The sequence below is a fragment of the Haemaphysalis longicornis genome, unplaced genomic scaffold (genome assembly GCF_048455015.1).
Source record: "Haemaphysalis longicornis isolate Haplotype H1 unplaced genomic scaffold, Haemaphysalis longicornis Haplotype H1 scaffold_6, whole genome shotgun sequence".
Taxonomy (NCBI): domain Eukaryota; kingdom Metazoa; phylum Arthropoda; class Arachnida; order Ixodida; family Ixodidae; genus Haemaphysalis; species Haemaphysalis longicornis.
In genome coordinates this window covers 55487100-55775457 of record NW_027526407.1, presented here as the reverse complement: position 1 = coordinate 55775457, position 288358 = coordinate 55487100, and the positions used below count along the sequence as shown (strand labels likewise).

At 46.9% G+C, this 288358-nt stretch overlaps 6 protein-coding genes and 1 long non-coding RNA gene across 10 annotated transcripts; 3 read left to right on the top strand and 4 right to left on the bottom strand.

The window, feature by feature from the left end:
• Nucleotides 1-68771: 68771 nt before the first annotated feature.
• On the top strand, nt 68772-86343 carry LOC144141573 (uncharacterized). Its single transcript, XR_013316644.1, has 4 exons — nt 68772-68894; nt 78279-78337; nt 81172-81258; nt 86041-86343. It is a non-coding gene; the product is annotated as an uncharacterized LOC144141573 (long non-coding RNA).
• A 63080-nt stretch (nt 86344-149423) lies between these two features.
• LOC144142733 (uncharacterized) lies at nt 149424-186991 on the bottom strand. 2 transcript variants are annotated; one of them, XM_077674409.1, is made up of 7 exons: nt 186776-186991; nt 180722-180861; nt 177656-177729; nt 174610-174798; nt 166013-166298; nt 162089-162233; nt 149424-151964 (listed from the first exon to the last, which is right to left on the bottom strand). In XM_077674409.1, exons 2-7 carry the CDS (start codon nt 180795-180797, stop codon nt 149639-149641), a joined length of 3096 nt encoding a protein of 1031 aa, XP_077530535.1. In that variant the 5' UTR covers nt 180798-180861; nt 186776-186991; the 3' UTR covers nt 149424-149638. The 2 variants fall into 2 exon arrangements, with proteins under 2 accessions (XP_077530535.1, XP_077530537.1); XM_077674411.1 differs by having other exon boundaries at nt 186795-186991.
• Nucleotides 162539-165199, bottom strand: LOC144141572 (uncharacterized). Its single transcript, XM_077673114.1, has one exon. The coding sequence runs from the start codon at nt 165055-165057 to the stop codon at nt 162754-162756; it is 2304 nt and encodes a 767-aa protein (XP_077529240.1). The 5' UTR covers nt 165058-165199; the 3' UTR covers nt 162539-162753.
• A 3882-nt stretch (nt 186992-190873) lies between the features above and the next one.
• Nucleotides 190874-199853, bottom strand: LOC144142730 (TNF receptor-associated factor 6-like). Its single transcript, XM_077674406.1, has 2 exons — nt 199057-199853; nt 190874-195831 (listed from the first exon to the last, which is right to left on the bottom strand). Exons 1-2 carry the CDS (start codon nt 199348-199350, stop codon nt 194866-194868), a joined length of 1260 nt encoding a protein of 419 aa, XP_077530532.1. The 5' UTR covers nt 199351-199853; the 3' UTR covers nt 190874-194865.
• Nucleotides 199854-199963: 110 nt separating this feature from the next.
• LOC144142732 (abscission/NoCut checkpoint regulator-like) lies at nt 199964-212563 on the top strand. 3 transcript variants are annotated; one of them, XR_013317040.1, is made up of 11 exons: nt 199964-200148; nt 200311-200429; nt 200966-201016; nt 202298-202419; nt 202725-202813; nt 204104-204274; nt 205871-206111; nt 207307-207374; nt 208786-208849; nt 209705-209802; nt 210973-211014. XR_013317040.1 is itself a non-coding variant. In XM_077674407.1 (11 exons), exons 1-11 carry the CDS (start codon nt 200101-200103, stop codon nt 211019-211021), a joined length of 1125 nt encoding a protein of 374 aa, XP_077530533.1. In that variant the 5' UTR covers nt 199964-200100; the 3' UTR covers nt 211022-212563. The 3 variants fall into 3 exon arrangements, 2 of the variants coding, with proteins under 2 accessions (XP_077530533.1, XP_077530534.1); XM_077674407.1 differs by having other exon boundaries at nt 208786-208854; nt 210973-212563; XM_077674408.1 differs by lacking the exon at nt 210973-211014 and having other exon boundaries at nt 208786-208858; nt 209705-209760.
• Nucleotides 212564-217785: 5222 nt separating this feature from the next.
• Nucleotides 217786-264200, bottom strand: LOC144142729 (uncharacterized). Its single transcript, XM_077674405.1, has 14 exons — nt 263999-264200; nt 263821-263857; nt 261967-262014; nt 247925-247992; nt 242640-242683; nt 241800-241827; nt 236035-240032; nt 234330-234387; nt 231895-232044; nt 230089-230300; nt 228775-228881; nt 224007-224122; nt 221850-222005; nt 217786-218273 (listed from the first exon to the last, which is right to left on the bottom strand). Exons 1-14 carry the CDS (start codon nt 264025-264027, stop codon nt 218174-218176), a joined length of 5151 nt encoding a protein of 1716 aa, XP_077530531.1. The 5' UTR covers nt 264028-264200; the 3' UTR covers nt 217786-218173.
• Nucleotides 264201-264439: 239 nt separating this feature from the next.
• On the top strand, nt 264440-275169 carry LOC144142728 (periodic tryptophan protein 2 homolog). The gene is made up of 4 exons (XM_077674404.1): nt 264440-265824; nt 268949-269194; nt 271388-271706; nt 274129-275169. The coding sequence occupies exons 1-4, from the start codon at nt 264634-264636 to the stop codon at nt 275106-275108; spliced, it is 2736 nt and encodes a 911-aa protein (XP_077530530.1). The 5' UTR covers nt 264440-264633; the 3' UTR covers nt 275109-275169.
• The last annotated feature ends 13189 nt before the right edge of the window (nt 275170-288358 follow it).

Below are 288358 nucleotides of genomic sequence, written 5' to 3'. Positions count from 1 at the left end.
AGGAAAAAGAAATGACATTGAATGGTGGCGCTGGGCCTGCATTGCATGCTTGGGGTATGGGCCCGGCTCGTGCACTTCGTCTTCGTCCTCTTCATGTTCGGTTATGGAGGCGGACTGAGGGTGGTCTGCGAGACGCTCAATAAAGCCGCCTGTTGTCCTTGAAGGGCGCCGTCTTCTTGTCAAGCGTAGTGCCGAAACCCGGGACCACGAACCAGCGACGGCATTCCCATTACCGAAGGGCGGACGACCGTTTCAAGGACACCGCAACCGTGCCAGCGAGACCTTCCGAACACCTCGACCGGCAGCATCATGGATCAGCTGAAAAGCAAGCGAAAGTCGCAACGCTCTCTACTAACGAAGCTGATTTCTGAAACCGAGGCTGCCTTGGACCGAGACGGGGTGAGTCTGAAGGACTACGTTACCTTCCATGACCGCGTTACTGCAATGTCTACCGAGCTGAAGCAGACCGACCGCGACATCGAGCCTCATTTGACGGGACAAGATATGGAGCAAGAATATCTTCGCACCGCAGAGTACAACGACAAAACCGTCACGTGTTTGTCTAAGCTAAGCCAACGCATCAATGAGTTGAGAGCCGCAGCCGCTGTGTCTTCGGCCGCCTCGACAGAACCAGTTCCGCCGCGTGGGGCCAGCCACGGTATCAAGCTTCCACGCATCGACTTACCGAAATTTGATGGCCGTCCGCGCAACTGGAACTAATTCTGGGAGCAATTTGAGTCCACTGTCCACAACAACCCGACGCTAACCGACAGTGACAAGTTCGCGTACCTCAGGTCATCGCTTGTAGGAACCGCATCGGCTGCCATCGCAGGCCTTACCGCAACGTCTCGATGTTACAAAGACGCAAGAGACATACTTGTCGACAGATTTGCGAAGTCGGACCTGATCGTGCAAGATCACATCGAGAACCTTATTGATCTGCAGCCCGTCCGCTCATCGGAAGACGTCCTTGGTCTGCGTCGTCTCTATGACACACTTCAGGCACATATCCGTGGACTAAAGGCCTTACACATCGCAGAGGACTCTTTCTCTACTGTGCTCCGCCCCTTGATTTTTCGGAGACTTCCAAAAGACCTCATTTTGGAGTTCAATCGTCGCTCGGCCCATCAGGACAACGCAGCTACTTCTGGTGATGCAACGGCTTCCAATCCTGTGAGTTTGGCTCCTCTGCTTGATTTCCTCAAAGCAGAGGTAGAGTCGAGAGAACGCACGGACGGTTGCTTGCGGGCGAACGAACCAAAACGTCCGGGTCGTCGCGAAGGGCCTCAGAATTTGCAGAAGAGTTTTCGACCTTCCACTACTCGAGAATTCGCTTCAGTGACATCCGGAAGTCGCGAAACCTTCCCTTGTTTCTTCTGCAAATCGAAGGATCACTGTACCGACAGTTGCGACGCTCCCATTACAGTTCGGGACAAAAAGACAATGCTTCAGCAAGATGGTCGATGTTTCCGCTGCACCGCCCGGAATCATATGGCCAGAACCTGCAGGAAAAAGGTCAACTGCACCAAATGCCACCGCCGGCATGCTTCGACGATGTGCGAGCCCGACGTAACTTCTAGTTCAAGGCATCAAGGACCGCAGGCTACTCCCGTTCAACTAAAAGCAGCCGCATCCCCAACCGTCGCCACAAGGAAAACCATTTACTTACAAACTGCCGTGGTATACGCGTCTTCACAGAGGAAAGAAATTATGGCACGAATCCTATTCGACGGAGGCAGCCAACGAACCTTTGTTACGGCTGGATTAGCCAGAAGATTAGCCTGCCCCACAGCGGACCGGGAAAAGCTTTCCGTGGGTTTCTTCGGCGGACACGACAAACCGAAGACGTTCCGTAGAGTTGAGATTGCTCTACGTGGAATCAACGAAGGCCCTCCTTTTAAGATCGACGCCCTTGTTACTGAACAAATCTGTGACCGGCCTATTCCGGTACCTACCGAAAATGCCTTGAAAGAGCTACGCGAATGTGGTTGCACTCTAGCAGCAATAGATTTACACCCCGGTAAGGCGGTTTCAGATGAAATAGATATCCTGGTCGGCACTGAGCATTATTGGGACTTCATCACAGGCCGAACAAAAACCTTGAGAAATGGCCTGAAAGCCATCGAGACAGTTTTTGGGTGGACTCTACACGGACCTACTTCTGAGTCAACAACCGCAGCACTTTGTTCACAAACCGTAGTGCTGAAATCTCATGCGGCCACCGCCGAACGTTTCCTAGAACGGTTCTGGGACCTCGACACTATCGGAATTCGCTCGGAGGTGTGTGAGCAACCGCAAGACGAGGCAACACTGGCTCAGTTCAACAACTCTATACGGAAAATCGATGGTCGGTACGAAGTACGACTTCCCTGGAAGCCATCGGTCGAGCTGGACAATAACAAGGCGAACGCTGAACGACGGCTGACTCAACTTGTGCGAAGACTTCGACAAAGTCCCGACCTCTTGAGTGCGTATCACACAGCGATCTCGAAATACGCCAACGATGACATGGCTGAGAGGGTGGCTATGGGCAGCACTGAAGGCCCAGTTTATTACATGCCTCACCACGCTGTTATCAGGGAGGAGCGGACGACAAAAACTCGCGTTGTGTTTGACGCATCGGCGCACGCACGTGGTCATTCATCTCTAAACGAAAGCCTCTACAGCGGTCCCAACCTGAATGCAGACCTATTAGGTCTGCTACTCAAGTTTCGCTCGCACCGTATAGCATTGGTGGCAGACATAGAAAAGGCTTTTTTGCAAATCGCCATTCACATATGTGACAGAGACGCTCTGCGTTACCTCTGGTTCGAGAGAGCGCCTGTTCCAAACGAACCCCTTCCGAGAGTAATGGAGTGGCGAATGAAACGGGTGCCCTTTGGTACAACTTCAAGTCCGTTCTTACTTGCCGCCACAATTAACTACCACCTCCACAAAATGTCATCGCAGTTTCCAGACACTGTTGCTCGGTTACAAGGCTGCATTTACGTGGATGACATTTTAACAGGAGCCGAAACCATTTCCGAGGCACTGAAACTTTCCACCGAAGCTACAACACTTTTCGCAACCGCTTCAATGAAATTGCACAAGTGGGCATCAAATGACAAAGCCGTCCTTGAAAACCTTCGACTAAAGCAAACCTGCGAAGAGCTTCCCCTCGGACAAGCTCTCGGTCTATTCAAGGTTCTCGGCTTGGTTTGGCATGCAGACACTGACGAACTGGCCTTTTCTCCTGAAAGCGTGACCGATTTCGTTCAGCGTCGGAACGACACCAAGCGGTTCGTGCTACAAGCAACAAGCAGGTTGTATGACCCGCTGGGATTTCTGGCACCTTTCACTATCAGAGCCAAACTTTGTTTCCAAAGAATTTGGAAATTGAAAACGGATTGGGACGCACCGGTACCACGAGAAATATTGTCAGAGTGGCAGAACTGGTGCAACGAGCTTCCCGCATTGAGCACAATCGTGGTTCCACGGTTTTACCGACACAACCTTTTACCAGGAAGCACAAGAGGAGCTCTTCATATATTCGCAGATGCCAGCCCCCTAGCTTATGGAGCCGCAGCGTATTTGTGTACTTTCGACCAGCATGGAGAATCCTTCTCAACACTCCTGCTCAGCAAGTCTCGGATCGCTCCTATCAAGGAGATAAGCCTGGCGAGATTGGAGCTGCTGGCTTGTCTCGTGGCAGCACGACTCTATGCATTTATAAAGGCTCACCTTCCTGACGCCTTCAGTGACGTGCATTTATGGACTGACTCCATGATTGCGCTTCACTGGATAAGGGGAGATGTAAACCTATGGAAACAATTCGTGCGAAACAGAGTCACCGAAATCCACGCCACGACCAAAACATTCTGGTGGAAACATTGCCCAGGAAAGGAGAACCCGGCCGATAAGGTGACGAGAGGCATCACGTCACAACAGCTAATTTCATCGGACTTATGGTGGCATGGACCCCCGTGGTTAAAAGGCACCGAAGAGTGGCCGCCACAACCAATGTGCGATACAGACTTCACGGCCGAAGCGAAAAGGGAAGCGGTTTTGAACGATGCACTACAAGTGCTCGTGCCTACATCTCAGACACACCCGCCGGTCATCGACATAGCACGTTTCAGCTCCATCGTTCGTTTAATCCGAACGACGGCATGGACTCTCCGCTTTCTCGACAAGCTACGTCACAAAAGCGTGCTGAAAGGACCCCTTACTCCAAATGAGATCGATAACGCGGAGAAGTTCTGGCTTCGAACCGTTCAAGCAGAAGCTTTCCACGACGACATCGTAGCGGTACAAAAAGGAGAATTGCCACCTCGAGCTTCTCCCCTTCGAAACACTACCATATTTATCGATGACGAGGCTCTGCTGCGCGTGTCTGGAAGAATACACCACAGTCAGCGGTTGTATTCGGAGCGCCATCCCATTATTTTACCGAAGCAACACTTCTACTCTAAGCTTCTTGTGCAGAAACATCATCGTAAGCTTCTACACGCCGGTGTGAGAGACACGCTCGTAGACCTTCGACAGCGGTACTGGATTCTTCAGGGACGACAGCTTGTGAAGAAAGTTATTTCTGAATGTACTGTTTGTCGACGGCACCATGCAAAACCCATGAAGGAAGTGGTTCCCCCTTTGCCAAAGGACAGAGTCACAGAAACCGACTCGTTCACTGTTGTCGGAATCGACTTCGCGGGACCGTTGTTTGTACGCACGGCACGGAAGTTCACAAAGGTGTACCTGGTGCTGTTTACTTGCGCTGTAATCAGGGCTATACATCTCGAACTCATAGACGACCAGACAGCGCCATCCTTCTTGAATGCGTTTCGTCGCTTTGTTTCGCGCAGAGGTTTTCCCTCTGTAGTGTACACCGATAACGCCCTCACCTTCAAACGCAGCAAAAAGGAAGTCACACAACTTTGGGAGACAATCCGTGATCCACAAGTGAAAAACACCTTTGCCAACCACAAGATTGAGAGGAAATTCATCTTGCAGCGGGCGCCATGGTGGGGAGGATTTTACGAGCGCCTCATCCGTTCGGTGAAGCTAGCACTGCAAAAGACTCTGGGACAACAATGTGTGACAAGAGATGAACTTGTTACCCTCCTCACCGAAGTGGAGGCCGTTATAAACTCCAGGCCACTCACGTACGTTTTCAACGATAGCCAGGAACCCGAGCCACTGACTCCAGCCCATTTTCTAACAGGGAACCGGCTGACCTCTGTTCCTTGCCCGACATCATCAGAACTCTGTCGTTTCCAACATCCGCATCTTCATAACCTGTGGGCAAAAAGGCAAGATCTCCTGGAAACGTTCTGGCGAAGATGGGCAACCGAGTACCTGCTGGAGCTATCGTCTCGCCCCATCAAGTCAACAGCAGCTGTCAGAGTCGGAGACATCGTATTAGTCGATGATCCTCTCAGGCCTCGCCAAACCTGGAGACTGGCGCGCATCACAGATCTTCACGTTGGACGCGACGGAAAGATTAGAGCCTGCTCCGTCAAACTCGCTGATGGATCGCAGTTACAGCGTTCCATTCGGATGCTGTACCCCTTAGAAGTGCGTTCTGAGGAAAACTCATAAACCCCGCCCTGCCAATTTCGTGGGGGGCAGGTTGTTGGAACTTTGTTGCTAGAGGAAAAAGAAATGACATTGAATGGTGGCGCTGGGCCTGCATTGCATGCTTGGGGTATGGGCCCGGCTCGTGCACTTCGTCGTCTTGTTCTTCATGTTCGGTCATGGAGGCGGACTGAGGGTGGTCTGCGAGACGCTCAATAAAGCCGCCTGTTGTCCTTGAAGGGCGCCGTCTTCTTGTCACAATTACCTTGGTAAGTACCTTGTAGACGACGGACAGTAAGGTGATCGGCCTGTAATTTTTCAAGTCCTTCATGTCACCTTTCTTATGGATTAGGATGATTTTCCCGTTCTTCCAAGATTCTGGTACACTCGCGGTCACTAGGCATTGCGGGTACAGGTTTGCCGGTTTGACTAGTAAAATTTGCCCTCCATCCTTCAAGAGGTCTGCTGTTATCTGATCTTCACCAGGTGTTTTGCCCCCTTTCATTCCTTTCAAAGCCTTCCTTACTTATTCGGTCGTTACTGGTGGTATGTCTCTCTCCTTTAAACTACTTTCTCGTTCGGCATTATCCTAGATGTCCTGGCTGTTGGACAGATCCCTGTAGAGCTGATCGGCTACTATGATTATTTTATCCCTATATGTGACGACATTTCCTTGCTTGTCTTTAAGTGCATACATGTGTTTTTTTCCAACGTCTAAACGCCTCTTCCCTGCTTTCAGGCTGCCTCCGTTATTTACAGCATAGTCGATCCTGTTCATATTACTTTTTCGTATTTCAGCTGTATTACGCTTATTGATTAACTTCGAAAGCTCCGTTAGTTCTATTCTGTAAGCTGCGGTGGAGATTGTCATGCTTTGGCATTTTCTAATCAGTTCTTTCGTCTCTTGTGAACGTTTACCAGTATCCTGTTTAGCCATCGTGCCCCCGACTTTTACAGCACACTCCGTGATAATGCGTGCAAGATTATCACTGGCTTTCGGTGTCGTAAACTCTGCTTCCTCTGTAAGAGCTGAATATCGGTTTCACAGCGCTATCCTCAATTCTTCAACTTTACGCCCTTCATTGATCGGCTTCTTACGTACCAGCTTCTTGCGGTTCCTCCTGAAATCTAGCCTAATTCGAGATCTTACCATACGGTGGACACTACACGTTACCCTTCCGAGCACTTCCACATCCTGCACGACGCCAAGGCTGTCGCATGATATCAAGTGTATTTCATTTTTATGCTCTCCATTCGGGCTCCTCCAGGTCCACTTCCGGCTCTCCCGTTTACAGAAGAAGGTATTCATTATGCGTAGGTTATTCCGTTCTCCGAACTCCACTAGTAAGTCGCCCCTGCTATTTCTATAGCCCAGACCGTAGTTACCTACTGCCTTGTCTCCAGCCTGATTCTTACCTACTTTAGCATTGAGGTTTCCCATAACTACGGTATATTGTGTTTTTACTTTAACCATTGTCGTTTCCACATCTTTATAGAAGCGTTCAACTAACTGGTCGTTGTGGCTGGATGTAGGCGCGTAGCCCTGTACCACCTTGAGTTTGTACCTCTTATTAACCCTAATTACAAGGCCGGCTGCCTTTTTGTTAACGCTATAGTATTCGTCTATGTTGCCCGCTATGTTTTCATAGACTAGAAATCCCACTCCCCATTCTCTTGTGTCCACTAGACCACGGTAACATAGCACGTGTCCATTTTCACCACCATAAGCGCTTCACCTGTCCTCCTAACCTCACTAAGGCCTATTGCATTCCATTTAATGCCCTCTAATCCCTCAAAAAACACCTCTAGACTCGCTTCACTAGATAAAGTTCGCGCGTTAAACGTTGCCAGGTTCAGATTCCATTCGCGGCCTGTCCGGATCCAGGGATTCCTAGCACCATCTGCTGCGTCACAGGTCTGACCGCCGCCGTGGTCAGTTGTTTCGCAGCCACTGGGGACTGAGGGCCGAGGGTTAATTGGCGTATTCATGGGAGGTTGTGGCCGTTACTACACCAGGGTGGCCAATCCTGTTCTGGTGAGGGAGTGCATTACCGGCAATGGTCGCCGGGGTCAGGCCGCACCTCAATACTGATTCTGCAATTCCATCAACACGCGGATTTTTTTTAATCCGGTGGGAATCGTCCGGCACTGGAATTCGAACCACGGTCCTTCTGCACGCGAGGCGGATGCTCTGCCTCTACGCCACCGCTGCATCCCTCTACGCCACCGCTGCACCCCTTCTTCACTGGAGCCCATATGCACTGCGCGCCGCCTGTCCAGCAGCTGATGCTGGTTAGGCGGAGAACGGCTGGACCGCAGCAACTCCCATTGCTCTTGTTGCGTAGTTGACGGAGAGAAAAGGGGGCTCAGGGCTAAAGTCGCACACCCCGGCTATGTGGAGGAGAGTTCCTACTTCTGAGCAAAAGTTCCATTCACCGTCGTGGCGATTCGGCTGCATTAAGTGAAGACACGGCGGGTGTGGGAAGGAGCCGGAATGTATGAGCCGTGGGGTAGTTTGTTGTTTTATGGAAAGGTCAGGTAAAGGCGAAGGTAGGGTCTTTCTCTGAAGGGGATAACGCTGTTTTATGTCCCTGAACGAGACAAGCGGGTGACTCTTCTCGTGCAGCTGCATAGTACGGGGGCAAAAGCGCAGGCTATGGTGGGCGTATTCGCTGCCCTCCATTGAAGCGTGAACGAGTGTCCAGATGAGCTGAATGGAACCGTTTGGAGAGTGTTTTTCTACCACATGCAGTGTAGGCGGCACACCCAATCCGACTGGTAATTCCTGTATGCTTTAGGAAGCGGCGGCTACGTTGCGAACCCCTGGTTGAGTGAGAGCCAAGGCGATGGCTGCTGTTCTGCTGCCGTCATGTATTGGGTGTTGAGTGAGGCACACGCAAAGAGGTTGGTTCTGGAGGTAGCCACGATGATGCGTACTGCTGCTCTCGATATTGAGAGGCGTCTGTGTAGACAACTTCATGATCCCCACCGAGGATGGGGTCGAGCGCTTGAGCACGTCCTTTCCTGCGACCCCCGTCGTGTGAGGGGTTCATATTTTTAAGCAAACCGAGAATCTTTAGTTCTTGTCTCCAAGAGTCTGGGAGTACATCAAGCGGAGTCACATTATGTGCTGGCCATCAAGGAGTATTTGAATGTGTTCCTTGATGTGTCGTTTGGTGTGAGGGCGGACGGCAAGGAGCTGTGATTTTTTACGTAAACACTGGAGCCCACAGGCTTTAGGACATCGGCGTACTAGAAGTGAGATGTCATGCGTTGGTGTGAGTGTCCTTTAAATTTTATAACTCCTACCGCATGGGCAAGGCGCGCACACGGCCGCTACACGCGTGCCGTGGGTGGAGCGCACAGTAGAGTGAGAGGTCGAGTGACGCTATCACGTGGAATTCACCTAGAACGCAAGGGGTAGGACCCGTAGATCCAATTGGTGAGTGCACCTACTGCCTTCCCCGTCTCCGCGTGGGCTCGTAGCTAAATCTGCAAGCCAACTGTCTCTCGCGTATGTATTTTTTTAAATTCTGGTTCGAATCCTGGCGGTGCCAGTATATACTTTTATTTTTTCGCGGGAGATTTCTGATGACACCAACGGTCGCGAAAGAACCCTTGGGGGGTACAGGTAAAAATGTTTGCTTTAAAAAGCAAACACCTTACTTGAGCTGCTCTTCCTTATCTGGGCACGCAAATACCACCGCGTTTTTTCTATGATACAAAGCAACGCCATCAAGCAGTGCATTGCACTCATACCCAATACTTAGTAGACATCACAAATGAAAAAACCACACTCCGCAAAACAAAAAAAGGACCTAACGTGAAGCCTTTTTAATTCGACGAGCAGAAAACGGCATGCTACCAGCACAACAGATCCAACACTACATAAACAGGCTTCCAGGAACTCCGAATTAAAACGTTTAGCTCGGTACCCTAGCAATAAAATTCCCTCTGCGCAAGTATTACCACACAAATCATCTTCACGTTCTCACTCTAGTCAATGCCCTCCTGTGAGGCCGTCGTCAGGTTGGAGGCATCATTCATAACAGCGACGAGCTCGAAGAGCTCTTTTGGCCGACACTACGAAACCTCTACAGCTCTGTTTAGCAGTTTCAATGTGAAACGGATGAGCACATCACCGCCTTTGACTTAAAAAAACGTCGAGAACCCGAGCATGCAGCAGGATGTAGAGTCAGGGTGAAGTTATTTAGCATGTCGTTATGCTCAGCATAAGGCAAGCAAAGAAGAGTTAAAGTTGGACGTAACCACGTACGCACTCTAGTGGATTCGCCAGGGACGACGATCGGTGCCGACAGGTAACAGCCGGTTCACCAATTCTATTTCGGCTGCGACATAAACATACACAACTGAAATTCTCACAAACCCACCGTAGGAGAATAATCTATGACAGTGGTCTACAGAATGCAACGGCCCATTCACCATTTCCCGTGTTGCTGCGACGTAATCGTAATCAGGTTAGCTTTTCACATAACCACTGAGTAAAGTTGGCAAGTCACGAATGCAACCGCTGTCAGAGGCTTATGGCGCATTCACCTATCCCCATTTGCTGCGATATCAATATCCCCTCGCACAAACGCTCTGCCGCGTGTAATTAAACAGTATTGCTTGCGCATTAGCACCCCATAAAATTGATTATTATTCCTTTTGAATCGATGAGAACCGTTAAGGTATATAGTGACACTTGTGGCGCAAAAACACACCTATGTGACAATGACAATTCACAAGTGAGCTAACATGCAAGCTCCACGAATTGCATTTTGTGAGACATAAAAACTCAACGAGCCTGATGAATCCCATTATAGCAAGTCCGAGCAATAGCACAGAAGGAGGATCGCAAACGCTTCCAAGCCCTCGCTCTTTGATAGTACACTATGGAACGGTGAAAGCGTCCCGGTTAACGCACTTCAAAGAAAACGATAGTCCATGGTCCAGGGCCATCAGGGTATGTATATGTCTTCACACAGTTGTAACTGTTGCGACCAACGCCACTTTTCACAACTTCGCCAAAAATGCATCAAAAATCTTTACATGGCATGCAGACTGTTACGTTGGATCAATTTTCTTAAGAAATCACGTTTACCCGCACAGTAAAAAGCAAAAAAAGCTTTTTTAGTGTTGCATACTATTTAAAAAATCAAATAAACAAAATATATAATCTCAAAAGTCTGCAGAAAATCAGAAACTTTTCTACTAATGCGTAGGATTCTTATGTCGCTTGTCTGCTCTCTTCGTTCTTTACAGCCAGATACGCCTATGGGCAGCGAAAAACGTTTAATTATACTATTATTTTTAGGTTTACCGTTGTTTCTTTTTGCCACCGATGTAAATATATACCATTATTGCAATAAATCCCCTTTACTTCTCTAAATATGTTTTGAAGAGATGGAAACCATACAGCAGAGCTGGTCCTTTCCGTCATTTCTGTACTTTACTACAACGTTCTCTGCGGAATTCTTTTATTAAGTGCAGAGCACTTTATGGGCTCGACTTGTCGTCGTAGATCGCTAACTTTTTTCTTTATTGCCTTCTTTTACAGGATGATAAACAAAACACTCGTAAATGACGATGTGCACAATCAATACACGCGCTAAAACTGCAGCCCTTTTTGGGCAATTGGGGTGATTTCAGTATTCTTTTGTTGCCAACAATGTAGCCACTCTGGTTCAGACTGCTGAAGTTTCTGTATCTGTACAAAATGGCCTATGGACTCTGAATCACTGTCGGATGGGTCTTGCATCTCGGTCGGAGTAGCTTACCGCCATCCTGTTTCTCCAGGTGCTATGTAGTCCATACACCATAATTGTGTCAAACAGCACACCACACCGCCATGCTGTTTCTCCAGATGCTATGTAGTCCATACAGCATTTGTGTAAAACGGCAGGCCGTTCTAATTTTAAACATGCAAAAACCTAATGCCGTAAGCATGCACAGGCAAATCTTTTTTGAGTGTTCGCTCGAGGATGTCTCAAACTCACACGCCTCCCCAACAGTCCAACGCTCAATTGTTTTTTGTTTTGCGTACGGGGAAGGCCCACCCGAGCCGAGCTCCGTCGCATCCGACATACGTGTGGGAGCGTGGTGGGAAGGGAGGGGCCAGTCGCTGTTGCAGCCGTGAAGAAGTCCACAAGCCGTAGGCTAACGTAACTGTTTACTTCATAGCGAGAGGTGAGCCGAAGCCAAAGAACAACGCCCCGACGGGCGAGGTAACAGTACAGAACTCGAGCAGAGTGACAGCATTGATTCACTGCTCAAACCGGAATGAGTTATAGCGCTTGAGGGGTTCGTATTATACCCAAAAGCGCCAACGGTCCAAACAGCGTTACCTCCAGATTGCGCACACGCCACCAACCTCACAGACACACACAACGCTCTTTCCAGAGTTAGTGAGCAGTCGGTAGTAGTGGCGCACGTTGAATCCGAGAGAGGGGAGCGAGGAGGACTCCGCTGCGGTAGCGGGGCTTCCGTGACATTGGGCAAGCCTCGACGTGCCTCATCGGCAACCGCCGAAGTTTGAAACGCGTAGAAAGCGAAGCGTCTGGCCCAGGCTTCTCGATATGTGAAAGCATGAGTCACCGACACGGGGGGGGGGGGCTTGCTTGAAAGGCGCACGTACTGGAGGCTTCGCCACACAGCCGATGAGTGTTGAAACAAAGCCCAACGGTGGGCTCAATCGTAACAGCTTCTCCGCCGGGGGTACGAGATCCCAATGGATAAGGGTCTTCAACTGTTGTTCGGAGGGATGGTTTTGGAGAGAAGGGCTCGCCAGATGATCGACTCCAGGCCTGGGCTGTACGACACCGTGCTGGAGCTTCACCGCGCCGGTCACTGGACTAGTAGTGGCCCGCCAAGAACGTCTCTGGCTTGGTCAGGCAAGCAACCGAACACCACAGGAAGATACAACAGTACGCGGGCAAGTGCGAAGACAAATCCACACTGAAGCTCTACCAGGCTTTTAGTTGCGATAAAATACGCAAATAACTAAATGCACTAGCTATGTTTTACCCAGCAGTACTTTAGACAAGCACATAAAGTTGAAAGGTGACATTTCGCGTGATTGGAAATGTCCCACACACAAAATAACGTAATCGTAAAGGACGAAACCTGCTTCAGGAAAAACAATGAATTTGAGAAAATCAGGCGTCGACAGACCACTTCTAACGCTGAGGGCTGCTATTTGAGCTCTCGTCATTGCCCTGAGCTTTCCCCTTTTTGTACCACACTTTAGGTGCGCCCGTTCTCTGAAAGCGACTGCAAGCGGTCGAGAGGACATCGGCCTTCATCCGAGACATGGAGGAAGAAAAAAGTTAGGAGACGGCGCCTCCGGAGAAACGTGAAGCCTATGCATAAAAAGTAAAATCGAAGTCGGCCCAGGCGTCACCGGACCACGTGACCCCACCGCTCCGCCGCCGTATGGGGCACCGCGCACTCTTCAATTTCGTCTGCTCGAAACTGCTTAGCGGCCCGTTGTCGCGAAGTCTGCTATGTTTTTTTTTTCACGGCTTTGGTCTTTCGCACGTACAAGGCACTCCCGCTCGCACGCACGCGGGCATGAGATCTCCGAGCAGACGAATACAGGATGGACGGGGAAAAGCTACCACCAACCAAACACGAGAGATGCGGTGGAGTCGGAGACCGCCGCCGCCGCCGGCCCACCCAACCATGGAGGTCACGTGCTGGGCCGACTGCGGTGGCTTGAGAAAGGGAAACGGCGGAGGAAGCGGCTTCAACGGAGCTGGGCTTGCGAAGGCTAGCTGCGTGACGTCATGCCGTCTCCTAACTTTTTCTTCCTCCACGATCCGAGACGTGTCTCGAGCGCGCGGAGAAAACTGCTCTACTTTCCACCGCTCGAGCAAGGCGAGGGCTTTCGTTCTCGGCCTCTCCGTGGTTCGCTGAGACCCGGCGAAAGCGGGCGAGCGGCGCTGCCACTCAGCAGGCCCGCATAGGAGCTCTCGCCACACTTATTTGCGACACTGTAAGTAAGCGAACACCGCAGGGTGCTTTCGCTCTCCTTTCCGGCTGTGAAGGCCAATCTAAGCACGGGCAGCCCGGTCTCAGAACACAGCTCACCCCCAGGCGACACCGGTATGACTACAAGCTTGGTTGGCCGTTGCTCGACATAGAGTATCTGAGTTGGAGGTGGAACGCTAGAGACTCGCTCAGTGGCGGCGTCGTCGTTAAGCGTAGCGTCCCCATGAAAACCGTTCAGTGTCTCGACTGCCGGCTCTGCTAGAGCGTTGCTCGGATCGGAACTCGCGTCCGGAGAAACACCATTCGTATCAACGGACTCGTGTTGCCTCCTTTCGCTAACTTCACGGTTTAGGCTTTCCCGCGAAACGTCGGTAGCCAGCGAACTGCGCACGTTCGGGTCAGCAGCCGTTTTTAAGGCCTCCCGTGTATCTGCGCCCTTCGAACACGACGACGAAACATCTCCGCTCACTGTAGGGTCCTTACACACAGTGTACTTACGTTGCCCTCTTTCGTGAGCCTCCGGAAATGCCCCATCCTCGCTATTTCTCTTAGCCACCTCGCGGCGCTGCTGGGCCGCAACCGTCGCCTCCGACTCGCGCTCCCGAGCGTCTGCTACTGACAGCGCTGGCAGGGTGCTTTCCTCAAAAACGAGGTCTTTTTCAAGAAATAATTCTGTCTCAGGCTTCACTTCTTCCCGCTTGAGTTGCATCTCAAGCACTATTTTCTCGTTCTCCCGTTAGAGTCTCTCCCTCGAGCTCCTTTCTTTCCCGTTCGAGGCGCTCGAGCTCGAGGTCGTACTCTCGCATCTTTTGCTCGTCTTTGAGCTTCTGCTCTCGAATTCTTTCCTCGTGTTCCCGTAGGAATTTCTCATCTTCTCGCTTTTTCTCCTCGCGTTCCTGTTTCTGCCTCTCGCGTTCCTCACACTGGCGCTCAGCCTCTGCCTCTGCAGCCTGACGTTTCGCGGTCTCCCTGCCATTGATCTGCTAAATGCATTCCCACAGCTCATCATCGTCAGCCCCAACAGCGAGTATGGCCTGTATCAGCTCTGGCTTTCTCAGCGCGTCCGAAAGATCCAAGCGCAATTCTTTTGCAAGCTCCAAAAACTGCGCCTTTTTCAACGCCTTCTAATTCATGGCCGGTTTAGAGTAATGCTTTCCCACTGCTCCAAAATTGTTTTGCGCGAATAACCCACGCGACAAAAACACACGCCCTACCGGCTATCCTCAAAAGCTTGGTAAAACTCAGTGAAGAAAAATACCGTACTCACCCTTGACCACCGTGATTTCTGCGAAGTACGAAGTCCCCTCGACGTCCGTGGTGTTGCGTCTCGCCCCGCTGGCTCCAGATATTACAAAGTTGCCATCCGACCGCTGCCAAACAGTTGTTGTAACCGGGGAAGGCCGACCCGAGCTGAGCTCCGTCACCTCCGACATACGTGTCGTAGTTTAGTGTGAGGCGAGCGGCCAGCCGCTGTTGCAGCCGTGAAGACGACCACAAGCCGTAGGCTAACGTAACTGTTTACTTCATAGCGAGAGGTGAGCCGAAGCTAAAGAACAACGCCCCGACGGGCGAGGAAACAGTACAGGACTCGAGCAGAGTGACAGTATTGATTCACTGCTCAAATAAGAATGAGTTATAGCGCTTGGTGGGCTAGTATTTATGCCCAAAAGCGCCAACGGTAAAAAAAGCGTTCCCTCTAGATTGTGCACACGCCACGAACGTCACAGACACACACAACGCTCTTTCCAGAGTTCGTGAGCAGTCGGTAGTAGCGGCGCACGCTGAGTCCGAGAGAGGAGAGAGAGGATGACTCCGCTGCGGACGCGGGGCTTCCGTGACCTTGGGCAAGACTCGGCGTGCTTTGTCGGCAACCGCCGAAGTTTGAAACGCGCCGAAAGCGAAGCGTCTGACCCAGGCGTCTGACTGAGGAGTGGTGAAACAAAGCCCAAGAGCGGGCGCAATTGTAACACTGGCTAACGGTCGATGTCAAGCGACTGCCTGAATCAGGCGGCGCGGTGAGATAACGGACCCAATTAAAGCCTTCTGTACCGGCGTCAGGGAGTCACGATTAGGCTTCGAAAACTACGCGGTTTATATCACCATAACCGTTCGAACGTCGTGAACCGCTGGGATTGTCATACATCTCCCCGTTGTGTAGCGCAAAGAAAACTCCAGGTACATTTAAGGCAATATCAGTGTATATAATTGGCAGCTCCCGCGTTCATTTAGTTAGGAACACTCGTTGGGTTGGTTTTTACGATACTAAATGAAGAAAGCAGCCGCTGAAGAAAAAAATGGCGGGTTCTAAATGATGCAGAGAGGCTCCAGCCGGGCAAGAAAAAAGTCCCGTGTTCAAAATAAAGCAAAACAGCTCCATCGTAAGAAATTAAAGCAAGCACAAAAAAAACAGAACTCCCGCTGGCGCTGTTTCAGGCAGGGGGTGCGCGAGTTCTGCCAAGGCGGGAAATTTGAATTGCATATTCATCAAGAGAGGAGTCAGACAGGGCGGCGGTGAGCGTGATGGGTGGTAGCAGTGAGCTGATAACGGCGCCAACACACATTAAGGCGAATCACTGCTTTGTGCTTTCGGCAGCTTTCACATTGAGTGGAACGGCTTTAAATTTGTTCTTTAGTTTTGAGGGGAGATATATACGATGCATATTTTTTATATTATCGCATCAGTTTTGTTTCTCTTAATTTGTTTTTTTAGAATTCTGTCGGACTAGTTATCTCCATTTAGGGTATGATAGCAATTACAGGTGTTACTTTCCCAAATCTGCATTGTGGTGGAAATGATGGGCGTTACACGGATCGCCATTCTTGCTATTTTTATTCGTATTTGTAACGGCTTTCGCAGACTTTTTGTTCATTTTTCAGTTTTGGGGGTGATTTATTACATGCATATTTTTGAATTTGTAAGATTGTTTCTGCGAAAATTTTTTGATGGGTTTTTCGAATTTTTGGTTTTCAAAATTCTCTGCAACCAATTACCTTCATTTAGGTTGTTAGAGAAATTGCAGGTGTTCCAATCGCCAAACCTGCATTGTTGTAGAATTTCAAAGCGTTGCACGGTTTGCTACTTTCGGTTTTCTTTCCGTTCTTTATTTTTTGGTTTTTCGATATTTTGTGGGAGCAATCATCGCCATTTGCACCATTATAACGATTACAGGTATTACCTTCGCCAAAGCTGCCTTTTTCTGGAAATACAACGAGTTACATAGTTGGCCATTTTTGCTATTGTGACTATGTAATATTGTTTGGCTTTCCAAAATTCTGTACGACTAATTATCTCTATTTACACTATTACAACGATTACATGTGTTATTTTCGCCATATCATCGGTGTTGCGGAAATTCAGTGTGTTACACTGCCGCGGTTCGGGAATAGTCGTCAAAATTCTGGGCATTAAAAATCGGTGATATTAGAAATATACAAAAACTAGTAGGTACTGGGTGACTTTTCTGCTTTCTTTGGGATCCTCGGTAAAAGTCTTGCTGAATTAAAATTGCTCACAAAATGAAGCATGAAGTTTTGTTTTCTGGTGGAAATTATTCGTGGGAATTATAACTCTGCAAACTGTAGTCTTCTCAAATACGGCCGAAAAGTCCTAATGATGATGTCAAATTCGCCTTTAAGCATATTTTCCCCATTTTTAAGCTTTACTTCTAGAAACACATGCACAAAAAATATATTTTTTGGATTCGCAAGTGTTAGTAGGAACAATTCATACGGGGGGATTTTAGAACAACCCTAACAAGTGTTGTAGTAAATATTTATCCGCTTTTATATTTTAACGTTAGTTTTCAAGTTCCCAAAGTAAGTGTAACCGGTGAAGCATTGTGAGATTGAATGATTTGCGCAAACACAGTAGGCCTCGATCCGAACGTATACATGTGCAGTCGGTTGCTTCAAAGTCAACCAAAACAATAGATTGCGAAATTAGTTTTCTCGGGTTTCTCCTGTTCCTCGCAGGGTGCAATCTTTCATTGTAGTGTTATCAAACCAAAAGGATGTGTGCACTGAAGATAATGAACACAGAGCAATGCGAAAGACGCACATGGATCGAGTGCGAAAGATTTCGGAATATACAGATTTTCGAATAAATTTTACCCGGATTTGTTCATTGCTATTATGCTTGCTGTCAATGCAGTTATAATTTCTAATGTAATACTGGAAAATTGGTTGGTGTGCCAACCATAGTTAGCTTAAATATAGTAAATGTACGCTGTTGCATTGTAATCTCGTGAACACTAAAGTATAAGCTTGAGCGCGTTGGTACAACATCATTTGAACAGTGCAAAAGAGGCGAGGATGACACATAGAGGGGGGACAGCACTGAACTAACAACAAGCGTTCATAGCAGAAAATTACTTATATACGCAACAAAAGAAGGAAAGAGAGAGTGCTCGAGCAATCTGTCATTCACACATTTTCCTGTTTTTGCTACATACTTTTTCTTGTACTTCTTTAACCGTATTGAATAAACTAAGATATCTGAGCAAGCCATGAACGGCATTCGATGTTTCGTGCTGCACGTATCAGACTTGAAGTGGCCGTCAGTCACTTCCTTACAAGTCTTTTATAGCATCTTATGGGACAAGAATAGCACATTTACGTTAGTGCGTTTTTGAATATTCAGATTATGCGAGAGTGTGTGAATGTAAGGAATAGTAGTGATTTTTCAATTATCATTCTCGTTTAGAGCATCTTGGCTGTGTCGTTCATCCTTCACCTGTTCGAGAACATTGTCGGCTACGGAAGTTTGTAATTTATGCGGATATCCGGCGGCAGTCAGCCGAACTGTCTGTCCGTCGAAGATGGCTTCCCTTAGATGAATACAAGATTTGCTAAGTGCATTCGAGGCGCACAGCTTCGTGATCCAACGCTTTACCAATTTAGAATGGGGAGAGTGATACTGGACGATGGTATTCAAACAATGAGGCAAATAAGAACAACATATATGGTCATTGGAAAGATGCAGTGGGAGATCGAGGAATCTGATGCTGTCATCAGTCAGGATTTCATGCATCACACAAAGCGGGTGGGAAGAACCCTCGAATACAGTCAAAATGCCGAAATGTCACTTTCCAAACGGTCTTTTGTAGTGTCAATGAGCAGCGGGCAGTCATCGATGTACCTGAGCGTCTTAACAACTTTACACTGGGGGCGACATTCCCTGTCAAGGGAGGCTAAAAACAGATCACTGCGTACCGGAGCCAGGAAAGACCCTGTGCAGATACTATTGCCCTGAAGGTATACGTTGCATTCCTAAGCCGAGAAGGTGGAGCGAGGGTACAGGGAGAAGAACTCTAAAAACTTGTCAGCAGAGATGTCTCAAATGTTCAGAAACAGGGCGGTCCCGTAACAATCTATGTAGGCTGCAAGACAAGAGAGCAGGTGTTTGTGTTGAATAGAATAGCACAGGTGTTTTATGTTCCCAGAGCATGACAAAAGGCTGCCGTTGCTCTTTTCCCTAAGATGAGTAATTGCTTAAGCGAAACTTTTAATCAGAAGGACGTCATCAACTGAATGTCTGTCAAGATTACGATTTATCTCCGTTTGGTGGCCGATTTTGTGATGGAGGCGAACAGAATAAAAACGCCCTTGTGATCGAGATTTCGGCGCACGTTAAAGATTCCCAGGTGGCCAAAATTAATCCGAAGCCCTCCACTACGGCGCGCCCCATCGCCTGTGTAGCGTCGGCGCGTTAAAACCTCATAATCAGTCAATACGTTTGATTTAAAACGCCAAGGACTTTTGTGAAGAGCCATTCTCAGAGACGATGACGCGAATGGGCTGCCTGATTTCTGCGTTTTAACGGTGACAAACATTGGGAGGCTGTCACTTTCATTCTTATCTATGTCCTTTAAGACGCTACACAATTCCCAATAATTGCATAACTTCTTCGCTGGCGATTTGACAGCGGATAACCGCACGTCATTCTTCAAACAAAACGAAGAATCAATGGCCTCGTGTGTTTTCGCATGAAAAAGACCTTTCGTAAAACGGCGATGCCACACTCCTTATCCGCAGCCAGTATAAACAACGACTTCTCTTTCACCTAAAACACGGTGCGTTTCAGAGGTAACTTGCAAGTAGCAGGTTGCCACCGAGTGAGGACGTCCACACCTTTTAAAATACAGCCTTCATGTTCGAATTCCGTGGAAATCCTGGATACCTGCCTCACTAACGATACGAGTTCGTGCGCAGCCTTAGTGGGTGGCACGGGGAATTTCGGCCCAAGGCCCAAAACCCGAAGCACATCAGGCGGACGCTTTCGCGCAGCATTTGCAGAAGTTGAGTTACGTCTGCTGCCACACAAACTCCGTAGTCCTGTCCGCGATGGTGCTGAATTCACGGTACCGCTAGGAGGTGCGTGGAAGTCCTAGGTTTTGCAGCTTAACATAGAGTCCGTCCCGGTAAAGGCGAGTCTGATGCTGTTTTCAGGACGGAGAAACCAGAGGATTACATTCATGGGCCCATTGGACGGTGGGAATCTGCCGAACAGCAAGTGGACGTGGGGAGGCAGGATATGATGGCGGATGCAGAACCTCAGCGAATCAGCACGGTAGGCCGCAATGGCAATTAAGAAAACAAGGTTGCATGGCTGTAGACAGGAGCATTGGTAAGGGCCCTTCGTTGACGAAATAAAATTAATATTGGGAAACATGCTTAAGGACGTATTTGACATAATCATTTGGAGGCTTCGGTCGTATTTGAGGAGCCTACAGCTTGCAGAGTTAAAATTCCCACAAGAAATTAAGATTTCATGCTTTACCTTGTGAGAAATTTTATTTCAACGAGACTTTTACCTAGGATCCCAAAGAAACCAGGAAAGTAGCCCATTCCCTACAAGTTTTTCTGTATTTCTAATATCACCGATTTTTAATGCGGAGCATTTTTTGACGACTATCCCCGCAATCGCGGCAGTGTAACACCCTGACTTTCCGCAACACCGATGATATGGCGAAAATAACACATGTATTCGTTGTAATAGCGTAAATAGAGATAATTCATCGAACAGAATTTTGGAAAGCCAAACAATAAAAAAATAGTAACAATAGCAAAAATGGCCAATCATGTAACTCCTTGTATTTCCAGGAAAAGGCGGCTTTGGCGAAGGCAATAACTGTAATCGTTATAATGGTGCAAATGGCGATGATTGCTCCGACAAAATATGCAAAAACCAAAAAAATAAAAAAAAGGGAAAGAAAAGCGAAAGTGGGTGGCAAACCGTGCAACGCTTTGAATTTCAACAACAGTGCAGGTTTGGCGATTGGAACACCTGCAATATCTATAATAACCGAAATGAAGGTAATTGGTTGCAGAGAACTTTGAAAACCAAAAATTCGAAAAAAAAACATCAAAAAATTTTCACAAAAACAATCTTACAAAATCAAAAATATGCATGTAATAAATCATCCCCAAAACTGAAAAATGAACACAAATTCGGTGAAAGCCGTTACAAATACGAATAAAAATAGCGAGAATGGCGATCCGTGTAACGCCCATCATTTCCACCACAATGCAGATTTGGGAAAGTAACACCTAGAATTGTTATCATACCCTAAATGGATATACCTAGTCCGACAGCATACTAAAAAACTAATTAAAAGAAACACAAAACTGATTTCGATAATATAAAAAATATGCATCGTATATATCTCCCCTGAAAAGTGAAGAACAAATTAAAGCTTCCACTCAACGTGAAAGCTGTCGAAAAATGATTCGCCTTAATGTGTGTTGGCACCGTTATCAGCTCACTGCTACCACCCATCACGCTCACCGCCGCCCTGTCTGACTCCTCTCTTGATGAATATGCAATTCAAATTTCCCGCCTTGGCAATTCTCGCGCGCCCCCTGCCTGAAACAGCGCCAGCTGGAATTCTGTTCTTTTTGTGCTTGCTTTACTTTCGTATGCGGGAGCTATATTGCGTCATTTCGCACGCTTCATTTTTTCCTTGAGCAGCCGCTTTATTCACTTAGTATCGTAAAAACCAACCCAACAAGCGTTCCTAACTAAATGAACGCGGGGGCTGCCAATTATATACACAGATATTCCCTGTAATGTACCTGACGTTTTCTTTGCGCTAAACAACGGGGGGGATGTATGACAAGCCCAGCGGTTCACGACGTTCGAACCGTTATGGAGATTTAGAGCGCGTAGTTTTCGAAGACTCATCGTGACTCCCTGACGCCGGTACAAAAATCTCTACTTGGGTCCGTTATCTCGCCGCGCCGCCTGATTCCGGCAATCGCTTCACATCGACCGTTAGCCAGAAACAATTGAGCTGTAGACTATTGGGGAGGCGTGTTATTTTGAGACATCCACGCTCAAAAAAGATTTTCCGGTGGATGCTTACGGCATTAGGTTTTTGAATGTTTAAAATTAGGACGGTGTGCCGTTTGACACAATTATGCTGTAATGACTACATAGCATCTGGAGAAACAGCATACCGGTACGGTGTGCTGTTTGACACAGTTACGCTGTATCGACTACATAGCACCTGGAGAAACAGGATGGCGGTACGCTACTCCGACCCAGCTGCGAGACCCATCCAATAGTAATTCAGAATTTCAGAGTCCATAGGTGATTTTGTGCATATACAGAAACTTCAGCACTCTGAAACAGAGTGGGCACATTGTTGGCAATAAAAGAATACTGAATTCACCCCACTGGCCCAAAAAGGGCTGCAGGTTTAGTGCGTGTATTGATTGTGCCCATCGTCATTTACGTGGGTTTTGTATATCATCCTGTAAAAGATGGCAATAAAAAAAAGTTAGCGAACTATTGCGACAAGGCGAGCCCATAAAGTGCTCTGCACTTAAAGGTGTTGTGCCACCAAATTTGTTGCTTCTGCATTCTTTGTTGCAAACGTTTTATATTTTGTTAGAAAGCAATATACATGCTCTCACATGCACATATTCTGAGCAAAAAAATTATTATCGCACGATTCATCTGAACAGGATTCAGTTTCGGTTTCTGGGCGCCGATTCAAGCTGTGATGTCACAGTGTTGCGAGGACGCTCTGCCACGTGTGTCAACCATGCGGCGCTGCGGTACGCTGTGACTTTACTGCGGCGTCTGCACCCGCACACACGTGCTTCACCAAGGAAGCAAACACGCCGACTCGTCATGTCAAGCCGCGACAGCTCCGACACGGACTCTTTGGGCCGTATCCTGAGTCCCTGCTCCACTCCACTTGCTCCCTCCACTCGGCTGAGGGGAGGATTCCGCATTGCTTATACGTGGGAAAATCGATTTCAAGGATCTCCTCCGCTGGAGGCACGAGCGGGGGAGGGACTCAGACAAATGAAAACCATGGATATGGAAACCATGGAAATGCTAAAAAAAAGCCGCTCAAAAAAAAAATAGCTGCCCCCGTCGCGAATTGATCCCGCAACGTTGACCGAGCGGGCGCAACGCGCGAGACCACTGCGCCACCGCACATTTTTTCTATTGCCTGTCTTCGGTATACACAATAAGAACAAAAAAAAAAGGATTACAAAGCGCGAAAAGACATCAGCACGCCACTTGCTGGTGCGCGCTTGTTAAAAAGGCCGAAGCCATGCCACACTTTCCAACACATTTAACCAGTCAGGTGGAGATGGTTGGGCTTTATACACTTCTAAGATCTCCCGTACACTCTGGCAGAACAACTCTCTGCTCGGTTTCACATCGACATCATTATGGCGAACTGCCATTCGAGCTTTCCATATACTATGCAGGGCCAGCAACAACAAAAGATCATACGGGACGCCGCCGTAGTTTTCAACGGCCAAGAACCTGATTCCATGGCTATCCGACGGGAAATCCTTTTTTAGTGTTCTCTGCAAAACGTCCCACAGGAACACCCCGTCCCAACAGTCTATGAATGCGTGCTCTACTGTTTCTGGATTTTTACAAACCAAGCAGTCAGGGCCCCAGGAAACAAACAAACCTTTTTCAATCATCTAAGTTTTAACAGGTAATACTCCCACGTGTAATTTAAAGAAAAAAGACTTTACATAAGGCGGGACAGCCATTTTTTTACACGCTGACACACATCTTGTCCTGGCCCTGCACTGTATAGGGATCGTTACAAAGGAGTCGGCAAAGTGGTGTCAAGAAGGTCTCTATACAGCTTTTTTCTGTACACGGTAGCCAGATATTCGAAAGAAAACCGCGAGAATAAAAATCTTGCCGAAAGTACCACCTCACGTAGATAGCCATGAATGCCACCGTCACGAACACAAGAAGTAACAACAAATTCGGGTAAAACTATACCTAGGCGCACTTGACACACGGTGCGCAAAAAAGGGTTTTGCACATCACGTAAAAAAAGAAAGCGGTTCACTACCTGGCGTAGAAAAAGGTGCGCCAGGGAAAGGCCCCCACAGCGCACTCGTCTAAACAGGTTGGTTCGGCTTGTGCGCTCCCAAGTGGAACACCAAATAAAGACAGCAAACACCCTGTGCAATCTTTGAACATTGGCCCGCGAGCAATGCAGAACCTGCATCACGTACCAAAGTTTTGACACAAAGAATAGATTACACACAGTCGCTCGCGCGAACACGGACAACTTCTTACCCCCCACTTATCCGCTTTATCACGGATTTCGGTGGCTTGCCTGCGCCAGATAGGATCACTGTCACGATAGTTTTCTAGGGGGACACCTAAGTACTTCACTGGCGTGTCTACCCAGCTGATACCTGCGAATGTACGCGGCTTCCACAACCAGCTGCCGTGCCAGAAACCAATACACTTATCCCAATTGACGGAACTACCAGTGTAGAGGCAGAACCTTTTAAGAACACTTATACTTTCGTGGATGCTACTCGTGTCTTGGAAAAACAAAGCAATGTCGTCTGCATAAGCGAGCACACGAACTTCGCAGGACTGTAATGAAAACCCGCTGATTTTCTTATTTATAAGGATGTTTACACAAAACGTTTCAATAAACATACAGAATAGCAGCGAGGACAGTGGGTACCCCTGGCGCACAGAACGGCTGACCTGAACTGGAGCGCCTACCGACTTGTTGACCACCAAACTTGTACTACAGTCCCTGTATGCCATGCGTACACCATCCGTAATCATTTTTCCTACGTTTCTGTGCTCAAGAATCATCAATAGCAGTTCGTGGGAGACCTTATCGAACACTTTTTCTAAGTCTATTTGTACCATTGCTACTCCTTGCTCAAGGCTGTCAGAGCATTCCAGGATGCTACGGGCTACGTGGGTATTGGTCGTAATAGAACGACCCTTAATGCCACATGTTTGGTGTGGTCCGACTATTTCTTTCACTACTAATTGCAACCGAGCAGCTAAGACCTTCATTAATATCTTATAGTCGACATTTGAGAGACTAATTGGACGGTACGCTGTTACATTCCTCAGTTTAATGGCATCTTCAGTCTTTGGAATGAGAACTGCGTGAGATAGAGTAAAGGATGGTTGCAGTCTGTTGCTTTCGTACGCTTCGGCGTAAACTTCACATAACACTACGCTAAGTGTGTCTTTAAAGGCCTTGTAAAAACACGCGCTTAGGCCATCTGGGCCTGGCGTTTTACCTGGGGTTAAATCATCAATGGCACTCAAAATTTCAGTTATATTGATTGGCATCTCAAGAATAGCCTTCATGTCGTCTTCTATTCTGGGCATAAAGTTCAAGAATTCGTCTCTGAAATTATCGGCGTCGACCTTATGAATAGAAAAAAGGGCTTCATAAAAATCCTTAAAAGCACCCTCTATCTGCGTCTGGTCACTCGTTAGCACTCCGCGATTTTCGATTTCGACTATGCGATTTCTACAAGCGCAAGCCAAGAGCAAACACGTTTAATTGGAGTCTTTGGAAAATGAATAGTAAGCTATTGCAGGAGGAAGAATTTACAACTGAAATAAAGGAAAAAATACGGCGTTTACCAGATAGGAAAACTAGCTGGTCCTCTAGGTGGGAAATTTTGAAACAAGAAGTACAGTTGAGTGAGATAGAAAAATCAAGTGCACGGACGTATCGTGAGAGACAAAGAGAACAACTTCTACGTAAAAACCTCGCATCACTGCGCCACCGCACAAATGGTTTCACAGAGCGAAATAGCCGGTATACTAGATGGAGGCCCATCCTTGGAGTCGTACGTCGGTGTTTACTAGCTAGTTTACAGAATACCTGGCCTGTAAACTCAAATTTCTAAAATAGCGCTTGCGCAGCAAGATTCCGCGAAGCCACCGCAGTAGCTTATCGCCATCAACTCTGCTCCTTCGCGAAAGCGCTCGCAAAAATTAGTGTACCCGGCTGCGACTGCAAAATCGCAGTCGCAGCCAGGTACACTTATTTTTGCGTAATTCGCCGTATTTGCAGTATTTGCAGTATTTGCGTACTTGCCGTACTTTGGTTTTACGTTTTACGTTAACAACCTTTGCCGATACTGATCTCTTGTTATCGAAATTACCCTACGTAACCCCTCTTCTGCACAAAACTGACCTTATATTTTCTACAGGCGAGCACTTCGCACACGCATTCCGGGGTAGCGGCGTCGCCGAAGAGCACGACCGAAGCGTCGAACGCCAAAATACGGATCGCATTAGCGCTAGTGTTGAGTTGCGTGGGCTTCATGGACCTTACTGAGTTTACTACACTACAGAAACTACCAAAATAGAGCCGCGTTCATTGCGGCACGAATGTTGTCGGGGTGCAGTTTTCGCTTTTCGGTCGATTCCCGACGACGTGTCGGGCGACCAGTCAGGCGACCGGTTTTGTTGGCGTCTTCGGTAGCCGAGTCAGTCACACTACGGCGACTTTCCATCGGCCGACGTGTTTGTGTCGCCGTCGGCGTAGTGTGAGAACGCGGTCTGGCAATTCGGCAGTTCGCCGATGGTTTGGCGACTCGTCGGCGTCGCCGTCATGTCGGCATAGTGTGTCTGATACGACCAAGCGACCAAACAAGCTGTGGTAACTGGAGTTCACGTTGACGTCGCTCGAGTCGCTAACGTCGTAAGACGTCACAAACTTTGTTATGCTGGCAATTCACTGACGTCATGGTTAGTGGCGTTAGCGATGGGTCCCGATCTGCAAAAGAGCATTTAGGTAATTTTAGAAGCGAATTAAAATATATATTAAGCGCTTGCGATACCCAGCACTTTGTGTTGAGGGTCCTTGCATGCAGAGGAAGCCTACATCAGGCTTTTTACAGAGTTAAAATTTGCTGGCACAACAACTTTAATAAAAAATCACGCCATATCCACGGAATGAATGATGATAAGTGGGGCGAAGCTCAAGAGGGGGAGATCATCGGTAACCGTAACTAACTCTCCCGTGAAAGTTCGCCCATTACATCATTAAGAAAGACGTAAGACTGTGTGCGTACATTGTACAAATCAACTTTTATTTTCGGAGTCAATGCTCCCAGGCCCAGACCTGGTGAAAGACCCCGCGCCATCGAGGACTACCCCGCACCTCCACCACAATTTGTCACGTAGGATGGGACACAACGGTAAAGAAAGAACTTTTATTTAGGGCGAACTTGTGCCCGCACAAGACGAGAGGAAACGAGCAAAGGTCCTTGCGTCTCGTTCGATCTCCGAGAACGACTGCCTGCGTTCGTGGCGTGATCTCTTGCGTGATCTCCCCCGCGCAGTGCACGTGCGCTCACGCCTCCATTGGCGAACACAGACACGACCCAGTGCCTGAACTTGAAAGCCCATTCTCGTTTGCTGAACTCACTACAGCGCTCCGTCAAGGAAGGGCCAAATCCGCCCCTGGCCACGATGGAATTCAATGGATTCACCTACGAAATCTACCTGAACCAGCCCAGCTGCACCTCCTCGAACAGCTCAATCACTCGTGGGAAACCGGACTCGTCCCCAACCACCTGAAACTGTCGCTTATATTTCCAATACCGAAACCAAACAAGAAGCAACAAACCCCCGACGACTTCTCGCACCTCCGACCGATATCCCTTACTCCCGTTATCTGCAAACTAATAGAACGGCTCATCCATAACCGAATCGCCCACTATCTTGAATTCGTAAGGCCCTATTTTCACCCCTCACAAACAGGTTTTCGCCCTAATCTCAGCACCGCTGACAGCCTCTGGCTCCTCAGAGGGGTGATTAACCGGAAATACTCCCGACAACCCCCCGACTACCTTCTCGCACTAGACTTACAGAAAGCCTTCGACTGCGTTAGCCAACAAGCAATCCTTGAAGAACTTGCTGAGGCATTTCCCAGCCAGAAAGCTCAAACCTGGATCCGAAACTTCCTTGAAGCTCGCCCCATTCAATTACACGGAACCTACCCCGGCTGGTCTCCCCGAGTCTTTTACCTTGATAGGGGTGTACCACAAGGCTCCATACTTGGCCCAACTCTTTTTAACTTAGCCATGACCAGAATAGCAAGACGGATCACCACTGAGTCCACAGCGCGCTTTACTATCTACGCCGACGATATTACTATATGGACCGAATCAGCCCAATACCCAAATCAAGACGACAATTACCGACCTCCAGTGCGCAGTGACGGGACTCGAAAAGGTCCTCCCCGACCTTGGCCTGTCCCTCGCACCTCACAAAACAGAATTCCTCGCCATCTTCGGCCGTCAACCCCCCACCGATTACGTGCCACCTCAAGTCAGTGTCGCCTCCATTTCTGTGTCAGCCAGACTGGAACCAATTAAACTCCTCGGAGTCTACATTGGAACCAGAAACAGCCCCACAATATGGCTTAATCGCCTTAAGCAGAAATGGAACTTCGTGCAGCACACCCTCCGACGGCTCTCAAACAAACATGGGGGAGCCAAACAAAAGGCTATCACCACCCTCGGCAGAGCAGTAGCGGTGGGCATTCTTTCGTACGGAGGGACACATTATGACCTCAACTGTACCCAACGACGCACGCTACAAGTTCTTCACAATTCCACCCTACGCACCATCACTGGCCTCCCACGTCATACAAAAATTGCAAACCTCCAACAAGCAGCGACCCTCCCACCAATCGACCGCATCATTCAGGAACAAACGGATCAATACAATTTTAAACGACAACTCACCCACCAAGGCGTGCTCCTCACCGCGTGGGATCAACGAAGCAATATTCCCTTACCTAATTTTCCAGCCCCAATACCCCCATGGCAGCGGCCCCACTTCACTCAATCCGTCACCTCTCAACCCGTCGCACGCAGGAAGCCCGAGCTTCGACAGCAACGCTGCCGACGTCTTGCCTCAATTAAAGGACCGGGTGAAACTGACGTCTACACCGACGCTAGCCACATAAACCCACACGTCGGCACAGCATGGATCAGCCCGGACAATTTATCCATCATGGGAGCCCAATATCACCGTATTCCCAATATTACTTCAACGGACGCGGAGCTCATCGCTATCCACGATTCTCTCGACTACTTTATGTACGATTACCATCTCCCCATTCCCCCCAACCTTCGCATCCTAACAGACTCATATGAAGCTCTCCAAGAACTTTGTCATCCCATGTCCACCCACCCTTCTGTCCACCACATTATTCATCAAATCACTGCGCTCCAAACATCAGGCTGCCAAGTCCGAATCGACTGGACCCCCGGTCATGAACCAGCCGCTCCTGGGAACCAAGCAGCTCACGTGGCTGCACAGGAGGCCCTTCTCACAATAGCCTCCGATGGACCCCCGGCGCCGCCCTTCTCGGACCACCCCTGGCCCAACTGCCCTGACGATGACCCCACTCTCGCTCCCGCAATCAGGCTCCGTAGATTCAAGCAGCTGAAACAACAACGCCTCAAGTCACTCACTCCTTCAGGCCACCTCACCTCCTTCCCCACCCTAACTCGAGCACAAGAGATCTTCTTGAACAAGTTCCTGACCAACACCTGTACGGCACCAGAGACCATTCGACAATGGTATTATCCCCAGCACGCCCCCCGATGTCCCTACTGCTACCACTCCATCGCAGCCGATCTCCACCACCTCATCTGGCACTGCCCCAAGTTTTCTCGATTTCGTACATTCACTCCCCCACACCACGACACCTATACCAACATCGACCCAACATCCCTCTCACACGACACACTCTTCGAAATCGCCATTTATGCCACAAAGAGCGGCCTAGTACGGGCAATATAGCAGTGGTCTGCACGACTCCTGAAGAGAACCCTTGAAGCCGGCATTATAAGAACAGTGCTCCGTCCTCCCTTCCCTTCCCCCCCCACCCCCACCTGGCCTTTGGCCATCCTATCTAATAAAGTTTGCAACAACAACAACAACAGACAAGCTCGCGCTCCCGGTGCCGAGTTTGCGCTGCCGGTTGCAGCCGGTTCTTGCGCGTGCCACGCGGCCCACTTTGCGACATCTCCGAAAGCATGCGGCGGTCACGTACCACGAGACACAAGGGATGGACAGACCCATGGCTTTAGGAGCTTCGCCCCTAAAAGAATTCCGTAGAGAACGTTGTAGTAAAGTACAGAAATGGCGGAAAGGACCAGCTCTGCAGTATGCTTTCCGTCTCTTCAAAACATATTTAGCGAGAGAGAGAGAGAGAGAAAGACGTGCTTTATTTGAGGCCTGTGCGAGAGCACTCTTGCTGTCTGCATCAGTGCTGGCCTGTGAGGGTGGTTGAGTCGTCAGGGAGGGCGGGTGGGATGGTAGGAGTGTCTGTGGTAGGTACCCAATACGCCTCTTGGACCCTCGTCGGCATAGACAAACGCGGCAAGAGAGGTCCATAACAAAGTGAGCGTGGTGATGTTTCGTGTTACTGGTAGCACCCAGTCGAAGTACGTCGTCGGGCGAATGTCCTCGGGGAGTGTATCGAGCGTGCGAGCACGGAAGAGAGCGTAACACTGGCAGTCCCACACCAAATGTTCGGCCGTTGCAGGCACGCAACACTGCAGACAGAGTCCTTCGCCGGGGTCATTGCCGTAGAATTTGTGGCGGAGCGCAGGTGAGAATGCGGTGTTGGTGGCAAGGCGGCGAACCAACGTCTGTGTGGCCCGCGGTAACTTCTCCGGCATGGGAGGAACAGGGCGCTCATGCTCTTCGGTGCGGTCTTCCCTAACCTCACGAAGACACCGGAGTATCTGTCGGCGTCGCTGTTGTGCGAGTGCTTTCCTGACAGTTACCTCGGGGGGGCTTGCATTACTGATGGGCAATACTATCAGGGAGGTTCGCTGTCCAGCCGCAGCTCGCGCCTCGCTGCGAGCCCACTCATTGCCCTCAATACCCGAATGGGCGGGTACCCAAGCAATGGAGGCGGCTATGTTGAGGTTAGAATGTAACTCCAGGAAAAGTGCGATCAAGTCGGCGAGGATTCCCGGATATGAAGACGAAGCTTCGCTCACTCGCGTACAGATGTTGTATGCGCGAGCCGAATCAGTGAAGAGCAAAAGCTTGTGGGGTACGTCCCTCGGTTCGAAAGTATTCCTCGCCCACTGTGCAGCATGGAGGAGGGCAAGTAACGCAAGGTACGTTGTGTCGGCGCTGGCGGTACTGGTAAGGAGACCCGCATTAGCGACGCAATGGGTGGTGTCAACCCAGGCCACCGCACAAACTTGCGCTAGGCCACTATCGTCCTCCTCACCAGTATCATTTCGTGGAGGCACCGAAGTCACCGCTATGCCAGTATATACGATGGTGTGAGTGACCGGCGATTTGTGCACGACGCTGAAATTGTGCGCCTTGGCAAATCGAAGCCGGCTTGCTGAATTTCGATACAGAGAACCCATGCCACGAGGAAGCGCCTTGCCATTCGTCAAGGGAATGCTGAAAGCCCATGGAGGGAGAGAGGAGGGTATCCCAACAGCCATAGTGGGTAATATCCCAAGCTCGTCTAAGATGGAAAGTCCCGAGTTAGTGCTGCTAAGGCGGTCCCTCTGGGCTGAGAAGGCTTGCTCGGCTAATTCCGTCAGCAAATTCATCCCACCATGCGCATAAAGCTCACTTAAGGGTGTGTATTTCGGCAACCCGGTAACAACCCGTATGGCCTCCCGGTTAATCTTCTCTAGTTGCTCTTGCTGCCGGCGGGTAAGGACATGGTAGTTGTAAGCGTAGAGAATGCGGGAACTGATTATAGCTCGTACGAGCTGCCGCGTCTCCTTCTCTCTCGTACCCCAAGTTGTACTTGTAACTCGGCGAACGAGATGCAGCAAGGACTTGCACTGCGTGGTGACTTTCTTTACCCATGTCGTGCTTTTACCGTCTTGGTCAATATATGCTCCGAGAACCCTGATGGAGGGTTTCCTGAGTATCCGTTGGCCTGCCATGGAGAGGGAAACATAGTTGCGGATAGCCTCGGTTTTCTTGAATGGGCCATTGAGAACTAGTACATATTCTGTTTTTTCAGCAGACGCAGTCATTCCCATTGTCTGAAGGTACGTGTTAATGACATCTAGGCCAAGCTGTAATGTTTGTTCCTGTTCGCCAGGTGCTCCAGTTGTAGCCCAAATGGTGATGTCATCTGCGTAGATGGCGAAATTTAATGACGGAATTTCCTCAAGCAATGGCGGGAGGCGTGCCATTACGAGATTGAAGAGAGTAGGCGAGAGGACTGCACCCTGGGGTACTCCAACCCTGTTTGAGCAGGATTGTCCGATGTATTCTCCTACTTGCACTCTGTACGTTCGATTGTACAGGAAATTTTTGATGAATGTAAGCATACGACCCCGTACTCCAGCAACTTCTGCGCTTTCTATCACAGCTCTGTGTGGTACGGAGTCGTAGGCCTTACGGACATCCACCGCCACCACAGTCCGTGTCTGTACCACTGACTGAGCACTGAGGACCTGGTGATGCAGCATGAGCAGGATATCCTGCGTGCTTAGGCCTTGACGGAAGCCGATTTGATGCGAGTGAAACGTAGAAGTTTTCTCGAGGTGCCAATTGAGGCGCTCTAGAACCATGCGTTCAACCAGTTTACAGAGGTTGCTCGTGAGGGATATGGGTCTGAGATTGGCAAGGTCCTTCGGTGGTTTTCCGGGCTTTGGAATGGGTTTGACAAGGGAGTCACGCCAGGCATCTGGAAACGTGCCGGTCTTCCAAACCAAGTTAATACCGTCTAGCAGAAGGTGTAAGGAAGATTCTGGTAGGTTCCGTAGTTCTGCGACGGTGACGTTGTCCAGGCCTGGAGTGCTACGAGGATTCGCCTTTGCCAAAGCTGCGTGGAGTTCGGTCATAGAGAAAGGTTTATCTAAGTCTGCCAGACTTGTAGAAAGGTGATTGTCAATCTTCTGTGGTACTGAGTTCGTAGAATATATTCTCGGATCAGGCAAAGTCGCTGGCTGGGGGAAAAATACATCGCCTGCCTGGAGGGCCAACTGCGCTTCCGATATTTGCAGGCGAAGGGCGACTGCTTGGGCAGCGGTTCGTTTCTTCGATTTTCCTTGCCAGCTACGGAAAAGGCGCCATATTTGGGGCCCACTCATATTTCCATTAAAACGCGAGCATAAGTCACGCCACCTTTCCGAGGCAAGCTTGGCGGCATAATCACGTGCCTCAGCCGATATACAGTTGAGGCGACGACGCAGCCAAGACGGTTTTCCTTTCTTTCTGAATTCACGCAGTGCATCGAGGCGTTGGCTCCATAAATTGGCGAGGTGAACATCTGGCGCCGGGGAGCCCTCCGTAACGTAAAACTGCCGTGTGGCCAACCGTTTGGCTTTGTTAATCGTTTCTAGAAGTTTTTCCAGGCGAGTTTCCTCTGGCTCGTCGTATATAGTATCGAGGAGTGTAGCCTCTAACGTTTCGCGAAACCTGTCCCAATAAACGACGCTTGTAGCGTATTTTGCAGTTCGTCTGGCGTGGCCACGGAGCCGAAGAAAAATGGGAAAATGGTCACTCTCCCACGTATCCGCACCTAATTCCCAAGAGATGGATTTGGGCTTATTCGTTCAAGTAAGGTCGGTTGTTGTATCGTTTTGACGGTCATGTTGACTAATACGTGTGGGACAGTCGATGTCGTTTATAAGCGTGAAGTTATTGTCCTCCATCGCACGAAGTAGGTTTGTGCCATGAAATGTGTCAGCTCTGGCTCCCCAATGTGTGTGGCGCGCATTGAAATCGCCGCCAATGACAAAGAGAGCGCCAGGACGCGTCTTCCGGAGGTTTTCCAGCCAAGACCAGTCAACTTCAGCAGTTTTCCGTACCGAGGGGCGGACGTAGACGGACACTACCACAACCTCACGCTGATGAAGCTGCAAAGTTACTCCAACATTTTTTACATTTTTTACCAACAAAGTTACTCCAACAGTATTTAGCGAAGTAAAGGGGATTTATCCCAATAATGGTATATATTTACATCGTCGGCAAAAAGAAACAAAGGAAAACCTAACAATAATAGAATAATCAAACATTTTTCGCTGCCCATAGGCGTATCTGGCTGTAAAGAACTAAGAGTGCAGACAAGCGACATAAGAATCCTACGCATTAGTAGACAATTTCCTAATTTTCTGCAGACTTTTGAGATGATATATTTTGTTTATTTGATTTTTTAAATACTATACAACACTAAAAAGCTTTTTTTTTTGCTTTTTACTGTGCGCGTAAACGTGATTTCTTAAGAAAAATGATCCAACGTAACCGTCTGCATGCCATGTAAAGATTTTTGATGCATTTTTGGCGAAGTTGTGAAAAGTGGCGTTGGTCGCAACAGTTACAACTGTGTGAAGACATATACATACCCTGATGGCCCTGGACCATGGACTATAGTTTTCTTTGAAGTGCGTTAACCGGGACGCTTTCACCGTTCCATAGTGTACTATCAAAGAGCGAGGGCTTGGAAGCGTTTGCGATCCTCCTTCTGTGCTATTGCTCGGACTTGCTATAATGGGATTCATCAGGCTCGTTGAGTTTTTATGTCTCACAAAATGCAATTCGTGGAGCTTGCATGTTAGCTTACTTGTGAATTGTCATTGTCACATAGGTGTGTTTTTGCGCCACAAGTGTCACTATATACCTTAACGGTTCTCATCGATTCAAAAGGAATAATAATCAATTTTATGGGGTGCTAATGCGCAAGCAATACTGTTTAATTACACGCGGCAGAGCGTTTGTGCGAGGGGATATTGATATCGCAGCAAATGGGGATAGGTGAATGCGCCATAAGCCTCTGACAGCGGTTGCATTCGTGACTTGCCAACTTTACTCAGTGGTTATGTGAAAAGCTAACCTGATTACGACTACGTCGCAGCAACACGGGAAATGGTGAATGGGCCGTTGCATTCTGTAGACCACTGTCATAGATTATTCTCCTACGGTGGGTTTGTGAGAATTTCAGTTGTGTATGTTTATGTCGCAGCCGAAATAGAATTGGTGAACCGGCTGTTACCTGTCGGCACCGATCGTCGTCCCTGGCGAATCCACTAGAGTGCGTACGTGGTTACGTCCAACTTTAACTCTTCTTTGCTTGCCTTATGCTGAGCATAACGACATGCTAAATAACTTCACCCTGACTCTACATCCTGCTGCATGCTCGGGTTCTCGACGTTTTTTTAAGTCAAAGGCGGTGATGTGCTCATCCGTTTCACATTGAAACTGCTAAACAGAGCTGTAGAGGTTTCGTAGTGTCGGCCAAAAGAGCTCTTCGAGCTCGTCGCTGTTATGAGTGATGCCTCCAACCTGACGACGGCCTCACAGGAGGGCATTGACTAGAGTGAGAACGTGAAGATGATTTGTGTGGTAATACTTGCGCAGAGGGAATTTTATTGCTAAGGTACCGAGCTAAACGTTAGAATTCGGAGTACCTGGAAGCCTGTTTATGTAGTGTTAGATGTGTTGTGCTGGTAGCAAGCCGTTTTCTGCTTGTCGAAATAAAAATGCTTCACGTTAGATCCTTTTTTTTTGTTTTGCGGAGTGTGGTTTTTTCATTTGTGATGTCTACTAAGTATTGGGTATGAGTGCAATGCACTGCTTGATGGCGTTGCTTTGTATCATAGAATAGACGCGATGGTATTTGCGTGCCCAGATCAGGAAGAGCAGCTCAAGTAAGGTGATTGCTTTTTAAAGCAAACCTTTTTACCTCTACCTCCCAAAGATTCTTTCGCGACCGTTGGTGTCAAAAGAAAACACCCGCGAAAAAAAAAGAATATAGTGGCACCGCCAGCACTCGAACCGGCAACTAATAAAGTACCAAAGCGAGAGCCAGTTGGCTTACCGATTTAGCTACGAGCCCACGCGGAGCCGGGGAAGGCAGTAGGTGCGCTCACCAAGCGCATCTACGGGTTTACCCCTTGCGTTCTCGATGAATTCCACGTGATAGCGTCCCTCGACCTCTCGCTCCACTGTGCGCTCCACCCACGGCACGCGTGTAGCGGCCGTGTGCCCGCCTTGCCCATGCGGTAGGAGTTATAAAATTTAAAGGACGCTCACACCAACGCATGACATCTCACTTCTAGTACGCCGATGTCCTAAAGCCTGTGGCCTCCAGTGTTTACGTAAAAAATCACAGCTCCTTGCCGTCCGCCCTCACACCAAACGACACATCAAGTAACACATTCAAATACTCCTTGATGGCCAGCACATAATGTGACTCCGCTTGATGTATTACCAGACTCTTGGAGACAAGAACTAAAGATTCTCCCTTTGATTAAAAATATGAACCCCTCACACGACGGGGGTCGCAGGAAAGGACGTGCTCAAGCGCTCGACCCCATCCTCGGTGGGGATCATGAAGTTGTCTACACAGACGCCTCTCAATATCGAGAGCAGCAGTACGCCATCATCGTGGCTACCTCCAGAACCAACCTGTTTGCATGTGCCTCACTCAACACCCAATACATGACGGCAGCAGAACAGCAGCCATCGCCTTGGCTCTCACTCAACCAGGGGTTCGCAAGGTAGCCGCCGCTTCCTAAAGCATACCAGAATTACCAATCGGGTTGGGTGTCCCGACCTACACTGCGTGTGGTAGAAAAACACTCTCCAGACGGTTCCATTCAGCTCATCTGGACACCCGCTCACGCTTCAATGGAGGGCACCGAATACGCCCACCATAGCCTGCGCTTTTCCCTCGTGCTATGCAGCTGCACGAGGACAGTCACCCGCTTGTCTCGTTCAGGGACATAAAACAGCATTATCGCCTTCAGAGACACACCCTACCTTCGCCTTACCCTGACCTTTCCAGAGAGGAACAAACAACCCTACGGCTGATACATTCCGGCTCCTTCCCACACCCGCCGTGTCATCGCCTAATGCACCCGAATCGCTACGACGCTGAATGTAAATTCTGCTCATAAGTAGGAACTCTCCGCCACATAACCGGGGTGTGCGACTTTAGCCCTGAGCACCCTTTTCTCACGGTCAACTACCCAACATGAGCAATGGGAGCTCCTGCTGTCCAGCCCCTTTCCGCCTAACCAGCTTCAGCTGGTAGACAGGCGGCGCGCACTCCATATAGGCTCCAGTGAAGAAGGAACCACTCCCCTGGGCAGAACTCTGGGCTGTTCAGAAATCTGAATAGAAGTATTTCTTCCTTCTCCTCCCCTGTCTCCTCATGCTCCTCCACCTCCTCCCTCTCCTCCTCCTTCTGTCTCTGCCGCCGATCTCGTGGCCTCCGTCCGTGGCGGCAGAGACGAAGTGAGAACGTCTAACACCGGTTTTGAGCTTCCTTTAATTTTATAAAAAAAGAGTTTCCACTTATGTGCTACACCAATACAACTCAACGAACCACCGTTCATACATGATGCATTGGTTTAACCCTTACCAATAATATCTCTTTGAAGTAACAACGGGTGAGGTTAAGTGTATTTTCCTTCTCTCTCGTTTCACTATTTGTAAAGCGGCGTGAAGGAATTTAAATGACGGCGCATCGGAAATCGTTGTGGGTGCCGTTTACAGCTTTGCTTTCCAACAACATTCACATGCTGGATTGGCATGACTTTTTTTCATTTTCCTTTATTCCTGCTTGCTTAGGTACTAAAACCAAAAAAGTATGAGGCTTAGGAGTCTTTCCTGTAGTAAGGGGAAGTTTGTTAAGCATGTGGGAATACATGTGTTTTCGTATGACATTTATGGTTGATTGATGGGTTGTAGGGTTTAACGCTTCGATGCAAGGCATGCGATGAGGCACGCCGTAGTGGACGGCTTCGGATTAATTTTGACCACCTGGGGATCTTTGACGTGTGCGGAAATCTCGAACATGCGGGCGTTTTTTTATTTTCGCCTTCATGAGTAAAGCGGCCGCCGCGGCTGGGAATCCAACCACGACCTCATGCTCAGCGGCACAACGCCTTAGTGAGTGAACCACCGCGGCAAGTAAAACATTTAAGGTTCTGTCGGGTAAACCTTCAAGTTCTTCTCGGAACTGCGGAGTTTCTGTTACTCACGATGATTAGTTTCACATTGCCTGGTGATGTCTTAATGGCATTGGCAAGAGCCTGACGTTCTAAATGTTTGAACGGTGCTGTAGGAGCATCTATGGTTAATTGTTGCGTAGATTTCAGGTAGTACCACTTTCTATTTAACATTGGGTTCAGGCTTCACGGCATTAGGAAGGCGGAAGTCAAGGGCTTGTGTGAGAAGAACAGACATCGTTGTGAAATGCTGACGTAGTGATTTTCGCTAATGTTACACGCGGCGTACGTGTGAATGACTGGATTTACTTCAAGGAATATCTTGTGGCTTAAGCGGGATGCCCTGTGAGGACGGCGTCCTGCATGGTTTAGATATATGTTTTTGTACAGGTTCGGAGCTCATATCAGCTCAACAAAACAATGATGATTTCTCAGCTGAAATTGTGTCCGAATGCACGCCGCACGCCTCTTATGCGCGCAAAGTTAGGCTTGCGGCGTTCCGCAATCAAACTAATGTAAGGAGAGAGACTCTTCACTTTTACACAGGGTTCTGCGCACGTTGTGAGATTTTCATTCGCCATGTATAGTGCCTGCGATATCGCACGCGCAATTCAACAGGCCAGAGCTTTGTGTTCCTTCCTGCCGAACGTGCTATGGAACGTATCTCTGCCTTTAGTATCTGGGCAGCCTCCATAGCTGTGGATGCCGGCGCGGCAATGCGCTTTTAGCTAAGTTGGGCATTTTTCACGTTTGTAAACATATGTATTCCTCTATGCTACCATGCGGACGGAGCATGTGGATTGCTAAAACTCTCTCGTGAGATATCTCACGTACAAAAAGCATCGCCCATTTGGGTCCAGTATTCTGCAATAGAACTGTTGACTGGAAAGTTTGTTCTCACAAGCAGTAACTGCGGGGAGCATGGGCATCTCTGATTGTCTGTGGGAGGGGGTCTGCACTCAGCTCATGTTTCCTGCACTCATAGTTTGTGACAACCAAACCTCGTCGCAGAAGCTTCAGCATGGAATATAGGGACTTGTTGTAAAAGGCTTTCACGCGTAAGATATCTCAAGAAACGCCCTGCCGGTTATTTTAGGCCTGCAAAGCTTTGTGCTCATCGCTCAAGTATTCTGAGGTAAACTGCCCCGGCGAGTTTTTGTTCTGATAAACAATAAGTGCAGAAAACGTATTCAGGACAGTAGACATTGCTCTGGTTTCAAGAGGTTCCCATGTTTCCTGAGCCTATTGTTTGAGAGAACGAGCTTTCGACTGGGCAGTTTCTCCGTCGAATGCTGAGCCAGGATGCAAAAAGCTTTGTGCTACATCCCAAGGACAAGGGAAAATTTCTCACTCGAATGTTTATTATGACAAAAAATAGGTGCACAGAACCTATGTATGTAAGGATGGTCTAGTTAGGAAGTTTATGAGATGCCGAAAGAAATTGTACCTATCAGGCTGATTTATTGTTTCAAAATTCACGCTTACCCGACTACTACGTCTGGCATTTTACAACGAAGGTTTTCAACGTATAGGTCGAGCCTGCTCTGAGTAAAACTTTGGTGAACATACAAAATTTCTTACAACCAGTCGGCCTTCTCTAGAAAGGAACTTTTCATGTATTTAAAGTCCGAGGTGTGTACACTCGAATGAGTACCGATTGCTTACTGGCCACTACATACCTACTTACCCATAAGTGTGGTGCAAGTGTGACTTGCACCACACTTGATGGACAAAGTTGGTGGACAAAGGTGGACAAATTGATGGACAAAGGCTTCCCCAAAAGATTTACGAGAGCTTCTGCCCTGTTCCACTCGAGTGCATTGTCTTCTCCTAATCTTCACCATCCACCGTACCACTGAGTAATGGTCTTATCTCTCTCAATCAAGTTTAAAGTGCATGCAGGCCGACAAACCACTGGCTGAATCAGATCGAACTAGCTCAACTTTTCGTTCTACTGGTCTTCTCTTTTTGCTTTGCTATTCCCGTCGTAGAGTGGCTACTCTGCTACATTGGCGTCGATTGCATTGATTTTCACATCGTCTTACTACACGACAATCCACGTGTAATGTTTTTCTTAAATATATTAAGATATCGTACAGCAAAGTTTGTTTTTCTGATCCAGGAAGCTCGCCTTCCTGTTCCTAGGCGTGATTGATATCATCCTTGGTTTTTAAGGCCCGTTGCGGTGACGTAGGTTTTCTTACCTGTTTTAAGGCGGAAGCTGTCTTAGTGGGAGTGATGCGTTCTAACGAAAAACAAATGCATTTCTCCATAGACCGGTTGGTCGAGCGAAAAGCTCTGATACGCTCTCTGGACACGCGGCGCATGCGTGAAACCGGGCTTCCAATTCATAGAAACGGTTACTTTGAAATCGCGAAAAAGGAGCGCTTCAGTTAATATACTCAACGCATCGCTCACAAAAAAGGGGTGAACAGGTATACCTTCATCTCACAAACCACGTATCAATATACATTTCCATCGTTCGTAGATGCGTTTACTGAGTGCGTCAAAATTCGTACCATGGGTTTGCTCTTCGTTCGCGGTTTGGTCTTTGAAGGTTTGACCGCACTTTAAGCACATATTGGACGCATTTTCAGCTTTCGCGCTTGTCTCAAGTTTCTTTAAAAAGGGATCGTTAATTTTTTTTATAAGGCGCAAAGTTTGCGAGCTGTATGTCATTAAAGGCGAGGGTAGCCCCCTTTCCAGTATTTGACAGTGCTGGCTGAGTGAAGCCCTGCAGATAGCCATCCTGCGAGTGATTTGTTTCTCGGGGATGGTATCACCAGTGAAACCTACGCCAAAGAAGTTATATTCGTCGTCTTGTTCTATGATACTCCTCCATAAGCTGAAGATGGGGCTTCGAGTAGGCTCATTTCTTTGTTCTTTTGATTTATTCATATATACTTTTAACTCTAGGGCCAAGCTTTCTGTCTGTAGGGGCTGAAGCACTCTTGTACGTTTTCACCAGATTTCACTTGACAAGATTATGTCCTCTATAAACCTCAAGTGGCTCAAGTATTCCCGATTTGTAAAAAAGTCTGCTTTTTTCAAGTCGAACTGCGTTAATGGCCTTTCTATTCACGCTGTAAAAAGACCGTGGCGAGATGGCATCCGCTGTTTTATTCAATTTCTGAATGGTAATTTTGCGCTTTCCTTTTGTAGGATTGGTATTCTCTTCGCTGTTCGCCTATTGTAACTGCTTCTTGGTGGTACCACATCGCAAGCTAAACATTTAGGAGTATTCCCCGTTATATCATTGGTAGTCTACAGCCTGGTGTGGAATCTTTCGGCGGCATGTATTTTCTCATCCAGGCTCTCTGTAATGTTACCTTGTGCGCCTTTGCGTATACATTTTGTCATTGCCAATAGCTAGCTTCTTAGTCGTTTTTCCACTCTGCAAAGAAGGATGACCAGCGAAGGTGGGGTCAGTCAAAGGAGGGCACGAAACAAAACACGTTTGTTTGTAATTTGCATTTGAGCATACTTCCCAGCCAATTGGGTGAACCAAACTTGAAAAGACTTTAACCTTACTCTAGGGGTCAAACATGGGGCTGTCCGTTTCATTATCGCGCCGTCAGCGTCTTATTGTCTCAGTCACACAATAGCCGAAGCTGCTCGACTGCGGAGGACCACAGCCAGGTCGCATCGGGCCGTCAGATATTAACGTTTCAATATTCTACTAGCACAACGAACTTGTCAGCGGTGAGTGCATGAAGCCAAGCTACGCCTGCACACCCTCCTCGCCTTCCCCCCTCCTCCCTAACTGTGTACGCATAAAAGGGCAATAGGTGATTTGCGTGTTGGTATAGAAACAACACTCCTTCATTCGAAAAGGATCTCGCCACTCAGGTGTAGTACTTGTCCGACACTTCCTATGACTTGTCAAAGCACATTTTGGCAATCAGTCCCCACCAGCACCAGAGAACCCTGCCACGGCGGCGGTCAGGCCAGCGATACAGCGTACGGTGCAAAAAATAACTTTTTCCAGACAGCCCGCCTTTTGAACTGGACCCTGCCAACGTTCAAGACACGACCTTTGTCTAGCGAGGGAACATTAGCTGTACTACAAGAGGAGCTTTTAATCATTAGATGCCACATCATTGGGTTACGCGAATCTAGAAGAACCCGAGATGGCTTCATGGAGCTCACTTGCCTGCATATTTTGCGCTACAGGGGACTACAACAGAAGACAGAACATGGGAAGGGTCCTTAATTCTTATTTAAATACCGAGAAACATGAAAGAACTCTTCAGCTTTAACGAAAGAGTGGCAGCCATAGTGATTAAGCTAAATAAGCAATACAGGATAAATATAGTACAAGCCTATGCACCAACTAGCTACGAAGATGAAGCCGTAGACATTTTCTACGACGACGTTGAATCACCTATGAAGAACGGATTTACACAGTTCACGGTTTTGATGGCAGCCTATAACGCAAAAGTTGGTATGCAGAATATGGGAGAAAGGTCAGTGGAAAATTTTAAGCCAGACAATCCCAACCGCCGAGGAGTAACAGCGGTAGGATTTGCAGAGAGCAATATAACCTCCGGTTTATGAGCACATTCTTCTATAAACGCAATAATAGTAAATTGACATAAAAAGTCCTGATGAAACAAGAAGAAACGACATTGGCTTCATTTTAGGTGACAATACAGGTATTGTAAAGAGTGTAGAGGCTCAAAGTAAGATTTGGAGCAGCGATGATAGGGTGGCTCGGTGGAAAGTAAGGCTGACTCTAAAAAGAGAAAGAAGAAAACTCGTAAAAACCAAGAAATCTAGCATGGAGGCAGTCAGAACCACGACGGAGGAGTTTCAAATCACTCTTCGAAACAAAATTGCGCTTCTTAACGAGAACGATGATAGTGTAGAAAGGGTAAACGACAACCTAATAACGGCTGTCAAAGAATCTGCAGCACCTGTGGGAAAGCCCCATGTGGAAATGAAACTGGCAAACTAAATACGAAAACAAAAACTAATGGCGAGACGTTAGAACTTTAATAGAGTACGATGGATCATGTTGAGTTAACAGAGCTGTCTAAATTGAAAAGAAATAAAACAAACGACATTCCTGCACAAAGCATGGCCGTGATCGCGAAAACGCTGCAAACAAGAAAAGCTTTACAGCAACTACGAAAAGGCTAGCCATCGACAAAGACAGGATGTACGCACTCAGAAATAAGCATGATAACACTGCGCACAATTTCGATGAGATAATAAAGGTAGCACAATGATTCTATACCAGACTGTATGCCAGCGACTTTAGACCAGAAGAAACTACTTAGAGTACAAGTTTAAGTTCCGGAGTCACACTAGTATATAAACAGGAAGAAGGAAAGGCTCCAAGAACATGAAAAACAGCAGGTGATGAAGGCATAACTATGGATCATTTGAAAGAGGGAGGAGATGTACTGGAATAGCTTGCTGAAGTATTTTCGAAATGCTTAAATACTTAGAAGTGTCTATAGCCTGGAAAAATTCCAACATTCATCTGATTCATAAAAAGCCAGATACCAAGGACCTTGAGAATTATAGACCCATCAGCCTACTCTCAGTTGTCTAGGCGCTGTTTACCAAAGTTATAGTTACCCGCATAAGTGACAGCCTGGACTCCTAACAACCCAGAGAGCAGGCTTGGTTGAGGAAAGGGTGCTCAACCATGGATCACATCCATTTTCGCAGAACACACTAAATCCGCAGAACACGCTAAACCCATTTACATGGCATTTATAGATTGAGAGAAAGCGTTTGATTAAGTACACACTAAGCCGTGCTGAAAGCATTAAAATACCGAGGAATAGAAGAGACCTACATTAGCCTTCTAGACAACATAAATGAGGGATATACGGGCAGGAAGACACGTCACGAGCAAAGAACTCCGGGAAACTGTTCACAGCACGTCTGAAGGGGTTATTCAAAAATCTCGATTGGGAAATCACATGATTCAGGACAAACGGAGGGTAGTTGAGTCATGTGATGTTTCAGACGACATAGCCTTGCTGATTGAGACTGCAGAATACCTGCAAAAATGCTTACGTAGAGGAAATATCATCATCATCATCATTTGCCTATCTACGTCCACTGCAGGGCAAACGCCCCTCCCACGATTCTCCAATTATCCCGGTCCTGTGCTGACTGCGGCAAATTTATCCCCCCAAACTTCTTTATCTCATCTGCCCATTTAACCCTCTGCCGCCCCCTTCCACGCTTGCCTTCTCTAGGGATCCACTCTGTTACCCTTCATGACCAACGGTTATCTTGCCTTCGCATTGCATGTCCGGCCCACACCCATTCCTTTTTCTTAATTTCTACTAATCGGTCCTGAACACTCGCTTGTTCCCTCGCCCACTCCGCTCTCTTCTTGTCCCTTAACGTTGCACCTATCATCTTCCGCTCCATTGCTCGCTGAGTCGTCCTCAATTTAAGTTAAACCGCCTTAGTGAGCCTCCAAGTTCCTGCCCCGTAGGTGAGTTTCGGTAAGATGCAGCTCTCGTACATTTTCTTTTTCAGGGACAAGGGACATAATCTGGAAATGCCTGCCGAACGCACTCCACCCAATTCTTATTCTTCTTCTAATTATCTCTGTCTCATGGTTTGGATCCGGGGTTCTTGCTTGGCCTAAGTAGATATATTCCCTTACCACTTCCACTGCCTCGCCACCTATCTCAAACGGCTGCGCTTTGCCGAGGTTATTGATCATTAGTTTGGTTTTCTGCATATTAATTTTCAGGCCCACGGTTCTACTTTGTCCAGTGCGGAAAGCATGCTTTCCTATTTGTCCCCCGAGTTACTTAGCAAGGCAACGTCATCAGCACATCAGAGGTTACTGGGGTATTCTCCATTAACCCTTACGACCACCAGTTCCCAATCCAATCTTCTGAATACCTGTTGTAAATATGCTGTGAATAACATTAGACATATCATGTATCATTGCCTGACGCCCTTCATTATAGGTATTCTACTGCTCCCCTAATGTACGATGATAGTAGCTGTGGACCCATTGGAGATTTCCTCTCGTATTCTTACGTAGTGCTCGTGTATACCCTGATTCCACAATGCCTGAATGACTGCTGGGGTTTCGACAGAGTCAAATGCTTTCTCATGATCTACGAAGGCTATATATAGGGGTTGAGTATACTCCCCGCATTTCTCTATCACCTGAGTAATCATGGCAATATGGTTTATTGTTAAATAGCCTTTACGAAACCCTGCTTGTTTATTAGGTTGACCGAAATTTAAGGTGGTAAAAATTCTTTTGGAGGCTACCTTGGTAAGTACCTTGTATACGACTGACAGTAAGCTGGTCGTCCTGTAATTTTTCATCTCCTTAATGTCCCCGTTTTTATGGATTAGTATGATCGCGTTCTTCTAAGATTCCGGTACACTCGCGGTCATTAGGCAGGGCGTATACAGGTTTAACCATTTTTATAGCATAATTTGCCCACCATCTCTCAAGAGGTCAGCTGTTATTTTATCCTCACCAGATGCTTTGCCCCTTCTCATTTCTTTCAAAGCCTTCTTACTTCATCAGTCGTTACTGGTGGGATGTCTATCTCCTCTGAACTATTTCTTCGTAAGGTATTATCCTGGATGTCGTGGATGCACAGTAGAGCAGGTGGCGTAGAGGTATTGCCTCCGCCCCGCGTGCAGAAGGACCGTCATTCGAATCCCGGTTTCGCACAATTCCCACTGGATTTATTAAAAACACCGCGTGTTAATAAAATGGAAGGATAAGGCTTGGGGCAGAGTTACTTGATATAGAATTTGCGAAACTCCCCATAGACCCCATGCATCAAAAAGTTTCCCTACGATTGGTCTACTGTTGTGGATGATGATGATCATTGCTATTGATTTCCCTTTTGTAGCGGGGTGATGACATGCCATCTTACCAAAAAGGACTAATATACCCATGTTTTACACTCTTGGTTTAATACTATCGCTGCTTAGGGCAGGCACAAAAAGCCTATTAGGCACAAAATACTTTTTTTTTCCTGTTACAGGTACCGTCCTAGGCAATATTACCCTCTCTGCTTTTCGTCCACCAGCATTCTAATCTTCTTTTCGTCCCCTCGACAGCCTTGAAGTTAACTTCCTCTGAGATTCCCTTAAATCCTGGGGCTTCTGGAAGCCCAATATTCCCTTCATGTAGATTTGGATGGATACCCTCACATTCTGACACTATGTGCCATATAGTTTCTGTTTCTGTTTCTTTACCAATGGGGTTACAGAGTGGACACCAAGAGTCGGGTCTAGAAAACCGAGAAGGCGAATGCCACGATGGAGAATGAAATAGGGAAATCTGTTGGTCAACAGTGGACTCGGGTGGCGCAGGACAGGGGCGGCTGGAAATCAATGAAAGAAGCCTACGCCCTGGAGTGGGCCTAAGTAGGCTGTTGATGATTATGATAAAGATGATGATGATGCCGGTGGTTATGCTGCGAGCACGCCGATCACTATGCACGAAGAAAGAAGCTCGGTGGCGCGTAGCACAGACAGCAACTCCCGTTCCTTGGGTTCGGTAGGATTATCGCATGGCTATACTACGCGACTGCATAAACTGTAACTCCAAGCACAAACCTCTTGATAATAACCAGATACGGGGTGCAGATACAGCCGATTTTTGCACCCCAATTTTGAGGAAAAGCGGTGACTACTCTATCCTGGCATCCATAAAACTAACGCTCAACACATCCGCATAGGGCCTGCAGTCTAGTGGCCCATATGTTACATATCCGCCACTATGTGACACATTGATACATACGTCATTAATTGTGCCTTGAGAACAAGGATATGGTAGACAAAGCCACACAGGGGAACTTCACCGGAAACCTAGCAATAACAAGTATAGCTACACATTTACAATGAAGTAGCACGAAGCAGTGGCCATCGCAAAGTGCACGCAAAGAAAGCATCGGGGCAAACTGGACTGCTTGGTCAGTTGGTGGGTGTCCATGGTGGACCGGTACACCTAAAACATACGAAGCACAGAGCATACGGCAGCGCGAGTCATGTGCTTTCTTTTTTCTTATTCGTCTGCTTGCGCTGTACAACTTCACCATGAAGCTGTAGTGGCCACTTCGTCATCGACAGCAAGCGCGCACCATCATAATCATTGGCCGCTGCCTCCATCTTCAGCAGCGCGTGGCCTCGACACGCACGCCGAGCCACGCGAAAAGAAAAAATTAGCCGCGTATCTGCTCCTTTCGTGGCAAATGTCGACAAAAGACGGTGGTCTTCATCGACTTTTGCCAGGTAAATGCCTCCTTTCGCCTTCCCGCTCACCTCTTATTTTGTTCCTCTTGCGTCGCGCTCCTCCCAAGGTAAAGACGCCAAAGGTTTGCTTAAATCATTTTAAATTTACCGCGCTCCACTACTCCAGGCCGGGTGCCTCGATGCCATCGCTGTCGTACGGCGAAGGCGCGCGTGCATCGAGGCGCCCTACTACAACGTTTATAGAACCGCGTTTCCCTACTCCACGTGCGTTGCAAAAAGAACGTGGAACTTTTCGTAACTGTTGCCGGTTGATTTCTTAAAATGGCGCCAGAAGCTACAGTGGCGCGGGCTACAGCAGGTGACGGCGGAGTGAATTTTTTTTCTGCAGTTGATGAAGTTTTTAATTTCGCAAAAATCAAGCATGTATGATTTTTTTATAAAGGAACGCTGCCACTTCTGTATTAATCTCTTGTCCTATATTGGCGTAATGTCTTGTTCTTCTTTAACAAGGTTGACAAGTATGAACATTGCACCGGGCTTAGATGGGTAGATTTAGCTGTGACTAGATAAGACTATTGCGCAGGCATCGTTTTACTTTGGCCGGGTGGCTGAATCGAGTCACAGACAGACAGATGGACAGACAGACAGACAAACAGACCAAAATTTCTGGGTTTAAGCAGCCTAATAAAACTATCGTCTTTCAAAAAGCTTGATTCGGCGAATTCTTACGTGATATTACTCACCGACTCCTGTCGGTGTGCATGGCTCTCTCCTGAAAAACTTTACATCCTATTCTTAAAACTTTTTATTCCTGCGGCCCCATTCACGTCCAGGAGATTCGGCTCGCTTGGCTGCCCGGCCACTCTAAGCTAACCCTCAATGAAACCGCTGACATCTTAGTTTTGGCTTTACCGATCATCGAGGTAAAGCCAAACAGCTTTGGCTTTACTGATCATCGAGGTTCTTCCCCCGTTTTCTTTCGTCTTGATGGCTCATTATCGTCAATACCTGTTGAATAAAGATGCATCCGATCATGGAATGAAGCCTTCTCCTGAACGTGAACACCTCAGGTACCACTGCAAGAGAAGTTCCTGTCAAACTCGCTTGTGCTAATCACTGACTTCTGTGCGCATCACTGACTTCTTTTCGCTGTTGTGTGCCGCCACTTAATCTGTATATATAGGGCAAATCTGATAACCTCCCCGTTGTGCCACGTTTGCCAAGAAATTGAATCCGATGAACATTTCTTTTCTTTTTTTGCCGCCGATTTTCCAACCATCGGAGAAGGCTGCTGGAGATTCCCCTGCTACGTCTTGAACTGTCTGTAACTGTACCGGTGCTTTTATTGTTTGGGGGGACTAGGCTGGGCCGGTGCCATAGAGACGTGCGCACCGCCATCCACTCTTTCATTTCTGAGACAGCTCGTCTGCAGTGTTAAAAACATTCCGACTAGGCTAACTTTTACCTACTTTTCCTACTCTTCTCTCTGTTGTTTTAAATGCAGAGCATTTCTTTAACTCACATGTAGCGTCCGCCGTCTGTCCGCAACAGCTCAGCGTGCAGGTGCACCCTCTCCCCCACTCCTCCTCTCCCGCATCACGCTACCCTCCTCGCTCTCAACAACAGGTCCGCACCCCTCCCCCTACACTATATAAAAAAATAATACTTACCGGCGCCTGGTTTCGATCCCACGACCCTGCGGGCGGAACGCAAGGTACATGGTGCTCTTCCCACTGCGCCACAAAGCCGACACAGAATGAAGGCTACGAACGCGCCTTATATCCTTGACTCATTCAAACTACGTCAAGAAGCTGCTGATACAACGCATTCACTACCTGTGGGCGGAACGCGAGGTACATGGTGCTCTTCCCACTGTGCCACAAAACCGACACAGAATCAAAGGCTACGACCGTGCCTTATATCCTTGATTCATTCAAACTACGTCAAGAAGCTTCTGATACAACGCATTCACTACCACCAACTCCCCAAACACTAAACGTTAACGCAATACACCCACCCCCTATGCGACGTATTTACTCGAGTCCCCCTCGCGGGGAGATGGGCCCAATTTTTTCGTTTGTTTTTTCCTCTCTTTCTCATAAACTTAGACCACATTCTTCCTTCTGCTGCAACATTTTGCCTCACATGATTGATTAATATGGAAACCCAACTCTTCTTGCCAATCCCCCTAAGTGGGTATGCGCTTATTTTCGGGCCACCACCACCACCACCACCCAGGTTTCTGCGCTGCTCGGCCGCATTCTACGGGCGCTCCTCCATTCGCGGGCTCATGGTGTCACCGAATCTCCTCTGCTAATATATTTAGGGTCAGCCGCACGGCCACATCGGCGCCTACATTAATTGGTGACCCGGCCGTCGGCAGTATGGAGCCCAGCTTCGCCTGCCCACTGCCGGCCTACCCGGCCTTCCAGCGACGCTACCCACGAGCCTGGTTCCTCAAAATAGAAGCGCACCTCCTCATACGCAGCATCGACTCACAGACCGAGTGCTACCGCATCACCACCGCCCTGCTTCCAGCTGACCTACGCTGTGAGCTCCTGAAACACGATGAGCGGCCGTACGACAGCCTGCAGGCCTAAGTGATGGCGCGCCTCGGAACGAGTCCTTCCCGGCGCAATGACGCATCATTGCCCTCTGCCACTTATCCCTCGCACGCCGTAACGCACGATGGAACAGGAACGGCCCCGTCCAGCTTGCAGCTTTCCTCGTGCCTTAACGAATTTTCGATGCGAGAGCAAATCAACGTTTCACCACCACCCGGCTTCGCTGAACGTCGCCCCTCCACCTCCGGCAATTCCAAACCAGCTCCACCCAGTCACTCGACGCCACCTGGTGACACCCCTCCACTCAACTCAGCGGCATTATACCCTGCCCGCCGTTCTACCCCAAGAGCACCGAAGTATGGCTCTGTCAGATGGAGTGCTTTTTCTACCTTTATGGCGTCACAGCGCAGGACCGTTACCCACTTACTTACGAGCTCCTTCATTCAAGCTTAGCCTCTACCTTGCCGGAGCCTGGAGCCCAGCCCCACGGCCAGCTCAGGGTCATCCTCCTCACGCGCTACGGTCGGTACCTCAAACCACCGGCCCAGCCGTCCAGTTTTCCACCACCCCTGTCGAGGACCTAGTTCTGAGCACCAGCATGCTGGCGTCGGCGGTACCACCCCGCGACGACACCACGGCCACTGCGACCACGCTCTACCCCTTGGATGGCAGCCCAGAGGCATCGACAATGAAGAACTGAACCTCACGCCTTAAAAGTCCGCCGCCCAATGTATCTGCGCTGCCTCCCCGCAGCACTCAAGCCCCGGCGGGCTCATGAAGAAACTGTTTTTACCACCGTTCACGCAAGCGGCTCCTGAGAACCCAGGTGCAATTTCGGCAAACACGATGCCCTAGCTGTTCGTCCACATGCCTGGATACTTCAGTTAAAGACGCTGTTTCGCCACGCATTTCAACCATCTGTGCTGCGGCTACCCTGCCGTCGCGTATGTTCCGTACAAGGCGCACACTGTTTCACTCGTTACCAACGGCGACGAAAACCCGTCCTCCGACGAGGTGCTGCCGCAGCCCCGCATGACCGGTCGTTACCGCCACACCGACATCAAGAAAGGCGCTACCAACATTCCTCTAGTCTATTCTACGATGCCTGCCCAGATCACTCGAAGGTGCAGATCTAACGTGACCAGCATGGCTGAGCGGACGCATAGTTGGCAAGACAGACGTTCTGCGCGTCCAAAGAATCAGCCACAAGGTCCATCTCACAAAAACGTACCCTCTCCTTACTTTAATGGTCGCCAACCAGCAGTCATGCTTGCCGTCAAGCTTAAACGTCACCGCCGATGTCACAAGCACCGACCACGACGACCACCTAATACGAGGGCGAAATGCCAAGTTAACCGTTTGCTCCGACTATGCCGACGACGATGGTGCCTGCGATGAACCCGTCGTCGGTTCTGCCCTAGTCGTCGCCTACTTTTGGCGACATTCCCGCCACGCACATAGAGGAAATCGTCGGCGTCACCTCCAGATTCCGCTTCAAGCACACTCATGGATCCTGCGTCAGACTCTATCCCCTGAACTTCCACTTGAACAGCTCAGGCCTGCTTGTAATAGACGGGCATACTCACGTCTTGAGACGCTTCACTTACTGCGCCCGCCCTATCAGACCCGTCCCATCACTTGCGTTAATGTGGACATTCGCAGCAGCCTGACAGCGGACCAGCCGATTTGTGCTAAAGTTCGTCCGCTACTCCACTCCTAGCCCTGGCCGCCGGAGGTTATAATGTCCGCCGGAAGCCCTCATGACCACGACTTGGACTGTCAGTGGACGCTATTACGCGACTGACCAGAACGACTCTGTGATCTTAGATCCCTTTTCACTTGGATTACTTAAGAAACTGTGACCGCGGACACACCTTGTATATCATCATCATCACCAGCCTGTCTACGTCCACTGCAGGGCAAAGGCCTCTCCCATTATTCTCCAATTACCTCGGTCCTGTGCCAACTGTGACCAATTTATCCCCGCAAACTTCTTGATCTCATCTGCCCATCTAACTTTCTGCCGCCCCCTGCAGCGCTTGCCTTCTCTAGGGATCCACTCTGTTACCCTTAATGACCAGCGGTTATCTTGCCTTCGCATTACATACCCTGCCCAAGTCCATTTCTTCTTAATTTCTACTAATATGTCTTTAACACCAGTTTGCTCCCTGACCCACTCCGCTCTCTTCTTGTCCCTTAATGTTACACCTATCATTTTCCGCTCCATTGCCCGCTGAGTCGTTCTCAATTTAAGTTGAACCCTCTTAGTGAGCCTCCAAGTTTCTGCCCCGTAGGTGAGTACCGGTAAGATGCAGCTGTCATACACTTTCTTCTTCAACGACAATGGTAGGCTGCTATTCATTATCTGATAATGTCTGCCATATGCACCCCACCCCATTCTGATCCTTCTAATTATCTCTGCCTCATGGTTGGGATCTGGGGTCACAACTTGGCCTAAGTAGATATATTCGCTTACCACTTCCACTGCCTCGCCATCTATCTCAAACTGCTGTGCTGTCCCGAGGTTATTGATCATTACTTTAGTTTTCTGCATATTAATTTTCAGGCCCACGGTTGTACTCTGTTCGCCCAGTGCGGAAAGCATGCTTTGCAATTCGTCCCCCGAGTTACTTAGCAAGGCAACGTCCTCAGCAAATCTGAGGTTACTGAGGTATTCTCCATTAACCCTTACTCCCACCTGTTCCCAATCCAACGTTCTGAATACTTCTTGTAAGCATGCTGTGAATAACATTGGAGAGATTGTGTCTCCTTGTCTGACACCCTTTCTTATAGGTATTTTACTGCTCTCCTTATAGAGGATGACGGTAGCTGTACACCCATTATAGATATCCTCTAGTATTCTTACATAATGCTCTTCTACCCCCTGGTTCCGTAATGCCTGAATGACTGCTAGGGTTTCGACCGCGTCAAATGCTTTCTCGTAATCTATGAAGGCTATTCCTTGTACATATATTGTACATTCCTTGTACATTCCTTGAAGGCTATACCTTGTATATATAGTTACGCAACCTTTGTAATGTCCGTGTTTACCTGTCCATAGCTTTCCTCGCTAGTTAGTTGCTCATGTTCTTGTTTTCTTTTGTCGCGCTCCGCGCTAGGGGGAGCCCTGTAGCGGCTACTGCGTCATCGACAGCAAACGCCCACCATCATTATCATTGGCCGCTGCCTCCATCGTCAGCAGCGCGTGGCCTCGACACTCACGACGAACCACGCGAAAAAAGAACACCAAGGTTTCTGCGCTGCTCGGCCGCATTCTACGGGCGCTCCTCGGTTCGCGGGCTCATGCTGCCACCGAATCTCATCTGTTAATAATTTAGGGGGGGGGGGGGGGGGGGGCCCAGCCGCATGGCCACATCGGCGCCTGCAAGGCGTAGAATAATAATCGCCCTCTTCGTTATCCCGAGCTGCACCTCTGGACGAGCAGGAAGCAGCTTGCCTCGCCGTTTCAGGATTTCGTCCTCACCGCACTGGTGGCTATTACTGCGTCATAAATGAGGCAGCATAATGTGACCGCCTCGGTTGAATCACACGAACGACATCGGTCGAAATCTTGTAACCGATGGATTGACGCGGCCGATATTCCACTCAACGTGATAATTTTCGCAGTATTCGTGCAGCATTTTGATGGGGCGCATTCACTGTACTTGTACAGTAAGCCAACATGGCGTGCAAAAGAACAAAGTGATAACAGAGATCTGCGCGATAACTGCCCGTCGTATCTCCGGTGATAGTATTTCTTGTATAATGCTGCAAGTGTGCAAAATCCGCATGTATGTCTGTTTATATAGGCATACATGCAGATCCTTGTATGCCTGTTTATACGGAGCTTTGTATGTCTGTTTGGTATGCCTGTTTATACAAGCGATGCAGGACGGCCGTACTCCGTAGCTAAGGTAGAGTTGTAGGAAATTGTAAGGTTGCAATGTCCTACCCTAAGCCGAAATGTCCTATCCTAAGCCGAAATGCATATAAACAGCGTGCGTAACTTGAATATTTATTGAGGAAGCTACAAATAGAAGGCGTTCGCCTTCAAGACTGGTTTCACTATCTCGGGTAAAGACGTCCTGAACTACAACTGGATGGAGAAGGTAATATAAAAAATTGTTTCTTGTTAACACTAAGTATATTGTAAGCTAATGGCTGTCCAAACACCTGAAAACATAGTAAGCGAACTGGGAAACTGTACATCGCAAATTCTTCCAACTTCTATGTTGAATAAAGATACACTTGGAGAAACACACACAATGCAAGCGATTTCCCATTCACAAGCCTAAACAAACTACGATCATCTTTCACTGCACACATTTTAAAGGTGCATGTGTTCCTACAGGGGTTCCTATAGATATTCAAGAAAGCACGTCTTGTAGCATAGTTTTGGAGCTTTCAAAATACATGGAATCGACATTCGTGTTTGAAGTATTCATTGCCGCAAAGAAGCAGCCGTCATATACAACCAGATGCTGAATATCTGTATTCTGCTGCTTCGCAGCGTATCATATGTTGCAAAATTTCTATGTCTTCATGCTATGTACCATTGCATTCTACAATCACATCCAAGACAGGTCCGCACCGACGAAAGCTTGTACGCAAAGTGGGGAATGCGGCATACATACAAACGTTTTGTAGCTAAGTTCTTGCGGTTAGGTTGCTGCAAGATTGTACCGGATTCCCTTCTTTTTTGTTCAACACCTGCTGTTGTTTTATAAATAATAATCTAAAAGGCACTAATGAATTATTAGTTCTCTGCTCTGGGTGTATGCTTATCAATACTAGTCGTCTTTATCTTGTCTTTCTATCAGGTATCAGGGTTTAATATATCGGCTCCTACAACATTTCCTCATTATCACCCTATTGAATGCTGAACTATCCTGCTCCGACATTTTGAAAGACTATGCTGCATTCCGTCACTTTCTAAACTTAAAATAAAATATGGGATAACAACTTCCCTTTTTTCTGCGAAGAAAAAGTGGTAACAGTGGAGGTTGGTGGGCTGTTATATAGCTACGGCCTGTTGATTCGCAGCAATTCCTGTGTTGCTGGAAAGCGCTTGCACTGTTTCGGTCGTGCTCTGTTTCTTAATTGAATTGGGCCGTGATGCGATATGACATTTCCGTGTAACAATAAAAAGAACAACCTATTTTCGGGGTACCTCAAAAATGTTGTAAAAATACATGTATTTTCATTAGCTGTATATTGCCGCTACTGGGGCTTCCAAAAATATTTCCTGCGTCGCATCCTGCTCCAGTGTTGCTGAAATTATTCCAGCTTAAAACGGCAGTGCTCCATTCAGAACTTTCGATGTCTGGCTTAAAACACAGTATCATAACGAAGCAAATCAGTTCATTTTCACGCTGCAACCTCCTGCATTTAGCAATGTTAGCCACGATATGAAAATTACTCAATTGGCCCACCCTCTGATTTATACTCAAGTCCACATTTTCTAATGCTGGTATCATGACAACTCTTGTTTTTATTTCACTTTTTTGTGTATTCCAAAGTAATCAAGGCATGTTTACACGCGGTATCTGTGAACCTTATTTCTTGGAATGCAGAGCACCATGTCTTAAGGAAGTTGTTAGCTTACACTGTGCTGGGAAATTTTTAAATGTCACCATGAAGACAATGATTAAGGCTCAGCGTCAATAAGCAATAATTTCCTTGAAATTAATTTAAATTATAACTCTTATTTGGAGCGATTACAGTTGGAATGAGATAACATTTTGTGAACACTTAAAGTGCGCTAAATTTTTGTACCTTCCTCAAGAGTGCTTGGGAAATAAAATAAATGGGACTGCTGTTGTGATTACTGGCCGCGTGCACAACGAATCCCAACATTCGTGTGATACGTGTGTTGATTACTCGAATGCGGTCTCTGTTACCCGCCGCGGTGGCTCAGTGGCTATGGCATTCTCCTGCTGAGCCCAAAGTGGCGGGTTCTATCCCGGCCGTGGTGGCTGTTTTTCTGATACAGGTGAAAAGCGAAAACGCCTGTGTTTCTATATTTAGGCGCACGTTAGAGAAGCACACGAAGCAGACCGTGGTTAAAATAACTACTTTCTTGGGAAACCCTTGATTTTCACCACTGTCAGAGCTGGTTTGCATAAAGGCTGGTCATCAGTTGTGAAACGGGTTTTTCAGACGTTGCGTACAAACTTTCGGTGATTTTCTAATGTACGAAAAGGTGAGGGATACGTGAGAACTCCTTTTGTGCTCAACTAAAAGATATCTCTGTATTTTATGGGCAGAGCACATTTAGCATACAAGCGAAAGGTCTTAATTCTTGGTCCTCCTCCTTGCATCCTGTAGCAAACACGTCTTTTTGCTAGTTTCTAGAGAAACATATCAACGTCCCCAGATGGTGTAGGTGAAAATTGGCACAATGTATTTCTTAGGAGCTGACTGGGGACAGCTTTGCAAATATTATTTTCCTTCAGATGTAACTTACACAAACAGTGAAAAATAGGAGCATTCCAATCTGCAAATATAAATGACCTTCGATCCGTATAAAACGCACGCCGCACAAATGGTTAGACAATGTACACAAATTTATTACTGTCGATAGTGTTTAAGCTGGTGTTGGACGGGGGAACGTGCGCTGAAAAAACCTCGCCGAGCGATAACACTGCCCCGCTCGCCAGCACCACTAGACCTTAGAGAACACTCTGCGCAGTGTTCGTGGTGTGATCTCTCTCGTGATCTCCTCCACGCCAGTTCACGTGCGTCCGAGCCTCAAAGGAAAGCACAGAAAAGCTCGCGCAACAGACGCCAAGTTCACGAAAACGGTTGCCGCCATTTCTAGCGCATGCTAACGTCGTCAAGTTTGAGAGAGATGTGAACGCCTGCGGAGAGAACGATCCGGCCCTGTCAGTCACGGAGAACTTTCAGAGGCAAGTTCGGAAATCTATGTGAGGTGCAGCAGCCGGGGCTTCGACAAAGGGAGAGATGAGGCGACAGAAGAGCATCCTTGCTGAAGATGAAACGCGGCGCGAAATCCGCCATGCCGCTACTCGACAAACGGGTGCGACGACTTCGGTCCAATAGCTAAACAAATGACTGGTACTGAAATTAAAACCACGCATTCTACATACTTTAAAAACCCAATGGTCATTGATCTTTGGAGGGCTAACAACAACACGCAGAAAATGAGCCTCGAAGCATAACCACGCAAAAAACTTTGCCAGTCTCCAAGCATAACTACGCATAAACTTAGCTGAACCAAGAATAAGCCAGGTGGGGCCGCCAGCTTCGCTGTTTGCCCCCTGTTCGCGCCACTAGCGCGAAGTTGCCCCCTTTTTTTCTTGTCTTTTTGAAACGGCAGTTACTATCCCAGTGTGATCACCTGATGAAACTCTAAAGGCTAGAGTTTCACCCTAGAAAACAATCATTGCGCTGTTCATTTCCCTCCCGTAGAAGCTTGTTTATGCACACAAACGGAAATCGCAAACGGAAATCGCACTCTTTTGAACTTCACTGGGAAATACCTGATTATTCAAAACCTGAAATTCGTCGTAACAGTGCAGTATTCTCAGAATCCATTTGTAATTTAGTAAGGGGGGCGGGCGGGGGGCAGTTTCAATAAAACAAGAGCCACGGACGTTTCCAGATTAGATTTCGCGCTAAGGGTGGCTACGCAGGATGAAATTTTTCTCCAGCAAATCAAAAATGCACGCTAGCCTAGCCTACGTGCTTTCATGAAAAATCCCCATCAAAATTATATCCGTTTCTAACATAGTATGGGCCCTCGTGGATCCCTGCAACAAAACATAATCCAACGAGCAAAGGCTGTCAGATTGTACCTCCTTCCTCTATGAGAAGAGGCATCATGTTCATATTGGAGCGGCAGGAAAATACACTGAGCCCTAGACATTTACACCTTTGCTGCAAAATTCAGGCTGTTCTGGCCTGCGTAGATGGTAGAACAGTCAACCTGAACCGTGGGTATCCCAATTCCAGCATTTCTATGCACGCTATGGAGAATCCAAAAGTAAAAGCCGGACCCGGGGGCCCCGTTCTCGTGAAGCGATGAAATACTCCCCAAGAGTGACGCAGTGGGCACAGCTTCGTCTGCCTCTTCATCACCCTTTGCTGGCGCCCTTCCAGTATTCTTGATTTACAACACACTCTACAGGCATCACTCAGTCTACATCTTCGTCCTCTTGAAAGCCGCGGACATGCGGTAGCACACAAGTTCACGTACACTGCGACGCCACCCACTAGCGAGTCCGCGCTTGCAACACGCAATGACAGCGTGACCGTAGGCTTCGAAAAACCAACACGCATATCTCTTTCAGGATGACCTCATTCGTCAGATGGACAGCCCATCTACCACCCGGCCGCGCACCGAACGCTGGCAGCTGTCAAAGCTTAAGGATGCATTATACACAACCAAGAACAATGACGGGCTTACAAAAATAACGTTGCCAGATTTTCAGCAGACAAACATTTGTCGGTATCCTAAGCATATACAGCTTCGCTGTATTAGGGTACCTACAACTGCGGCGTTGTGTTTTATTTGTTTTGACAGGTTCTTGGATAACCAAAATAATATACTGCTTCTTTTAATGCTCCCTACCAAGAGGTAGCGAGAGAGCATTATAATACCGAAACGGTTCGTTGAAGTTTAGAACATCTAACACCTTAGTTCAAAATCTAGTATGGGTACTGCAATTTCTGCGGGTAAAACAACACCTCATTGTTTGATTTGAGCAGGAATTGCAAGCAACAACACCTCCTGAACTGTCAAGCGAAATAAAAATCTGTATGTACGGACCCAAAACATCGGCCTCAGCACTTGCATTGACAATGAGCAGGTGTTAGAGCTTTTTTTTACAATTTTTCATTGCTTCTTAGGCAAGACCCCTTGCCTCTCGCGCGCGTATATAACAGAAAGTTTTTAGCATCGTTTTAAGAAAATATGGCATACATAAAAGTGCAATGTGCACTTTTCTTTGTCTGCGTGCTCCTGGATTCAGAAGTTTATTCTGAACAGTACAATATCAGAGCAGTACGTAAGCCTATTTGCCTTGAAAAGTTCCAGTTGCGAAAATTAAGTGCAGCTCTATACTAGAAAAAGGGTTGACTAAATTGTGACATAACCTTCACCTTCGATATTTCTTGCAAGTATATATTCAAGTATCTTTATTTATATAAGTGCTCCTGTGGGTGCTAGTGACTTCATTTGCACCTCTAACAAGTTGTTTTTGTTAGTTTCTCTCCCTTTTTTCCAATATCCGCTTTAGGTGATAGCTGTGACAGGTCTCTGCCCAATGATGTACTACGCGATGACAAGCACCTTGTGGTATTCACTTATAACGATCATGTTTGCGTAGTACTTTTTAGACCCTATGCAGACACGCAGATCTCTTGTGCAACGTCGTGGAATTTGTATGTAGCATGGGACGGATGCGCTTTATAGTAGTATAACAAAACACGCGAGAGAGCACTAAAATTAAATAAACGTTAAGTTAGTTATGTTTGTTTGCAAAATGCCTCTATTAAAGTGTTATCAAAATAGGTTTTTCCCTCGATCTGTCTGTAAAGATCACGCAAGTGAAAGTTTAAGGAAGCTATATTGGCAAACGTATTCAACATTAAGCAGCGTACTAAACGTTGTGGCCCAAGGCGCTACAGCCGGCATGGTTCCCGGGCAGTCTTTTTTTGCAAAAACGGTGAATAGTATCTAAGCTAGTTTCATTAGTGTGTAGCAACATCCCTGTTTCGTGTGTGCGGAACGTTGCCTTTTCAAAGAACAGGTGGTAGAATTGTATTCCCTTCTCCATGGGAGAAGAAATGTCATATATTTAGTAGTTCCCCCACTTCAATGCTGAAACATTTATTACCCACTCAGCGCAATAGCAGCCGCTTTCGCTGTCAGCGTCCGTAAAAGCAAAACAAGCCCTGGTTCACGCGGCGCTGAAACATTCCATAACGCGCGCCTAACTTCAGCAGTAGTTTCTGGCTGCCGACTGCACCCTACACCGCAGATGAGATAAGTGAGCAAAATAACGCTGCCAAGGGAGCGAACAGCGGGCGGTAAAATCCACGACCAGCTTCATGTGTACGTGTCGGCAGGAATAAGGAGGGGTTCACCGCGTAGCAGCCACATTGAAGCTTTTAGTAACCTAAGGCAGAAGCAGATCACGGGAGAAATGATCGCAGGCTGCAGGAAGACGAGGATTTTTGAGAATGCGATAATGAAGCAAAGCGACTCAGACACTGAATTGGGCAATAAAGGAGCCATGAACACACAAAACAACAGCTTGTTTTATTTGAAATATTAGGTTTTTATAATGCGCCGTACACCTGTCCGGCAGCAAACGATGCTTTAATCACTGAAAAATAACGCAATTTATCCCAGAATTTTGACTCTCGCGCTAAATATAGGTTCCGCGACGCCAGTAATGAAGCATCCAAGGCAGGTATTCCTTACGAATGTTAAGTAGGTTGACTGGGGCTGGGGCAGACGACGAAACGTCTTTCGTCGCTTCATTTCCCGTCCGTTCTCTAGATGACCCCATAACACCGCTCAAGCCCTTTGTCCGCGCTCGCTTTGTTTTTGACTGGATTTGCACATTGTTTATTCTTGTTACGGTTGATAACTGTTTTTTGAAACACTGGCTACTCTCGACAAACAGGGTCACGTAAGACAATTTTGCGTATGCCAATAGGCCAGTGTCCTGTAAGACAACCCCGAAGTGTCGGACTGCTGTGCAGCTATAAAGCATAGCGCGCGCCGTACCCCCTGGTGCTTTTGTGTTTGCATGTATGTTTGTAACTTCCGTTGTTCCACCATAATTTTTTACTGTGAAGAGACTGTGAGCTAAATCTAAGCGACAATAGCTCGTCATGGAAGCTGATAAGCCCTGCATAACTTTTGCGGCATCAGCCAATCGCATAGCTACCCATAATACGTCACATGTTCTAGAGCAGGTAATGAGCCAGTGGGTCGCATGGGCGTTCTCTTTTTTCCTAATTATATAGCTTGTTTAGGTGATGTCTGCGTTGAATGCGGTGTCAGTGTTATTCTAACGAGGCAATCTTCTGAGCAAACAAAACTTGCACTGCTTTGTCTTCATGGCACCTTTGAAATTAAGAGCTCTTCTTTTGTTCATATCTGAGAGAATTTCTTTGTACGCAGTTGATCACATCCAGTACAACCGCAATACTGGCACCTCGAAAAAGATCACCGTCGCTTTAACCAGTCCGAATTTCGCGCGTAATCCGAACAATGGCAGATGTCTGGAAATGTTCAGCAAAACGACATGTCGGTTACAAATACTGCACCATCCTTCAATCCTGCGTAAGCTTTACACAATATCCGACTACAAAAAGTTCCAAATTTCGTATACCATGGCGTTTACTTAGTACTAACTCATGGTGGCCTCAACATATCGGCTTCATCTCCACTAAAGAATAGAAACATTACTATCTGGGATATAAACTCAGTTAAGTCCATAATGTGACTGGACTACTCATGTACTAAACCCACGTACGTGAGATACTTGAATACGTAACAATTTCATAAAGTATGACCCAACCATGTGACCCTTACTGTAGTGAAGCTGTACGGAAAAAAGCTGGCCATTTTTTACAGCGAAGCTGCATATCTCTACCCACTGCCCCCGTACTTTTCATAGTGGTGTAACCCGTTTACTCGGCACTGATTTTCCGCTCCTCCTCGCCAACGCCACCTTCTTTTGCTGATAACAGCGCTAGTGCCGTTATCAGACGATGAACTTTTAATCTACTCGGGGACAGACTCGTGTCAATCGCTGGGAGGAAAAACAGGGATTAGGGACCATCCGCGCACAGAAAAAAAAGCAAATGGGCGCGAAAACAACAAAAATGCCGCTTCCGCAGCAAAGGCAGAAGCCACCGTTGCCGCCTCAAATTCCACCTTGTCGAGTAGCTGCGAAGCCTTCCAGGATTAAGAGAAACTTTTTTCAAATTCAAATTCAAATCAGTTTTATTATCGCTCCAAAAAGTACACCGCACTACACTTACCCGCTTGGAACGCCGACGTGAGCCAGTTATTATAGTAAGCTTCAAGGGCTTCGGGAACAACCTTTTCCCCAGTGTCTTTCACGTCTAAACAAACGCGAATCTCCGGTTACCAGTTTATGCGTGCACAGGTCTGGTGCAGAGGGAGGGACGAGTAGTGCACGCGCAGCAAGGTTTAATGCCCTCACCGATGACATGCCTATTGTGCTGGTGAGAGGTTTATACGTGGATGCCTCACAGCCCAATGTGACCTGTATGTTGTCCTCCATGGTCGAGCGGTATATGTTGGTGTTTTACGCCGATAGAAAGATGCCTTCGACCCGGCGGGGAAGCGGACATCCCTGTGTTTGTCAGCTAGAACATAGTTCCAGTGTTCCAAGTTTTACTCAGCTAATTGGCTGGAAAGTGTGCTCAATCGGAAATTACAAACACGCTTTATTTCGTGCAGTCCACGGACCTCGCACTCCTTCACTGGTCATCCTTCTTAACAGAGTGGGAGGGCACTGAATTTTTTGTCACCGACACAACCGCAACGTTTAAACCTTAGCCATTTCTTCATTCATTCTACCCATATGCTCTGCGTGTTCATGCCTAAGACCACTAATTGTGGTCCTATGCATAGGACCACAATGCATAGGACCACCATGTGATTTCCAAAATGCAAGGCCTGTGTAATGACGACTGTCCAATATTTGCTAAGCCGTCATCAACACAACGCAACCACCACCGGAAGGCTTCACCTTGTGACACAAGCGCTAACAAGTTTAAATTTAACCTTTTTCTACGCACAACAAAGCTGTGAAATTTTTTTGAAAAGCTGTGAAAAACGCCGGTTCATTGCTCTCCTCTGCTTATTTCATAAATATTGTAAGGGCCTTGGGTACTCGGTGAGGTAAGGCGTTTATTTTACGACCAAGCCATCTCGGAACACCGGTCCAGCAACCAACGATGATGATCATCATTCTCGTAGTAGACGAAGCGTTCCTCGATGTGTTTGGTGATGGGGATAGTGGAGCAGTGAAATAAATGATTTTATGCGCTTCGGAGCTTCGCGCTCACACTTACTCCCCCCGCCCGTCAAGGCGGCCTCCCGGCCGCAATCACACGGAAGTACGACGATGGAACGGCTTGAGCCGAGACACGTGCACAATTTCGGTGCCACGGCATCGGCGCTCGGCAGGTGGAGTTACGGGGGTTGTGCGGAAGTTGACCGGTGAGGTTTTCTCTAGAACGGTGTACGGTCCAAGGAAACGGTGAAGGAAGTTTTCGCAAAGTCCAGGAACCCGGAAGGGGGTCCATAACAAAACTTCATCGCCAGGTCGGAAATCAACAGTCCGGTGAGATGCGTTGTAGCGCTCTGTCCTGTCCTGCTGACACTCAGTAGTGTGGTCACGGGCAAGCTGGCGGCAATACTTCACGCGAGAGATGAACTGTTCAGTGCTTGGAGCAGAACGTGATACAGGGGCGGTAAAGAAACAGGTGTCTAGTGGCGAGGACGGTTGGCGGCCGTATACGAGGAAGAATGGGCCAAAAGAATGGGCCATTCCAGGCCAAAAGAAACGGGCTCGGATGCGGTCATACGTTTTCTGATATCCGAGGTGGCCAGCGGTCGCATCGTCATGGAAGGCCTCCAAACTTTTCCGCTGAAGTGCCCGGGGTACAACGGGAACCCACTTTTCTCCAGTAGGATGGTAATTTTGACGATGCAACACGCCATCAACAACCCAAAATTTTGTTTGCTGGCGGCGCAAGCGACTGTTTGGAGGCTGTGTTCTACCGCTCAGTCTGTCGACTATGCTTTGACTATAGTGGTCTTCTTGTTGGAGCTTTTTAAGCTGAAAGCGTTCACCGACCGCTATGGAGCTGACAGGCGCGAGCGGCAACGCTTTTGCCGGCGGCGTTACGCAAGCAGTATGTGAAGGCGATAGCGGGCAGCGCGGTCTGCATCGAGGTGTTTCTTGCCCGACTTGTATGTGACAGAGAAGTCGTATTCTTGTAAACAAAGAATCCACCGTCCAGGGCGTCGAGTAAGGTTCTTTAAAGTCGATAACCAGTAAAATGCGAGATGATCAGTTACAACGGTGAAATAGCGGCCGTATAAATATGGCCGAAATATCTGGACAGCCCAAACGACGGCAAGGCATTCCTGTTCTGTGATGCTGTAGTTTTTTTCAGCGGGCGTGAGAGAGCGACTGGCATAAGCAACAGGCGGCTCTCTTGATTGGTCATCCCGTTGGAGGAGAACGGCGCCAATGCCGGTCCCACTGGCGTCGGTATAGAGAAGTGCGGGTCTTGTCTCATCGAAGTGGCACAACACTGGGCGACAAGTAAGCGCTCCTTTAAGAGCGTGAAAAGCTTTTTCACAGTCGTCGGACCAGGTGAAGGGAACGTAGGATTGCAGAAGCCTGTTGAGAGGTGAAGCAAGGGTGGCAAAACCGGGAATAAAACGGCGAAAGTAAGAGGCAAGGCCGAGGAAACTGCGGAGGGCTTTTTGTTGTAGCGGTCGAGGAAAATTGAGCACAGCTGTTATTTTGTCAGGGTCTGGTTGGATGCCTTCTTTGCTGACAGCATGACCGAAAACTTTGTTTTGCTGGCAAAACGGCATTTCTTTGTGTTGAGCTGAAGTCGAGCATTTGCTAAACATGTAAGTACTTCGTTCATGCGCTCAAGATGTTGAGGAAAAATCGATGATAAGATCACAACATCATCCAAATAACATAAACATGTCCTCCATTTGAGTCCACGCAGAACTGTATTCATGAGACGCTCAAAAGTAGCTGGGGCATTACATAATCCAAAAGGCATAACATTAAATTCATAAAGTCCGTCCGGGGCGGAAAACGCGGTTTTTTCTTTGTCAGATTCATACATCGGGATTTTCCAATAGCCGGATCGGAGGTCAATGCTCGAGAAATATTCCGCACCTTGTAAACAATCCAAAGCGTCATCTATTCGGGGCATGGGGTAAACATCTTTTCGGGTAATTTTGTTTAGTGCACGATAATCAACGCAGAAACGCACTGATCCGTCTTTTTTTCGAACCAAAAGGACGGGCGACGACCACGGGCTAACCGAGGGGCGAATGATGTTGCGTTCAAGCATGTCCGAAACGTGGTCCTCGATGATCTTTCGTGCAGACGAAGATACACGATACAGACGGCGGCGGATGATACGAGAGCCATCCGTGTCAATGCGGTGTGCTGTTGCGGAAGTCTGCCCCAGCTTCGACGAAGAGAAGTCAAAACAAGCTGCGTGTTTTTCAAGCAAAGCAAGGAGGGTCTCTGCCTCTTTAGGGCTGAGGTCAGAGCTAATGGTTGCGACAAGAGCGGCCGATGACGATGCAGGATCCGAAAGGCGCTGGCCTGCTGACGACGAGCACATGGGCATAACAGACATGACCTGGCTGTCAGCAGCAGCAGTAGCAATAGCAGCACCTTAGGGCAGCAAGATGGGCTCTGAACTGACGTTCGTCGCAGCAAGTTCCGCTGACCCATTCAAAAACCGAACGAGGCAGGTGGAAATGACGACTCCTTTAGGAAGGAAGGACCCTGCAGGAACGGCTAAAATGTCACCATCTTGAATCCTACCTGAGCACATTGTCATTAGTGTCTCTTGCCCAGGGAGCAAAACTTGATCAGCTTGTGCCACCAACCGAGGCGGCTCCTCATCATGAACGCTGGAGAATTGGGTAGCCGTGAGTTAGACAGCCGGTAAATTGCAGGAAATGACAGCGGACACCGAAGATAGAAAGTCCCACCCCAGAATCAATTGGTGTGCACACGGAGTAAGCACTGCACAGGGAACGTGATGACGGCTTCCAACTATGAATACTCGAACTGTACACTGCGCTGAGGGTTGCAGTACGACTCCGTTAGCATTGCACAGTGAAGAACCAGTGTAAGGAGTTTTTACCTTACCGAGACGCGAACACAAATCTGCATGAATAACCGAAACGCTTGCACCAGTATCCACAAGAGCATTACCAAAAATTCCTTCCACTAGCACAGATAAAAAAGTTTGACAGTCGTTGAGGAGGACTTGCGCATTTTCCGAGTGACGCAGTTTCACCTCCGAAAACTGCAGGCGCTAGTTTTCCGAGCGGAGCTGGGTGAAGAGGAGACACGGAGCGTCGATACGGTGAGGGTGATCGGCGGCGGGAGGGACGATTGGTCTGAGGCGGTTCAAACGAGGGGGAGGGTGGCGATGAGCGTCGCGGGGTTGAATCGTAGACACGACGTTGTGAACCGTAAGGATAACCGAAATCTCGTTCAAACGGTGCGTACCCTCGTCGTTCATCTTGCATACGGCGTCGGCAGAAGCGGGATATGTGGCCCCGGATCCCGCAGTAATAGCAGACGGGTCGGTCGCTCGGGAAAGCCTGGCGAGGGTTTCGCACGTTGGTGTAGTACCCCCGTAGAACGGTCGCTGCGGAGATTGCTGTTAGATGTGCGGGTGCGAACGGGGCATCTTGAGGCAGGGGCGGTCGCGATACCATCGCCGAGTAGGACGGGGTGGGAGTTGTAGTAATGGGGGGTGGCGTCGGCTTCACACCCGTCATGGATGCCAGCTCCTCCTTCACGAGGTCGCGCAACTGGAGTGCTTCCGAGCGAAAGGAATCGCGTGGAGGAGACGGCAGGTCATTGAACTGGAGCTCTTCGCGGATGATTTGACGTATGAGGGCGCGTAGGTCCACGTCCCCCTGTGGTTGCATAGCAAGACCATTTGGTTGCAGACGGACGGCCTGCAGTTCGTCCAGGCGCTGACAGGTTGTCCGGATATCGCTGACGGTTGAAGGATTTTGAATTACAAGGGCGTTGAAGGCAAAAGGTGCTATGCCCTTCAGGACATGGCGAACCTTGTCGGCCTCCAGCATGCTTGCATCCACACAGCGACATAGAGCGAGAACGTCCTCTTTGTAAGACGCATACGTCTCCTCAGGGCCCTGAAGGCGACTGGCCAGCTTCCTTTTCGCCATGTCTGACCGAGCGGTTGGCCTACCGAATATCTGGCGCAGCTCCTGACAAAACGTGGCCCAGTCGGCGAGCCGGTGGGTGTTAAGAAACCATGTTTGTGCCACCTTGTCCAAGGAAAACCCAACGTTCTGTAGCTTCGCCACGTCATCCCAACGGTTAAACGCACTGACTCGAGTAAACTGATACAGCCAGTCTTCAACGTCTTCATGGTAGAGCCCGGCGAAATGGGGAGGATCGCGCTGGCAGCTGGTGATAGCAAATGCCAGAGGCGCAGCAGTGGAGGTGCCAGCGGGACTGCTTCCGGCCTCACGCTCCATCGCTGCTACAGGCAATCGCCTACCTGAACGGAGCTCCAGGGGTCTGCTTCGAAGGCGTTGAGGACGGGTTCGAGCGCAACCTCCACCCCTTGTAAGGGCCTTGGGTACTCGCTGAGGTAAGGCGTTTATTTTACGACCAAGCCGTCTCGGAACACCGGTCCAGCAACCAACGATGATGATGATCAGTCTCGTAGTAGACGAAGCGTTCTTCGACGTGTTTGGTGATGGGGATAGTGGAGCAGTGAAATAAATGATTTTCTACTCTTCGGAGCTTCGCGCTCAAAATATGTTCATAATAGTAGGCTTTTACCATTACCACGAGTAACACCAGTGCGCATGTCGACATGACTTCGTAATCAGATTAGTTTTTAGCGCATTTAAGGCAACACGCATGCATTTTATTCATCAGCACTGCCTCGGGCTATTTTCATGTGGAATGACCTTGCAGATACCATTGCTTCCATAGCTGACAGTACTAGATTTCGGGAGAATGTGTCTCCACATTTTTATTGTAATGACACACAACACAACATTTGCAATCTTGTTCATTTTGTGCCCTGTTTTTTTGTTTTTAATTTTGTTTGCTTTTTACTTGACTGTTCACTTTTCTGGTTGAGCGCCATTTTTATATTTTAAAAATGAAATTGTTGAAATCTTTGTTTTCTTCTTGTGTGTATTACCGCGTGTTTGCATGCTCGCATCACCTGTATTAATGCACATAGCTATTTCTGTACTATTGCTTCTCGGTACAACATCGTCTTTAACCTTTGATGTTATTTTAATGCTTTTGCAAATACTTTTGTGTTTACCCCCCTTACTCAATGCTCCCAGGAGCCTGTAAGGAATTGTGAATAAATAAATAAATAAAACTTAGTCCTCTTTTTTATGTTCATTCTAACACCCTTTGTTATGATATTGACCCACATCGGTTTATTTTGTTAAAAATGTATACTGACACTCCTTTTACAGCTAAACCTTCATTGACCCTGTAGTAGTGAGGAATGCCGTGCTAGTTCCCATGATTGCGTTGTAAAGTGGCTATAAAAAGACAGAGACACGATAACAACAAATGATTCAGGCGCTCAATATAAATTGAAGCTCGTTTGCAAAAATTGGCACAAATATACACATAAATCTGCTCATGAGCAAAAACTTCGTACAATAATGAGCAAACACCATCTCCTGGCCGTCTTTACACCGACGTCTTTGAACGAGCGATCTGACTACTTTATTCACAAGCATAACACAAAATGCTTATGCAACTATCCTGTCAGTTTTTAATGTGGAATGCCTCAACTACTTTTTTAGCGGTTTGATCACCGTACTGATATAAAATCGTTGCATCTCGGTCTTTTTAGTGCTGTTCTGCAATATTATTTTGGTTCTTCGCCCCACTTCTGCTATAGCCACACGGGGGCTGCAGTGCGTTCAAATCAAAAGTTCTTTTTAATTGTATTGACTTTATAAAAACACTCACAAAATTTTAATTTACATTTTTCACCTACTTTTATCGGTCACGCGTAACAGTTACGTGGCCATACAGAAGTGGTATTTAGTTATTGAAACTGCCAGTGACACAATCTAAACGTAAACGCATAAGTGGTTGAGTGATCAGGAGGATTCCAAATTGCACAGAAAACAAGCGCAGTAATAAACAGAGGACGAAACAAGGACAGGGCAAGCGCTTGTCATGTCTTCGCGTCGTCCTCTGTTTATTACTGCGCTTGTTTTCTGTGTGGCTCTAAACGAGCACGCCAACACCTATTCCCTTCTGAAGAGGATTCCGATTTGCTAGTAAGACACTCAAGTTACCTAAGAATTTCTGTGTGATACTGTTGTACGGGGAAAAACTTGCATTCTAAAATTTGGACATTTATTTTTTAGTTTGTAACCGTTCCTGGAAAATTTTATGCACTCCTCTCAACTGAAGTGCCCTCTCCTGGCCCGTGCCTGCGGTACAGAACATTCAATCCCCTCCTCAATAGCTTTTACATCGATCGAATACATGGAAACGGCAAGTAAGTGGCCCAGATTGTTCCTAAGTTTAAACGCAGCTTCCTTCCTTAAATCACTCACTCATGCTCGGCCATGATTGCTTGAACCCTGTATTGATGTACGAGAACATCACTTTAGAAATAGAATTCATTTTTATGAATATTTAGCAAGTCGTTTATTATAATGTATGTATTGTACTAAAGCTGAATAAGAAGCCATGTACAATAGAACATACATAATGTCAGATTTGTGTTTTTATTTTTATGGCACAAGACTGTGTGTGATGGGCAGAGATCGACGAATACAAGAGCACATGCCTACGTGTATATGGTGACTGAGCATATGAAGTACCCGAAAATGCCCTAATGGAAATAAATAGTTTGAACAGTGACAAACATACAATTTTTGGAGTAAAAATCTACTAGCGTCCGACATACTGCCCCACCAGAGCTCATGGCCGCTCTCAGCATAGTAAGGCTCGCCTCACTGTTCCTGGCGTGCGGGAAAAAACGCTAGGTGAAGGCAACATGTCCGAGTACTAGACGGGTTAATTCCGGATCTATTTTAGGCAAATCCGATTACTGACTCCTGTACAGTTAGTAGTGAATGAGCACGACAATTCCTGTAAATAGAAGCGCGTCATGAACGCACAAATATATCGAACCACAAACTCTTCTCAAGGTTGTAGCAAATGTTCGAAATGGTGACAGTCACTCTATCAAAAAGTTGTTAACATAAGATTACAGGGCCAGAGCCGCACCGCAGCTGCGCCAACGCCGTTCCAAGAGAATGCAACGTAAAGTTTTGGTTCTAGTAGATAAAAATATTAGATATGCAGAAACAATGTTACCATAAACTGAACAGTATTTCACTAAACTTTAGGACATATGCGGACAAACAACTTTATCGAAAATCTCTAGCGATTACAGGAGAAAACATTCTTCCACAAAAAGACGATCGAAGCACTCTTGACGTGAATAGCATCATCCTGCATGGAGATTATCTTAATCCGGCACCCGGGTAGATCAGAAGATTATTTCCAATGAAAGGCAAAGTCACGGGGAAGCGCAGACCGTTTATTCCGGCTTCGCGAAAGGAACAACCCGCAGAGACTCCGACGAAGATGACGGTCGCACCAGGCACGGGATATCAGGGTGGCAGCCGGTGGCGCTTGAATGAAGATGATGCTGATGATGGGAGTGTTTCTAGATGCTATGAATGGGGAGAATGACCACTGTAGCGATCGGTATGAAAACATCGCTCACACCAAGAATATTTCCATGACAGAGTAGACGCTAATTCCCATAATTCGGCGGCCTTTTCGGCTGCCGTGGAGTTTCTATGTGAGGTATGCAAAGAAGGAGCGTTCCCACAGTGTGATGGGTTCATCACGCTGAGGAGGGGAGCCGACGTCGTTATCTTGAAGTACGCCGAATAGCGTGCTCTTTCAAAGCCCCATACTTCTAGCGCACAACAATGAGCAAAAACACACTGGCTACGACGAGCATTTCGCCTTGGCATATATGCACAGACCTGCTATATACACCTGCTAAATGTAAAACATCCTGTCAATACAGACCCTCATATAAACTTACATACCTGGATCTGCTATAAACTCTGCATGTTTTCGGTGGCATACCCAGCCAAATTTGTCTGCCGGCGGGCGGGTGTCAGAATTCGGTAACTCGAAATAGGAAAGACAAATTGCGCTTTGTCGTTGTAGGTACACGGCAAGGTAACCTTGAACTCAGTAAACCGCATCTGTGGCGACAGTGTGGCAAAGCACTTTAATGAATCGCTCGCTGCAACGTGTACACTAAAATGGCTGCAACTTAAGAGCTGATGGCGTAGCGAGGCCGATGTAACTGGAGTAAATGAATGAATCAATAAGTAGAATAAACTTTACTAGGAAGCGGATAGCAAAGAGGCCTATAAACTAATATGCAGATAAAGGATCGGATAAAATCAAGCGCGGGTAATGATGTCAGCATCGCCTGCAAAACCCGAAAGGGAACGCAGGATACGGGTGATATTGGTGTGTTTTGGTGGCGTTCTACGGAACTCCTATGTTGGACTTGGCCATGAGTACGTGCGCAAACACCGTCAAGAACAGGGTACTTCTACACACACAAGATTTTTGCATAGTAAGGCAAACCCCAAGTCACATGTTTGGCGGGTAACATTACAATGGGTGAACGCAATGTTGTCTGGCTTATGTTTTCCACAACAACGAATGTAAGCTCGCGACTTGGGTGTGACATTATCAGTCAGTGCAGTTCCTGCTCTTACCTTATGCAGGAAAACTTTGTCAGCTCGCAGTGGTTCGTTGAGGAATGGATGGTCATTAGAAGGAACCGAAACCGGAACTGCTTGGCGTCCTCGTGTCTTCAGCAAGTGTCACTGTTGTTCAGGCTGTTAAAGTGAACTGCCAGTTGGGAACCCATGGTTTAGCGGTGGCAAGTGGTAATCGCGCACGCGAAAGCGTGAGCGTCTTGGTTTCGAAGCCACGCGCGTGCCCGGAAAACCAGTTCACACGTACAACCACATTGTGATACAGACAGAGCGTACGGTAACTTTTCTTAATTCAACCAATGAGATACCCTTGCCCAGGTAACTGCCTAATGTTCAGAGGGCTTGAACGGAATCCGTATGAGTTATTAGGACTCGCCAGGGACAAAAATGTCCTGTAAAGATCGCTGAGATATCAAGTTGAAGGCCATGTGAATAGCGCACAACTGCAGCAAACAAAAAATTGGATTATCTTCTGTATCGTATTGGTGCACCAGGCCACCAGGTATGTTCGGTTCGGGTTGATACACAGCGATACCGAAACAGTGTTTGGGAGAATCCCAGGAGGCATCTGTGAAAATCGCCCCAGGAGCTTCATCGGTGGGGTTAACTCAAGCGCATAGATCAAAAGCGTGGAACGTTAAATAAGCTTACGGGTAATAGGATTCTTCGGGTGGACATTCCCATACTGCCGCGGTGGAATCTTTCGAGGGGTGTTTGGGAGGCCTGTAAGGAGCATGGGCAAGTCTAGCAATAATTTGTTTGCCAGAGGCCGTCCATGTGTGACGCCTTCAAAGGGTACGTCTCAGGTGCTTCTCAAGTCGCATTCATTGTAGGACGACAAGAGAAACAATGGAGCTCTACTATAAGCGTGTGCCAGAGAAGGCCTGTGTCAACAGCCTGGAATATTTTGTGTAACTTCTCTGGCCATTTCTTTTTGCCTGGGTAAGTTTCCATAACAGTCGCGTGCTGCTATTAACATTGCTGCTTTAACATCCGGGCGGCCTCGGTACGTTTTTCTCGTTCGATGGACAATCTTCCCAATCAGATGAAGAAGCTTCGTCTATATAGGCGCCAGCTCCTTTAGCCTTGCGTCAGCCAACCCGTTCTCATGAAACGGTAGTCTCAGCATGCGAACTCAGTGAATAGGGGTTATGAGAACTGCTTGGTCTCCGAGCTTCAGGCTGACTTGGCTGTTTCTTCCAGTCATTCTCCCAAGAGAATTACTAATGTATTACGAATTTATTGAGTTTTTTCAGCCTATGGACGCATGCCAGTCCTTGTAAGGTGAGCGACTAAAGAGACAAGGGCTCTTTGAATGGCAATTACTCCTGGTTCTATTGGGTCATTCTGCCCTGAGTCAGTCCGTACTGTTTATCGTCATCATCGGCGTACATAGTAAAGCGAAAGCCCCATGCAGACATTGCAAGCCTTCACATCACAAGGTAAAGTAAGGTAGGTAAGAGTACGGGTCGTTGGGACATTCCTTGCATCTCGGTGTAGTCACGTGGTTGCTCAACCTGATACATATCTGAAATGTACAGATCTGCGAGAACGTCCTAACCAGGTTGACGGTGGGAGGGCCAGGACGACCTTCTTCCAATGCTTCGGTAATTAATCTTTGGGAGACGGTGTCAAACGCCTTGCGAAAGTCTACGGCGAGTGGGTTCGCATTATACTGCTTCATCAGCTGCGCCGCTTCTTTGCTACACGTCGAAAGAGATTGATGTTCTGTGTGCAAAGATTTCGCCAGAATCCCATTTGTGCACTAGGAAAATTGGTGTATCATTCTCTAATATGGTAATTGAGATGTGTGAAGACGATTCTCTCCATAAGCTTACAAAGCAATAAAGGCAGTGAAATTTGAAATTGGCTGCTTGTTGCTCAGCTGTGTAGGAAATTTTCAAGTCTGAGGAATACTCATTGCAACTCAATGGTTTCCTTCCCCCTGTAGAGTGCCTGACATCCAAATCTGATACATTTGGTTTTCTAATAACTGCGGCATCTGATTTTGTCTAAATTTTAGAGCATGTGCAAGGTGATGCGCTCTTTTTCGGGGTACTACGTTCATTCCTGTAGGTTAAATAAAACTTCTTCACCTTCATCGCAATCTGTGTATGTTGTTCGTAAAGTGGAGGTACCGGTAGTGTACGAGGCTACGAAGAAAATGTTGGTGCAGCCGAATCTTCAAAATATGATTCGTGATACCTGCGTTTAAAGTAGTAGTTATACTGTTTTTTCTATATTTCGGCTCAATATTGCTGGCTGGAAACGTTTGAAAGAGTTTTTGAAGGCCAATTCTTTCTCCGAGGGAAACGCAATGGTTAACTAATCTTTCGTGAGCAAGTTTATTTGCGTAACGTCGAGCTTACGCCATCTTGTTTCATAGCTTGAGAAGGTCCATATACCGCCTTCGGCTGGTGAGGTAGGCCTGGTGGAGCTGCTGCCTCGTATTCCACAGCTTCAACAGAAGCTAATCTATAGTGGGCAGGTCCTTGTTCACGATAATATGCAGAGTTGCTTTGTGTGCTGTTCGCAAATTTTGGCATGGAATAGCATGTTCGTTTTGTAAAGAATAAACATAGCTCACAAATTATCTCAATACATCCTTTAGTTTGGCGCGTACGTTTTGTTGAGACTCCAACATTAGGCTCCAACACAATTGGGTTTTGATTGCTACCCATGGTACCCAGCCTGCATCGACATTCAAGTACAAAGTCAGATGTGTCTTCATTACCGGTGACCTGTCGTGGAACACACATACCCTTAGTCTGTAAGAAAACGCAATCAGGTGCATTATTCCGCCACAGTGTCGCTCAGCATGTCACCCACTTGCGCCCACATAGCCTCGCGCTAGTAGGAAGGCATGTAAAGTGACTCTCGCATTGGTCGAGCGCCCTCTTCGGTGGTTATACGGTGCTTCGCAATAGGCGTCTGACTAGCTTCGAAGTCGATGAAAAGCAGTCGCCGGCCGGTGAAACAAAGCTGTGAGCTTTTCTGGTTTTTCTTCCGGTAGTGCCGGGTTGACGTCAAAGAGGTGAGCAGACTTGAAGGCGACGTCACGCGCGCGCTGAAAGTCGACGACGGCAATCACTTGACTTTCGTCCTGAATTTCTTCGACGAATGCAATACAAGCGCCCTTGATATTGCTCGGTGAGGAGCTGATATTGCTCGGTGATGTTCGGGATCAGAACATGAACTCTTCTTTGCTTCAAGCGCACAGTGCCTCTTCCGACGGAGACACCCTGCTCCAGAAGCAAGCTCTGGTCGCTCTCCACAATAGTTCCGGTGTCAGGAGCACCATCTGGAGAGCCGGCGGCGATTATTAGGGTTGCGCGGGCGGGCAGGGTGACGTGGTAATCGCCAGTCCTTAAAGAAGTACGTTGTTCGGCGCTTGATTTAGACGCCACGGCGCGATCGGAGAAGAAACTGATGGACTTGGTCTGCAAATCGATACTAGCATCGTTGTTGGTCAAAAAGTCCATGCCCAGGATTACTTAGGGGGTGAAGTTAAACAGCATTACGAACGCAGCAGAATACGTGGTGCCGTTGAGGATGATGCGCTATGTGCATGTTCCACTAGGCGGAACGAGATGGCCTATTGCTGTGCGTATGTGCGGACCATCCTAACTTGTAACTTTTTTCGCAGTTTCGACTGAAATGATCCGCTCATCACTGAATAGTACGATCCCGTGTCTATTACTGCGACTACATCGAAGCCGTCGATGGAAAGCTGTACATCACAAGTACTCGGTTTCGAGTTTCGCGTTCATCGGGGCGTCGTATCCCGGCTGGTTCACATTGATCATTGGTGGCGATGCGTCGCTTACGCAGCCTTGTTAATTGCAGGTTTGGTCACGTCGGGTAGGCGTCGCGAGGTATGGCTGTCGTCATGCAGGGGAGTTAAGGCAGGGATAGCGCGGAGCGTCGGGCTACGGGTGCGTCGAGAATGTTGGCCTTCGGTGCGCAGTTGCGCCTTTGGAGGGGTTTTGTTTTCCCGCCGTTGTACAGCAACTTATCCAGAGAAACTAAAAACAGCAACTTGTCCAGAAGTTGCGCTTTTAGTTTCCCGTTCCTGGGCTGGGGTTCCTTCTTTGTGCAAAGTCAGCGGTGCCGCGGCGCCTGGACGATACGTATGTGTAAGACGACGGCGAACGGTTGAAACGTGAAGACCTCGTCTGCTGCTTGTCAAGTAATCGTCGATCTCGTTGGGTCGCTCTCCAGGCAACGGACGAGGAGCGTCGACGGGGAAGCCTGACATTCCCAGTCGCTTGTACGCCGAGTGTTCGTAAATGTGTCCGGCCTCGCCGCAGTGGAAGACCGACGTGTGGCGAACCCCCGATCATCTCAGTCGGGCGTAGTTCGGGTGTGCGCCTCACGTCGATCTTCTGTGGGATAGGGGGTGCATCGAAGGTGGTCGGGAAGGCGAGAGTGGACGGTGGCAGGACAGCTCCTGTTGAAAAGTAGCAACCGGCCGGCGGCGGCGGTAAACACCAATGTATGCCATATTTTGGGATTCCTGTGGTAGATCTGGTGGCGTAGAAGTCCCCAGTCCTTGTTGCATTTCTTTCCGTAGAACGTCATTAAGAGAACCGAATTTAGCTTGCGGTGTTGGAAAAAGCTTCTGAAGTAATAACCACACACCTCCGCGGATTCTTTCCCGGTATATGTCTGCTGTGACACTAACTGCATCGGCGGGGTTCACAACGATAGCGCCAATTTTCTGATCGCACTGCCGTGACCGCATGTCAATCGTCTTCTCCATAGTAGCGGCCTCGGACAAGAACTCGGCGTCAGCCTTTGGTGGGCTGTGAACGATTCCAGCGAAAATCTCCTGCTAATACCCTCGCATGTGAAACAACAGTTTCTTGTCTTCACTCATCTCTGGGTCAGTGCCACGAAATAATGCCATCATCACTTCATCAAAGATTGAGACCCTTTCGTTAGGTTGTTGGGTGCGCGTGTGCAGCAAAAGCTCTGCTCGTTTCTTCCGCACTACCGTAGTGAAAGTTTTCAGAAACTCATAAGTTTGAGCAGAGTCCAGGCCGTCATGGAGCTCTCGTTGTTCTCGAACCAGATTCGAGCGGGATCATCTAAATAAAAAAAATACATGTCGGAGAGTTTCCCCGTCATCCCACCAGTTAAGAATCCAGACGCGTTGAAATTTTTCTGACCAGTCCTCAAGCTCTTCACCGGGATATCCGCAAAACGATGGTGATTCCCGAGGCTTTTGCAGGACGTTGGGAGGAGTGACTTCCTACAGGATGTTGTCGGATGCGGCGGGCTTTATACTGGTTTTTATAGCAGGAGACCAAGCTCGGCCGATGAACCTTGCAGTCGTCCTCTGGCCGAACTTAGGCTGGCTTGTCGGCTTCCAGAGGGCGTTTGAAGCATAAAGGGTGTGTACCCCGCACCGCTACCAGATGTCACCTAGCCCAGGACGACGCGGGTTGTCTTCAAGAAACAAGCTTTACTGAAGCGAATTAAGTGCTCCAAAAATACTCAACGAAAATACAAGCGTTGTAAAAACAGTCAACGAGGCGATGTGCACAGACTGGTGTCGGCGAATCTATAGTGGCGGCATCTGCCCTGGGAGCACTTATCATTCGGCGTAAATCTTCCTCGAACCGTCGAATTAGATAGAGAATACTGCAGATCAAAGAAGATGGTTTGAGCCCAGTGATCACAGATTAAAAAATTATGAAACTTTCCAACACAATTTATTGCCTAAACGACATGTATCTCGGTAATGTGTATCGATAGTTCACGCACCACAAGAGAGCCATACGATGTCTGTATGCTCGCCCTTTTAACGAACTACCAGATGAGCTGTTTGTATAACAAAGCACGGTAAGTTGCGAGCAGCCACACATAGTTGTGAGAACTAATGGGCTGCAGTACGAAACGTTGTTTTATTTTGTTACTTTTGTTCATTTGTGTTTGGATTTCCTGTAACGTTTCCATACCTGCACGCCGTTTCCGTACCTGCATACCTGTCTGTCTAACTAACGGTGTCTGGCCGTCGCCACCCAACCCCCTGAAAAAGCTGTCTTTCCCCTGCCTACTTTGTTGTGCACTTATCAGTTAACTGAATCGTAACAACAAGCATTTCTCTGCGAGGCTGACGTCTAAACAGGGTGCTTTTAAAGCAGGCTATAGTTGTGAGTTTGTATATACAAAGAACATTTCGGCGCTTTCTTGCGACAATAAAACCTATAAATTGGAAACGCCGGGTCATCTTTCTTGTAACATTCATTACAGCATGTTTGGCAATGAATATCTCGACAACACTCTGATGCTTAATAAAAAAATTAGATGCCTTTGAAACAGCTGAACTCCGTCTTGTATAACTATCCAATGTGACCCACGAGCAATATTTCAGGGCGCAAAATTTTAGCTCTAATTATTGCGCTAAAGCTGCGCACCATAAAATGTTGCATGTATTTAAAATATAACTGACCAGATTTAAGAGAATTCCATTAATTGGAGCAAGTTTTTGAGAAGGAAAATTCGACATCCACCTCAATGTAGCCGTACAGCTATAAAGGAAAGCTGTTTAGCTTTCCGAGAGACTTCGCGGTTGACCAGGCCGCGGACCAGGCGAGTTGGAACAGGACGGAAGTTGATCCTGAACCAGTACAATTTTTTCTTCAACTGCGAAGTTTGGGAGAAAGCAGTGCGGATTTCCTTTGTAGCCGTACGGCAGCACTGTGGTAGAGATGAAATTTTTCTTCTCCGAAACGTACTCCCACTCGGGTATTTCCCTTAAATCTGGTCGATTAACACCTGTCCTTCACTTCGAGTTGTTGATCAATTCGCTCTCGCGCTACAAACGGCTAGCCTCCTGGTTAGCTCAGTTGGTAGAGCGACTGCCCTGGATAGGCAGGTGGCCCCGGGTTCGGATCCTGGACGAGGACCAATTTTTCTGAAAAAGCTGTACAGCCTGAAAAAGTTGAAAAGGCTGAAAAAGCTGAAAAGGTTCCTGAAAAAGCTGTACAGCCGTCCTGTGTAGCCGTACGGCTGAATTGAGGTGGATGTCAAATTTTCCTTCTTAGCATTTAACATTTGGTAGTGTATATTTCTTACTTTTTACGCTAATATTTCTACTTTATTTAAAGGAAAGAACGATTTGAAGGAAACTTTGGCTACATGGACGTGATGTACCTCAAAAAAAGGAGTAAGTGCATAAATTCATTGCAATATTCTGTCTTGCACTGTAGTCATTACGGCGCAAATTGGTGGATAATAAGGTAGTGCGCTTGATCGCAAAGAAGTGTAACATTCAGAATTGGAAAAAATACAGAAGATATGAGCTAACACACAACAAACCAGGTCGGTCCCTTTGTTTAGCAGTGCCTAGAAATAGCATTTTTGACATTTTATTGCAAGAACGACTTGACAATTCACTTATTACGCGTATAGGCTTTTCACGGTAGCCTATTAAAAGATGAACCTCTGAAATGTTTTTCTTCCAAGAAATGCACCTAGCCCCACTTTCGTTTTATTCCTGCTCGCAAAACAACATCATAATGAATTCAAGATTACCACTTGATATAATGGTAGGCTTTACTAAATTCGGTTATTATTTTTTTTTAATTTAAAAGACAAGTGTCTCGTAACCCACTCATTATTCGTCAAAATATTGCTAATATCGGAAATAGCATTTGATGTTTTTTGGTAGCAATAGACAATTTTTTGTCATCTTCAAAAACAAAAGTGCTGCAACCCCTTTAAACTGTCAGTAAGCGCAAGCGCAATACTCAAGAAATTCCTTTAGCATTGGTAAATTATGCTTTTTTGTTCCAAAACCCGTTTTCTTGTTGCACACGCACATATAACGCTGGCCATTGTGTAGCTAGACTCTGACAACTCAGCAAGGATACAAAGATGGCTACTCGGTGATAATACAATTGTCACAAAAATAGCCGTTTGGGGAAACATAGAGAAGTAGAAGTAATTTTTTTCGTTCTTTGTTTTTTATTTAGCGCGGAGCGTGCGAGAGCCTTACTGTTGTACCCGCAGTAGCGACTCGGTGACTGCGCCGCTGAGAGATTGGAGAGTCCGTAATGTGATTTAGTGTGTTTGTTACCAAAGTGAAATTTACAAATGATTCTTTATTCAAATTTTGGAACGATGCTTACGACGCGTCATTTTGCCCATGATCATGCACTGGGTACAAAAAAAGTGTTCAATCAAGTTTGCATTTCGATTGAGCTGTGGTCGTACGTTCCAATGAAGTTGCGAACAGAGCCGGTGTCTTTAGCATGAAACATTATTAGCAAAGAACGACAAAGCTTGCAGTGCATTTAAAAGTTGCATTACAAACAAAGGGGAAAACAAGAACGAGCGCTTTCCCGCAATAAATATTTCATTCTGGAAAGAATAAATGTATAGGCGCGAAGATTTTATGCGGGTAAGGCACTAAATAGGCAGAAAGGCCACGTGGCCCCACCATCTTGAAAGTGAAGAGAAAACAAAAATCGGCCAAATGACTACCATCGGTCGAGTGACTCCGGGTTGAGACGTTGTGCTTGCTTTTTTTGTTTACTTTTTTGATATCCTAACTTGCGTGTTACCCGAACATGAAGCATATGGAAAGAAGAATTTTTCAGCCTGGAAATTGGCTTTTCTTCAAAAAATGGTTTGGCTTTTAGCCTCGTTTGTTTGTTTTATATTTGCCTAAACCTGAAATAGCTTTGCTGGAGCGGGTATTGTTCCCACTTTGATTTTTTTTTCTTTTTATATGGTGGAGGGGAAAACCGGAAAATTTTAAGGGTTTTCAAGTTGTCTCCTGAGCATAGAGCCGTAATGTTTGGCTGAGGTACTGTGACCCCCTATTCCAAGTGCTGGATGTGTTCGTTGAATGCGTACGGAAAGCATTGAGGATCTAGAAAAAAGTTGAAAAAAGTGCTACAGGGTCCCCTTGGGGCAACAGAAGAGCGACATTGGAACAGACCAAAACGAACAGGGGGCCTTGTACATGGCAACGCACATCATGGAAGGCACGAAATCTTTACGGCAGTTAAGTTCGCGCAAAAAATTCGGGAAACCGCAAAAATGACCTGATCGGTTCCTTGTCTACGCAAGACAACAGGATGCGATGCTCTACGTCACGCTGCCGCATTAGGATGCAATATCAAGGTTAATTTTGGAAAATATGCGCAACTTATGAAGGAACACTGAAAGCTTGCTCCGCTACGCGCCACGGAGCAGCAGCTGATGGACGCCGGCGGCTACGACCACCGACGCCGAGACACCGCGTATTACCCCGTATTCGGGGTGTGGGTTTCGACATTAATGAGGCGACGAGTCCTGAGCGGCAAACTTTACGGCAATGTTGTTGAACAAACAATATTCGACAATTCGACAAGCTTTTGGAAAACTTCCTTACGAGGTTGCCCCCAGTGGCAGCTACAGGACATCACAACGACGCCTTCGGCCCCAAACCGTCCATATGGTCCTCCTGGAGCTGTACGGTGCTTTTGGACTTATGGACCTATTTATTTTCTCAAAAGGTTTGTTTTAGAATATCCGATTCCCTTTGAAACGGTGGTAATGCCGCTAACCATCCCAAGTGAATACATTGGTTTGAGCTTTGTTGACAGCGCCTGTGCGTGTTCCGTTATCCTATGTTGCGCTGAAACTGGCGCGTCTGTGTTTCTGTGCCACTACACCGCTATCCTATTCGATGTGGAAACCCTTGGCCAATTGTTTCATGGGAAAAATTCTCCACGTGGCCGAACGTTGCTGGGAGGGGCTGCACTCTCAGCAAATGCTGCAGCGCTCCATTGGCTGACACTTAATTCTGCAGATCACTTGGCATGAATGCTTCTTCGACGTTTGAGCTTCTCCTACAGGACACTGCGGAGCACAAGTTCGCTCAGTAAACCTTAATCACTGCAATACTTATTGCGTTGAATCCATCACCACGCAATATAATATTTTCGTGTTTTTTAAACGTATATTCTTTGTGTGAAGAAAGCACCACTGACAATTTTGTTTTGTTTACAGAAAATCCCAAAATATATTACCTAGTCCAACTCGTGTTCGCAGATTATGCCTACAAGTGTGGTGTTTTGGTCTTCAATCCAAGGCACGGTAAAAATATTTTTCATTGTGTGATTGTTTTATAAAAATGCTAACCATACCTCTTTCTCCCTTAATATCCCTTTGGGATTACGGTAATCTTAAAAATATTAACAAAAACCATTTTATGCTACCCGTCGGGAGTACTATTTCCAGGATGTGAATGGGTACGTCGCGTCGACATGACGCCGTTTATGTACCCCTAGATTGAATGAAGCCAATCTACACAATTATTTTGCATGTACTCGCTAAGTTCATGCAGCCTTGCCTAGGGCGATGATGTGAGTATAACAACGGCCTTTTTCCTCGATAAGCCTGCACGAAACCGTACAAGCGCTTGAGCTTGGGAAGACATACGACCCAAATGGCCATAACTCATTCCAGTTACTAGGTGGCTGATACGGAGCATGCATTCTTTACTCCAAATGCGCAGAACTTCAAAATAACAATAATTTCAATAAATTGATTGATTGATTGTAGGATTTAACGCGCCGACGCAACGCAGGCGATGAGGCGCGCCGTAGTGGAGGGCTCCGGATTAATTTTGACCACCTGGGGATCTTTATCGTGCGCCGAAATCTCGTACACACGGGCGTTTTTGCTTTTCGCCTCCATCAGAAAAGCGGCCGCCGCAGCCGGGAATCGAACCCGCGACCTTGTGCTCAGCAGCGCAACGCCTTAGCCACTGAGCCACCGCGGCGGGTAATAATTTCAATAAAGCCGACCCACGGCCAAGCATATATGTACAAAGTGATCAAAGTGAAGTCGACAGGTTTTTTTTTTTTAATTAGGTGCGTAGATTTACGTGAGGGCCACCTTTACAGGAAGGTTGTGCGCCCAGGGGGACACAAAATTAGGAAGCAAATACTGATATAGGTGGCTTAATTAACTAGAATTGATTAATTAACTTTTCAGTGGATACAGAAACCAGGAATGTTTGTATTGAAAAGTTAGACGCAATCATCTTTCTGCACCGTGTCATTTGGCAGAATTCTTCTAGCGCGTCCATACTCTGAGATATCAAAATGCGAAGTTTAATTGCCGCTCGCATGATTACGCATGCTAGAAGTCAAGATTAGCGCATAGCTCCTCCCTTTTGTTCTGTGTTTCGATAGCGGTTCTGAGTACTGCAGATAGCGATAGCGCCAGCCGAGACTGAATGGGTGCCAGTTATCGCTTTTGCCTATGCCTCCACCACGTTGTCAAACTAAACACCGTACACAGCCGGCACGTCACAGAAGGGAGGAGCTTTGCGCCAGTGCAGACTGTCTTGCATGCGTCATCATGCTAACGGCAATTTAAGTTCGCAGTTGGATGCCTCGCAGTACGGATGCGCTAGAACAATTCTGCCAAATGAAACGGCGTAGAAACACGATTGCGTCTAACTTTCCAATACAAACATGCCTGGTTACTGTAGCCGAGTTAATTAACCAATTTTGCTTAATTATGCCACCGAAATCAATAATTAAATCCTAATTATGTGTCCCCCTGGGCGCAAAACCTCACTGTAGAGGTGGTCCTCACGTAAATCTGAGCGCCTAATTTTAAAAAAACCTGTCGACATAACTTTAATCACCCTGTATAGGAAAGTATAATTTACATGCATATCCACACTTCGCAGTTCTGCTGGTCATCCTTTAAAGGGACACTGAAGTGATTTGTAAACATTACTAGCGCAAATTGTAGTCCAGAGTCCGTAGGTTATGTTTCGACCACTCTGAGCGCGTTTCGCGAATTGATTTAGTACAAAAATCAATTCGAAAATGCTGTCCTCCTCTCTGCACCCTGGCCCATTTTCTGCGGTGTTTTCGTGTGACGTCAGGAGGAAATGACTTGGCTTGACTGCGCTACTGCACGGCTCGCCGACCTTCCGACAGAGTCAGTCGGCCCAGCGTTGAGCCCGCCGGCCGCCCACGGGTCGTCGCAATTCGCTTGTTCAATTGGAACTAAGCCACAACACGTTTGTGAATGGAAGAATGTACTTTGTTACTTTGTACACTATATCTAGCTCCAAGTACGGGTCGCTCCACATAAGCACTGCACAAGTGCACATGCGATGCTTCGCTGACCGATACGCTAGCAGGAAAATTTAAGGCCACTTTAAGGCCGGAAAAGAGTCAGCGAAGTCAATATGGGTACTAAGGAAATAAAATCAACTGAAACTTTTACCGTACAGCGTAAAACTAGGGAGCAGGAAGCCCTTTTTTTGCTCTGGGTGAACACGCACGGCGGTCAGCAGCACGACCACACATCTGCGAACGCTTTTCCGTCTAAGAAATGCAACTGCTAGACATGAGATATTGCGGAAGTTTCGGGAACGCTTACTGCACGAGTGCTATGCAACATTCACCTAAGGTACTTGAAATGCTAAAACTAAATAAAAGTGTAGACTAGTTACACATTATATAGCTTATATATCCGACCTCGCAGCGCTAGCTCGTGGCCGAGTAGTCCGAAGCGCTAGGAGTGTTATTTTGCAAGTCGTCAGTTCGAATCCCCGAGGGTACAGCTTTTTTTTTTTAATTGAATTTTTTGTTTGTGGCCGACGTTTTCTTAACTGAGTTCACCATTTTTGGGCCGTAACGTTCACTGCCCCCACGAGCGAGTTCGCAGAACGCGCGCAGGCTGGCACTGACGCGCTAGCGAGTTCTCGTTGGCGTACAAACACCAACTACTTGCGGGCAGTGGGCACAGGCCAGAATCAGCAGACCCTTGGCGTGGTGCGAACACGCTTTTTAAGATACAGGCATCAGTGAGGCAAGCTCCGAATATGCGGGAAAAGCGCATGGCATTTGAGCGTCTGCGGTGACGCGGAGGGCGTTCATCCACTGCGTAGGCCCCGGATAGTAATTGCTACGATTCCAAGCCGTCCTGGAGGCTTATCTTAGCATTTTACAGCCGACAACACGGCAGAAGCGCAGTATGGCGATTATTGAGAAACCTAGAATGCCCTTCCAACGATAACGTCGGACGTGAAGCATGTTTTTTTACAGAAACGAAACCGAAACTTGTTTGAATGCTAATCTTAGACATCGTCCAATCACGGTGCATCTCCTCCCGACGTCACAGCCTTTAGTTGGTGCGGCCGCCGCAGACCGCGCATGGTAGATTTTATTATTTAGGGCTTTATAACATAATTACCGACTTATCAGCGAGATAAACGATGAAAAGTTCATCAATTTGAGCTAGTCTACGCAGTGCACGCAAAAACGGGAGCTTGACAAATACACTTCAGTGTCCCTTCAGGAACGATTAGTTCATTTAGAGGCAAGTGCGCGATTTCTCCGCCAGGGAGAACCTTCATTGTTTCATTGTATAAATAATGGTATAAAGGGTATAAACGGCATAAATGGCGTACATTTTATAAAAAGTAAAAAGGGTGCATTAAAGAAACTGGCGTTCATGCGGGGTGATGGTGACACTTCGCCCGGCAAGCTTCTATCCTTCTTTGGCAAGTACTCCAAAATAATCAAATTGATGATTTAGGATAATTAGCAACCTAATGAACCGCAAACACTGCTTCCTCTCCCCTCTTAGGTATTACTCTACACGGCATGAAACAGTGAAACTTGAGGCGCCTGCCAAGAAACCGTAGCCCATGGTTGTTTAAAAAGTTCGCGTATATGCTACTGCTGTAAACGGAGCTAGGTTTGACGAGAAAGCTTCGTAATGCCTGTGATTTGCTTCGGCAATAATAACTTTTGAAGGCTCATTTTAAAAAAATTCTCTAAACAATGTACTTAATCTAGCAATGCACGTGCCGTTTACTATCAAATAATACACTGAAATACTCAACGTTTTTTTAGAATTTTAGAAAAAAATACCTCTCGCATAATTTGCCCATGCAAGAGACAGGTACTTTGGTTCAAGAGTCACAAATTATAAGAGGCGAAGCCCCTTTGGGGCTGCGGCTGTTGGCACCTCCTGTCGTCGTCGTCATCGTAATCGTCGTCGTAATCGCCGTTTTATGTAGTCACGGTACTAAAACACCGGCAACCTCGGTTACGCCTAGCGCTAGGACGTAATGCGTACAAAAAAACACCGGGACACTCGTTTACGCCTCGCGATAGAGAGCTTCGTGTTTGAAAGACAAGAGGCTTTTACAGCAAATCTGTATATTTCTACCTCCCAACGGTATCATCTCCGTTCTCAAAAACGCGAAAGCGCCAAGAATACACTTATACACTGCATGCTCCGTCCTTCCCCAGGTTTCACGTTAGTGGAAATGACCCTGGATTTTCTCTTTTTTATTAGCTAGAAGAAACAAAACGTATAGATATCTTGTTTAAAAAAATTGAATTTTATGCTTATTTCGCACTTTTTCTTTGTCAGTTACTGCATCGTCCGATTGTAATATGACCACCAATTGGCAAGAACAATTGTAGTACTTCATGGTTAGGTTTTCCAGTTGTCAACTAACTTGTTTTTAAAAACACAACCAAATAAGGTGCATTTGAACAAAAAATACTTGTGCGAATATTTCTTGTCGTTATCTTGCAGTGAAGACAAAATGAAATTGCTCCGAAATGAATGGCTTCACTAATATTGTAGATTAAAAATTAGCAAGAGATTTTACAGCAAGAAAAAAATTGTTTACGACGAGACTGTCTTTCGCATAATTTTGAATGTGGAATAATAACCTTTTGGTGGAAACGATCAAATCTACAAGGCACGGTTGCATAACACGTAACCATAACCCTAAAACAATTTATAAAGTAAAACATGATAATATATATTAGACAAAAGACCCTTATTTAACAATTGAATTTATGCTTCTGTATTTTTACTTTGCAGATTTGTTTCCACGTAAAGCCGCATGGTGGGAACTATGGAGGAAGGCTTCAAAAGTTAAATAATACGGCCACGGGGACTGCGTGAGGGCGTTCATGAAATTATCTAATGGCAGTACTGACAACCCACTGTACAACACATCATGTAAAGACAATTCATAAACATGTATAAAAAGGTGCCAGGAACGACCAAATAATATTTATTTCAGACACCGAGGTTGGCTGGATGTCTGCAACATGCAGAGCTTTTTGTGTGTTGCTCAAAATGTTTTCTACGCACAAAAACAATTGCTTAGCGAGTATAACAAGGGCAAGATTTTGTTTTAAAAGCAAATAAATCATTCTGTATCTTGTGGAGTTGTTATGCTGTATATTAACTGTTGGTCTATCGCCATTATCAGTCTATTTGTGCCAACTTCAGGAGGACGGCGTGTTCTTTTCATTCCCAACCAATCGTCCCATGGGCTGCCCGGTGCCTGTTTGAGTTTCGGCGATGAGTCACCCACGAACGGGAGGAAAATCGAGGGGCGGCACGGCTCTTCCGCCGTTGCACTACACTCCCTGCTGCCCTTTATCGACTCAAAACGCACCCCGCGAAATAAATGAACAAATAAAACATATGCCCGCTTGACAGCAGGGGCAGCTATACTCCCGTGCAGGGTCTTCGGCTGCAAGCACACATCCCCTCAGAAGGGTGTTTTTTTTTCTCTTTTTTTTTCTTTTACATTTCACAATAGCACCCCAGGGGCGATTCAAGTAAAATGAAGACGTGAAACAACAACACAACCTCAGAGGGAATAATAATCAAAAAAGAACACCAAGAGAGAAATTTTTGAAGGTTAAGCATTTTTAGTATCTATTTTTGTCGGACGTTCGAGCTACACATGTGCAAAGACACGTTACGGTCCCATCAATAAAATCCCCTGGAATTCCCAAGATCATGCTTGTCACTGAGCGATTAGCCTCCAGCAACGCGTTGGCCTCCAGTCAATTAGGTTATTTACATTCTTGCTACCTCTAGCGGCAGTACAATATAAAAAGGAAGCAAACGATTCCTAATTTCAGAAGACAATTCCTTGCGCTTTTCTTTCGCGCGCACAAAACATTGGTTGCACTCAGAACTGAGCTTCTGCAAGAATTAAAAAGAAAAAAATCAGGTCTAAACAAATTTTATAAAAACAATCAGTTTGACACAATGTTATATTGTGTTAATTTGTTGCTAATTCGGATGAAAAAGTAACTTCTGTAACGAAAGCTTTTAATTTACGTGTTTTTTGCGCGACACTAGGCCCGATTGGTCAAGCCATGTCAAGCAGAAGCCATTTTCTGCCGTGTGCGAGTTTCAAAGCGAAATCAGAGAGTTCTCGTAGTTATAGAAACCCTTCCGCTTTCTTTTGTGCATCTTTTTGCGTCATAAACGAAAAGTAAGATACTTTTAAAGTGGTAGTGGCAAGGGGTCTGGCAATGATGACGATGATGGTAATTCCTTTATTTTGCCCAAAGCTGGGTGAAAGAAGGAAGGGGATGTGGGATCCTTCCTGAATTCCTCCCCCTCACCTCTCCGTTTACTCCAAACGCCATGTGCTGAGCATAAGTTGGGCTTAAAGGGACACTGAAGTGAATTGGTCAAGCTCCTGTGCTTGCTTGCACTGCGTAGACTGGCTCAAATAAACACTTTTCATCGTTTATACCGGCCATAAGGCGATATTTATTTTATAAATCTTAAAAGAAGAAAAACGACCATGCGCGGTTTGCGGTGGCCGACCAACTAACAGCATCGACGTAAATACGAGGTGCTACGTGGGTAAGGTGTAAGGCAGTGGTTCTCAAATGGGGGTCCGCTTACCGCAGGACGTCCGCTAGAGCATTTCAGGGGTCCGCGAAGCCTCCTCCATAACGTTTTCGCCCGCCATTATTCCCTCCATTTCGCCACAACTTGCGGCAGTGCAAAAAGGTGGCTTCTCCGCGTGACATGTACGTTTAGTTTTTCCGCGTAGCACATATTTTAACGTGTGCTTTTCGCACAACATGCCAGCTATGAAAGAGAGAGAGGGATAAAGCCACAGACAGAGAAAAGGCAGAATGTGCGTGTTCAGAAGACAATTCAAGAGCAAACAGTTTAAAATTATGACACGCATCGTCATAAAATTCAGAAACAAAAGGTGGGCCACGTAAGTTGCAAGTGCGAATTGTTTGGAATTATGACATCTATCAACATACGTTTCATTGTGGGGTCCCCCATAACTTTCGCAAGCCCAAAAAGGCTCCCAAGCCGGAGCGGCTAGACGGTCAGGGGATCAAAACGTGGCGTCGCTTGACTTGTTGCTTAACGCCTAGGGTCAACGCCATCGGCTCCGCCGCTTGCGGCGAGTGCGTGCTGGACGTGCTGCTCGCCACTGTTCCCCCTTTTTTTGCCGTAGAAATTGCTTTGTCATGGCCCGTCGGAACGACGGTTCTGCAGGAAACGCACAGCAATCTCATGGTAAGTAATGTGCACCTTCCCGGCGAAAGGGTTTTGCTACTTGCATAATTTCGGTGTTTTGCTTTTTTCTTTAATTTTTCAGCTGCAGCAAAATGGGCCATCCCATGTGGCGCGCCAGGACGGTTGTCGCGCTAAGCCGCAAGGACGGAGGTACAGTAAAGCCTGGACACCAACGATCTGCTTAAAATTGGCGGTTGTGCGGGAGCTGGTACCGGTGATTTTTTGTTCTTTTCAAGGTGTAGCACGTGGCATCCCATTGGAGGCCTCAGGGTACTGCAATACAGTTAAACCCAGATTTAACGAACCTCTATGTCATGAATTCCTGGATTTAACCAAGTTTTTCAATTCTCCATTTCCACCCCCACTGAAGCCCATGTGTTTGCGACCTCTATGCAACAAAGGCATTGTGACGGTTAACCTTGATGTAACGAATTCACTACGCTGATGAGGCATTGTTTTCTGCACTTTTTTTTTTTAAATCGGCTCTAAACTGCACTAGTTTGGCGATCGTCACCCGCACCGCGAGCAACGGTGCGTTTCGCGTGTCAATGTGGTGTCGGTTAGCTGCTAGGCCTGCCTGTCGATGTGTAGTCGGAGTCTCCACTGCTATCTGTGGTGTCAACTCGTAGGTGATGAGTTCTGCTGCCAGAAAACGAAAAGCTTTGTCTTTTGAAGACAAGCTCGCAATTTTAAATATTGTCTCCTCCGGCGAGAAAGAAGAACGTCGCCGCCCAGTACAATATCCCAGCTTGCACCCTCTCAAAAATTATGAGTGCGGAAAGAAGCATCAAGTTCCCGAAGAGATATTTCAGCATTAGTTTTGTCACTGAAACGGGTTACGACACTGAAAATCGTCAATAGGCATTACTGATACTTAAGCTACGTTTAGAATACGGGGTAACTGACCTTGTTTCTTTGGAGTGCTGTGTAGTGACTACGTTTGTAGGAAAGCAGCAGGCGCAAATCACGCGGTTTTTTACTGTGAAATAAATACTTAAGACTTAGTTCACTATCACTAATGTCTAGCATTTTGGTTTCGTTTCTGCTTCATTCGCGCGGGCCTTAACTCTAAACCTGCATGTAACGAATACCTGGATGTAACAAAAAAATTGCAAATTTTTGTCAACGTCGTTATATTCAGGTTTAATTGTAATCTGAAAACCAAGGTAAAGGACGCTAGCAGCCCGCGCAGCTGCAAACTGTCCGCTGTGTACGAAGTATTGTTGTTTTTTATTTGCGTGGAGCTGGTGGCGTTCATTTTTTTGTTCTTTCAAGATGCCGCACGTGGTGTTCCCAGGGCGGCCCCAGCAGGGGACCGCAAGAATCTGAAAACCAAGGTAAGGCACGCAGCAGCCCGAGCTGTCCTAAGTGTAAGAAGTATTGTTTTGTAGCGTAGGCTACACTGGCCGAGGTTGAGCAGTTTCGCGTGGACCTCGAAGAGCCGTGCTGCGCAAGCGCGAGGAGCATTGGGTTGTATTGGATTGCATTGCATTGGCTTAGCTTGGCTTGGATTTGGGTTGGATTGGATTAGATTGAATTAAATTGGATGGTATGGATTGGATTGTAAATACAATACAATTGGCGTACGGGTGTGTACAGAACTGGGTCTGCACATTCGCCGGTCTGCGCATTCCAGAGGAGTGACGTCATAGCCACGGCAGACGCACTGGCGCCTCTGTACGCCTAGCTGTGTGCCTCGGTTGCCCAGTAGCCAAGTCTAACGCTGCGTAGGAGCCGCTTGATAGCCGTTTCGCGTTGCTTCTGGAGATCCGTGTGGCGCATGCGCGAGAAGCAGTGACTGGACTGGACCGGACTGGACCAGACTGGATTGTACTGGACCGGATTGGATTGGACTGGATTGAATTGGATTGTATTGGATTGAAAATCGTTTTAGCAGCAGTACGCATGATAATCAGCTAATCCTAGACAACCAGGAAACCTAAGAATAACCAGCTGAACCTTAGCTGACGCTACGTATATCCTGGCATAGACGAGCGAAGCCACTGCTATTTTTTTCTTTTATTTTAAAGACGATAATCTTTCTTGGGCTACTTAAACGCCGAAACTTTGGTCCATTCGTCTGTGACTCTATTTACCCACTCGGCTGAATCGAGCCAAATCTCCTAAGTCCGGTGTTAATGTTCATACTTGCTAACATTGTTGAACAAGAACAAGACATTACGCAAATATAAGTCATAAAACTAATACATGAGTGATAATTGCAGTGTTCCTTTATAAAAAATTCACCGATGCTTCATTTTTGCGATAGCAAATAAAATACATCAACTGCAGAAAACCATCGCCTGCTGTTGCCCGCGCTACCTTGCGACATTTTAACAAATAAAACGGCAACAGCAACGAAAGGTTCCACTAGATGCTCTACGTTCCGCTTGGAACGCTCGCGGAGTAGGGCAACGTGATTCTATAAACGTTGTAGTATGGTTGCTCAATTCACGCGCATCTCCGCCGTAGGGCAGCGCTGGCATCGAGGCACCTAACTTGGAGCAGGGGAACCCGGTAAATTTAAATTGACTTGAGCAAACCTCTAACGTGTTATCTTGGGAGGAACGAGACGACGGAAGAAGAACAGCATGAGAGGTGACCGGAAAAGAGAAGAGGCATTTGCTTGCCAAGGACGCCAGTCCACTATTTTCTTTCGTGGACATTTACAACGGAAGGAGCAGATACGAGGCCAAATTTTGTAGCGTAAGCTACACTAGCCCAGGTTGAGGAGTTTCGCGTGGATCTTGAACGGCCGTGCTGCGCAAGCGCGAGGAGCATTGGATTGGATTGCATTGCATTGCATTATATTGGATTGGCTTGGCTGGGCTTGACTTGGCTTGGATTGGATTTGATTAGATTGAATTTGATTTAATTAAATAAGGTTGTATGGATTGGATTGAAAATCCAATCCAACTGGATTCCGGGTGTGTAGAGAATTGGGTCTGCACATTCGCCGGTTTGCGCATTCCAGAAGAGTGACGTCATAGCCGCCGCAGAAGCACTGGCGCCGGAGAGTGCCCATTTGTGCGCCTCGGTTGCACAGTAGCCAAGTCTGACGCTGCGCAGGAGCCACTTGATAGCCGTTCCACGTGTCTTCTGGATAGCCGTGCTACGCATGCGCGAGGAGCAGTGACTGGACTGTACTGGACTGAACTGGACTGGACCGGACTGGATTGGATTGGATTGGACTGGGCTGGACTGGAGTAGATTGAACTGTATTGGATTGGATTAGATTGGCTTGGATTGGAAATCGTTTTAGCAGCAGTAAGCATGATAATCAGCTAATCCTATGCAACCAGGAAACCTAATAATAACCAGCTGAACCTTAGCTCACGCAACGTATATGCTGGCATAGCCGAGCTAAGCCACTGCTATTTTTTTTTCTTCCCTTTCAAGATGCCACCTGGAGTACTCACGGCTGAAACCCCATCGACTGGTATTACGCGCGACAAAATACTTCAAAACAGGCTGAAAACCGGCGATTTGTGCGAAGTGGCCTTTTTGTTTAGCGCGATAACAGAAACTTTTTCCTTGTCGTTCGCCGTGACAAAATTCAGACCAAAAGAAAATCTGCAACATTTGCAAGCTAGGTAGCAGGCAGCTGAAAACCGGCGATTTACATGAAGTGGCTCCTCTTTTTGGCGCGTTCCCAGAACAAAATTTTGCTTTGTTTCTGTCGGTCGAGAAAAATTGCGCAACACGAGAATGTGCAAACAAGGTGCGCTGGCAACAGAGGTCCTGAACCCTTGTCTGGATTCTTTTGAAGCCAAGTACATGGCGCTTCAAAGGCCATGGTGCTGCTGCATTAAGATCAGCATAATAATAAAGAAGGCGAAATAAATTTTCGTGTTTGCATGTTTGGTGAACTTGAGAACAATAAACCTGTCAAGTGCTTATCTGTGGCGCTAAGGCGTTCTGTAGCTGAGCACGAGGACGCGGGTTCGATTCCCGGTCACGGTGGCCGCTTTTCTGATGGAGGCGAGAACTAAAAACGTCTGTGTATTTGAAATTTCAGCTCTTGTTAAAGATACCGAGGTGGTCAAAATTAATACGGAGCCCTCCACTATAGCGCGCCTCATCGCCTGTGAAGCGTTGGTGCGTTAAACCCCACAATCAATCAATGTTTATCTGTGGTCTTTCCTTCCTGAAATCATGAGCCCCACTGGGCGCTTATATGTTTCACATAGAATTATGGCTGTCTGAAAATGCAGTTTACTCCCTCAAGAACCTATCAAGTGCTGTAATGTTTTTATTTCTCTGTCTTTTATTTTTCCTTATCAACACACGAACTATTATTGCACTTCCATTTCTTACGCATGGCCACCGGCCGATTATTTGGAATGAACATACCTCAAGCAAAAATAATACCAGCTGCACTTTATTATTTCTTTCATGCTGGAATATTGTCAGGCACCTTGCCCAAACAAGGGCGGATTTATGTTATCTTGCACACTCTGAAAACGCCAACTTGGCACACTTACTGGCTCCGCTCTTCAAACGCTATGAGAACTGAACGCTTGGTATGAATGAAACTTTTTTGCGGTATCACAAATTGGATTCCTTGCACATTCACGGTTGAGCACTGACGGCTGTTGGATGGTACTTTTCGTAAGGCAGCTTTATCGAATGGTTCTGTGAATGAAAACAAGCATTTGGACCAATGACCCAAGGCTAGTGCCCGGAAAGCTAACAAACTTAATGTTGATGCATACTAAAGCATTCCGCTCCAGTCCTACAGTAATTATTGAGCAAGTAAATAGAGTTTTGGGTGATACAGAACACCCAGGCGAATATGTCTTGTTATTCGACAATACAGTCGGCTCTCCATAATTTGAAGTCGATTAATTGGAAGTGGTGTGCTATTCCTGGCAACTTTACATGCAATTTTTTGATGAGCGAAAAAACAGCGCGAAGAACGGGACAAGGAAGGACAAACGGACAGCGCTTCGTCCGTTTGTCCTTCCTTGTCCCGTTCTTCGCGCTGTTTTTTCGCTCATCAAAAAATGTACCAACCAGCCCAAATTTCCACCTTGTTGAAGTATCTTTTACATGCAATTCAATGAAAAAAATGTCTTGATAATTCGAAGCTATAAACCATCAAATCGGTTAATTGGAAGTTGTTTTGAATAAAAACATCAAGGTGACCGTTATTTCTTGATAAAATACAAAATTTTCAAGTGCCAAAACAGCGCCCTAATTGTTCTGTACTGACGTCGGCGCCATCGCAACTGAGGCAGTGCACCGTTAATAAAGCAGCAGGCCAGTTCATACTCACGCCAATGTACTCCCTTGCGATGCCCTCAGCACTGTGTAAGCAGTTTGGTGAACATTTCAGGCTTTGATTTTACTGATGAGTTTGCACCATCATGGCAACCCCTGTCGTTTAAGCTCGACGTCACCACAAAACTCGAGATTCTTAACGAAATGAAGAAGATACGAGTTGCGGACTAATGACAAAGCGGTTTTGGTCCTTATTGTTCAATTCTAATTTCGGTTAATTTGATGTTTTTTCTGCGGTCCCTGTCGATTTCGTATTAACCGGAGTTGACTGTACCTTCAAGCATGAAAGCAGCACCTAAGTTGGAAATTTGCTTCGAGATGTGCTCATACAATCAAACAGATGCATTGTAAGACACATGCTTCATGACTAATGCTTCTTGAGTTGAATTATGAAACCAAAACTTTATTTTATATGAGCAAAAGTGAGGGAACAGGAATTACGAGAAGGCGCATTGATTTCTATTTTTTGTTCATGTCACAATTTTATCCGCAAGTTATTGAACATACATTTTATGTGCATATCTTATATTTCTGCATCCTGGACTATGAGGAGACTTTTTGCATGACTGCTGTCTATGAGAAGAAGGGTCATGTACTCCTCAAGCCATCAATGAATGTCTTTTTTGCTTGGCTCCCTTTCACTGTATAGGGATGAACAAGTACAGAAGTGAAAAGAAATCGAGTTTGGGCCACATAGACAGGAACCTTACCATTTCTTTTTTACATCCCTTTCAAGTCAATACAGCTTATTCTGGAACTCACCCCGTGAAAACGCCTTCTCTCACAGCTATCGACCGCTGAAACAGTCGAAGAGGCTCAAGTGCATAGTGCCCGCGTAGCATGCACAACTTAAGGCTGTTTTTTCTTCTCTCCTGTGACGTTTAATTATTTCTGGGTATAGTACTTATTAAAGGGGTCAATTTATGCCCATCCTCCGCAAGTATGTCTTGGTCCAAAATGAGAAGGGAGATCATCCCGTTCTTTACATAAGTACTGCACCACCACACCGAATGATCTCTGTGCCTCATAAGAGAAGGGTCATGATCTTTCTCCTCATTATGTTCTTCATACTACCGATGAGCAACATCACAAAATTTCATTCTTCCCGTAAGTGAACAACAAGATGAAGCACCACTGTCTACCACAAAAAGCAAGATCCTGCTGCTTATTCTTTTCTTTGATCATACTAGCAAAGAGATGGGTAAAATTCAATGTCCATCATGAGGAACAGCTTAACTCTTCAATAATCAGCCTCAAATAACAAACACGAGACAAGGAAATGAAGGAATGATATGCAGCATGTCAACACCGTGTATGTCTCTGTGTTTTTTCCCCTTTTGTTGGAGTCTTCAGGCTGACGATCATAGAATCCAACTTGCAACAACTGGCTCAGAATCTCCCTGTTTGATGTTGAGAATGGAATCTAAATCATCCCACGATAAATCATTGTCTTTTAACACCACTGTTCATCACATGGGAGTAGCGTCATGATCCTGCTCTTTATCATGGTCCCCAAGTTAATGACTAGCAGTATGACATACGAATCTCAGACCAATTAAAGATGTCTTTTCTTACCTTACTGTCTTTTTTATCCTTTATATATTCCAATTTCGTTTCTCTACTACCTAGTTAATCATAAAATTGTTATGGTCCAAGGCATGGTGCTTCCCCTTGTAGGGGCGGTAGCTTCATTTAAAATCATAGCCACTATCCGCATTATGAACGGCTGGCTACCATCATCATCAGCGGTGCTTACCCGGTTGCGTCAGCAGATTCACGTGACACTGAAATCAATCACGGCTGCGCTACAGGGGCGGTCACATGTCTACGCCGCTCTCTAAGTGCCAGCCGGGGATTGCACACCAACAACAAATGTAGGAGAGCCACAGCATCACCGAGTCCATACGGCTCCCTTTCCTACAACCTAATTGAGTGAGTGGTTCCAGCTGTGAAACCATGCATCATTGTCAATAAAAAAAATTCTGTGGCGAACGGGAAGAAAGTTTAACGGAACGGTCAAGGTGCACAAATACTGTTTATTTGCCTGTTGTGTAAGCTCTGCCAGCTTTCGTCCCATCGTCTGCAGCTGAGCTACCCTGAAGCATAACAGTAGACACTCAATAACACGCACCACAATTAGTGTTGTGCAAAACCTTTGCAGGCATGCAGCAGCAGCTGGAAATGGTCTGTGTACGCATTGATTCTGGGATGCGGTACCATCTGTTTGATCTCAAACAAGCTGCCACTTTGTAATCTAACTGTTTGCAATTGCTTCTAATGAATGTGGTAAATAAAGTAAAATGTAAATCTACTTCACTGAGATCTTAAAAATGCTGGGATAACGACATTAGGCAACTTTGCCTGACCCTGAAAATTTTTAAGGGTCATATTTGCAAAATTCAGGGGCAGACGTTAACGCATCCTCCAGCAAAATTCATATGCTGGGACCATTCAAAATCAAACGAGTTCCCATTTGGGCCCACGCCTTTTAGAGGCTTGTTACTCTGACCGGGTGCCTTAACTCCCAGTTGGAGCCACTTTTAGATGAAGGGAGAGTCGATGACTCCTAAATAGTTTGGAGATCGAACGAACCGAAAACAGGGACAGTCGCCAGCATACAACCAACAATTGGTCCCACCGATGTCCATAAAGTCGGCTTCACGACTACACACAAACGCATTTCTCGGAAGACATTCCTTTTTTTCATGGGCAACGTAACCCGTGCGCGAACAAAATGGGACCCAGAAGAGAACCAAAACAAGTGGTGACTATTTTTTTATTACAGAGTGAAAACATATATAAGAGAGGGTGCGCACTTAGCAGTCATGACGCATACATCACATTCGCACAAAACAATAACAGAATCGAGAATTGTACAGATATCTGTAAAACTAGCAAGTGGCTTATATAAGCGACTTCGCAATCCAGTGACTAATACAGCCTTCAGAATTGTTTTTGCTAAAAAAGGCTTCACAAATCTCCCTTGCTCGCCTGTCCTTGTGTGCCATCCGGTATTAAACTTGATAACCTGCAGTGTTTACCAAACCAAATAAAATCGAATGCAGGGCCCTACATTGCAAGAGTTTAAATGGGATGGGCTATAGGAAGCAATCGATCCAATAAAGTGTGAAAGAATGCCGGAACTCTTATGAATTAATAAGGACACTGAAACCCACCAACCCCCCTCCCTGCTTTCCTCCCACAACCCGGGCTGAACGGCGTGCAATGCAAGCTTTTCCAATTTACAAAGAGCTTTAACAGGATGATCGCGTTTGGCCATTATCATCCAGCCGCACAGTTAATTGCTTTGTTGAGTTTTAACTTCCCTGACTTATTTTGGAGCCCGTGATTAACGATTCCGTCCCTTCCCTGGTCAATTCATCGCAATTTCGACAGGTGCAAACAGTGTAGAGAATACCACCTCCATACCTGCCTATTAGGTGAAGAATTAAACTATCGCCTCCTACATTTTTCAGGTACGGGAGGCACCGAGTAAACACACGCGCTGTAAGCCTAACGCAAAAATGATTAGGAACGTTTTTGTTTCTGGATACAGCACACCCCAAATGAGCGTCAAGCGTGCTTTGCACATCGCTTTCCAGGTTTTGAAATTTGTTTGAGCTGACACGACACTTTTGTTCGGCATTCCTGACTTTTTTGCTAACAAGCAAAGGGCGTGCACGTGTTTGCTTTGTAATTTTTCCGTTGCATTTCTTTGATGGCCTCAGCAAAAGAACCCGCAGTTGTGCATAATTCTTTTTGGGGGGCGCAAAGTGAGCCCGTACTACCGGCCGCTATTAAAACGTGATAAAAGGGCCAGATGACAAAACATGTCATTTCAAAATGTAACTGTGCTACCACTTAAGACGTACATGCATGGTTGCGTATGTATTCCTTAAAGTCATGATACGTTTATCCCACAATGATGCACATGGTGGCGCTCAATTGCTTTAAATACAACTGCAGCAAAATGTTCGAAAATCTTCTACTGAGGTCATAAAAAAGGGTTATGGCTCCTTTCCCTCTTGATGGATCCTCTAAGAAGGTGGGAGAGGGTGTAGGGAAGCACACGGCGGCGCTTTCTTGCTGGTTGTTCGCCTGTTCTGTTAACGGTTTGATTTGCTAGGGTCAAAAAGGAAGAGGTGAGCACCGGGCGAAAGGGGCGGCGGTTGTCCTTTCGGCTGTTTCAAATGAGTTGTCAACTAAACTGACTGGGCGACGCCAGTTTAGATAGAATACTGACCGCATTATGAGATAGATTGTGTAAAAATTCAAACAGATGTCGCTAAAAAGTGTAAGTTATTAAGTTAAAGGTACCGATTAGGAGAATCACGCGAGGTAAATTAAAAAAAAATGATTCCTGTATAGTCATCAGACAGTCATAATAAGTCATAGATTGGGTTAAAACTCAAAATGATCCCATGAGGGCGTGTGGGGAATCATATTCAAGGCCTGAAGAGGGAAATCACGTGAGACAAAAATGCGTTACGGTTACATTATGACCTAGTCATGGCTAGTCATAGATTCGGTAAAAATTCAAATTCATAGCGCTAGGGCGTGTGGCCTATGAAATTAAAGGTCTCAATGAGGGGAATCACGTCGGACAAATGCAGAAATGCTTCCTGATTATTATCATATGACATATAGTCATAATAGGTCAATAATTGGGTTAAATTCAAAATGATGCCACTAGGGGGTGCGGGGCATCAAATTGAAGGTTGCGGTGAGGGAAATCACATCGGACAAAAATGCCGTGTGGCTACATTTTGAGAGTCATGGTTAGTCATTGTTTGGGTTAACATTCAAATTGATGCCACTAGAACGCGTTGGGTATAAAATTCATGGTCTCGATTAGGGGAATCTCGTGAGACAAATACAAAAATGCTTCCTGGTTATAGTCATGAGATAGTCATGGCGAGTCTTATATTGGGTTAAAATTCCAAGTGACCCCCCGCTCGGGCGTGTAGGGTATTAAGATTGCGATCTTAATACGGGGAACCACGTGGGACAAATACAAAAATTCTTCCTCGTTATAGTCATGAGATAGTCATGGCGAGTCTTATATTGGGTTAAAATTAGAAGTGACCCTGCTCAGGCGTGTAGGGTATCAAATTTGCGATCTTGATGAGGGTGATCACGTGGAACAAATAAAAAAAGGCTTCGTGGTTTTTATAATGACATAGTCATTGTGAGTCATAGATTGGGGTAAAATTCAAGGTAAGGCGTCTAAAGCAACTGGGGTATCAAATTCAAGATTTCAATTAAAGGAATCACGTGGGACATATAAATAATGCGTCCTGCTTAGAGTCATGAGGGTCATGGTTAGTCAGATTTGATTACAATTCCAAATGATCATGTTAGGGTGTGTAGGGTACCATATTAGATGTCTCATTGATGGGAGTCACGTGGGACAAATATAAAAATAATTTCTGGTTATAGTTATGAGATAGTCGTGGTGAGTCATGGACGTAGGAAAAAATTATAGTGACGCCAGTAGGGCTTGTTGGGTATTAAGTTAAAGGTCTCGATGAGGGGAATCGCATGGAATAAATAAAGAAATGCGTCATCATGATATCATCATGATATAGTCATGGCTAATCAATGAATGATTGGGTTAAAATTCAAAGTGATGCCGATAGGGTGTGTAGGGTATCAAAATATTGTCTCGGTGAAGGAAGGTGGATTGGATGCAACCATCGGAAATCATGGCACTGAATAATGACCATTTAAGTAAAAAAGCCTTATTCAGTGCCCGATACATATACTTGTACTCGTTAATTGTTGGCACGCCATCTTGAAAGCGTGGTTGGTTCGACCCGTTGCAGCATTCAACATCCGTAAACAAGCCTGCCTTCCCATGAAACAGCTTAGGAACTATTGGGCTGATATATGCCTCCTACGTATACGCTAACAAGTAAGTGGGTTGCCGCAACCAGCGAATGCCTTCAATCGCACGCGCGATAGTGCAAATTTCCAAGCATGGCTTGCTGCTGTCGGTGCACGCGATCTTGTTGACATTTAATACGCGCTCTCATACCTCATTCTGAGTTGGTTGTTAAACAAGGCCATGGAATACTCCTTTAACTGTGCAGGTCGTAGACGTACATGCTCATAAAGTAAAATATTTGCCGCCTCATAACACTATTTCATGCTGCCAAACAGGGGCAACTTATTTGATACACCAAGATTTCACGGCCATTTGCTTGCTTAGAAGAGCTTGAGCGTTTCAGCGGCGGGTGGGAACCGCGAACAGCTATTTGCTGACACGACCGGGCGTTCTCCGCCACCAAGACGCTTTTATTTCGCTTTAGGCTAAACTTTTTCGCTTTAGGCTAAACTTTTTCGCATACCCGAGCTGCAGCATAGGTATCCGGATGATTTGTGTCGGCTTCCCGGCGATGAGATGAACAGAACATACCTCCAGAGAACAGAAACGTGCGACAGGGATTTAACATGAGGGTGAATAAACAGTGCTTCCGGAAGCAGCGTACGACCGTACGTATTCTGGCAAATTTGCTTGGTTCGAAGTCTTTCCGATTCAGCACGGCGACCAATTCGCGGCGGCACTCAAGGGGCGCAGGAAATTTGTAGCGAATATATTCCGCACAGGCAGACACTTCTTTTGTCGTGGTGCACTTCACACGTTTGTTGCACGAGCCCCTTGCCCTAACGCTGATTGTTGATGCAGCCAACAATGGCGTAATCACACCCGGACAAGTAGCTCGATTGATTGTAGGGTTTAACGCGCCGACGCAACGCAGCTGATGACGTGCGCCGTAGTGGAGGGCTGCGGATTAATTTTGACCACCTGAGGATCTTTAACGTGCGCTGAAATCTCGCACACACGGGCGATTTTGCTTTTTGTCTCCGTCAGCAAAGCGGCCACCGCGGGCGGGAAACAAACCCGCGTCCTCGTGCTCAGCAGCGCAACGCCTTAGCCACTGAGCCACCGCGGCGGGTCGCACGAGTAGCTTCTGCACATTGCCAAGTAAAGGCAATGACGGCAACCTGCCCCCAATTAGAAAATAAACATCAATTGGGGATGAAAAGCCGGGCGTCCTGCTTGTATGGTTAGACGTAGCCTCACAGGCAATCCCCGTCATGACAAAGCGCTTGAGGGGTGACCCGCCGCCTTAACGGGTTGGGGAAAGAATTTATGGGCAAATCCGACAGCTCTCGCACGCTTCGAACGTTCTCTTTAAAGCCCTGTTGATCTTGGCGCTGCTAACGTAACGAATAAATGACACTTACCGATTTTCGATGTCGCCTGGACGTCTGATATCCACGCGCTGCACGGAGCAACAGCAAGGGACTGCGACGTCGTCTGCTCACCCCGAAGACCCCCAGAAATGCCCGCCAGGTGGTGCCTCAATCGTTAGAAATTAGCCGACCCGGCAAAATTCTAGTCTATACAAGTTGTAGAAGTGGGGTACAGTGAGCAGTGGTTGGCTGTGGTTGTTGACCAATCCCGACATTAAAAAAAGTTTACCCGATTTCCATTTCCATCTTGCCCATGTCGCTGTTCACCAGCGTTGTTTTCGTGGCTACACGGGCTTTTTTTCCAGACAGTGCGAGCCGCGGGGTGTCGACTAAGCCACGCTTTAAAGATGGCCTGCTCAAATGCCGCAAGCACGATTAATCCCTCTGAAGCACCAGATGAGGGTTTTTGAATTGTAAGGGACTTGGGTACTTGGTGAAGTAGGGCATTTATTCTACGACACAGCCGTCTCCGAACACCGGTTCAAGATCCAACGATGATGATGGTCAGTTCAGAAGAAGGCGAAGTTTTCCTCGAAGTGTTTGATGATGGGGATAATGTGGAAGTGCAATAAATGAATTTTCACGCTTCGGAGCTTCGCGCTCACAATATTGCTGTCCTTCAAAACTGAACTTGCCATTACTAAGTAGCGTGTGTTCGCTTTAGCTACAAGCAAATCCCGACACGGAAGCCAAAAATTAGCCTCGATGAGCTTGCGACACAACTCCAAATTTTTATGAAGTGAGTGCACATAATGATCTTACGATGCAGTCATTGCCCGGTTTATACTGTCTCCCTCATACCCTTCCCTTTGACACAATTCCTTTTGTGCTACCGTTCTAGCATCTGCGATGAATTTGCGCAGTTTACTCCGAATAAATACTGATCAGCAGGATGCCCTTTTTATCTGATTTCATTAATCGAACCCTCTAATTTCATACCCCGCACACTCTGCCAAAATGTTTTTTGGATTTTAACCTAATTTATGACTTACCATGACTATCGTATGAGGATAACACGGAAGCATCTCTTATTTGTCCCAAGGGATTCCCCTCATCAAATCTTTCAATTTGATACCCCATTCCTCGCAGCCGCATCACTTTGATTTTTAACCCAATTGATGACTCACCATGCCTATGTCATGATTGTGACCAGGAGGAAGTTTTATTTGTCTCACGTGATTTCCGTCATTGAGACCTTCAATTTGACACCCTGCACGCCCTAGCGCAGATCACTTTGAATATTAACCATATCTATGACTCACCACGAATGTGTCACGATTATAACCAGGAAGCATTTTTTGTCCCACGCGAATCCCCGCACCGAGATCTTCAATTCGGTGCGGGGAGACACACTAGCGACGCCCCAATAAATTTAAATCTTTGTGTGATTCACCGTGACTGTCATTATTACTACCAGGATGTATTTCTTATTTTTCCAATGTTATTTCACTAATCAAAACATTTAATTTGAGACCCCATGCACCTACGGCTCTTTATTATGAAGTCGAACCTTTATTATGACTCACGATAACTAAGTCATGATTATGACCACGAAGCATTTCTTGTTTGTCCCACGTGATTTCCCTCCTCGAGACCTTCAATTTGATCCCCCCCATGCCCTGGCGGCACATCACTTTGAATTTTAATTCAGTCTGTGGCTATCGATTACTCCCGTGGTACATGGTTCACCATTCTCGACATTTTTTCGTATTATTTTTTGTAGTTTTTTAAATTACGTTTGATGAATTATGTACACTTACGCTTTTATAATTACAGGTGGAGCTTCTGTGATATCTGCATTTTTGTGGATATGCAGGGCGTTACTCGATCCTGGTTGGGAGAGGCGAAGGGGGTACTCGGCAAAGAATGCTACGCATTAAAAAAGCAAAGGCATATCCAAGAACGCTTTGCGATTCAGAGATTCGAGGGGAGAGTCCACTTTGACACAAGGCGTTTTTCAGTGTGCAGAGCAAGAATGTACGGAACCGAAAGCCTAAACAGCTTCGACGTAAATTAACTGAGCAGTAAGCGCACGTCCCCTCGTCCAAACTTAATTGTTTCGCTCCAGGGTCTAAGCACACCATCGAGTCTGTACCGCCTATGTCATGAATATGAACACGGAGCCTAGATCAAGAGTTTGGTATCCAATATATAAGTACAATTGCTTGCAACCAGCGCTAATCATCATAGCCAACAGGTATACCTGTATTAAATCTGCAACGAAATTTTTTTTCCAACCTCACAGGAGTTACAGTGTCGTGCCCTACCGAATGCGAGAGTCTGAGCTCACGAATTTGCACCCGTAATATTTTTACCACGCGTGCATTTTAAAACTCTGAATGCTAATGAAATCAGAGTCTGTCTAAGCCCGAGTAAATTCCTACCACGAGAGAGTTGTGAGTCCATTTGAGTTCTAAATTCATTCGAGTTTTCAGTCCATTTTGAGTCCCGAGTTCATTTTGACTTTTGAGTATATGTTGAGTTTTGAGTCCATTTTGAGCTTTGAGTATATTTTGAGTTTTGATTACATTTTGAGTTTTGAGTACATTTTGAGTTTGAATACATTTTGAGTTCTGAGTGTAGCTGGTATTCAATGGCATGGAATGCATGCAGGCAACCATGCGAGTGCGCCGCCATATCTGTGGCCAAGCGTCTGTTGCCAAGGCGACATTGTGCGCACGGCCCCCAGATCAGGCACCCCTCTTCTCGTCCATGCCTTCATGGCGGCCAGGCATGCCGCGAGCCGCGACGTCACCTTGTGTTTCCGTGCAAGGCATGTGCGAGTGGTGATTCGATACTCAGTTGTACCGCGATAGCGTTGGTTACGCGAAAAGTCATGATTCCACTCATGAGTGTGACAACCTTATCTGCAATTCAACCCCACCTCCACGCACACCTACGACCGAGTGCGAGTCGGTCGTGGCACAAAGGTTTGAACGTGAGCGCAGTGGTCCGTTTGACAGTACAGCAGGAACTGCATCATTTCCAAACTGCAGCCCACTGAACGCGAAGTAATACCTCGACGCCAAGTACTGTTGAGTGCAGCAGAGTACGATCTGCCTATCGCCAGACGCGTATGAAGTAGCCGCCGCAGATCAGCTGATTACCAGCCGCCGCGCTCTAACGACAGACGTCAGTTGTCAGCTGGGTGTGAAACATTAAGCGCACAAGAAAGCCAGCGCTAAATCGGTGTACGCGTGAACCATTTCTCCAAAGAAATTATTCGGTTTTTGTACTCGACCGCGTATTAGAGAGCACTTACCAGACAAAGTCGTGGATGCGGTGAGGGTGCACTTCCGTCGACATCCGCTGCGGCAGCTAACTGCAGCGTCAGCTTATGCTGCTTATACGCATCGTTCGCAGCCGCGGTTTCATCCTCTGTAGATTCGAAGTGCTGGAGGGTAGGTAGAGCGCTACCATCTAATGTAAGTGCGATTAATATTATATCTGTTGACGCCCCTACCGATAATATGGCTGAAACGCAGCAGACGATGTACGCTGTTTTTTTTTTTCGAGATGCGGGCGCAAAGCGCATGCGCTGGCACGGTGGCCACCGACATGGTGGTTTTCAGCGTTGCCAAGCGGAGAAATCGCCCACTAAACTTCTCTTTAAATACCACCTATACCTTGAGTACAGAATACATTTTGAGTTTGAGTACATTCTGAGTTTTGATAGCATTTTGAGTTTGAGTATATTTTGAGTACCGAGTACATTTCGAGTTTGAGTACATTTTGAGTTTGAGTACATGTTGAGTTCTGAGTACATTTTGAGTACTGAGTACATTTTGAGTTTGAGTACATTTTAAGTTTAAGTACATTTTGAGTTTGAGTACACTTTGAGTTTTGAGTGTATTTTGAGTACTGAGTATATTTTGAGTTTGAGTAAATTTTGAGTTCTGAGTAGATTTGGAGTTTTGAGTCCAAATGAGTTCTGAGTTTTCCGCACACTGCGAGTTTGATTTTTAGTGAGCGCAGGTCTGCTGCTCAGCATTGAGTCTGAGTTTGAGTGAGTGGTCATTCGAAAAAAAAATTGAGTGAGTGAGTGAGCCGCGCCAACTTTGCCAAGGTATGCCTACCTCTGCCGAAAAACGTCATCCCGCTGTTCAGCTTCGATGTCCATGGTTTCACTTTTATCTCCCTGCATTCTGTTATATTCTTCGAAACCAACACAGTGGAGGGACTTCTTGCGCTTTTTATCGTCATTAAGTCAACGAACACCGTAGAAATAAAGTGGTGCGTAGCTTACTTTGGTACTTTATTCGATTTCAGTTTGTATTTTAAACATTCAACTCATTATGTCACATGTAGCAAGTTTGTTAACCCAATGGGCTATGTAAACCCCAATTTCCTGAAAACATCCCTCTGAGACACATTATCGGTCATGCCACCATATTCTGAACAAACTGCTTTTTTGTCACGTTTCTTTGAGTTCTACGATTGGCCAGGTTGACGAGATGAACGAAGCGGACATTTCAGTCGCTCATATTACGGGTCATGGGTGTAGCCGCCTGGCTTAGTAGGTACGTCTCCTTTGGCGGCCAGGTCAATGATGGCCCTTCACGGTAAAAAAATACAAAAACACAGATGCACGTCCTAATTGAAGAGCTCAAGGAGATTCAATAATGTCTTCCTTACGACGGCTTTACATCCTCAAGACAGAGGTATCGTACAATTAAAAGCTGGTGATCCTCCGCGAAGTCCCACAGTTGCACTCCCACCTTTTCGTGACATTGCACAGCCTCTCGTACGGTTCCCGCAACCGTGAAGAAATTGTTTCTGATAAAAGTGGCAGCAGACCTCACAGCCTGCTCGGCCTCCTGTAAAGGTATTCCCTGTTCCCGGATGCCTTGTGTGAGGACGCGTTCACTCTTGAGGTATTCAAATGCTTCACCTGATGCCTTCGTACAATTTTCTGTCAGCACGAATCGTAGAGCTCTAAACATTCTTGTCCGGTTTCTGTCCAACAGCTCCTCGACTGCTGGAATATGAATCAAAGAATTCTCTGAATCACTGAAGTGCAAGGTCATCATGCACACGTTCTCCTCAATTGCTGGAATACGTTCACTAAAATCCATATGCATAGGGGAATGGCACCATATTCTCACGTAGTTTATGCACCTATTCGTCACTAGAACATCGGCTATGTCTGTGAGGTTGGCTTGAGTCACACGGTTTGCCAGTAATGCAAGCTTTTCGACACTGACGTTTTCCTGTAGTGCCCTAGCGATTCTAAAAGATGCTCCTTCGGAAGCATCCGACTCCTCTAGTGTCATTCGGCGAACACTTTGGTTCTTTCGGAACGCCTCCATAATCAGTTATTCTTGAGTGGAGCTTAGACTCTCCAATGTGAAGTGTAAACTCTCTAACTCCTTAGAACGTGAAAGTGCGTCACAAAAACATCCCAGGGCTCCATCTGAAAAGGCTTCCATGCTTAGATGGAGATATGTTGGGCAGAACGTTCAGAGAGCAAAGCTTTGCTCGCACAGCACATGTCCCAATGGGTGAGTTGCAGGTGCACAATTCCGTAGAGGTTTTTCTTGTACATTATATCGGCAAGGCAAGATCTGAAAAAACAGAACGCACACAGTTATATTCCGAGCAGCGGCTGTACTCAAATCTGCGGTACAAAACGAAGCACTGGAAAATTCTGGTGATGCTCATTCACAGGTAATAAAGGGAGTAGGCAATGTAAAAATTTCGAGCGCTGTTTTGTTGGAAAAAATCAAATCAAGCTCTGCAGCAATCTCCGGGGACAGACTTACCAGAGCCCCCCTGCAAAGCAAAGGCCGACTTTTCTTTCTTTGTAGGCCCACGTCTGTCACTTTTTGTCTTGGTTAGAACAACAAATGCTCAGAATAGCCTCATGTCGTGCACACTTTTGTGATGCCTAGACCGTTCAAGGTACATAAAACCAGGAAACGCAACGATAATTGTAGTTAGTGTTGTCAGTCGCATTAAAATGCTTCTTTTTTTGCTTTAACACATTTAATTCCGCGGTGAAATGTTTGTTTATAATCTAGTTACACCAAAGCAAAGAACCTTGTTTTGCTAACACGCCACCTATCAGCGCTGAGATCATGATCTCCGAAACGTAGGCACGTTTCGAGAAAAAAAAAACCTAATTGAGCTTGAACTACACGTTAACAAACCGGCCGCTCCAGCTCCCATAGTAGATATTGCCACATCGCTTCACGACGTAATAGCATCGAGTAACGTATTCAAGTTTGTTCGAGCGACCTGTGGCTGACTACTTGTCTGTCTTTCGTGAGGACGTTACTGATGCGACTCTTTATGGGGTTGAAATAAATTGTATTGTAAGATAAATGAGTGTGCAGAAAATTAGAATTGCGACTACTCTACCCTAACAAAAATTACGTTAATGGTATCATTTTCTACTATTCTGACGTAAGAATACTAGAACATAAATTGCTCCACCTCAATATAATGCCACAGTGTTAGTGAAAATACCAAAAAAATTCAAACCACCATTCTTTAAAAAGAAACGTCCCCCCCCCCCCGAAAAATGAAATGCTGTTGTATACCTGTGATGACATTGTAACGAAGACACTGGCCAAAGGTAAATTTCTTGTATAACTGGGAAAAAGATACGACTACAACGAAGCTGCGTGCAAAAATGAATGTTTATGAAATCCCGGATTTTTGGAAGTACACTAAGGAGTCTAAATTTTTATTCTTATTTTGAATGATTTCAAATCACGATATTGCATTTTTTTTTCTGGTATGTGAAAACAGTTAAAATAGGAAAAATGATTATTTTAGTGTCTCACGTTAAAAATCCGTGTATGGTGTCAACCTCCGTCGGAAGTAAATTGCGTTGTTCTACAAATTCTTCAACTGCGCTTTGTTTGTTGATATAACTGGCTGGTCTTTGCTGACGAATGCTGCCCCTTCGAAGGTAAAAAATAGATTAGAGATGTTCTTCACCTGACCCTTTGAGCTACCTCTCGAAATATTGTGTAGTCTATGAGTACTGTTGTCAACAAGGAATAATTGTTCTAATAATGCCAACCCAAACTTCTTTACTGAGAGTTTGGAAGTTCTCAAACGCGTTGCTGTTGCTCTATACAATATTACTATGGCAGTATCTCATTCAACAGTTGTGAGAATAAAAAAAGCTTGACCGCCTCAGTTTATCTTCAGAAGATAAACTAGCGAAGGTGTGGTCCGTAATCTTAGAATCGCGTTAGCAGCTAGCGGACATATAATTTTATTTCGCGTAGTGCCGGTTAAAAAACAGTTACAACTCTCTTCTGGAACGCTACTCCCGCCGCAGATGGTCATGTATTGAGAGCAGAAAGTTATTTTGCAACGCTTACAACTGCACTCTGAAATTGTTGTGCCAGCTATATAGGATCCGCCATATAGTAGGGTCGGCGTAGCAGCCAATTATCAAATAACGTGCTCGGGATTGCTTAACAAAAAACCTGGGATCATTTTTTTTTATAATCGTACTACCTGTGTCGATGGTCTTGCTATAATATAAAAACACACACCACACGGAGAAGTCAGCTCACAAAGACGAAGCTTCCATCGATTTTAATAAAGTAGGCTTCATGTATAAGCAGGTCTACAATTATGGGGAGTGATTTTTGAAGGGCAATATGACCCGCTACATTTAGAAGTATGGATCTTTTTATAATTTTTTTATATATAAAGGATCTTTTTATAAATTTTCTTTCATTCTGAGAACCGTTATTTTTAGAGTGGAGAAGGCTAAGCTCACGGCAAATGTTGCTCAAAGACAGCGCAAGAGTAGCTGCTCCGAATTTAAAGGAAAAACATGAAAAAAAAACATGTTGCGGAGGGTACTTTGTGGATTGCATATTTACGGTTTCGTTTCCCACATGGGAAGTCTCAATACTGCACAACATAAAAAACGGAAAAACAATATTGTCTGCAGCTTTTTTGTACATTCAAGACTTCTCGTTTTCCAGCTTCGATTATTGTAACGAGCCTCCCGGAATCCCAACCGTATTTACCTCTAAACGGGACGTGGGCTCAAACTCCGGCAGATGATCCCAAAAGTAGCATAGGGGGGTTTGCAATCGGTCCACTGCTGTTGACGTGTAAACATTCGAGTGACGGCTCGGGGTTTTCAAAGAAAGTCCTCTCACCCGAGGTCTCAGAACCACGCCGGCTACCACAATTCGGCGTACTGTACAGTTGCAGTAAATAAAATTAAAGGGGCCCTGAAAGGCATTTTGAGCACACTAAATGAACTAGCGCAATCGTTAGATTGGGTCGTCAACGTCACCTGTGCCAAGTATTACTATTTTACGCGCAGCGGAAAGCTCACACTTTTGTTGCAAAGTTTGTCGCTTTTTTCTCACCCTTCCCTTCGTGTTTTTGGACGCCGCCATCTTCACATGTCTACATCATCGATTCCCATATGTTCGTCATGAGCTAGACATCCTGCTATTGGGCGGCTTTTTCACGCACTTCCGGCAAAGAGATGAGTCGTCTGCTCAGTGTCGGCTCGCCGGCTGATCTGCCAGCGGAGTGCAGTGCTTGGACATTTTACGACAAACGAAACAAGTGTAAACAAACGCTTAACCGTTCGTATTAAATGCAACACGGCCATAACACGACATGGATATTCTCTTACCTGAGTACCTTCCCTAAAGAAAGCGTTGAAGCCCCGTGGCACTTCTTTCGTGCAATCGCAGAGAACGCCCTGAGCCGAATGCCCGGGTTTGACGGATACATTTTATTCAACTTCAAAACAAACCAGAGGTGCGTTTCGAACGAACACAACGTCACGACATGCGTTGCAAGTCTGAACCGCGATTGACAGACGATCGGTTGCTTCCTCCTGCCCGTCGTAAATTCGGCACTCACCTCGCGCCTTGTTTGCGGGGACGAACAGCAAGTCACTGAACTCTGGCACGCAAGCGAGAAGGCTTTTAGCCAGGCACACTACACATACCCCATGCGAGGTTGAGTCGTTCGTCGTTCGAGAAAGATAATCCAGACCATGGGAAGCACTATCCACCCGCAGAAGTACAACGTCGCATTTCATCGCGAAACGAACGCTACACACAGGAGGCGATGCACACACACACACAGCTTCGGTCGCTGCATTGGCTTAGCTGCAAGCTTCGTTCGGACAGTCAGCGATGCTACCACGATACAGAGCTGCGTGATGGCGACGTGCTAACCACTTCACGTATTTAAAAACACAGGGGCAAAGAACTTGGTTCATCGGAAGCAAAGGATCTTTCCTACATTATTGTGCCTGAAATATACTGGCTAGTATTGCTAGTGTGCCGAGGGCGGGCCCCAGGCGGGCGCCGGGAGCGATGTACGCGGCCGGCTGCCGCTTGGGGCGCTGCCGTGCGGGAGTGTGCGCGTTCGTCCGGCCCGAGCAGATCGCGCGGTTGCCTCCGCGCTGCGTAGCAGACGGCAGGGGCAGAACTTTCCAATCCCGCTTGCGACGAAAGCTAGCGAAAGCGACGGGAATTCTGTCGCGCGACGAAAATTTCTCCCGACAGTTCGACAAACACGATCGTCGCGCGACAAAGCGACGAAATTCCCATCGCTTTCGCTCGCTTTCGTCGCAAGTGCGAACGGGCCTTTATGCGCAATCTCCGTCCCACATAAAATAAGCTCTTGCTTGTCGCCTGAGCATACGGTTGATATGTGACTACGTTACACTGTGCTTGCGAGTGTATTTAAACGATGTCACTAGGTTTGAAACGTAAGCGCTCGGCGTGCAGCTTTGTAAACGCAAGCAGCCTCACGTACGCACGCTATTTTGCTGCTAATAGAGAGTTTTAGTACAGCGTTTGTGCCTTTGCATACGCTAAACGCTAAATTTTTGCGTCCCGCTACGTAAACATCGCGAGGGGAGTTTTAGTAGAACGTCTCATCAGTTTTGCGTTGCGACATGCTAATGCATACGGCGCCATCTGTTAAATGTTTTCCGAAATGACTCGGCGGCTGATCTGCTAGCGGAGTGCCGGAGTGCCTGAACATTTCACGACTATCAAAACAAGTTCAAACGCTTTCCCATCAGTATGGTCCCTAGAATATGAGGGACCATACCATCAGTATTGAATGCAACACACGGGTGCAGCTTGGCAGAACACGGATGCTCGCTGCTCGAGTGCGGCGTTGGTTTGCTCTGCGCCTTCCCGTTCATCGCCACTGATAAAGCAATCCGATCCGGCGCGTTTTGTGAACGGGTTCTGTGTCGGTTTAAAATGTCTTTTTTTCACATGCCGCCGGTAGTAAGAATTACAACCGACGCAAAATAAGACCCGGCACCAGCGGGCCCACATCTGAGACCGCGCTTTTTGGATAAACAGTGCGCGGTGCACCAAAGGGAACGAGCGCACGATTCTCCCTGCGCGCTGCGAGTTCGCCGCCGATACCAACTGCAGCTACGTACACCGCGAAAGGGCAAGGCCAGGCCGCACACATGCGGCCAGGTCTTTCGTTCGCTTTTCCAGCCTTTAGAGGAGTGTCCATGGTGTCAACAAAGATGAAAAAGCCGAAAGAGCTGGCCCGTAGCAGACGGCAGTCTGTGGGAGCGCAATAGCGGAAGTACGTCACCGCTGAGGAGCGAAGCATCATGGGAGGGGAGGCCAACAGAGAAGAAACAGTTGAAAGGAGGAGGAAATACGGCGCGACGATAATGCGCGGTTTTCGATTTACGATTTCTCAGCTAATACTCATCGCTTTAACAAAATTCTCGCAGGAGAAGATTGCTAATACATTGCTTTATTTGGTTACATGTACATCCATGCATCGGCGGAAGGCATTTCAGGACCCCTTTAACTTTGAAAATGGGGAGCAACATATTCCCCAAGATATCAGAATTGGAAATGTTACCCCCAAATATTCGGATGTGTTGTGGTCTGCCCTCTTAATTCATCTTTTCTAGTTTATGTTATACATATAAAAACATAACTTTAATATTTCTAGTAATAAAAAGGTATTTTATGTTCCCATGTTTTTCTTGGAATTGAGACCGCTGGTTTTAGCGAAAGCCTCCGCTATTGGTTCTGTGTGTGTACAGTAGCATAAGAGGGCTTCTGTATACAGCCAACTACGTTTTACCACGGCCGCTCGCTGGAAACTGGTTTCCATCGAGCGGCCGTGGTTTTACAATTTGTGCACTTTCGGGTCAAGGTCCTGGGATAAAATAGATCTCTTCACCCACTGTCGTCTGAGCGGCGCTGGCAACCTCTCTAAAGAGTAAGTTGGAACTGTATTAAACATCAATACCCAAAACGTGGCGTAGAACGCAGTCTCCCATATGTTTAGCCTGTACGGCCTCCGACATGTAAGAGAAAAGTGTTAAGTTCGGACCCCTCCCGGTGCCCGCGTTTACTCTATTTTTTCTAGCAGCAAACAAAACAAATGTTAACTTCTCTAAGCTTCGTAGTAAGAAAAACGGTTCCACTATACGTTCCCTCCCGACCTCACTGAGCTTTGCTTCCTTATTTTTTCAATGATCCCGTCGCTTTTAAGCATGTTGGGCTGCGACAATAGCGAAGACTTCGGTTCTGTGGCACTTGGAGGTTAAGGTAACACTGAAAGAATTTCGAGGGCTCTTGAGAGCTGGTACATGCTCGAGTAATGGCCCAAAGGGTAAAATAAAGGCCCCTTCTCTCCGAGTTTCCAAAGTGACGCTGGCTGTCGCCTCCAATCGTAAGATACAGTTGTAGTAAAAATAAATGCACAAATGTATTGGAGCGCAGGTTTATTGTGGTAGACAATACGCATAAAATGGCGCAGCACGCGTGCATGAGAAAGTCGTGCCGAGGCAAAGGAGAGAGAGGAAACAGTTCGGGCCACAAGGAAGCAATCCGGCTACCCCTCACGACGCAGGCTTGAGAACCGTCGGTGACGCTGCCGGCGCAGCTCTATTCCTGCTATCAAAGACAAAGGCTAGGCCTTGCGCCGTAGGGCCTCGTACTATCCCTGCCGCCGTCATCCGAGCCTGGTGTCCCCTCGGAAACTGAAAATGTGAAGGTGGCGTAGAGCGCGTCCAGCGAGGAGTACTTAGAGGGTAGGGTCAACGCGCCCGTCAACCCCTAACTATAACTGCCGCCGCGTCTCCGCCAATGCAACCAGCATCCCAGTGTGGAGCCTCTCTGTCAACCGCACTATTCTACTGCACGGACGGACTGACACTACCTTTACAACACGACGAAACCAGTATCCCGCCTTTTTCCAGTACAACCGCAAAATCCCAAAGGCGACTGAAGTAGGTCATTTTGTTTGTGGTCATTTCTTGGGGTTTCGGTGTAAAAGTTTATTTCCTTCCCGGTTTCTTTCTGTTTAAGTGATTTTCAGAATATATTTCGTTTGTTGGTTACAAAATTCAGAGTGCTTTTTTTTACTCGGATCCACGTCTACGTGGGTCACGCCGACGTGGCCACTGCTGATACCATGGCCTGCTGGTTTTTAACTGATTGGTCAGCCTACATGACTTCATGACTACGAACCAAGAACCCCCAGCTGGACTGCGATTAAACGCGCAATGCGCCGTATACATCGCCGCGGATATCAAATAGCGGACTGAGGCGGGTATCCAGCAGTGGGCAAGGCACAGTCCAAGAATGCGGTTCACGAGCTCATTTCTTTATCTAGTGAAGCAAATGATACGCGATATGCTTTGAAAGCAACGATGTGCGTTTGCTCTATGCCTCCTGTCTATTTATATATATGACATGTTTTATAAACATTCTGTATTATTTCCCTTTCCGTTGCTTCTCAGAGGCGACATTGAGGAACACCCAGGCTTTGATGAATTGGCCATCTCATCTCAGCTTAAGGCTATCAGCAGACATCGGAGAAATGAAGAAGTCAAAGGACTCATCTAATGAGAATCTCAAAGCTATTAATAACAAGCTAGATAAGATCACTTACTTAGATAAGCAAGTGCCTGACTGCATGTCGAAAATTCTCGTTAGATAATAACCTTGCCGCGATAACAAAAAGTAGATGACTAGTATAATTATACCCATAGCGCAAATTTGATTAGGATCAACAAGAAGATACCGCAGTAACACTGCAGGAAATGTAAAAGAAATATGTAACGGTATTCTAGAAATAAGAATGTCAGGATTCGAAAGAATTCACCGTTCGGGCAGCCCTAAACTAGGCGAGAGCGCTAAGACCGGGCCGAAAATACCAAAACAAGTGGATTTCCGGGATAAGGTCTTGATTCTCAAAGACTGCACAAAACCAAACATCTAAAATTTCTCATTTAGGATATTTCTCGCGCACAGTGCTTGATACGCGAAATGAACTAAAAAATTCGTTATCGCATTAAAAAAATGTCACCTATTTCAGACACAGTTCGCATAAATAACCATCCATTAGCTTGGAATGACAAGAGAAGCTACCAAGTGCTGCCACTAAAACGAACGTCAACCCCATGTCGTCGAGCTACGGCACAACCAGCGACAACGCCGGTAACGCTTCTCAATTTTAATGCCCGCGGCATAGTTAACAAAGTGCACTAGAAGCAATGCTTTTGGTCTTCAAACTTGAAGTGACAATTAACGAAACTTCGCTTCATCCATCAATATGTGACCAAGAATTCGTGCCACCCAACTACAGGCCTGTGCGCAAAGATAGGTGCTCAAGGGATGGGGTCATGGCAATCCTCATCAAGCAAGGTATCAATTACTCTGTTATAGGCGACGTGCGCATGTACATTCCGTATAGTGTAAGGTACATTTAAACACTGCTGGCCTCTTTGAAGGGTAATTTGCAGAGTTCCGAACGCTGATCCTGATTATATTCGACATGCCTTTATATTCGACTACATTATATTCGAGTACATTATATTCGACTACATGCCCTTATTCGACTACATGCGCATGCCGAGGAGCAAAATAGTGATGTCGGAGGACTTCTGTTTTACCCAAATAAACTGCAACTCTGTGACGGATCGGATGCCGCAGAAAATGTTTTATTTGACACAATTTTCACGTTTAATTTCGGCGATTCCGTCTATTCGCATCCACTCTGTTACCCTCATTGTCCACCGGTTGTTGGTTTGTCTCATGAGATGGCCAGCCCAAGTGCATTCTTTTTTTTACTTGAACTGTTATCTACTCCAGTTTGTTCCCTGATCCAGAAGGCTTGTTTCCCCTCCCTTAGTCTTACTGCTAACATTATTCGTTCCATGGCCCGTTGAGCGTACCTAAGTTTGCTTTCTAATTGTTTAGGAAGGCGCCACGTTTCCGCTCCATATGTCATCACCGGCAGTAGGCACTGGCTGCAGATGTTTCTCTTTAGTGGTAAAGGTAGCTTAATTTCCATTATTTGTGGGTGCTTGATGAGTGCTCCTCAGCCCATACGTACTCTGCGCCGAATCTCCTTCTGGGGGTTTCGATTTCCGAAGCTGAAGGGGACGCTTTTCGCATGCTTATTTTTCATTGCTCTAGATTTATGGATATTGGTTTTTATCCCCACAGTCATGCTTTCTGAATGTAGTTTTTCAGGTGTTCTGCAGTCACAGTCAGCAAGACAGTCTTCCGCAAACCTAAAGAAGGCTCAAGTATTCCCCGTTTATTCTTGATCCTGTGTTTTCCCAGTCTATCCTTTTAAATACAGTAAACAACTGTTACAACGAGCTTTGTTGAGATTAACCCTCGTTTATACCAAAAAACGTGAGAACATTTCGTTGGGTTTCCATATACCAAATGCAAAAAAAGTGCGCTTAAGACGAACTGCCTTGCATGTATTCTTTGGTCAAGACGAACAACTTTCGGGGTGACCCCGACTGCTCATCATTCTTCGTTGCCAACGTGGCAGCCTAGGCGAGGTGAGGGGGGGGGGGCATTCACGCGACCAGAGAAAAAGAAGAGCAAAAAAAACTACACCGCGTAATGAATTGCCTCCACGGAGAAAGAGGGAGCGAGAAAAAACACCCGGATAAAGCCACCACTTCTCCCATCCTTCAACCAGCAGAGCAAGAGCAAACCAAAGAAAAAAAATTAGCAGTGGCTTAGCTCGGCTATGCCATGATATACGTAGCGTGAGCTAAGGTTCAGCACCCGTACTCCAATTGGATTGGATTTCAATCCAACATAATCCAATTTAATCCAATTCAATCCAAATCAAATGCAATTCAATCCAAGCCAAGCCAATCCAATTCGATACGATCCAAACCAATCCAATGCTTCTCGCGCTTGCGCAGGACGGCCCTTCACGTCACACGCGAAACCGCTCAACCTCGGCCAGTGTAGCTTACGCTACAAAAAAGGTGCGAGAGCAAGTTTTGTGTCCGCTCTGCTCTGGAGGAGAGATGCAAACGAGGAGGATAAAAAAGTAAAAAAAACGACGACGGAGACTTCCTTTTCACTAACGTGGAACTTCTCCTGACCAATGCCGTTTCTCGGCGGGAGCATGTGAGTTCGCGCCGGTCCGCGTCGCGATTCCCACCGCATCACCACCGAGAAAGCGAAGAGTTCCCGCTTGGTATCTGCTGCAATGTCGCTTTATGTAGCGGGTGTATGCTGTTCACCCCCGTTGGGAGTGAATAAAACCAGGGAAGAGCACCTGACGGCAGTTTTTATCAATTTGGGCGCTCAAATAAAATATTTTTTGCCTGTTTCTCCATTATAAGTTTTTTCTCTACTATAGGTCTACTTCATTCGCCATCTTGAAGCAACATATTTCCACGCACCTGGGCATTTTGCCAAGCCTTTGTTGGTATACGGATTCTGATAAAACCAACCTCTGATAATGGGAACAAATTATCATGGTCACTTCCAGTTCTTCGTGGGAGTTCACTGCATATCGTTACGGGAAGCGCAAGCGGACGCTAGCGCGTAGCTTCATGGTACAGGTCCGCGCAGAAGTAAACGGAGCACGGGAGCGGTGGCCGAACTGCATCGCTGCGCCGCGTATGGGCGCCGACGGGAACCAAGGAGCGCCGGTCTAAGAGTATGTTCGCACTGCCCCCGCCGCCCTATCTGATATGCTTAATCGCCGCTCCGCTGGCGTGCCATCCTGGGCGCGACAGCCTTCAAAAGGCAGCGCTGGGCTATAGAGGGGCGCTGGTTGCATTGCGCTCGCAGGCATCAGCGGCCACCGAATCCGCCGCTGTTGAGCTAGACCAAGCCTCGCGCGCTCGGAAACGTGCATTGTTGGGCCCTGTAAAGGATAAAATTGTAGGCCACTGCGGTTTGGCATAGAATGTCATTGCGATGTAATTTATTGTAAGCCGGCAACAAAATTGCCTTTGACAATGTAGAAAGCATATTCACAAAACCTTTTTTATTATTCCGAAAGAAAAAATCTCGCTTCAAGCATTGTTTTTTTTTTTTTTTTTGGGGGGGGGGGGGGGTGGGGGGGGTTTCTCCCAAGTTTCTGCTGCCACTCAGCTAAGGTCTGTTCTGAAGGAAGGAAAATACCAAATGCCCATGGGGTGGATATTGTACGTTTTAAAGAACGCCGTAAAGAATAAATACAGCCACTGTCTTTTTTTACAGCGGGCCTCATAGGGCGCATATTTTGTGGTCGCATTAAACCTTTCGCTCCCGTTGGTGAGTATAGCCGTCATAAGATTTTGTACCAAAATGACCGATGACGCCTATGGTCGTCAACGGTCATGACGACTGTACTCGTCATCGGTCATTTTGGAGCCCTGACAGAGCTTTCTTGCAGGACATTGAGGTCATGTGGTGAAGCCATCTTTTGCTACACAGTGGTGTTGAAAGCTGCAACAAATTCCCAACAAATATAAGGTGCTCGTTAAAAATAACAACGTCGGTTTTAATGCGACCACAAAATATGCGCCCTATGAGGCCCGCTGTAAAAAAGACAGTGGCTGTATTTATTCTTTACGGCGTTCTTTAAGACATACAATATCCACCCCATGGGCATTTGGTATTTTCCTTCCTTCAGAACAGACCTTAACTGAGTGGCAGCAGAAACTTGGGAGAAACCCCCCCCCCCCCCCAAAAAAAAAAAACAATGCTTGAAGCGAGATTTTTTCTTTCGGAATAAAAAAAAGGTTTTGTGAATATGCTTTCTACATTGTCAAAGGCAATTTTGTTGCCGGCTTACAATAAATTACATCGCAATGACATTCTATGCCAAACCGCAGTGGCCTACAATTTTATTCCGCCCTTTACAGGGCGCAACAATCCACGTTTCCGAGCGCGCGAGGCTTGTTCCAGCTCAACAGCGGCGGATTCGGTGGCCGCTGATGCCTGCGAGCGCAATGCAACCAGCGCCCCTCTATAGCCCAGCGCTGCCTTTTGAAGGCTGTCGCGCCCAGGATGACAAGCCAGCGGAGCGGCGAGTTAAGCATATCAGATAGGGCGGCGGGGGCAGTGCGAACACACTTAGACCGGCGCTCCTTGGTTCCCGTCGGCGCCCATACGCGGCGCAGCGATGCAGTTCGGCCACCGCTCCCGTGCTCCGTTTACTTCTGCGCGGACCTGTACACATCACCATCCTCGGTGATTCGTACCCTAGAGCTACGCGCCAGCGTTCCCTTGCGCTTCCCGTAACGATATATATTCAGGTCCAAGACGTTTCTTTGACCCCTACCTGTGGCCACGCATCGCTTGTAACAATCAACTATTCCTGTGAGTACATCTAATGGCATTGCCTAAGTGTTCACATGCAGCTCTCTCGAAAGCGCAAAAGGTTGAATTCTCGTACATAGCCTGGTCTGCACTTTAAAAATCTGGGTATGGTAGCACTGTATTTTTCTCGCGTGCAATTTTCAGAATACAATTGCCGTCATGTCAAATCTAGAACGCTATTTTCAAGCTTGGTGTTCGTTGAGCTCTCTTTTTCAACAGGTGTATAAGGTTTTCGCGGGATGCTTCATCGCGGTATAGGTCTTCTTGCGCAATCGTATCGCCTATGGAAGTTGACGGAACAGTGAATAAATCTTACGTCCTCAGCATTCTAACTGAATGCGGACAGGCCACTTGCCGAACTTCGTTTTTTAGGCGTAACATGCAACAGACAGCACAATGTATTTTCAGCAAGCCAACAATCATCTCGAGACAGCGCGCTTATGTTTGGTATTGGGTAGCGACATTTAATATAATTTACACGTTATGGCTACAAGCAAACAGTTTGCCAAATGAACTCGAAATGTGGGGCGCATTACGGCATGAATGAAAACAGCCAGTCTACGTAAACCACGTGGTACAAAGGTAACCCGATTGTCTGAGAAATCTCACGGGATAAGGAATAAAGAAAAAGATAAAGCTGTGAGTAAATTACACTGGCGTTGCACCTGCTAAAACCGATGCACGCCTCACGCCTGTGTTATTTATGTAATAATGTGTGTTGCGTATTGTGATGTAATACGTAATATTGTGAACGTGGAAGAAATGATAGTACAACTAAGGAAAAAGAAATAGACTTGCGCTCGCCCCGTAGTTCGGCGAAATGATAATGGGTGGACTACCACGGTGACAGGGGACACCTAGAGACGGGTCCAGAAAAATACAGCCAATTACTCAATAGAGACAGTAATTTAAGGTGAAATAAATGGACTTGTGCGGAGCGGGACAGCTCCGGTTGCAGGTCGATGGGAGAGGCCTTTTTCCTGCAGTGGACTTAGTAGGCTGTTCATAATCATTATCATTGTTGTAAAAACTGCTTAGGCCATAGGATTTGAATCTTGGATGTTTAAAACGAAAGCGGGTATTTCGAGAGACAGATTTATCGGGGTACTACATTGTGATCAGCACAAATCTAAGTAGCTGTACAGAATTCGACACGTTATACCCTGACTCCCTACCTCCCTATATAAAGGATAAGAATCTATATATTTTCAGGGCTGTCTATATATCAAATACTTTATTCGGAACATACGGAATGCAGCCGGGCCACCGAGTTATATATAAACATTTCATCTTTTCTCCAGATTACCAACATCGTTCAAACCATGGCTGAGGCACTGCATTCCTGATAGGCCCTATAGAGTAAATCCAAATAAATGCAATATTGGTGAATGAACACGGGCCTTGCGCGAAAAAGACACCACACACAGGACGGACGGGACGAGCGCTCGTCCCGTCCGTCCTGTGTGTGGTGCCTTTTTCACGCAAGGCCCGTGTTCATTCACCGAGATGCACCAACTCGCCCAACGACAAGTTTTTCTAAAGGCAATATTGTTCAGGAATTAAATAAAAATAAAAAATGCAGTATCCGTAAATATGGCGGTAGTCAAAAATTATCTTTCGGTGTGATTAGTATATTGTTGTATGCTACACTCCACTTTAGAGTATATGTGTACAAGCTGTGCGTAAGTTGTGCATGGATATGCTAATTCTGCAAAACCTAGAACCTCGAAAATCCTCTCACCGAAAGCATGCTAGCAGGCAGCAATCTTCAGAATCGATATTGGGAATATCCCTCAACTCTGACGTACATTGGACCATTGTATTGTAGAAATTGTGCATCTTTTCACCATGCGGCGTTCCCTTCCCATGCCCATTAGCCCAGTTTGCAAACTGGTATCTGGAATTCAGATGTGGCCTGTGTAAGTTTCATGCGACGTTACTATAACCACTCTACTGATGTGACATCTCTGTACGAATCTTTGCTTAATGAGACGTCGGAGCCCACTTCACTGTGCGCGATAATATACATTACACAACCAAACAAACACGTCCTATTTTATTAACCTAGCCTAAGGTAACTTGACCTACCTTATTTTACTTGTCCTGAGCCACTCTAAACGAAGGTGTTGTGAGCTAACAAAAACAATAACCGTGTTGAGCTCTTACCAATAAAACAATTCTAAATTAGTAGCACGTCCACCTTAAAAGACTAAGAAAAACCAAAACCATAAAAGTGTAGACCACGAACTAAAACTTCAATAGTTAGAAAGCTTTGACTTACACAAGCAACGCCACAATGCATAACATTTCATATGTTTACTGTCCATGCTTAAAACATTTTGTTCACTTGGCTTTCTAACTTCCGCCCAACCTGCCATGCCAAGACTGACTTTTTAATGCCCTCGCGGGTGTTATGGTTCGACGGTGCTCGAACTGACCGACAGTACTTGAGCACCACTAGACGGTGGTCTAGACACAGTGTTTAATAACACGTTCGAAGAGTTCAGGGCAACAATAAAGTGTTTTATAGTGCTAAATCTTTCGCAGCACGACAGCGGCTGCCTTAATTGTAGAAACCTTTTATTCTAATGCAAATTATTAAAACTTCTCAAAAGGAGGAATGGGGTAATAGTATTTCTCGCTAGCAGAAAATACGCAGGGATAGCTGTCTAGTCACTTTTTTCCCGTTTCTGATATATACGAATAAGCGTACCGTTCTACTGCCAAAAAAGAAATTCGTGAGAACCACAGAACTCCGGTTCTGAAGTTTCGCCTTACCTCTCAGAAGTCGTAGCATGGAACCAACCTATCCAAACCGTCTTCAAAGCCGCTGTAGGCACAAAATGTTCAGCAAACACCTTCAAAGTTCGTTGGTGTAACTGTGAGTGTCTTCAGGTTCGAATTCTTTTTGAGCCCGTCGGTAAGTAGTTTCGCGTCTTGGTAATTCATCCGATATCCAACAAAAATTATTGAATCTATTGTCCGATTCTTTTTGAATATTTTGCGAAGCAGTTCTGGTTGAGGCAGAGTTATTACTTCCCCGTTCGGAACTTTGGATCCCTTAAGTGTGACCCGCTTTAGGGAAACACTTCTCTCCATACACTGAAACAGCTTTACCAAGTCCTGCTCATCACTGTCTATGGACAGTTCAATGATAGTGTTGTTGCTTATCACTCTAGATATTGAATCCAGTACAGAATTCACCGAAGACGTTGGAATCACTGTGCATTTATTTGGAAACTTGCGAACTCTGATTGACACCTTTTTCACAGTGTTCGACACGATGACGGTCTTAAGGGTTTCCGCTGCCTCTTCCTGAATGGAAGCATTTAGAGTGAAGTCCTCCAGACTTGAGCAGTGGCTTAGTCCTCTTAGTGTTGAATGTACGTTACTCGTGGTTACTTGTTGAGGCTCGCCCAGCGAGAATTATTTAAGCCTCTGTTGTTTACGAGCAACTCATATATTGTTCGGTCAAGCATTTCGTCGATTACAACATTCTGGATGCTGAACTTCTTGAGCGTTGTTATAGGTCCAATTATCTTCAGCATGTAGTTAGCGTCAGAGCGTTGTACTCCATTTATAAATAATTCCGAAAGGTTGGTCGGATACGGTGACATCGCAGTACGAACTGAGAAGAACGCAAAACTTGTGTTCATGGTGGTCAGGGAGAAACGATCAATGAAACCGATGATTACCGAGAAGCCAAGCCATGGAGACGAAAAACCTCTGCTTCTCTGACGGGTTCCGTTCCGGGAGGGTATCTGTCGTCGCCAAAGACAAGTTTTTCAGGTTTCTGTGCCCAAGACTGAGGCCCACTCTCCGTAGGGTACGATTCAACTTATCGAGCTCGTTAAAAATCCGACAATGTTGCGGCGAGGCACAGTCGGTGAATCCCAATAAGTCCGGGGGAATAAAGTCACTTTCCATGATTCATTTCACAGTTATTGCGACGGTGGTCTGCAAAAAAAAAAACATAATTACGGTAATGTCAATGTCATGGTCATTATGAAACTCTGAAGACTGAATAATTAACGCGCTGAGGTGATGTTATTGAAACTTGTTTTCTGTTTCATACAAAAAACGCGTGTTTAACATGGTTGCAGTGACCTCGCTACACCTAAATGTGAAAAGTTGCAGCCAAATAAATACCAATGCTTATTGTTTAAAGGTTGATGGGCCCGGTCGGTATTGCAGTAACGAGGCGTAGGCTACGGTTTTAAAAACGCTCGGACGCCAAATACTCAAGAAATATTCTGCAAGGTTAACAAGGCAAGGGAAACGTTTCAATTATCTAGCCGCATACATAATCCCACCAGTAGGAACATAGAAACATGGCACAAGAAAACGATCAATTGTGCATTATTTTTGATTCGGGGTTGCAGGAAGCGTGAAACAGAGTCGAAGCGGGAGCGTCGTTCTGCTTAATGGTACGGGGCTCTAACCTACTGCTCCTGGCGGAGCGGTAGGTTCTGTAGGCCATTGGAGTTTCGTGTTCATCTCCTGGACTAAGGTTGACTGATAGTCCATAGCTGCTGGCTGGCTTGGGCTTTGCAAAGTACCAACGATATTTGAGTGCGCACCCCTCGCCCTTATCAAAACAGGCGATAGGGGCGTATACGATGTTTGACTATGCTTTATGTTATCGCAATTCATTATCTGAAGAAGATAGTGTATGACAGCTGCATCTTACTAGTACCAGAGTCCTTCAATGCTTTACTGGTCACGAAACTTCGGCGCTCGCTTCATATAGGGACCGCGCGCGCCACTACAGGCGCCACCGCCGCACGAAGGTCATCCAGCCGCCGCGCGTGCGGTGTATTTGCCAGCTCTTGGCGTGCAAACGCTCGCTGCTTTTGGTGTCTGCGCGCTGATTAAGTGTGTTTTTTTTTCGTAGTAGTTAGCGATGACTAGTCCAGTAATTGTGTTTATCACCTGCCTTCAATGGGGTTTTATTTTTCGAAATAAGTTACCGTAGACTTCGGCCGGGCAACGGCTTGTGTGTGCTCTGGCACAAGCGCTGCGCCGTCGTGTTTACGGATTTTTAAATTTATATTGCTTCTTTTCTTAAAGCAAAGTTGTAAATACCACACATACGGTAGCTGTGTAGTGACGGACTGCTGCGGGCCTATCGATAATACAATAAAAAACTGAAAGAAACCAAGTACGCGTCGTTCAGACTACGCTTAATGAATCCGTTGATTGCTCTGTAATGCACAGAACGCTAAAAGAGATAGCCCAATAGTATTGTCGTTTCGATGAGTGGGTACGTACTTGAGAACATCTAAAAATGCTCCAGAAACGCGAAGGATCAAAACACGAAGAGATATATGTTACTCCATGTGTCTTTCTTCTTCCACGCTTTGCAATCCTTGCAGAAACAGGAAGCGAAAAAAGAACAATGAAACTGATTTTATCACACGCAACGAAAAATTTCTATGTTACGAAGGGAGACAAAAGAGCGTGGTCCAGCGTACAAAAATTTATTTTTTCGCGCTGCGATGTGCAGCACACGGAGGAAACAGAATATTGCCATGTAGCAAGAACGACGCAAAGCTTTTCTGAACGCAGCGAGCTAGCGATCTCCTACACTACAAAAGACTAGAATGAAACACAAACGTCTAAGAAGCAGTCCGCAGTGTGACGTGAACAGATGAACGTCGATAAAGTGAGTTGCGCGGCGTTTGCTATGCATGCATTACTCTTGGAACGTTAGTAATTTCAGATCCATGGAAATAGGATCGAGAACATTGTCGAAGAAACAAAAAATCAAGTTAGCGACAAAGTGGCACCCTTTCCATATCAAACAATATTGCCCGATGGGACGTACGACAAAAAGAGCAAACGGGCGCTCCGGTTGAAACGCCAGATACGAAACCAGAATCGGCCACGCGCGATTACAGAACAAATAAAACGAACCCTAAGGGATAATTCGCGGAAATATGAAAAGTAAAAGCACAAGGATGTCCCAAAGCTTTTTTACACGCGTGCCTGAGCGCAAGGTAATAGAAGTTTGCAAACAGGTAATGAAGCACCGCTACAACCTGACTGATATGACAAAAATCCGGCTTTAAGTTAGCCTTGTACAATTCTAAGCCCACGATGCTCTGAAAAGGGTACATTGCTTTTTCCATTCCCACACACAGTGCATTTCCACACACTGTCGCACACTTATAATCGAAGCTGAAATCTCCCGTTGCTTGCCTTGGAATGGCACCCCTCCATTTCTCACACAGCTGCCCGTCGCTCGGTCAACAGAACAAGGAAACATTTTCTGTGGTATCGTTGCACAAGGAACGGCATCCCGGGACGCAACACATGTTCGGCATCGTCGTTGCACTACTTAAGTCGCATCACAAGAGCGCGATATGCACGTTACATTTTTTCCCCACACAAAACAAACACAACTCGCCGCGGCTCCGCCGTTCGAGCCAGCGCAACGCCGCCCGAGGAGTGACCTCAGTGAGAGGGTGGCGCCACCGCGCGGCGGCCAAATGCAGCATATGAAGCTCTCCCATTGAGTTACGGAGCAGTTTCGTGACCAGTAAAGCATTGAAGGACTCTGCTAGTACTCACCTATGGGGCAGAAACTTGGAGGCTCACTGAGATGGTTCAACTTAAATTAAGGACGACTCAAAGAGCAATAGATTTGAAGATGATAGGTGTGACATTAAGGGTGTAGGTAAAAATGAAGGCCAGAGTGAGCTCTAGGTTTCGTCGCGGCTCCGGTCTTTTCGGTACAGGACGTTTCGGTACCGGGCGTTTTGATACGGTCTTTTTGGTACACGGACCATTCGGGACACGGGCGTTTCGGGAAACGGGTGTCTCGGGATGCGGCTGTTTCCGTAGAGAGCGGTTCTGTACAAAGACGAATTCGGGCGAGCGTTTGAGGCAGCAACGTGCCCGCGTTCTGGACGTGAGAGCTGCATGCACGAAAATTGTACTTGTTCATTACAAATGTTCTTGCTAGCAGTTTTACGGTATTTTAGGCCAGTGCAGGGCTATGCAGCCTTTCCCGAAAATGTCTGCCTATTTGCGTAACAATGGCAAGAAAATGTATCGTTTGTTTATTATTGTTCAGTGTACCGAGGAGCTGTACAGAGTTCGATATTCCTGCTTGCTGTTAATGGGTTCAGGACGCAGACCTTTCGGGATAAGGGCATTTCGATACCAAAACGAACTCCGGCGAGCGTTTTAGGCTGCGTGCGTTGCTTACGTTGAGGTTGCAATCACGATTATTCGTACCTATTAATTACGGATCTTCTTTCTCGCAATTCTTCGTTATTTTATGCCAGCACTGAGTATCCGGGCTTGTTGAAAAATGTCTATTTTTATGTGTATTATTAAGCCGAATATTTGTAGCTTTCAGACAACCTTACACTTCATTATTTCGTTTTTTTTTTTCCAGTGGCCTATTATCATAAACATTTTATATAACAAATCAGTTGCATTGTCGTGCTTTATTCAGTTGTTTTTTTTTTTTTTTGGTAATGACTTACTATTACGATTTCTTCTTTAAGGAATCAGTGACTGCAAGTATTTTTACGGTTCTGGAACCAGCGATAACCGCGTACTTGAGAACCGCAGAAGGAAGGGAACCTGTGTCTTTTAACACAATAGCAAAGAACATGCTATTTTTGGCATTCGGTATTTGTGAGCGCGTCTTCCTTGCAATTATTGTTTTTTTTTTTATTTATTCAACGATTTGTTACCACCCTTTATTTATTTGAGAAGCAGGTGGTAGTGAATTTTTTTACAGGGAAGCTGTATATGGCTCGCTCGTCTGGCTTTTTTCGTCGTGATCCTTCAGCAGAATACCCTTTCTGGCGAACCCAACATTCCCGCTAAACTTCTGTAGTTCTAAATAAACGTAGACATCTTCGAAAGGAATGAAGGTATGATAGGGTTTCTGTGTCACTACGCCGAAATTCTCTACTTATCCTAATGAACCCGGAAGAAATTAATGACGCTTGATGGATCAAGTGGCTACATAATCGCAGGGAGTTTTATCTCAGGTGATATCGTAACGTGGCGGCAGATGACATGAACCATGTGGTAATAAAGTGATATATTTACGCGAAGTGAAGAACTACAGTTGAAACTCAATTTTACGAAGCCAGAGTTTGCGAATTTTCAGAATTAACGAACAAATTCGGATTCCCCAGGCATTTGGCAGCGGCGGCATCGAGGGGCAACAGCCTGATCTTGGCATTTACAATTTTCCAGGTGCTGCGAACTTCCGACCAACCGCGAACGAGACCGGTGCCGGATGCGCTGAATTAAGGATCCCGCCTGCCTGCCTGCCTGACGCTGCTGCGTTGAGTCTGCTTTTTCGCGTTTTTTTTTTTTTTTTTTTTTTTTTTGCCGGGGGGGGGGGTGAACTGATGCTGCTCCTCCGAATTTTGTCGCCGAGAACCTGACCAGCCCAACTGCATCGCAACTGCATCAACGATAGCAGCGACACCATGCGCTACTGTGGACCAACGAGGGACGGACGCTGGAATTTGGCAGCGGGGGCATCGAGGGGCAGCAGCCTGATCTTGGCATTTACAATTTACCAGGTGGCTCATTTTACTGGTAATGTCTTTTTGTTATCCACCTTTTCTCTGCCGCTGCTGCCAAACTTGTATCTGCCAAACTTTGTGCTGCTTTTTCGTTAGAGCATGTCGCGCTGCTGTGTGTCGGTCGCCATTTGTTCCCGGTGGGCCGGACTTGGCTTGCGTAGAATGCCAGTTTGCATTCCATATAGGATCATGCCCTGGTGTCACTGAGGAAACATACAACTCAAAACGTAAGAGTTTCCTGAAAGCATGGAAGTGCGACAAGTGCCAGGGTGTGACCGCGGGATCGGAAGGCGACCCTGGCAAACTAACAACTCACAGTGAGTTGCTAGTTCGACTGCTAGCGGTGGAAAATAAGCTACACGCGCTTCTTGTTATACCTGACAAGGTTATTGTACTTGAAGCGTCTGCGCAGCACATGTGAAATAACGAGTTTCAGACGCGTTTGGCTGACCAAGAAAAAACAACAAAGGATTTGTCGAAGCGGCTTGACCAGCTTGATGGAGCAGGCTCAGCTGCCGATATAGCTCAGCTCAAACTGGGAGTACATGAACTTGAGTGGCGTAGCCGCCGCTCCAGTCTTGAAGTACACGGCCTTGCAGAAACTCCGCAAGAGGATCTATTGGTTAAGATGAATGAGCTGGCAACAAAGCTGTTCGTACTTGCGAAGCGAGATAGCTGCCTTACTTAGGCTCCCGTCAAAGCCAGACAAGATACCCGGTGTCATCATCCGTTTTGTAAGCCAGCAACTACGCCATTGTTGGTTGGCAGCTAGGCAAGAACTGAAGAAACAAAAAAGCAATGTGTAGATCTATGAGAATATGACTCGGTTCTCCCGTAAACTGCTGGCAGCAACAAAAGAATGGGCCAAACGTCAGGCTACGAGTATGCCTGGCATTCAAAAGGTAAAGTGCTGTTGCGAAGGAAGAGTGGTGACCGGGCGGTGGTTATCCTTTGTGAAGCTGACCTTGACAGCCTGCCTCAATACCTGTCGCACTTTCTGCTGTCTGATTAGGTTTTCTTCCTTTCATGTCTTCTGAGATTGACTTTTCACGAGGCATCACTGATCTCAACTTACATTCAAAAGTTTCGGTCTTCCGCTTAAAACGCTCGCAGCTTGCAAAATAAAGTTGACGATGTTTCAGTGTTTTTGTGTGGTTTAAACCACACTTTTGACCTTCTTTCCTTCACGGAAACGTGGTTTTCACATAATACATACGTACCGATTACTGGATACGAATGCGTATCGTCAGGATGCACACGAAAGACAGGAGGAGGTGTCGCTGTATACATACGCTCTGGGTTAAATTATACGGTTAAATCAGATTTTAAACTTATTCTTGAAAGTTACGAATGCGTCAGTATCAAATGTTGTAATATCCTGTTTGCAGTTATTTACCACCCGCCTTCTGCTTCTGCAAGCGATTTTTTTTTCACTTCATTGAAACGATGTTTGAAGAATGTATTCTCGGAAATTACAAAATGTCTTCGTGGCCGACTTCAACATTCCTGCCTCAGTTGAAACATACTGAACGAGAGTGCGAAGCTGGGTGAGTCTGTACGAATCCATTAATAAAAACAGCTCATCCCGTCCCGCCCTTTACTCGGTTGAAAACTCAACATATTTTACTTTCCTCGAATTATTCCAGTCATATGGCTGCTGTAAAACTATTATTACCCCAACTAGGATAACAGAGAAAGTTGAATCTAATCTTGACCTATGCATTACAAGTTTTCCCAGCAGTAGATTGCGATCAAGCACTTTGTCATGTGATCTCAGCGATCACTTGCCTATGTACTGTGTTCTGCCTACTAGGTATCCCTCCACTTCAAAAACGATACTTTAATCAGGGAATTATCGGGAAAAATTATCGAACATTTCAAGGATAGCCTTCTGTACCTAGACTGAAACCAGAGATTCTGACAGCCATTACCTCAAATTCTCGGGGGCGGCGTCCCGAACGCAGCAGCGTCAGCCACGCCAGGCTAGAGCGGCGGACGCCACCGCTGTAGCCCGGCCGTGCGTCACCGCAATAAAACGGAGAGGAGCTTGTTACGAAGGGTGAGACAGCGGAGCCTAGCCAGCTTGATGTGCTAGCTCGGGGCTACAGCATCACGCAACAGGAGCGCAGACACCGAAACAATTCCGCATGTGAGCTTAGTGATTCCCATTTATGCCGATTAAAACTAGTTAGTTTAGTAAGTTTGATAATTGCGAGAGAGCTGAGGGAACTTTAATAATGACCATTTATCAGAACTTGTGGCTCCTTTCGCCTTTTGTGATACCTCTTAAAACACAACCCAATCGGTATTCAGCAATTTACAAAACGGAGCCCTATTCGTGGCAAGCACTGCGCGAAAGGTGTCGTTTCCCTAGCGGCCAGATGTCTGTATGTGGTCTCTACAGTTTGTTTTCCCACCCTGCAAAGCAATCCTTAACATATCTTTGCCGTGCGACCACTTCATTCCGTCGGGACAGGCTACCCAGAAAGTGCTGTCGAACAAGTCAATCAACCCGTGCGAAGGAAGCGCGCAATGGACGCGGATCTCCGTTAAAATAGGTCCCAAACAACCGTCGGTAAAACAGACCACAAAGCCGTACCGCCGACGCGCCTGCCGGCGACCAGGCACCTCGGCACGGGGAACACTGGGTGAGTTAAACCCTCCGTGAGTGAAACCCTCCGCCGCTCTCCCCTCCCCCCCCCCCCCCCCCCCCCCCGCGGCCGCCTCCACTACGTCACAGGTTATTGTCCCTCACACCGCTAAAGAACCGTTGGCTGATAGATGAAGAAAGCTTTCCCTTAAAAATCCTACCCCTTATGTCGTGTTAGCTACAGAAGCGAGAAAGGTGTAGTAGTCATTAAAACCCATAAGGAAGAAGCAGACAGAACAAATTGAATAAAGGCAGAGGATCCGGCAAATAAGCGATGCCACCAACGCAGTGGCAGACGCTTTAGCGAAGGGTAGAGGGAAGTGTTTGAAGGCGTGCCCGAGAAGTTGGGAATGATGGGCAATATCTGATGGGATTGATCTCACGGTCCACGTCTATAAGCCTAGGAGGTTACGCGCAGCGGGAAAAAAAATGCTGTTTATATTTGTAACAACTCTGGCAATACTCGTATTTTATAAAACTCAGTGGACAGGTGACTAACAGAGCATTACAGCATTACATTACTTGAAAAATTGAAGACACATCTATCGCGGGGCGTGGATGTTTCCGAACACCCTGAAGCATTGACACGAGCGAACAGCGCGAGAATTAACACTGGTGCGACACAGGTGTAGCTTGCACCAGAGAGAAAACAATTTCTATACACCCAATACGTTTCCTGTTAAGAAGAAACTCACCAAATGTCCAAGAATTTATGAATCCGAACGATCTCAAAGAGGCTTCGACGGAATCTCGGCCAGGGTTGTCTTGAAGCTGCCCTCCGCCTGGTTCAGTTTTTCTGCAACCTGTCCGAAGTCTCTGTCACGTTGGCGTTATTCATGTCGACGCGGCGTTCCCTGTAAATATGAATGAATTCAGAAAATCGCACTTATATGACCACCGAAAAATTCACTTACGGCCGCCTTGCACGCCGCGGCCCCGCTGCGACTTTCACCTCTTTCTTCTCCTTCTCACTACAGAATATTTAAAACTCATGGCACATCCTTCAACTGATATGATATTTCTAAACCAAAACGAATTCGTTGATATTTATTGGTATAAGAAAACTAAACTCTCAAAACAAAAATAACGTCACGCAAATATGATTTTACGCGTCCACTAATTTCACATGACTTCGGTCACTACTCGAGAGATTGCCCAATAGGACAGTGGCAGTCCCGCTTTGTACAACGCATTCTTTTTAAAAAGAATTTTGATTGTTAATTAAGAAGCGTCACAAAACAAATGGTGTCATGTTGAAATATTCTCACACAAAGTGCATTTGACAAGGAGCTTTTAAGTGTCCGATTGAGATGACAGGAAATACTTTGGAAAATACACCAGAACAACAAGTTTCTTTCAATTAATTCGTCGAGATAAGCCATACCTCGGGAAAACAGACGAAAACTTACACGAGCTTGTCAAAAATTACTCCCACCTCCCCTCGCGGGAACCCCTGTGTAGATGCGACGCATAGGGGGTTCCGTTGTTGTTTCCGTTAGGTTGATTCTCCCATCGCGTGAAACGTGCCGTGAACTCCCTGCCGCGGCTATGACACAACACAATCCAACACAATCCACTTTAATCCAATCCAATCCAAGCCAAGCCAATCTAATTCAATCTAATCCAATCCAATGACCCTCGTGAGAGAGTGTTCGCTATCGGAGTGGAGGGGGGGGTGAGCGGCGGAGAGCGCAGCTCGCGCGGCGAGGAGAATGGGGGAGGGGTGTGGACGGACAACAACGCCGTATGGAGGGACAAGGCAAGTGAATGAGATGCAGTCGCATCTAAAATAGTTCGCGTCGGGCGCTGAACCGCTCGTCGTTATCGTCGTCTTCTCAACGGCAGGCTTGGTCATGCCGGGTACGCGTCGCGCCGTGTCGTTGTCGTCCTGTTCGGTAGTCACATCCGGGTTGGATCGGGTCGTCAGGCTGAGGGCATGTCGTGAATGATGGTCTTCAGCAAGTCGGTGCGTCGTTGGAGGGTTTTCATTTTTCCGCCGTTGTGCAACTTCACCTCCAGAAGTTGCCGCCTTTAGTTTCCCCCGCGTAGGCTGGGGGACCTTCCACGTGCGAACTCAGCATTGCTACAGCGGTTCGGCGACTGGTATTGGTAGGGCGACGGCGAACAGGTATTCTTCGACCTCCGATGGGCGCTGGGCGGGTCGGGGGCGTGGTGCGTCGACGAAGAACCCTCGCAAACCGAGCCTCTTGTAGGGGCAGCGACGGTAGATGTGGTCAGCCTCTCCGCAGTGGTAGCACAGCGGACGATTGTAGGGCGTTCGCCACACGTCGGTCTTCCTTGGGGCGAGGGGTTGCACCGCAGGTGGTCGGGACGGCGACAGGGGACGACGGTACGGAGCCTCGTGACGATAGGGCGCAGGTGGACGAGGGCGACGGACAGCAGCCACGTAGGCCATGGGTTCGGCTCGCGGGGTGCTTCTGGCGTCGTTGAAGTTCCCAGCGCTTGCTGCACTTCTTCTCTAATGACGTCGGTAAGAGAAGCGGTTTGTGGTTGCGGCGGCATCGGGAGAAGTTTCCGCAGCTCACTATTGCGCGGATAGTCTCGCGTAGGCCATCTGCCGGAATCCGCATGCTGTCGACGTAGTTCGCATTGGCCGCGCCGACAAAGTTGCGGCGTACTGCTTAGCACGCATTTCGAGGGCCTTTTCAATTGTGCTGGCTTCGGTCACGAATTCGGCGACGGTTTTGGGCGAATTGCGGACAAGTCCAGCAAACAGTTCTTCCTTCACACCGCGCATTAAGAAGCGTAACTTCTTTTCTTCCGCGATGCAAGGGTCAGCACGCCTGAAAAGACTCTTCATCTCTTTGACAAACACAACAATGCCTTCGTTAGGGTGTTGTGTCCGCGTCTGCAGCAACACTTCGGCCCGCTCTTTTCGCACAACCGTGATGAACGTCGTTAAAAATTCCCCGCATTTCCCCGAAGGGAAGAATGTGAAAGTGCGAATGCACGAGTTGAATTTGCGCGGTTCGGTAATGTTCGCGAAAGAGAGATCACACACACACACACACACACACAACTACAAAGAAAGAAAGATGCATTTATTCACAGACACCTATTTGTGTTGTCGTACTTGATTGCTAGAGCGGATCTCAGCTTTGAAATTTCGTGTCAGTACTCCTTTAAGCGGGTGCATTAGCCCTTCTCACGCCCGATTCCTGGCCAATCCCCCACGTGGGTATGTGCCATGTCAGCGGCCAGGCAGCGCGCGCCCATCTCCCCCCGTTGCCAAGGAAGACGAGGAGATTCCTGGCCAATCCCCCATGTGGGTATGTGTCATGTCAGCGGCCAGGCTGCGCGCGCCCATCTCCACGTGCGCGGACATCGCCGGTGGACGCAGGTTCAGGGTCGCTTAAGAAGTGCATTGCACTTAAAATTGCGTTCTGATTCCTTCCACAAGTCTAGGGAGCTCTCATTGTTCTCGAACCAGATCCGTGCTGAGTCTTCAAGGTAGAACAACACTTGCCTCAGTGTCTCCGCGTCGTCCCATCTGTTACACAGTCTGACCTGTTCGACTTGCTCCAACCAGTCTTCGGGATCCCCCGAGGTGACCCATCGAATGATGGGGGCTCTCTGGGTTGCAGAAGAATGAGGGCAGGATTGGCAGCGCTGGTCGTGGGGCCTGCGTTGATCATGGTGGTGGTGACGACGTCTTCTTTCTTCACTTTATCCGGAAGCAGTCCAAACTCCGGCTGAAGACCTTGCTGTCGGCGGCTGACACGAGTGGGGCTTGCTTGTCGGCTTGAAGAGGGCTTAGGGTGCATTTACCCCGCACTTCCACCAGATCTCACGAAGTCAAAGACGACGCAGTTGTCTTCAATAAAAACAAGTTTATTGGAGCGAACTTGTGCTCCCCTAACAACTCAAAGAATACACAGGCGGCGAAGCAGCAGTCAACAAAGTGACGTGTGCAGGCGAGCTCAGGCGATTCGGATGCCGCGGCGTCTGCTCTGCAGGCTTTTATCTTTCGGCGCGAGTGTTTCTGGAACCGTCGATTTACATCCAGAACATTGTAGATCAGAGAAGATTATTTTGGGCTAGTCGACGTTAGGGCGAAACAGTCTGCTTATCTGAATGAGATAGCCCGTGCGGCATAAAAATAAAGAATGGAAGACGCGCTTCGCTTGGGACACAGATAACAGAGCCGAGCGTGGCCGGGCAGTAACCAAACAATAAACAAACAAACCCATTGATGGTTCGCGGCAATATCCTTCCCTGCTCACCAAATTCTCCTGTCCCTTCCTCCTCCCAACAAAAACATAATCCGGCCCTGAACCCCCGGCCACGTGGGCTTTGGCGGTGCAGAAACGGCTCACCGGGCTGATCGAGGACTCATTTACCGAGGCCCAGAAGTAGACGTCTCGCAACACGGCGCACGAAACGCCCGCGATCCCTCGCTTCCTAAACCAGTGCCTGCATACAAAGCCGTCTCCCAGTTCATAAAATGGCATTTTAAACTGTTAAAACTGAAATTATGGACACCCGTGGCGGTTTTACAGTCAAGGCTGTCTCCAAGTTGAGCAGCTTGTCACAAAAACTAGACAGCACCTGTAGTGAGCATCACTGTCCTTCCTGATGAAAATGATTCTGTTGTGTAAACGTACAGTGACATGCGGCGACATTCTGTGCCGAATGGTATAAGCAACCAGCACTTTTTGAACATTACAGAGTGTCAATCAATACCGCAATGCGCAGCGTTTTGTCCCTAAAGAGGGCTAAAAAGCACCCGACCAAAATATCTGATCTGAAGGCTCGCTGCTTTGCGGTGTCAAAGAAACTGCTTATAGAATAACTTGCAAAATAACCGCTGTCTTTCCATACGATTGACCAAGAATTAAAGTCAAGACTCTCAAGACGGCTCCCTCGCAACCTGGAACCGTTATAACATCGCCTACGGCGGAACTGTGCATACACAAACAGTTACTTGTTTCGCCTTAGAGCGACGCCAAATCGGCGCTGCGATAATTGTTCTTGTGTTGAAACAGTTGAACACATTTTTTTAATGTGCGCCCTACATGGAACCGACATCGCGCTTCCTTGAAAACATCTAACGTCTAGAACGAGGACCAATAACTCCCAAGAATATTTTAGGATCATGACATCGTCCCTCAAAGCAGCGCCAAGCTCTAAGGAGTTATGTCTCCCATTTGAATGACATTGGCTTAATTTCTAAATTGTAACGTATGAGGCCCAAGCTCAGAACACAAACTAAATGCGTGTAAGACTGTTATCGCGCCAAGTCCACGATCGAGAGTGTTTTTTTTTTTTCCTCCCTTTTTCTTCCCTCCCAATCCCCACCCCTCCCCTTCACAGTGGGCGGCGCAGCTGTCCAGCTCTGAACCCGGCTCCCAGCTTAACCTGGTGAGGCGGGCCCGGACTGCCAGCCAGAGCCAGGGACTCCCGGACTAAGGAGTCTCCCCACTGGTCTGCCTCCACACACGGAGTCGGATTGGGCCTCAATAAACGTTTTATACTCCTCCTCCCTTTTTCTTTCCTTCGCAGCGCTTTCAGTTTCAGTTTCAGTTTATTATTCATTCCAAAAAAGTAGTACAGTAATAGTATTATACAGACGAGGGTCCCAAAGTTAAAAACTGTAACGGGATCCTCGATGAATTACAACAAACAATAAATCGGATCAAGTAAACGAGCAACATGTAATACGAGTGAATGGAAATCAATTATACAATATCGTGGGGTGAATAATCATTGTAAGTTTAGTGACACATCAGGCAACGAAAAGCAACGCAAAGAAAGGAAGAAAAAAGAAAAAAAATCACATCTAGTTTAATGGCGGACATCGTCATACAATTATCTAAATGGCATAACCAAAAACCCAAAGCCCCCCAAAAAAGCCCATAAACAGGCAGCTAATAATTTAACAGAAAACTTTTAAGCGACTTTTTTTAATAATGACAAAGTAGACATCGATTTAACAGAAAGAGTCATGACATTACATAAAGAAATGGCCGCAGAGGCAGAGATCATTTTTCCATAATTTGTGCGGGAGGCGGGTAGCAAAAAGTTAAGGTTGGTTGCAAATCTGGTCACATTGTTGTTTCGTAAGAAAACTGGATCTATAAACTCAAACGGTAGATGTGCATTTCGCGATTGAAACAAAAGAACGGCTATGCTATAAAAAATAACTTACGAACAGATAGGATTTTATTGTCTTGGAGTAGATCGCCTGCACTGGAGTAAGGCGAGCTATTAGTGACAATGGGGATCGCTTGATTTTGTATGCTCTGAATGGGTGATAGATGACAGTCATACGTGTTTTCCCAAGCAGCAATACCGTACATGATATGGGAATGAATGAAGGCCAAATACAGAGATATAAGTATATTTATTGAAAAACTTGGCGAGCATTTATTATAGCCCTTATTCCGAAGGCAGTTTTCTTTCTGAGGTGATCAGTGTGGAGATTAAACTTCAAATGGCAGTCCAGATGTACACCAAGAAAAATAACAGTCCTCCATCCCCAATCTTTAGCAGAGAAGCATCTAGGTGACTGTTAACAGCGGCAAACCTCTTTGCTTCTTCAAAAAAGAGCCCTCTCTCTCTCTCTCTCTCTCTCTCTCTCTCTCTCTCTCTCTCTCTCTCTCTCTCTCTCTCTCTCTCTGCGGCTTTCTGACCTGATTTTGCAAATTTGTGTTAGCCTTCACGTAGTGAGCTTCGCAACATTTGGACTGGAGGGCATCAAAGGAGCGTCTTACCTATGCGCTTCCCGGAAAACCTCGAGAAGGCAGGGAGGGGTCTCTGCGGCTTCCCGGTAGGATTGCCACCTTTCCCTCAGGGAAAAAAAAAGGGGGGCGTGGTATATAGAATGCCTAATTTGTGTTGAAAAAAAGACGCCATGTTTTTGACATGCAGTACCATTAATTGCAGCGTTTTCTTAGAGAGAAATCAACACAACGTTTGTACTAAAAGTGACTGAGAGCTTGGTTATTGCTCTGTATGTGCTTCACTGACAAGTAACCGCAATTGCTGACCGCGGCGGCAGCATTTCGTAGTTTTCTTCCTCCCTTAGGTCCCCCTCCATCTCAGGCAGCGCGCTCGCCCGCGTGTCTTTGCGCAGCTTATCGACACATATTTATCGTCTTAGTTGTTGGACTGACGCTTATAAAACGCCAAAACGGACATAAGCACGGCACAAGGGCCAAAAAACCGGCCAATGACGGCCGGTTTTAAAGGAGCCATGAAGAGAAAATGCAAGATGGTTTTATTCGAAAGATTTCGTGTTTTATAGTGCCCCCAGCGCTTGTCCGGATACAAACGGCGCTTTATTCACTGAGAAATTAAACGATTTAGGTTAAAATTTTGATTTTCCCGCTCAATCGTGCGTTTTCGTGGTCCCAAATGACATCACAGGAACCGACCGCTCTGCAGCCTAGAATACCTTCATTCACGCATCCGCCGTACAGGGTAGAGACACGTATACGCTGGCGCCGCCATTTTCGGTTGCTCGCTCGCCGCCGAAGCAAGCCATTGTGTCAAAACCGCGCTAAAATTATCGCCGCAACGCGGTTTACTGAAGAAGTTTGAATCATATTTTCTGTTTCGCGTTGCTAGGTCTCGTGGGAAACGAAAAGAATAACGCGTTGAGCCCGTTGGCCCAATTGCGGCGGCACGGTACCGTTCAAAGGTTGTCTCCACCCTGTACAGCGGTGTTGGTTTGTTCCCGCGTTTCTTTACGTTCCGTAACCTAGATGGCGCCACCATACCGTGGCAAGCGTTTGGTTTGTTTTTGCCCGCATTTAAACCTGGCTTGTTTTTGTTCTAGGAGAAAATATTCGTTCCCTGAAACAGTGCTCGCTCGACAAATGGGGTCACGTAAGACACCGTTGCTTGCGTCAATCGGCCAGTGTCGTCTGAGACAACCCCAAGCCCCGTAGTGCTGTGCAGCTAAACCAAGCATGCTGTGCGCAGTACGAACAGCAGAACGCATCAGTACTTCTATGTTTAGATGTGCTTTCGTAACTTCCACTGTTTGTCCCATCATTCTTATTGCTTTGTAAAGAATGTGCCCTAAATTTAAGCGCAAATCGCTCGTTCGTCTAGTTTGTAAGCTCTACCTAATTTTCGTCTGCTTCTGCCAGCCTCCGCCAATCGCAGAGCTTAGCTCATGTGACATCATAAGTTCTGTTGCGGGAAATGAGCTGGTGGGTCGCATGACTATTCCCGTTTTTCCTAATTATGTAGCTTATTTGAGCGAAGTTTACGTTAAAAGTGGTGTCAGTATGGTTCTAACGAGACAATCTTTTGAATGAACCAAACTTGTGTTTTCTCTTCATGGCTTCTTTAAGTATGAACCGGCAACCGGCCGGCTATTGAAAAAAAAACCGGTCGGGCCGGTCCAAAACCGGGCAGGTGGCAACCCTACTTCCCAGGAGGCTGTTGATGCGGTGACCAAGCGCCTAGCCCCGGGCCTTCACATATCCCAGTCCAAGTGTGACGCCCACGATGCAGTGCTTGCGTGTGAATGGTTAGGCACAGAAAGGTGTTTTACATAAACCTTGCCATTGCCGCCACAGTGCCGCAAATGGCTGTGAACCAACCCACCTGGGCCACATTGCACGCATCTCACAGGGAGTGAACCGGGCCCTCTCCATTACCAGGCATGTACGGACTACCAGCACTATCTTCTGGGCCGACCAGTGAAAAGCCCTTGCCTAGCGCAAGCCCGCCGTCAGACACTTCCGCCCGAGGGGCCCCTGTGGCAGAACCTTTGTCCGAAACAGGCAGCTGGCACGCCCAGCTCCAGCTCTCCAGGCGGCCATTGACATGGAGGGTGACTTCAGCTGAACCAAGGGGTACACCCGATTGCGGCCAGCCCACGTCCCCGGGATCATCGCCATAACTCGACTCCGAAGGCAATTGTCCTGCCACTCCCTATCGAAAAGTTTTGGTTTACGGGTCCTATTATACAGGGTTACAAAACAGGATGCTGTTCAGACGGGGGCCCGTTCAGACGGGGACCTGTACACATGTGACCGTGCGTTTAAGCCTGACCCGTTTAATAAAAAAAACAGCACGGAAATGCTAACGACATGCTGTGCACAACTATTCGCCGCGAGCTCGACATGTAGGTGGCGACAGCGTCGCGCTGCTAGTGTGGATGCTCCGCTGAGCGGCCCGTAAGAATGCACACTGTGGGCGCGCTTCATGCCTTTTTCTCGCCGTATGTGCGCACGAAAGGTGCAAACAAGATGGTATACTGTAGTTCGGTTCCTCAACGTTCAATGTATAGCATGGAAGCGGCAGTCAGTTCTCAATACTACGCCAAAAAAAGCAACGACTCATCGGGAATCTCAGAATGGCCGTAATTGTGACAATGAACTTGTACGCTGTGGCTCGTAGCAAGCTCGATCTTTCCAGACTATGGCTTTGAGCCTTCAATAAAAGCATAAATAGAAACAAATCAGGAAGCCTCGATCTCTGAAATTCAGTTTACAACGACAATCTCAATCGCTTTCACTGGTAGCATGACGCATTCTTGCATTTGTGGGATGCCCTGAAATGGTAACACTACTTAACTGCCCCGAAATTCTTTTTAAGAGCTTACTATATTTTTTGTGTGTTCAAAAGGCAACATAACATTACTGAATTTTGATCAGCGCAGAGATATAAATGTAACCGGTCTTTTAAATGAAATTTTAGCGACTCTGAAGGAAGGTTTGATGAATAACGGTTTCTGGTCACTTATTTACGGCTTTCGTCGCAAGTGAACTTGCGAATTGAATTGTCAACGCACGCAGTACAATCAACATCTCATGATTAGCTAGGTTTTCGCAAAGTGACTAGCAGGTTTACAGTGTGCAAACCAAGCTTCTGGGACCTCACAGTGAGCACAAATTTTCTGTTACAGCTGCTCTGTTGACCATTTGCGTTCCTTTTAAAATCTAACAGGTGCCTGCAACAGCGAGATGTGTTTGCATTCTTGCATATAAGATCGCTTACGAACCCTAAAGATGGCAATAAATGAAGTTGCGCTGTTGCAGATGTAGTAAAATTTTATTTCTCGTTGCGAATAAGCGCAACGGGTTCCCGGTAATTACTTTGTTTTGTAAACTGAATATCGCCTTTGTCTTGGCATTTACTTCTTGAGGATTGGTTAAAAAATAAAATTCTGTGCATTTCGTTTTTTTTTTCTGGAAGGGGGGGGGGGGGGGTCCTGCCAACGTGGCAAGAGCAGCGAGAAGAGAACGCATGTAACGCGAAAAGCCAAACTATGGTTATCACTATTACTTACAATCGAAACTACACTAGGCGTTGTGTTCTGTAGCGGTGAAAAAGCAGTACTTTAACACGTATTTTCAAAACTGATTAACCCCCCTTTGGTCCGAGATTGTCCAGGAATTGTGGCTCGCCTTTTTCAAAATTGAAAGCAAGCATTGATTATTTTCAAATATTGAAAGCAAGCATTGTGTGAAAAAATGTTAAGACGTGACCATATTAGGCATTTGGTTATGCTGAGTGAGACACGTTTCTGGACAAGGTGATTCATGTCGGATTTGAAAAGGATATATATGACAATGACACACGGAATGCCACATGACAGACGCAAACTCACAACTGCTTAATTTTACCGAAAATTTCCCCCTAAATACTCTTGCGCATCCATAGAAACGTATTTTAAATAATACGTAAAATCAGCAACTCGATACAGATGAATAAATGTTTATTCCTCCTCCTTAGTATAAACAACGACAGTCCAAAAATGGTATTTATTTTAGAAAAGGTACGGGAAGGACACGATCACACAGGCGCTTGCGGATGTAAAATACGTGTCCGGTAAATGTATGGGCGATAGCGCACGGGTCGTGTGCAGTGTAAATGTTTTTCTTTATTTCTTCTCTCTATAAGGACACAGCGCAATTTTACAAAGGCGTGGAATATATATGCACAGGTCTTGTCACTTCTTACCCGTTTCGCGTACTAAACTTTTATCCTTTAAATAATCACCACGCCACCTTCAAAAAGCACCCTTGGACGTTCCCGAAACGACAGACGACTGCACTCAACAATAGAAAAAGTGCAATGTGTGGAAGCAATGTTTATAACACGTTTCACACTCAAGCGGTGACCAGGGCGAAGATTTTTCGTGGAATTAAACCAGCGCATTAACCCGCAACGGCCGCTGATTATTGCGTTTCCAGAGGAAATGCGCAAGCAGAGGTAACTATGTCATTGCTTACTGCCAAACGAGCACACATATTGGTTGTTTTGTCGTGTGCAGCACGCGTCTTGCGCCGCACGCAACGTGAAAAAGCAGACGACGCGAGAGCGCCATCCACACTAGGAGCGGTTCGTCTCGCCGCCGCCAGGGGCCGACTGTGTTCGCGCTCGGGGCGAATAGCCTAGTGCATGTGAACTAGGCTAGTGTGTTAAACTAGGTCAGTGCATATACTAGCCCAACATTATGTACCGTTAAACAGGGATGAGAAAGAAGCTTACCGTTGGGCCCCTGCTTAGGCACTATTATTAAAGAAGGCTTGAAGGCCCATGCACACATGCATCTAGAGCGACAAAAATGACGCGATTTCTGTCAATCTAGCCACCCCGCATCGCTGACGTCCCTCTTGTTGATTGGTTTTGACCAATTTTTGTCGGAGCAACAATAGAAATCAGTGCCACTTTGTTGCTTCTGTCGTAAGTGTGAAAACGCCTTTATACACGTACGATACATTCACACGGTGACTGGCAGCTTGTGGAGTGAGGTAACTTCACGTACCGAAAACCTGATTGGCCAGGCTGAATCCCCTATATTCAAGTATTTTTAAACACCAAGTAGCCCATTTCAAAGCTTGGCAGAACCAGTGGCGTACATGCCCAGTAAACGCAAAACGTCCTGAGGACGTCCTCAAATAGTCTAAACGTCCTGGATCCTTTACTGGGCGTCCAGGGGACATCCACAGGGTTAGACATTGTAAATGATCCCTCAATGGTCCATCCTAGAGCTTATTTTGGACCACAATGGATTGCGAATGATCCCTAAATGATCCGTTGTATTACTTCTTTTGGATCACAATCCGTATGAACGTCTGACGCTGCCGTTACCATGGAGGAAAGGAAACTCGTATCCCTAGCAAAAATTCTGATAGAAATTTGGAGTTTTGTATCGGGTGTATATATTAGACGCTTTTTAGTCTTATACAAACTTTTATCAGTTTAAATCTCCGTAAATCTCTAACTAAATTATTATGCAAAATAGGTCAACATTTTTTTTTTCACTTTCGCTCCTAAAAAATGCGCTGCTATCAGACATGAAGAGAGCTGATGGGAGCTAACAGCGCTAAAAGTGCTGCGCCTGTGAGCACTGTGATGCCGCAAGAAAAGCAAGAATCTAACCCGAAAAGACTGCAACGAAGTCAAGCCAAGCCATGCCATGGTCTTCGTTGGGTAGCCAATATGGCGACAAACATCAAAGTGCGGTTGGCGTGTGTGAACGTTCAGGAAGAAGACGGCTAGAAGCAAACAGCTTGTAGCATTATTTCACATCGGACGCGTGTGCATCGCGTCATCGAGAAGTGTTGGAGATGTGTCCAACGCTCGCATAACTTTGGCAAGTATGAACCAGGCCGCCGCGCAACCCATCTTGGACCCGTCACCTCGCCGCTTCGAACATCTTTGCTCCTTCTGCTATGCTGTGTAACGAACGCCTGACATGGAAGAAAGCGTGCGCATCACGTCATCGAGAGGTGTTGGAGATGTGTAGCGCCCGCCTAACATTTACAAATACAATCCGGGCCGCCGCCCGACCCATCTTTCACCCATCACCTCGCCGCTGCGGACATTTTTGTTGATTCTCAAGGGAATGCCTCACGCTGAAGAGATTCCATTCAAATCGCGTGTTGCGGAAGGGTGAATGCCGTTTTGAAGTTGCATCACAATGGGAATGGTGTTCAATGGGCCATTAATGCGCTCGATGTGTGCCTATGACTGGACCGTGTAGGTTTGACTTCAGCTTTTTTGATTGCATGCTACAGCTATTTTGTGGATTCGCATTGCAATTTATTCGTTTGTTCTTAATCAGGTTACGAAAGTATGCATCGTTAAATTATTCAGCCAGATTTCTGTCAGCCAGAGGAATTTGCCTGTGTACAGGGGGGATTAAAAGAAATATGAACGGAGCACACAGCCTCCGACGCATGCCGCACCGTCTGGCTGCGCCGCTGCGCTGTAAGTAAACGGCGCGCATGCGTAATTCTTTCAGAGTGTTTGAGAGTGTGGCCTACTGTTAGTGGAAATGCTTGATAAAGAAGGGACGCCGGCCATTTATTTTGGGGCGTCTTTGTATGCTCTGTCGCCACTGAACATATTGTTATGCACTACATTCGGGAGCCAAGCTCGCAGCAGGCTGATTGCAGCTAGCATGATGCCCTTGAACGATCACCCTACTCAGTGGCGACGCAGCGTGAAAAGACGCCTCTCAATAAACGATCGGGGTCGCGTCTTGATCAAGCATTTCCCATAAATATAGGCCACACTCTCAAACGCTCTCAAAGAAATGCGCATGCGCGCAGTTTACTGACTTTGCAGCCAGACGGTGCAGCATGCGTCGGAAGCTGTGTGCTCCGCTGTTCGCATTTCTTTTAATCGCCCCTGTACCCTGATAATAAAACGTGTTGCCATGTTTCATTGCTTTGTTTGAACTTGCCACTGGTTCTGATAGAACTAGTACACTCTGATAGATCTAATAGACGAATACAGACTGATGGACCTAATACTAGACTAATACAGACTGATAGGTCTATTAGCGGCAATAAGTATGTACGTGTATTAGAATTTTGCCAATAAAAGAAAAACAGTTAAAAAGTTTATCAGAAGTTCTTTTTTTTTTCAAAATTAGCTAAGTCCACTTTGGGTGGAATCGAGAAAAACGTCGTTTTTTGCTCCCAAAATAACGGTGGCAACTGCTGAAATAATTTTTTGCTATGGTGTAGAAGCAAGGAAAGGATGAAGTTGAACAGTGCAGGGACGGGACTAAGGGCAGAGGCGACAAACACGGGCGCCTCTGCTTTTAGTCCCGTCCCTGCGCTGTTCAACTTCATGCAATGAACCAACTAGCCCAGTTACAAACCCAATACAGTACTCTATCTCATCAAAACATGACAATATTTCCCAGCAAGAAAGTTTCCATCTGGCCCCAACCCCCGGTACTATTTCTGCTGGTGCTGCATGATAGCAGATGGTTAATAAACAGCATCATTTCATGGCAGTAATCAGCGCGGACTGCCAATGTAGACGATATGACTGCGCTTTGAAGAACAGCAGAAGCTCGAGAATGAGAAACGTTGCTATGAGTAAGAGCGGACGATGTCGCTGCTTGTGCTGCTAGCCTCTTCGGCGCATTGCGCGCATCCACAATACCTGCCGAATTTACCTGTTTGGGGACGCGGCGAAGCCTGATCCCGCTGATTTTGCTCGCACGCTTTGCTTAGCCGAGAGTACAGCAACCCACTGGCATCAGAAAACCGAACACATATAAACACAAACTCCACCTTTGCGCGCGTCTAATGCAGCCTCACTGCATACGCGCCGCGCGCGGGTCCGAATGTTTTGCCAACCACCCTCCCGGCCACACCCAGCACGTGCGCTCGCCGTGACGTCACGGCCGCCGCGTGACGTACCCCGGGAGAGGTCCATTGGGGACCTTAGACTAACGTCTGAGCATCGCCTCTGTGCAATTGAAGCACACGTTGGGCTTTACTTCCCTTTGATGAAGTGGGCAGAACAAATCTGCGCGCTCTTACTGGGAGCCCAGTTTTTCCTCTTGATAGCTGCAAGCCAGGCGCTGCTTCTGCCTTCATCTCTCGGGAAACAGAACGTTCTGACTTCCGATAGCAAATTTGTTCCGGAACGCAGACTGCATCCCGGCACAACACAGCAGTGTCTGAGTCGCGAGCGCTTCATCGGAATAATTTTATCCGCCGAAATTATCGAAACACAAGCAGCTGCCGCCACCACCGCAGGCTGAAACCACGGTAAAACAATCTAAACAGAAGCTTTCTAGGGCACGTTTCCGGTGAACGCACAATGTTGCCAGAGAGCGGCGAGCGCTGGCGAAACCGTGTATATGTTCCTTCCTTCACGCGCATTCGTCGCAGTAGGGGGGATTAGTTCCGCGGGCCAGCCCTCGCCATGCCCGTGCATTCGCCACGGTGAGGTGCGCCTAGCTTACTCTCCCTTCCGCGCGCAGGCGCAGTCGGGTCCCGGTCAGCAAGGTAACAAGTAAAGGACGGAACACACGGACTGTTAAAACTCTAATGTGAACGCGGGCGTAGTCAACGACTTTCTCTTTCAACGAGACTACGTGCACGTACCGCTATAGTGGAGTTTTAGCATAGCGGCTAGCGGAGGCCCACGCTACGGTGGCGGGTTACCGGGACTCGACCGCGCATGCGTGATCGGGGAGGGTGAGGAGTTGCACCTCAGTGGAGAAATGCGTGGGCATGGCGAAGGCCGGCGCGTGGAACTAATCCCCCCACCGGAACGAATTTTCACCTTCCCAGTCGGGCCCCGCTACCCGCCGCCGTAGCGTTAGCGGACGGTACTCGCTATGCTAAAACTAGAGAGTTATAGCAGATCGGAAAAACGGTTCCGGTACGGTACACGGTAGCCGCTACGGGACCGTACCGGGAAGGCACGTTTTTAGAGTTATAGCAGACCGTAACTACCGCCATGCTACCGGCATAGAGTTTCTCAAGGTAGTGAGAAACTCTATGGCTACCGGGACTGGGAGCGACTTGTGTTGTACGTCGTTTGGCAATTTTTCGTGAGTCTGTGGCGCTTCCTGTGCTGAAATATTAGTTTTCAGTTCTCAAAAGCATTAGAAAAAAAAAAAAAAAACATCCAACGCCCCTACGGAGATTCGAACTGCGACTGCGTGAACATGGAGCGGCATTTTAACTCTACGCCATTTCAATAGATGGCGCCAGTAGGTCAAGCTCAGTACATACGGCTGGCTGTTTCTAGTTTTGCGTTGTATTTGAGAGTCCCTCGCACTGATACCGCCTGTTCCTCACTCGCCGATTTGTAGGCGGGCCCCATGTTGCTGTTAATGCTAGTTAAGTAGCCGTATCGCCTTTATTTAACCTAAAAGAAGCTATCTGACATGCGTCGTTCTACGACACAAGCCACGGCAGTTGGGCCGGGACCGTGTTTCGCTTGCTGCTTGAGCTGTCAGAATCGCGTGGATTTCACTTGTTGCAACCTCATTTTTCTTAAACGATCTCATATTTACAATCCATTCGACTAGGCGTGAGCCAATCGTACGTATCCTAAACTCTTCCAAAGCGGCCGCCCGCTTGCGAACGACGGACACGGTATGTCTCGGTACCGCGCGGCCAAGTCGCTCCGGTGGCGTCCAGACGGTAGACGTTACCGTACCGGAACCGTTTTTCCGATCTGCTATCTCTCTCTACTATCTAATAGCCTTAATTAAGGCAACGGTATAACCAATTTATCGTGCCCATGTTCGCGAAAAAAACGATTACCTGAGCGCTTTTTCTTACACGTCGTTCAGAACTCGCCGAGCCAGTTATGCCCAACTGCGGCAGGCACAGCGTACGGCGTTCGCAGGACACGGAAAGGTGCAGACGATTGTCTGCCCCATCCCCACTCACCATCAAGAATGTCTTACCTTTCATTGAGGACGCAAAAAGGAGCGTAGAAGAAAGCAACACGGTTACTTTCTCTGCGGTAATCCAAGTTGGCTATGCTTGACCAACCTTGGCTTTGCATTGGGCATGCTTCTGCTCCTAATGTTAGCGCCTTCCATTTTACGTGTGGTGAAAAGCACTGCCGACTAGCACCTCGCTGCATAAACACGCACATATATCAGGCGAATATTCAGCCAATGTGAAGTCCCATAGAACAAAAGCATCTGGACGGGTGGCGCCACCACTTGGCGCTCCCCTCGTTAGTGGAATGAGCTGGTGCATTGGACTACGCAGCCTCCCGTTTCATTCTTTTTTTTTTTTTTTTGCCGTTTGCGTCAGTGATTTGATTGTTTTGGTGGTGTTAACTGTGAGGGGACATGTGCATGCAGTGAAACGAAGTCTAGACAGATGTTTTGGTTTCTTAGATGCAATAACGGCTACGTAACTTGTCAGGCGCTTCTAAAGTTGGGTATGGGCTATAATGACATGCGCGCTTTTTGCAGCAATCTACGCTTGGCTCTAGCTGTTCCGAGTGCGAATAAAACTACTATTCATTTCTTACTAACGGCGACTAAACTTATTTGACACTTCTAAGTTTGGGAATGGGCTACATTAAAACGAGCAGTTTTTGCAATGCTCTGCGCCTGGATTTGCACGATCCAAGTCTATAGCAATAAAACAATATTAGTGTTCATCTCTACCACTTTAAATCATCTTCACTGGTTTCAATAACAAGCTTCCACGCCAGCCTTAATGGGATACCTCGATACACGTGCTTTTAAGAGAATGGCAACACGTGCTTTTAAGAGAATGGCAACACGTGCTTTTAAGAGAATGGCATTTACATACGAGATCCATACCATGTCACTGTGGAAACGTTGCGGCAGTTTACACTGTTTCTGTAACCATGAGCTTTGTGCCTTCGGTTTTGGTGAGCGACACTGTGACAGCATGGGAGCCTGAGAGCCCAAGCAGAACTCACACGTTTGTAGTGGTCATCTTAAGAGCCAAAGTTACTTTATTCAACCATCCAACAGCCCAAGCACCCCCCCCCCACCTCTCTCCTCATTTTACCGCCTGCGTGGAATAAAGGCTGGCATTGACAGTTATAAACATGGAAGTGCTAACGTCAGCCTGTGTTTTTTAATGCTTAAGTATCCTTTAATGAGTACCTAAAAAAAACGTGTAATGTGCGCCTTGTGAAGAAACCATTAACGCGCGACTAGTTGCCTCAAATAGGGGTGCATCAGCCAGAGTCCTCCAGCACAGACGCATTTCCAAATGCTCGAAGCATTTAGGATTTGGAGAGGGGTGCATGGAAGTGAAAAATAAAACAGCGAAATCATCCAGCCCTCTGTTTAACGATGATGGTTGAACACGATGCTTTCATGTGAAATCGAATGGGAAGGTCAAAGACAAAGACGCTGCGATCAAAAGACCGAACTGCGTGCTTGACAAATTCAAAGCTCAACTAGTCAAAGTTTAAATGCAGAAGGCAACCAAGAAAACCCACACAAGAAAGCTTTGCGATAAAACATCATAGTCGTTAGGCGGAGCGTATGATTTTCTAGTGGAGGTGGTAGCTTGTAAAATGACTGCAGCATTCAGTTGTGAAATTTAGTACAGGTTTTCGGCACCCTCCTGTCTCTCATCTTTCAGCCATGCAAGAATTGTTGTTTGAGAAACCATTAACCAACTAGCCAACAACCATTGCAGTTCTAATAAACCCAATTCTTTTCCACGACAAGCAATACCGTTCTAATATCATGTGGTATTTATTCTGTAGATGATCTCCAATTACTGTAATAAGAGTATTTATGCTAAATTGGACACGTTCTACCGTAGTTAATAAAGTTACGGAAGCGTCGTCGGTCAAAATTTGTTTTGAGGTAAATCTTAGAACGCACCCCCCAACTTTGTCTTTCACTTGTGCACAACACCATTCCATCATCAACTGCCAAAGGCCAGCACCACAGCATTCCTAGATCGGCTGCACACACCAGCTTTGTAGGAGCATTTAGCTGCAATATATGCCTCGGTACACCAAACCGCATGCAGGCAAGAAAAATTTGCATGAAGGAACGAACTTTCACTTAGCTTGAATTCCAGCTTGGAGCATTGAGCGTCGTCTATTTGCAATTACCGAGTATGGGCATAAATCACACACATGGCATGCCTCGTAATGGTCACCTCCACACTCAAGATTTACTGATCTAAAAAAAAAAAAAAGGTCTTTGTGGTTATGTACAATTTGCAAGCCGTATTGCAGCAGAACGACAAAGCCACGCACAACAATGCTGCGCTGACCGCCACCGGCATTCCACTGACAAGCAGTTCGCCACGAGTGGCGCTGTTCGCTTAAGCGACGTTGGCACCATACAACGGCCGCCCAGTCCCTATATAGGCATGACATTGTGGTTTCACTGTCCCCCCCCCCAAAAAAGAACTGATCCTGTTCTCGACGCCAGGGGGTAAAGTGACCCCTCAGACCAATTGTGTATCAAGAATCCATATCATGCTTTAAATTGCACCGCAGCCGCAACTACCAGTCAACATGCTTGGTGCTGGGAGCAAGGCTGTACTTGAATGGTGGCCAAATAAAAAATAGCACAACGCCAAGTGGATACAAGTCTGTAAACAAAAAATTCATTGTCTAGTTTTGAGAGTTGGGGCCCATATAGGCCATATGCTACTTATGGGATAGACACTACCAGATTAAATTTTTGCCGCCATTCCTTGGCGACTTTTTAAACTGCTTTTTCAAGTGATGTTGGAGCACGTTAAAGCAGTTGATGCTCAGATCCCGTGCAGCCATGCACACACACCCTCACCCTCCAGTGTCGCTGACAAGGCACCAGCACCAGGTGTCTTCAGAGTTGCCATGAATGAATGCTTTATTTATTATATTAATACACTCACTTTAGATGCACAGAAACTGTCCAGGGACACAGAACTCACAACAGTAAACCGTACACAAGACAGCATTAAAGACTAGTAAAGGGACATTATATTAAAATGGACTACAAATGAAATCAATCCTTCAATGGTGTGGCACCCTCGGCCAAACGATTGGCTGCACAATTCGAAGGCAGAGCTTCTCTACCTCGTGTGTATCACAATGTGCCTCCTCAGGTGATCACGTCGACGGAACCGCTGGCCACACACACCACAAGGATGAACCCTGTCTCCTCCATGAGTAACAAGGTGCCTCTGCAGGTGGTCGCTCCGCCGAAACTGCTTGTCGCAAAGGCTGCATGGATAAGGCCTCACATTGCTGTGGGTTATAAGATGCCTCTTGACTCCGCCGATGCAAACGAAACGCCGTCCACACAACGGACATGCATGCGGCCTGACAATGGCGTGCACCAGTTGCTGGTGCCTCGAGGCGTGGTCGCTTCGGCTGAACCGTGCACCGCAAACGTTGCACGAATGAGGCTTGCTCTGTATGTGGATCTCCATGTGTCTTAGGAGGTTGTCTTTTCTCGAAAACCAGCTTCGGCACGTTGGGCATTGATGTGGCTTCGGCTTGACGCCAGCGTGCAAGTACCGCTCGTGTCGCTCGACGTTGTCCCTCCGGCTGAATCGCCTGCCACATGTGCGACAGGGGTACTGCTTTCCCTTCTGGTTGGCCCTGCTTGGGTTAGAGTGGTCCAGTCTGGGGAAGCGACTTGAGCAGCTGGGGCTAACGTGTCGCTTAGCATTACTGCTAAGATTCTCAGTATTGGTGCTACTGGCAGCACCACGACTTCCGCAGTCACTAATACCACTGGTCGAACTGCTACTGCTGCTACTTTGGCTGTGCTCGCCGCTACCGCTGGAATCCGCGTAACTGACTACGTGTCTTTTGCGCAGGCGGCCACGCCAGACACCGTGGCTGTTTATATTGGTGGAAACCTCGACTTCAGTTGCAGTGCCCATTTGGGTTGGTTTTCGGTCAGCCTCTGACTTCAAGTCACGCCTGCCCCTTGGTTGCTTAACTTCTTCCTGGTGCCTTGCGACTGCAGTGTGCTCAGCAGACCTCTGCATACTGTCAGCATCAGCTAGGGGCACAAGCTTTACACTGCATGGCTTGGTCAGGTACATTGATGCGTGCTGTCTGGCGTTACTCCTTCGCCTACCACAGCCCTCACTACTGCTGATACTCCTACCGATACTATCGGCACTGCTGCTGGATCCTTGGTCACGTATACTCCGACTGGAACCTGTAAACTTGGCTGCTTGGTGTCTTGGCACATTTCGAACCTGGGAGATGTGCTGTCGGCTGTTTGGACTGACCTGAGAATCGGCTTTGGCTGAAGAGTGCTTGGGCTTCTTGGACATCCCGGGAATGCGTCTCCGTGTCAGCCTCCGGTCACCCTTAGCATTACTGTTGCGACTGCTCTTGTGTTGTTTGACTACTGGGCGTTTCTTAAAGTCGTTGTGCAGAGTAGGGCCCAACTTGTGGACAGTGATGACCTGAGGCAGGGTCTTGGCACTGCGCAACTTGGTCAGGAACGTCGACACGTGTGGCTTGGCATTGTGATTCCGACCCCTAGTGCGGCTCGAACTACTGTTGGGACTCCTAGAAATACCGACGTCACTGGTACCACTGCTGCAGCTTCTGCCACCAACATTGCGAGGACTGGAACCCACTTCCTGGTCCTCTTTGAAGCAATCAAACTGGGAGACACTGCTATTCCATTTGGTGCGATGCTTCACTTTAGCTCTTGCATGTGCAGGCTTCTCGCGCATCCTGGTATGTGTCACCTTTCCCCCACCCTCGACGTTCAAGCTTGGCCTGTCACTTCGTTGCTCAGCTAACTTAAGTTTTTGGAGGCTATTGCACTGAGCAGGAATGTTTTCAATACTGCCAAAGGGCAAGGCCTTAGCACTGCATGACGTGGTCAGGAGAGGAAATGCCTGCTGCTTGTCACTATGCCTACGACCTCCATGGCTACCAATACTGTTTGCGCTACTCCTGGGACTACCATGGATACCAATGCTGCTGCTGGATGTTTGGGGACGCTTATTCACTAGGCCTTTTCGCAAACCATCCCCCCGCATGGCTTGCTTTCGGCTATTTGGATTGGCACTTAGCTTGACTTTGGCTTGGGCATTCCCAACCTTCTCGCGTGTTCCAGCAACGGCCGCTCGGGTCAGTCTACGGTCATTCTCACTTTTGAAGTCGGGCCTGTCATTCTGTTTCGTGACTAGCTGCTGTTTTGTGGTGCCCTCAAACTGACTGACGTTGGAGCTTTGCGACTCCAACGGGACCGGCAGCGCGAGGCTGCTCTGCTCACAAAAATCCCCAGGAGGCCGGCGCTTCACATGAACCCTCATGTGGCCACTCAAGCCATTCCTGGTAGCAAATCTTTTGTCACAGGATTGGCAGCTGAACGGATTCTTGTCGACGTCCGTCCCCTCGTGAGCGGCATCTGCTTCCAACCTGGGCATGCAATGTGGTCAAATCATGTTAAATTCAAAATCGGGGAACTTGCACTTGTGGCTTATTTAGGTTAATGTTAAAATAGTACTGCTTGACTGGCTATGCTTTTGAAATTTTCATCTGCTCAACACGCAGTGAACAACAGATACTGCACAACAAGAGCACCTACAGGTCATAAACACGTCTTTTAATGCTTACGCTGAAATAGGAATAAAAAGTCCACCCCAAATGTTCAGCAATCGTGAAGAAAGTTTTCAGTCCGAGAGAGCAAAATAAACGGGGCACATCTGAAAACAAGATGCCTCAAGATAACTGTAAAAGAGTTTCTCTTCTTTATTAGCCCAAGCTAATAACTCTACTGTCATTAAATATTACAATAAATATAACAGTGCCAACACACAGGTCACAAGCATAATATAGCTGCCACAATCCCCAAACTTTCAGCATTTTAAAGTCACGATTAGTGGTCCCATTAAGTCCAGTGCCAGTTTTTCCTCGCTACAGAAATAACTCGTCAGGCTGCAGTTGCTATGGTAAAGCTAATTAATACGTGCGAAGCGGTAGTAACAGTAGTAAGGCGTAATCGATCAGAACAACCCCAGGACTATTATTTTAGGATACTACACAGCTACTTCTTAACTTGAACTATTACACATACGCATTAAAAAAGATAAAATCTACCCTTAAAAAAAAAACAAGTGTTTAAATAATGTAATAAACTAAAGATAATAATAATTCAAATCGATGGTAAGAGAATAGGTGTGTGTGATGCTTGTCCTGGCAAATGTCACATTCTCACTAGATAATGAAAATGTGCGTGCTGAATGCTGTACAACTTCAACTTACGCACATAATGCATCGATATAGGACTATTTTATAAACAAACATACCAATGGCGCCCAACATGTTCCTTGCCTCAAGAGGGCCTTCACGTGAGAAAATAAACACCAAAGTGCTGAGAATTCCAAAAGTGTGAATGAAATTGGACATCCCCACCGCACTTTTTCATGTCATGACATCAAATTTCAAGTGGCAAAACGAAATTTGCACTGCCTGTTAATATCTTCTGAAAGAAACAGTTTTAAGGACATGTAAATGCAAAACAAATGTACCTGGACGCTTGTGCAGGGCACACCTTCTTAGAAAAAGGTCAATACACCAAAACAGGCTGCAACCATTGGCAACCATTGGGTTGCAGTTGTGATTGGAACATTTTGCCTCGGTAAAGTAGAAAATTAAAAAAAATTCTGTGCGTTGACGTGCGCTCTGAGTTAACAATGCCAATGGCATCAAGCGACAAACTTCAGGGGATAGCACTGCAATTCAATGTGCCTTCAAGGCAGCAGTCAAGTTTTTTGCCTTGCCATTTGAGTTAGATTTGGCAGCTTCCCACAACTGACAGCACGGAACACGCTTACTTACCAATCTCACTATACATGACACGGTCTTTAGAAAAACATGGGAGAGAAACATAGACATGCCATTTTGACAAAAACGTGTTCTATGCCGGGATACACCAAGATCTTACTGACATCATACCGTATTTTCGCGCGTATAACCCGCACCAAAAATGCGAAAATTTCAGTGGCAAAGTAGGGTGCGGATATTGCACGGGGCTTTTCCTTTAGTGCAGCTTCACAGCAATGCGCGTTATGCCGTGAAGATGACCTTTTGTACGACAGTGAGGACTGCAGCTCAAGTGATAGCTCTAGCAAGAGCAGTGACACTGAGTGAATAGTGACTTTCACCTTGCAGTCAGTGTATTCTACTTGCTAAATATGTGCCTTTTCTGTCTACCTAGTATTTGATGTGTTGCTTGAGCAGTAGCTTTGGTGCAGCCTTTCCTGTATCAAATGTACGCACACTACGCGAGGATTTTTTTTCTTTTTCGGTGAACTGAAAGTGGGGGCGAGGATTACATGCAGGGGCGGGTTATACGCGCAAAAATACGGCATTCATCACGAAAAATGACACCGCTAGAAAAAGTTCCATCGACGCGGCTGTGCCCGGATTTGAGCCCACGAAATCTCTCGCAACAGGAGGTACAAAGCGCTCTTCCAACTGTGCTACAAACTCGCACATAAGCAGGTCTACGAATGTGCCTTATATCCTTCCCTACAATCTTTTTCATTTAGATGGTGCTACCGTGTAGGAGAGGCGAAGAGAAGTAGTGCATCACGACGCTAATGAGCGCCGACACTTGGCGCCTCAATGCGTGAATTGAAGCCCCCTCTACCGCTACTTCTCAATCCAATTAGAAAAAGACAGCCCGCAGGTCATGCTCCTTTCGCTGTGGCGGACCATGTGTTCACCAAATGGTTCGCTGACAACCCATTCGAATTCACTAGCACGGTTTTCAGATGGCTGTGGTTTCAGTTGGATTTACCGTATTTACACGATTGTAAGTCGACTCGAATGCAGGTCGACCCCAAAAAATTGCATCTCTAAAAAAAAAAAAAAAAAAAAAAAGCGAGCGCCGCCTAGAAAATTGTATCTCAAAGAGAAGCACTTCCGTCAACCCACACGGCGGCTCTACCATCAATGATCGATGCTCCCACAAGAGACGTGCGCTCGCGGTATGCGTGGTAGATGTTAAAAAAGAAAAGCTTTTGTATAAGTACCCAGAATAACCTGCACTGTGGGTTAAGCGGGAAGAACACATTTGCTGTGTGATGACAACCATCGAAGCAACCGGCAGTGGCCACTGCCGCGCAATACCAATACGAACGACATGGCGGCTGACGGAAGCGGTCGCACACGATTTACTTTTGAGCAGCTAACCTCCCACCATTGCATTCGGAAATGTATAAACAACATGAAATAATTTGGGCTACGTTAGCACTGCGCACTGAATCAAGGGATTCGCTAATACTCATTTCGTTTACCCTAGCGGCGCGGATGATGCTTTATAGCGTCGTTTTCGACCACATTATCAGCTCCTTTCCTGCACAAACGTCTTCGTTTGTGCCTTCAGTGATATCTTAACGAGTTGTTAGAAGCGGTCACTGGAGCTGCGCGCACCTCTTTGTGACTGGTGACACTGCCATGTTGCCGCCACCGATCGCGTAGCGCGCAGAATGCGGGCAGCGTCAGCGTGGCGCATTTTCGCGAGCAGAAAACGCCCCATGTGGTTCACACTTTAGACCATAACCATGGGAACGAGGGTGCAAAGCTGTCCCCACCTCGTAGCACCCCCGATTTCTCGTTTCTCTTGCCATTACTAGCAGTTAGACAGTTCGATTTCGATTCTAAGTCGACCCCCCAACACTAGATTGTAAAATTTGAAAAAAAAAAAAAAAAGGGTCAACCTACAATCGTGTAAATACGGTACGCAATGCTCTGGCGCGTGCAATTTGGTGTGCAACGTTGATGCGTCTAACGGTGCTCTACCGACATAACATAAATAGCAATGTGGAAGTTCATATAGATGCACAATAAACATTCAACTGCTCTCACTTTCGTGTTTTACCAATTCCTATGAAAGAAGGATCACCCACTTTTTTTAAGTGCTTCCTTAACTCTTTCGCTACCGCAGAAAATTGACCAATTTTGGGGGGTCCAAGAAAACATTTTTTTTTTCTGCTAAAAATTATTTAGGCACTAATTGCAGGAGCACAAAATGCAGATTATTTAACGGCCTTTCCAATAACACCAGTTTTTTAAAGGTTTTCATATATCATAGTTGTGAAAAAAAATATCAAAATCAAAAGTTTTGTCAAGTTGTCGAAAAAAATGATAAAAAAGGAGTTGTGTATATCAAACCACCGGTAGTAGAAAAAAATTAGAATATACATTTTGCAGGGAAACATTTCAAAAACACACCCTAAAAAAAATGTCGACTTGCGCGGAACAGTTTGTCAGATATAAAAAAAAAATGTTAGCATGCACGGTGCTCGTGTCATGCGGTGAAGCCCAACCTCTAATTCAAACTGTGCAATTTTGGGTGGTTCCTTGGAATAAATCTGGCGGTTTGACGTTATCAGAGGCACCAATTTGCCCCCACATAATGTAAAAACATCTTGTCAATGGCTGACTTTGCATTTACAGCGAGCACAATATTTGGGACAAGCACGCGATGCAGAAAAAAACATGCATGAAGTTGAAAACGGAACGCCGTGGCTGATGTTTGTTGTCGTTCACGGTCAGTTATCTCTCAAAACATAAAGCTGAGCTTTATTATCATCTTCTTACTCGCAATTGTAGCCTTGCTCGCAAAAATGAGGTACGATGAGCTAGAATCGTCCCCTGCGATCTTTGGCCGAGTAGCAGTCGCGCGCTAAAAAAGATCAGCACAACGAGCCTCCTCTATTGCAGCGCCACCTAACATTTTTCAAATGAAACAGTACAAAAACTTATCAGAGACTCCGTCCGAATAGACAGTTCAACTAAGCAGCAACATTAGACACCCGGATATACCCTCGCATGAAAACGAAACTGGAAGGCGAACAGCTGGCAGTGTAAGGCCGGTTTGAAGCGCTGTCCTCGGCGGAACAGATATCTGGCGACTGGGTGTGACCTTTTGACTTGCATCTGAAGTTCTTATCGCAGAAATCGGGTTAGGGTGGGGGAAATGAGGAGCGGCGTGCTTTGTTCAAGGATCAGTCGCGGACGCTTCAGGCGCCATGGCAGTTAGCCTTGAAGTTGGGTAACTGCGTAGTTGCGCTAAATATGAATTTCGCGATGCAGAAATGAAACCGAAACTGTTGTAAACTGTTTGGGAATGGTCCTGGGGTAAGTAGAACTACCAGAGTACATAGGAAAACTTGCGCAAAGGCAATAAAACTGCCTAAAATCATAAAGTAGCTTTGCAACCAGGCACTGCTTGACATTTTCAGCTGATTTCTGGGATTATTACTGTCAGAGCGCGAACCTGACGATTTAAAATCGTTTGCTAGTTCCCCATTCACGCCCTGATAGCAAAAAACAAGCGCTGGTGCAGAGTAATTACGAGTTGCACGCATTCTTCGTTGGTAGCCTTGAGGCGCGATGACCACGCCCCTTTTCCACAACCAGGTGATTCAAAAGCGTGTCAAAAATCACGTTTCCGTTGCAAAAATGAAAACAAAACTGATTTTGAAAGGCCATTTTCTGATCTAACTCCGAACAGCTTTACTTGTTCGAGAAACGCCTGGAACGCTATGAAAAGGCGCTCCCAAAAGTATCGATCAAATTGATCGATTTTGATAGGCGCGGTAGCGAAAGAGTTAAACCGTAATTTGTCAAAATTGAGAAATTACCGTTTGCTAAGCACTTAAAAAAACTAAAAGCTCTTAAGCATCCACAAAATATTGTCCAGATGAGCACATTGTACGCATTGCTGCAAAGTTTAATGAATGTTTCAGATGGCGCTCTCACATTTCTATGCTCATAATGTAACGCTGCAGTTCCATTGCTACTTACAAATGTTCGCCAAGCCGAGTTATGCTTCTGCAGGGGAAGAATAATCGTGGGGATTCAGCAAAGGTCCTTCACTTCCTGAAATTCCTGTTGATTACCTAAGCACACTCCTACACAAGTTGTTGGTTATTCACCAATTTGTAGGAATGCTCGTGACTGAGGCACCTGGGGACACAAAACTTGAAATAAGATTTAGTAACGGGATTGGTTGGCCTAGTTGGTATTCCATGGTTTTGTACAGTTGAGCACAAAAGAATGGACGGGGACTGTAGGACACAAGACCAGTGCACTACTACAACTGAAGTTTATTACACAGACCAGGGTTCGTACGGGCTTCAAAAGCAAAAATGCAAGGGTGTTTGTCTTGCAAGGACCAAAAAACACATTTTCAAGATCCCCATATGTTTTACCTGGGATTATTTATAACTTTTTCAACAAAATGCAAAATTTTGATATTCCCTAATACCTACGAACATTATTGCACATTTAGATAGGAGCTATGGGTTCATGAATGCTCCCCCAGCTTTATTTTTTTTTTCATAGTTTATATTTAGAGGTTTTTCCTTTTTCTTGGTGTTTTGCCGAGGCTGTTTGATTTCAAAACTTAGTTAATGTTGCCTGCATCTCCTGCTTTGTCAGCAAGAGTATCAGCTGAAATTAACTCAGCAAGTGTTGCTGCAAGGCAGGATGAACTGTGTACGTGTCCACCATTTGCGCGTAAAAGCAAACGCAGATGGAGCGTATGAGGCACAGCAAACATGCACTGAAAGGCCGTCCACAGACTAGATGGAACATGCAAGATAGAGAACAGAAGCCGGCTTTCACGGGATTGTATCCTCCTGACATGAATTCTATCGAGGAGTGCTGCTCCCAATGTTGCCTCGTAATAATGAGAATCCACAACTCGTAATTTCACGCAATACACTGAAACTTGATTGTTACAATGTTTGTGTACATTTTTAAAACCTAAAATTCATGACAAACACTTTAAATTCTTGTGAAAAGATAGGGCCATTGGTGATCTCCAGAAAAATCACGGGTTTTTAAGGACCCTTTAAAAATTCCAGGACTTTCCAGGCCTTGAAACTTACACTTCTAAATTCAAGGGTTTTCAAGGTTTTCAAGGACCTGTGCGAACCTTGACAGAGACAGCTGAACCAGATTTGGGAGCAGTTTTTGGAGCAGCAAAAGCTCGATTTTGAGCAGGAGAACCTTGATTTGGAGCAGAAGAACGACATTTATTATGTCGCCTTAGGAACCTAAAAATCAAATTTTTGGCAACTCACGGGGGGGGAGGGCGGGGGGAGTGCACTTTTTAATCGGTTTTTAACGTACATAACACCGAGCTTTGCCGAGATTGAGGGGCAGATGGATTGGTACTGTTCAGTGAATTACGTCAAGTTATGGAAAGCTCGATAATTTGTCAAAAACGTTAATTTCCGGTAACTTTTTTCCCGGGCTAATCTGCTGGCTGCTGGCAAAATAGCAACTGTAAAAATGTGCCGGCTGCCGGCAAAATCGCCCCCGCGGAAATGTGCCGGCAGATTAACCACGTAGTCTTAGCCAGCCAAATGGGAAGGAACTGCCAGCAACTTTTCTCCAAGGCTAATCTGCCGGCTGCCGGCAAAATAGCCACTGCCTTAAATTTTTCGCAATGAACCCCTGCCCGTACGAGTACTAAGCTGCTGCTCCAGGTGAGGTTATAAAACATAAAACAAGCCAAAAGTTAGTTTTCAAATTTAAACAAGAAAAGAAAGAAAAAGTGCTTCACTTTTTGCCATGGTGACAACACTGCATAGGGAAGTTGTCCAGTGCAATACAGGCAACCTACTTTGCATTGAAAGCCATCTTCCACCCATTTGGTCTGCAAACTGGGCTATGCACTCTTCACAGAGGAGCTGAAGATGATATTTTGTGGAAAGAAAAAGGCTGGAAAAGGAACTCCAATTCCAAGGAAAGGCTTTGCAGAAGCCCCATGGTCAAAAGGACACGAAAGGCCACAACCCTGACGACTTCTGATGAGCGACATCTATGTTGCAACTACAGAAGCCGCTTTCTCAAAAGTTTTTTTGCCACCTGCATCGCTTGTTCCGTCTTTTGCATTACATTCCTTGATGAACAGTTGAAGTCATGACACTTTTGGTTTTCCAGATTTACTTTTTGTGAGTTTTTTATTCACGTAGTCGTTCACAGTCTACATGCCTTTTGTACGTTCACCTCTGAAAAACCGAAAACGAAAAAAACTGACGCACCTTACTTTGTTCTTGTAAACCTTTTATGAACCTTTTGTTTAGATTTTTTTATTTGCACGGTGCTGTGCGTCTCTCTCGCTCTCTCCCTCAACCTTCTGTGAACCTTTTATTTTGTTCTTGTTTACCTTTTGTGAGCCTCTTGTTCACAGATGTTTCGATTTACACAGTGCTGTGCCGTGAGCACGGATGCCGGACGCGCCTCGGTTTTTAAGGCACTTCACCCCTAAAAAATCTAAGACTTTCACGACCTCGTCCATTCATTTGGGAATGCAAAGCACTTCGAACAAGGTTTCTACCCATTTTATAAGCCACTGAAGCTCGGTACAAGGGGAACTGAAAGAAAATTCCATAAATAAAAAGTCTTCAAAATATTACTTCGAAATTTTTATGGTGTTATCAAGAGGCATTTCCAGTTGCTGTACCAATTTTCATCAAAATCCTCAAAGAAGTAAAAAGTTGATTGAAAGCCACGTCCGCCCTCAATTAGCTGCTATCACACAGACCACACACGAGCACACAATGCTCAGGGCGTCAACAGGTCCTTTGCTCATGCATGAATATTAGTTTAAGCCCATTCAGAGCAGCCACAACGGAGTTGACTACCGTATAAACCGGATTATAGGTCGACCCGGTATATAGGTCGACCCCCTAATTTGAGGTGGGAAAAGTTGACAAAAAAAATAATTCGACACAGAAGCGCACTCACAATGTCTATATTTATTTTCGACGCCCGTCCGTCACTGCCACTCACTATGTCTGCCGAAGTCACTCGTCCGAGCTCTCAGAGTCGTCCGAAGATGACTGCTTCGCACTGTCATCTTCCATGCCATCAGGCGCGTTGCTGATGGAGCACTTCCTGAACGCTCGTGTAACCACGTCCTCGGGCAGCGACTGCCCAGAGAAGGACACCCAGCTTGACACGGTCGCAACCAGCCCGTATAGGTCTTTTTGTTGTCGCCGGCTATCCACTCATTTTACAGTTCGCGAAGTCGGTCCGCGCATGGCCTCCGGAGCGATCGTGAGCGAAGTTCCCGGACGAAGTTCCCGGACGAAGTTCCCGCCACTTTGTTCTCCAACTCGGTGTGCACCGCTTGAAGTCCACGGAACGATCGGTTTCGGGGGTTTCACGCGCACAGCTTAGCTTTCTGGCTCCGCCAGTACCGCACACTTTTCTCCGAAACGCCTAACTGGCGTTGCGCCGCCATATTCCCATTCTGCTCGGTGACTCAATCGCCGTCAGCTTAAACGCCGCGGTGAACTGGCGTCGACTGCCGCCACTCATCTCGGAACAGAGACGTACAGAAATGTATGCACGCACGCACAATAGACGAGTAAAAGACAAAAAACTAGAGAAAAGCGAAATCAAATAAAGGCCTGATAGTGCGAGAGAGCAGTCCGACATGAATGGCGATGGCGACATTGTTGCCAGACAACGATTTACATTCTGCCAATGACCGCTATATAAGACGAGGGGTGACTTTTGTGCGGATTTTTTTGGAAAAAAACTCGACCTATATTCCGGTTTATACGGTATTACGGTAATACGGTATTACGGTATACGGTTTATACAGTATCCAAGAAATAGTCAAAGTCGGAAAAAAAAACGGAAGCCAGCCTGGCTATATGGCAGTTCCACTGAAGTTGTTCACTCACGACACAGTGCAGACATGCGGCAAATGACCGTTCTTTCCTGCATGCATTTCCTGCAATGTACAACATGACACCCGCTCCTGCCATTACGGGCTGACAGCAGTCCCCCTCTTTTTGGCACTGTGAGCGCAGAGGGTGCCACTGTCTCTGTGGCTAGTGTTATTGACAAGGTTATACATGGGGGGACTAGGACAATGACCATCTGGGCCAAAGTGAACATGGAAGTTGCATTTCATATTCACTGGCTGACTCATCACACCCACATCACTTCTGGTAAAATAAACCCCCTGAGCACGCAGCATTCATTCATAAAGTTGAAACAATAATGCCTAGCCTAGTGCACATTAATTGAACCGTCGAAAGCATTGTTTCTGCTCTCGCCAAACATACAGCAAATTCATGCAAGAATAAAACACGGCCACTTCCCTGTTCTCCCGTAATATACACATTGCATGCCGTGGCATAAGATCGCTCTGGCAGATGATGTTTTTTTTTTCTTTTTTATGGATGCTGCAATGAAACGCAGCAAGTGGCTCGGGAAAGTGGACAGGGGAAGGCCACCAACACAGGCACATTTACGAAAGGGGGTGTGACAGGTAACAGGACAGAATGAATGCTGGGCATGCAGTTCCACTACAAGGGCACACAAATAATTTTTCAAGACCCCCACATGCAAAAACCAGGCGGGGAGAGTTCAAAGCTTCTGGGGCAGCTGTCACTTAGGGGCGAGTTTCTGAACACGGCGCATAAAGTAAATAAAAAATTTTATTGGGAGGAAAGAAGAGGACAAATACACACCGACACCCTTGTGAATTCCTTTTTCACCTTTCAAGGGTGGAGTCGGAGCAGCCCAGGGACTGGCCTTGGTTCTCCAGCGGTGCTCTGCACTCGTCACACTGCCCGTCGCAGCCCAAGCGCAGCCGGTTGCACGTCGCGCAGAGGACGGCCCCATCGGGGATGATGTCCTCTTCTGATTGCAAATAAGGAAAGGCCCAGTGAACACGCGAGCAAGACTCCGACCCTTTACAGCAGCTACAGTCGTAAAGTGCCTAAAAACAAGAAATTTAGTGCATTCACATATCCCTATGGTTGCCACCTTTCCCGGAAAAGAGAAAAAAAAAAAAGGCGAGAAATCAACAGAACATTTGGACTGAATGTGATTGAGAGCTTGGTTATTGCTCTGCATATGTGCTTCACCGAAAAGTAACCGAAATTTCTGACCGCGGTGGCAGCATTTCGTTGTTTTGTTCCTCCCTTAGGTACCCCTCCCAGGGTTCGTACAGGCAACAAAGGCCAAAATTCAAGGGTTTTCAAGGACTTTCAAGGACCAGAAAACACATTTTCAAGGACCCAACATAACGGTTTATTTGTAAATACTTATACAGGAAGAACTTCTCAAGACTGCAAAACTTATTGCACAACACGTAGAACATATTGACTGTATCATATTTAGGAACTTATTGCACAACACTTCAGTAGGTGTTCATGATTCATGAAAGCTCTTTCATCTTCTCGGTTATTTCTTGGCTGAGGCTTAGGAGCTCTTCCTTCTTCGTTTTAGCTGTTTTCCTGAGGCTGTTTGATTTGACAATGAGGGTAATATCCCCTGTCTCTTCCGCTTTCTCAGCAAAGGTATCTGCTGAAGAAATTAGATCAGCTACCGTTGACACAAGCTTCGCCTTCTTCTTCCTCAAGTTTTCAATCTCCTCCTCGACAATGCGCCTTTTCGACTGTCTTGCTCCTTCAAGCTGCTCCTTCTTCTGAGATTCAAGATACGCTTGATAGCGGTGCCTAGCTGCTGACACTGAAATCCTCAACTCTTTGGTAATGGGAACTTGCAGGATACCGCCTACCTTGTAGACGGCATCACATATGATCCTCTGCGCGATGTAGGAGGCATCCTTCAAGTTCTCGACAGAGACTTGACGGTTTACACTAAACCCCCTCTCTACGGTGGCCTGACCATGGCTAAGGGTAAGAAGGAGGTGCACCACTTTCCACAGCTCGGTGTAGGACGAATTGAACTTCAGAAGTTCTGCGAAAAATTCGTCCAGCCTGTCTGCGCTCTTATCGAACAGTCTCAGCTTATGCTTTTCTTCTTGCAGCATCCCAGCATACTCGGCAAGTACTGAGTCTCGTTGGTGACTATGCAACCTTCTTGCAACAATAAGGGCATCCAGAACTTTCTTCATACCTGCTAGGCACTGCTCTGGTTTGGTGCACATCTGCCGGGGGTCCAACGAGGATAAGCCTCTCACAAAGGTATACTTCAGAGGGCTCTTCTCAAGGATCTTCTTGGTCATGTTCACTAAGAATGTCTTGCACTGCATCTTAAATGCAAATGAATCTTTGGCGCTGACCTTTGAGTCCTTGAGGATTTGTTCGGCTGCGTGGCCGATATCCACCTTTTCAAGTGCACGGTGGTTGCTTGGGTCTTCAATGTTAATTTTCAACAGGCTTGTGACTGCTGTTGACGCAGACAGAACTGAAAACTTCACAAACTTTGTGAGAAGCACTTTGGCAACAGTCTCAAGGTCCTTTGCCAGAAGGAACACAAGAGGCTTGTCTGCTTGATATTCTGTCAGGAAAGGCGTTGCAATCTTTGCAACCCCAAGAGCAAAATGAAGCATTGCTGGAACCAGTGGGTCAGTGGAGAAGTTGCACAAGTTCTGGAACGAGGCACACTTTGGCAGATTCACTTCCTTTCTTCTTGCAGACTCAATGTATTTTTTCACATCAGACCACAAAAACAGGGCTCGCTCAATCACGGGGACATTTTCCACCCAGCGATTGGCAACATACTTTAGGGGAAATGTTGTCTGGCCAGTCACTGCTGTGAAGTCTTCACGTCTCGCTGGAGAGTCCTCGAAGAGTGCACTCAGGCTTGACAGTAGTGTGTCCAAGCCCCAGTGGCTGGCAGTCAACCCTGCCCTGAAGGCATTGTGTACAATGTGCAGTCCACAAGTGCCCAAATCTACACACTGCACCTGATAGTTTTGTTGAAGATACTCCTGCAGACCTCTGAAAAACTTCAAGTTCACATTAGGTCCGTCCATGGAAATTTGCAGGACCTTCGACAGCGGCAACTGCTCCAGTGAGTTCAACAGCTTTTCTTGAATGTCATCTGCCGTTGCGTGGCCCATAAAAACGGACGTGAAGTACCTTGTCGTGACTCTTTGAGATGAGTCCCAGTATCGGATGTGAACATCCATTTGCTTTTGATGTAAAAAATCGTTAGCAGACTCATCAAACAGGACGACGTAACAGTCGGCTTTCTCTATCTCCTGTTGCAAAGACGAAGAAAAATAAGGCCCAAGACCATGGCACGCTACGTAAGCGCACTTTTTTTCCCCACAAGCGAATGCCTTTGCGATCTCACTGTCCGGGAACATTTTTTTGAAGAGATCATTTGTGTGCGCTGATGAACTGTAAGAGTAGTGAGACGTCACCACCTTTAAAGTCCACAAAATCTCCGCATCTGTCACCAATTCGTGCACTTTGACTGCTGAGTTCAAATCCGATGGCTGTATTGGGACAGCGGGGACGGGTCGGGCACTCGCGCATGGCACTACGTAACTCTGCAAGGAGGCACCACCTACTGTCTTCACGTTCGCATTGTGCTTCGCACTTTGCTGGTGGCTTTTTAGCGCGGATTCGCCCATTGACGAAATGTCAAACGTTCTTCCGCACAGTCGGCATTTGGCGCGATTTGCGCTCCCTGGGTCTGGCGAAACCCAGTCCTTATACGGGTCCTTGCTCAGCCACGACTGCTGAAAGGTGCACTTCCCGGGCATGATGAACTTCAACTGCCACTACGACCACCATTTGCCGCGTAAAAACAAGCACAGAAGAAGCAAATGAGGCGCTGTAAGCAATGTGCGCGCACACGCAAGATGGCGACGAAAAGGCGGATTGCATTGGATTGAATGAAGACGTGGATTGGATTGACACGTTCTTGCTCCCAATGTTGCCTCATGCTTTTAAAAAACCGCTAATTGTGTTGTCACTTTGTTGCAATAAATTTAAACGCTTGCTACAAACTTTTTACATTGCTTAAAACTTAAAATAGGGGGGGAAAGATTTTAAATTCCTCTAAAAAAATCGACACTGATTACCACCAAGAAAATCAAGGGTTTTCAAGGACTGTTGAAAAATTCCAGGACTTTCAAGGCCTTGAAAATGACATTTCTGAATTCAAGGGTTTTCAAGGATTTCAAGGACCTGTGCGAACCCTGCCCTCCATCTAGGCAAGCGCGCTCGCCCGCATGTCTTTGCACAGCTTCTCGACACATATTTATCGGATTAGTTGTTGAACTGACGCTTATAAAATGCCAAAACGGACATAATCACGGCACGAGGGACAAAAAATTGGCCAATGACGGCCGGTTTTGGGTATGGACCGGCAACCAGCCCGCTGTTAAAAAAAAAAAACAGTCGGGCCGATTCAAAACCGGTCAGGTGGCAACCCTACATACCCCTCTTTCAACACTGCAAGAGCTCATCAATGTCATCATTCAAGACGTGTTGCTCCCAGTACCCTTCGGGGACATGCACCGAGAAAACAGCATCCCTACAGGCAAAGGAAAGCTTCTCTTCACCAATATACAGCACACCCACCGGACTGGTCTAAAATACCACAAGCTCCGCATCCCACGCAGCGATCTAGCTGGACTGCTCTTTACGTTCCTCCCTCCACTGCTCACACAGAAAACACAGAGACCCGTGGCTTATCCACAAACTCCCTCTTACCCTCGGTCGGTGGACGGGTGTTGTACGGCCATCCGAAGGGTCCCGGCCTGCGCACCAGCAGCTCTCGGCCGGCAGGGAGGGCGTAGCGCACGCGGTAGTAGATGTGCCCGTCAAAGCCGATGAAGGAAGCCAGGTTCTGCTCGTCTTCGTCCTGCGCTGCTTGCACGTAGCGCATCCAGTTGGACTCGGCCAGCGGACGGCCGTCCACCAGGTACGGGATGCCGTCCCCCCACCGGCCGACGGGGGGCCCCACGTCCACGCGGTACGCCTTCCCCGTGCCTGGCAGCTGTTGAAGAGCAAGACTGGCTCACAAATGCACTTCAAATGTCTAAACTCAGGGGCTCAAAATATCCAAGTGTGCCCCACATTCCAGCAACCCATTGAACAAAATACTCACCAACTCACTATACTCATTGACAACTTAAGAACGTCACCGGAAGTTGCCGCTGTGCCTTATCACTGTAGCCGGATGTTTCTTCATGCGGCGCAAGTAGGGCGTTACTGGGAATATTTTGAACACGGCGTGAGCCGTTCCCGTGACTTTTTGGACTTAACATGCTTATAAACAACTCCAGTGACGACAAACCAACAGCATGAGACAAGGCAGACGATATCACGCATTCATAGCAAACCCCTTTCAAAACGCGTGCGCACTGACGTCACGGGTCCGGCGCTTTGGCAGAGTGATACACTACATGAGGTGGTGCCGTTCTTGAGTTGTAACCGAGTATAGCACAAGTGAATGCTCTAACAGGCAAAGGTCTATCGCAATGCTTTGAACAAAAGACAACTAAACCAATGCTCGCATACATACTACAGTAGAACCCTGCTCATATGTTCCTCAGCGCTGCGTTTTCTTGGCTGCTACGCTGTTTTTGACCGCTCCCGGTGCAGCTCACATACAGTTCCATGTATTAAAGTCCTCACTATTACATCGTGGCTCAGAGTATGTTCCCAGATCATTCGTCGCAATCTGACACTCCGAACCTGGCCGGGCAACATGCATGAACCACCATTTTGACATTTGATAAGCCTTGACCAGGCTTGGCTATGGAAATGATTGCATGAAGCCGCACGCGGGTGCGATTCGTCACCACTCTACGGCCCTATGTTACACTATGGTACCACCATCATCACTGCGCTTACAACGGAAGTTTCACTTCGGAACGCCGAAAGTGTGCATTTGCCATAAAAGCACCACCGCAAGAATAGAACGCGCTTTTATCGTCATCGTGCTCTTCAAGCTTTGAGAACACCACTGAACTTGCAACCGCAAACTTTGTCGTGTCTTGATGACGTCGTGAAAACAGGAGGGGCGCTTTGCCTTAGGAAAAGTTTGACGTACTAAACGCAGTAGACAAGCAGCCAGCATGGGAGAGTCGACGTCACTAGGGACCTTGCATTACCATGCATGGTGTTTTCCAGTGATCGCAAAAAGGAAAAATCTTACATTCTTGAGTCTTCGACATTCGAAAGCCAAATTTGCAGAAATGTATGGTTGGAAGTCAAAGCTACACTGTTAGGTTCATTTTCGAAGGTTTCCTCACTGGTGCGTTTTCCTGGTTGTTATGTTTTGTTTTCCCGGTCCGGTGAAAAACGTACGAATGGGGTTACACTGTATATTTCACTCACATCCTACGAAAATGTTAAAGCAATGCACTTTGTCACCTTGTGAGCAGCTGTGAGTGGCAGAACTATTCATTAGGCTCAGTAAAGCATGTTGTTGGGCTAGCTGGTACTGCATTTCAAGAGGAGAAAAAAAACTGCATGTCAAAGAAACAATGAGGATGGCACAGGACGGGTGCCAGGTTTGCGCTCTGACAGTAATAATCACTGAATTCAGCTGAAAATATCAAGTAGTGCTTGTTTGCAAAGTTATTTTATCATTTTAGGCAGTTTTGTTGCCTCTGCGCATGTTGGTTTATGTCGCGTTGTAGTTCTACTTACCACAGAACCATTCGCAAACAGTTTACAACAGCTTCGGTTTCGTTTCTGTATCCCGAAATTCATATTTGGTGCTACTACGCAGTTGCCCAACTTCAAGCCTACCTGCCATGGCTGGCGCCTTTAGCTTCCACTACTGATCCTGTCTCATCCTCATTGTCTTGTCCTTGACGTGCAGTTTTTCTACTCATTCATTAGGCATAAACTTGCTTTAACAGCTGCTGACTTCATAACTTCATACCACTTCAATGGCCATTAGTACTAGATGCACTGCTACCCTAAGACCCAACGATCATTTGATTTCTCAAAAATTGGGAGAGTGAACATTGAAACTAATAACAGCATCCAGGAGAGCTAAATATGCAGAGAGCCCATAAGTATTACACACCAAGCAAAGGTTGCAAATCTTATCATTGCACTTTGACAAATTGAAGATACCGCCTCACTAGTGTGACATATGGCTGCTGATATGGCAATGGCCGACAAAACCACCCGAGCGTCAGCCCAGTGAGACCATTAAACAGGCCACCAAGGCAAAATATAACTTCGATAAATTTGGAAGTACTAGCTCTGGTAACTCAATCAGGTCCGTTCCAGACACAAAAGGCATTTTTAGGCAGAGAAAACACAAGAAATACTGAAAAAATTTCAAATTTTGCGCTACAGACATGTAATATGGGCAGGAGTGACATCATATGGGCCATAACTAAAAACACAATGACCAGTGTTTACCTGCGCGTTAGTATTAAAGCAATATGATCTAATGGAATCACCTCGTCACATTTCGGGGCGGTGGCTTACATCGGCTGCTGCCTATCGCTCCCACAAGGTTCTTGTGACATCATGGAGAAATCGCTGGATGGTGGCTCAGGAGTCACCGCTGCTGCATTTGTTTTTCCTGGTATCTCCACTACTTCTTCGAAGTTTTCAGTAAAGTTGGTATCATTCTTACTCAGACAAATCAGTCTTCTTACCTCTTTCGTTACTGCGGGAAATTGACTGATTTTTAGCGAACTAAGAAAACATTTTCTATTCACTAAACATACTGGTTATGCACTAATTGCAGCATCATTGCAGCATCATAAAATGCAGATGATTGAATGCCCTTTCCAACAACACCAGTTGTTAAAATGCTTTCATACATCATATATGCGATAAATTTCAAAATCAAAATTTTTGTCAAGTTTTCATAGAAAACGATAAAAAAGGAGTTGTGTTTAGCAAGCCACAAATTGTAGAAAAAATTTTGAATATACGTTTGGTAGGCAGACGTTTTGAAAATACGTCCTACAAAAAATAGTGACTTGCGATGAACAGTTTGCCCGATATAAAAAAAAACGTTAGCATGCGTGGTGGCCGCGCCATGAGGTGAAGCCCAACCTCCCTTCCGAAATGCGCAATTTTGGCTGGTTCCCTGCAAGAAATTTGGCGGTTTGACATTACCAGAGGCACTCATTTGTCCCTTGTGATGTAAAAAACATTTAGTCAATGACTGACTTTGCATTCACAACCAGCACAGCATTCGGGACAAGCACGCGACGCAGAAATATCTGCATGGAGTTGAAAACGCAACTCGGTGGTTGACCCTTCTTGACATCCATTACCTCTCAAAACATAGAGTACCGCTTTATTATCATCTTCTCACTCGCTACTGTAGCCCTGCTTGCAGGAATGAAGTGCGATACGCTATAATCGCGCCCTGCAAGCTTTCGCTGAGTAGCTCCTGCTCGATGAAAGAGCTCAGCACTGCCTCCTCATTGCAGCGCCACCTAACAGTTTAACTCTTTCACTACGGCACCATAGGCAATCAGAAGCCGGCTTCCGATGATTTCAAATCTCCCGCAAAATCTAAAACCCGCGCTCCACAGACAACTACCGCCATCTGGTGTGTTCATTGGCAACTTCTCTTTCAGTTTTGGTTTCGTTTGTTTATGTGTCGCGTGTGGTGGCAGTGTAGCAAGAGAAATTTGAACCGAAGGTAGAGGGGATTAGGAGGAAAATGGCGTTGGGTTCGCGCCGCGCTCAGCACAGTCGGACTGCTGTAGCAAGCACTTCGGCAGCTCCTGCTGTCGATTTTTCTTATTCCAGCAGCAGTGATGGGTCAAGCAACGATGTGGGATATTTAGATTTCAGTTTGGACGACGAAGCTCCGGTTCAGGTGCCTTGCACTTCAACAAGCGCTGGCAGGTAATTTCATTGTGACTCCGTGCTGTATTTATAAACAAAACGTGCTTCTTATCCGACGACTGTGGTTTTACTTTTGTGTTTAGGGTCTCGACAACGTACGGCCAGGATATTTTGCCAAATTCACCGCGCCGTATCGCGCTATCACCTTCAAGATAACCTGGCGCTCGTGTCAGATTAGCGCTGCAGGGTTCAGGTGTGACACTTGTCAAGAGCGATGGATTTTTTTTCTTGTTTTTTACCACCGAACTGTTAAGGATTTTGTGCGAGAACACAAAAGAGTATGCTTGGATGCGCATTTTACAGAGACTCACTCACCCTTCAGTGGCTTCACGGCGTGGCACAGCCGTCAGTTCCGCTAGGTTGACGGGCCCTCAAAAATCCAAAACTTAGTGTACACTGTTGATTTATATATTGAATCCAAGGAACGCAAGGAACCAAGGAACGCAGGAACAATTTGTATATCTTAAAATTCCTGAAATAATTTTGTCTCGGTAAAATTGCCGATTTGTGCTTCTTGTATACCTTTGTTGGGGGCTTTTTTCTGATTACTTGACGAATAAACTGTACGTAATCGTGCCTTTAACAAAACTGCTGCTTTCTGTTTGGAAGAGCAATCAATAAGCTACAATTTCATGCATAGCAAGGCTAAGTGTGTCCAGTAGCTCAAGAGAAAAAAAACGTTTTGTGGAAGCACTCAAAATCGGCCGTTTTTCCGCCGTAGTGAAAGAGTTAAAGGGGCACTGACACAAAAAATTTGCATCTTGTTTTTTTGTTGCGTTATAAGTAGCTAATGCCCTATTTACCATGTGTGGAAACCTCATTTGCTTCAGCACGCGATGGTTGTTTAATTAAAAATGTTTTTAATGCAGCCAGTTGCAGTTCCAGTTTCAGGTTTTGCCGTGAAAGGCTGGATTTGGTATTGCTTGTATTCACTGGCGAGACACACGTGGAGGCAACCGTGTGAGTGCGCCGTCACTTGTTCAGTCGGGCTCTGCAGGATGGCGGTACTAAGAACATGAACGTGCTGCACGTTACAAACTCTACCTCACTGAACGCAAAGTATTGCCTCGAGTTTAACGTGAGTGCAATTAATAACATCTCTGTTGATGCCACCGTTGAGAATCGGGTCAAAACTGAGCAGACGACGCACGCCGGTTTTTTTTTTTTTTTCTTCGGCATGGCCAAAGCCGCGCCATGTCCATGGCGCATCGGCCATGTCTGTGGCCGTTTCCAGTGTTGCCAAGCGAAGGAATTGACAGCTAAACTTTTCAACGAATGCAGCCTATAAACAAAGCTGCCCATGTGACTGTAGGATGTATATCACAGAGCACAGCTGCCGTAGCACTGTCGATTCAGCGTCGCCGACAGTTCCTGCTAATGCCCCTACATGCAATGATTACATCAGCCGCTTAATTAAAAAGTGACCGTAGACGTGATGCAGGCGCCGCGAGTAGAAATTGCTGCCATGGCTAAAGAACGGCGTGCGACGCTCGAGGCAGTGGGTGGGGAGACGCGTACTAAGAGCAGCCAGCCGGTCTGCCTACAGGTCTGCCTACAGATGTGCTAGGCTTGACACTGCGGCGGACATTAGATCGCTGCTCTCGTAAGGAGAGTAGATGACGATTTTTAATGCAATTTGCCATGCATCATTAACCCCTTTCTCGTATGTGCTGCCTTGTTTGGCACTTGAGTCCTATTTCGTGCAGCAGTAACAAGCTACAGGTCGAGCTAACTGCGACAGCCTGTGCCACTTCCCAGCCATGGCCACCACCTGCGCAGTGACCGTGCGGCTCGCTCCGCCCGCCTGTTGTGTCCCCGGCATGTTTTCGCGTCCAGTGTGACAAAAACCAAGAAAAATAGAGTGCCTGGAATCGCTGTAAAACTTGGGTCGCAACCAGCTGCCCGACGAGCCAACGAACCCCAGCGCCAACGTGAACTAGCTACTCTCCGCCACATCATGTGGGGTGAGTGTAACAGTGCCATGAAGAACGGGAACGGGCAGTGCCAGGACGCCACGTATCCCGAAGAGGTGGGTGCGTGGATACGCTCCGAAGACCCGAAGACACAAAGAAGGGCTATCCAGCGGCTCGAGGAGGCTTTGGCGAAGCAACGGAGAAAGGGAACCGACGCCCCGGCCAACGGGTGCGGAGGAACTCGAGTATCTGTCGCCTAGCTGAAGTACAACATCCTCGAGGTCTAGGCCCTAGGACTATTGGACTTTAATAGCCGTAGTCTTTAGACAGGGAACATCCGCGCCCTGCGAGGCCGGGGACTTCCCACACGCCGGATGTGTAAATAAATGTTATTTCTCTCTCTCTCCACTGCCAACGATCAAATCGTTTGTTCCTCGAGAACCTCCAATCGAAGCAGCGAGCCAGCGAGAAATGCCAGCAATACAGAAGCAGATCTCCGAACTTATCTCATCTTCAAAATTTCGTCAGCACTCCCATTTAAAAAAAAGAAAAAAGAAACACGAATCCTGTTGGAGACTCCATCCGAATAGATAGTTCTATTATGGAGCAACACTAGACCACTGAAGATACCCTCATATAAAAACAAAACTGGCTGGCGAACAGCAGGAGGTGTGCAGGAGGTTTCAAGCGCTCTCCTTGTCAGAACTAATATCTGGTAACTGGGTGTTACCTTTTGCATGGACGTTCTCACCGCAGAAATTGAGTTAGGGTGGGCTGAAATCATGAGTGGCATGCTCTTTTCAAGGATCAGTAGCAGATGCTGAAGGCGTGCGCCATGGCACATAGGCTTAAGTTGGGTAACCGCGTAGTAGTGCCAAATATGAATTTCGCGATGCAGAAATGAAACCGAAGCTGTGTGAACTGTTTGCGAATGTTCGTGCAGTAAATACATGACTTAGAACGTGTGCAAATGCAATAAAACTGCTTAAAATTATAAAACAACTTTGCAAACAGGCACTGCTTGATATTTTCAGCCGATTGCAGGGAATATTACTGTGCAAACCTAACGACTGAAAATCATCTTCTAAATCCTCATTCATGCCCAGATAACAAAAACCAAACGGTGATTCAGAGTAATTACGAGTGGCACGCCTTTCTTTGGTAGCAGTGACACGCGATAACCACGCCCCTTTTACACACCCAGCTGATGCGAATGCGCGTCAAAAATCATGTTTTCATTGCAAAATGAAAACAAAAGTGATTTCGAAAGGGCATTTTCTGAGCAAACCCCAAACAGCTTTACCTGTTCCAGAAGCACCTGGAGCGCTATGAAAAGGGGCTCCCAATGTATCATTCAAATTGAACGATTTTGAATACCGTATTTACTCGCGTAATCCTCGCACTCGCGTAATCCTCGCACCCCTAATGTGAGCCACCAAAACTTGGATTTTTTGGTTCCTCGCATAATCCTCGCACCCCCAACTTTGCAGCGGCGAAAGTTGCCTACTCGCGAAACCCGCATGGTGCACGTGCTCTCCAACGCGCGCCCTCCCCCGCCGCCTCCCCGTTCGGCGGAGAGCGCTGTGTATCCAAGGCCATCCAGGCGCCCCAACAACCTGCATGGCTATATACTCACTAACAGGTGCCCTAACACGCTACTCGCACTGTACTTGAGCCGGTTTCGCGTTCGCGCAGCCCGATGCCGTGTCGTCGTGTCGCCGTCGTGGTCCCGTCGTTGAGCAGCAGCAGTCAGTGAGTCACTCGCGTCAGTGGTGGATATCTCGCTGCCATTTTGAGAACTTTTTGATCTCTTTGTTTTGTGCTTGGTGCCGCTGCGCCATGGGGAAGAACGCCAGCTACATTGCCGCTTTCAAATTGAAAGCGGTAGAGTACGCGATCGAACACAGCAGCCGCGCCGCAGGCAGGCACTTCGGCGTCACAGACTTCAACGTGCGTTACTGGAGTAGGGCACGCACGTGACGCCGACGAGATAGGGCGCGCGCCAGAAAGCAAAGGCGGCAATTTCATGAACGCTGATCGACGGGAGACTGTTTACGTTGTAAATAATAAAATATAAAGAAATAGCTGCTGTTGGCAACACTGAGCTTACATATACAAAAAACGACCGCTGCATTTAGCGGGACTGGCAGAAGGCAAATTGGCAACACTGTGCACCGGATTTTTTTTCCCCGCATAATTCTCGCACCCCTATCTTCGCATTGACTTTTCCGAAAAAAAGTGCGAGGATTATGCGAGTAAATACGGTAGGTGTGGTAACAAAAGGGTTAAAGACCTATGGGGCAACACCTAGATCCGAGGGGCATCGCCTCACTCAAACGGGCACTGCATGACTTGGCACTCGGGCTTAACCAAAGAAGTTGGACCTCATGCACTGATCTACATTGTTTGCCCCCCAAGTTGTTACGAACAATGCCCACATCTGCTAAACTTGACACCGGTGTCGTGCATCTGTAAGTGGGTGAGTGATTCGAGGGGTAGAGAGAGTAGTGGTGGACTGGGGACATCTTGTGCCTGCAGTGTCGCAACCCCCACCTGCCAGGTGTAGGAGCTGGTCTTGGTGAGGTCGTCGATGCGAGCGCCCTCGTAAGGGCCAAACACCGTCCTCGCCGGGACGGCCTCCGATGTGAAAATCCCGAACCTACGGGGTGCCTTCGCAGACGGAGCGATGTGCAGAGAACTGGGCAGCGTCTTTATGGGGCGCCGCTCATCCCCGAACGGTGCCTGCAGGCAACACAGGATCAGTCAGGTTGTCACCGACAACAGCGTGAACAAGTAGCCAGCGATTCTTCGAGTCCAGAAACATTCTCAGTTCTCTTTACTTTTTATAGTGCTTTTGATTGCGCTATCTTTTAGTGCGCAAGTGCTCTGGCGGCTGCTGCTGGGTTTCACAGCAGCGACGGCGTTGTAACTGAGCAAGCAAAGACAGAAAGAAAGCAACGGGGAAAAGCATGGCAAAAGTCTGAGGGGAGGGAAGCACGTGCTGCTATGGCATCATCTCTCTCACTGCCTCCCCCTCACACTATTGCCAGACGCTCCTCCACCTATTTGTGGCTCACCTGAACCACGTGACATTTGTGTGGGAGGTTCAAACACGATTTGCAACAACATTCTGGGCGATGGCGGCGTGCTGCAAGATAACGGCAGAGTAGTGCGCACTGCCGTGCATTCGCTGATCCCAAGATCGCTTCCTGAAACGGAGCAGCTATATGCTGTGACAGGGAAGACAGCAGTTCGCACTGTGCACAAATTTTGCATTAGAGAGTATAGTAATTTCCAGTGCTTTTTTAGATCGTCAAAGTGTATTTACTGTATACTCTGTCTTGTCTTGTGCGTATTTTGTATCTATTTGTGCCCCATAGCTGCCTGTTCATATAAAAACAGCTAGCTGTGTTTATTAACCGACTCAGTGCCATTTCCTATAGTCATTGTTCACACTTACATTCGGTTACTTCGTCAAAGGGGCAAATTGTTTTTAGTGTTCTGTCTACAATTAATGCAATTCACTATCTTCCTTAAGACTGTTTATAACTTAGTGAACTATGTAATGACTTTAGAAGAACCTAACAACTTACGTGAGAAATAGTCGGCCCTCATAACTGGTGTGAACTTCTTTTATGGACATTTATTAAAAAAAAAATTGGCCACGTATCTGCTCACTTTGCTGCAAATGTCGTCGAAAGACCACAGTGCTCTGGGGCCCCTCCAAGTTAATGCCCCTCTTGTCTGCCCCACCCATCTGCCATAGTGTTCCCCTCCCACAATAAGCACCATAGAGGTTTGCTCAAGTCAATTCAATTTTTGTGCGTTCCAATGCCTGTGTGCCATATACGAATCTTCCATTACCGTTGAACTTGTAACCTCGCCATGTGGTCCAGGCTCTTTGCGTGCTGTCTTTGTATTTTTGGGTCAAAAATACCCTTTTCAACATGTATTTTTTATTCATTATTGCAAATACCAAGTGCACATCTATTTCCAATTGGAAGAACAGTGTCTAGTACCAATCATGTATTGATGTCTTGCCTCAAATACGCCTAATGTTTCTTTTCCCTGGAAGATATTTAGTGGTTTGGAAAAGTTTTGCTTATAATAACCTCTTGTTCAAGTATTTCTTCAACTTTCGGCTTACAGGCTGGGTCGAGGGACAGACAGGCAGACAGACAGGCATACATTCATACATACAGACAGACCAGAAGCTTCAGGTTTAAGTAGTCCAAGAAAGACTATTGCCTTTTAAAACGCCAGCGTGTGCCGTACGTGGAAGACACGCTCACAAATGATAGACAGGCCAGCCTCATAAACAGCAAAGACACGTGCTGTACGCCAGCCATGGAAACAGCCTACGTGTCTTTCCAAAAGTTCATACTCTTTAAAGGACAGACAAGTGATTTTTGTGCAGTGCAGGTCCTCTAGCTTTTATAGAAGCCAGCATTTTATATATCGGGGCTTCTAAATAAATTGGCAGAAATAATTTTAATTTGGCTCTGAACATTCTAAATTTTGAAAGGTTTAGTGTGTCTAAACGTGACGCGCTTTCGAACGTTCTCTACTTCCGCTGTCACACGTTCTTGGGTGAAAACCATTTAAATTAGGGCGGAAACCATTTCAGTTCAAGGTGCCTTTTGTTGGGAAAGAAAGTGTATGCTTCACAAAAATCAGCTGTCTGTCCCTTTAATGCATCCTAGCTACACAGCTGTGAGGCCTGCCGTAGTAGCCTACAGAACGACACAGATTACCCTGCACATGCTCTGTCTGCATGCAACCATAACTTTAGGCTGAGAAGCTTGAAAAATCACACGGGGGGAAGGAAAAGGTGCAGTAAAAAAAGTAACAGCTGAAACACTAACAGTAAAAGAACCAACAGCCGGACAACTGTGAGACAAGTCAGAGTTCACCACAGGAGAACTGAGACACGAAATTTTTGTTACATTTTTTTCGCCCCTACAGGTGCCCAGAAATTATATAACGGCCCATTAGGTGGTTGATCGATGTATAATTGCTTAAAGCCTCATTTATTTGGGCCAGTTTCGATTTTGGCGGAACCAATACTGATGCGGCCGCTGTGACAGGACGGCACTCTTGACATCCCTGTTCTTGTTGCACCCCGGCCAGTCAAGTACGTGCCCATAACGGCCATGCTGGCACGCGTGTGCAGCGCAACGTCAGTGCCAAAACTGTGACCCGATGCACAAGGCAGAGCAGCGCAAGCAACAGTAGCCAGCGCGTTGGCTACGTCACGGGAGCCCCGATGAAGGCAGTTTGGGGCGAGGCACTCAACGTGTCATCTGGTGTCAAACGGGTATCGTTCCGAGCTTTCTCAAGCATGCAAACAGTAGAATTGATCTAAAATATTGTATACTGAGCTGTTACGGTTCTTGGGAGGTATCTCCATGTACAGAGGAGGCTTATATCCGCTTTGAAATTTCGTGCCAGTACTCTCTTTAATGGTTCGGTCCAGTTTTTCAGCGGGCACAGCTACAGTCCACTGGGGCACGTTGTTAACCTTGCGTGTTTCTGATTGTACAGGCTCCCTCCAAACGTCCCAAACTACCTCGAGGAACCAAAAAAGAGCGTCACTTACCGGCACATGCCTGACAAGCCTGTACGGATGCTTTCGGCAATACCCAGTGTAGACCGTATTGCACTCGTCGCACACTGCAAATACACCAAACAGAGGGAACACAACTCGTTAGGAGTCACGCAGCGATTCACCTTCTTAAAAGCTTCGAGGGAAACATCCACAGATAAATGACAGCTAGCGCATCACTCAAACCAGATTTGCAAAAGTAGCAACAAAGGGCGCAACGAACCAAGGAGCACTGCGAGGCAACTGCAACAAGGCACACACACTGAACTCAACACTGAAATAATTTCTTTACTGCAGCTATCTTAAGTCCCCGGGCTTTCCGTAGGAGCAAAACGAGACTTAAGTACAAAGAGCTCAGTTTTTTGCCATCTGTTTTCTGCGTTATTTTGGGGCGCACCTTCAAAGCCTGAAGTACTGTAGCGAGAATATTTGGCTATCTGTCGGTTACTGAACGAGAAATTACTGCCGTGACACCCAACTCAAGCTTTTTAGAAGACGAGGCCTGACAACTGCTGCAAGCAGTCCATTGCTTGTGAGCTTCACAAAGAGTTGAAATACTGGCAGCGTAGCTTCCATCCCATCCTGCCCTCAGTGAATCTCTGACTGCTCGAATGTAAATTGTGCTGGAAATTATGACTGAACAAAGCTCGGGACAATCCAGGAGCGGAGCAGTGCACTGCACTTGCATACCAGACCGCATTGAACTGAGCACAGTCACCTACCTATTGGCAAAACACTGTGTTAAGAACACTAAAGCGCAGTAATAAGTTGGCCTATACTGGTAGATTACGGTACTATTTACGAAATGTGCTTCTTGCAACAACAGTAATTCCGTGTGAATGCAGAAAACGCAGCCAAAAGTATAAAACACCGTTATCGCAAGCATGATTTGCAACATCACGAGTCATGAATGGTGAAACAGGATTAGTGGCGCCTGTCCAAACACGAGCCATGAAGACAAAATACAAGTTTGTGTTATTCGAAAGATTTCATGTTTTATAGTGCCCCCAGCGCTTGTTCGAATGCAAACGATGCTTTATTCACTGAGAAATAATTCAATTTAAGTTAAAATTTTGATTTTCCCGCTAAATCGTGCATTTCATGGTTTGCAATGACATCACAGGAACCGACCGCTCTGCAGTCGATTGGGAAGGCTTGTTTACCATTAGTGAACCTAGATGGCGCCACCATACCGTGGCAAGCCATTTTCTGCCTTTGGTTTGTTTTTGACTGTATTTAAACCTAGCTTGCTTTAGTTCAGGGAGAAAATAACCGTTTCGTGAAACATAGTGGTCGCTCAACAAATATGGTCACGTAAGACACCGTTGCTTGCGTCAATCGGCCAGTGTCGTCTGAGAAAACCCCAAAGCCCCGCAGTCCTGTGCAGCTAAACCAAGCATAGTGCGCGTAGTACCAAAAGCAGTATGCATCAGTACTTTTATGTTTACGTGTGCTTTGGTAACTTCCACTGTTTGTCCCACCATTCCAACGGCTTTAGAAAGAATGTGCCCTAAAATTAAGTGCAATAGCTCGTTTGGCAAGCTTATAAGCTCTGCCTAATTTGCGTTTGCTTTTGCCGGCCTCCGCCAATCACAGAGCTGGCTGGTATGACGCCATAGGTTCCGTTGCGGGAAATGGCTAGTGGGTCGCATGGCCATACTCTTTTTTCCTAATTATATAGCTCATTTGAGCGACGTTTACATTAAGAGTGGTGTCGGTATGATTCTAACGAGGCAATCTTTTGAATGAACCAAACTTGTGTTGTCTCTTTCTGGCTCCTTTAAAACAGTACCATTTGTTTCCCTGAAACAAACAGCAAGAAAGTTCTGCTAAGTCCATGGCTTCCAGAAAGCAAGAAATTCAGCTCTCTTGCTACAACTGCTGCGACGGTTTGGACCTGCTTTCACTGAAGTTAAATGTTTTGCATAGTCTCAAAAGTACCATCGGAACACTGGTGTGTGTGACAGCAAAAGCTGCTGCCCCTTTCAACAGCAATGTCAGTATCCGACAACCAAAGGCAAAACCCCGTAATTACCAGCGCAACCGTCTTCGTGAACTGACCAGCCAGTAGCAACCATGTTGGGGAACTGCGCAAATACCGGATTTTGGCGCGTATAACCCGCACCAAAAATGCAGAAATTTCAGTGGCAAAGTAGGGGTGCGGATAATACGCGAGGACTTTTCTTTAGTGCAGCTTAACGGAAATGAGAGTTGTGCCGTGAAGCTCCTACCCACTACCATTGACTAAACCTTCCATGACAGCGATTGCGCAAAACATACAAGGACAAGGAAGAAAAAACAAGGACAAGCGCACTCTAACCACTGAATTTTATTAGTGAATTGTGACTTTCGCCTTGCAGTCAGTGTATTCTACTTGCTAAATATACGCTTTTTCTGTCTACATAGTATGTGATGTGTTTCTTGGGCAGTAGCTTTGGTGCAGCCTTTCCTGTATTCGAATTTGCGGGCAATACGCAAGGATTTTTTTTCTTTTCCGGCGGGCTGAAAGTGGGGCTGCGGATTATATGCAGGGGCGGGTTATACGCGCAAAAATACGGTAGTTTCTACTTGTTCTCCTAAGTAACACCACCTCCCTTGCTGAGAATGCCTGCTTCCTATGCAGGTGTACTCTTTCATGTCACAGGCACAAAAAAGAAAAAAAAAATGCCTGCTTAAATAACATACCCCTAAACAAAGCATCACTTGCTGCTACATACCAAAAGAAGCTTTGAAAGGTCCTGTTACCTTCCAATTATAATGAGATATCATTTAGTCTTCAGCACCCCTTTAGCATTTTTCTGAGTAGAATGAATATTTGCAATGCAGCGACGCATAATCTAAAAATTCTTTCTTGGTTCCAGCTGTATATTAGGTACGGAGTTCTCATTTCTCGTGTATTCATTCTCAGCATACTTCAAACACAAAGTGTTCGTGGCCTCCCCATTTGACGTCCAACTGCTTTCTGCAGCGAAAATAACATCACGCACTCTTTCTCCAGCAAAAGCATCTGGCGAGCGCAAAATCTGGCGAGTGCGATGCCATTTCACCGTTTTAGCTCACCCATCAAGGGTATTTCGTCGTCACTGTCAGCGGTCTTCTCTCCCCATGGGTCCGGGCTTGCGTCTCGCTTTGCCATCCCTGTTCACTTGAGCCGGTGCCCCGGAACCAGCGGATTCTGCCACAATACTTGGTTTTGAGCCCTGCAGTGACAAAAGGAGATCACCACTAACAGCCACAACCTGTTGACACACCAAATGTTACATAAAGTATTTTTGGCATTAAATGTCCACCTAATGTGTAAGTTACAACCCCTATAAACAAACACTTTTCTGGAAAATTTCACTACTTTGCAAAAACATTTTCAGAAAACTGTACAGGTGACACCTTAGTGTAGTCGCACATATTTGTATGGTTACACCTCCATCCACTTACCTACTTCTCAAACATGCTATAAGAGAAGCTGTTTCCATGACGTTTTGTGAGATAAGCAGCGCCGTAATCTCGTGATACTGCAGAGTCCTTCGATGCGCTTAAACAATGGGGTGTAACAGACAAATTTTGCCTCGAAAGCTCCTTCTCGTTAAACTATTTGGCCCTAGCTTGGAGAAGGGGAAAGACCACTATAACTGTCATGACCAACCCCCCCCCCCCCCCCCCCCCCCCCCCAAGAAGATGAAGATGAAAAAGAAGAGAGCAAAAACCCAAACCCAAACAATAAGGGCCAATCCTAAGAAGGGTCACTTATGAACTAAAGGACATTTGAAGGGGACGGGGGAAGGGGAAGACAAGGTTGACCAGGCGACGTCCCTGGAACGGCGCCCTCAAGTCAAGAGTCTGACAACAAGAGTCTGACAATGCCCTCAAGACAAGAGTTCCAGACTACGATCCACAGCAATACACCGGCCGCAGCTCTGGACACAAGACCCTGCTGGGCTGGAACACTAGGGCCAATGGCATCCCAGGCCACGCATTCTTGGCTCTTGGCAGCTCTGGTAGGGCTTGCTACCAGCAAGGTCCATAAGACAAAACACAAATAGTACCTTTCCGGCCACAATAGACAACGACCACTAACAACGTGAAAGGCATCTAAATCAGGCAAGGCTTGGTGCGGACACTTTATCGGTGACATTAGAGCACAGTGTGCAGCTAAGGATCAGCTGCCTCGTGGTGTAAATACCGTCCTCGTGAATTGAATGTCCTCTTTCTGCGAGCCAATACACTTAGCTGATTGACGTGACACCAACACATGCAAGAGTGCAAACTAACACATTCAGCACATGGTCAGAATGCAGAAACCCAAACAACCAAGGAGGCCAAAATTTGCATCTAAGTGTGCTTTGTTTTAAAAAAACTTTCCTATCGCTGCCATGGTGCTCTCTCAGAGTGACAAGCATACTTCTGAGCCCTCACATATGCACCTGGTCAATATCTTGGTCAGTCCCAGCCTCCCACCAAAGCTTGCTTTATGGCTCTGCTGGCTCCTATAACATAGCTGGTACCGGAAACACTGTAGCCACCATGTCAGAGCACCGCTTATCTTATCTGCCGCTGTTGTCTCGAGTAGCGCTGAAAAAGCTGAGAGCAGTCAGTACTTTACAAAGCGCTGCGGTGATATCCCATGCAAGCTATGTCTAGCACTATTGCCTCAAGTCACCATACATTAATGCTATCACATTGCCAACCACACCAGTTCACAGCATGCCAGTTTTAAAAGTTCAATGAACACACGCAGGATGAACATTTTGTTCTCAGCTGTGATGCCTTCGCTCCACTCGAAATATTTCCCCATCGAAATACCACTCATGCCAGTGTCAACAAAATTGAAACGCAACACAGCCTGTACAATAAGGGAGAGAAAGCATAACACCTGCAAGGGATTCACCAATAGTGAGTAAGCATTCGAGCTACACCAGTTGCACTTGCGCAGAGTCCTCCTTGGCTTTTTTACGTGACTCATTTCGTGTCATAGGACTTTGCACAAGTATTTCATTTATCTTTTGTTATCTCATATCTACGACATTTAGTGTAATACACAGAAGTGAAAGAAAGCAGCCAAGTTCCCAAAAACCACGTTTCTGTGTTTTGGGCTTCACTGGAATACACCACTTTTCTTTAAAGTTGGTTTCACTCCAATGCACAAATGCATGGCTGGAAACAACTTTCCAGGGGTACTATAACCATCAAAATATCAATGGCCCAAGGTCTTGTATCAATGCACAAAAGTAAGATGACCTTAAAACTCTAAACCAGTCGCTACGACATTGCAATTGTAGTCACAGACAGTGCCATTATTACCTCCACAAGGCCCTATGCATCCCTAAAACAGCAGCACTTTGAGCTGAGGAAGGATGCTTCGTTTTCTAAGAGAAGCAGCCTAAAATGCTCAGACAATAAAACAATGTCAACTCCTCAGCTCCTCTCCCACGTAGAACTTGTGAAATCGTAGCATTTTACAGTACCAGCTGATACCAACACAATCACCCCAAACTGAGATGTGCAGTTTAAAATGACCAAGAACGCTGTGTGCAACAAGGATGTGCTAGACAAGCGCTTATAGGAAGAAAATTGACAGGAAATTAAGGGCTGACATTTATGGCTGCCCAAGTACATCGCACCATTTCTAGGTTATCCAATTGTAGTAGGGGACAGGGGCTGTGGAAGAGGGGGTAGGGGGACCAGGGCAAAGTTGAGCCCCCCCCTACTGTCAAAAAGAAGGAGCTCAGAACGTTCTGTTCTTGGCATGAGCACCCAAGTCATTGCTCAAGAAAAAAAAACTGCCTGGAGTGAGGCTAAAGTGCGAGGTAGGCTCAATACAAATGAATCATGCCAGATCGAACACAGAGCAAGTCAGCCAAGGATAATCATGATTATATTCTGCATTCGCCGTGTTCGTTTTCTTCTTATACTTCGTAACTGACACATTGCTTTCATTACAGCTTTGCTGTTCCTGTAAGGAGAAGTAAATGATTTTTTTTTTCCATAATTTTATTCACGATGATGATTGTAGCACACGTGAAGGTGCTTGAAAAAGCATTTCGAGCATCACACAGAGTACAATTGTTCTTCCCTAACCAAACAACTACTATTAGCCTCATCTATTACATCATGCAGAATGTTTCCAGCAGATACAAAGCTGTTACTTAGAATAAATGATGCTCATTCAGTTGTAAGAGCCAAGTTGTACCTGGGTAAAAAAAAAAATTTCATGCTGGAAGAAAACACATTTTAGTTTCTAGAACCACATAATCATCACCACTATCAATGGGGGGTGGGGGGTGTTTGAATGACAGAGCACCCCCAGAGTCTCTGGACACCCCTGCCCTGTCCTTTCAGCCTTCTTTAATCAAACTCCCAGAGTCCTGTGCACACTTGTATTTTTATGAAGATGTTGAGGTGAATAGAACCATTTTTGAGCATCATTACAGCAGAAAAATAACTAAGATGTTTGGGCGCCAGCTTTCTCTCTTTTTTTTACTGGCAGCATATACCCCCCCCCCCTCCTCCCCCCAAATGTTCCAAAAAAAGGCCAGTTGTGGCAAAACAATACCATGGCCCGAGCACTTCAAATGCCTGTTACCCAGATAACTGTGGAACAAAGGCACTGCACTTACATAGGTCAAAATTGTGTCCGGGAGATACAGTGTTATTTTAAAACAGTTCAAACATTGTCTGGAATGGCCCATTGCTAAAGCCTGTGGTCACAACTGCCTGTTGACCCCCAAACCACCTCGAATTAACTAAGGACGAACGGCTCAGCAACGAAAGGAAACTAGCATCACTTTGACATGTGATCAAAACATCCACACCTTTTTTTTTTTCCCCCGGGAGGGGACCAACTCCCAGCAAAGACAGCATCTTTGCTTTAGTACCACGGCCAAAAACCCATGCCCCATCTCGCAAAAAATGTTTCGTCTATATTTAGGCCCAGAATCTAAAGACTTTAAATGCGCCAGAGAATAAGGCTCCAAAATAATGTAGAGATCATTGACTACAAAGGCTTTGAAAGTGTTGCAAAGGTGGGGTGCTCAAGACAATCACTGGTGGTGGTGATGATGATCAATGTTCTTCCCACCACTGCTCCACTTCACCGGCCGCTGCCTTCAGTGGGCCACCCACAGCTCGGGTTGACCTGTTTTAAATGTGTGCCCGAAAAACTAAAAGCGGCCAGTGTGCGAGAGCAACACCACTAGAATTGGGCTGCACTTCTCGTCGCCTGGTTATGTGAAAAGGGACTGAACAAGTAGATTGCAGTCAATGCTCCCACTTATGACTTCCTTGTTTTGTTTAAGAGCTTCCACTTTTCAGCACACAGCAGCCCCACAATGCCCAGTGTTTGACCAGATATGTTCGAGATTCGTGACGAAAATTTGAAATTCCTAAACTTTCTTGCCCCCCCCCCCCCCCCCCTCCCCCAAGTGCAAAAAATTCCTGGGGAGAATCTTGATGATGATTAATTTCAAGCGTAGGGAAACCTTTCAGTGATTCCCTTTTGTCTTCTACTCAGCCTTTATGTGTGCTGACCTCCTGCTTTTCATTTTTGCATTCTGTAGTTCTAGAAACCACTTTACTTCGGCATCTGAACAGTCAGCAGAAATTTTTTAGATGTCATTTTTAGTTTTTAGTAACTGAATGCTCAATCAAACATTTAACTAACACTGCAGCTTTTTGTCGACTTTAAAACATCCTACATATACGGGCAATATTTGTTTGGTTAGGGAAGAGCAATTGAGCACTCGGAATGCATTTAAAGGCCCCTTCACGCATGATAAAATAAACATCATGAATAAAATAATCAGAAGGAAATAATTTACTCTTGCTTGCAGGATTATAGTATGCGTCAATAACAAATTTTAAAGAAAGAAGAAACGAGGTGGATGGGGGATTAAAGAAAGACTGGCCTTGCAAGACAAGGCGTGTTTTGGAAGAATGACTGTGTTGTATTGAGCATAGCACTTTGGATTGCTCCAACCAGGTTTTTTTTGTTTGTTTGTTTCAAGCCCCTCTGCCCCCATTTCCACAGCCCCTGTTTGACTATTTTTGCTGTACTACACGAACAGAGCTTCTAAAGTACTGCCCAGCTAATGTTTTCCCTTGCTTACAGCTCAGCTAAGCTGATGTGGAAGCTTGCCTTACTTAGTGCAAGGAGCTGCTGCGGTTCTAAGCTTTCTAAAAAAAAAAGTTTCATGTTTTAACAAAAGATACGTACACACCCGATGTCCTTCACTGCGTGCAGATTATTTCACTACTAATAACAAGTGCATGCCTTTACGACACGCGCAGAAACCCGTTTTCTTTCTCCACCTCTTTGAAATTGGACCTCAGGGTTAGACCAATCACACTGAAAATCTTTGGCGCTCCTTGTAATGGCTTTACTAAACATGTCTCCATTAACCATTATCACGTAGAACTGCTAAAAAGCGCTCGCGAACTGGTGCCACCAGCGCCGAGTGATCGGTGACGTTTTGGAAAGCGCGTCCCTGACGTTCATAAACCATGCGTCATCTTTAGATAAACGATAAATTTGCTGCGCGCCCAGCGGTACTTCTCAAGTACTTCTCAAGCTCCTGATATGACAAGGTGTAACACGTAAAACACGGTAATTGAGTACGATGAGAAACACGAACAAAATTTTCACGGTGAGGGCAGGCCTACACTTGCTGTGCCGTGAAGAGAGAAGTCAGTGCACGGCCATTAGGCTTAGCGATGGAACAGTTGTGCATTCGATGCGCCGTTGGAGAATAAAGTATTAAATGAAATAATCCGAGCGCGGCAGCCGCACGCCGGGGAACGAAACAAACGCGAGACTGCCGCCAAAAGTTCAGAGAAAATTAATCACGTTCGGAGAAAAGCCTGAACCTAGGCGCGCGAAAGTTCAAATGCGCGCGCACTGCGGCCGCCTCGTCTTCGTAACGGTAGTTTCCGTAAGACTGAGCAAAACATGTCGCACTCTCCACACTTTATTTCCTGCACTGCACACGACCCAGCGTCAGCAAGCACAGCCATTCATGTGCTTGCGTACACATTCTGCTTTCACTGCTACGACGTTTTGCCGCGCTGAATAACGTGTAACGGTAACGTAGAAAATAGATCATACAACAACCACATGCAACTTACGTGACCAAGTTCTTGTCACCTTGAATAGTTGTCCGCCCGCGCAAAGCCGTGGGTTGCGCCAATCGAGTGTACAGAAATTTCGCAGGGCAGTGATCAAAGTTTTTAGAACGCCGGCGAAACACAGCGCAACGGCCCGATGGAACCGCCGATGGCCGTCGACCGTGCCGCCGATGCCGCACCTGTCGGCGGCGCTGGTAACTACTGATAACCTGATAACCTCGGCGCCTTAGTATGCTCGAGCATAAATCCTTGCAAAAAAATTCAGATCATTTCGTGGTGTGTATGTTTTGTTTTTGCGAATTGTGGTGTGTATTTGTTTTGTTTTGTTCACGGCGAATTATTGCATGTTCCATTTCTTAACACAAAAAGATTTTTTTTTTAATCGGTGCCCTTCCACTCAGTGGACGAAACGAAACACGTTTGCTTTTAATTTGCGATTGAGCACACTTCCTAGGTAATTAGCTGAATGAAACTTGGAAAGACTACAGTCTTACTCTAAGGGGTCAAACTGCAGCTGTCCCTTTCCTTCCCGCGTCGTAGGCATCCAAACCGCTCGACCACGGCGGACAGCAGTGCAGGTAGCATAAGGCTGTGAGATGATCGATGTCCACGCTGAAATCTACCCCCAGCAGAATGGGTACGTCAACGGTGGGCGCATAAAGCTTGCCCGCGCGTGCACGCACCCCCTGCCAGGAATGTACGCATATAAAAGTGGTAGGGGAAAATACACGCCACTCGTGGAGCGCAGTACAGTACACACTTTTCGGGAAAGAGGCGGCGGCGGGGATGGAGAATTTGTAACCATATTTCCTAGGTAGCCACTGCACAACACACAATGTGGGAAAGCCAACTTACACAGACCAAGTTGATGATGATGATCGCTATTGGTTTCCCCTTTGTAGCGGGGTGATGACGAGTCATCTTACCAAAAAGGACTAATACACCTTATACTCTCGGTTTAACACTAGCGCTGCTTAGGGTAGGCACAAAAAAATATTAGGCACAAAATACTTTTTTTTTTCCTGTTACAGGTGGTAACTGTCCTAGCAATATTCCCCTCTCTGCTTTTCGTCCACCAGCATTCTATTCTTCTTTTCATAGCCTTGAAAGCCTTGAAGTTAGCTCCTTCTGTGCAACCCTTAAATCCTAGGGCTTCTGGAAGCCCAATATTTCCCTCATGTAGATTTGGATGGATACCCTCGCATTCTAACACTATGTGCCGCATAGTTTCTGTTTCTTTTTCCGCAGACAACACATACCCCATCATTTTGTGAATACTTCCCCACAAAGCTCTTAATTCGCAAGCAACCTGCTTTAGCCACAAAAAGCAAATCACTGCCCTGGGAATTATCGTAGAAATTTTCCTTTCTGACATCCAATTTCTCAGCCCTGTACATCTCTAACGACGTTTTAGCTTCTGTTTTTTTCTCTCTATTCTTTCGTTTCTATCTGCTTTGCCTCTTTTTTGGTTGTCTTGGCTGTTTTGGATTCTCCACTGTTCTTTCCAGTTCTTACCAGTTTACAGGTATAAAGGTGGCTTTACCTCTAAGCACAAATTAATTGCTGGGACGACATTTTTACCGGGGCAATATATGCATCTCATGTCAAAATATGGAGGCCCCAAAAGCTTTTTCTTTACGAATTTTTTGTTATGTTGAACACAATTAAGTCCCACGGATTTGTTCCACACAAGCGCATGAACCGTGGGGATTAGGCATAGCGTCGCTGTAAAAGCAGTTTCCATTTATGCCTAGTTCTGTAAATAGTGCATTGCCAAATTAGCCTTAAAAACTTTGTAATCGGCAAATTTCAGCTCCACATATTCAATAACAGGGATTTGTGCGTTGTTTGTTGAGTTTGTACATTGATCGTAATTCAATAATGTTGATCATTTGCAACAATGTAAATACAGCTCTAATAAGCACACGAAGGACCATTGTGCAGTACAATCAGTGCCGGTTTGTTTGACAGTCTTTGGTTTTCTTTTGCTGGGATTCCGTCAGTTAAAAATCCTGGCCCAAAAATGTGAACACAGCTCACATAGGTGCAGAAAGAACCATTAACAGCACCATCAATGCTGGTTTGTTTCAGTGTCTTTGATTTTATTTTGCCCGGATTCCGTCAGTTTAGAAATCCTGCCGTTCTTCCAGAACCTTCCATTTGAGTTAATGTCTGGCTCTCACCCCCACTCTACCTCATCCACTGTACACATCAACAAGCCTGCATTAAGCGCTCCTACTCTCCACCTGCTAAAATCCTATTGAAGAACCACTTTTTTAAGGCTTCACAAAACTTGGGCTCCACACTTCACGACCACAAAATCGTGGACAATTAGGCCACAGCCTCAATGTCTCAAGTAAAAATACTGCATATCAACCTCCATACTTTTGAGCTAACCATACTCGGAGAATATACATCCAAAAAAAAAAAAGAACCTATTAAACATCCAAACAAATTGCAGAAGCGGACTGCATCATAATGTGTCAAGAGGTGTTGACATGTTACGAAGAAAACAAGGTAACTGCAGAAATGAGCGTCTAGAAATCCAAAGCTTTGTGGGTCCAATGCTAGGCAATGTGTAACCATGTGCAATTTATTTTGCAGGACACACATGAAGTTAAGATCAATTTTAAAAATGAGTGCAAACCCGCAGCAACCTGTTGCAGCAATCGAAGCACAATGACAGCTGTGAGGCCACCGTTTAAAACTTATTCAAACCCTTTTGTACCTTTTGGAGTCTTGTCGTGCCCCTACAGAACCGTAACAAGCAGGCACATTTGCCCAAGTGAAAACTCTGTTTTTATGGGTGTCCCCATTAAAGATATGTCTGCAAGCCATCATGCATCACTCTGCAAAACTAGCCCAACATCACAGCGTGACCAGAACATGCTCACAAAATAAGAACGCACACGTTACCATGCGATTTACCATGCCTGTGCAGTGACTCATCCGACTGTGCTTTACGCTTGAACTGCTACCACACCCGGAGGCACAGCAGTCGCCACCGAGCCAAGGCACTCCACATGGCGCCACACTCCCTCCTGGGACTGCAGGTGCCTCCTCTGTCCTTCACAACGTCAGAGATGGCAGCACCACAACACCGGTAGAAAAAAGAAATTAATCTAGAAAAATTAATTGAAAACACTTTACCTACAAGCTAATGCTTTGGCATTCCTACCCGTCTGGCAAATTTTATCCTGCCCAGTCTCATTAGAAATTCGAGGGTAAGGCAACAAAGAAGTTGTCTGTGAAGATTTCTTTTTTTTTCCCTCAATTTTAATTGTACACTAGTCTTCCAAGAGCACCATGAGAGGGACATCCTCTGATACAAGTACGCTATTCTGAACACGCTGGAGTCCCTGCCGTCCACTATTATTGTTCACGATACTTGTCTCAAGGAGGAGGGAAAGGGGAATGTTTGTGAGGGAGAAGGAAAGAGCAGAGGGACCAGGTTGGTTTGGATTGGCTTCGATCTGGCGTGTCAAACAGCCAAACTAATCCAACATAAATGTCAATTAGCAACTCGCGATTATTTCGATTAATGCCATATCACCTCGTAGCTACTCGTACTTCAAGAGAGCATTCAACTTGGAAGCTAAGCTAATGTAAAAGCACAACTGAAACAGCATCAAGGTTAGCATTTCACATGACACTACTATCCAGCAAACAAACTGACCAATTTTTTTCCCTCTCTTCCACCCTACTTCTTTTAGTGCCTTCATTCATTCACTTGTCCCCATACCCACGGAGTTGCTTTTGTCTAACAAAGAGCTCTCTCTCTCTCTCTCTCTCTCTCTCTCTCTCTCTCTCTCTCTGTCTCGCTCGCTCTCTCTCTTATCCTAATAAAAAATTATTTAGCCATACATATACGCATCATCATAAAGGTTTTGAAAAAGCTACTTGCCATGGGCACCATTAGCACTTTTAAATTTTGCAAGACATATTGTGGACACAACAAGGTCAAGGCAAGGTATAAAAGGTTGCATGCACTGAAAGCGATCTGTAGCACCCTTGTTGCGATTCGTGGTAAACACCGTTTCTTTCCATGAATTATTCGTCGACTAACTGATACGAACATGAGAGGAATCTGTCATCAGGAGTTTCGAAGCTTTGCACTTCAAACACATCGGTTAGCTGTCTGAGGCAAAGCCAACAAAAGAATTTAGTCTTGTGTATTTTCGATTCTCTTATAATAGACTTTGGCGCTGACAGCAGTCCAAACACCCCCACATCGATGTCACGTCTACTTGCAGCTTTGAGGACCAGTTGTTTGTGCAGTGATGCCACATAAAAGCAGAGTTGAATGCAGAGTGACTCTTCGGGGAATTTGGGTGGAGGCTGTACAGTCTTTGTCAAAATTTTCTAGGCCAAGCCGGAAATGCGCAGTGCACAAAAAATTCACTGTACAAGCCTACGTCCCGAGCATGGCTGAAATGTTTTATGCTGGAACGCCAGAGAAAACACCTGTCTTTCTTACTGTCATAATATATTTTTGCCACATTTAAAGGTAAAGTTTATTCTTTGAATTCTTTGTGGTAGAATAGGCTTACGATTGGCCTAGAAAATTTTGACAAAGGGTGTACCTTGCACCACATGCTGGAGGCAGTGGGGGAACTGCTCAAACTGTGGGCACTTCAAACAAATAATCAAGGTATCAAAGAAAACACAGGAAGCAGTGACAACTCCCCCGCCACTTTCCGGAGGTTTTTCTATGGCATCACAGAATCGTGTCTCTGCGATTGGCGGCCACCAACGTAAGCCACCACCAAGAAACATGACTAGTGGGGCCTGAAGTTCCGTCTGATCATATCACTAGAATGCTACCATGCAATTAACCTCCTGATAGAAGTGTTTTTAGTGATGACCCATATAACATCACTGCAGAGCAAGATTTGGCAGTGTTTCCATATTTTTTCTGTTTTCTCAGTTAAGAAATGTCTCTCGTGTGTGGAATGGAGCTGAATGAATCACCAAAGGTTAGTTCTCTTAAGCTGAACAAGGTTGTATTTCGTCTTCATGACACTTGAAGCGTACACTCAAACGTAGCTTCACGTTGGCTTACATTGGTAGATCGCAGTGCTGTGAATGCAGACATACCGCTTGTTACTTCATTAAAGCAGAAATTGTTTATCAATGCAGAAAACGTCGCAAAGACTACCACGTCGTACACCTTTCTGCAGTACAATTTGCAAAGTCATGAATGGAGAAACAGGCTATCTAAGCATTCTTCTAGAAAAAGAGAGAGGCAAGAGCATCTAAACATCAAGTGAATACATCTGCAAACTGCGTATCTGCCCACAAGTGAGCCGAACCATTGCTGGAGTTAGTGGGTTCACTCTTTGCAAAGAACGAAGATTTTGCACAAGCTTCTTTTCTAGACTAGCAGCAGAAACTCATTTAAAAGCAATTAAATTCAGTGCAAGGGTCAACAGGAAGAACAGAATGCTTCCAGTCCCCCTGCATGACTAGAACTTCTGAGTCCACTGAACTGGCGTAAAAAAAAGCAGACTATCCTTTCACGGGACCCCGCAGCACTTGCCACCGACTATTCGCAACGAATTTCGGGGTTGAGTGTACTGCCCCAGCAATCTCCTCTTGCAGGAATGATAAAAATGCATTCACTATCACCAAAGCCATGCGCAATTAAAAATCGCGCGTAATCATTCCTTATCAACTCGACTGTGCACTACACGACGAAAGCCGCATGCTCTCTCTCATAGGAGGAAGAGGTAGGGGGGGGGGTGTGGGGGGGGGTGTGGTGCAACAAAAACACAGGCATTTGTGCCTTCTTGAACATGAGCACAGGCCAGTAGGGCGTCTGTCGAGTGGTTGAAAGTGAAGTATTTCCTGCAGTTCCTGAACCGCCGCCGCACACGATTTCATGCGAGCCGTGCCAGTTGCGTCCCGCTTTCCACTCCACGATGCCTACCCCCGCCTAGATATGCGCGCCTCGGGAAAAGCAAGAACAACCTCTCAACACCTCAATACCGCATCACACGCAGAACTTTGCACTGCCGTCGAGATGGACGGAGAAAGAGAAGCCACCAGACTGGAACCGAGACTAGACTAGAAACAGCGACTACAACCTGTAACTTAATCGAGAGAGTACCCAGCCAAAAATTGCCAGAAATTCGCCATGTCACCATTCATAATTTCAGGTTGCCACAGGCCTGCCAAATTTGCCAATGTGGTGAAAAGTAGCCCCGAGTGGCAACCCTGGCGGGCAATTCCACTGGGAAAGGGTGACCTGCCCTTAATTTTGTGCTTTGGCTCAGCACGGGTGCAATTACGTCAATTTTGTAATTTTGGCGCGTCTTGTAGCAGCAAGTCGCAAATGCTACACTCTGGTGCAATTGGTGCAGCTGCACCACCCGTGAATGACGTAATTAAAGCAGTGCATAATGAGTGAAATTGAAAAGAGTGCGGTTGGTTTTCCCGCATCTTTTGCAGTTATTTGCGAGCTTGCCACTTCACGTACACATGCAATATTTGGCTCAGGCATTCTTAGCAGCGTAATATAAATGCCGTGCACGTCTATTTGCACTGCTCAAAGAGTGCTGGAGGGTCCTTTTAAGCCACGCTGTGTTCTATTATGTAGCCTTATCTGGTGCCGGAGTACACACGTTTTACAGCAAAGCTTTTTACTTCAGGCTGCCACAAAGCAGCCATATTTCTTGTTTGTTTGCTTGCTCATTTGGTGCAAAAAAAGAATGCCACCTCACTTCAGCCAGCCAGCAAAAGTTAAAGAAGGCAGGTCTGCATATAAAGACATGGTCAATGCACAGCTCCAAGGTGAATTGCCAAGATCAATGTTTGGGAGCATCTTTCAACGCAAGTCAAGATCACCACGGCCACATTGAAATTGCAACACAGTTTCTGTAATAGCCAGTTAGCGTTGTCGTGACAGGTGTGATGGCAGGCTACACAGTTGTGGGCGATCCACTGATTCTAATGATCTTCTGTTAAGTACGTTTCACTGCGAGCATGTATGAGAATGAGGAAAAGCCAAATTCATGAAAGAAGACATGATAGAGCTGAGCATAAATGAAAGAAGGTTCCGTAGCAGCACTTCCGCACAAAAAAGTCACTGCTGCAGTTCTTAAACAACATTCCCACATTGCACTTAGCATACTGAGAGTTCGAGAAAGATGTTGAATGCAAAAAGTTCCACAAGAGCAGACCAAAAAGCTGTCTCACTGTCGCAAAACTCATACAAACGTAATTGCAACTGTTCGCATCAAAATGTCTCCAGGGATTGGTTGATTGATTGTAGGGTCTAACGGCCGACGCAACGCAGGTGATGAGGCGCGCCGTAGTGGAGGGCTCCGGATTAATTTTGACCACCTTGCGGTCTTTATCGTGCGCCGAAATCTCGTACACACGGGCGTTTTTGCTTTTTGCCTCCATCAGAAAAGCGGCCGCCGCCCGCCGCGGCCGGGAAAATGTCTCCAAGGACTGTCTTAAAAGGGACTGTGCAACACTTATGAAAAACACTCTTTCCTTTGCATCTGGAAACACTGTGAAAGCTATAGTCATTGCCAGCACGGAGCGGCACTGCATGATTTGCTTGTTGAAGCAGAACTACCTGCGTTCCGGTTATGCTTTGCCTTTGTGGCAATTTTTTTTTTTTATGTGCTGAAATGAAGCTGGCCAGTTGCTGCTACATCGCTCTAATGCCGTAATTCAAGCACTGATAGAGCGCCAATCCCAGGAAATCGACAAAAATCATCCGAACAAGTTTCTAAGTTGTCTGATGGGCATAGAGCAGCAATTTTTGGCTGAGGTAGTTTGTGACCCCCCATTCTAAGTACTGAATGTGTTTGACTACGTTCTGCAAGCATTTAAGATTTAGAAAAAGTTGATAAAAGTGTTGGAGGGTCCCTCTAAACTGATCAGAGTTTACACCAAGTGCCAAGTGGCGAGTGCTTTGCTTTTCTCCTCAGGCGTGCGTAGAGGGAGAATGGGGACAAGGCTACACGCACTAACAGCACAGTTAACACAGGAGTATTTTCAGTGCTGCACATCAAAGCACGAAGCATCATCAAGCAGTCGCACATTTTAGCCCACACAGGTCATCGCCTGCGCTCACATCACGAGGAGAGGAGTTCACACCTCAGAACCAGCTCGTCGTTCTTGATATAGCTGTTCAGTTCCAGCTCCCTCAAGTCGAAGAACCTGCTGCCAAAGTACAGAGGCAGGTTGCTGGACTCCATCGGCCTCGAGTAGTACTCCGCGAGCCGATACTCCGGCTTGCAGAGCAGCCGGCAGCCCACTTCGCGCATCTCGGGGTGAACTGCACTCAGCCGGATCTCGCACTTGAACGGCCACTCGAGGAACTCGTCCACCTCGCCCCTGTGTATCTGCAGCATCAGGTGCAGCACCACGGCGTCCTCCCTTTTCTTGAGGAGTACTCCCGGAGTGACCAAGTAGCCACGGAGGTAGACGCGGCTGCTGTGCTGCTCTGCCGTTCCGCCCCTCCACGCAGCCAGCTTCAGAGACGCGTACCCCTTGACAGTCCACTGGTGGCTCCTGGCGGACTTTCCGAGGTGCCACTGCACGGCGCTGACACTGCCCAGTATCTTGTCGCATTTTTCCGTCACCCCCAATTTGACACCGGATACGGCGGCGGCGTTGCGTGCCAGGCCGTTGGAAGTCTGACTCGCGGCCGACTCCAGCTCCTGCTTTATCGTTTCTCTCAAGCTGTTGACGTTGTGGCAGAGCAAGTTCATCCGGTCGCTCTGCGCGTCGTTCTCGACGGAAAGTCGCTCGAGCCATGCCCGCATCTCTGTGACGCGGTCTTCGAGCAGTGCTTCGAAGGATGTCAACGACGTCAAGCCCACCTTGTCGCCTGCCCCCTGGTGGCTCTCTGGCAGGCTGCTGAGAACGAGGGCGCTGCACTGAGTCCTCAGGTGACCGCACACGTCCTTCCAAAGGACGGTGGCCGAGCATTTGGGGCAGCGAGCGGTGTGGTGACCGCAGTCGCGGTGGTAGTGCTGGGAGATTTCGGCGACACTCACGACGGCGCTGCAGCCGTTTGCTTCGTTCCAGCATTTTACCTGGAATGAAAAGATGACACGTTCCAGGAAACAACCGGACTTTTGTAACTGTGTGTGGTTCAGGACAGTGGCCAACCAGGCTTAACTTTCCTGCCCATGCCTATTCACATTGCCGATAGTTTATTGATGTTTTCACATTCAAATTATGGAGTTTTTTCAAATTCGCATTTCACCACGCACCGAGCACACTTAGAGAAATGGAGTGCAGAAATGTTTTCTTTAGTTTCATTTTTATGCTTGCTGCTGATTTTTAAACCACCTACAGAACCATGTCATGAGCGCCCGTCGATATCGTGTGCCACAGTGTCCCAGAAACATTGCACTGCTAGTTATTTGAACGAGTGTGCATGCGACTTTCTGGATGATATCAGCAGCACTGACTCTGAAGACAGCCTTGATCTGTCATATTTCTGCACGGACAGCAAAAGTGCATTACACTGGGCCAGAACCTCAATACGTATTCATCAACAAGTTTTGATTTCTGCTACGAAGTGTTTCATGCCCGGCATGCACAGCCCCCATATTTTAAAGCAGGGCCATATCCAAGTCGGCAGAAAAACTATTCTGTAAAATACAAAAGACTCTCGATAAACGGAACTTCAAGGGACCGAAAAAATTAGTTCCGTTTAACAGGAGTTTCATTTACTGAGAGAGATGAGTGGAAGTGCAAATTTATGTGCCTATACACTCTCAATACCATTTCATGGAACCCTAATCACTAGAAGTTGAATGCAGCTGATAGTTTTTCAGAAAGAAAGAAAACTACAAGAGGTTTAGGCACAGCATTCACAAAGTTGATTTGACAACAATGAGTCGCTGCGCACTACAAAATGCATCAATTATTTTTGTGTGAGTCCTCACAACTGCATCTTCATGGAGGCTAGAGGCCTCAACTTTGCGAGTGCTAACGAGCCACCGAATTTAGAAGACTGCAACGTGGTAATGAAGCGCGAATAGCACCACACTGACACCAACGAGGCGGCAGGAGCTGAGCCCTGTAACCTCACCGTTCAGAATCGAGACCGAACGACTGGAACAAGAACTGCGATGTTGCATTCGTTGCGCTGACACGGCTAACCGCTTATGAGAGGAGGCTTACACGGCCAACGAGGCTAAAAAAACATGGAGGAAGAAAAAAATAAAAAGGAAACAGCCGGAACCGTAAAAAGCTGATTCTCATGCCAACGGATTTCACAAGTTCCATTTCTGGTTCCATTTAAACGGTGACGCAGAAATTTTAGTTCCGATTACCAAGAGTTTAATACGTTATCTGAATACAAAACCAACCAACTTACAGGCTACTGTCCGTTAAAGCGGCAATTCCGTTTAAAGCGATTTCCGTTTATCGAGATTCTACTGTAGAACAATCTGACGTGAAACTGACGTGACTGAAAGACACAAAGCAAACAAGCAAGCTTGCTAAGCACCTAGGTCAAATCTACATCAGGCTGACCCACAATTTTTTTTGTCAGTAAAAATGTTACTTGTGCATTTTGTATGCAGTGATTGGGTGCACTTGTTTCCCAGGCACACCACTGCATTTTTTTTTCTCTGAAATAATTTTTTGTTACTGCAATGGGATTGCTGCAGTGACTGTGTGGCACACCTTTCGACATCTGCTGCTTAGCACCCATAAGGGCTGACAAGCTTGCCAAGCTAGCTGCTTCTATGCGGCTAGCATCGTCAGTTCTCACAGCGTATGAATACGACCAAAGAAAAAATCTTCAAAATAGTCTCATCTTGACTCAATTTGAGCAGCTGATCATTCACCATTTAGTAAGCAGCGGGTCATGACAATGAAAAGTCCCAATGTACGTACAAACACTGTTAACCAGGGGTCCATGGACTGTGTATCCTCGACTCATGGTCAATAATTTCACACACACTGCTGCCTTAGGCCCGATGAAACGTGCCAAGCTCTTTTACTGACACGTGAATGGGGCTCTATGCAAATGCACCAACAGACTACGAACTTCAGCAATGCAACTATTGCCGCATTTAGATAGTTCAACCATAACGACGACTGTGAAAAATATGGCATCTTCGGTCAAAGCATTATGCCCTTGATTTCATAGACTTTATAACAGCAGGGTCACCATGTAAAACCACTTCTGCTCAGTGACTAGCCAGAGTCACTGTTTGTTATTAATAACTATTTATCATTACAGATAAGCAGACCTAGCTGTAGCGATGGCCAAGTGTGGACAAAACTCCAGGCGTCCGGATGACAGAACCCCAACCAAAGCAAGAAATAGAAACTAGCACGTGCTCTGGCTAATCAGTGGGGCTCTTCGATTTACAGTCTCGGACTCACCGCGGATAGTCCGCGGGTAGTCCGAGGATTCCCCGAAGCCATAGGGATATAAGGGAAAATCGAGTGACGGATTGCATCTCGGGGAGTCCGCGGTGAGTCCAAGACTGTAAATCAAAGAACCCCAGTGAGTGGACGTGATTTTGCCGGTCGGATAAAAATCCAGACAGACTTCTCCTACCGACAGTTTTGAAGTTGATTGATTGATTGTAGGGTTTAACGCGCCAACGCAACGCAGGCGATGAGGCGTGCCGTAGTAGAGGGCTCCGGATTAATTTTGACCACCTGGGGATCTTTAACGTGCGCCGAAATCTCGAACACACGGGCATTTTTGCTTTTCGCCTCCATCAGAAAAGAGGCCGCCACGGCCGGGAATCGAACCCGCGACCTCGTGCTCAGTAGTGCAACGCCTTAGCCACTGAGCCACCGCGGCGGGTGACAGTTTTGAAGTGGGCATGACACCAGGGTTGTTGAAGGTGCGATTTGGCAATGCTTACCAAGGTTTTTTAAGAATGGGGCACCAACACGCTCAGTAATTCGCATTTCCGTGCAGCACACCATGCAAGACCTTGAACCTAACAGGTCCATCCTGGTTTCCTTTGTTTTAGTTTGGTCATTTGCCTTTGAAAGAAGGCGACAGCGCGTCTGCCGGGACGGGAGGTCGTGCTCGAAGTAGACCAGCACTTGCGCCAGACAAAGCACAAGAATTGTGGTGTTGGTGCCACAAGAATGAATCATACCTCCTCAGGGGGATTGGCCCGGAAAGGGGCGCTCACTGACAGAAACTATGCTTAAGATTTAGACGTATTACGTTTGTCCACTTCTCTTCCCGTCCCGTCTGACACGCTCACTTTCAGAGTTCCGTGCAAGAGTCTTCAGCTCTAATTTTGAGGTTTAATTCGCTACCGGCCCACCTGCCTCTTGGTGAGGTTGTCGGCGGGGAACTCCCTCCAGTCGACGTCCTCCTCCGGAAAGGTGTCCCCGTCCAGCGGACACACGGCCCCTTCGGCCAGCGCGCACTGCTCGCAGCACGGCTTGCACAGAAAGTGGCCGCAGGGCAGGAAGCCGATGAGCTTCGGCACCAGGCCGCACGCGCCGCACAGCCTGGCCGGGGGCATCGGCTCTACGAAGTGTAGCGGTCTCCGGTCCAGTTCCTCCGCGAACCCGAACAGCGCGTACTGCTGCTGGCTGGCCGCCGCCGGAGGCATGCTTCTCCGCACAGCTCGCTTCGAGCTTTGACCACTTTGACAACTTTGACGAAGAGCTTTGACCCTTGGGTTGTTTTGACAGCTTTGGCGTAGCACCGGTAACGCTCGTAAACACGCCGCAAGGCAGAGTCAGCGCAACTCGTGGCGTCCACTAACGCCTCCACGGCTCATCATTGCGTACTACTTGATTTGCCAAGTAAATAAAGACGTCATTTTTCCTTGAATGCGCGAAATACGCGAATGGAATGAATAGCTCTAAGGCCAAGAAGCCCAGTTGTAGGATACGGCAATAAAAGGGAATTTTTTTTTACTTGCCAGACAAAAGATCATCCGTCTATGGGATATGCTGTTACGCTACACTCTTTGTACTACCTTATCTTCGGTAAGGTAGTCCTGAGTAAAACTTGGGCAGTTCAAGAATTGCCTTTGTGCCAAAATTGGGCACCAGGACATGTCCTGGGCAGTTCGCGGATGGCCCTGACCGATAATCGAACAGTGTCACTTGGAGGACGCACGCTACCACGCACCATGGAGCCACGCACATACTTGAATCGTGGGGCACGTCTTGGGTGGGTACTGTACGTCCATGCGTGCGTGTTTTGTTTCCCCCTCGCACCCAGAAACGCGCCGTAACAACCACGCCTTCATTATTGATTTTGTTTCTTTTTCTTACTCTGGTTTCTGTTTCGTCTTCACGCTGGGTGATTCATCTGTTGTGGTCGCGCAATCGCGCGGTAGAGTCCGTCGCCAATGTCGTGTACGGGCTGCAGCTCAAAGTTCGGGCTCCTCAATCGAGAGGTAAGGGCGGCGACGCCGCTTTCGTCGCGCTGTCTGGTTTCCGGGGCTCCGATTTCGAGCCGCGATCGTATTCTTTTCCGCTATCGGCGGCGCCGAGGAATCGAGGCGCTGATTAGTGTCGTGCAGACGCCGTCTCTCATCGATCACGTCTTCCTCTTGCAGCACTCGTGTCCAAACTGTCAGTTCTCGTATTGCGGAAAGTGCCTGAAATCCACGATCCTCGTGCCGAAGTTGGGGAAAGAACGCAAAGTGTGCAAGACCTGCTTTGACGCGCTCGGCAGGTATGTGCGGCCGTTTATTAAGCAATCCACGCTTCGTCTGCTGCAACCCTTTTCACTTTCGATCTGTTTAGTCCTGAAATATGCTTCCTGTTTTGATATTAGCACGAACTTGTTCGGAGTTGTTTCCTTGTTGTTTATGCTCGCTTTCTGGTTCGCTGAATGTGGGAACTGCTTGTTGGATGGTTCAAAAAAGCCGTCAACGCCAACGTGTTTGTGAGCGGAGCTAGCATTATATCTCTTCAGTGAAGTTTCGCGCATTCTGGCCACCTGGCACGTTTCGGTTTATTGCCATATACACCTGTGGAACCGCAACGCAGCGCGTCTGTCAGCTGATCGGAGTCACCTCATGATGGTGACCTTGTGAAAATAAGACGCCGAAATTTCCTTATAGAACATGCGCTCCTGTTTGAACCGCCCGCCTAAACAGTCCCTAGTGAACGCAAACGTTAGCCCTTTGACAAAAAAAGTAGGCTGCTTTTTTATTTGATGGTGAGCGTGCACTTTTCTTACCTGGCTTTAACCCTTTAATATTTCAGAACTGCTGCTGGCAAGACTGAACAAAGGGAACCGCCTGAAGCGCTACAAAAGTGAGTTCTTGTGTGAAACACATTTGATTGCAAAGAAAAAAAAATTGGCTGCATATCTGCTCCTTTCGTTGCAAATGTCGACAAAAGACGACAGTCTTTATCGATTTTTGCCGAGTAAATGCCTCCCTTCACTTTCCCGCTCACCTCTCATGTTGTTCCTCTTGTGTCGTGCTCTTCCCAAGGTAAAAACGCCAAAGTTTTGCTTAATTTATTTTAAATTTACCGTGTTCTACTGCTTCAGGCCGGGTGTCTCAATGCCAACGTTGCTGTATGGCGGAGACTCGCATGAATCGAGGCGCCCTACTTGAGCGTTGATAGAACCACGTTGCCCAACTCCACGTGCGTTCCAAGCAGAATGTGGACCTACCCGCCGCGGTGGCTCAGTGGCTAAGGCGTTGCGCTACTGAGCACGAGGTCGCGGGTTCGATTCCCGGCCGCGGCGGTCGCTTTTCTGATGGAGGCGAAAAGCAAAAATGCCCGTGTGTACGAGATTTCGGCGCACGTTAAAGATCCCCAGGTGGTCAAAATTAATCCGGAGCCCTCCACTACGGCGCGCCTCATCGCCTGCGTTGCGTCGGCGCGTTAAACCCTACAATCAATCAATCAGAATGTGGACCTATCTAGTGGAACCTTTTGTAACTGTTGCCGGTTGATTTCTTAAAATGGCGCCATAAGCTATAGTGGCACAGTTGACAGCAGGCAACGGCAGAGTGAATTTTTTTCTGCAGTTGATGAAGTATTTAATTTCGCAAAAATGAAGCATGTATGATTTTTTATACAGGAACACTGCAAATATCACTTCTGTATTAATTTGTTGTCTTATATTTGCATAACGTCTTGTTCTTCTTCAACAATGTTGACAAGTATGAACATTACACCGGACTTAGACGGGTAGATTTAGCCGTGACTATATCAGACTATTGCGCAGGCCTTGTTTTACTTTGGCCAGGTGGCTGAATCAAGTCACATACAGACAGACCAAAATTTCTGGTTTTAAGTAGCCCAAGAAAGACTATCGTCTTTAAAAAAATGGGTCACATGCTGTCACCTGTATCATGTGAAAAGAAAAGATCACAGAATGTAACCTTTGTGCCGTAGTTAACTCACCACGAGTTTTACTCACGTATTCACGCGACTAAAAGCTGGCGAGCAGTGAGTACAGACCGATGAGTATGTGATCACTTATGGCTTTGAGTACAAGTACTTGTGAGTGCACACACATTCACGAGGGCCACATGTGATCCTATGGTGAGAAATGTCCTCTCGCTTCGGCCAATGCAGGCGGATGGATGCGCTGAACAAGCAGCCGCAGGGCAGGGATCCTGCAGGCCCTGGCGATGGCTTCGCTCCCAAAATTGAAGAGATCGAGAGCCGCCTAAGGAAGCTACGGCAGGAAAGCAAGGGTGAGAACGTTTAACTTTTTTCTTTTTACTCATGCCCCGGTTTATTGTGCTTTCGATATGTGCTGACGATATGTTGGAAGGCTCGTAACGGAACAGTGCATTTGTTACCAAAGCCTAAAGTTTTCTGTGAAAAGCAACAGAAGGGGAATCAGTGCTGTGGCTTTAGGGCCGTTGTCGGCTCTGTCAGTGGGTGAAAACACAACTCTTTGAGCGTTCCCAAATTCATCTTTTTCGCACGGTGCGTTTAATTCACCTTGGATTTTGGTTTAGACGCTTTTTTGGGGTGACTGAACATTGCTTTGCAGACATCATTCCCATCCAGGCAGACATTGAGGAGAGACTGGCCAAGCTGAAAGAAGTGGACGTCTCTGTCTACCGGAAGACGCCAATCACGGTAAGCGCTGAAGTGTCACATTCGCCCGCTCAGTCGTTTTGTTGCAGCTGGTTTGAGAAGCAGCACTAGGACACCACCAAAGAGTCTTACCCGTGAGAGTGAGATGTAAAATCAATTCCAGAGGTGTCACTGCATAGGCGAGGAATTGTGCGATGTTTATTCGAAACCTATTGCCAAGGGGATGTAGGGATGCCGCTTGGTGAAGTTATAATGTTGTTCGTGTGTTTGGAAAGACCAATGGTTGGAGTAGCTTTGTTACAGACCATTGAAACTTTGTTAGAGCCATCCCAGTGGCAACTAAGAACTCCCCTTCACAAATTAAAGTAAAGCAGTCCCCTCATTGGCCTTGCATCCTACTCCAAACCGCAGGAAACTGGCAGGAAAGTGGTATTCCGGCCATCCAGCTCTGAACTGTGGAGCAGATAAGCTGGGTCAGACAATCCTAAGTGGGAGCAGCAGTACAGCTGTAAGTGCTGTGGCATTAGAAAACAAGCTGTCAATGACACCTCCTGGCACTTCTTACTGATAGCGGGAACTCTTCGTTGGATAATTGTATCTTGTTGTTAGACCATTGAATCTCATCTCATAATTCTTCAAATAGGCCGAAGCAGTGGCATTTGATGAAGCTGCCACCAGGATTATATAGCGACAGCTGGTCTTGGACGAAGAGTTTTCAAAGGAGAGTTTGTTATACTTCTCTGCCGTAATTCTGCGCCCTTACCAGTTTCTCAAAAAGGTGACTTACCCTAATTTTTAAAGCCAAAGCTTTCTTAGGGATGCCGATGGTGTTCTGTCAAAAAACTGATGCATTTCCACATAGACTGGCTGGTCGACCGAAAAGCCGTCATAAGATCCCTGGACACATGGCGTGTGCGCGAAACCAAGTTTCCATTGTGTCAAATTGGTTACTTGAAAATTGCAAACAAGGAATGCTTCTAGATGAGACAATACACACACCGATCATGGAGAAGGAGTATAATAGCACACCTTTATCACATAAGCCACGTGTCAGTGTACATTTAGGTCTTCCGTAGATGTGTTTGGTACATAGTGTGTGAAAAAGCGTTGCATTGGTTCGTTGTTCGTTTGCAATTTTGACCTTTGAAGGCTTGATGATCAATTAGAAAGGTTGGTCGTACTTTTAGCTTTTGCGCTTCTATCAACTTTCCTTAGGGAGGGATGGGAAAGTTTTTTTTGCCCCTGCTGTGAGTGGAGTGACAGTGCTTTGCAAAAAGTCCTGTGTCGCACTTGCTGAAGCACCTCATGAAACCGCCCAATCCCCTTTGACAGGTGTACGCCAGCGCCGAGACGGCCCACGACCTGTTTGTCCAGACGATGCAGCGGGTGGCCATCGACAAGCGGCGCGAACAGGTCATCAAGGCCACCACCGACGAGATGGAGCGCCGCCTGCAGCGGTTGCGCGACACCAGCAGGAAGTCCACTGAGGGCGACGACCCACAGGTCGGTGGGTTTCCATCTACCGTATTTTTGCACATATAACCCGCCCCTGCATATAACCCACACCCACACTTTCCGCCGACGAATAAAAAAATTATAATCCCCACGTATTGCCCGCATATTTTATATATGAAAAGGATGGACCAAAGCTACTACTCAAGCAACATTACACATTTGTTTATGCAAAAGAACTTGCCTAGCTGACTGCGCAACTAGATGACTTGCCGCATACATTTTTTCAGGTTGGTATTTGTTGAGCTGTGTGGGCAAAATAAGCACTGGGATAACAGTGGCTTACTTGCTATTACTGCTGCACGGGCGTAATGGCCCAATCCACATTGCAGTGAAGCTTCACCAAGGGACATACCTTGCATACAATCTGCGCCTCTACTTCACCCCTGAAATTTTCGCATTTCTGGTGTGGGTTATACACGTGAAAATGCAGTAATTTCATATTCTAAATCGAACCTTTATGTGGCTATGTGAGCAGAAAATGTGGCAGTCCCATTTATGCAGAAAAATGCGCCAAAAAAAACCTGGTTGGAGAGGCATTGTGGAGGGCTCCAGAATAATTTTTGGCCACCTGGGGAACTTTAACGTGAACAAAAATGTAGACACATGGGCATTGTTGCATTTTTTGCTTGGTTTCTCAGCCTCATAGTAAGCCCCACAGTGCGCACTGGGCGCTTTCTCAGTGTTGAATGTTGTACGACCTTTCAGTATTCATGAAAAGGGAGTACTGTGTGATTGTCACTTTACTTGGAAGATGAACATGACAGTGGTCGTCAAACCTCATTTTTTTACCCACACACAAAGAGTGCGTTCACCCCTTCTTTCAAACAAAAACAAGGAAGATGATGCGAAGAACTGTACTGCTGTACAGGAAGGCACATCTGCCGAGCTGATTGCAGCAGGCACATCTACCAAGCTGCCAGAAAGGCACATCTGCCCGGCATGTGAACATTGCAGTGAAGCTGCTCTTTTAGGCGAAATTCTTGTATTACCGTAGTATACCCCTGCTGCGCAGACATTTGAAAGGAAATTTCGGTCAAAAACACCATTGTGAGTGATAAAATTGGTTGTAATGTATACAAGTATGTACGATACATGCAGAGAAAGGAGTGGGCAAAATGGGTTTTATGAGACTTTTTTTTTCACTGCTGCTAACGAGAATAGCAAGTTACCTTGTAGTAATCATAAATTGTTTGATAGCCAACAATAACCAGTGACAAATTATTAATAGCTTGCCCTTTGAAAACCAAGTTTTACTTGCAAGTAATTCTTTTTGTAAATGTTGCATGTAGATAACTGCGTCCAAGAGTGCGAACTTTCTCGTTTCACAGGCCTTTGAGAAACTGAATGGTCGTTGGTGGTGCTCCATTGGCTCAAATGGCGTTTACACCCAATCCCTTTGAAAAACGTTGTGTAACAGCTTGAAGGCGGCATCTGAATCAAATGACATTCACTTGAAAGGCCTTCGAAATGCTCGTGTAGCAGGGTATCATTTGTGTGCCAACTTTATCTAAGATGTTTCAGAGACTAGTGCAGGTTATATGCGCAACAATGCAGTAACTCCCACTGCCCCCTTTCCGCACCCAGGGAGGCAACAAGGAGGCCAGCCCGGACGAGCTGGGTGAGGCGGAAGCAATGAGACTGGCCCAGCTCGATGAATCCGCACCAGAAGCCAAAGCCATGGAGGAGCCACCCGTCGATGAGGTTGCACGGCTTCTCGGCCAGGAGCTCAAGGCGGCAACGGTGGCGGCGAGAACGGGCCTTCAGGAGCTCCAGGGTGACAAGGAACTCATGGAGGAGCTCGGCAAGATCAAGGCCAAGAAGAAGGGTGAGGCTGGGCTGGTCTTGACCTTTTTGTCCCTGTCACGCAGTTGCCTTACCTGGCTGCGAAAGGCTGATAAATCGCAGAGAGTGAACAGGAGACAAATACCGGCTGTTATAAGCTGGTTGCAGCAGGGCTTCACACGAGCACTGTTGAGTTCATTTCCTTATCCTCATTTGTCGACGTGCATAAAAAGTTGGAGCACACACCATGTCACGGTAAGTTGCACGCATGCAACCCAGGAGGGTTCAATGGGTGAACTTCGTGCCAAAAAAGCCATTTCTGCGCTTACAGGTGTGGTTACAGTCAGGTTATAACCTCACCTTTTTTTTTACACAGTGCACTCTTACTGTTCCAAAGTAATGCTCTTTTATTTTCTTATTTATTTCTTTATTTACAAAAACTGCTGCAAATAATACAAAACTAAAAGTTTGGTTTGCTGAAAGGCATATGCATCTTTCTACTGCGGTGCACAGCGTGCATGTTTTTTTTTTTAAGTAGTTGGTCCAACCGACGTTGTCGGTGGCTGCGGTTGAACACAATAAAAATGCACAGGTTGATGGTGGAATGTGATGTCCTGTCTGACTGCAGTTCGACATTTCGCTTAGCACCTAATAGCTCTTCAGAGTCAACCCTAAACGAGTCAGGGTCGTCATGCTCATTCTCGCGCTACTCGCGCTGCTGCACACTTTGTTTTCGCATTCAATAGACGCGCACCTTTAGGAACAGCCCATGATCCTGCCATGATGTTCTTTAGCACGTTTTAATTGATTCCTTTGCAGAAGGGTTGTTTGAGGCACGCGACAATTTACAAATGTCTGTGTTTTCACAATATTGCATTCCTTAATTGGCCAGTCTACACTTGTAACTAGCTGTCATTTCTGCAAATCATTACAATATTGTCGAGCATGCCATAATTTTCGTTCGGTTTTGGAACCACTAACTGAAGGAATAGTACTTGTTGCTGTGACTGTTACTACTTAAGTAATCTACTACTCATTTTACTACTTTGTAATTAGTATTTGTAATTAATTACTACTAAGTAATTACTACTTAAGTAATCTACTTAAGTGTGTAGATTACTTCTTGCTGTGTTCTGCTGCCTTGCTTCTCCAGCTGGCTCATTGTACATTCACTGAGGTTTCTTTCACTTGTATGTTTTGGCAATGTGGGAATGATGAAAATTATTTCCTGATTCCAGGCAAAAAGACTCGGGACGAGGGCTCTGACTCTGACGACAGTGCCGAAGCAGATGCTGTTGTGGCTCGGGTAAGAAAGCCACCACTTTCTTCTTTGCTTTCTTTATCTTCCTTTCTTTCCAATATGATCGTGTGTACGTGAGTGTCAGTGTTTTGGACTTTCTATGTCTGTCCGGTTTCTGCTTATAGTTATTCGCCAAGTGTTGCCTTCCCAGAAATTTTTGTAGTCGGTCATTCTACGCTAATGCAGCTTATTCCGCTTCTGGACGCAATGTAGGCCAAGCGGGCTGCTGCTGCTTGATAGAAACTGGACAGTTTAGTAGAGATATCAGAGCGAGTTGACAGTCAGTGACTCTGGAGATAAAAAGTTTTAGGTAATTTGCATCCTAGGTTCACAACAGAGGCTGTTGTCCAACCTGAGTGAACTGGCTTTCTGCTGGAAGCTAGTTTATTTTGGTATACTCTTCTTCCACCTCTTGTAACATTTGGCATTTTTATTTCACCAACATAAAGGCAATCCATTTTCCTTTCGTTGTTTCTGGGTGACAACCTCATGGTGTCCATTAAGTGTGCGTTTGAGTACTTATCAAACGTGAATGTTTTAAACCTCATTTCTTATCATGCATAATCAAAAACTGGCTCTCTACACCAGCTACGAACATTGCCTTTAATTTGTTTTACAGTTATTCTAGCTTACGGGCTTTAGTACCTACCTTTTCATTTTTTTTCTTTCTGTTTCTGTTTGGTGCTCTTTGCCCCAGCTGGCCTTGTGCCATAAAAATCCAACCGTCATTGAAATCCCCCATCACAAATGCAACGCCAACCAGCTAGTTCAGCTTTATATTGTACGTAGTCACAGGGCCACATGCAATTTCAGGTGAACCTGTTGTGGAGGAGTTGGCCTTTTGTTCATTCCTTGGATGTCTCGAAGTGGGATTTTGTTTTGTTTTTTCTTCAAGTTTGCTGTTAAGCAAAATAAATGTGAGAACTTGGAATGTTTTAGGGGCGAAGCGAAGCCAGTCAGGGGCTGGGGCTGTTGGCGTCTCCAGTCGTCGTCGTTGTAATCGTGCCTTATGTAGTCACAGCACTAAAACAGCGGGAAACTCGTTTACGCCTCACGGTAGAACCCTTCGTGCTTCAAAGACAACAGACTTTTACTGCAAAGCTGTATACCTCTACCCAACATCAGTTTCATCTCCGTGGGCAAAAACACCAAGAATGCACTTATACACTGCATGCTTCTCCCCTCCCCAGGTTTCAAGTTAGTGGAGATGGCCCGGGACTTTTTTTTTTCTTTGTCATTCGATTGTGAGCAAGATGGCGTGTATACTAGAATATATTCTCAGTTCCAGAAATTTTTTTTACAAGCCATGTGTACTTGTTAGCTCTTGTTGCTGTTGTAAATGCGATGCTTGCGCCTGCATTCAAGCCTGCATTCTTTTTCTCCTCCTTCTCGTTCTCTGCTGCCCTGACTGACCCAGGTCCTCGAGGAGGCAAGGCAGGAGGAGGCCGAGGAACTGCACGAGCTCGGCTTGGACGAGGATGGTGAGGTTGGTGAGGAGCACCATATGTGTCCGCAGTTCTTCTTTCAAACATCCAGAGCGGTCGATTTGATTCACGTCAATTTTGGCCGCATACCTCAAGCTTTAGGGGAGGCGGAATTCAAGACTTCGCATGGGTGTTTGGAGCTGTGAATGCTTCGTGAACAGCGTTTGCTATTGAATTCCATTTGCAGTGCTCATTACTGTTCTAAAACATTTCATTTTTCTTGAGGTTACAAATGATACGAAGATAAAAGTTAGCTTTGCTGAAAGATGTTTTAATTTTTAAACTGTGCTGCAATGCATCATCATCATCATCATCATCATCATCATCATCATCATCATCATTATTATTATTATTATTATTATTATTATTATTATTATTATTATTTTGCTAAAACCTCTGCTAAAACTGAGAAATATAATTACGCACTCCAAGCAAAGGTGCAATAGATTGAGAACCCGATGTTTTGGAACCAGCTTGCTTCCAAAGCATCACAAAGTGACTAGCTTTGCTACATTTCCACAAAGGGAAACTTGCAAAGTGAATAACTTTGTAAGAGACTGACCACGCTGACTGTAATACGCCACGGCAGCATGGCCCCAGTCACCCCTGAGAAAGGAACCAAGCTGGTTCCGATATGTTGAGTTCTCCATCTTTGTACTCTTGGTTGGAGTGTGTAATTAGTACATTCCTGAGTCGTAGCTTCCCAACCAGACAGATCTCCGTCAAATGTTTACCTCTGCTAAAGCTGTTTGCTAAAACCTCTCGCGCTGAGCTCTTCCCGTCTTCTTGCATTTATGCTTGTGATAAAAGCAGTGATTAATTGATTGATTGATTGTGCATGCGTGCGTGCAGGGAGCTGAGGAGCTCCCGTGGTGTGTTATCTGCAATGAGGATGCATGCCTACGCTGCCACGGGTGCTCCAATGACCTCTACTGTCGCCGGTGCTTCAAGTGAGTGCCGTGCAATGCGTCACTGGGAACCTGGTTGTTAATTTTTGGTGGAGTGGCGAAAGTGGAAGAATATTCGGGCAGCGATTTTATCTTTTTATACGCCTGAGGATGTGTGGGTATGAATTTATGCTTGTAAGGCCTTTCGAAAGGGGTACTAGTGGGGTGCCGTTTCAGATTTCAGCGAAACTGAGAAAATTTCCGTGAATTTTTTGGGTTGCAACATTTGGAGCTTCTAATTTCACTCATCAGCTGGCTTCCTGGGGGTTTCAGGCAGCAGAGGCCACTCTCTCTACACTGACAAGAGGCCCCAAGTTGAATCTGCTGATTGTGACGCGCCATATTTCTGTTGCGGGGGCATTATGAAATTAGTGGTTGCATGCGTGCGTGCTGGTCAAACCTCTTGTGGATGGGATGCAAGCTGAAAACCTTGGTTCTGAAATTTTTTCTTGGTTATTTGTTCGGGCTCTCCTGCCGCTAGTTTCTTTTTATCTACTGTGAAAGTTTTTGTGGCTTCACTAAGCCCCTATTTGTGCTTATTATTGCTGGTGTGTCCACCATTGTCATTGCAAGTGGTTGTGGAAACAGTGGTACTGAAAGCACTTCCTCAAAGGCTTGTAAAAAATAAACTCCAGCAAGATTAGCAATAACATTAGTAACATGAAATGTTCAATTTTTGCCGGACAAAGTCATCACAAAGTTAACAATCTTTTTGGGAAGTGTTTAACTTTAACTGAAGGTGGTATCAACTATCTCCTTGTATTTGGATCAGTGCCGGGTACGTTAGAAACGAATCAGTAGGTGTCATAATTTTCTGAAATAGCTTTGTACATACTACTGCTACTTGTAAAAACTAGATGCATGCAGGAACGTAGTAGTCTGTGGGAAACATAGCTGGCACCACTTTGCCTAAGAATCACAGGAATTAAAGGACACCCAACAATCTTGAAACGTGCATCATGCTGAGTAAGGCAAAGTGTTCTTACAACTTCGCAAAAAGAAAAAAAAATTCCACTTGTTTGAGAACAATTATGATCATTCTTTTGTAAATTGCGATGCCACAATAGCTTAGTGTTCACATCTCGCACGCGTTTAATATTTGTTAATTATATTTGATATGTGGTAGTTATGGGCACCTTTCTTTTTCCTTTTTTCCTCTCCGATTCCCACCAGAGAATTCCACGACTCCGAGCCTCACAAAACAACGCTGCTGACCAAATAAGAAGACGGGCGCAATTGCTTCTACGCTGCAGCTGCCTTGCTAGCATGGCTAGAAAATTGCCTCTTCAACGGCCTTGCTGCCAGCGCACCAGAGTCTCTAAGTCATGCTTGTATCAAATTTCCAATCTCTATGCTTTGTATATGGTCAAGCCCGTTGTCATAGCTGCTACGTTTGTTGTCTGTTGTGGAGATGTAATATGCAGTCAACCTGTGGAATTTTTTAAACGCTATATGGTTCTGCTATCATAAGCGTGCCATTCAAATTGCTTCATAAAATGATTGCGAAATTAATTTAGTAATAACAGCTTACTCAACTGTTTCCTGTTGCATCTTTGACCTAGCCAAAAAAGAAAGGGCAAAATTGTACTTTGTGTATAAATTATGCTTAAAGAGGCCATGCAGACAGAATAAAAGTTTGTTTTATTTGAAAGACGTCGTGTTTTATAGTGCCCACAGAGGTTGTCCGGAAGCAAACTATGCTTTATTCACTGAGAAATTAATCAATTTAGGTTAAAATTTTGCTTCTCCCGCCAAATCATGTATTTTCATGTCTGCAATGACATCACAAGCTGACGCGAAGCGTTGTTTACCGTTAGTCAACCTAGATGGCGCCACCATACCGCAGCGTGCTGCTTTCCGACTTTGCTTTTGTTTTCAAGGGTATTTCTACCTGGCTTGTTTTTGATAAGGTAGAAAATAATCGTTTTGCGAAACATGATGTTCACTCGGCAAATATTGTCACGTAAGAGACCGTTGGTTGCGCCAGACAGCCAGTGTCCTCTGAGACAACCCCAAAGTGCCGCACTGCTGTGCAGCTGAAACAAGCATAGTGCGCACACTACCAACCGAAGTACGCATCAGCACTTCTATGTTTATGTGTCCTTTCATAAGTGTGTCCTTTCGAGCGAAGTTTGCGTTCAAAGTGGTTTCAGCATGATTCTAACGAAGCAATCTTTCGAATGAACCAAACTTGTGTTTTGTCTGCACGACCCCTTTAAATAACTTACGCTCCCGACTGCCTTTAGTAATATTCACAGCAAAATGAAGCGGGTAGACAAGTGCAACTGATGTTACTGACTGTGGATATAAGTTGAGCAGATTATGGGTCAATGCCGTATAAATCAGAACCTTTTGAAAATAAAGAATCATTTAAATGCATCCAAGCTCTCATGTTTAGAAAAGTGGACAAAAGACTGAACAACAGAACCTTGTTGAAACGCTTGTAGAGGTCACATATGTCCGACTGCTTTGACTGAATCTCTAGATCACTTAGAGGCTTCACTGCTGGGCTTGATTTGTTCTTGATTTGAAGTGTATTCTCAACAGTGGCCAATGGCATGTCCTCCCGGCCGTAACTGACCCACACTGACTGTTGAAACAAAGAATGTGCACTGCTGTGAACTTTGTTTGCTGCCGTGAAACACGATTGCGTGTCGACTTTTGGCCACAGTCACATAGCAAACCCGAATTCCAAACGGTAGTATTTATGAAAAAAAAAAAAAAAAGGAACGCCACCTATATTCATAATAAATACCTTATGTCGACTGCAGCGTGGTGTTTTTGTCTGTGACTGTGTTTTCACAGAACGTGGGTTTTGCATGCTGGTAGCTTGGTTTCCCAGCCCACCCTATGGAATCACAATCCTAGATTGGCAGAAAGAAGCCTGCTTGTTCTCTGAATACTAAATGAATGGAAAACATTTTGAAAGAATGGAGTGGGAAGTGAAATCGACTGCAAATCTGGAAAGTAGGTAATACACACTTGCAAAATTTATTTCGCAGCACCGCATTCTTAGTGCAACTCTTCTGGGATAAGAACAGGGTTAATAAAAGGATATGAAATAGTAGGAAAAAAGAAAAAAAAATTCAAATTGTTTTTTTTTTTTTTTTTCTACGTGAACCAAAAGTGGCAATATTGCCCCTGGAGAGAGAGATGAAACGTTTATTATTAGGAAAAAAGCAGGTGGCGCGATTGTCTTAGGGGTGGTGCCCTCCTTCCAGGGCCCCAGACTCTTCTGCTCCTCTCCGGGCTCGAAGAATTAAGTCCTGAATCCCGAAGTTGAAGCTGGCCAGAGCTGCCTCCCATAGCGCGACCGTATTTGTGGGGTTGTTTCTTGAAGGCCAGATGATAGGGCAGGCCCATGTTGCGTGAAATAAGTTAGAAGGGTTTCCGCATTTATTGCATCTCTTCCCAGCAATGCAATGGTGTTTAGTGGTGAAGCTGACCTTAAGGAGATTGGTAGAATCTTGGACTTTGTAAACAGGCTTCCCCCCACATGCTGTGGGACAACCAACACTCGGGACCCACAAACAGCTCTGCTGGTCATATCCACGTTTGCAGGGTTGAATTGCGCAGATTTTCGACAACTGGTCAAGCACTTCTCAGTTCAGCGTTCGCTCGGCTCTAATATGACCTCAAGCTTTCAGAACTCCAGGCAGGCTTCAGCAAGCTTACATCAAATAAAAGCAGAAAACTAGAGGTTCGGAAAAAATATGGGAAGAGATCCAGGTTTAGTAAAATAAGCTGTGTAGTGTGACCCCATGTCTTGCAGTAGTGCCGTCAAAAAAAAAAAAAAAAAGTTTACTGAAAAATTTTTTTTTATTGTTGATAGTGGCAACTCGATCTTCAATACCATTGAGATATGGCTAAACTGCTTAGAGGCTGTTTCTTTTTTCTCTAGGTTAAAAAATGAAGTTCAATATTTTTTTTCATGTGCGCAACTTTCGGAAAATTTAGGCACAGCAAATGCAAGTGGGCGCACCTCTTGTGTCACAGTACACCACTTTCAGCATGGAGTGAAACGCTATGTACCAATAAAGAACCTCATGAAAGGATTCCCTGTGGTTAACTTCACCAAACCAGGGCAGTTTACACTAGCTGGTTACCTAAATATACTAACTAGCCACTGTTATCTAAATAAACTAACGATAAATATCTTGCAGTGTTGGTCATCAATGCTGTCATGGTCCACAAAAACTTTCAAGCTAGCTAACATGAACAAAATGCAGCACCACTCTTTGAATTGCCACTGCACCACACATGCCAAAGCCCTCACCTATTGAATAGCAGCTGAAAGCTCATATTCGGCTACTTGCTTCTGTTGGAGAGAATCGAGGCAAAAAGAGAAAGGGCAGATCACTTGATCTGCTAATGGCAAGCTTGAGGAGAATAGTACAACCGAAGCAGATGTCAAACCAGTCTCAAGTTTCGGCTTATTAGCATTAAGTCCGTCAGAATTTTGGCAAAGTTTCGAGAGATGGGCGAAGGTGATGTTCACTTGTTTAAATTTGCCCTTGTACAGCAGTGAGCTTGCACCAAGCCCGAACATGCGCACCAAAAGTTCCATACTTATGCCAGCATCATAAAAAATAGTGCCAGAATCGTTGTGCAGAACTTTGAATAAGCCTTTCCTTGTCTATTCCTGAAGCAATTTGCACAGATTGGAGTCTAGGTAGTACTAGTAGAAACTTGTACACACATTTGCCCCTCTCTAAATTAGAAATGTTGGATCATGGGCTTTCTGTTGCAGCAAGTTTATGGAGTCTGAACGCTAAAAGTTTGCCTGTATTAGCGGAGTAACCTGCTAAGACAAGGATCAGGTCTCCGATAAAAAGAGCCCATACATTCCTCCTATCCGCAGTCAGTCATGTCACAAAACATAGAAACGGAGGAGTGTGGTTTTTTTAATTGAAAAAAAAAATAATAATAAAAAACCAGACAAACAGCAGAATAGAAGAAAGCAAATGTTTACACAGACTACCAGCAAGGGTGGGGGAATTGTAGAAACTTCCGAGTATTGAAGTGAATAACAAAAAATTAAATTCAGCTTTGAAATGAATATTGGATGTTAAAAATTTGTAATAAATCTTCCAAGTATTTAGAAGTTCGAAAGCATGCATTGGCATTCTCCGCTAGCGGTGGTGGAATCTTTCCTGCAGTGCTGCTGTGACGTGCGGCTAATCCACTAGAGGGGGGGGCTTTTGGGGAGCTCCTTTGATCTTGAGATTGGCACAAGTCAACTACACCCTCGTACTTTGCTCATAGAGATATCAAAAATTATATCCTATAAGGAAAAGATGAATGTAACAGAGTAAAACAAAGATCAAATTCAGGAGTGCGGGGCCTGGGGTCCGGCAGTGCACAGCTGGTTGCACAGAGAAGTTGTTCTTTTAAAGCAAAGCTTTTTACCTGTACCCCCCAAGGGTTCTTTTGAGATCGTTGGTATCAACAGAAAACTCCCGCAAACACATAAAAGAAGTCACTGGCACTGCCAGGAATTGAACCTGGAACTAATAGAGAAACGGAGCGAGAGCCCGTTGTCTTACCGATTGAGCTACGAGCCCAGGTGGAGATGGGGGAGACAGACAGTGCACTCACCGACACATCTGCACGTTTACCCCTCGCGTTCTCGCTGAATGGCACGTGATAGCGTCACGCGACCTCTCGCGCCGGCACGTGTAACAGCCGTTTGCATGCCTTGCACATGCGCTAGGAGTTGGGAAAAAATTAAAGGAAGCTCACGCACACGCGTGGCATCGCGCTTGTCGGCGGTGGCAGAAATGGAGAAGCGAGATCGCCCAACACTGGGTTTGAGCTTCCTTTCATTTTATGAAAGAAGAGTTTCTACTCATGTGCTTCACCAATACAACCCAACCAGCCACCGTTCATGGATCACGCATCGATCTAACCTTAGCGAAGAATGTCTCTTTGAAGTAAAAAAGGGTGTGGGAAGTGCAGTTCCACTTGTCTCTGGTTGCGCTCTTTGTAGAGCCCCGTGTGTGAATTCAAGTGACGTCGCATGGGTAATCGTTGTGGGTGTCGTTTAGAGCTGCCCTTTCCAACCACCTTTACAAGATGGATTGGTGCGCATTTTTTTGTATGCTTCTCTTTTTGCATCCTGTAACCGCGGTCACACTCAGGCTGCCCTAATCAACATTCTCTACATAAGAAAGCACAAAACTGCGTACCGACATCGTCCCCCCCCCCCCCCCCCCCCCCCGCATTTTCTTTTCTCGTTATGAGACATTAGGAAAACAGTAAACTTTCATAGCTCTGCGCTCCTAGACACTGAGATAAATTGCATTTCTTTTTAGAAGACTGCGTTGACACTGCGGCACTCTGGAAGCTGCCCAGAGACCCTGCACATAATGTCATCACCCACTTTGGCTTATTGTCAGCCACTTGGGTTAATTTTGGTCTCGACTCTTTATACCTTCGTTAGTCGGGACGTGCCCTTCCTTTAAAGCCAGTACTCCGTGGAAAACATATTCAATACCATTGCATGTGATATTGCATTTAATATTCTTACATCGATCTGAAGCACAATTAGAGCGTTTAAAAAATAAAATAACACAAATTAGTGTAAGGAGGGAGGGAGGGGGGCACATTACCATCATGCTATGGAGGCACACAGGGGAGGGTTCACAAATGTGGCCAATATTTTCCACCTAGCATTGTCCTATACACATTCTCCATCCAGGAACTCGCATGACAGTATACGAGAAACTGCCGTGTATATTTCCTTCGAAGAGAAATGTGTCAATCGTAGCTCGTCAGAATGTAACACCAAGACACTGGTGGTCAGCACGTAGCTTGAAAGTCGCCCCCATATCAAATAAAGTATTACAAGTGAACACAAGAGCTGCAGTATGGCATTTCTATAAGTCGCAGAAAAATTTTCCTAACACATTTAAGCGACCCTTCTATCTTTTAACAGGCTATAGTTACTCGAGCATGCTTGAAAAATGGCAAATTTAAGTTATCTTATTGGAAATCGCTAAATATTCGCTTTGATTCGTTCCACAACAATCTGCAGTCGAAGGAGTTACGAGAGAATACTAGGGCAATGTAAAGAGCGCACGCGCACGCACGCACGCACACACACACACACCAAGCAAAAGGAGACACCACTGTACGATGAAATAATTGAAGAGCTTTAATTACAAAAGTGTTTATGAACACTCCTTGGAGTGATGTCTGGCTTGCACAAATGGTGCTTCATTAAAAAGAAATGAAAGGAACCAATTCATGCATGATACATGTGACCATATTAATACAGTTGTAAGCAAATAAAAGCGCTAAGAACAGCATTGCTGTACTAAAAATAAAGTAACTCCAGTTTGTTCGCCATCAACATCTGACCCCTCTACTCACCAGTTTCAAAGCATGCACTGTCATCAATTTGACACACAATGCACAGACACAATCAGGCAACACATCTACAAGTACACATTCACTTACTAGCATGGGAACTTCCTTTGAGCTTCTTATTTACGCATCATTGAGTGTTTTTATGTTTGCCTGAACTGCTTCTGAATGTATGCATCTTGTAATTTGCTTTACACAATCTTCTGTCAAAAATTCTGCGAGCAGTTGTTTCATTTCGCTGCAAGCAATGCCCAGCCAAAGAGCAGCGCTGAAGTTTATTAAAACAACACACATATGCTATACACAGGTGAATATACTAGTTAATATGACCAATATACAGGTGCAAAATGTCACGCGATTTAGTTTGTATGTACAGCGGCATGGCAGAACCAAAACAGGCAGTAAAATAAGAGACACGGTCCACATTCGATGCCGCATTTGGACACCTTTCTTTACTTAAATAGGCTTTTTACAAGAATTTAAATCGCGGCGAAATAGCGGCGTTTGTGTTCTAGTGAAAGTTTGCGGCAATGCCTGTTATAAAAAGAATGCACATTGTACCGCAGAATTGCGAGTCGTTACTCTGACCGAAGCGCCTACAGTTGCTGTCCGTTTGCAATTTTGTTTCCTGGCTTACACGACGCTTAAAACCAGAGACGAACGTCAGACGTCTAGGAAGCCGATTACATCTAAACTAAAGGCGCATAATCGTCCGCAAGATAAAATACGTACAAAAATAAAAATGCACTTCATAGAGACGTCACTGGGCCCAGGCAAGGCTTGTACATGCTAAAAAAAAATACAAAGCAAGCTCTCATCCGAGGTGGCAGACCTGTCGGCACAAATGTTCCGATGTACAAAAGGCACACAAGTCGCACAGGCACACACACTGTTCGGTGAAAAGTAGTGTATGCGGGTGCACAGGGTGCAGTGTTCATTTGCACAAGCACAAGCACTGTCAGTTCTCGCCTCCTTGTTCCCTCTTGTCGACTCCTTGTTCGCAAAGTCACCGCTTGTTGATGAATGCGTCGAGTTCGTCAACCATGCGTGCAAGGTATTGTGGACCCGGAGCAACGCGGGCTGTTATCCGACGCAGCTTTTCCGTCCTGCAAGGGAACAATTGACTCTTTTACAACTGGAAAGGCAAATGATTATCACCTCGCTTATTAAAGGAATCTACTACTCTCCGCCCTCCAATAATGGTTTAGTGCAAATGGGACGTACAGAGGGCAACCAAAGCACCAGTTTGGAAAAGGCTACTTGTGATGTACGCAAAAGCAGATCAAGTGTGACAAAATTGTTTTTTCCACGAAGGTTATGGAAACAGCAGAGGGAAAAAAAAAAATAAAAAAAGAAAGGCCCCGTATCTGCTCTTTTCGTTGCAAATGCCGACAAAAGACGATAGTCGACTGGCACCCCTGCCAAGTAAATGCCTCCCTTCTGTTTCCCCCTCAACTCTGATGCTGTTTGTTCCCCTCCCGTCTCGTTCCTCCCAAGATGAACACGCCAGAGGTTTGCTCAAGTCCATTTAAATTTACCGCATTCCACTGCTCCAAGTCTGGTGCCTCGATGCCAGTGCTGCCGTACGGCAGAGACGCGTGTGAATCGAGGCACCCTACTAAGATGTTTATAGAACCACGTCGCCCCACTCCACCAGCTTTCTAAGTGGAACGCAGAACCATCTAGTGGACCCTTTCATTGCTGTTGCTGTCTGATTTCTGAACGGCCGCCAGGAGCTATAGTAGCGCTGGCAACAGCAGGCGATGGTTTTCTGCAGTTTGACGTAGCAGTTCATTAGCTATTGCAAAAGCCAAGCATCCGTGAATTTTTTAATAAAGGAACACTGCAAATATCACTCATGTACAGTGAAATCTCGATGATACGAATCTTGCGGTACCGCGAAAAAATATTCGTATCATCCGAAATTTGTACGAACCAACACAGACCAAAAAACTGAGCACTAAAAAAAAAGTTTTCGTTTATTTCTTTTCTTACTTTGAAGAAATTTCTGCTTTTTTAGCCTCCATGTCGCCGAGAAGTCCTTTCTGGAGCGCGCAAAACTTCACATTCGTCTCCTCACTCGCGGTGCCCTAGCTCACTACACGCCGCAACAGCCAAGGCGTGAACCGCATGGCCCGTTTTTTTCGCACAATTTGTGCATGTCGGTGTTGCGCATGTGATTTTTCCACACCCATGTCAACGATTTTGCGCCCGTGGTGGCTTTTGCCTCGGTCAGAAAATGACGCACTGCAATGCGCATGGCAGTGGAAGGAGCTTTGAAGTGCTCAAAACAGCCAGCTGGCTTCTTCGGAGATGCTAGGCTTACCACTCCGGCAGATATTTCATCTGCGCTTTCACTAGCAGCGCGGCTAACGTTTTATAGTGCCATTTTCGCCCGCATTATCAGCTCCTTTACCGCACAAGCAACTTCGTGTGTGCCTTGTGCGGCAGTTTAGCGAGTAGTCAGAAGCAGTCGCTCGAGCGGTCGAAGCCGCCGCCATGTTTCCGTCACTGGCTGCGCCGCGTGCAACGTGCGCGTGGTTCCGCGGCGGGGTTAGCACACCTGTTTTTGCGAGCTGAAAACAACAGCCCAGCCGTTCCTCGAGAAAGAGTGACAAAGAGGGGAGAGAGAGCCCATACGTCGTTGTCGCTTGCTTGCTCTGCATTCGGGCACCTCGCCGGCTCGTTCATATCATCCACCAGGCCACGTAGGTCCATTCGCAACAACCGAAATTTTGCCCATTGCAAACAATGCAATTTCGCCGGGAGTTGAGAGAAATTCATATCATCCAGAAATTCAAATCACCCAGAATCCTATCATCGAGATTTTACTGTATTGATTTTCTGCCTTATGTTTGCGTAATGTCTTGTTCTTGTTTAACAATGTTGACAGGATTTGGGTGCGAGTACATAAGACACAGCTTCTGTTTCACTTTGGCCGGGTGGCTGAATCGAGTCACTGACAGACAGACGGACCAAAATATCTGCATTTAAGTAGCCCAAGAAAGACTATCGTCTTTAAAACATTGTTTATTCAGTTACGAAAACACATTATAGTGCCGGTGATCTTCCAGCACTGCCTGGGCTTGCAGTTGCTACTTTACTCCTCCTTTTAGGTTAACATTGAGCTTTTGAAATTTAGAATATGCGTTGTTTTCTATCTTCAAGAGCCCCAGTGAATGCCCCCACATCACAACACCGTTCAAAGGGTAAAGCTCATGTGCAGAGTCGAAGGGGATCGACAGCCCGCCATTCGCTTCGTGTCCGCTAGACGGAAGTGTTGAGCGAACTCATGGCGACATTCGGTAAAATAAGGCGTTCGCTTGCATTTTTTCTATCGAACAGCAGTTTCAGTCCTTTCAAAGCAGAACACAGCTTTTTCTTTGCTCGTCACGGAGTTGCCAAAGTCGATGAACATAACCCATACACTACGTAACGAGAGCGTGCTAGAAGGCTTAATAACGCTGGACCATATAAGAAATGCTAAGCCGAAAGTTCACAGGTGAAAATGCGTAATTACCTCGCAACAAAGGCAAAGCGTCGAAGACCCCTTTTGTGCAATACACGTAGCTCGTCAAACATGGTCGACTAAATTTAAGTTCACTTTGAATATGATGGTGATGATGCTGACGACGATTTCACGCGAATATTATTCTGTTTTGTATCTGTCTGTGAAGGGACACAAAAGCACCTCACTCACTTTTTGGTTATTTTCCATTGATTGTGGTGCAGTGGTTGGCACCAGCAAACACAACCGTGCAAATGCAGCACAAATAAGTCCAAACGGAATGGGAAGGCGGCGCCTAGCACCTGCGGCCTTACAGCTAAGCCAAAGCCAACTTCCATTGCCGCTCATAGCTTTGATGAAATGGAAACCCCAAAGGCCTTCATGAAACCGAAAACGCAATGTTTCAGCAAAGTTTTTGGGCACGGAACATCCCAGCGGCATCTTGTGGCTCAATTTGGGCTCTGTGGCACAGGACGGCGCTGTGAAACAAAGTTTGGAGCAACAGGGGCGGTGCGGCACAGGATGGCGCAAGTAAACAAATTTGGCACTCAATGGTGCAAACGGTGCAGCTGTTTCACCCCTGCTAGATGCATGGGCCACAGAGTCCCTGCTAAATATACTAGAGGGAAATCTGGCCCCCCTTTCCAGGCGATCAGTGGTTCAGCGAGTGTTCCGTCATGCACCGGGTAGCAACGTCCCACTTTTCCCTGGCACAGCTCACTAACAAGCTCAGAAGCTGTCCGTGGCTGCGCAAAAAGCACATCATTGCAAAAGATTAAACTTGTGTCATCGATAGAAAAATAAAGCTCCGAGAGATTTACTTCTCGGGAATTATTTATAAGCTTCACGAGGAAGAAAAACGTTACCCTTTTTTGTCGTTTTAGTTTTCAAAAGCAAAAAAGTCGCGGGGCTAGCAAAGCCAAGTAGGAGAGAAATGTTGCTAGCCACTATTGGCAGCATCTATGACAGAACACAATCGCAGCGAATGTTTTTCCTCCATTATATATTGATTAGTATGAAGCCTGTGGCATAGACTCGAAAATCAAGTTTCAGTTGTAGGCTCTTTTTGTTTACTTTTTTGGTGTCCTGTGCAGCACACACCCAACGTGATAATGTGACCTCCTCCTCTAGTTTGGAGATGCTTCCCTGCTAACGCAAGAAGCAGAGCCCTCACCGGATGGTGATATACTCGTCGCCAGGATCAAGCACTGGACCCGAGTAGGGCCGCGACGACGGCAGAATCTCCTTGTGCGGGTAGGCGTCGAGGTCTATGGGCAGGTCCATGTGGAACCAGACGAGCCTATCCGGCTGGGACACCTCGATCGACAGCCTGGGTGAGAGGGGAAGAAATGTTCACAGCCGTTCCAACACTGCAAAGCTCTATTGGTGGACAGCTATACTCATGTATGGTGACTTCCTATATGTTGACGGAATGAAGTCACATTCACGTGACTTCCTGGTAGGTACCATATTTACTCTATTCTAAGCACACCCCTTTTTCCATGACCACAATGGCCAAGTTGAGGCGGGTGCTTAGATTCGAAAAACGTAAACCCCCCTTCGTTGCCTCTTTTTTTCGCAGCCGTATCTTGACGAGACCGGTGCAAGGAATAATGTTTTATTTTGGCAAGCATTCCAAAGAAAAACAGGTACCGACAGTGAACCCACCATTTACGTAGGAAATCAGTACCCCTCACTACCATTCGCGTCCGTTGTGCCACTTCGGCCGCCGCTTTATGTTCATTTTCTGTTCTGTGGAAGTAATGTGTCATCATAAAACTCCATAAATTACTTGACCACAACGTCAACTCGGGGCCCGCTTCCACGTGTCTAAAATTCATTTTAGAATGGTCGCTTAGAAAAGGGGGTGCGCTTAGATTCGCGCGGAAACTTTTTTTCCAAACTTTTTTCCACGAGAGTACGGGAGTAGCTTAGAATTGGGAAAATATCGTAACTCTAAATTAATTCTGCCGCAATTTGTTTGTTCAGGATAGTAGACACGACTTAGAGCCGTCTCCTGTAAACATACTCCCTCGGTAGAAGGCTGGCACGCAGATTGGCAGCAGACAGGAATGCTGCTACGTCTACTGCACAGTGAAGTAACCTGCTCCAACAGCTAAATGAAACACGGCGTAATGAAGAAATCATCTTGGCAGCCAATTTCACTGCCATTTTTTGTTTATTTCAAGATACCCACGTTAGACTGAGAGCTACAGAGCACCTCACACTAGCTCAGAGTGGAGCAAGCACGTATGGTTCTTTGTCGATGCAACCCAATAGATGCAACGCAGCTTTCGTCAACCTAGCCTATAACAGCTCCACTGTAAAAGACGTGCGCTCCGAAACTGGCTTCTCCATTTACTAGAAGCAATTTCACAGATTCTGTCCATGCCCGCCTGCATTTAACCCGCCGAACCTGCCCTTGGACTACATGAAAACAGTTTTACAATTGGGGGGGGCGGGATTAGTGGTAATTGAAGGGTGCTTGGCAGTATAGCTTGTATTCACTGGCGAGGTATGCATGCAGGCAACCATGTGAGTGCGACGTCCCTGGCTACGTGGGGCTCAGCGGTATGACAGCACTTGTCCGTGCTAAGCACACGATTTGGGTTGGACGTTCCAAACTCAACCCTACCGAACGCAAAGTATTGCCTCGAGTCCAATGTGAGTGCGATTAATAACATCTCTGTTGTTGACACCACCGTTGAGAATTGGGTTGAAACAGAGCAGACGATGTGTGCTTTTTTTTTTCCTCCTGTGGCGCAAGCGGCGCCGTGTCCGTGGCCATTTCCACTGTTGCCAAGTGAAGGAATTGACAGCTAAACTTTTCAATGAATACCACCTATACACACTCTACAGTACACAAGTGCCAGTCCCTTCCTCATTTAAAGTGCAGCCATACTGTGCGGAGCAACCACACGTTTAGCCACGTGGTCACCATGCCAGGCATTGTAGGCCCCTGGAACAGTCAAATCCAGCTACAATGAAGCTGACAGGACATCTTTCCTGCGGTGCTACGTTGGGTAGTTGGTATGAAGGGAACATAGTGGCACACAGCATGAAGACGGGACTGTGAAAAAGACAAACGCGAGTGTTTGCTTTTTTTCACAGTCCCCTCCCTCACTGCACTGCTTTCCAGCATATTTGTGCTCGCAATGAAAGAAAGGACCAAAGAAGCCATAAAAGCTGCAGTGACGGCATGTTTTTCCTCAAGTGGCGACACCTTTTTCCCATTCTCCCTCAGAGATAAACAAACAAGTGCAGCCCACCAGAGCTCCCCTCTTTTCAAAAGGAGCGCACGGCCTCCTTCCTCCTCCTCCATTTAACTCACACGGAGTCATTGCTGAAGGTGTAGACGTAGAACCTGCCCGGGCCGCAAGTGGCCCGCCTGATGTCGTGGCTCAGGTCCCGGTGCCACACGAAGTGTCCGCCCACCTCGCCCAGCATCTGCCACCAAGAAAAGGGAGAGGGGGAAAGAAACGCCACTTTCAGGGGAAATAGCGTCAACGCACACCCCAGGCAGGGCCGCACAACCCAACCCGGAGCTCCTCGGGAATATCTCAAACAGAGAAGGAGGCAGGTTGGAACTGCGTTGCAAAACAACAGCCGTCTTCTTGCCTCGCAGAGCAAAGCCAGCCAGTGAGCAGCATTGGTGGGCTCGCAGTGGTGGTGGATGCACTGAAGGCAACTGCCGTCCGCACTTTGCTTATTTTGCTTTACCGAACTGCCCCCCAGAATGTGGGTGCCGCAAAATTATTGAGTGCTGTTAGTGCACAAGAGCTGGCAGAACCTGAAATAACGGTGCGTATATGGAACATGATGCCAAGCACCACATGAGCCGTGGCAAAGCGGGAAAAATTTAAGTGCAGTCTTTGTACCAGTGTTTACAAATATTCCCAGTGCCGAAGCTCCATCCAAGAGGTGTCGACAGGATGCCAATTGAGGAAACTAAAAAGCGAGAACTGCATGTTTCACTACTACTGGAAAACTGCAAACAGTTTCTTCTTAAAACTCACAAGCTAGTCACGCAAACCAAGTTTGCCCAGTTTCACTCGCTCATTACAGCAATGTCCATCTCGCACATTTCTAAACTCAACGCTTGTGACAATTAACCTGTCAAGCTACTTGCAGCCTATTTCAAAGATGTCCTAACCCACTATCAAGTTCCACAATGTAGACATAAATGCGTGGCAAAAAATGTTAAGCCATCACCAATCATGCTTCTTCTTCTTTTTTATTCAGAACCTCGTCAAACATCACACTTACAAAACCAATTCAGGCAGATACTGACAGAAAACAGCACAGATTGGATAGAGCCAATGCTATAAAGGCCGAACCAAAGCTTTTCTCACTATACCTATGCCTGTAATGTTATGGTCGTCTTAGCGGCCACTTCTCACACAATTTGTTTTGTGACAGCTTGGAAAAGCAAGAGTTACAGCTGTTTTCCATAACCACTCTCCCTGTATTGACAGCAGACGAAAATTCTGCAACGTTTACAACCTCACTGCAAACAAACCAATCAACACAAGTGACAGAAACTGGGCATAATGATAGAGTCGTCTTAGTGGCAAATCGGCATGCAATTTGTTTTGGGATAGCTTCAAGAAAACAACACTCGCATCCATTTTCCGTAACCATACTCTTCCCATAGACCGCCATGTGAAGGTGTTTACAACTCCACTGTGGAATAACTACTAACGACCAGTAAATGAAGTTCAGCATAACGATAGAGTCGCATTAGCCATAGAGTTTCTCACTAGCTCACCTAGAGCGGAATCTGGCGTTAACGTCAACGGGATTCGGCGAAAGCGCTCTACACTTCCATGGGTGCCGCCATAGTGTGTAGTTCGGCCGGAAGTCCGGCGTGGCATGGCCGGCAACCACTTTGTGGCTACGCAAATTGAGTTTTTGTCTTAAAAAATTGCTGCCAAAAGTGCTGCTGTTAACACATTTTATTTTGTATAAGACACTGTGTTAGACGTCTTATGTTGCGAAACAAACTTGGGGGTTACGAAGGGAAAAAAAAGCAGAAGTCCTGCCTTTGGCTCGTGCCGCCAGATACAGCAGGCCGTCCCGGATATATTTTTCAAATTATTACATACTCCAAATTGGGTGAGGTTTTCAATAATTTTTTTTGTAATATTTAGCTGAAAAAAAAATTGTTTAGATTGTCTTAAACTGTGTTCTTGCTTCCTCTCAATACAGTATTATTACCGTATGCTACGCGTTTTAGCAGGCGAAGAAGATGCAACATAGAGATGCAAGAATGATGTAATGACGTCGCATTTATTTGTTTTGTCCAAGCAGATATAAAACTTAGAGGCGAAGCCTATTACCGCAAGTAAGTCTTCAAGCACGCGCGCAAAGCATTATAAAATTGCATGAATGCTTTAAATGGCAAATAAATGCTGGCTTGTCGAGTAGCTATGTATGTTGCCTCATTGCACCTGCCCAAGGCAGTGCATGCCTCAAGGGGTAAGTAAATGCAGCGGTGGCGACGAGTGACGCGAAAATCGCAACTGAACGTGTGCAGAAAATGGATAGTGTGGGCTATCGCAGCTTGTTTAGTGGCTGTGGTGCGGGCGGCGGCAAGCGCTATTAAATCTTTCGCTACCGCGCCTATCAAAATCGATCAATTTGATCGATACTTTTGGGAGCGCCTTTTCATAGCGTTCCAGGCATTTCTCGAACAAGTAAAGCTCTTCGGAGTTAGATCAGAAAATGGCCTTTCAAAATCACTTTTGTTTTCATTTTTGCTACAGAAACGGAATTTTTGACACGCTTTTGAATCACCTGGGTGTGGAAATGGGGCGTGGTCATCGCACGTCACTGCTACCAACGAAGAATGCGTGCAACTCGTAATTACTCTGCACCAGCGCTTGTTTTTTGCTATCAGGGCGTGAATGGGGAACTAGCAAATGATTTTCAATCGTCAGGTTCGCGCTCTGGCAGTAATAATCCATGCGAGGGTATATCCGGGTGTCTAATGTTGCGGCTTAGTTGAACTGTCTATTCGGACAGAGTCTCTGATACGTTTTTGTACTGTCTCATTTAAAAAATGTTAGGTGGCGCTGCAATAGAGGAGGCTCATTGTGCTGATCTTTTTCATCGCGCAACTGCTACTTGGCCAAAGATCGCAGGACACGATTCTAGCTCATCGTACCTCATTTTTGCGAGCAAGGCTACAATTGCGAGTAAGAAGACGATAATAAAGCTCAGCTTTATGTTTTGAGAGATAACTGGCCATGAACGACAACAAGCATCAGCCACGGCGTTCCGTTTTCAACTTTGTGCATGTTTTTTTTCTGCATCGCGTGCTAGTCCCAAATATTGTGCTCGCTGTAAATGAAAAGTCAGCCATTGACATGATGTTTTTACGTTATGTGGGGGCAAACTGGTGCCTCTGATAATGACAAACCGCCAGGTTTATTCCAGGAAACCACCCGAAATTGCACATTTTGAATTGGAGGTTGGGCTTCACTGCATGACACGAGCACCGTGCATGCTAACATTTTTTTTTATATCTGACAAACTGTTCCACGCAAGTCGACATTTTTTCTAGGGCGTGTTTTTGCAATGTTTCCCTACAAAATGTATATTCTAATTTTTTTCTACTACTGGTGGTTTGATAAACACAACTCATTTTTTATCATTTTTTCGACAACTTGACAAAAATATTGATTTTGATATTTTTTTTACAACTATGATAATAAAAAACCTTTAAAAAACTGGTGTTATTGGAAAGGCCGTTAAATAATCTGTATTTTGTGTTCCTGCAATTAGTGCCTAACCAATTTTTTAGCAGGAAAAAAAATGTTTTCTTGGACCCCTAAAATTAGTCGATTTTCCGGCGGTAGCGAAAGAGTTATACCCCTGTCACACGGGCACTTTCAATCGCGATTGCGTCGATCCGGATCGAGCTCAATCCGGATCGGGCACCTGCTACACGGCAGTTTCAATCGCGATCGAGCTCGATCCCGCTCGAACTCAATCCTGGTTTCTCAAGCGCGATCGAGGCTTCCAAGCGCGATCGAACGAAAGCGGCGATACTCTCGTCCCCGCTCAGTAATGGCACCGAATGTGACAACTTCAACTAACGCCACAAATTGTGTCAAATAACTTGACCCAAATAAGCGTGAGGTAATATTTACATAGTTACGTATACCTACGACCGCGCGAAGTTACCAGACGCCGGCCGCAAGTACATGGTTACCGCCATCTGGAGAAAAAGAGCGCAACCAGTGCAACTTCTCAATCGCGATTGAAACGTGCTGTGTAGCAGCGGCAGTACGCCGAGCGCGCTCGAAAACTCGATCGCGATTCACTTCAATCGCGATTGAAAGTGCCCGTGTGACAGGGGTATTAAGCAGTATAACTCACCACTGGGACCCTAGCTCACTTTTTGCCGGCCAGAAGCAGCCCACAAGCGAGTGGCAGCGGTTATACAGTGAACTGCAACAACGAGTGACGACGACAGAGGACACTGGTGGCAGTGTATTAATTTTTTTCGCTCGTCGCTGTCACCCAGTACACTCTGCTGTTGTACCTTTTGAGTTATGTTTTCGGTGTCGCTTGCCACCGTCACTGCATGGGGTCACCCCTTAAGAAACTCGCCACTAATGCCAGCACATGCGTTAAGTGCTAATCACGCTATAATTTAGACATATCTGTGATAGCCATTGAATGCCAAAAATTGGCATCCCGAAAACGGAAAATCACACCGAAAACAGAACGAACAAGCACTTCAGAGCCGAGAAGCCTAATCCATAGCCCTTTGCACTAGCCACTTGCTGCCAATCAGATTCCCACAGTACCCACAATTCCCATGGTGGCGTGCGATCGCAGCGACACTGTCCGCTCTAGGTGATATTGAGAAACTCCATGGTATTGGCGGCCAATTGGCATGTAACTTTGGGGGACGAGTTTTTATAAAGCAAGGTTTGCAGCTGTTTTCCTGCCGAGCATTCACAACAGCCGCAAGGCAACTTGCCCTCGAGCGGGGTTTTTACTGACAGAGAAGCAAAATTCACGGACAGCTTAGCTGCAGTGCTGTGCTAAGAAGAAGCGAGTGGCTCAAGAAGCCACGCCAGACTGACCTCCCCCAAGAGGTCTGTGGTGGGGTACCGCTGGACAAGCAGCTCGCCCGACCTGTACTGCTGGATCAGGCGACGGCACAGGAATTTGCTGAAGGGCCCACACTTTGCTGGAAGGTTCAGAAAGGGAAAACCAAAGAAGTTGCACTTTTTTGGGAAGGGGGGGGGGGGGGGGGGGGGGGGGGGGGGGGGGGAGTCTTGAACAGACAAAACATGACCACAAACAAGCCAGGAAAAAAATGTACAAGCACTCAAACAAGCCACCTTGCCTAGTGCACTGCACGCACTTACAACTAACCGATGCCTGGGCATTGGCACCGGCCACGAGTAGAAAAGATTGAGTTTTATATGTGATAATAAAGGGCTTAGCCCATTTTCATTCGACTTATTTATTGCAAAGAAAACGTTTTCAGCGTATTTTTTTTTTAAATCATAGACCTCCATAGCCATATAGACAAAAAAATAAAACGGGTAGTGCAAGCTTTATTGAATTTATCAATATGGATGCTCATGAGGTCTTCAGGCAGGTAAAAATTTCATTTTAAGCACAAAGCTTTTTTTTTTGCTTGTTTTCCTAAAATTCACAACCACACAAGCCTACACATGAGGATGAACTTAGTAGCGTGTGTATTTTTTACCCACAGTGTCGTCAGCCTCATCTTCACTAGTGCTTACTCTTTGTAGCGTCCAGCTCTGCTAAAACACAACAATGGTCATGTCAACTGCAATAGACATCCTTCAAGAGCTCTTTCCCACAATACTGGAAGCTTTGGTTGAGTTTGCAATGCACTAACTAGGGGAGCTTTTGTGCGGCTGCAAAAAGGTTGAAGTTAACTTAAAAGGTTTAGGGCATGTGCAAAAACATCACAAACACTGCCACCACCAAAAACAGGGCACATTTTAATTCAATTCAGGTTTACTTCTCCCAGAATCAACCGGCTAAAAGCTGCTTGAACAGCTTGACAAAGGCACAGGAAGCTGTTATACAAGGCACAGCAGACAAGGTACACAAATACAGCTGGAATAAGAGATGGTTTTGCTTAAGTTTCGCAGAAATAAGTCATAAAGAAGCAAGTTTGGCGAAGAAAGGAAAAGAAACAAAGTTTACAACTGGATCACAAACTCGGACCTCAACCTCCGTAACATAGAGTCTTGGCCGCTGAGCCACCACAGCAAGTAGCCCTCCAAGGAGGACAAGAATTCCACAGCCGACCAGTGGCAAGTTTCCCCCCCGAGCAAAGTTCGAAGTTTAGCGGCACCAGCAACGCAACACAGCACACTCTGCCAAGGCGAGCCATGCAGCAAACATCCACCTACCGTTGCGGCAGACGCGTAGGCCAACTGCTGCGAGGCGCTTGGTCCGTCGTCGGACTTTCCCAGACACCGCGTCCTTCACGGCCTCGTCCGTGCAAGCTCCGGGATCCTCGACAAACTCTCCCAACGCCACGGCAACTTCCAGCAGGTCGCCGGCGAACGTGAAGACGGCCTTGTGTGGCACGGCTTCGACTATTCGCAGCTGCCATTTCTCCCTGCAGATCGAGGAGAGACAGAGAGGAAATGTGCAGGAAACACCAAGTGGGAACGGAATGGTTGGATTATGTGTACACACACTGTACTCAGCTGTACAGCGAGCCCCTTTAAGGTGAGCTTCGCCACTAACACAAATGGACTGCTGAGAAGACATCGGATCAGGGGCAGTACAGCCAGCCTGCTTTGAAGTATGAAGGCCCATGGGCCTTCATACTCCAAAACAGGCTGGCTGTACTTCAACAGGCTGCCTTCATACTTCGAAACTATTTTGCCAGCTTCTGGCACCACATAGAAAAACACGAACTGTGCAAGAAAAACTCGCAGGGTATTTATTTTTTCTACTGCACTTTGCACGCAACTCCTTTACCGATATTTGAGCAGTCACTTCTGCTGAATCACTGTCATCACTATATGATGGAGGCTCTTCACTATACAGTCACCACCTCTTTCTCTAAATGCACCAGCATAAAACGCACGCGCTGAGAAAGGGGTCGTGCTTCTCAGCGAACACTGCCCAACTGACAAGGTTCTGGGCTCCAGAAGGGCCGTGCTGAACACTGTGCTGCATGAAGAAAAAAGTTCACTTATTCTGCTACAGATGGCACATTATGTACACAAAAATAGCACCCACTATCCCTCAAGAGATGGTGCATCATGTTTACAGAGAGTGTGCACGCATTTCAGTGAAAAAAAAATCACGAAATTTGATCCCAAACACCCCTCTGTCAGGCAGTGTCCGACCGCAGACCGCTACGGGCGTGTTGTTGGGCAGGGCCCAACAACAAACCGCAACGGGCTAACAGCATTTTCCTACAGGACGAAAAACTACAGAATTGTTGGATCATGCATAAGCATGCCGTACTCGGCTGTGCAATGAACAAGTGCACTGCCAGGAAGACATGTTCTCTGCGGCAATGTAAGCAGTCCGATATTGATATTTGGAGGCCGTTGGACCCATCATTATTAGCATTTCCTTATGGTGCGAAACTGTGATGCACCAAAAGTTACTGAAGAAAAAGTTACCGAAAAAAAGATTCTAAAAAACTTTCAAATTTTGCACTATACAGTGACGTAAATACAGGCGAGCACTAAAACAGTTAGCAGCGTTTCAACTGCGTGTTAGCACTCAAGTGATATGACCAAGCGGAACTGGAGGCCCCGCTAAAATTGCCCTGTCATCTTCCTTCGAGTTGGTTTTGGTCAGTAAGCAGCAAGCAAAGAAGAACAATTCTGCGACATCGTAGAGACATAGCCAAGCGGCTGAGAAGTCACTGCTGCTTCACCTGTTCTAAATATCTCCATCACTTGTTCGAAGTTTGTGACAAACTTGCCGTCATTGTCATTGGGACAAAGCAGTGTTTCTTAATGAACCAAATTTGAGTTTTGCATTCAGGGCCCCTTTCATGCACCAATTGACGACTCACTCGTCGGAACAGGCCAAATCATTTCGGCATGACACCCATCAAATTTGTCACCTCCTTTTCTTTTAAACCCTACACACACAAATATTTTTACAAGGAACAGTCCCCACGCTAGTACCGAGTGAAACTTTCCCTCTTCAACCCTTCCTCGGTTTTTGTTCACAACACTCACTGCAGAGCCTTGGGGAGCTGGTGGACGCTCCAGTAGAGGCTCTCCTCGACATTGGCATCGTCGAGGCGCTCCAGGATGGCCTCGATGCCGATGCCGGCGGTGAGGTCCAGCTCAGGGTCGACGTCGTCAAAGAGCTCCTTGCCAGGGTCCCTGTTAATGAGGCAAGCCACAAAGGCGAAGGGGGCGATGTAAATCAACCACCCCTCTGTCGAAAAGACAGCAACGGGGGAAAGAGCAAAGCAGCTCTCCAAAATCAAGTCCAACCCAAAACAAACCAAACCAGAAGCGAGCACCTGTCTCTTCTCGGGACAGTTTACCACCCTGCAATTGTGCTCTCAAGTCGTTTCTGATACGGGCATTTATTTCCGCGGTGTTCAACCATCGCTGTTGTCATGCCTTTTCTGCCCAAGATTGCACATCCTTGCATTCCTCTCCAAATCCAATCCACACGGCTTCGACCGCGCCGTGCAATCGGATCGACCTCGGCTGCTTAACGCGAGGGTTCCATTCTGACCACGGGAAGCGTTTTCATTTTTCTTCCTTTCACCTGTGATCATCATCATCATCACCAGAGAAAGTTGGCTTTCCTGCAAAGCATTTCTGGTGGACTACATGCGACATCACTAGGAGGCTGAAAACTTTGCTTTAAAAACTACGACATTTAACTGGCAAAGCTACACCTGCAGGCTACGAGGCCTGCGCCGTAGTGGAGGGCTCCGAATTAATTTCGACCTCCTGGGGATCTTTAACGTGTGCCGAAATTTCAAACACACAGGGGCGTTCATGCTGTTCACCTCCGTCTGAAACGCAGCCACTGCAGCCGAGATTAAACCCTCGTCCTTGATCTGGGGAATATGGAATCCACCCTCTTCCAATGAGGTCCCGCAAATTCTCCCAGCAATGCACACAGAAGCAAGGGTTGTGGAGCGACCAAACGTCTTTGCAGTGCAAGCTTGGCGCATTGCTTGAGAGTGAACAATAACTATCCGTGGTCGCAACGGGCAGATTCAGTGACCTCATTATCCCCCGCTATTTTGAGCTTCGGGAACGGGGTTATGCCCACGATGTCCGCACATCGACAATATGCATGCTGTTCCTCTTACTGCAGAATAGACTATCAAACTTTACTTTGCGGCGAAGCTGTTAACCTTTCGTTGGTCGGGAAATTTCGTGTCGTTAACAGAAAACTCGAGCGGGAGCCAGCAGTCCTCAGATGCTAAGTGCATGTGCCACGCTAATCAGACACACAGCACAGAGCTCAGTATTCTTTTTAAAAAAAAAGGGGGGGGGGGACAAAACAAAAAAGAAAAACAAGCATCGAAACAGCACGACGAACGATAAAGCATCTGCAAGGCTTTGCCGCAAGAAAAGCCGAGCGAAAACGACAAGCCCATTGACACGACGAGGAACAGTTCATGCCATCCCCCCCCCCCCCCCGCATGTGTAGTGGTTAAAATAGCTTCGCTGGACATTCACTTTCGCGAGATGAGACGGCAGCCTTTTTTTTTTGTAAAAGTTCCCTTAACATAGGGCACTTGGGTCACGATTTTCAATGCTCATCGATGAGCCAACGTTGCGAATGAACAGTGGCAGAAAAACAATGTCCGCTAGTGATGCTAGGATTGTTGTGCAGTCAATGCTGTGTTCACGAATGCAACTTTTGTCCTGTGCGATGCCGATCGAGTACAAAACGTAAGCATCTTGCAGACGAAGCCTCTTAAACACACATCGTGTGTACCCAGCCCAGTTTCTGTACACTGCACAGTCCTATCATTTCCACTTTTGCACCTTGGTCTGCCACAGCACACGAAAAAGTCACAAGGCATCAAAAAAAAAGTAGGAAAGTTGGTGTTAAAACGTACCACAAAAACACCTGGCTACGAATAAATCGAGAATAAATTGACAATAAACAGTTTTTTACGCCTATATCGTTCCAGTTCTCGTTTTCAACTTTTCCAACTCGGCACTTAGGAAACATTTAGGGTCCAGCACAGGACGTCGCCATTCATAACTTTTTTTTCAGTAACTCAGAGTGAATCAGACTGAAAAGTCGTGTATTCAATGAAGACCCTTGATATATAATCACAGCCCCTCCCCATACGCAAGTCCAGACATTTTTTTCCAACTAGCGAAATGCAGGTTTTGCTATCAGCCCTACATTACCAAGAATGGCCGCCACAGGGTGGGATTGGCTAGAAGCCAATCCCCCTACTCCTTCCTGGGCCCTTCAAGGAACTTCCCAAATGCTGCAGCCACCTGCAGCTCTCAAACACTGGCATGGCCTTAGCCCTATGAAACGGCTGCGATTCTGAGACTAACAGCATTCGGAAGACCCGTGATCACCGTCAAACAAGAAGGGCCCTCTGCTTGCTTCTGAAGACACACGCACAAGCCGTACTCGTGCACAAGAAACACAACAACACAAACTCCCGTACTCTTTTTCCTCAAGCTCCATGGAAGCCGGTACTTCCGTGGCTGGGTGGCTTCCAGGGTCTGCAAAGAATTTACAAAAAAAAAAGGGGGGAGGGGGGGGGGGAAAGGGGGCGGGAAGTCATTTTGATGGAGGCAACCACTTGAGTGCACCAATGCTGTATCCTAAGGCTACCAAACCATCCTCTCCCGAACTAACTCAACAACCAGATTTTCTTGCTTGATGTTCTTTAAGAAAAGCATTCTTTACAAGTGGGAATAAACTAGCCAGACAATAATGCTCAGATTTCCGCAACATCGGCACAGACAGGACTAAATTATTGACGGGGCGACACAAACGAGACTTCTTTAGACAAGAAATTGTCGTCAAATTACACTATTCAGGTGTGTCGGGTGAAATGAAACGACTTTCCAGCTTACCATTCATGCCCACTGTCAAATAATCTACGTTGGTGCTGTTGCACACCCCCTTCCTCCTCGTGAAACAGCCCTGCGTTCTTTTTCCGTACTGTTCTCGTGTGCGCTAAGAAGTAACGTCTCACAATCGTAACCAACTAGCCCACACACTGATGCTCTGACAAGTCACACACGCAAAAAAACCTTTTGAGAGCTTGAGTCAAAGCAGCCTTCAAAGCAATCCCCTCACACTGATTTCCCATTCAGGCATTCGATTAACCTGGCTGGTTTTGCAAACACACCAAAAGCCCCTCGCGTAATGAAAGAAACACTTATTGCCTGGCACAGCAACAGCAATTGTCCACGCACTCGAGGTGGCCATACAGTAGAACCTCATACAGGAGACCGTTACAAGAGACGCTGTTACAAGAGACACTCGGTTATAAGAGACAACTGAAAATGGTTTGGTTGGTTTTCCTATGTTCACTGTGTTAGCAACATTGCATACAAGAGACACGGTTACAAGAGACGCTGTTACCAAAGACAACTTTTTTGGGTCCCTAGAGCAAATTCTTCACTAGTTAGAAGAGACACGATGAAAGGGAGCCTTACAAGAGGGACCTTGTGGAAAACTGTCATGAAGATGAAGCTTGGGCCAATCAACCGCAGAGGTTCCAGAAACTTTTGAGGAGTTTGTGTCTGCAGATGTGGACCCTGTGTGTTTGAGGAGCCTACAGATCATGTGATCGTCGCTTAATTAGGTAAATGGTGCCTTAGAGGACGAACCAGAGGAGTAGGATGAGGAGGGTACTGTAGGACAGAAAGTGTCGGCAGTTAAGGCTGACAAATGTCTAAGAGCAATTTAACAGTATTTTGAGAACAGGGACACTCGCAAAGTGAAGTGCTTTACCTACAAAAGTTGGGAAGGAAGCTAACACAATCTGCAGTCCCTAAAAACTACTATTAATGACTTTCTTAAGCCATAGTGAGAATTTTATTGTCGAAATGTTTGAATATGCTTTGATACCGATTTATAACACAGTGTTCATGTTCGACGCCGCACTGTTTTTAGAATTTTTGGTTACAAAAGACCTTGGTTACAAGAAACATGTTTCCCCGGTTCCCTTGAGTGTCTCACTGTAACAAGCCAGGGACATAGTTATCTGTTTAACAGTATTCCTTAAGAAAAAAGCTGTGTGTAAAGGCCAACAACGTGCTGTGTGTACACTAGCCCAGTGTATGTAAACCAAGCTAGTGCGTAAACTAGAACAACACCATGCTGTACCGTTAAACAGTGGTGAGCCAGAAGCTTACCATTGGGCACCTGCTTAGCCTGTGTGGCCTCCGAACCGCCTGCTTTCTCCACTGGTGACGTGGGAACGCTCTGCAGTCTGACACCATACGAGAATGACTCATCGTTGCGTTCGCTGGTGACACCATCAGCACGCTCTTGCTCGAGTGACTTTAGAGCCCGTCTTGATGTCTTTGGAGTACTCTTTCGGGGAACGGGCTCCTTGCGATGGCTACTGCGGACTGCCTTTGACCCCTTACTCCTTTTGTGCGCCGTCGTCGGGGTGGCCTGAAGATGGCGCTTCGGGGCACCCTTTGCCGACCGTTTTTTTGACGTCGATGCAGCCTTCTGTGCCGACTTAGTCCGAGGTGGTGATGGTGGCGACGGTTTGGCCCTCTTCCTCGCTGAAAATGATGAGGACGCAGAGTAGAAGTTCACCGTCGGTATGGCCTTGTCACTGCATGCCGAACTGTTTTCTGCCAGGTCAGCCCCACACCCCTCTGGCTGCTCCGTTGGAAGCGACACCATCAGCCTGCCAAAATTCGTACCATCTCTTCTTGCGTCATTCGGGCAAGCAGGCAGGCTTTGCTGGATGGACCCTTCGTCGCTGCTCGGAACAAAGCTTGGTGCCGAAATGTCCATCAGCTCGCCGACTGCGTCGGACCGATTGCCGAGAGACTGCTGCAAGTTGGAAGATCCGTTGTGCTCCGAAAGCTGTCGCGGCTTTGTAGCCGATGTCAACGTCCCTTCCCTGGTCCGATTAACGCTCGCTCCGCCGTGGCTCGCACTGTGTTCAGGAAAGGAGGACCCTGTAACGACATCTGCGAACTGCAGCCTCTTCCTGGACCTCGGAGTGACTGTGCTTTGGATGCTGCTCCCGCGGTCGCTTTTGCCATTTGGCTCGTGCCGCCTTGGCTCTGAATGCGAGCATGAACTTGTCAACGCTGGCTTCAGTCCCGATGCAGCGAGAAGGGGTTCTGCATCCACGCTGCTTCTGCTGTCACGACTACTTAGCACGCCAGATTCCGCGGAAGCGACTGTGAAAGTTTCGCTAGGCCGCGTCTTGCCGTTTATGACAAATGTGGCACTAGGTCGTCCCTTGGGGTCTAGAACGAACGTAGCGCTGTTTCGGTTGCACCCCGCGTTCACAACAAACGTTGTGCTCTTGCGCTGTGGTTCCAAAACAGAAGCACTGCTGCCACAGGTTGATGGGTTGGTGAGGGCAGCATCTTGCATGTGGTCGTTCCTTGCACTGACTGCCTCGGTGGCCAGTGCTTGTTTTGTAGGATGAACTTTGTCGACAGTGCTGCAAGTTCTAGCAGCGTCTCGCGAGTGACTACCGACAGCACTGTTGGCACTTTTTGCACCCGCGCGCTCTTTCAGAGGCAGAGCGTCAGCTTGGTCCTTTGCCCCCGTTTCAGCTCCGGTCTTGTCAAGGTCTGACACTGCCCTGGCTACCCCGCCATGCTCGTCTGGCACTTGTGAAGAACTGGAGCCCCTTTCCTGCTGGCTGGCTCCCACCCAACGTTTCAAAGCACCAACAGCACCAGAATGCGAGCTGTTCATTCCCTGCGCATTCCGTCTTGCAGGAGAGAAGACATCGTCAAGAATCTTAGACGAACCGATGCTGTGAGCCGACGTGGCGAGAAGAGCGGACACATCCAACCCAGCGGGGACTGAACTCATGCAGCTGACGGACGTGCCCAGAAGGGCAGACACATCCCAACCAGGAGGGACAGCCCCAGTCGAGTCCAGCGCGTCGTTGAGAGCCTTGTGCGCTTTACCGACGCTCTTCTTGAGGGAAGCGCTGCGGCAACTGGAACTTGGCGGAGGTGCAGTGTTGCTCGACCGGGTCGGTGTCCTCGCTCGGGTGACACTCTTGTTGGCGGGGCTGACGAGAAGCTGGAGGGCGACACTTTCTTCACAGCTCATCACGACAACACCCGAAGTTGATGTTCCAGCGCGCTTGCTTGCAGAAGTGCCACGCCTCGCAGGAGTGCAATTGGCCGGTGTTCCGCTGCGACTCAAAATCCTGTTCGTGTGTCCACGTTTCGGGGTGCCCTCCAGAAAGGACGGACACTGGCCCTCGCTGGAAAGTGGAACGTCTCGAGACTCCACTCCCAAGCCGTAGTCGTTCGTCGGTGACGCGACGTCAGGTGCCAGCCTCGAACTTGAAACTGCAAATGAGTGGTGGACCTTTGTTAAGGTTGCTTCAATCTGGAGATGACCGGTGAGGTTTGCATTGATAGCGTGTCCTGCTGCTGTGTTGTGCAGTGCCGAGATGTCAGCGCGACGGAACCGCGGGTCTTCGATGAGGCTGCACGCTGCGTTTTCTTCAACCCCCGTGGCGGCGTTTAAGGTGTCCGACATTGCACCAACGCCACGGCCTAAATCGTCACTCGCACAAGCGGGAGTTGGAGTCCCAACACCTGGCATTCCACCAGGTCCCGCACTTGGACACGTAGCATCCAGGAGGTTGGTGGCAAAACCGGTCATATCGGCACAAGTCATGCTCATTTGGCCCTCAACCGTCTTGGTGACCCCACAGGTCACCTCCATGTCGTCCAGTGGCATGATGGTGGTAGGAGCCAGTTCCCGGTTTGAGGGGTCTGGAACAGTTTTATCCGCTGCGAACACGGGCCTCGAACTGGCACACGTCATGTCCATCATGGCCGACACGTGCTGCGTTTTACCGAAGGATGCCTCGTCCAGGCTGACAACATCCGAGCTTGCACCTTCAAGCACACCAGGAATGGACTTTGAACTGTTAACCTCCAATGTTCCCACGTCATCCGCTGCTAGAACCATCTCAACCGGAGGACAGTGCAGACTTGATCCGCCTGCTACAGAAGCAGTGGCTTCGGAAGGGACTGGCTCACTTTTGGCAGTTCCAAGCCCACTGCCAGAGTCCGCCACGCCTTCCTCCCCATCTGCAGCCCGCAAATTCAACGCTCCCAACTGTGTGGCCAAGGTCATCTGGTGAGGCTTACTGGAAGCAAGGTTCGTACCAGACAAGGTGCTTTCAGCCATTGGAATCCCACTGGCTGCCTGTTCAGAGTGGGTCTCAATGCCTGGTGCAGGAGTAGGCGTCATCCGGCCTTCCACAGCCGTTCCCTCCCTTTCGGGAGACTCGTCCCACCACGACGTACTGGAGTTCTTCTGGGACAGCATTTGGAGTATGCCCGTTGGGAGGCCCGTCGGCTCGGCAAAGGGCGGAGATAGGCATTCATCGCGGTTAACTTCGAGAGCTGACACAGCCCCGTCTTCTCCCGTCGGCAACTTGTCCCCACAGGGAGACTCCTCGCTCACCACACAGGTGACATTCATGGTGTCGGGGCCGTACGAAGTGACTTCTTTGCCAAAAGGCAATGCCAGTGGCGCTCGCGGCGAAAAACCGGCGGCGGTGATTTCCATCGGGTGGTTTGGGAAGAAACGAGTGCCCGTTGGTTCCGCAGGGTCGTCACAGATCGAGATGGCACCTCTGGTGAAGTCCATGGTTTCGTGAACACGCCTCGTCTGATTCAAGTTCAGGGGGGAAGGGGAGGGTGCGAGGGAGACGTTCTGGTCACACATCGACATGGCCGCTTTTGTGAGTTCCATGGTTTCAACGGCAAACATGGTTCGGTTCCAGCGAATGCGAGGGGAGGTAGGCGACGGAGAGGCGGCGGTGTCGCAGACTGAGATGGCAGCGTTGGTGAGCTCTATGCTTTCGTGTGCCAGCGTGGTTCGGTTCACACAAATCAGAGGGGAGGTCGATGGTGAAGAGCTAGCACCGTTTCCAGTGAGGTCCATGTTTTCGTCTGCAAGAGTGGTTCGGTTTGGGGCGGAACCCCGCCCAAACATGAGGCACGACAGTGCGTCCTCCAATGGAGAGATCTTCTTGCGCGGAGAACAGTCGTCGTTTTCATCCGCTTCCTCTAGGTAGAAGCTCTGCTCGTGGGCGCTGCACTGGAATGGCAGCAGCTGGTCTGCCTCTTCCCTTTTCGTGGTGTTGTCATCAACCGCAGTGACGGGAACCGCGCTGCATTTGAATGGAGAAGAGATTGCAGCACAGTCACACGTTTTGAGCGGAAAGTACTGACAAACAAAAAAAATTTAACTTTGGATGCACTTTTTTTTTTCAGCGAAGCTGTCTTGCACTCAGTTATAGCCGAAATTGCGTGCATTTATCGAGTCGCTTTGACAAAGAATTGCGCACGTTCGTTCCAGAACTAGTGCAAAATGCTTTGTAGCTCTCAATCTAATGTAGCTATCTTGAAAAAAAAAAAAAAAATTACAATGAAATCGGCTGCTAATACAGCTACCATTCCACAGAGTTGCATTTACTTGTCATAATCAGCTTGTTCCCAGTGCAGTTTAGATGGGGAATTCCTGGCTGCTGTCAATATACGTGGCCTTTTACAGAGGGAGTAGAGTTACACATTACAGCTGTAACTATTTTTACCGTAGCTATTTTAAAAACAAATCATATGAGAATTTAGAATTAGTTCTAAGGAAGTCATGTCTATGTGCCTTTATTCGATCAATATGTAGTAGGTCACTATTCATAACTTTAGCTATCCACCAATACAGCTTGGCTGGCCTTCAATCAATCACAGTGGAAGAAGGGCTCTAAATGTTTTTTTCAGCTTCATGTGTTTGATTGAAGTGATGCAAAGGCACTACAACGAAAGCACACAACTTTAATTCTGTCAAGATTCCTACGGGGAAGTCACAAACATGCCAAGTTTAACACAGGCTGGATTTAATCTGGCTAGAAGGACTACACACAAAAAAATAAAGTGACCATTAAATCACTTGCTCACACCTAACAAATGATGTCAACTGCGGTGTCGCCCCATCGACAGCAGATGCAATTGAGGCAAAGGCAAAATTTAGATCACTGGAAACTTCTAACTCGAAATAACTGCGCTTGAATTTTGAAACATGCGAACTACTTTAGAATGATAAGGCAATGAACGAAAGTGTACGGCACAAAAAACTCATGGCGGTGAAAAACCCCCACGAGCTCTGGATGTAATGCTATCTTTATGTGACTTCTGAACAGACCAAAAACATCTAAATTGCAAAAATGAGGAAACGGGAAGGCTTATGTTTTCACTTGAGCAGTGAGAGTTGAGGCAAGTTGCCCAGTCCCAGCCAAATATAGATCTGCATTCAAAGTTCGAAGTCCATCATCTGAAGTAAGCATAAAATCACTGGCCACGCGACTGACCAAGTCAAATTCTCTACTAGGTTTCACCAGGCCGCATTGCTGGTACTTCAGGCCACGTCCACTGTCAAGTAGTTAGCATACCGGCAGCTTATTTCTATCCAGCCCAAGGCCACTGCCATTATGTTACGTGCAAAGCGCGGAATGCAGCAACGGCATTCAGAGTTCTAAAATTTGGGGGGCCGTGAAGCTAACCACATTTGCTCAAAAAAAAAAAGGTACCTCAGACGCGAGCTAAACTTATGCTCCCACCATCCAAGTTTTGTAACATTCGCAAATTCCAAAATTTACCTGCAAAAACATTTAAAACGAATATCGCAGACGTAACCAGAAGTTACACTCCTTCCATTTCATAGATGATAACTTTTTCTTCCTAATCGTTTCTGTGGCTACCAGAAACCAGCTTCTGCTCTGCAATGCTTTTCCAAAAGGGCGTGGGGGAGAAGTAGACTTTTTCCACAAGTGGACTGCAAGCAGATAGCATATCAGGTTTCTCTTACAACACAACCAAACCTAGCTTAATTAACCATGTGCAACACAGCCATACATGGCAATGTGTTAGGCAAAGCAACTCACCCAGACAAAGTGGGAGCAGCGGCATTGTCTGAAAAAAAAAAAAAAAAAGAAAAACACGCACGCAATGCATATTTGCCGATGGCACTTGGTTAAACGTGACTGCATCCTCACGAAAGAGACACTTTAGTGACTGTTCTGGGTACCCCTCACGCATGCCTGCAACCATGACAATTGCATTTAGGTAATTAAAGCTCGACACCTCCACACTACAAAAAGGGAGTACACGAAAAAGAGAAACAGCCGAGTTTCGGAGCCATGCATATTTCATTCCCTGTAGACAACATAGTGAAATACCGTGGACTACTCTAGAACACCCGGGAATTCCTATGCGTATCTCGTAAACAGCATTTGCTGGCCCCTGAGCTCTATTAGAGATGGCAGAACTACAAATCTAAGCCACTGCTCAGCGCTTAGTCGCACCTTTCAAGAGCCTTGGAGCCCTCGCGGAAAAGAGAACAACCCAATTAACGGGAGATACGCGTCGAAAAATCGCGTTTTCCGAGCAATTTCTGTTTCGAGATTTTGCCCGCAAAATTATCTTTGTACATTTAGCTACAACTTTGCAAAAGGTCAAGGCAAAATTCGAACGAGAAGTTAGTAAAAAAATCTATGTTATTCAGTTGCAGTGGCTCAAGAAAGTGCTACACGTGCTGTATATCAGCAACTTTCGATTTTGAGAATTTGGCGTCTCTTGCCATTGCTACTTGCTCGGAAAGGTAGAGGAAGTCTTCCTCTAGCCTATAACACCTCCCACAGTTTCGCATTTTGGACGAAAATAAAAAAAATGCAAAATTTAGCGCCTGTTTTGAGCGTTTCTACCGGACATTTAAAAGGCCTTACCTGCGCTGCTGCCGAGTTCTCCGGACTGTTCACGCTCAAAGATCCTGAAAAGAAGCGCAGCATCACAAAGGCACAGGGTGAGAACCCAGACTACACCACCATGTAGATACTGTCCCTTTTGAAAGCAGCAAGACCAAAGTATACTAGCGAGTAGCAACTCTGCTCTGGTTGGAGGTGGGAAAAAGATTTAGGCAGATGTCGGAAGCAAAGACATTCGACCTTGGTGATGGCCTACCAATCTTAGTCACCGAGACCGCCAAACAACGTGGCCAATATATGGTTGAAGGATAGCACACTGCTAATAGCAGGCTATTCCAAGCGGCTGAATCAGCACCATCCCTTGGTCATTTCACCACCGAGAACATCAGTGATGAGAACAGTTCATTTGTTCCCATTGCAGCCACTGCAGCACAATGCCAGCATTTAGTGGCCCTAACTATGGTCAGTAACACAGCCTTCGCATTTTAACGGTAAATGTCGGCCAGCAAGGGGTCTACTTGCCCAGTGACAGGCATGAAGGAAAAGGCCCTTCCCGAAACAAAACTGACCAGAGGGCTTGTAAGAAATGGTGAAGACAAAATTTCACCCACTGTGCAAGGATTAGAGGGGGTTAATGAAAAGTGGTGTAGTAAGTGATGCCCTCACTCCCACCTGCTCTCAGGCTGTATTACAGAAAGCTAAACTGGCAAGAATAAATTGTGCAGCGGTTTATTTCCAGCAACCTGCCATCACAGTTAGCGATCTCTCGATTAGCCATTACTCGCAACAGAAAAAAAAAAAAAAACATAAAATAATAAAAATAAAAATAAAAACCAAGACAGTTAAATTTGATGCTGGCTCCCCTTTAAGCCCCCTCCCTCCACTAAGGCTTTTCTAGAAGTCAGTGCACGCGTGTGCAATTTCACGCACTGATTGCTGGCTTTCCCTATGAGAAGGTCCAGCAGTATGCGCATTAACCAGCTCAATGGTTCCTCTCTCATCGCCGTCTTTATTCTGCTATCTGTTCCATAGATGACTTTTGGCGGTGCTTTATATTTTCCAAGCACAGCATGCCGCTGAGAAGAACTTCTTGCTGGGCTAATTGCCATGATTTGCCATAAATAGATGCCATGATTTGGAGCGCAACAACAACGTATGGAAGAAGAACAGAGTAGACGAGACAGGCGCTAACTTCCAACTATTTTATTCGGCTACGCATGTGCTTATATTTCCCAGGAAAAGAGGGCGAGAAGGAAGGAGCATACACAGATGATAACAAAACCAGATATGTCTACAGCACGTTTTTCAGAAAAACCATTTCGCTACTGCAGAGAGCAATCGAGGTATCACTTACACAGTCATCCGCTCTCTCCCCGATATAATACGCTTCGGCTAATTCCCTCGCAGCCCTGTCCTTGCTTTTGCTTAGTATTCTCACCTCTGAACCGTGGCTCACAACCGCAGGCACGAGAGTGGGTGGGCAAATGCACTCCGCTATCTTTTCCAAGCAACAATTCACGTTCCCTGTGGCTCTCTCGTTGACGCAACGGCCCGTTTGGCCAACGCAAGACCTTCCGCAAGATAGCGGGTTTTCGTATACAACACCGACAGCACAGTCGACATAGCGATTTGAGTGTTTTTTCCCCACATGCCTTCTTCCTGCGTTCACCCGACATGCGCGAGCACGGGCGTGCAAGTTTACACGGGGCAGAGAACGCAAGGGTGATCCCGTATCTTTCGGCGACCTTTTTCATGTTGCGGGACACTCTGTGCATGTACGGCATGACATCAGTTTTCTGCGGGCGGGAGATATCTTTGGCCTTCTCTCCTTTCACTTTTTTGAGCAACGCCTTTGCCACAGGGACGACGACAGTGCCAGGGAAACCGGCCCAGTAAAGCCTGCCAATCTGATTGATAAAACCGTCCTGCATCTTGTGAGCGCACGATTTTTGTAATGCAGATTTTAGACTCAGTGAAGCGATAGCCCTTTTCGCTGTTTTTGAATGCGCCGATTCATAGGGCAGCAGCTGATAAAAGAGTTTGGCGCAATATGGCCAGTTTAGCGCAGGTAGTTTGGCGCTTAAAGGAGCCAATGAAGACAAAATACAAGTTTATTTTATTCGAAATATTTCACGTTTTATAGTGCCCCCACCACTTTTCCGGATGGAAACAATGCTTTATTCACCGAGAAATAATTCAATTTAAGTTAAAATTGTGATTTCCCCGCTAAATCGTGCATTTTCCTGGTCTGCAACGATATAACAGGAACTGACTGCTCTGCAGCTAATTGCGGAGCCTCGTTTACTGCTAGTCAACATAGATGGCGCCACCATACTGTGGCAAGCCATTTTCTGCCTTCAGTTTGTTTTTGACCGTATTTAAACCTGGCTTGTTTTTGTTTAGGGAGAAAATACTCGTTTCGTGAAACATAGCACTCGCTCGACAAATATGGTCACGTAAGACACCGTTGCCTGCATCAATTGGCCAGTGTCGCCTGAGACAGCCCCAAAGCCCCGCGGTCCTGTGCAGCTAAACCAAGCATAGTGCGTGCAGTATTAACAGCAGTACGCATCGGTACTTCTATGTTTATGTGAGATTTCGCAACTTCCGCGGTCTGTCCCACCATTTTTCGGGCTTTAAAAAAAATGCGCCCTAAAATTAAGCGCAAATGGCTCATTACGTTCTGCCTAATTTGCGTTTGCTTTTGCCGGCCTCCGCCAATCGCAGAGCTGGCTGGTATGACATAGGTTCTGTTGCGGGAAATGAGCTAGTGGGTCGCATGGCCATTCCCTTTTTTCCTAATTATATCGCTTATTTGAGCCAAGTTTACCTTAAAAGTGGTGTCAGTATGATTCTAACGAGGCAATCTTTTGAATGAACCAAACTTGTTTTCTCTTCATGGCTCCTTTAATGATGCAGCTGTTCCACTCCTGTGCATGCCATCCTCATGCAAAATCGAAACAGTAATTATAAAGTAATCGCTTACTCATGCTCAGGTCCCCTGTAAGAAGAAAAATAAACTTCAGCCTCTAAGGAACAATGCCATCATATTACATGGTCTATTTCTAAATTCCCCTCATATTTCTACGGTAGAACATTCCAGGCGGAAACAGACCCCCACGCGTTGCATTGGCTTGGAAATTTGAAGTACATACACTCGTGCAACGGAGCTTGCACTAGCAAGTATTCAACATTACCGTCCCTACACATGTAAGAAATGTTTTGATGCGCACTGCCCTTCGCGCACACCTGTCGTGACCCACTGGCAGAGGACTCCGACAAATATTCACCTAACCTCCAAGCAGTGTTAATTGACAATTGAGCAATTGAGACAATTGAACACCTCGAAGGACACACTGTCACTGTCAACGCACATGACGTCACAAACTATTCTCGTCAAAAAATCACGAGCCGATGTTCCACTCTGACGGTCAATGACGAGCAACGCTTTTTCAAAGCCCAGGACACCGAGAGACGCACAGTTAAGGTGAAAGGTTTGAGGAAGTTTCATTTCCCTTGAGCACAGATGGCAGACATCCCTCAGAAAGACGCATACATACCTGCACGCACTTTTGAATCCTAATCTTGAAAACTGTGCCTACTAAAAACTAATCTACTCAGAATTCATTATTTTAGAGATGAGACGTATTAGCTTGGGGTCTAAGTCAAGTTTTGACGTTAAAAATGGTGCTCATTATGAGCTAATCTACTCAAGATGGGTACCTAAGGAATGAGGCTTACAAGCAAGCCTAAAGTCGAAATCATGTTTTTACCAGCATTAGAGACTTTGGAGGTGACTGCGCGCTGATGGCACACACACCAGGGCGTTAGTTTGCAACACCTCACGCTTCGAAGACACGTGAAGCCAAGGAAGTTTTAGATCACACATATGAAAAAAGTACATGGAACGTTACTTCAACCCTTGCAACGAGAACAAAATCCCCTCTTTCGGTCGACCTGTGCAACAAAACCTCGGGAGCACGACGCGATGACCTCTCTTCCGCGGCACAGCACTGCAAAATGACACCGCTCATACAATTGGAAAAAAAAATTGGAAAATCCCACGTCAACCACTATGTCTGGAGATGTCACCTTCCTTTCAGCAAGAGTACGCTCTAATAAGCTTCATCAGGGTCAATTTTCCCGAGGTCACGAAAGAGTTAAGGACTTGCGGGACCATTTGGTGGACTTACGTCAAGCCCTTGCTGAAGTAGCGAGGTTTATAAGAGCTCGTCACACTGCAAATGTAAGAACCACTCGTCACCTCGTGCTGACATCATACAAAACATCACAGGAAATCGGCAATGAGGATGCAGCTTTTTTTAAATTGATTTACCGAATAAAGTACAAGGATATCAGTTCGTACTTGGGCCAAGTTGTGACTCCGGATCCCAACCATGAGGCAGAGATAATTAGAAGGATAAGAATGGGGTGAAGTGCATACGGCAGGCATTCTCAGATAACGAATGGCAGCCTACCATTGTCCCTGAAGAAGAAAGTGTATGACAGCTGCGTCTTACCGGTACTCACCTATGGGGCAGAAACTTGGAGGCTCACTAAGAGGGTTCAACTTAAATTGAGAACGACTCAGCGCGCAATGGAACGGAAGATGATAGGTGTAACATTAGGGGACAAGAAGAGAGCGGAGTGGATCAGGGAACAAATGCGTGTTAAGGACATACTGGTGGAAATTAAGAAGAAGAAATGGACGTGGGCAGAGCATGTAATGTGCAGGCAAGATAACCGTTGGTCATTAAGGGTAACAGAGTGGATCCCTAGGGAAGGCAAGCATGGCAGGGGGCAGCAGAAAGTTAGGTGGGCAGATGAGATCAAGAAGTTTGCGGGGATAAATTGGTCGCAGTTAGCACAGGACCGGGATAATTGGAGATTAATGGGAGAGGCCTTTGCCCTGCAGTGGGCGTAGACAGGCTGGTGATGACGACGACGACATCAGTTCGACATCCACAGGTTAGACTGTGCATAATACCAAAATGTAGCCAGCAAACCAAAGGCCAACAACGCTCTAGCTAATCTTTTTTTCCTGCAATGCCAGCTTTATGTCAAAAACTTCATGGCGTTTGACTGACCATCCCATGATCAGCTAATATGCAGAGAAGACAGAGCAATGTTTCTGCCTCTAAAAGTTCTTCAGCATCTCAGCACAGCCCGCATCATCACAGCAGTTAAAACTTCTTTCCCCGCTGTTAGAACGCGAGGCCAGTTTTCATAAGTCATCTGAATCTCTGGCGGTAGGAAGGCTAAATGAGGCAGAGGATGGAGAGAGAGAGAGAGAAAGAGAGACTTACTTGATTTGGTTCGTGTCGGAGAAGCTGACCCTCTTGGACTGCCGTCGTCGCTCGGTCACGTCACCCGTCTACACGGCAGGAATACACGAAGGGGACAGGCCATTACTTTTAGGGGCGGAGTACCTTAGGACCGTGCAATGTCCGTTCGCGTACGTGCGCATCGCATTTACAATCGCAAAAAATCGCACGGGCACCGGCAGGATTTGAGCTTGTGTCTGGTAGAGTAGACAGAGTTAGTGTCAGTCGTCTTACCCATTGGGCTACGACCGTGAGTTAGTACCCGAGAGTCAAACGGCTTACTCCCTCGCCTGTAACGGTGCGGAGTACCTTAGGACCTCCCAATGTCCGTCCGCGTCCATCCGTGCGCACACCACCATCAAGCGAAAATCGAGCAAAATTCAATTTGAGCCGTGAGTTGCAGTTTCATTTAGGGAATAATCAAGGTACAACTCACGGCTCAAATCGAATGTCATTTCGAGTCCCCATACTCTGCATCCTCGCCATCATCCACGAAGTGGAGATGCTGCCATTACTTTTGCTGCACACCACGACTTGCCGCAGCTGCTGAGCCAACCCACAATCATAGCTGCACATCCACACAGTGTGGAGGGCAGCATCTCGAAGCAGCTGCCACGCTAACACCTGAAAGCTGGCGTAGAAATAAAAAAGGAGTGGGAAAAGAAGTGACCGGGTGGAGGTGGCGCAAATCAGATGGGGTGCTCCCTCACATGCTCAAGCCCCACCCCGAAAGGTTAGATTAGATTAGATTTTGGGCCTCTGAAAGGCAAAGCTACACCTGGGCAATAAGGTAGAGGTCCAGATTAATGTTGGCCACCGGGGGATTGTTTAACGTGCGCTTAAGTCTCGACACAAGGGGCATTTTTGCTTTGGCCTCGATCAGAAAAGCAGCTGCCACGGTCGCGAATCAAACCCAGGTCCTTGGGCTCAGCAGCACAATGCCTTATACCCCTGACACACGGGCGCCTAAAAGGCCTTTGCAGAGAAGGACTGCTACCTAAACGGCGTTCGCCTCGGTGACACACGACAAAGGAGAATCTCCTTCACCGAAACGGGCATTTTTCGTAAGGGGTGTTCGCCTATCTCCTTTCCCGCACGAAAAGGAGCAGCTAGAGGCGCAGCCTCGTAAGCAGGCGCTTGCAAATCATAAGCTTCCCAGAAATTAGTGAGACCAAATGCGATTTCATAATACTTTCATAAATTGTTAAAACTGCAATGAAATAAACTGCACCAAACAAGCCCAATCGTAATGTATTTCTGTAAACATCTGCCCACTGTTGCCAGATTAGGCACGGAACATAGGCTAAAAAGGCTAAAAAAAAAGCACTCCATCGCTGCTGTTTAATACAAATATGTGAAATTACCCATTTATTCTTTCTAAACAACAATAAAACGCACAGTTCCTATTTAAAATAATAAAAAAGGTCTATTAGCCCCACTTTATTTTTGTTATCGTGCATGCTTTTTCCACAGAACTGCTAGCGCCACTTTATTGATGTGTCAGTTACAGCAACTACGTGAAGGAGCTCGGGGGTTGCTGTGTGTCAGGAGCGCCACTCCTTTCCACAAAATGTCTTTTGGCGTGGCAAAAGGGGTTTAGTTTAAAGGAGATCTAGCGTTGCCGTGTGTCACAGGTATTAGCCCCTGTGCCACTAATACCCCTGTCACACGCGCCAACCTAATGTCATTTTAGACGAATGAGATTCGTTTCAAATGACATTCGTTTTCTGCATAGGTGCTACACGAACAAACCAAATGTCATTCACATGTGATGTCAATGGCAATCGGTAGTATACTTGGCGCACTCGAAATTGCATGGAATGATGATGTAATCCAGATAAGCGTTTATACTTTGAGAAAACTATCTAAAATGCTTTAGCATGCGTTATGCGCACTCTTTTTAGGCCGTAATTTGTTGCAATAAGTCATACGAAGCCAAGACAAATAACAAGCAGATCCGCCATGATCCATACCGCAATTTGTCCACAAACATGGCGGCGCGCGGGGACGCCGCCGCGATGAGCGACCTGAAAAAGGCTGTCGCCGAGCGAACGTCTCGCTCTCGGACCATTCCGTGCGTTCGTTTGGGTTTCCCGCGGCATTGCGGGCGCGCGCATTTTCCGTCCCCATGCCGACGGCAGGCATGTTGAAATGGTTGAAAGTTGGAAAAGCCGGGAACCCATGCGGTCACACTGAAAGCGGAAGTAATTCATTCAAAGTGCTCAATAAAGCAAGCGAAAGCTTTTAAAACAGGCAATATCAAATAAAAAGTGAAAACAATAAGTTTCTTATTTTTTTAAAGATATTTTTTTCTGGTCTTCTGCTGTTGAGAGTACGCAGTTGGTCCGAATTCACAGTCGAATGAGTTCTCTGGACTCATTCGGTACCGAATGTCATTCGCAGCGAATGTCATTAGACTGAGCCCGTGTGACAGCAGACGAATGTCATTTGAAACGAATCTCATTCGTCTAAAATGACATTAGGTTGGCGCGTATGACAGGGGTATAAGGCAGGTACAGTCTTTGTCAAAATTTTGTGGGCCAGGTCGACTGTGGCCAGAGCAGGTGCGCGGCCAAGCAGGAGCGCTTTGCTTGCCGCTGTCGGCTGGTTACGTGGCTAGAGAGGGTAAGAGGAACTTATCGCGCTTCCTTTCACAGTATGGCTGGCGCGATAAGTTCCCCTCACCCTCTGTAGCCGCGTACCCAGCCGACAGCGGCAAGCGCAGCGCCCCTTTGTAAAAGGGGCGCTGCGCTTTGAAATGTAAAAGAGGAAATTTTTGTCCACCCAGGGAATCAACAAGAGAGAAGTGGCGCCACTGTTGTGTCTCCTCACGCTCATATTTTTTGTACGTTTCCATGGCTCGAAGTTCAATCGATGCTAGTGGCAACATGCCCTCTTAAGAAATCTTAAGAAAAGCCAAACCTCTTAAAGGGGCACTGACACAAAATTTTGAAGGCGAGATAGCTTCGGAGATAGATTGGTGGGAACACATTTACATCATCTGCAAAATATCAGCGGCGAATACAGACTAGAACATATCTAAAATCAATTTTAAAGTGTGCGAAACGCAACCGAGCAGCCAGCAGAGGACCACGCGCAATCGACATCCCGAGGATATTGTGTAAATAAACAACGTCCAAACACGTCACGAGTTTGTGTTTGCCGCTTCCGCACTGCCGGCGTTTTTCACCGGCTCGCCCGGCTCGCCGCTCCAATCGGAGGGCCGGAGGGCGGAGCTTCTGCTCTCGAGAACGAACGACCCGATTGTTGGCGGCGGAGGCGCCGTGATTTCGTCAGCTCATCGGGCAGCTGGCCGCGACCAAAGTTCTACAGCGATTCCAGGCACTCTGCTTCTATTACTGTTTATTACCATTGGATGCGAAAATGCGCCGGAGGCACGAAAAGCTCACTGAGCTAGCCGCACGGTCACTGTGCAGGCGGCGGCCACGGCCGCGAAGTGGCCCAGGCCAGCGCACGTAGCTCGAGTGATAGCTTGTTACCGCTGCACGAAATTGTCCCCAAGTCCCGACCATGGTGGCTTACATGAGAAAGGAGTTAATGACGCCATGGCGGGTTGCATTAAAAATTGTCATCTGCACCACTTATGAGAGCGGCACTCGAATATCCGCCGCAGTGCTAAGCCGAACACATCTGTAGGCGGACCTGTAGGCAGACCGGCCGGCTGCTCCCAGCGCGCGTCTTGCCACCCACCGTCTCGAGCATCGCGCGTCGTTCTTTAGCCGCGGTAGCATTTGCACTCGCAGCGGCTGCGTCACATCCACGGTCGCTTTTTAATTAAGTGCCTCACGAGATCAGTACGTGGGGGCATTCGCAGAAACTGCCGTCGATGCGGATTCGACAGTGCTACGGCGGCTCTGCTCTGTGATATCCCTCCGACGGTCACGTGGTCAGCTTTGTTCACACAAAATCCACAAAATCCATAGCTTCGCGGCACTCGCTGAAACCAAAACTGCGAATGGCCGCATTGAAAATGCCTCTAATTAAACAACCGTCGCACGCTGAAGCAAATGAGGTTTCTACAGGTTGTAAGTAGGTCACTAGCTACGTATCGCAACAAAAAAAACAAGACGCAAAATTTTTGTGTCAGCGCCCCTTAAGAAAAGCCAAACACCCATTGCATTCCGTGTATGCCAGTATATCCTAAGAACCATGGGACAGTTTTTCCTAAAATAATTCCGCAAAACAACGCAGCAAATGGAGCCACCTTAAGCACTGGTGAGACCATTTGGCAGACTTACGTCAAACACTTCCTCAAGTTGCAAGGCTACAGGGAACCCGTCATTCTGCAACTGTAGGAAGCATCTGTTATCTCATGCTCATACCGAAAGACCTTTCAGCGTTACAATACCTTGCAACGTTCAAAATCCTTAAAGGGACACTGAAGCGAATTTCTGTTTTCATCTGCATTGCATAGACTGGCTGAAATAAACAAAGTTTTTATCATTTATCCAGTAAACCCTTTACGCCCTGATTTTTTTATTTCAAGTGGAAATTGTTTTTCTGCATGTTTTTGTACAGCTTTGCACCTCAGAAGGACAGAAATAAATAAATACGCTAATACTGCAAGTATTCATTTATTTACAGGCACGATAATTAAATGGGTCATTAGGCAACTAAAATTGCTCTTTCCTGTAAAAAAGAATTTTTTTCTTTTTGTCGTAAAACCTATGACATCCAGATCTTACAGATAAAATATAAAGCTGGTAATGCAAGAATTTAAAGATTTATAGACATTTTGAGAAACCGGAATTTCTGTTTCGTTGCCCGCTTCGTCGTCATTGAAGCTTCTTGTGTTTTATATTGTCCAGTTCCGCGCAAACCCAACAATGGTGATGTCTATCGCAAGAGGCACCCTTGAACAACTCCCGCACAGAAAACTACGTTTTCATTTTGTTCTTAAGGCAACAGAGAATATTATGTGTTGTGTCGTCAAATGACGACGCCATGGCCAAAAGGGTTAAAAAAGCAGTATTTTATAAAGCCTGAAAGAAGAAGAAATACCATGCGACATTTGCGGCGGCTGCGACAACAACCGTGACGCGCATATGAGATGGAGATGTGATTGGATGATGTCCAAGATTATACTCGGTTACAACTCAAGAACGGCACCACCTCATGTAGTGTATCACTCCACCAAAGCGCCAGACCCGTGACGTCAGTGCGCGCGCGTTTTGAAAGGGGTTTGCTATGAACGTGTGATATCGTCTGCCTTGTCTCACGCAGTTTGTTTGTCGTCGCTGGAGTCGTTTATAAGCACATTAAGCCCAAAAAATCACGCGAACGGCTCACGCCATGATTAAAATATTCCCAGTAAAGCCCTACTAGCGTTGCGCGGAGAAACATCCGGCTATGGTGATAAGGCACAACGGCAACTTCTCCGGTGCCGTTCTTAAGTTGTCACCGAGTGTAGCATTCAAATAAGTTTCGGTTTCGGTTCTGTGAATCAACATGATTGGCATCCAATGTTATCATTGGCTTGGCATTCTCGATATCTCAGTAATCGGCATACCGCGCTTCTGCCATGTTGCTGGCTGTAAAATGTGTCAGATAAGCCTGCCAGCACGGCTTGGAATCGCAACAATCACTAGCCAAGGCATATGCAGTAGTAGGTGAACCCCCTCTGTGCGACCGCAGACGCTGAAACGCGATGCGCATTTCCCCAATTATGGCCAATTGGAGCTTCCAGGCAAGCTCCAGGTCAAGTCGATCTAGGTCAAGGGTCGGCTGTTTTGGCACTCTGCTCAGCAGCAGCCTGTGCTTATGGCAACACCCGCCAGCGTGTCAGGGAGTCTGCACATGTTCTCCAAACTCGCTCATAGAGCAACGAACGTTACAAGGAAAAAATGGTGAATTCAGTATAGAAAACATTACTACTTATAAAACACTGCGCTAAATTGACACTGACGAAGACAAAGGACGGCGGAACACAAGACGCACACAAACGAAAGCACATACGTTCCCCCGTCGTTCGTCTTTGTCAATGCCAATTAGCACAGTGTTTTATAAGTAGTAATGTACCAACTAGCCCAGAAGCAAGCTCTCATAGAAAACATTGCCCCAAAACAAATAAATCAACTTCAAAAAAAAAAAAAAAAAACATGCGCTACCCGGGATTTGAACTTGCAAACTGCAAAATAATGCACCTAAGGCTCCAGACCTGTTTCATTTTTATATAGTTTCAGCATTCCCATCAGCTTAGGTGACTATTTCTTGAATAATGCTCTTGCAGTAAGTGTCTTTCAAATTCCCACAAATCTAACCACTACCAACTCCACTCCTTGGATGGAATAGTGTTCGCAGATGTCTGGCCATGCTGCTGACCACTGCACTAGTTCACCCAGAGCAAGAAGTGCTTACCGAACCTTGGTTTTACGCTCTACGATAAAAGTTTCGTTTGCTTTTAATTCCTTAGCACCTATATTAACTTCGCTGACTCTCCTCCCGTGTTCAATTGGCCTTAGATTTTTCTACTAGCATAATAGCGTCGCACGAGCGCTTGTGCGGAGCTACTTGTACTTAAAGGGGCACTGACACAAAAATTTAGCATCTTGTTTTTTTCGTTGCGATAAGTAGCTAGTGACCTACTTATAACCTGTAGAAACCTCATTTGCTTCAGCGTGCGACGGTTGTTTAATTAGAGGGATTTTAAATGCGGCCAGTCGCAGTTTCGGTTTCAGCGAGTGCCGCGAAACGATGGATTTTGTGGATTTTGTGTGAACAAAGCTGACCACGTGACCGTCGGAGGGATATCACAGAGCAGAGCCGCCGTAGCACTGTCGAATCCGCATCGACGGCAGTTTCTGCGAATGCCCCCACGTACTGATCTCGTGAGGCGCTTAATTAAAAAGCGACCGTGGATGTGACGCAGGCGCTGCGAGTGCAAACGCTACCGCGGCTAAAGAACGACGCGCGACGCTCGAGGCGGTGGGTGGCAAGACGCGCGCTGGGAGCAGCCGGCCGGTCTGCCTACAGGTCCGCCTACAGATGTGTTCGGCTCAGCACTGCGGCGGATATTCGAGTGCCGCTCTCGTAAGCGGTGCAGATGACAATTTTTAATGCAACCCGCCATCGCATCATTAACTCCTTTCTCATTTAAGCCACTATGGTCGGGACTTGGGGACAATTTCGTGCAGCGGTAACAAGCTATCACTCGAACTACCTGCGCCGGCCTGGGCCACTTCGCGGCCGTGGCCGCCGCCTGCACAGCGACCGTGCGGCTAGCTCAGTGGGCTTTTCGTGCCTCCGGCGCGTTTTCGCATCCAATGGTAATAAACAGTAATAGAAACAGAGTGCCTGGAATCGCTGTAGAACTTTGGTCGGGGCCAGCTGCCCGATTAGCTGACGAAATCACGGCGCCTCCGCCGCCAACGATCGGGTCGTTCGTTCTCGAGAGCAGAAGCTCCGCCCTCCGGCCCTCCGATTGGAGCGGCGAGCCGGGCGAGCCCGCGTAAAACGCCGGTAGTGCGGAAGCGGCAAACACAAATTCGTGACGTGTTTGGATGTTGTTTATTTACAATTGCGCGTGGTCCTCTGCTGGCTGCTCGGTTGCGTTTCGCACACTTCAAAATTGATTTTAAATATGTTCTAGGCTGTATTCGCCGCTGATATTTTGCAGATGATGTATATGTGTTCCCACCAATCTATCTCCGACGTTATGTCGCCTTCAAAATTTTGTGTCAGTGCCCCTTTAAAGCTACATACGTTCCATGAATTAACAAACTAAAGGCACACTCTTCCAGGCACAAACGTGTCGTGGCTTAGTTTCAACTAAGCTAATGAATCGCAACCACCCGCCAGTCGCCGGCAGACTAAACGCTGGGCAGCCTGATTCGGTTGGAGGGTTGGCGAGCCGTGCAGTAGCGCAAGTCAAGCCAAGCCATCTTGTTTTGATGTTATACAAAAGGTCAGGAAATCAGCAATGGGGGTGCAGAGAGGAGGATGGCATTTTCAAATCGATTTTTTTTACGGAATGAAGTCGCGTAAATACAGCGAGAGTGGTCGGAACATGGCCTAGAGATTCCAGACGACAATTTCCACTTGTAATTCCGCAATGTTTACAAGATAACTTCGGTGTCCCTTTAACTCTTCCATTACCGCGCTTATTCAAAATCGCTCAATACCTTGGGAGCCCGTTTTCGTAGCATTCCAAGTGTTGCTGGAACAAGTAAAGCTATTTGGAGTTGGCTCAGAAAACGCCCTTTCAAAATCAGTTTTATTTCCATTTTTGCAACAACAACGCGATTTTTGACACGCGTTTGCATCACCTGGGTGTGGCAAAAAAAGGCTTGCGCATTGCGCGTCACTGCTACCAAAGAAGAATGCGTGCCACTCGGAATTACTCTGCATCAGCGCTTGGTTTTTGTTATCCGAGCACGAATGGTAAATCAGAAAATGATTTTCAATCATCAGGTTTCTACTGACAGTAATAATCCCTGAAATCGGCTGCAAACGTCAAGCAGTGCCTGCTTACACAGGGTCTTTATGATTTTAGGCAGTTTCATTGCGTTTGTGCAGGTTGGTTTAGGTCACGCTTTAGTTCTTACCACAGGACCATTCAAGAGCAGTTTATAACCGTTTCGGTTTTGTTCCTGCATCGCAAAATTCATATTTGACGCCACTATGCAGTTACTCAACTTCTAGCCTACCTGTATCCGCAACAGATCCTCAAAAAAAAACATGCCGCTCCTGGTTTCACCCAACCCTAACCCGATTTCTGCGGTAAGAACTTCCGATGGAAGTCAAAAGATAACACCCAGTCACCAGGTGTCTGTTCCCACGAGAAGAACGCTTCAAACCAGCCTTACACACCACAGAGTTTACACAACGCCGGCTGTTCGGCTGCCAGCTTCGTTTCCATGCGAGGGTATATCCGGGTGTCTAGTGTTGCTGCTTAGTTGAACTGTCTATTCGGACGGAGTCTCCAACAAGTTTTGTACTGTTTCATTTCAAACATGTTATGATTTGTAGGGTTTAACGCGCCGACGCAACGCAGGCAATGAGGTGCACCGTAGTGGAGGGCTCCGGATTAATTTTGACCACCTGGGGATCTTTCACGTGCGCCGAAGTCTCGTACACACGGGCGTTTTTGCTTTTCGCCTCCATCAGAAAAGCGGCCGCCGCAGCCGGGAATCGAACCCGCGACCTCGTGCTCAGAGGCGCAACGCTTTAGCCAATTTCAAACATGTTAGGTGGCGCTGCAATGCAGGAGGCTCGAAGTGCTGATCTTTTTCATCATGCAACAGCTACTTGGCCAAAGTTTGCAGGGCACGATTCTTGCGCATCGCACCTCAAGGCTACTATAGCGAAACAGAAGATGATAATAGAGCGCAACCTTATGTTTTGAGAGATAATTGACAGTGAACGTCCACAAGCATCAACCACGGAGTTCCGTTTTCGACTTCATGCACGTTTTTCCGCATCGCGTGCTTGTCCCGAATACTGCGCTGGCCATAAATGCAAAGTCGCTCATTGACAAGATATTTTTACGTTACATGGGGGCAAAATGGTGCCTCCGATAATGTGAAACCATCAGATTTCTTCCACGGAACCACCCGAAATTGCACATTTTGAAATGAAGGTTGGGCTTCACCGCATGACATGGGCACCACGCAGGATAACATTTTTTTTATATCTGACAAACTGTTTCGCGCAAGTCGATATTTTTTCCAGGGTGTGTTTTTGAAATGTTTCCCTACAAAATGTGTATTCTGACTTTTTTCTGCTATCAGTGGCTTGTTATGCACAACTCCTTTTTTATCAGTTTCTTCAATAACTTGCAGAAAATTTTTATTTTGATATTTTTTTTTCAGAACTACGATGTATGAAAACATTTGAAAAAACTGGTGTTATTGGAAAGGCCATTACATAATCTGCATTTTGCATTACTGTAATTAGTGCCTTACCAATTTTTTTAGCAGAAAAAAAAAAAGTTTCTTGGACCCCTAAAAAAATCGGTCAATTTTCCCACAGTCACGAAAGGATTAAGGACTTGTGGGACCGTTTGGTGGACTTACATCAAACGCTTGCGGAAGTTGCAAGGTTTCAGAGACACTGTCATTCTGCAACTGTAAGAAGCACTCGTCACCTCACGCTGACCATGGAAGAACTTGCATCATTGCAATACCTCGAAACGTTAAAAAACCCTAAAGCCAAGCACGGTCCAAAAAGCGCTACACAACATTTTTAATTAATCGCCTGAAAAGCACAACCTTGTTCTTCCCCGCAGTGCAATAATGCCAGTAAGCAGGCTTGCAGGGACTACAATAACAACGTACAACCTTGTTCAACTTTAAAGAAGTGGCTTTCAGTAACGCATTCAACTCCATTCCAGCCACAAGACGTTTTTCTAACCGCAAGAATGCAAGAAGCGCTGGAAAACTTTCAAATTTTGTGCTACAGTGACAACGTAGGGGAAAGTCATAGAGAACCTGCTAGAAAGTGGCTAGAAAGTAGAAAGTCTAATTTTGTATGTTTTTCGCGCCAAAGCTACGCCTGTGCTGTGAGGCGCACTCGACCGGAGGGCTCCAGATTAATTTCAACCACCCGGGGATCTTTAACGTGCACCACAATCCAGATACAGGCATTTTTTCTTTTCATATCCATCGGAAAAGTAAACACTCCAGCTGGGAGTCGAACCCACGTCTTTGGGCTCAGCGGTACTACACCTCAGCCACTGAGCCACCACACCGAGTACCAGTACCAGTACCAGGTACCAGTGTTTCACTTGTTTTCTTTTTTATTTCGATTATTCGCTCGAAGTTCGCAACAAAATTGGTGTTGCTATCAGACCAAGGCAATCATTTCAATGAGCCAAACTGGTACTCTATGTTCATGGCCCCTTTAAAGGGACCCTGCAACAGTCTTCGTGCAGTGCAAGTAAAAAAAGACGCGGAAAAACCAACCGTGCTCTCTTCAATTCTCTGCATTATGCCCCCCTGGCATGGCCTCTGCGACGTCAATCGGGCCATGGCTGTGCTGGCTGTCCTATTGGCTGTCGCTGGTCAACTTCGCGGCTAAATTCTGGCATTTCCTGTGACGATCCGCCGTCGTCGGCGCTGTGTATCAACCTCTTCTATGTCTGAACCTGTCCGCATGCTTTTGGTGTTTCTTTTGTTTTGAGTGTGTGCGGAGTTTGAGTGACAAACTAAATACTCCACTTTCAACGGGCCCACTTGACAACAAACGTTCATTGCTACAAAAACGCCCTACCAGCCTGAGCGCTTGCTTGCGAGCAGGCCACCATGCCTGCTTTTTTGTGGCACCAGACCGGAAATAAACCCGTCCACGTTGCGGGGAAAAGGACAAAACTCCCCGGCCTGTGACATATCAAAGGCCGCCGAACAGAACGTCGCGCGCCGCCCCCCTCTCCAGGAGACAGTGTGCAGCTTTCGTCGCGTTGTCCACGGTTGAGTTGAGAGGGAACATTTATGCGCGATTTTTCATCGCGCGTAGTTTCGGTGATAGTGAACGGATTTTCATAGTTCTTGCGGGAGGAGATTGCTGGGACAATGGACTTTACCCCAAAATACATTCTGAGTAGTCGATGGTAAGTGTTGCAGGGTCCCTTTAAAGGGGCCATGCAGACAAAGTACAAGTTTGTTTTATTCGAAAGATTTCGTGTTTTATAGTGCCCCCAGTGCTTGTCCGGCAGCAGAGGGTGCCATATTCGCTGACAAATTAATCATTTTAGGTTAAAATTTCGATTCTCCCTCAAAATCGTGTGCTTTCGTGACGTCTGCCATGAAGTCACAAGGGCGGGTATTCAAACGAACTTCGAGTGCATCATTAGGCTCTGCAGCCTTGCTTACCGTCAGCCCTCCCAGCTGGCGCTACCATACTCATCCACGGACCACTGTCTGCCTTTTCTCTGTTTTAAATGCGGGGCATTTCTTAGGCTCGCCTGATCCTCCGTCGTTGATAGCGGCGCCGTCCACACGCTCACTCCGCATGCGCGTAGCGTCGAGGCGCAGGTGCGCGTCTCTCCCCCGTACCCTCCTCGCTCTCAACAACAGGTGCGGCGGTGCGGGAGGAGCGCGTGTACCCCGTGCGCTCCGTCGCTCTCAACAACAGCTGCGGCGGTGCGGGGGGAGCGCGTCTGTGCGCGCATGCATCGTAGCTACCCGTGCGCTGCGTCGCACTCAACAGTAACGGCGGCAGGGCGTGTACACGTGATAACGGCGTGGTGGGTGCGTGGAAAGTTCGCACGCTTGTGTACGGAAGTGTGCGCATGCGCGTCTCTCCCCCGTACTCCTCTCCCTCAAACGCGGGCGGTGTGTATATAAGCGGCGGAGCACGCGTTCGGAATTCAGTCAAGGGCGTCTTTGCTTGGCTTTCGCTTGACTTTACGCTTTGCTTGACTCGAGTAGATGCGATGGAAGCAACGTCTTCACCAGTTACGCAATCGCACAACCGCTCCTCAAAGACCCCTTGACAGTGCACTTTAGCGACCACAAAGCAGTCATCCTCTCCGTCCAATACAACGACGGCACCAAGCAATAAAGACAGACTAACTTTACACTCCTTGCCTTCGCTTCTCCTTCATTCAATAAGAATAATAAAGACGAAATAACAATTAAGCATTTCCAAACCGTACCCAATTACGCAACATTCACGCGATACCCCCACCACTCTGCGAAGCATTTACTCGAGTTCCCCCCGTGGGAAGATGCGGGCGGGTTTTTTTTTTTTTACCATATTTGCTCCTGGCTTGTTTTTGTTATGGTAGGAAGTAATCATTTTGTGAAACATACAGTGTGGTTGACAAACAGGCTCACATCAGGCAACTTCGCTTACGCCAATCAACCAGTGTCGTTTAAGACAACTCCAAAGCGGCGGGCTGCTGTGCAGCTGAAACAAGCATAGTGCGCCCAGTACCCACAGCAGTGGTACCGTTGCCACCCGACCGGTTTTTTAGACTGCGGGCCGGTTGCCGGTCTGTACCTAAAACCGGCCGACATTGGCCGGTTTTTTGGCCATCGTGCAGCAGCTATTTCTTTTTTTGGCCTTCTGTAAGTGTCAATACAGCCACTACGACGATAAATATGTGTCGACAAGCTCTGCAAAGACACGCGAGCCGAAAAAATATGTGGTCGAGCGCGATCCCTCAGATGGAAGGGGACCAAAGGGAGGAATAATGCCCCGAAATGCCGCCGACGCGGTAAGCAAGGGCGGCTACTTTTCACTGCAGCACATTCAGAGCAATAACCAAAATCTCTATCATTTTGAGTACAAACGTTAAGTGGATTTCTCTGTAGGAAAACGCTACAATATATGACATTGTATGTAAAAAAAAAACAAAAAAATGTGACGTCTGTTTTTTAAAGGAGTACTGACACGAAATTTCAAAGCTGAGATAACTATGTAAAACGCTTCCTTTTTATCAAGAGATATGTCCCAGCAAGTTTCAACAGCAACCGTTCAGCGAAACATATTTAAAATCCATTTTAATCTTCGCCCGCACGAGAAAGCCCAGAGCGGGCCGACATGACATCATCTGCTACGTGCCCCAAACTGCCGACGTCGGGGCTCCCGTGACGAAGCCGACGCGATGGCTGTGGTTGGCGCGCGCTGCTCGGGCGTGTGTACACGTCATGGTTTTGGGACTGACGTCATGCTGCCCGGGCCTGTGGGGACGGCGAAAACCTCGGCCGGTCTGGGCGCGCGCGTGCGCTCGCTCGCGCTTCCAGAGAGGCAGCGATACGGCAAGAATGGTGACGTCATGTTATACATGCTGTCATGGCGGCCGCTCGGCGTTTTTCAGTCGAAACCGAAACTGGCACGAATAAACGACGCCGTAAATGAATGTTTACGCTGCGCTCGACCGTCTAATCTGTCATTCTATGATTAGTGGGCTGGTAGGCACGCATAGCAGCGAAAAAAACGTAACATAAAAATTTCGTGTCAGTACTCCTTTAACACAAGTTCAACCTTTTAATAGCACCAGTGCATGGTTCAAAAGCACCCACCAATATGGAGAAGCAAACACAAAACACTCGTCTACTCACAACGTTGGTGTCGACATCGTCAAACGGTGGTCTCCCAGCTCTCCGCATCTGTGAGCAAGGAAGCCATCAACACATGAAACCATTGCTCTTGTTCTGCATCTGTTTATGACAACTTGTAGCTCATAGCATGAAACCACGCAAATAATTCGCTCTCCAGCATTTGTGGAAATCTAACGGTACAAAAATTTTTAAAAGGACAAGGATGATAACTACAACGCAACATTCATTTAAACTTGGAAAGCAAAAATCCCTTTCCTCGCAGCCAGGCTGCAAATTTTTCCCACTAAATGCTGCTTGTTATGCCCTCCGCCTTTTGTTCAGACAAATCATGTCACCCACAAAGAAGGATTATCCTAAACTGAAGAAGCTCCACACGACTTCCCTTTAAGGAATAAAACGAGGCCCATGGTGTCCTCAGTAGGGCTGTCCAAGAGTACAGTACAGTTAGTAAAACGCTTGTCTATAACGGGGCGAATTCAACTTCAACTAGTAACATCTGAACACTTCCAAAACACTCTTTCCAAGCATGTTGGAGACAAAACGGGTGGGCTTGGACTTCAGAACGCCACAGCACTTTTCTTCCCACTTGCAAGAGGTGGTGTGCAAGTCAAATAGTACGAAAGCCGAGTTATAGAGACAAGCGTTTTACCAGCTGTGCAAGACAAGGTGGGGCGAGTGGACCCTCGCGTTTCTGTGGCGTAGTTAGTCGTTAGATATAAAAAAAGCAGCAGCCCAGAGAAATGTTTCGGGCTGTGAACATAACACACGCAAAATAGCAGTGAGCTATAGCATGGTAGTGGAGCGCTGAAATTTAGAACTGCCATACTTTGGTAAAAACAATCAAAACCTCAGGCATGCAGCAGTACAAAGCAGCAGCTACAACACCAACCCAGCACCACGTCAGAGGAAGCAAATTTCCCAATACCAGCCCTCTGAATGTCTTAAGACCGCACCTTTGAGCTTATTCGCGGAAATGAAACAAAGCCTTCTGCTGTGATGCATGGTCGCGTATTAAACACAGCATAACCGGTGCCAAAAATACTGAACGAAGAGCGGACGACGGTGTAAGGAAAAAATAAACGGAAATCTACTCTGGTCTCTCTGGAGGCACAAAAAAAGTGCCAAGCTATCTAAAAAGCGCTAATTCGCGAGAAAAATTACAGCGCAGATTAAGAGAACAGAAGCCCTTACACATTTTCAACAAAAAAGGCAGTAATTTCTACGCAGAGCCACTTCACGTATCAGCATTTCGAATTTGCTGTTAAAAGTAAATCCCAACTCTTTCTGACGTCAAAATAGAAAGACTAAAATCCCGGTTACAAGTAAACAGATCAAACAATTTTGCGCCCTCTGTTGCGTTCTGTTTACTTGAGTTAGTAACCGTGATTTCAGACCGCAAACAACACGCCCACCAAGAAGTTTTTTTTAAGGTCACAGACGCATGTCATTGAAAACGCTGCCCACAAAAACGCGTCACTAACAAACCTCGACAATGACCTCTCTTGTTACCAAACACAACTGTTTGCATGTCGCGTTTAATTAAGTTTCGGCCCTCAAAGAATGAAATCAGATGGGGTTACGACAAAAGCGACCGCCATAATTTCAACCTCCGCAACACAGTCACGCCGCAACGAACCGCAGACAGCGAACAGCTGAAGCACAAACAATGTCGTTCGACGCAAGATGGTTCGGACGGCACAGAAAACAGCGAAAAGATGTGCCCCTTTTTAGCTTGCTTCGGGCAAGGGGGGACACTAATACGGAAGAAATTACGGTGGTTGAAACACGGAGACAGGCCAACAAGAAACGAAACTCGCCGCTTCTATGTGCGAGGGTGTGGTAAAGGCTACTCACCGACGACCGACGGGGGTATCTTAGCGATGTGGTGTCCCTGAAGGAAACAAACAAGTCGAGTAAGAAAAACCTTGCATTGGCTGGTGCCAATACTTGAAAACACAGTTTGCCACTTATGAAACCGTTTAGCTATCCGCGTTCCCGTCGAACAAGCTCAAAAACGTAGCCAGGCGCTTACGTTGGGACGTTCTCATTGGACTCGGCCATGGCGAGGTATCCGTCACTCAACCACGACGGTCGCACAGGTCAAAAAGGCCGCCTGAATCGTGGGAATAAATCCGCACGACTGAAAACGAGGGCACATTTGGTATCCGAAGCACTTGTGAACGCGTGAACTCCGACGTCCGTTACGGCGGGATTTGAACGTCCGCCATCGTTTATGCTTTGCAAGTCACGTGACCAAACTATTTTAGCGCCAAATTTGTGGTGACGCTAGTAGCGCTAGTGACGTGACTATAAAGATTACATAAAGCAGCTCAAAACATCGTTACGGTAATTCTAGTTAATTCTCAATTTTATCAATTTTAAAGTCAACCTATAGCGCAATAACAGTGTATTTGTATAACCTGAACGACTTAACTCCGCTACAGCCTCACGTTTTGGCCAAAAGTGCATGAAAGACTACGCAACATTGCAAAACAAAATGGCGCCGCGCATGAAACACTCGCTGGCTTTTCGTGAACACGTTGCTGGCACATGAGCGAAGTGGTGAACGTTGTTCTTGGTGTGCGATGCGAGCTGTGAGTAAGTAGACCAGTCTCCTCCGTGACAACCTTTTATTAGTGCTGTAGCGCTATCTCGAGAGCGTCCACGATGAAGTTCGCGTTCAAGTTCTCCAACCTGGTCGGCACCGTGTACCGAAAAGGGAACCTCCTGTTCACCCCAGACGGGAACACCGTCATCGCGCCGGTCGGCAACCGGCTCTCCCTGTTCGACCTGCGCAACAACAAGTCGGAGACGCTGCCGATCGAGAGTCGCTACAACTTCACCGCGGTCGACATCGCCCCTTCGGGCTTCCTCTTCATCGCCGTGAACGAAACGGGTGAAGCCCTTCTGTGCAGCCTGGTTTCTCGAACCGTCATCCACCGCCACCACTTCCGCAAGCCCGTGTCCACCGTCAAGTTCAGTCCCGATGGGCGCTACTTCGCCGTCGCCAAGGACAATACCGTATTCATCTACAGGACGCCCGGCCACGCTAGACGCGATTACGCGCCGTTCGCTCTCGAGCGTGTGTTGAACACGGCGTACGACGCGGTCACCTGCCTCGACTGGTCGTCAGACTCCCGCCTCCTTGCCGTCGGAAGCCGGGACATGTCGGTGCGCGTCACAGCGCTGCACAGGATGAAGAACTTCGGTATTGTCACCCTCTCCAGCCACAGCGACGCCATCGTCGGCTGCTTCTTCGACAAAGACGCCGCGGACCTGTTTACGCTGAGTAGAAACGGACAGTTGTGCGTTTGGGAGGCGACGTGCGATCTGTCTGGGTTCGTCTCCGCAGACGATGCTACAAGCAGACGACGGCGGTCTGCCGTGACTGAGGATGAGCCCGAGAACAAGAACGAGGACGAGGTGGCACCTGATGCCGACGAGGACGAAGACGCGGGCGAAGACAGGATTCGGTATCGTAGAGCGGGCAAGCACTTTTTAAAAGACGCGCTCAAAGTAGAGGGCGGGCAATCGGTGAATCTCCTGGCCGCGTGCTACCACGGCGGGAACCATATGCTGGTGACGGCCTTCTCCAACGGGTCGTTCTTGCTGCACGAGATGCCGGACTACAATCTGATCCAGTCGCTGAACGTGTCCGACCACGAGGTGACGGCGGCCTGCTTCAACCCGACGGGCGACTGGATCGCCCTGGCTAGCGCCCGACGCGGCCAGCTGGTCGTGTGGGAGTGGCAGTCGGAGTCTTTTGTGCTCAAGCAGCAGGGCCACGCCAACAACATGGCGTGCCTTGCTTACTCCCCAGACGGGGCCTCTCTCGTGACTGGAGGGGACGATGGAAAGGTGTGCAGCTGCTCTTTTACGCCCGATACACTCTTACTGAGAAACACGGGTGGTCTCGACCATGTGCGAGGGTGCATTGTAGTGAAAATGCGATGGCAGATGGTGGGCGTACAGTGCCATCCACATGCGAAAACTCAAACATACAAACAAGCACGTGCACGCACACACAAACACACAGTACCTTAGGATCTACTGCTCGTCACTGATCAAGGTCGTACTCATGTTGATAGTGTCTACACTGTTACATGGAAAAAATTGTTGCTTGTTACTAAAAGTACGTCACACAGGGGTTGTCCAATTTACAGTTACAGAATCGTCATCAATAGACCAAGGATTCTCCATACCATAAAAATACGTGTAAAAAAGGGGCTGCCGACTGCTTCTTGGGGGGGGGAGCCCCAAGTAAATGTGGGTTTGACAATTGAAGAGCGCCACTTTAGGATAGCAATCATGGTGCAACTTGAAGAAATATTGCAGCCCAAGACGACAAGTGCGAGGACAATAGGGAAATAGAATTGACATTGTAGTCCTAACACAAATGATGTGCATGATGCTTCACATAGTGCACAGTTCAAAACTGCATTGTGGAACTTTGTAATGAGGTTTAGTTGCCGTGCACGGGCGTCACAAAACTATGAGAAGGGGTTTCACAATCCTTTTTCTGACCAAAGTCATTGGATCATGTTGCTTCTCATTAATGTGACGAGTACAATCATTATCCTGCTTGTCTCCTGGCAGAAAGTGGCTTTTAATTCTTCCGTACATTCACATAAAAAATTATTGGCGGCACCCCAGCTGCTCGCATTCTTGGAAGGTGAATACATTATAGCAGTGGCGATTAGTGAATCGGCTGTGAGCCTCTGATGGCAGCAGTCATTTTCACTGGCCAGTCCCCTTGAGTGGGTATGTGTCCAGTCTGAAGGCCATTTAAAACTTCGCAGTGTCTAGAGTGCCGTCCGACGGCACTCTAGCTGATCGTTGCAGGCATGGCTAGAGTGCCGTCCGACGACATTTGAATATTTAAAACTAGACTAGCACCGCCGAAAGAGTGTGTCTTTGTAGTGTAGAGGATCCGTCTTAGCTTCTTGATGCCAAAGTCGGTGGTTCGAGACCGGCTGTTGCCCCGGTTGTTTCTTTTTTTTTTTTTTGTTATTTAATTGAGGTGTAATTTTTATGCCTTAGGTTATTTTCGGTGTTTTAAACGATTTCTTTGTGTGCGTTAGGTTATCTTACGTTATGTTTAGGTTAGGTTGCCTAGCTTTACGTTATCTAGAGCGATGTACTGCCAGACTTTGCAATTTTGCCCCCAAACGCTGGTGGACGTCGATATAGTGGAGTGCTTAGAATACCGTCGGACGGCACTCTAGACACGGCCTTAAAACTTTGCACTGAGAAGCTACAAATCTGTACTATGATATCTTCGTGGAACTCCTATGAAATGTATACAATGTAGCAGTGAAGCATCGCCAAGGGAAGCCATCAGGCTTTCACACTCAACTTAATCATGAAAGCTGTGTGGCGTTGGCACAGGCTAGTGACTGAACCTGCCTCTCACTGCAAGTTGTTGGGGTTAACTCTCATTCTTTTGTAGTTGACACGTTTCATTTCAGGACCTTCCGCTGCTCAGAATGCCGGGTTTTCTGCATCATGCAGCACATAATGCCTTCGCATTAATATGGAATGGGGAACCAAATTGTGATCGCATTCCTCATGCGGGAAAATGAGTACATCGTGCCATTCCTTTCGTGAGTGAGGAGTCAAATGACCCGTTTTTTTGGCCAAGACAAAAGTTCATATACATCTAAACCTGGATATAACAAAGTTGACAAAAATGCGCAATTTTTTGTTACATGCGCGTTCCCGAGTCAAGGCTCGCGCGAATGAAGTGGAAACAAAACTAAAGCTAGACATCAGTGACAGTGAACTCGCCCTTCAACAATTTATTTCTCAGCAAAAAACTGTGTGATTTACACCCGCTGCTTTGCCACGAGCTTAGTCACTACACAGCACTCCCAAGAAGCGAGGTCACTTATCCCTGTATTCACAAACGTAACTTAAGTATCACTTTTGCTTTTGACACTTTTCGGTGCCTTGACGTGTTTCAAGGACCAAACTTATCCTGGAAGGACGCCTGCTCGCGAGCTTGATGCTCTCTTCCGCACTCGACATTGGCAAGAGGGCGCTATACTCGGTTACAACTCAAGAACGGCACCACCTCGTGTAGTGTATCAGTCTGCCAAAGCGCCGGACCCGTGACGTCAGTGAGCACGCGTTTTGAAAGGGGTTTGCTATGAATGCGTGATATCGTCTGCCTTGTCTCACGCAGTTTGTTTGTCATCACTGGAGTCGTTTATAAGCATATTAAGTCCAAAAAATCCCGGGAACGGCTAACGCCATGTTCAAAATATTCCCAGTAACGCCCTACTTGCGCCGCGCGGAGAAACATCCGGCCACAGTGATAAGGCACAGCGGCAACTTCCTGTGCCGTTCTTAAGTTGTCACGGAGTATAGCTGGGATACTGCTTCAGATGGTGACATTCTTCTTTCTTGCTGGCGGAGATGGCATTTAAAATTGTGAGCTCGCGTTAAAAAGACAAAACTTTTCGTTTTCTCGCAGCAGAAATCGTCACAGATAGCAGTGGACATGTGCGGCTACACGCCGACCGACAGGCCTAGCTAGCACCTAACCGACACTGCGCTCACACGTGAAAACGTGCGATAGTTTGCGGTGCGGGCAAAATTTGCTAAATTAGTGCAATTCTCCAGCCGATTTTTCAGAAAAAAATGCAACAAACAAGGGCTCATTAGCGTGGGGAATTTGTTGCATCCAGGTTAACTGTCGCAACGCCTTCGTTGCACAGAGGTCGCAAAAGCATGGGTTTCAAACGGGGCTGGAAATAAGGAATTGAAAAACTTAGTGAAATCCAGGAATTCATGACATAGAGGTTCGTTACATCCAGGTTTAACTGTACAGATAAAAGCCTAAAGCTTTTGCTGTAGCAAGGTCCACTCTCCCCCAGCATTCGAAAGAGGGGTGATTTCACCACGCTACTGTCGACTTTTCGTGCAGTGCATTCAACCAGCAAGCATGCACGCCAACTGACACACGTATTTCGATGCGCAGGTGAAGCTGTGGAACACGGGCAACGGCTTCTGCTTTGTGACGTTCTCGGAGCATGCAGCCGGTGTGGCTGGCGTCACCTTCACCCAGAACGGCAAGGCCGTCCTGTCGGCATCTCTGGACGGCACCGTCCGCGCGTACGACCTGCACCGCTACCGCAACTTCAAGACGCTGACCGCACCGAGGGCTGTGCAGTTTGCTTCACTGGCTGTGGACACCAGTGGGGAGGTGGTGTGTGCAGGATCGCAGGTGAGATCCAGTGCGAGGAGGGCACAGTCCTCATTGGCTACTGTGTTAGCACAACATCATCATCATCATCACCTGCCTCTTGATGCCCACTGCAGGACATGTACTTCCAATCAGAGTTACTGAATGTACACCAGCTGCGAAATTCCCCGTACGCTTCATGTACCAAAAGCCGGTCCACAGTTGGACCACCTGTGCTGGGGCAAACGGGCAAGCGCAGGACAAATTGACAAGCCTGTCATCTGTTGGCCTAAAGTTATAGTACTCAAGTGCTGGCAGCTGCTGCCATAAGCCATAAAAAAACTAAGAGCACGAGCAAATATTACCCAACTTATGTCTTCTCATCTCAAAAATATGCCTTATTTTACAAAAATTTTGTGATCGAGTAATGGTTTGGCGAAGTCCAGTTTTCGTCCCCTAGGGGCCACATCAGTACACTTGTCTCTCACCTTCAGCGGAGCAGGGGGGGGGGTGCTGCCCAGATTCTGAAGCGGAACTAGGGGACGGCAGCGCAGCTGGAACACGGACAAAAAGGAAAAAAGGAAGAGATATTGTCACGAAGCCAGAGACGACGCAGTTGTCTTCGAAGGAAACAAGTTTATTGGAGCAAACTTGGGCTCCCCTGACAACTCAAAGAATACACAGGCGGCGAAGCAGCAGTCAACAAAGTGACGTGCGCAAGCGAGTGTCGTCGAATCGAAGGCCGCGGCATCTGCTCTGCAGGCTTTTATCTTTCGGCGCGAGTGTTTCTTTAACAGTCGATTTACATCCAGAACATCACAGGTCAAAGAAGATTATTCTGGGATAGTGACGTTAAGACGAAACAGTCTGCTTATTTGAATGAGATAGCCTGTGCGGCATAAAAATAAAGAATGGAAGACGTGCTTCGCTGGGGACAGATAACAGACCCAGGTGTGGCCGGGCAGTAAAAACAAACAATAAATAAATAAACAAACCCTTACATGGTTCGCGACAATATAGACACACACAAGCGCTCGTGTAAGTCTATATCTCTTCTTTTCTGTCGGTGTTCCAGTTTCGCTGCCGTCCCCTAATTATGTTCAACCAACAAGCCCAAACAGCCACTTTAGTGCATTTCATTTCTGAAGCGGGGGGTTTCACAACTGGTGTATAGTGAAGAACTCTGCTTCCAGTTATTCCTGTCCTGTATTGCCTCAACCAATCCTTCTTTCTTACAATTTCATACCTCATTCGTCCAAAGAGTTCTCAATATCTTACGCTACATCTCACCCTCCGCCTTGGTTGCCGCTCTGTCACTCTGCTGATCTTCCTGTTGCCAATCCTTACGTTGCATAGCTGGCCCACCTGTATTTCTTTCTCTTAACCTCAGCCTGCATGACTTCTGTACGACTTCGTTCTCTAATGATGTCCACTTCCTAATCCAGACCATTACTGCTACCATGGTTCTTTTGTCCCATGGGTTTTCGGTCTTTTCAGGTTTTTTCGGCTGAACACTGCAACATGTTGCTCCTTTTTCATGCGAAGCTGTCAGCCTCTCACTGATGTCATCTCTAGTCCACCCATAAAAGCACTGTAGGAAAACTAGCTTTCTCTGACAATGGTGATGATCGTGGTGGAGGGAAGAAAAATTGAGATGCTTTTCGTGGTTGGAATTGAGCCTGGGTCGCTCGCGTTATGAAGTTGACATCTATCGAATTGTGCCAATCCAGCACGGCTGAAGCGGTTTGAATCTGGAGAGGTGTGCGTGGACATGCAAAATTACGCAGAAAAGGCATAGCGATGATGAAGGTTGAACGCGAAACTTTCTTTGTGCCCAATGCAGTGGCGAAAGATTAAAGTCAAAGCTCAATGAGTCAGCGTCCAATCTCAGACAACATCCAAGGAATCCAATTTCTCATGAGAAAGCTTTGCATTCAACCATTGTTGTCAGACAGAAAGGTGCATGATTTTTTTGCTACCAGGTGTGCGTTTAAAGTAGTGGTTTCAGCCCTCATGCATCTAGAAACCTGGCCAAACCAAGTTAAGTGCGTTTGCTCAATCAAGCAGATAATATGCGAACTTCCCGTAGCATATTTATCATTTTTGGGTTGAAATTGTGGCTTATATACGGTTACCACTACCAATAAATTCTCTGCCTCAGCTCCACAGCAAGGTGCGGCCGTCATCCATTTTATCCTCATCGAAAAAAAACTCTCGTGCTCTCCCCTTTTGCAGGACACCTTCGAGGTGTTTGTGTGGTCGCTACAAACGGGCCGTCTCCTGGACGTCTTGGCGGGCCACTCGAGCTGCGTCTCGGGCCTGGCATTCGGGCCCGGCATGGAGTCTGTGCTGGTGAGCTCTTCGTGGGACAAGACCTGCCGCGTGTGGAACCTCTTTGCCGAGAAGGGCGGCGGTCGCGAGGCCATCCCCTTGACGGCCGATGGGCTGACGGCCGAGTTCCGGCCAGACGGCGGCGAGTTTGCGGTGGCCACCCTGGACGGGGCCATCGTGTTCTTCGAGCTGCAGGGCTGCACCCAGGTGGGATGCATCGAAGGTACGTACGGCCACCCTGCTTTGCGACACATACCCACTTGGGGGATTGGCCAGGATTCAGGAGGGCTAAGGTGCCTGGTTCACAAAGCTATGGACTGGAAATGGAATAATTTGAATGAAGAAGAGAGCATACAATCGAACACAAAAATTAACAAAAAAGAAACAGAAGTCAAATTTTTCGTACAGTACAAATAAACTCGAGAGGAGCGGCTAACATCTCAGGTGCCTGGTCACAGAAATGTCCACGTGCATGGCTGCTAGCACATCTCTGTGACTGAATCCCATCTTTTATGCACAGCCTGCCGTTTTTTCGCTCTTGACTTGTTCCAAGACGAGCCAGGATGATAGCCTACAGGGATAGCCTACAAAACAAGCATCCCATATTGGAGAGCAAACTCAAGTGGAAGACGTCATCGTTCAAATTGGCTAGGCATGTAATGCAGAGACTTAACAGGTGTACCACCAGGGCAGCACCAGTGGCTACAGAGAGAGAGATGGGACAAGGAGGGGGCAGAACGATAACTTGATGGAGGGATGAAAGCAGGAAATTCAGGGGCAAAGAATGGACCAGGGCATCACCAGAGAGGAATGATGATGATGATGATGATGATGATGGTGGTGGTGGTGTTTTGGACAAGAAACATTTCGGGGGGGAGATACCAGTGTCTACATGTGGAGCTTTGTATCAAATTTTAAAAAAAGCATGCTTTCAGTGAAAATTCTTGTTGGTTACAAAAACAGATACTACAAAGCCAAGTGAGTATGGCTAGGCAGCAATTTCATCTGTGTGTTCTTACCAGAATTTAGCAATGCTTAGGCACTTGATTCCTTTATAGTCCTTACAAGGCATTAGTTTATTTGCAATAAAAATGTACTGTGCTCCATGTTAAAGGTTTGCTAACATTGATTTTGAACTAAGCTGCTGAATTAAAATCCATGCAGATTTGGGTGTCTCATTCTCTATTGGCAATCAACTGCTGCCTTAGAAGGAAAAGGAAAGGTGGCGCCCAACAGCTTTTTCTTGGTTCCTATCATGGTTGTCCTTAACCCTTTGAGGGTCGAATTTTTTTGCCAAATGCGACCCCCCAGGGTCGATTTTTGTTATTGCTGATTTAAACTCTTCGGATGAATCTATTTCGAGAAAAAATTATCGTAATTTTTTAGGGTGACCATAAAGTGACAAGAAAATTGTTTGTGTTGTTGCATACACTTGGTTTATTCACGAGTAACACAAGAAGAATTCTAAATAAAAACGAGAGAGTAACAAGCCCGCACCCTTTGAGTGAATCGAAATCAGATAGACATCAGTTTCGCGGGTGCGAAAAGCGGGAAGCGCCCGGATGACGATAACGAAACCAGCCGCTGCGCGCGGGCGCGGGGCCGGATGCGCGGCCGATAGGCGGCGCACCACTCCTATAAAATACGAAAAAAAATGAGAAAAGAGCCTCATCAGTTTCGCAGGCGCCCTTGGTCTGTGGCAGGCGCAAGAAGCGAGAGGCGCCCGTGCACCCGGTGGGTGATACCCAGCGCGTCCCCTCGATACGAGATGCGCAAGCGATGGCCGGCACGCCGCTGAAGTAAATCATTAAAAAATAAAAAAAGAACCATCGGCGCAAGAAAATAATTTGACGTATTTCCGCAGTGTGATAGCACATGCCAAGCAAGAGAAGTTGGCGAAAAAGGCGCGCTTTTTAAACATACAAGCGATGACGTACATATACGTTATTAACCATTTTGAAGGCATTTGCAGAGGACGTACATGTACGTCCGTGACCCTGAAAGAGTTAATACACTGCAAGGAACATGTACGCGTGCTGTCATGCCAGTCTTAACGTTTTGGCGCACTTAACTGGGTAATTATTATAGTCACATTGTATGACCTACAGTTAATGTCCCTAGTTTTTACAGTGGTTAGCTTTGTCCATCTCCAAAATCTTTAGCTTTGCTTTACATTTTTTTAGAATGCTAAAACATTCTTTCTGAATCCCGTTAAATTTTTGATACTCTTTGGCAAGTGTAAGCACAGCTCTGCAGTATGAACTATAGCCAAAACAAAAAAAAACATCAAGCCTTGCACCATCTAGAGACACAGAGACATATTTGCCATGGGTGCAGTCTTTGTCAAAATTTTCTAGGCCATGCTAAAAGTGCATAGGCCGTAAAAAGTTCAAAGTGCAGCCTGGCCTCTAGAGTGGGGCCGAAACGTTTTATGCCAGAAGGCTGGAGAACGCCCATCTTCCTTACTCTAACAAAATAACCTGGTCACAGTTAGCTGTTACATTCATTTCTTTGTGACCAAGAAATATTTTACTTGGCCTAGGAAATTATGACAAAGGCTGTACCTTGCCTGATCACCAGTCCGGCACCTTCAGCCAGAGCCTACCGTTTGTTACAAAAGTCGTACAAGCCGCGCTCTGTTGCAGGCAAACGGGACCTGACCAGCGGCCGCCGCGACACCGACCTGGTCACCGCCAAGCGCCTGACCAACACCCAAGCATTCTCCACCCTCTGCTACTCGGCCGATGGAGAGTGTATTCTCGCTGCGGGCCGCTCAAAGTTTGTCTGCATCTACCACGTCCGCGAACAACTCCTCCTCAAGAAGTTCGAGGTCACCTGCAACCACTCACTCGACGCTGTCGACGACTTCATCAGCCGCCGAAAGATCACAGAGTTTGGAAACATGGCGCTCGTTGAAGAGCGTGCCGCAGCGGAAGAGACAGCACTGTCACTCCCCGGGGTAAAAAAGGGCGACCTTTCGAGCCGAAGTTTCAAGCCCGAGGTTAGAGTCAGCGCGGTGTCGTTCTCCCCGACGGGTCGCGCTTGGGCCGCAGCGAGCACCGAAGGAGTGTTAATTTACTCGCTCGATCACTCCCTCGTGTTCGATCCGTTTGAGCTCGAAAAGGGTGTAACACCAGCGACCATACGAGCCGCCGAGCGCGAGAAGGATTATGTTCGTGCTGTCATGGCGGCGTTCCGACTCAACGAGGATGACCTCACAACAGAGGTCATTGAGGGTGTGCCTATCGGCGAAGTCGAACTGGTCTGCCGGTCACTGCCGCAAGTCTATGTCGAGAAACTATTGAACTTCGTCGGAGCAAAACTGGAGTCAACGACGCACGTTCAGTTTTATGTGACATGGATCGTGACCCTGCTGAGGTGTCACGGCGAAACGCTGAAGGAGAGGTCGCGGAACATAATGGCGACACTCAGGACAGTGATGAAGAATGTCGGGTTGAGGCACGCGGAGTTGGCAAAAGTGTGCGACCACAATAAGTACTTGTTGAGGTACATCGAGACATTGCGAACGTTCAAGGGCAAGGAGGAGGAAGAGAGGGAGTCAGAAGAGGAGGATAACGAGTTGGATTCTGAGGTTGGGAGTGAAGAGGAACTGATGGTGTCTTGAAGGACGCTGTGGCAAAGGTGCCCTCATCTGGTGTAAATAAAATCTCACGTGTTCAGGAAAAGTGGTGGTGGTGGACTTGATTCTGAAGTGTGCCAGAAAAAAAAAGGGACGCCATCCGCCCTGCGAATTGAATGTCCAGCGCAGCTGCTGTAAATCACTTCACATGCTAATGGGGGAGGGCTTGAAATGTTCCTCGTAACTCGGTTTCTCGGGAGGCAAATGCTGGGTCCTGAGGCATGCGATCGACGTCTTGGGCTGGGTCCTGCCTAGCCTGACGCATGGGCTAGCCCTCAAATGACTTCAACCCCCGTCCCCTTTAGAGAGCAGCTGCAAGTTTAATCTTTTCCAGAACACATTGGGGGGGGGGGGGGGGTTGCATTGTTCACCGGTGCCTTATCATCCATCATGCGGTTTTGATGCTTGTATTGTGGTTGTTTTTTTTGCATGAAGACTGAGCTCTACGCTGCACGCCTGATTACCCTGACGCATGCGCTCGGCATCCTGGGCAAGATCTGCTGGATCCTGTCTGGGTTTTTTGTTGACGACACGAAATTTTCCGGCCAACGAGAGGCTAACAGCTTCGCTGCAAAAAACAGACAGCGGAAGAACTAGGGTAAAGCCCACTCTGTGCTGTTGCTTTCACTACCTAGACGGTACATTTAGTAGCCACCTAAAGCAAGCACAAACAGTTGGATTTGTGCACCGGTCAATGAATGTGGACAAAAGGCTAGCAATTGCCTTCTTTATTACACATGCGCCTTTGAAAGGTAGAAGGTGCTGAGACTACATTACGAGTATTGTCCGACGTGATGAGAAGCAAACTTGATGCAGCAGTTTTTTGAAGGACATGGTACAGAGCGATGAAGAGAACTTGCTCACTTTGTTTGCTTGCCTTGGGTTCATGGGCTTAGAAAGACGATAGTCTTTCTTTGGCTGCTTAAACGTGAAAATTTTGGTCTGTCTGTCGCTTGACTCAGCCGCCCGGCAAAAAATTAAAGGAATTCTGAAATGGAAAATTTATATGCATGGGCAAAACCTTTCCATACCCCGCTAGATCTGATGCAATGCTTTATACCTGTCAACGACCCGCCGCGGTGGCTCAGTGGCTAAGGCATTGCGATTCCCGGCTGCGGCGGCCGCTTTTCTGATGGAGGCGAAAAGCAAAAACGCCCGTGTGTACGAGATTTCGGCGCACGTTAAAGATCCCCAGGTGGTCAAAATAAATTAGGCTCGGACTTGAGTTTTGTGAACATTACCAAACACACTGCTTCACTGCCACCGACGATCATCAATGTTTCGGCCCTTAATCAAAAGATTTATAACGGCGATTCAGAGGGTTACCCATTAAAGCCAGTGACAGAAGTGCAAATATTAACACAGTTGAAGCAAACAAATCATTGACTTTTGCTGGAGGGTGCAGAACTACCTCACCAGTCCTGGATAGTCTGTGACCTGTCTGGGGACTCATTGTCTGGAGGCCTTATAGGAATATGGGCAAATCGAGCATCGCATTGCAATCCAGGGATGCATGAGGACATTGGTTCGATTCCCGGCTGCGGCAGCCACTGTTCTGATGGAGGCGAAAAGCAAAAATACCCGTGCGTATGAGATTTCGGCGCACGTTAAAGATCCCCAGCTGGTCAAACTTAATCCGACGCCCTCCACTACAGCGCGCCTGCTTTGCGTCGGCGTGTTAAACCCTACAATCAATGAATGCAATCCGGGGATGTCAGCAAATGGTCTGGGGCTGATAATATATGGAGCCCTCCATCTGTGCTACGCTTTCTAGACATTTCACTGGGTGTCACCACTCCACACCTCTCACTGGCTTTCTCAATCATGACTGGTGATGTGCTTCTTTACATTAGAAAAAAGGGAGAAGAACAGGACGAACACGCCAGACTTTGTTGACTACTTTTAAACAAGCAGGCCGCAACATTTGTTGCCGGCCGAAACCAGGATGAGCCGTAAAGTTAAAATCTCAGTTAAAACGAAAAATTACTCTGCCTTTAGTTCTTAATTAGAAGCACCAGTTACAGTGTATACTTGAACAAAAAAAAATGAATGGTAGCTCTTAGCACTAGTTATGCGTCAGGACAGTCACAGCTAAGCCTCAAGCAAATTTCCCATCTTGTCACAACTACACTGTGTAATGGTGAATATTTTTTCTAAAGTAAAAGTGTAATGCATTAAAGGGCTGGTGAAGAGCTTTTCAAAAAAATTTTGTTGGCGGCATTACATTATGGTTTTCCTGGCGCTGAATTCGAAAAACGTGTTTATTGTATGTATAAATACACCCAAACCATTTTTTTTTTCGTCAAACAAGCGACCCCTGCCCGCGGGCACGGTGAGGGCCCTGACTGCCTTTCGCGATTGGTTGGCGGCAGATGACGTCATATTCGGAAGTGCCGGCGCTGCGGGGATCGCTCGGCCTGAAGATCTCATTCTGTTCCCTTCAGATACGGGCGCCGGAAGTCGCCGCTGTGCCTTATCACCGTAGCCGGATGTTTCTCCGCGCGGCGCAAGTAGGGCGTTACTGGGAATATTTTGAACATGGCGTGAGCCGTTCCCGTGATTTTTTGGACTTAATATGCTTATAAACGACTCCAGCGACGACAAACAAACTGCGTGAGACAAAGCATACGATATCACGCATTCATAGCAAACCCCTTTCAAAACGCGCGCGCACTGACGTCACGGGTCCGGCGCTTTGGCGAAGTGATACACTACATGAGGTGGTGCCGTTCTTGAGTTGTAACCGAGTATAGAAGGTCCTCTGTAGAATGGAGGGCTCACACAATCTTTCCTTAGAATAGGAGAGCCTGAGGGAAGTATAAACGCAACAGGTTCGCTCGCGGTTCGCAACCGACAACTCATGGCCGACTTGTTTCTCGGGTGCAGGGAAGTTGCGCTACCAGCGGTAGTGACAATTCCTAGCACCATTTTTCAACCCACCATCATCCCCATCCTCGAATGTGGAACTTTGTTTTTACATTTTAGACAGGCGGCAACAAGCTCTGTGCAGCGGCTTGCGATGCGCACGGGCAGCGCGGCCGCCGGTCGCCGCGTCGCGCAGAGGTCGCTGCTCGGCCGGTCGCTGCCCGCGGGTCGCTGCTCGGCCGGTCAGCGGAACGTGGCATTGCTGCACATACGCGTGTTTTAGAATAGGGGAGCCGAACGTTGGTCGTCCCCCAAAAGGTAGACGAACCCAAGCGCAGCACGCTGGTCCCCGACGAGCTTTAGAACGCCTTCCCCAACAGCTCCATCCGGCTCAGGTTGCACGGATCGCCGCTGATGTTGGGAACTTTAGGCTTAGCACCAAGGGAGAAAGTTGGTCGCCGCTATCTTTACAATTGCGAATGACTATCCTCATGTGAAACCTTATTCCTCCGTTGATAGTCATTCTAGCGATCGGTGCTGTGCTCATTCTTGCGCGCAGGTAACGCCATCCATCGGCCTCTCGCCGCATCTCGTGCTCGGGCAGGTTCGTTTGCTGCCATCCACGAGCCTCCGCGAGCGGTCGGCGCTCCGCATCGCGATACAAATTCAATCACCTCTTTCGAAATCACTTTGGATGGCAATCCCCAGAACAATTTTTCACCACACTATCATCCTCTCTTGCATGTTTACCTTGGTTTTCGCGACGGCCTTGATTCTGGACGGCAGCGAAGGGCGGTCGCTGCCACGGCATGTGTGGTGCGAGCCGTTTCGTGCGCCGTACGGGCATGCACTACCGGCCAGTGTGCGGATCGCTTCCGCGTGCAGAAAACGCTTCATGCGTTCAGCTTGCTTGATTTCTTCTTAAAATCTAGTTATTCAGCTAAGCTGTCGTCACAGCCAACAGCGTTGATCGGGAAAACGAGCAAGAAGTTCGGAAAGCCCAAATCGCTGTGGTCCCACAAATTTTCTAATTCCCTTATAATAATGGATCAGGAACTTGGGGTACCTTCGTATTTGTTTGAGCCCGTCGCTTCGCGTACGAAGCACAGAGCACCCGACGACACGGCCAGCCCGTGACTACTCGTGAAGGCAATGTAGTAGCCACGGGCGCTCGCGTAGGAAATCTCTGGTATCTAGGAGTCGCTTTAGGGAATCACGCAGTACGCGGAAGCAACTCTAGTCAATGTTGATTAATAAAGTGCAGATTGCACGTTAATTCGGAACTTTGTCCAGAAAACTGGGACACAGCGCGGTACAGTGCCTAGTATGCGGCGCACGTCGCTGGCCTTTCTTCCGAATATGACGCTACTTCCGGTCGCTGCCCTTCAGTTTCTGGTTCTTCCGGTGATGCGGTAGGGAGCAGTGGGCGGGGCGTCGGGTCAACTTTATCGACAAATACCGCTGTCCCCAAGCTAAAAATGACGAAAAAAACTTTATAGGCATAAACTGATCAATGTAATAATTGTAAAAAATAGAGTTTTGCGCGGTTTTAAAAGCACTTCAGTAGCCATTTAAAGGGACACTGAAGTGAATTTGTCAAGCTCCCGTTTTTGCTTGCACTGCGTAGACTGGCTCAAATTAGCACACTTTTCATCGTTTATCCGGTTGACAAATCGGTAATTATTTTACAAAGCGCGAAAGAAGAAAAACTACCCTGCGCAGTTTGCGGCGGCCGCACCAACTAAAGCTGTGACGTTGGGAGGAGCGGGCACCGTGATTGGACGATGCCCAAGGTGAGCAACCAAACAAGTTTCGGTTTCGGTTCTGTAAAATACAGCCGGTGGCGTTGTTGGATGGGCATTCTCAATATCTTAGTAATCATCGTACCGCGCTTCTGCCATGTTGTCAGCTGTAAAAATGCATAAAGATAAGCCTCCCAGGACGGCTTGGAATCGTAGCATGCACTAGCCGAGGCCTACGCAGTGCATGGACGCCCTCCGCGTACCCGCAGACGCCCAAATGTCATGCGCTTTTCCCCCATATTTAGAGCTTGCCTCACTCATGCCTGTACCGTAAAAAGCGTGTTCGCACCAGGCCAAGGGTCTGTTCATTCTGGCCTGTGCCCACTGCCCGCAAGCAGTCGGTGCTTATGGCAACAGCACGCCAACGAGAACTCGCTAGCGCGCCAGTGCCAGCCTGCGCGAGTTCTGTGAACTAGTTCGTGGAGCGATGAACGTTTCGGCCCAAAAAAAGGTGAACTCAATGTAGAAAACATCGGCAGAAAACGAAAAAGTTAACTTATAAAAAAAAAGCACGTACCCTTGGAGGCTCGAACTCGTGACTTGCAAAACACTTGCGGCGACATACCTAGCGCCCTAGACCACTCGGCCACGGGACGGGGCTCCGCTGGCCTTGGTAATATCAGGTACATATATTATAACAAGTTTACACTTTTATTTAGTTTTGGCATTTCAAGCAGCTTAGGTGACTATTTGTTGTATTGCGCTCGTGCAGTAAGCGTCCCCCGAGTTTCCACAATAGCTCCCCTAGTAGCACAAATTGTTGCCGCAATGTTTCCGCCATGCTGCCAATGTTGTGTAACGTTGGGAAACGTTACACAACGTTGTAACAATGTGATCGAATGTGTGCCAACGTTTCTACGCATTACGCAACGTTCACACAACGTTTACAAACAACGTTCGGGCAATGTTGCCTGTATGCACGTTGCAGCAACGTTGTCAAATGTGACTCAACGTTTCCATACATTCAGCAACCTTCACACAACGTTTACGAACAACGTGCAAGCAACGTTGCCCGTGTAGCCTAACAGCAATGTTGCTGAATGTGGGCCAACGTTCGTGCACATTCAACAACGATGATGCAACGTTTACACGCGCTGTACAAGCAACGTTGTCTGTGTGCAGGTTTGTTTGCGTAGCAGCAATGTTGCCGAATGTGGGCCAATGTTTCTATGCATTAAGCAGCCTCCAGGGAATGTTTCTGAAGAACGTGCAAGCAACGCTGCCTTTGTGCATGTTTGTTTATGTTGCAGGAACGTTGCCACATATGGCTCAACGTTTCTATACATTCAGCAACCTTCACACAATGTTTACGAACAACGTGCAAGCAACGTTGCCCGTGTAGGGTAGCAGCAATGTTGCTGAATGTGGGCCAACGTTCGTGCACATTCAACAACGATGATGCAACGTTTACACGCGCTGTACAAGCAACGTTGTCTGCGTGCAGGTTTGTTTGCGTAGCAGCATAGGCGTGCGCACAGGAGGAGCAGGGGGGGGGGGGGCGGCCGCCCCCCCTAATCATCTGAAGGGGGCGCCAAATTTGCCCCATGCCTTGCCGATGTAACACATGAAAGTAAAATTTCTGCTCAGAAATATTTTGTGTGTGTTGCAATTCCATCACATTGAAATAAAAATTTTATAACCATCCCTCTTTGCACTGCGTTCGCACCGCAAGGCCTTCATTGAGAAGAGGTCGGGAGTTGCTCTGGGGGGGGGCGCAGCGGTAAGACTTTGCCCCCCCCAAATTGAGAACTCTGCGCACGCCTATGCGTAGCAGCAATGTTGCCGAATGTGGGCCAATGTTTCTATGCATTAAGCAGCCTCCAGGGAATGTTTCTGAAGAACGTGCAAGCAACGCTGTCTTTGTGCATGTTTATTTACCTAGCTTGTAGGAACATTGCGACATATGGCCCAACGTTTCTATGCATTCAGCAACCTTCACACAATGTTTACAAACAACGTGCAAGCAACGTTGCCCGTGTAGGGTAGCAGCAATGTTGCTGAATGTGGGCCAACATTCGTGCACATTCAACAACGATGATGCAACGTTTACACACGCTGTACAAGCGACGTTGTCTGTGTGCAGGTTTGTTTGCGTAGCAGCAATGTTGCCAAATGTGGGCCAATGTTTCTGTGCATTAAAGGGACACTGAAAGATTTGTAAACATTTCGGGATTACTAGCGCAAATTCTAGTCCGAAGTCCATAGGCCATGTTTCGACCACTCTCAGTGCGTTTACGCGAATTTATTTAGTGGAAAAATCCATTCGAAAATGCTTCTTCTCTGCATCCTCGCCCATTTTCTGTGGCGCTTTCGTGTGACGTCAGGAGGAAATGACTTGGCTTGACAGCGCTTCTGCATGGCTCGCCGACCTTCCGACAGAGTCAGTCGCCCAGTGTCCGCCCAGCCGAAAAAAACCATTGGCCGACCTATTGGCGTTCCAACGGGTCGGCCATTTGGTCGGCCAATGATGTTTTAGGCAGCCATTAGCATACCCATTGGCCGTCCAATTGGGCGACCTATTGGCCGACCCATTGGAACGCCAATAGGTCTTCCCATTGGCCGCCAACTTGTTGCACTTTTAGTTGGTTCATCCCATTGCCGCAGCCACTCCATCTGAGCTGCCGCTGCAGTGCGTTGGTTACCTGTATCACAAATACAAGAACTCTTGGAATGAATGAATACCTTTATTGCTCTGTTTGTATACACAGCATGCAGACAGTCGTCGTTTAAGCAATTTTTCACAGGCCATTGTCCATGCCGTGCTCCGCTCGCCGCAGGCTGGCTGGACCTTCACAAAGTGAGTGGCAAAAGCGAACAATGGGTTAAGTTTATAATAAACCACAGTTTCGCGCATTAAAACAACAAGGCACCGAAATGTTGAGTGGCGTGAGCTCACCTCTTCAACGTCCCATGCATGGCGAACTGCGTTGCGCGGCGATGTCGTGAACCCGTCAATCGTAACATGAACAGCCCTGAAATATATTTAGGCAGACAAATTAATTCTTAATAACACCGCTCACGCTATGAGGAGTAAAAATGACAAGGAAAACTCACATATAAACAGTATACTCACATAAACAGAGACACGCTTCCTTCGGTGCCAGGCCTAGCGGCGTTCAGCGTAAAGATGCATCTTGAAACACACTGCTATGGGTGTGCGACATCATCGTCGCCACATCTCACACTCTTGCAGACCACCTTACATTTCCAATGCAGTCAGAGAAGACTGCGTGTGCAACCGACCAACACGCCTACAACCTACACCGCCAACACCACGTTGAATACCACTTATCCCATGACTTATCATGGAGGAAAGTGACTTATCCGACTTATCCACTGTCCGTCTATGGATTGGATCGGGGTTTTATTTAAAAACAATTTGCTATTCGTGTCGGAAAGTTTTCATTTGTGTTTGTTTGTTATGTTTTTTTTAAGAACTTTATCTTGAATTGCTGATTGTAATATCAAAATTAATTGCCTCATAAAAATAGACATTTGTAAAGGTTAAAGTTCTGAACATTTCTGAAGGTTTCAAATTAAGGGTGAGAGAGAGAATTAAATTTCAGCCAATTGTTGTCGTAATTGAATACTATCCGAATACTATCCAAAATGGCTCCCCGATTGGGTCATCATCATCATGTTGGAGCAGTCAGTAGTATTAACTTTATAGTTGGAGCCAATGGGTCCAATTGGGCCAACTTGCCAACCTAATCGAGCCAATGGGCCCAATTCGGATCGCTCCAATAGGTCCAATTTGGCCCATTGGGTTTCCATATGGACCCATTGGGATTACATTTGGACGCATTGGGATTCCATTTGGACCCATTGGGTGACAAATTGGACCAATTGGTCGGCCAATGGTTTTTTTCGGCTGGGCGCCTGCCACCGACCGCTCGTCGCAATTCGTTCTCTCAGTTGAAGCTAAGCCGCGACACGTTTGTGAATGGAAGAATGTGCCTTTCTTTACTTTGTTAGTTTGTACACTGGATCAAGCTCCAAGTCCAGGTCGCTCTACACAAGCGCACATGCGACACTTCGCTGAATAGTACGCTAGCAGAAAAATCTAAGGCCACTTGAAGGCGGGAGAAGAATCAGCGAAGTACTAAGGATATAAAATAAATTGAAACTTTTACCGTACAGCGTATAACTAGGGAGCAGGAAGCCCATTTTTGGGCTGGGTGAACGAGCACAGCGGTCAGCAGCACGACCACACATCTGCGAACGCTCTTCCGTCTCAGAAATGCAATTGCTAGACGTGTTAATGTGGAAATTTGGGGGACGGTTACTGCACGAGCGCTATACAACAAATAGTCACCTTGCTTGAAATGACTGGTTGTACATTATATACTTTATATTTCCAGCCCTGAGACCGCTCGCCCGTGGCCGAGTGGTCTGGAGCACAGGTTATTACGTTTGTTTTGCAAGTCGAAGTTCGAATCCCCCAGGTACATTTATTTTTTTTCTAGGTTGATTTTTTGTTTTATTTTCGGCCGATATGTTTTCTATACTGAGTTCACCATTTTTGGGCCGAAGCGTTAACTGCTCCACGAGCAAGTTCGCAGAACGCGCGCAGACGGACACTGGCGCGCTAGCGAGCTCACGTTGGCGTGCTGTGGCCAAAGCACCGACTACTTGCGGGCAGTGGGGCCGGGCACAGGCCAGAATCAGCAGACCCTTGACCTGGTGCGAACACGCTTTTTACGATAGAGGCATGAGCCAGAAAAGGTCCTAATATTGGGGAAAAGCATATTTGAGCGGCTGCGGTGACGCGGACGGCGTTCATCCGCTTCGTAGTCCTCGGCTAGTGATTGCGACGATTCCAAGCCGTCCTGGGAGGCTTATCTTAGGCATTTTACAGCCGACAACATGACAGAAGCGCGGTATGGCATGCCCATCCAACGATAACGTCGGATGTCAAGCATGTTGTTTTACAGAACAGAAACCGAAACTTGTTTGAATGCAAATCTTGGACATCGTCCACTCACGGTGCACCTCCTCCCGACGTCATAGTTGGTGCGGCCGCCGCAGACCACGCATGGTAGTTTTTCTTCTTTCGGGCTGTATAAAATTATTTTTCACTGTAGTAGATCACTGAACAACTCAAATTCAGCCCGCGGGCTGAACATGTGGGGGATGTACATAGCGCTGACCCAAAGCGTTATCACCGATCTCAAGACGAATAAAAAGAGAAACAGTATTTCTGCATACACCGTAGAACCAAAAAATAGCAAGAACGAACATAAGCGATCTACGGTAAACCCTTGTCCGCGCAGTGAATGAGCAGAGTAGTGAAGTAGGAATGATGTGGAAGTTAAGGGTGTTCCGTGCAGTCGATGGGAGGGAATTCTAACTCAAAAGCCGCTTGTTCATGAGTAGCAGCAACACCTTCACTTTCAACTCCACTTAGGCGTTCGGATCACAATCGCAATTCATTTGTAGTCAAGTGCGAAGGAAAACTTTTAGAGATGGGTGTAACTGCCAGTAAGTCTTCTCAGGTCCAAGCAAAAAAAAAAAAAAAAACGGTGTTCCTGATATATGACACGGTTTAATAAGCCGAATATTTTCTCATAATATTCATTTCTTGGTTTAATGATCCCTCATTATCTTGAAATTAGTTACAACAAAAACGGAATGGTGAATTAAAACTTTAATGAACAACTCCCGGTAGAGGGGATGCTCAGTAGGAGAAAAAGAAGTAAAACAGAAAGAAATCCATACCATTATCTACCGATACATCTCATCCCATTTTGGCTAACGCTAGCTTTCAACATTTTTTATTTTCGAAAATAGAAGGTTTGAACACATGTAGCCTGTGACCAATTTGTTACGCAAGAGCAACACTGCCCAATTAAGACCGATTGATTGATTGATTGTAGGGTTTAACGCGCCGACGCAACGCAGACGATGAGGCGCGCCGTAGTGGAGGGCTCCGGATCAATTTTGACCACCTGGGGATCTTAAACGTGCGCCGAAATCTCGTACACACGGGCGTTTTTGCCAATTAACACAGGAAATGGCCATGCAGCGATGAGGCCAACTAGTAGGTCGCACACTTTCGCGCGGTGTATACGGCAAACAGACAGCTTGCCGAGTATCTTGCCGATTATCTTGCGGATTATCTTAAGGAGTATCTTGCCGAGTTGGAAAGTCTGCACTCGCGGCGTTCCGTTCTTTCCTTCGTCTTCGTCTACTGCGCTGCACACAATTAACGGTGTACTAACATTCAGTAACGTCGCAAAAAAAGGCAGCTTTCAACTGCGTCATATTGCCGATGTTTTTAGCATTTACGACTGATACTGATAAGCCAATGAGAGGATTTGTAATGCGGATGCGCGGCCTGGCGGTAAAATTTTGCTGCATCGTTTTGAAAACAAAGCACTTTAGAAGCTCAATTTTCAGTTAATAAATATCCACTAAAAGCAGCAGCTGAAATTCATAATCACTCTGAATGGAGAATCATATGAGCAAATCCCTCACTTGTAGGGTTCCACCTGCACGGTTTTGGACCGGCCCGACCGGTTTTTTAAACAGCGGGCCGGTTGACGGTCCATACTTCAAACCGGCCGTCATTGGCCGGTTTTTTGGCCCTCGTGCAGTGATTATGTCCGTTTGGGCGTTTTATAAGCGATTTATTTATTTATTTATTTATTTTAGCGTTTAACGCGCCGACGCAACGCAGGCGATGAGGCGTGCCGTAGTGGAGGGCTCCGGAATAATTTTGACCACCTGGGGATCTTTAACGTGCGCCGAAATCTTGCACACACGGACTTTTTTGCTTTTCGCCTCCACCAGAAAAGCGGCCGCCGCGGCCGGGAAGCGAACCGCGTCCTCGATCGTGCTCAGCAGCACAACGCCTTAGCCACTGAGCTACCGCGGCGGGTCGTTTTATAAGCGTCGATTCAAACAGCTAAGACGAAAAATATTTGTCGACAAGGTGCGCAAAGACACGCGAGCAAAGAAAACACGCGGGCGAGCGCGCTGCATGAAATGGAGGGGGACCCAAGGAAGGAACAAAACAACGAAATGCTGCCGCCGCGGTCAGCAATTGCTTTTCATTGAAGCACAGAGCAATAACCAAGCTCTCAATCGCTTTCAGTACAAACGTTATGTTGATTTCTCTCTAAAAAAAACGCTACAATAAATGGCATTGCATGTCAAAAACATGGCGTCTTCCTTTGAACACATATTAAGCCATTTCTACGTACGCTATTCAAAGCAAGATGATGCGCGCATGCCCTCGGTTATGGGGGGCCACATTTCCACTCCTTTAGACGCACACGCACGAACGCACGCATGCACGTACGCCGATCCCACTTCATATAATTACAGACTGCCAGCAGGCATGCAGAAACTACGGCAACGGTCGGATCTCAATATGCGCTCTCCGACTTCTAAAAAAGCACAAGGACACCCTAAACCCAACTGTACTAATATGGACGCCAGGTCACGCAGGGCTTGGAAATGAGCGAGCACACGCTACAGCCCGAGCATGCACCCTCCGGGCACCGCACCAGTCGCTCCGTGACCCAGAGCCTGTCCAGCAGCAGTACCGTACACTTCTGCAACACCACCGCCTTGCCAGATGTGCCTACCCACCACCGCACCAGAAGCTCGCCCGAGAAGAGGCTGTAGCCTGGCGGCAACTACAGACAAACACATACCCCCACCTTAGCTTCCTGCACATCATACACCCCACAATGTATCCACCAACATGCCCACACTGCAGCGAACATCCAACACTGTACCACACCACGTGGGCTTGCCAAAACACACCAGCAGCCCCCATTATTCGCACACCCACCTTCGAGCAGTGGGAGGCCGCGCTGTGCAGTTCGGACCCTGAGGACCAGCGACAGTTGGTGGACCGGGAACGCAGAACCGCAGCCGCCGCAGGGGCCCTGGACTGAGGGCTTCTCCCTCTTTCGAGCGCGAACCTCTTTCGCTTGAATAAATGTTTCTCCGCCACCACCACCACCTGTCCGCCTTTCTGCTTCGCATGCCACTAAGCATAAACAACGTGTTTGCCGACGCCGTGGCGTACCCAAGGTTTCATTTCAAAAAAAAAAAAAAAAAAAAAACGAACCCACAAACCCACAAATCTCGCACTTTTCGGGGCGGGCGATGTCCCGACAAAAGCTGAACTACATATCGGGCTGAATGGATACACACACACACACACACACACACACACACACACATGCACACCAAACAGTGGCGTCGGCGCTCAGCGTTGAGATAAGATCTCCCTTTGCGGAGGGGCGACGCTCGGTCGTACCCTCCCGTTCGGCGACTTCAAAGACGCCCCCGCGTTTCACTGTCATCGGAAGCAACTTCAAAAGATTTATCACCATGCGCCCAAGGAAGAACGAGCCGGTGCGTTTCCATCAACTGTATGTTAAACTGATTGGTGCGGGTGCACCCAAGATGGGAACGGCAAGCCCGAGCGTTGACCAATGGTGTCACTGGGAGGATGCATTTGTTTCTGTGATTCGGACTGGTACATAATAGAAGATGTTGACTGACAGCGTCATTTGTTTGCGCTCCTGTGAGTGTTTCTTAGAGCCAAAG

Bases quoted from the DNA above. Each gene is read 5' to 3' on its own strand.
- LOC144141572 (XM_077673114.1), bottom strand. From the start codon at position 165,057: ATGCCCGGGAAGTGCACCTTTCAGCAGTCGTGGCTGAGCAAGGACCCG.
- LOC144142733 (XM_077674409.1), bottom strand. From the start codon at position 180,797: ATGGCAAAGCGAGACGCAAGCCCGGACCCATGGGGAGAGAAGACCGCT. The intron at 177,730-180,721 runs GTGAGCTAAAAC...GTGTATTTGCAG, and splicing joins CGACGAAATACCCTTGATGG to TGTGCGACGAGTGCAATACG. The intron at 174,799-177,655 runs GTAAGTGACGCT...TGTTGCCTGCAG, and splicing joins GGCTTGTCAGGCATGTGCCG to GCACCGTTCGGGGATGAGCG.
- LOC144142730 (XM_077674406.1), bottom strand. From the start codon at position 199,350: ATGCCTCCGGCGGCGGCCAGCCAGCAGCAGTACGCGCTGTTCGGGTTC. The intron at 195,832-199,056 runs GTGGGCCGGTAG...TTTTCATTCCAG, and splicing joins ACAACCTCACCAAGAGGCAG to GTAAAATGCTGGAACGAAGC.
- LOC144142732 (XM_077674407.1), top strand. From the start codon at position 200,101: ATGTCGTGTACGGGCTGCAGCTCAAAGTTCGGGCTCCTCAATCGAGAG. The intron at 202,814-204,103 runs GTAAGCGCTGAA...CCCCTTTGACAG, and splicing joins ACCGGAAGACGCCAATCACG to GTGTACGCCAGCGCCGAGAC. The intron at 208,855-209,704 runs GTTGGTGAGGAG...GCGTGCGTGCAG, and splicing joins GCTTGGACGAGGATGGTGAG to GGAGCTGAGGAGCTCCCGTG.
- LOC144142729 (XM_077674405.1), bottom strand. From the start codon at position 264,027: ATGGCCGAGTCCAATGAGAACGTCCCAAC. The intron at 263,858-263,998 runs GTAAGCGCCTGG...TGTTTCCTTCAG, and splicing joins TCCAATGAGAACGTCCCAAC to GGACACCACATCGCTAAGAT. The intron at 232,045-234,329 runs GTACGGGAGTTT...CCTCATTAACAG, and splicing joins ATGGAGCTTGAGGAAAAAGA to GGACCCTGGCAAGGAGCTCT.
- LOC144142728 (XM_077674404.1), top strand. From the start codon at position 264,634: ATGAAGTTCGCGTTCAAGTTCTCCAACCTGGTCGGCACCGTGTACCGA. The intron at 269,195-271,387 runs GTGAGATCCAGT...CCCCTTTTGCAG, and splicing joins TGGTGTGTGCAGGATCGCAG to GACACCTTCGAGGTGTTTGT. The intron at 271,707-274,128 runs GTACGTACGGCC...GCTCTGTTGCAG, and splicing joins CCAGGTGGGATGCATCGAAG to GCAAACGGGACCTGACCAGC.